The 264,408-nt window shown below is 41.0% G+C and overlaps 1 protein-coding gene across 1 annotated transcript; it reads left to right on the forward strand.

Moving 5' to 3' along the window:
- Nucleotides 1-120,766: 120,766 nt before the first annotated feature.
- LAMC1 (laminin subunit gamma 1) lies at nt 120,767-242,212 on the forward strand (the record flags this gene model as incomplete). Its single annotated transcript, XM_084250999.1, has 28 exons — nt 120,767-121,181; nt 199,340-199,644; nt 203,579-203,709; nt 205,758-205,924; nt 210,852-211,040; nt 212,165-212,282; nt 212,977-213,075; nt 213,165-213,301; nt 213,708-213,830; nt 213,923-214,112; nt 214,421-214,533; nt 216,940-217,161; nt 217,283-217,471; nt 222,467-222,712; nt 223,192-223,345; nt 223,884-224,026; nt 225,367-225,545; nt 226,594-226,750; nt 230,828-231,033; nt 231,420-231,499; nt 232,260-232,397; nt 232,922-233,066; nt 234,244-234,393; nt 234,652-234,766; nt 235,878-236,077; nt 237,205-237,363; nt 240,343-240,442; nt 241,956-242,212. 28 exons carry the CDS (start codon nt 120,767-120,769, stop codon nt 242,210-242,212), a joined length of 4,827 nt encoding a protein of 1,608 aa, XP_084107125.1.
- Between the last annotated feature and the right edge of the window lie 22,196 nt (nt 242,213-264,408).

Below are 264,408 nucleotides of genomic sequence, written 5' to 3' on the forward strand. Positions count from 1 at the left end.
TCAAGTTTATCCAAATTTAGAGTGATCTTGGCAATTTTAATAGTCACAGTGGGGGACCATCAGTGAGATTTCTGTAACCTGAGCAATTGTGACATTCAAAAAATCTCTCAATAGAAGACAGGTAAGCAAACAACAAATGGAACAAATCAAAATTACTTGAAGTCACATTGGTTGACAACATCATGTTCAGAAAATTGTAATTTCATTCATATTTACCACATCATATCCTCACCAAATGTCTACTTTGCATCCACCACCCTAAAATCGACCCCCTATTTTTCTTTCTTTCTTTTTTTTTTTTTTGTGGGCCCCTCGCCCGGTGGCCGGGGATCGAACCGGCGCTACAGAGGCTGTGGGCAGCCTCGCAACCCAGCGCTCAACCGCCGCGCCACCAGGGGAGGCCATAAAATCGACCCACTTTACCAAGTTCTCCCACTGCCTCTCCCCTTTCCCACAAGTAACCTCAGCTTGCTGTCATATCTATGAGATGTATTGTAATCAAATATATTGTCAAATGAACTGATAAGTTGGTTTCCTTTGAAGATTGAAAAATAAAATCATAATGAATTCTCCTTTTTTGCAAAAATAATATATTTAAGATAAAAACAAGTTTTGTCAATCTGTTACTTTTCAAGGTTTCAATATTTTTCACCTGCTTCAATATTGACACACACATCGAGCAGTAAAGTTTATAAAAGAGCGTACTCACTGGAAGTTGTTTTTTTTTTTAACCTTGTGCTGGGGTCTAATCTGACTCAGCAGTGGGCCCCGGATCACTCACAGAAGGTCCTGATATTTACAATGGGGCGTGTTCGTTTCTCAGCTTCTCTGAATGTATCGGGATTTCTCCCAAGACACAATCTGAAACCGGTAAAAAGGAAGTATTAATACCACGATGTCTATGACACAGGACTTCCCGACTGCTCAATGAATGGGTTTTTGTAAACTAAGCCTTGTTCAAATACCATCAGAAAAGCCAATCAGCGGGAGCCAAGCCCAAATGCAGGGTCTGTGGTGCTCACGGACCAGAGTCCCTGCGCCCCACAGAGCTCGCACCCGGCGCTCGCCTCCTCAGGGCGCTTCTTGCTCGCGCTGAGCCACCACAGCCGTCCCTCGGGGGCTAAACCCACCTGAGAGCAGCCGAGGCTCCCAGCGTGGAAGCCGCTCCGGGGCCCTGGGCTGTGCCGGCGCTCCCCGCCCCGCGGCCCCCGGGCCAGAAGGACCCGGCTGCGGGCTCTGGGGCGGTTACCGCCCGCGGGGAGCACCTGTCACCCCGGTGCGTGCCGGTCGCGCGCCCCCTGCTGTCCGTGCTGAGAATCACTGCCTCTCCCGGCCGCGCTCAGCAGGGGGCGCTGCGGGGGCTCCGCCCAGACAGGGTCTCTGGGGCGGGTCTCAAGGGCAGGAGCAGGCGAACGCGGAAATCTTACATTTTCTGTGTGTTGAGTCCAATTACGTATTTGCATAACTTAAAACATTTAAGTGGCCTCTAGATGACAGCTATACATATGCTAAGCAACAATTGTGAAATTGTCCTCCTTTACCATTTAAAATTTTTCCCCAAAGAATAACTATAAGAAAGAAAATATCAAAATCAACAAACAACTATGAACCAGAGACACTCTGTGGGGGGTGGAGGGCGGGGAAAGGAGGGCTTGGGGTCAAAATAAGGGGGTTGTAATTGTTTGGGGAATATAAAAATAAAATTTAAATAAAAAAATAAAATTTTTTCCCTTCCTTCTTATTTCGAAAGAAATAATTTCCAGTCAGTGTAGAATGTAGGATTCAGCGTGCACAGACAGGGTCTCCAGCACCCCCGCCTGGAACATGCAGCTTACTTTGAAAATGCCCACCGTGTGCCTGGTGACACTTAGGGGTCAGGGTCCTAAGGCAAACCTAGAGGGAGCTGCTCTTGTGGTTTACCCCGTGTCCCAGGCTAATATTTTCTCTAAATTTTGCTTTAGAGGGGGCGGGTGACTGAAATAATGGCCAGTAATCCTACGCTGACCAACTCTGTTTTGTCAGATAGCCATTGCCATCTCTTCACCACCACCAGGAGGCCTGGTGAAGAGAAGTTTCTGTTTGGACACCAGAGAAGACTGTGGTGTGTTCACCTGTGCCGCGACTGTCGGGGTTCCCAGCTCAGCAGGGGGTGTGGGACTGCACCCAGCATGCAGGTGTTGGGTGTTGTACAGGGGGCACATGGACCTGACCTTGTGGCTCTAGTTGGGCTCTCAGCCTGTCTGTCCTTTCTCCAGAACGTGTCAGAAGGCTTCCTTTGTTCTCCTGTCTTAAAGCATTTGCAAAGTGGAGTCTACTTCTCAAGCAGTATTTGCCAAAAGCATTTTACAGTTTCAGGTGCTGACCTCAGGAACCGGGGCTATTTAAGACCAAAGGTTTGAGAGAGATGTTGTTGAATAGGGTCTATTAACTCCTTTCTTGGTATGATTCCAAGGTATTTAAGGTATTCCAAAGTATTGCTTCTTTTTGAAGCCATTAAAAATGGAGTTATTTTCCTAATTTCATTTGCTACTTGTTTGTTGTTTGTATATAAAAAAGCTGTGGATTTTTTCTTTTATAGACTTGCACTTTATTGTATTCATTTATTGTTTCTGAAACTTTTTTTAAAAAAGATTTATTTGGGCCTCCCCGGTGGCGCAGCGGTTGAGCGCTGGGTTGCGAAGCTGCCCGCGGCCTCTGCGGCGCCGGTTCGATCCCCGGCTGCTCCCCGGCCACCGGAGGAGGGTCCCACATGGTGCGCAGACCTCTCCTGCCGCCCGCTGCTCCCCTCAGCAGTGTACTTCGGTCCTTCTGCCTGCTCTGCTCCCTGCTCTGGCTCTGGTGAATTCTCTCACCCTCCCGTGCTTCTGACTGTACCCAGTGCATGTATAAACAAAACAAACAAACAACTAAATAAATAAATAAATAAATAAATAAATAAATAAATAAATAAATAAATAAAACATGCCTCTATTTAAAAAAAAAAAAAGATTTATTTATTTATGCATACAAGAATAGGGGTACCGGCCAGAGGTGCAGGGGTTGTAGGTATTTGCCAGAGACAGAGTGGGGAACAGAGCAGGCAGATCAACTGAAATACATGGCTGAGGGGAGCAGTGGGCCAGACAGAGGAGGCCTGCTTCACAATGTGGGTATCTGTCTGGTTGGCCAGGGATCAAACTCCTGCTGCAGAGGCTGCAGATATATTCATAGTGCTGTGCTAAACCTCTCTCTTGCACCACAAGGGAGGCCCTGCTTCTGATAACTTTTTGATGGAGGACTTAGGATCTCCTACATATTATTTTGTCTGAATAATGATGGCTTCATCCCTTTTGCTATTTTGATTTCTTCATTTCCTATGATTGCTATACCTGATATAGTTACATCTGATAGCTCTGGTCAAAACCTCTAGTTTTAAGTTATACAGAAATGGTGACAGTGGGCATCTGTGTCTTATATCAGATTTTATGGGAAAATCTTTCACCTTTTCACCATTGAGTATTATATTGGCTTTGATTTGTGAGATATATATATATATATATATTATATTGAGGGAGGGCTCCTTCTGTTCCCATCTTATTTAGAGTTTTTATTATAAATGGGTGTTGGAGCTTATCAAATGCTTTCTCTGCATTTCTTGACATTAAAACAATTTTACCTTTACCTTTGTTGATATGGTGCATTTACATTCATTAATTTATGTATTTTAAACCACCCTTGTTATTAGCCCAGGTTAATACCACTTGATTATGGTACAAAATTCTTGTGTTATATATTGAATTTGATTTTCTAACATTTTGTTGAAAATTCTTGCATTAATGCTTATCAGGGATATTGGTCTATTATTTTGTTTTCTTGTACTGTCTTTGGTTTCATTGATAAAATAATGTTGGTATCATAAAATGTGTTTGGGAGCATTTCTTCTTGTGTTTTAAGAAACATTTAAGCAAGGTGGGCATTAGATTTCTTCTTTGAAAATGTGATAAAATTCACTTGTAACCCCATCTGATTTGGAGTTTTTGCTTTTCAGATATTTGATTTCCGTATTTGTGATAGGTTTGTTCAGTTCATCTGTTTCTTCCTGGGTTGTTGTGCTGACAACACTGCACTGACAAAGAAAAAGAGGAAGTCGCGGTGCAAACTGTACAATGCGGGATGCTGCTGAAAGAGCAAGATCCTGGTTTTTTATTGATAGAATGATCATTCAGCATCAATTCCATGTGGTAGGGGCCTCCCCGGTGGCGCAGCGGTTGAGCGCTGGGTTGAGAAGCTGCCCGTGACCTCTGCGGTGCCGGTTCAATCCCCGGCTGCTCCCCGGCCACCGGAGGAGGGTTCCACATGGCGCGCAGACCTCTCCTGCCGCCCGCTGCTCCCCTCAGCAGTGTACTTCGTCAGTCTGCCTGCTCTGCTCTCCCCTCTGGCTCTGGTGAATTCTCTCACCCTCCTGTACTTCTGACTGTACCCAGTGCATGTATAAACAAAACAAACAAATAAATAAATAAAAAAACATGCCTCTATTAAAAAAAATTATAAAAAAAAAATTCCATGTGGTAGGAGGACAAAGAGAAAGGGGGGGTGGAAAATGAAAGGATGCTTATCTAGGGCTTCAGGGGACTGTGAGTCTGCTGATCATATATTGACAGCCTAGTATTGTATTGGAAACTATACCCCAGGACCCCACCCATGGCTCCAGTCTTATGAACAAGGCATTCCATTGATCAGTCTTTAAGGTGTAAGGTCTTACATTACTCTGAGATGTAAAGTCAATGGCTCCCTGGACATTCACAGCCGTACCTCATGATGTATACCCATTGTCCCAGGGTGATCAAGCATCTTGCTCTTGTTTAAATTGAAAGGAGCCTTGTAAGGTCTGTTACATTTCATTCTTTTAGGTCATATAACTGATTGACCGGGCTGTTAAAATGACCTTGTACTGAAGGGCAGAATTGCATGTTACAAGGATGATGGCCGAGCGGGCCATTAACCTCTAGCAGACCCACTCTGGGTTAGTGTTGGTGGATTATGTTGATCTAGAAATTTATCCATTTCTTCAAGGTAATCAAATTCAATGGTATATGGAACTGTTTAATAGATCTACAGTTTTTTCTATTTCCATGCTATCTGTAGTGATTTCCCCTCTTTCCCTTGTGATTCTGTTTATCAATGTTTCTCTTTTTACTCCAGTAGCCTATCTAGAGGTTTATCTATTTTATCTTCTCAAAGAACCACCTCTTTATCATCATTGATTTTTTTTGTATAATTTTTTTTAAAGATTTATTTATTTATACAAGCACTCGGTACAGTCAGAAGCGCAGGAGGGTGAGAGAATTCACCAGAGCCAGAGTGGGGAGAAGAACAGGCAGACCGAGGATGTACACTGCTGAGGGGAGCAGCGGGCGGCGGGAGAGGTCTGCGCGCCATCAAACCAGCGCTGCAGAGGCTGCGAGCAGCTTTGCAACTCAGCGCTCAACCGCTGCGCCACCAGGGAGGCCCTTTTTTTGTATAATCTTTTTGATCTCTATTTCATTTATTTCTGCTCTTATTTTTTTATTATTTCCAGCTTATTTGGGTTTTATTTGTTCTTTTTCAAGTTACTTTAGGTGTGATGTTTTGTTTATTTGGAATTAAAAAAATTTTAATGTGGGCACTGTAATTATCTTCCTACTTAAGACCACTGTTGCTGCATCCCATAGATTCTGGTCACTAACTATTATCTCAGGTATTTTTCAATTTCTGTTCTGATTTTCATTTTATCTAAGTGTTGATAAGTAGCATGTTGTTTAATCTCCAAACAGTCACAATTTTCCTGTTTTTTACTTATATTTGATTTCTAGTTTTAAAGTGTTGTGGGCAGAGAAGGTATGAGGTATAATTTCAATCTTTTGGGTTTTGTTGTCAGTTGTCTTGTGTCCCAAAATATGATGTTTCTGAAAATGTCCCATGTGCATTGAAAAAAGTGTGTTTGCACCAGTTTTGGATGAATTATTCTATAGATGCCTGTTAGACTTACTTGGTTTAGCTCCCCAGTTAAAGATGTTTATTTATACACTGTCTTGTTGCTCTGTCCATTATTGTAAGTGGAGAATTAAGATACCCTAGTGTTATTGTGTTGTTATCAATAGTTCTCTTAATTTCTGTTATTGTCTTATGTATTTTGGTGCTCCATCAGCCAGTGCATATATATTTATGTTATTTCATTATTTATTCTTGTTGCATTGGACCATTAGGTAATATATAATGTCATCTTTATCTCTATTTCCTTTCTTAATTGAAAATACATTTTATCAGATGTAAGTATAGCTATCCCCAATTTTTTGGGGGGGATACCATTTGCTTATATAACTGTCTTTCAATGTTTAATTCTAAGTTTCTGCTTATCTGAGTCGGTAAAATGAGTTTCTTGTAAACAGCAGACTGGATTTTGTTTTGAGATTAATTCAGCTATTCTGCATCTTTTGACGTGTGAGTTCAGGCCATTTATGTTTAAGGTGATTATTGAGATCATCTGAGTGTTTATTTATATTTTACTATGCTTTTCTTTTAGTATGCCTTGTTTTATAACTTTTTAAAGGGAGTCCTATGTTTTGTTTTGGTTCCTGTACTTTGTCTCAGGTATTACTTCTATTCTACTGAGATTAGTATATGATGGGTTATTTGTATAACCTGTTGTATGTTCTGGTCTCTGGTCCTAGTGGGCCACATTGTTACTTTTCTCTTCCTTCTTTATGTTGAGTAATTTCCGTCTATTGAAGTGTATGCTGCAATGTTCATTGTTCTGTTGATTTATACTCCCTTTTTAGTTTATTTCATATGTGGTGTTGATTAATTCATATTTTGCTTTTTTTTTAAGATTTATTTATTTATACAAGCACTGGGTACAGTCAGAAGTGCAGGAGGGTGAGAGATTTCACCAGAGTCAGAGCGGGGAGCAGAGCAGGCAGACTGATGAAGCACACTGCTGAGGGGAGCAGCGGGCGGCAGGAGAGGTCTGCCCACCATGTGGGACCCTCACCAGGTGGCCAGGGATCAAACCGGCGCTGCAGAGGCTGCGGGAAGCTTCGCAACCCAGAGCTCAACTGCTGCGCCACCGGGGAGGACCCATATTTTGCTTTTCAGTGAAGAGCCTTACTGTCCCTTTAGCTTGACAATTAATATTGCTGGATAAAGGATTCTATGATGGAAGTCTTTTTCTTTTAATTACTTTAAGTATCTTTTCAATTTCTTCATGCTAGTGATATTTCTGTTGAAAAGTCTGGAGACATTCTGATTTGTGTTCCTTGATACTCTTTTTTTACTCTTGATATTTCGTATATTCTGTTCATCTCATTGAATAGTAGTGGTGAATGTGGACCATCTTGTATTCCACCAGAATTTAGAGAAAAATCTTTTAGTTTTTCACTACTTGGATATGATATTAGCAGTGAGTTTGCTGTATATGACTTACTGTGTTCAGGTGTGTCCCATCCATCCCCAGTTTTTTGAGGGTTTTAAATTTATTTAGTGAGATGTCTTCTCTGGATCTGTTACAGGGTGGTCTTCAGGAAAAGGGGAGGTTTCAGGTTCCCTGCACCACCCAAGGGAGGGTGGGGCAGTGCAGGAAGAAGGAGAAGCTACAGGGGAGACTGAGAAGGAAGGAAGCAGGATGGAGCCAGAAGGAAACCCGGAGAAGGCACATGGAGCAGAGAGACATGTGAAGAAACTGTGCTTGTCTTTTCATCGTGGACTGGGTGACACAGATGTGGGTGAGAGACCCGTGGGGAGGTGACAATGGTGGTTTTTGTCTTGATTTTGATTTTGCTCTTTTCCTCCCAGACTTGTCTAGTTATTTCTGATCCTTTTCTGTGGGTCCCCACTGGAAGATGCTTTAGACATGTAGCAAGCTTTGGGGCTTGTTCTGGGCCCCAAAGCCCAGAGCTTTGGGTGGACTTTTACCTACGAGGGGATGGGTAACTTTGGGTGCTTGACTTAGAAACTATATTCTTTGCCTTTCCTATATTGTTTACTAATTGTATTGACGTTCCTTTCTATTAAAATCTTATATGTTTTGTGTTGATACGGAGGATGACAGAACTTATTTAGAGGAGGCAGGTTTGCGGGGTCTGGGGTGCCCCTTTCTCTGCCCTGTAACAACTCCACTCTGAGTGTGGTTAATGGTGAAAAGGGGCTGACTGGGCTTTTGGCACTTAGATTTCTTGGGTGTTTGTCAATTAAGCTGCTAACGTTTGGGGGCAGTTATGCTGCTGATGCTTTGGAGAAGTCAAACTGCTGCAGTTTCAGCAGTTAAACCTCTAGTGAGGAGGGAATGTCTGTGGAGGAACCATCAGCTTCAACATTGACTTTGGTCTCTGCTCAAAGGACTTGATTTGGGGCAGAACAGATGATTACTGGCCGCATTCCTGCCTGTTAATTCTCTCTCAGCTCTGCCTTTTCTCCCAGTGTTTTCTCCCATGAATCCCGTCATGGTCGATTCTCTCCTTGTGTTTGCTTTTGGGTCATGTCCTGCAGTTTAAGCAGGTGGGTGAGCACCCACCAAACAGTCAGCCCCAGCAACTTAGAACTTCCCCCTGGGTTTGCTCTGCTTGGTAACCAGGACAGCTGGCCCTGGGGCTCTGTGAGCAGCAACAGCTCAGGATGTAATTGAGTAGCCTTCTCAGTTTCCCATTTTGACTTCCTTTTTTCTATTGAAGACATTGATTTAGCATCATTACAACAGTGAGAGAATACTTTGTTAATGATACATTTACATGACAATAAGAAGCGGTAGGGTTTGCAACAAGGATGTGAAGCTGCCTGGGCTGATTGAGCTGGGCACTGTGTGTGAGTCCTACAGATCAAGCACCTTAGGAAACTGAACTCAGGACTGCTTGCTGAGAACAGTGGGTTGGTGTATTCTCCTGGGTCCCTGGGTCCCCCCACCATGGGGATGGCCCTCCCCATGCAGCACTCTTGGTGCTGCCAAGCTCACTGGGAGTAGTCCCCAAGCCCCCAAAGGTCACTGAATGTGCTCCAGCTACTGAGATCCTGGGTGGAAATGAGAGTCAATTTGGAAAACCCCCCATTTGGGTTCCTGGTGTAAAACTCATGATAGCAGGTGGGGGGGGCAACAGAGATGAGTGATGTAACCAACCATTTCAGGTGGTAAGTGGCTAAGATGAGAGAGGGGAGGGAACGCTGCCATTCTGCTTGCATATTTGTTCTTTGGACAGTTCTGCCACATTTGCACGATGTTTTTCAGTCACTGCCGCTGGGAAAGGAAGAGGGAAGTGCCCAGGAGTAGGGGACCGGGTCCTGGATTGAAGAACCAGAACCCAGTATCTGCCAAGGCTCCCGAGGGAAACTGTCAGTTGGGAGCACCAGGTGGGGGAGGGGCATGCACCACATGAGGTCACTCTCGGGGTGTCCACTGTGATGCAACAGGGACAAAGGCAGGGATTGGTGGAGAGAGGGTATAAAGCACCCGCGTTGCCAAAGCCAGGACCAAACAGGAGAAGACTCAGAGGCAGACCCTGTCCCCTCTCTGCCTGCTCCTGACACTCCCACTGGTTTGCAGCTCAGACCTGCCACCTCTGACCTGCTCAACCACTGACCTTGAACCCTCCTCACTCCAATCTAGGACTCTCCTTCCCTGACACCATTCTTCTCCCAAGTGTCCAACACTCCCTCCCTGCCTCACCCCTCCCCACCCTACCCCCAATTCATACTCTCCCCTCTCCCTCCCCCACTGCTACCTCACTCCCTGTCCTCCACCCAGTTGCTTGGTGTCCACCTCAAAGCCCTTGGGAGGAAAGGACATGGGGGTGCTCAGGCTGCTCTTCTGGCTCCTCCTACTTAAGTGTCCTTTGCACTCCACCATTAAAGTAAGTAGAGCCCAGAAGTGCCTGCTTCCCCTCTGTATTGGGCTCTTTCACCCAGGGGTTAAATAACAGCATCCACTGAACCCTGCAGGCAGCTCAGGGCTTCCTGAGACCAAGATCTCAGGGGGGAGCTGGGGACTGGCCTGCGAGCTCTGGCCAAGCCAAGCACATCCAGTCCCGGGTCCTGCCAGCCTGTGTGGACAACACAGCAGGTGACGGCACAGAAACCAGAAAGGAGCAACTTAGAGCTTCAGGTTGTGAATATGATGAGAGTCACTGAGTTGTAAGTCTCCTCAGTAGAGACTGAGGGAATTGTGGGGTCTGTGAATTATCCTCAAGGTCCATGTTTTAAAAGAGATAGAATCTTACTGAGGACAGGCTCTGTGGTTTGGGGTCCAGCCCTCGTGGGGTGGGGTTTGTTTTCCTCTAAGGACATCACCCTGATGTAAGTTTGGCAGCCCTGGAGCCACTGGTGTCCAGCGTGGCTTTGTTCTACTCTGGTCAAAAGTGCAATGTCACTTGTGCTCTGTGCTCTGGCGTGTTGACTTCTAGCAACTTCTGAGTCATCACCCTCAAGGACTCTGCCTCCCCCAGGCTGATAGAGCCCAGCAGGTGTGGGAGGAGTGGGCTCCTGCCTGCTGGGTGTTTACAACAGGGATTTCTAGGTGTGACATGGCCAGGAGGTAAATGAGGGCTGTTCTTTGTTTAGTAAGATGTGTCAGTGAAATAAGCCAGAAGGAAAAAGAAAAATATTGGATGGTTTCACTTATAGCAAGAATATAGGGGAACAAAATAAGACATCAGTGTAAAACAATAATAACAGCACAAAACACAACAAAGCAAAAATGGACAATTGTAAATCAGAGACATCCTGCAGGGGAGGAGGGAGACGGATCACGGGGAGGGAGGGAGGAGCACAGGGGCTGAGGTGATGGTGCACGGGTGCATTGGTGAAGGAAACTATGGGGATTGCACCTGAGGGGGTGGGGGGAAGCAAATATTGTTTAAAATGAACAATGATGTAAAAAATTAAAAAAAATTAATATATAAAAAAAATTATGACCACCATCAAGGTCATTAAAAAAAAAAAAAAAAAAGATGTGCTGTGCTCAGTGTTGATTTACCCTAGTCAGGCCAAGAGTGTTCTGCGTCTTCTCAGTCTCGGGAAAGGGCTGACAGTCTTTACCAGGAGGTGCTGGCTGTGCCCAGCTGCACGTCCATACACCAGTGGTGTGCTCTTTCCAACCTCTTCTGTGAGCACTTGGAGAAATTAAATTGCTTTGTGCGTCCCACCTCCCCCCTTGCTCACGACCACGCACTGTCACAACCTCGGCTGTGGGTGGCCCCAGTGGATCTCACCCAGGTAGGAGCCCACCCGCTGACACTGGCACCCACACACCTGCCTGTGGGTGGAATGAGGGGCCATGGCAGGGGATGTGCCCAGTCACTGACAGATGGTCTGTCCTGTGCATGTGGCCCCCACTGGAACCTGTGCTGAGCGCTGCGGCTTCATGTCAGACATGGCAGCCCGTGACCCTTTGCCACAGGCACACATTCACTGGCATCAGCCCGGAGGGCAGAGATGGAAATAGTCCCCGTGGGGGCTGCTTTCTAGACAGGTTTTATTTGCACAGAGCAATTGCTTGTTGGGTGATTAACTGTGAGTTATGTTGTGAGCTTATCTTTTCCTAAAAAACACTTGTAGCTGTCTCATTTTTGTAAGATGACATACATGACTTTATTTTAGTGATCATACATTCCGGATATTCTGTATTCAATTTCATGGTTGATATGGTTTGATTTAGGTACAAGAATGAAATCCTAAGTGAATTATTTTCTTGGAATTGTTTTTAGCTAACTTCAATCTTCATAGCTTTAGTTACAAAGTACAAAGTCACTCTTAGGGAAATCTTTGTGTGCTTTAGAAATATGGCATGTTGTGCTGTGAGAATTAAAGAAGCACTGCATGAAAATCTCAATGATTTTAGAAACGGGTCAAACAATAATCTGGAATTACTTTTTTGTGGGACTACTAATCCCAGTATGTTTAACAGTAGCTGCCTATCTGTCTCAGCTTGTATCTATGAACATATCTATGTAGCTTTTCATTTGTATCTTTAATGCACATTTGTAATTCTTTTTTCCATTCTTCCATACAGCTTGAGCGTATTTTTGGATTGGACTCCATAGATTTTATCCAGGTACTTCATAAATATACAAGACAAAAATGTAGACTTCTTATTCAGTATAAGTCTGTACTTAATTATTTTTCAAATTTTAAATTGACTTCAAATTTCAAAAATTCTGTTAAGTATTTAAAAGTCTTTGCAATGTGTCTGTTAGCAAAATAAAATCTCTAACAATTTGTGTATCAGATTTTTTTCCGATAACTTAAGTGTGGTGTAATTTTTGTGGTATATCATTTTTGTGTCATAGTGCCTTTTTCATGAGTACAGTTTGCAGGTGGTTGACATATGTATGGACAATGAAATCATCAGCTCATTAAGATAGTAAAAACACCTGCCACAAACACCTCCCCACCCCAACCCCACCCCCCATTCCCTCATTCCCCCACCTCCCCACACCCCCCACGCCTCCTACCTCAACACCAATGATTTCCTGTTCCTTTGAATCTGCTCCTCATTGAGGTGGTGTTTGGCTAAAGTTAACTCCCGAGACTGGTTTAGGGTTTCCATACACGATATTTGGTAGTGGGTATGTTGTAAATGCCTTTGAGCTTCCTCATTCTCTCCGATGTTATTTCAGCTTGTCTATGACCATTGCCATCTTGGGTCCAAATTTTTGGGAATTCTGTGGAAATGGACCATTATTGCTGCCTCTGTGGGACACACTGTGATGCTCCTCAAAGCTATCCTTACTGTGAGTCCTCCTGTGAGCCTTACAAGTCCACTGATAAGAATATAACAAGACATAATAGAAGAATATAATAAGAAAATAGGAATTTTCATTGTCAGTGGAACTATTATTTCACTTAGATCAGTGTATTATAACTATTATTATTTCAATGTAGATCAGTGTATTATAAAATTTGTCCGGTGATGCCTGCTTTGACTTGTATATTCTTTAGAAGTATGTTATTTAATCTGCAAATTTCCCATAGTTTTCCAGTTCTCTTTCTGTTACTGGTTTATTTAAATCCACCGTGGTCTGAGTCCACACTTGCTTATTACTTTACATATGTGAGGATGTGTTTTATAGTCCTGAATATGGTCGATTGTAGCGAATGTTCCAGTGGCTGGAGAAGCTCGTGACTCTGCAGTTGTTGGGTAACCCTCTTTGCAGGCGGCCTTGGGTTCCCCTGAGATGACTATGCTGGGGACAGCTGTTTCCTCCCTGGGTTTCTCTGTGCTGGCTCTGCCCAGGCCCGAGGAAGGGCTTTGCAGTTCCCAGCTCTGCCTGTGGACTCAGCACTTCCTCAAGCAATTCTCTTGGTGTTTGCTTCATAAGTTTTGATACCTGTTGTTTGATGCATACAAATGGAGATTTGTTATGCCTTCTTAAAGAACTGATACATCAAAAAAGATAAACACAAGCCATTTGCAGCAACATGGATGGAGCTGGAAGGGATCATGCTCAGCGAAATAAGCCAGAAAGAAAAAGAAAATACCGGATGGTCTCACTCATAGCAGGAATCTAGAAAACTTAAATAAGGGACCAGGAAAATGTATAACTATAAGAAAGTGAAAATCAAAAATCAACAAAAACTATAAACCAGAGACACTTTATGAGGAGTGGGGGGCGGGGAGGGGAGGGATTGGGGTCAAAATAAGGGGGTTGCAATTGTATGGGGAATATAAAAATTTTATAAAAATTAAAAAAAAGATAAAAATAAATAAATAAAAACATTTGAAACATATGGAAGTATATGGGAAATCTCTATACTTCTCACTCAATTTTGTTATAAACTTAAACTGTTCTGAAAAATAGTCTGTTGCAAAAAAAAACCATAAAGCCCTCAATATTCATAATTTTCCTTACTTTGTAGTATATTTTGAAGGATAATTTCCTGGATACAGAATTCTAGATTGATGTATCCTTTCTCTTTCCATTTGAAATATTTCCTTTCATTTTTTACTGATTGCATACTTTTTGAAGAGAAGACTGATGTATTTCTGCACATCGTTCTGAGATAACGTGATAAGGCACTCCTTATTTCTATTATGATATTGGATTTCTTGAATTCCTTTTGAATCCTTTGAATTTTCATGTTTCTGCTTGTATTCTTGTCTCTTCTTGCATGTTGTCCACATTTTCATACTCATTGTAGTAATTTTAAATTCAAAACCTGATAATTCCATTATCTCTGTCACACTAATTGGGAAGATGAAGATTGCTGTCAGTTCACACTGGTGGTCTTTTTTCTTTCAGTGCCTTATAAGGATACTGTTTGTGTGGTACTCAGGAACTGAGTTAAATAGGCCTCTCGTGTGAGATTTCATGTTTATCTGGCTAGGTGATAGGCTGAGTTTTACTCAACTGTATGAAGGGATTATTTTCTAAGACTCACTGTGAGAACGTACAAGGATCTTAAAGATAAATCCCACACAAGCATGAGAGCCCCATAAGACTGGGCACCCTGGCATTTGAAAATCTTCTGACCTACACTAAACCTCTAGGAATGCATCAGTGACAGTAGAGGTTTCCCTCCCATGGTGCTCCGGGGCCTACAGAGATTTCCGACCTCAGGCTTCTGCTCCTGTGAGTGGTGATTGTCTGTATCCACTGTGTGTTTTTCTGATTCTGCAGGCATCAGTGTGTCCTGGACCATCAGTTCTCTAATAGATCTATATGAAGATTTTTTGATTCTCAATGTTGTCTGTTTTTTTTCTGGCTCCATATCAGGAGTGACACCCTTCAACCTCTTAAGAAGCCAGGCTGGACACCAGGAGTCCAACTCCTTAATTTTTTCCTTTCAGATTACTATCTTGAGCACTAATGTTTGAAATGGAAATCAGCTTTGAAAAATACTCTAATAACATTAGGAAATAATTCTGTGAGCAAGGCAACTATATATTCTCAATTAAAAAACAACCAATTAGAAACACTTTCTCTCAGAAAACTGCCTGCCTCTTGCCCAGGCCTGTGGGATTAGGTAACAAGGGACAGGGAAACACACTGTTGATAAGCAACTTGTGGATTGAAAGGAATATCCAGGATCCTCTGTCCTTTATGATGTAAGTTCGTACTGTACCATTATGCAGACTGACTTTTTGACACTGTAATGACAGTCCAATATCTCGGTAAGTTATTTGCAACTGGTCTCAGTAACTGAACATCACTGAAATTTTTTGAATGTGGAACTGTTTTAGGGGTGAAGAAAATGTGGCTTTTCTTGGTGTTCATTTCAGGTTCTGCCTGGATTTTAGTTTATTCCCAAGGGTGTGACTCAGGTTTGGGAAGCACTTTCCTGTTGTTCCTCTTATTGCTTGTGCTTTTCTCTGTCTTCCATTCTTTCTCTCTTGAATAGACCTTCTGTTTTTAGTGGTCTGGAAAAATCACAGGACTTGGTATGTTAAAGTTGTTTCTCAACAGCTAATGGTCAATACCATGCATGATTTCAGAAGTGCTTTCTGGTGAATGAAAGAGGCATACCTTGGAACAACAATTTTGCCATTTCTTCTTATGTCTTGTCTTTTTTTGGACTTTGAAAACAATCCCAGGTTGTAGACTTCAGTGTGAAGTGGGTTTGACCAATAAAAAAATCAGGTAATGATGCATTGGTCTATTATTAAAGTTGGCTACAGCCATTAACAAAATTAAATATGCTGGCTCTTTTAATAAAGTATAAGTAAATAATTTGATCAAAAATAAGTCACATACCTTTATGCTCTTGATTAGGAATGTTTTGTAAGATCATATTTTAAATTGGAAGTCTTTTCTTATTTTTAATCTTAGGGATTTATTATGCTGAACAAAATGATGGTCATAGTGCCCCCTTATGTGTCATTTTGCTTACATGGTTTTAGTTACCCATGGTCAATTGCTGTCTACAAATATTACTTACAATAAGATATTTTGAGAAAGACTGCATTCACTTACCTTTTATTACAGTATATTGTTGTAACTGTCTAATTTTATTATTAGTTATCGTTAGTGTTTTTCTGTGACTAACTTTTTACTCAGTCTTTATTGGAGGCCCATACAGGAAATAACAAAAGACACACAGGGCATCAGAACAATTCTACCCAAGCATAGGGGAGGCCTACTGTCTGTAATTTCTTTTTTTCTTTTTTTTTTTCAAAGATTTATTCATTTATTTATGCAGGCACCAGGTACAGTCAGAAGTGTGGGAGGGTGAGAGAATTCACCAGAGCCAGAGCGGGGAACAGCGCAGGCAGACTGACGAGGTACATTGCTGAGGGGAGCAGTGGGCCGCAGGAGAGGTCTGCACACCTTGTGGGACCCTCACCGGGAATCGAACCGGCACTGCAGAGGCTGCGGGCAGCTTTGCAACCCAGTGCTCAACCGCTGCGCCACCGGGGAGGCCCTTGTCTGTAATTGCTTTGGATGATACTTTTGACTACTGCATCAGGAATTATAGATACCAATAGTATGTTTTCACATCAAATATAATTTTGTTTGTTCCTGCCCTAGGTACATCCTCCAGCCTGTCACGGTAAGACCTTCGGCTTTCCTTTTTCTTTCTCACATTTTCCCAGTACTGGTGTTTGGGTGTTTTCATTCAACTATAAGTAAATACAGTGACTTCTGAGGTTTTACTGGCTTCTGAACACTTTGAAATTTTACACTTCTGAGTGAGCTAAGAAACCTGGAGGAGAAAGAGACCAAGGAGTAGAGAATAGGATGAGTTTACTTCTGTGTAGAAGTGTCTAGGGATGACGCGAAGGTGAGGCTGAAGTATGCAGTGCAGTCACCTGGCCATCCGATGGCTCTTGTCAAAATGGGGCAGTGCACCCAGCATTCTGAATAAATAAGGCTTAGAGCAGAAGCCAGATGTTGCCAGGTGGAGCGTGTTTCTCCACCAGAGGTTCCAGTGATATGTTGGGCGGCTGCAGTGGAAGGAGCCCTTCATGCCAGTGAAAGTGAGCAGAAGACACACAGGGCTCATCATCCCGCAGGGGCTGCATGGACTCTGCTTAGTAAATGGCCCTGTCTTTTGAAAACAGGTGGCTGCCTGGCACACAGCCGGCCCTCAGCTGCTGGTGTTGGGCAGACATGGCAGCTGTGGTGCTGGTGGGAAGACAGACCTCCTCAGGGCCCTCACACTGGACAGACAGAGATCAGTCTGCACGGTGTGGTCAGAGGACGGGTCCACGCCTGTACTGGGGTCTGGAACTGGGGGTCTGGGCGAGAACTCTCCCGGGTTGTCGATCCGCATTGGGGTGCCCTGTGCTGGTGCTCCGATCTAATGCTTGTGTACAGGGACTGTGAGGAGTCCATGTCCTCCAGCCACTAAGAGGTGAACAGCACGTTGTGTCCCATTGTGTTGGCTCCAAAGGCCTGTGCTCCTGAGCCCCCGCCTCCTCTAGGGAAGGGCATTCTCCCGCCAGCACCATTTGATTTTGGGAGCAGCCAATCCATGGGCATTTTCAAGCTTCTTTCCGTGGAGCTGTCGAGAGCAGCAGGAAGTGCACAGACGGGACATGTGCATAAGTGGGTTGGCGTATTTTAAGTTTTGTCCCTTGAGATGACATAACTTGGTAATCACTGAATTTTCTACAATGTACTTTGTGATGAGTGAGAATTTGGGTATTTTTTTTTTTTTTGATTCATCATTGAAAAAAAGTTAAACAGGGATCTCATCGAGTAAGTGTTTCTTAGGTATAAAGTGCCACTAACTAAAACTTGGATTAGCTCCAGGAAAGGGAAAAGGTCATGACAGTCACAGTGCCAGGTCACGCGTCTCTGCCTCTGATGCGCAGGCTGAGTTGACTTTGACTGGTCTTCTCCATTATCTCAGATGATGTTGTATCTTTTTTTAGGCAACTTGCAGAAGACTGCGGACACCATCAACCAGGTAAGAAACGACAACAGAGAACTGACCGGAGAACTGAGCAGTTGTGATCAGGAGGTGTCCTTGTCCTTTCGTTCTTTGTGGTGAATTCACCTTCAGTGACCTCCCCTGTGGTAGGGCTGGCATTTTCATGTCTCTTCTTCCCCACTGTGGCTCTAATTCATTTGTTCTATAGACAGTTCAAACTGAAAGCAAAGGAGGAAAGTGTAAACTCTTGCCTCCTGTACATGTGCAGGGAATCACACTCTAGAAGGCAGGTTTATTTGGAATTATCATTGTTTTTGAATTTGGATTCCTCTTTTTGCATATATATTTTTAAATTTTATTTACTTTTGTTGGAAGAACTGGGAAGTAGGCAAGAGGTGTGGGGGTGAGAAGACTCACCAGCGAGAGTGGGGAGCAGAACAGGCAGACTGACTGAAATACACTGCTGGGGGGAGCAGCATGTGAGACAGGAGGATCAGTCCCTGGCTGGGGATCGAACTCAGGCTATAGCGTGATAGCACTGACTTAACCCCTAGGCCACCAGGGAGGTCCTGGCTTCCATTTTTTGCATATTTATGTAGAACAGTGAGTCCAAAAATGTCTTCATAAAAACAAGATCAAAAACAGCTGCTCTCTGATGATGAATTAAAACTTGAGGTAAACTCCTTTGCTAGGTGCCTGGATTCCATTCTAAAACCAGAAGAGCAAGTACTGAGTGATGATTACTGATTCAATGAGCTCTTCTGAGGGACAATATTAGTAAAATTCAGAGACGTTATGAAGATGTGAGTAACATCCTGCAAAGCACTCATGCTACATATCAAAGTCAAAGAAATAAAACATCTGAAATCAGAACTTGGTAAAAGATTGGCTTCAGAGTTTTACTCTAATGTACTTTCAACAATCTTGAACTCTGGGAGAATCGGGGCGCAGCCTCTCCTGCGCGTCCCACAGTGGATTGTGGAGTCTGGGAGCTGAGCAGGTGCTGAGCGTTGTTGGTCTGCACTTTCCAGCACTAATGCCCTGAGGACACTCCCAGTTCAGAGACCAGGAAGGATGTTTCATTTTCCCAACATGATTAATGTTCCTGCAGTGCCGCCTTCTGCCATGAGAAACACCTAGTGCGCATAGGAGAAGTGAAGATGCAGCCGTGTTGGACACCACCCCCCGCTCCTGTGGCACAGAGGGTTAGCTGTGTGTACTGGGGTAGTTTTATAGGAAGTGAACACCGTTCATTCTCCAGCTGTTGAACTGCTGTTCACATCCTTGCGTTCCGTTTGTCATCCAGTCATCTGTCCATCACAAGCTTATCGGGAGCCTGTAGAGCTGCAGTGTAGGAAACACAGACCCTGGGTTGTATGCAGGGGGAGACCTGCCAGGAGCTCCCGTGTGTGTAAGGCAGACTGGTCCCACTCAGGTCTGCTTAGACAGACAAGGTTTGCAGTCAGTGCAGTTCAGGTGACCGGGAAGCTTCAGTCTGTGGTGGGCTCACTTTCCACCCTGTGCTGGGATGGTCTGCATGGGATCCTTTCCTCCTGGCAATGCACAGTCTGGGCATGCCCCCACACTCCTTGGTGCCTGACATACAGGCCCCTCACCCTCCACAGCCCCTGACTCCTGACACACTGGCATCTCATCCTCCACAGCCCCTGACTCCTGACATACTACACCTCACCCTCCACGGCCCCTGACTCCTATTCTCACCTGCACTTGGAATGCTCTACTTTTGTTTTTTTGTTTTATTTTATTGTTCAGTATTTACCATGTCAAATGCATTATCCTTTCCTGCTTCATGCAGTCACCTTGTACAATCATTACTTTAATATTGTTCCTCATCTCTGTCTTACATTCACAGGCTGCGAGGACTGAATGGCCCCAGGCCAAACTGAGGTCCCAGAGAAAGAGGCAGCTGATGAGAGGTGTGTGACTGTGGAAAGGAAATCACCAAGTCTTCAAGGGCATTTGCATCGGGGAGTGTTGGAGGCAGCCACCCTGCGTAGTGAGCAAAAGGGCCATGACCCGAGTCTCTAAGGCATGTGAAAGCACATGCGTCTCGGAGGAAAACCTCTGAGTGACAGGACTTGGTGTTGAGAGCCTGGAAAGTGACCTGCGTGGAGTCGGGCTTCTACATCTCCACAGTCTGAGAATAACAAAATGGAGAGATCCTGTGCAGTAAGCAGAAGGGCCTTGACCTGAGTCCCTAAGGCGTGTGAAAACACATGTGTCTCGGAGGAAAACCTCTGGGTGACAGGACTTGGTGTTGAGAGCCTGGAAGTGAACTGCGTACATCTCCACAGATTGACTACAACAAAATAATGAGCGAACTTCCCAGGCTCAGGCTAGGAGGCGATAAGATTATGTGTGTGAGAACTAACCGCCTGGTATCCTACCATCTGAAGTAAATAGATAATAGTAAGAAAATAGACTAATCATTCATACATGTTATCATTATGTGGTATGCTTTGATGTTATACTTACTACAATTAAAATAGTATATAATGAGCACTAAGACAATAAAGATTTGCTGCATGCTGGACATGACAGACCCCCATGTCTGATTTCCTTCACCGTCGCGGTTCAGGTTCGGACTCACTAGAAGTCCACAGGGGTGGGGAAGGATGGCTTCTTGTCATCAGTGTTCTCTGTTTTGTCCTCTCCCCAGTACCTGTGCTCACACACCAGGAATTTATCCTTTGCAGAAATGACAAAGAAATTGGCAGAGGACTGTGATTACTTTGACCAATTAAAGAAAGAGAAAATGGCAAAAATTTATATGACAAGAAAAAAAGGACAAACACTAAATATGAAGATCACAGCCTTTGAAGAGTAAGATGCTCTTGTGTGAAGGTTACCAAAATGCTGTCTGGATGTTTGTGTGCAACAGGCCGTCATTGCATTTCTTTGAAAATGGTTCCACTCTCTTTTTGCCAGGTTCATTCAGTACAGAATCTTGCCTGCCTTCCTGCTTTTATTTGCACAATCTGCATATTTCTTTCTATTCTGATTGGGTCTCATTCTTGTCTGCAGTGTGTTTGGAGTAGAGGAGGAGATGCCAGCTTTAGCCACCTCCTATCTGCATCCCTCTGGTTCACTAACCTTGTCTTTAGGTTTCCAACCACCACTTAGTCCCGGTGAACCCTGTGTCATCTCCTTGTTTATTCAGCGCCAGGTATTAAGCCAATTATATTTCGAAAAAATTATGCTACTGCTGAAAGATGGGAGTTTATTTCTGGCAGGTGGTTGGAGGAGTCAGCCATGCTACTCCCTTTAGTACAGCCTGCAGCTTTGATATTCACTCTGGGACCCACCCTGTGAAGGCCAGGGTACTGCTTGTCCACCTCTGCTCCGAGCCAGGGACTCTCCTGGGTCCAGCCAAGCCTGTGGGTTCTCAGGGCTCAGCTTTATTGGCAGGCCCTGGTCTCCCCTATTTGCTTTCTAAGCCCATGCAGGTAGAGACAGGCCCTCAGTGCATGCAGATCAGCGTCTGGGCCAGATCACAGTGACAAAGGCTGGGGCCCATGGCTCCCATGCCAGGCTGGCCTTGCTCCTGGCCTCCTCCTTTCTGTCAGCTCTCCTGGACTTACTGTCATGTTGAAGGTTTATTGGGTTCAGTTAGATGTTTCTTATTCTGTCCACTCTGCCTTTTTTATTCTTAGGGATAAATCAAGGAATTTACACCCCCTCATTCCATGTTCTAGAGTAAAATTGTTCTTTATTTTTCCTCAAGACTCAGCTATTGTGTGATTCCTCGCCAAGCCTGGGGTGGGGTAGTGATGTCCCCACCAGCTTTCCTTCCTCTGTGATCTCTTTTTTTTGTGGGCATGTAAAGTGGCCTGACCACAGTTTCGTGTTCAGGAACGCACAGCAAAGCCGTAAGTACCGTAGTCACTACAGGAAGCGGTTGCTGCAGGCACGCTAGGGAGGCTAGAAAGAAGTGTGTGTCCTCTTCTCTCTTCAGTGCTGACTCTGTCAGTGCTGACAGTGCTCTCTCTTCAGTGCTGACTCTGACCCTGTTCCTTAGAGTCTTTTATTTTGTGTGTGAATCTATACAGTTAATCGAGTGTCAGCTTGGAATCAGCAGCATGAGAAAAACAGTCTGAGGGCGGCAAAGCAAAGGAAGCATTCTCAGCCACTGCTCGTTGCTGCCCACACTAGCCATGATCTGGGTCTTGGTTAAGGAAATTGATGCCCTGAAATTGTAGTCCATTTGAAATTGCTTTCTAGAGATAATACCCTGACTATGGGACAGTTTCCAGCATTTTATATTTCAGTACATCTTAGCAGTGATAAGATGGACACTTGTTTGCAGTAGGAGGCAAAGCTCTGCTCCCAAGCCTTAGGACTGTGTGGGGCTGATGGCAGAGGGTTTGGGAAACCCTGGTATGTGAGACTGTCTTCATGGCTGCTTGTCCTGCATGGGCTTGACAATCAGGCGCTCCTTGGAGGTGCGGACTGATAGGATCCCCTTCTTTGCTCTAATGTGTATGGTTATGATGAGTTGGGCAGGAATCCCCTTTTATTTCAAGGTGGAAATTTCACGTGTACGTTTCCACTTCAAAAGAAAAAGCCTTCACCTTCTCAAACAGCAGCCCCCGCACGGGGAGGCACCCATGCCTTTGTCCTGATGACTGAAGAGCAATGAGCTGGTGGAGACTGTGAGGCCAAGCTGAGTTTGCAGAGGGCACGGCAGAGGCCAGTGTGGGAGGGGGCTTTGCAATCCAGGCCCTGAGCTGGGAAAGGCAGGATTTTGAGGGGGGTGCTGGGCATCATCTCTGTCTTTCCCAAATCAGGAAGCTGAAATGGAAACAGCGTGAAAGGGAAAAAAAGGAGAAGGATCTTGCAGCAATGGAGACAAAGCTGAAAGAAATTCTTCAAGAAATTGAAAAATACAATTGAGTTCACATAGTCGATACCAGCAGGTCAAGAAGTCCCGGCTTTTTGTTTTTAAACTTGTAATGTTTAGACTCAGGATGTTTAGTGATATCAGCAAAGTTTCAGAAGTCATGTAGAGACACAACACAAGGAACAAAAGTTGTTTTACAAAGAACAAAAAAAAATATGTTCATAAATATTTCTTGATTCCCCCAATGCTCTTAGCAATTTAGTTCATACAAATGTCTCTGAGGACAGTGTCAATTTTTATAATCGCGAACAAACCAGCTCACTGTAGGGAGAATCATATCCGTAAATATGCTTGTGTCATTTGATGGACCTAGAATTTCGAACCCTGGCAAATATGATAGGGATATAATTCAAAGGAGATTAGAGCTTTATGAGGCAAGCTATTGAGGACATGATCAATTAGCGAAATGTTGAGATGGGTAAGTAAGTTATACCCGCTGAGAATCTGGTGGGCATCAAACAGTAAATAAGGAAATGATGCATCAAAAAACTTTGACCCCACAGTGTTTTTATGACCTTGAAAAATTGTTTTCTGTGTATAGGTCAGTTGTATTAGGGAACAATAGATGTGAAGGTAATAGGCACCCGGGAAATGACTTTAAACGATTCTTAAAATTGTAATTTCGCTAATGAAATCAAACATAACAGGCAAGAAACTGAAGAAACTGCAGAAAAACTGAGGCAAGCTGACAATGTTTACCAACTCCAGGTAACCTGCCTCTCCCCAAAGACAATCCTCCTGCTCCTCAAACAAATGTTTGCAAAGCCCGGGAGACCCTAACCCCAGGGCTTGGCTGTGTTGCCCTTTACAGATTGCCCAGCAGGAGACAAAGCTCGGGAGAAGTGGGTGAGTTGGCTCCCCTCCCCCCCACCCCTCCCCGTTCTCTGCACTGTACTGGGCCTGACCAGTGGCTGTGTTTCCCCACAGGTCCTGGGGTGTCAGATGGAGCAGGAGCTGCAGGAGCAGCGCAGGGAAGCCGCCCACTTGCCAAGCAGGTGCAGGCTGTGGTGATTCTGCTTCAGGGTGGAGTTGAGGTCTTCAACTACACAGGTTAAGGTCTAGTAAAGCACTTGGTTTTGTCATTTGTGTGGATGACCAGTGTTGTTCTGTCATCAAGATTAGAGATCATGGAAAATATAAAGGAGGATTTGAAGGCCGTGGAGGAGGAAGGAGCGGCTGCAGGACCTGGGAGGCAGAACCCTCCAGGGAGCCGTAGGGAGCACGTTGTGACGCTCATTGTCATGCTCCATTCCCGCCTCAAAACCAAACCAAGTCCTTCTTGCTCCTGTGCAATCGATATCTTGCCTGGCAAATCCCAAGCTCCTGTTAAGCAAATGGTTGTTTCAAAGGGGTGCCAGGTCACTGACTTCTAGGTACCCCCCACCCCGTGGCTCATTTTAGTGTAAGTGCATTTCTTTCCATAAATACTTATATTACGCCAGCTCTCCTATGGAAGGCAGTTCATGTAGAGCCTGAAATGTGGAATAATCCACCTGTATCCTCAGGAAGAGGAACCCCCTCTTCTTGTTGATGTGTATTGGTATTTCCCCATCTATGGTCATACTTATTTCTCTAACCTACATTGAAATGGTGATTTGTCTTGCCAAGCATTGGGGAGCCTCTGTTTTTGTGTCAGACTCCAACTAGGCGAGCCCTGACCTGTTCCCACTCGGGTGATAAAGTTGAGAGAAAGCGTCTGACCCAGGGGCCTGTGGTGACTCTTGTCCCCCTTGGGATCTGGGGTCAGTGAGGCTTGTGGGGAGCCCCGTACCATGAGAAGGGACTGAATGTGGGAGAGAATGGAGGGTAATGGGGGAAGGCAAGGAGAGTTTCCTCGCCATCTCTGCAAGTCCCAATACACCTCTGTCACTTCTGTGGTCTTTGTCAGACTCAGGACCTGGTGCAGCTCCCATGAGTGATGGCAACTCTGTGCCAGCTGAGGACGCAGAGAAGGGCAAGGTAAACCTATGGCCATTTCTACAGGTATTCTCCACGAGCTCTTCTGGAAACTCTCTCTTTGTGTGCAGCACTGTCTCTGGCCTCACCACTGGCTCTGTGCTCCGTGACATCTTGACAGTGTCACTTGCTTCCCAAGCACAGCTCTTCCCCAGGGGCCCGCAGTCTGCTCCGTTCTCACTCACCACCTCGGCTGCGCCCCCAGAAGCCATCAGTGCTTAGAGCCGAGGAGTGAGGGCCATTCATGCTGAGTTTCTGGGCACAGCACAGGAGGATGACACCTCGTCCACGCTTTGTCCCCACAGCTGACCCTTCCTGCCTCCCACGTGGGCGGGGCTGCTGGCTCCAGACACAGGAAAGTGGCTGCTGCTCAGGGCCCTCCTGTTGGGGCTGCGGCACAGTCTGTGCAGCTCCTGTGCTGGGCCCGCACCGGTGTGGGAGGGAACAGCACAGGGTGCGTCCTGCGCACTTAGGATGTTCTCAGGGATGGAGGGAATTTCGTGTGGCAGATCACTGAGCCATCTCTGCGGGGAAGGGCTAAACAGACTTCCTTCCCTGTGCACTGGCCCCAAATCTTCTCAAGTGTCAGAGGTGACGTATCTGCGGTAGAAAATGGGCCCTGGAGCTGAGATAGTGAAGACTGAAATGGGTAGTGAGCCGCAGGGCCAGCTCCCAGCAACGTCACTGAAGTGCTCTGGAGAGCAGGACCCGCTGGTCCCGGGGCTGTCAGAGCCGTAACATTCCTCATCCTGGCCGAGGACACGCACACCACGCCTGGACCAAAGCACACGTGTTCCTAATGCCCGCCTTTGTCCCAACGGGAGTCTGCACCTCACGGTGCTCTCACATTCAGAATGATCTGGAAATTGAGCACACGGAGCTGAGTCTGAGTGTCTTCCACAGGCCATGCTGTTCCTGTCAGAAAGCCCGTCCTCCCATCAGGCTCCTCCTGTGAGGAGACTCCTTTGTCAGGGAGGGAAGCAGAGGGCGAGAGGGGGAGCAGGCAGAGCTTCCTCCAGGAGGAGCTGTGACCCCATGTGAGCCGGGTTTCATCCCCGGCTCCTCTGGGTCCTCAGACATCCGCCCAGCCTCTGCGTGGAGGACGAGGGGTGCAGGGTGATCCTGGCCACAGATGCCCCCGACCTGGGATGTGTTGCCTTGTCCAGGGACCTTACTTCTGTGGACACTTGGGCCAGACCCCGGGGCCTCCCACGTGCAGACACAGGCAGTGGTGTGTGGTGATGGGTATAGTCAGGTGACAGCCAGGGACCCCAAGCGCAGCGGGATCCAGAGGGAGGGAAGTTGTCTGCCCCATCCCCTCTCTGGACCTGGGGTAGGGGAGGTGCTGAGGTGAGTCCTGCTCTACTGGATTTCAGCCTTGGTTGCTGCTGCTTTGCTGGGTCATTTTTACACTCCTTTCCCTCCTACCTCACAGGTAACGTGCCTCCAAGAACAGGCCCTCCTTGCTCTGGGCCATCCTGGGTGCCTCACCCCCTGCCCAGCTCTGTGCCGATAATGATTGGTTATTTGTCAGCCCCACCTCCTCCACCCTGGAATTCCACGGGACCTTTAGCCACCCTGGATTTCCCCGGGACCTCCGCCTCCACTGCTTGGTAAGAGGGTCTGAAGCGTATGAGTTGATCTAAACAGCATAGTCATCTCCTTTATTACTGAGGTGGCAGGAAATGCAGGCAGGCAGGGTCAACCTGCCTCAGGAAGGTGTGGTGTTGCTCTGGGTCCTCAGAAATTACACAGGCTGGGCTGGCCACTTGCCCACACTGCGCTGGGCAGCAGGTGTCCCTTGGGGAGAAGGAAACAGGATGAGATACCAGGTGTGCTGATGAGCATATCCACACACCCTGTGCTGGGTGCTGGGAGGGATGAGGTGCACCCCTAACTTTTGGGAGCTCAGGGGACCTTATGGAGAGAGACCTCAGTGAATGACACAGACGGTGACCCCCTCAATGGAGGGCCAGGAATGCCCAGAGAACAAAACAGGGACTGACACTCACAGGGCAGGGGTGTTGGGAGAAGGAAGTAGGGAGGAGGTGACAGTGGGAGTTGATTGGCTCCATTTAGGAGCTGAGGTCACCCTGCTAGGTCAGCAGCTTGAGCAGAGAGTAGGGGCAGGTGAGGTCCAGCTTCTCCCCCACCTGTTCAGTGATAGCTGTGGACAATGCAAGTGTCCCCTCAAGAGGTTATTGTCACCCTGAGGGCCTGAGCTACACTACACTCCAGTCGCGACCCTGGATCTGAGGTCCCGCTCTGTGAGTGCAGCCCCAGAGATTTGGGTGTGTTGTCTGTGCTTCAGTACGCTCTGTCTGCTGAGTGTGCCCCATGAGACTCCTAGTGAGGTCAGGGCCAGACCAGCGGGGCAGCTGCCTGGGCTCCAGCTGAGTCACAGCCTGGGGGGTGAGGAGAGGGTCCCAGTTTGATCAGGCCCTGCTCCTGCTGGACGCTTTCACCACACCCCTGCCTCCTCTGGTCCCCACCCTGCCTGCCAGTTTGCATCTCCCCGAACTGACCTCAGGACATCCGGGCTCACTGTCTGAGCCCCTGGCGCCAAGTTTCAGAGGGGTGGACTCAGAGCCACACAGCGCTGTCTGTGAGAGGGGACATGTGGGGATGGGGTCTCTGAGGGAAGCATGAGGTTGGTCCATGCAATCAGTTCCTGCAGAGTTTCAGGCACACGTGGGTCACTCCTCATGCTCACAGGTTGACAGTAGGTCTCCTCCCAGGTCATCAGATGATGTTCTTCAAGCCCAAGCAGTAAATCTAAGCAGGAAACACTCAGGCCCTGACACTCAGATTCCTGAGACTAAATATAAAGGCAGGAACTTCCTCTCTTCTATTGAGCATCACCTCTACCAGAAAAACTAGCAATGATAATTGGGGAAATGTGTGAGTTCAGAGATCTGGGTCAGAGATCAGAAAGCAATTCTCTTCCCTGTACGTGACACTCAGATGCAGCCACACACTGAAGGGCTCATCAGAGGCCACGAGGTGAAGACAGACTCATATAAAACTGAAGGTCACCATGAATTAACACCAAATGTCTTTGCTTTTCAGGTCTACCAGGCGTTTGGAAAGGCTTGTGAACCAGGACACAAGTGGTTTCAGACTCATTCTGGAATCTGCCGTATGAGCTGAATATTCTCCCCGCCCATCCTGTCTCCTATGTTTTTGTCTCTCATAGTGTCACCCCAATAAACCTCCCAGTTTTACCTGAGTCTCAGAGTCTGCATCGGGGAACCGACACCTCCTGGAGTGCTCACTCTGAGCACTTGCACACGCAGTGCTGTGGCAGGGCTGGGGATGGGCGGGGCTGGTTATTGTTCAGGAAGTTATGGGGACCACTTCTGAATGTGGATAGGACTGTACCCCACAAATTTTGTGACTGGCTTTAGAAGAGGAGGAGGTGTCTTCAGCTGACTCATATGGACACTTGCTGCCTAATGAGAACTTTTACTGTTCCCTTTCCCTTTGGCTGATTTTCTTAGTCAGACACACTAGTCAGAACCCCCCTAAGTGAGGCGGTCATCACATGTCCTTTCGGGATCGTCCTTTGCTTTAAGCTGGAGCTGTCTGTGGGAGCAGGTAGTGTCTATCAGGTCAGGATGTTTTGTATCCATCTTTATTACATTTTTTTTTCCCAAGGTACAAAATATTTCACAGTAGCAGATATCTTAAAAAAATGCATCTGTGAATGGATCTCATCCTTGTATACTTCTCTATTTGATATTTGATGGAAATATTGCATATATAGGCATTAGCAGAGCCTAGACCACCTGCTCATTGAACTGAAGGGAATCTCTACAGCCTGTGCCTGAGATTGGAAGGTGTGCTGCTCGACTTCACCAAAGACTAACTTTTGCGTATTAGATGAAGTATAGGAGCTGAACAAGATGCACTTGGGCAGAATCATTTTGGGGACCAAAGAATGGTGCCTACCCTTTATATATCTGCCGGTCGTTTATCTGGACGTGAGCATTTTTAGGACCATTCAAATTCATTGGTCAAAATTAAACATTCATCTCCCATGATAATAAAATCTAAGTTAAAAATGAGTGGCTGGGGGGCCTCCCCTGTGGCACAGCGGTTGAACACTGGGCTGCCAAGCTGCCCGCTGCTCTGCAGCGCTGGTTTGATCCCCAGCCGCCGGTGAGGATCCCACAAGGTGCGGCAGACCTCTCCTGCTGCGCCCGCTGCTCCCCTCAGCAGTGTACTTCGTCAGTCTGCCTGCTCTCCTCTCCCCTCTGGCTCTGGTGAATCCTCTCGCCCTCCCACGCTTCTGACTGTACCCAGTGCTTGTATAAATAAATAAATCTTTAAAAAAAAAAAGTGAGTGGCTGGGGTAACTGTGGAAAGGTATTAGTTGTGTTTAGGGAGTTAGGGCTGTGAATGACAGTAAAACAAAGGAACCATCCAGGCACTTTCCAAATGAATCCAGCCCTGCACCTGTGTCTCCATTCTCTTGATCTGGGGGGTTCAATATTAAGACACAGAGATGTGAGGGAAGATTGGTGTCCTGCTCTCCTTATGGGCACTTCTGTATGCTTTGCCCGGGGCCTCCCACCAGTGCCCACAGCTCTGACTGAGACTCCCAAGTCTTTACCACTTCCTCAGCCAGGGCAGTGAGCTCCTCTGCCAGGTTATCATGCCCATGAAGCAGCATCCCCCAAGGAGCACTTGGCACCCCTGGGTGGGTGACCCCAGGTCTCTTCTGAAAAGTTCTTGGGGTTTTCTCTGGGTTGCAGATACCACTGCCCCAGCAGCGACTCCTCACGAACCCCCTGTTTCCACTCTGTGTTGTCTGCACCTTAAAACCATGACTGTCTCCAGAAGAACTTCCCGAAGAAACTACCCACACTCGCAGCTGGTCTGAGGTACCTGCAAAGGACACAGCCACTCCTGACCCCTGGTGCCAGTGGGTGATGGGCACTGTCCCGTGGCCCCAGGAGGAGCGAGAAGCCATCATTAAAAATGCACAAGTTCATTGTAGAGCTCTGAAAGCTCAATCAGTGTCAACATCTATTTGTCCCACTTGTGTGTGTGATTAAAGATCACACAACCAGTTTGTGGAATGACAGATAATCTTGAGAGCCTGACAACTTGCCACCCAAGTGGCTTGTCCCAGCAGCAGGAGATTGTTTATTGTAGCATAGTCATTGTCGTCATCACTTGAGTCCAGATATGATGTCCTCTCCTTGTGATTTCCTCTCTGACTCCTATTTGATCCAGGAGATTCTCCTCGTTACCCCCACCCCCCACATTCCCAGTCCTTCCTGGCCCTTGTCCCCTGTCCTGACCCCACCCCCTAGAAACCCCTTCTCCTAGCGCCCCCTTCAGGCCTGCTCGGTGCCTCCTCCCCCTAGGGACCTGGGGTGGAGGTGCAGGGGTGGCTCCTGGGGCTCATCCTGCTTTGTCCCCTGTCACCTCCTCACCAGCCTGATGCACAAAGACGCACTGTGGTTCCTTCACCTCTCCTGGGGTACGGTGCACTGTGGTCTCAGTAGCTGCTTTTTCAGAGGGACTCTCAGGGAAATTTGATTCTTGTCCTGATCGAGGATGTCATTCTGGGTTCTGGCCTGTGTGTCCCCTGCCGTGCACATCATCTTCTGTGTCACTGGCCTGCTTGGAGCAAACGGCAGGGTTGAAATAATAACAGTAACATCACAGCTTCCAAAATGAAGGACGGTGACAGCTTGTCCTAAATGTCACTGAGTTGCAGTCTTGGAGGGGGCGTGTGAGGATGTACATAGACCTCCAAATAGCTTTTGGTTAACATGTGAGACAAGATAAAGGGACCAACGTCAGCGTCATAAAGGTGTGGGTCATTTCTCTTTCTCCCCGCTTAATCATGAACACACTGGACATCTGGAAGGAGAATGAACCATCACACATACCCAGGAGCTTCACCCACCTGTGTATGTGAACGTGGGCAGTTGGGGTCTTGGAGGAGCAGAAGATCCAGGGCTGGGGGAGCCCACCCAAACCCATACCACACTCTGGAGAGAATTTCAGAGTTTCAGACTGGAGAGCTTCAGACTGCGAGCCACTGGAGATACGGAATTTGAGGAGGTCAGCCTTCCTGGTGGAGGAGCCCACATGCCTTCAGAGTGGGATGGAGAGGGAGGAGGGGCCAGAGGAGAGGGAGGAAGTGGCAGGGCAGCCCCTCCCCAGTGCAGCAGCACCAGGGTATGGGGGGGGGGCAGGTGAGCTTCCACGGAGGGGGAAGTGGTATGACACCCCCTGGGGCTGGATGTGAAAGTGCTAAGCGATGCCTGGTGCCCCCAGTGTGGGTTCTGCTACATCTTCTGTGCCTCAGGGGACCCTCAGTACTTTACATGTGACATCATTTGTAGCTGGGTGAATTTAGGCCCTTGGGTGGGCACAGTTCTGGGTGACAGAAGGAGGGGAAGCAGGAGGGTATGATCATCAACCTGGGTGACTGCATCCCATCTTGCCAGCTCCAGGCTGCAGGAGCCTGGGGCAGCATAGCGCTGAAGCCGGGTTTCCACAGAACCATGACCCCTCCTGTGTAGGTCCCACAGCAGGCCCTGGTGAGAAAGACCCTCGGTAGGGACATTTTGTTCTATATAATTTACTTTCTAGAACTAAAACAAGGCCTGGGACATGTTTGATCAATGAATGAATGAATGAGACAACAGAAGGGGTTCAGATCCACAGATTTTTCTTGCAATTTTACTATACCAATGTTTTACTATACCAATGCTTACTCAATGGTGGGTCCTGTTTTCCTTGAGCTTCTTAGAAATGCTGTCCCCAACATTCTAGATACCCCACATCCAGGTGCACACACACAACAGTGCTGCAGACACATGTCTGTTCACTCTATTCGACAGCATCTCTCTCAAACCTTTGGTCTTAAATAGCCCAGGTTCCTGAGGTCAGTACCTGAGCCTGTAAAATGCTTTTGGCAAATACTGCCCAAGAAGTGGAGTCCATTCTGCAAATGCTCTAAGACAGGAGAACAAAGGAAGCCTTCTGACATGTTCTGGAGAAAGGACAGACAGGCCGAGAGCCCAACCAGAGCCACAAGGTCAGGTCCATGTGCCCCCTGTACTGCACCAGCACCTGCATGCTGGGCTGCAGCCCCACACCCCCTGCTGAGTTGGGGACCCCGACAGTCAGGGCACAGGTGAACACACCACAGCCTTCTCTGGTGTCCAAACAGAAACTTCTCTTCACCAGGCCTCCTGGTGGTGGTGAAGAGATGGCAATGGCTATCTGACAAAACAGAGTTGGTCAGCGTAGGATTACTGGCCATTATTTCAGTCACCCGCCCTCTCTGAAGCAAAATTTAGAGAAAATATTAGCCTGGGACACGGGGTAAACCACAAGAGCAGCTCCCTCTAGGTTTGCCTTAGGACCCTGACCTCTAAGTGTCACCAGGCACACGGTGGGCATTTTCAAAGTAAGCTGCATGTTCCAGGCGGGGGTGCTGGAGACCCTGTCTGTGCACGCTGAATCCTACATTCTACACTGACTGGAAATTATTTCTTTCGAAATAAGAAGGAAGGGAAAAAATTTTATTTTTTTATTTAAATTTTATTTTTATATTCCCCAAACAATTACAACCCCCTTATTTTGACCCCAAGCCCTCCTTTCCCCGCCCTCCACCCCCCACAGAGTGTCTCTGGTTCATAGTTGTTTGTTGATTTTGATATTTTCTTTCTTATAGTTATTCTTTGGGGAAAAATTTTAAATGGTAAAGGAGGACAATTTCACAATTGTTGCTTAGCATATGTATAGCTGTCATCTAGAGGCCACTTAAATGTTTTAAGTTATGCAAATACGTAATTGGACTCAACACACAGAAAATGTAAGATTTCCGCGTTCGCCTGCTCCTGCCCTTGAGACCCGCCCCAGAGACCCTGTCTGGGCGGAGCCCCCGCAGCGCCCCCTGCTGAGCGCGGCCGGGAGAGGCAGTGATTCTCAGCACGGACAGCAGGGGGCGCGCGACCGGCACGCACCGGGGTGACAGGTGCTCCCCGCGGGCGGTAACCGCCCCAGAGCCCGCAGCCGGGTCCTTCTGGCCCGGGGGCCGCGGGGCGGGGAGCGCCGGCACAGCCCAGGGCCCCGGAGCGGCTTCCACGCTGGGAGCCTCGGCTGCTCTCAGGTGGGTTTAGCCCCCGAGGGACGGCTGTGGCGGCTCAGCGCGAGCAAGAAGCGCCCTGAGGAGGCGAGCGCCGGGTGCGAGCTCTGTGGGGCGCAGGGACTCTGGTCCGTGAGCACCACAGACCCTGCATTTGGGCTTGGCTCCCGCTGATTGGCTTTTCTGATGGTATTTAAACAAGGCTTAGTTTACAAAAACCCATTCATTGAGCAGTCGGGAAGTCCTGTGTCATAGACATCGTGGTATTAATACTTCTTTTTTACAGGTTTCAGATTGTGTCTTGGGAGAAATCCCGATACATTCAGAGAAGCTGAGACATTAGCTATCAGGACCTTCTATGAATGCCCTGGAACCCACTTGCTGAGCCAGATGAGATCTTGAGGTAAAATAACTTGCAATTTGTATTTTTAATTAAATTTTAGTTAAAATTTGTTGTTTCCATCAACATTGAAGCAGGTGAAAATACTGAAAACCTTATAAATAGGTGTAATAAAACTTGTTTTTGTGTTAAATATTTATATAAAATTTCAGTTTGTTATTTTACTTTGCAGTTTTCAAAGAAAGCAAACTCATTTATTTGAAAAATATACTTGGTAGCAATACAAGCTCTCAGATACAAAGAACAGACGGGAGGTTACCAGGAGAAAAGGGGTGGGACATGAGAGAATTTGGTAAAGGGAGGTCAGTTGTAAGGGGTGGATCAAACTAGAGTTTTGGTGGGGATCAGGATTTTGTGCAGGCAGATCTCCAGTGACAATGCTGAACATCTGTAATGCAATAAGCAAATGTGGCTTCGAGAAAAATGTGACAAACATTTGCAACAAACTGAAGAAATGCTAGAACAATTGCCGCAAACAGAGCTCACCCTCCAACAGAGGGCTATTAGGAGAAGGCTCCCGACAAGTGCACAGAGGCAGGTGAGATGGAAAGGGCCATGGTGGCACAGCTCAGGGAATTGGCCTACTTGAAACAGAAATGGGAAATATTGCCAAAGTATTGCATGAGGAATACAAGAGGCAGAAAGAATGCTGCAAGGAGCCAGGATGCAGAAACCCCCACTGAGAGTTGGGACCTGGCACAGCTTCCATTAGAAATGCAGCTCACTATTGTGAAGGTCATCTGGCAGGGCAAGATCAATATATGTGTAAGAACACCTCCTCTTTCCAAGGTCCCCCTCCATGCCCTTTCCCATGGGCTGCTCTTTGTTACCATTCATGGACTTTGGGCCATGTCCACCTCTTCCATCCTGGAGGCCCTTGGGAAGTCAGTCACCACCCCGACCTCCACCATTTACACAATCAGCTTGAAATTTGGGGAGCATGGGCTCTGAGCCCTGACACAGGCTGTGGCATATTATACATTCAGAGAATGTGGGATCTGATTTCAGTCCGCATGTTTTACCTGCCCAATTCTGCCTCCTTGCTTTTGTCCTCCCCTCAGAGTGTCACCCCTAATAAATCCTTGCCAGTTCTAAATAAGAAAATGTACTCCTCTGAGCGGATGTGTGTGTCCCTCCCTGCATGTCACAGCTGTAACATACATTCCTTAGTCTGAAGGACTCCCATGATGGCCAGCCAACAATTGGTGTGGTATCTTCTGTTCTGGTTGTTCTAGAAGCACTCTGAGCACCTGTGTTTACCACCTGGTAAGCAAAGGCCTGCCCAGTGTCAGCATCTCTTCCTGTCAGGACCCATTTGTAGCTCCAGGCCTCCAGTGCTGGTCTGACTCCAGCGCTGGTCAGCCTCCCTACCAGGAGGCCGATGCTTGGCCATCCCTGCTCTCCATCTCCTTTACTGACAGGAAGCCCTCACTGGTGCACTGTACCTCAGAGGGTGTGACCTCAGAGGGCTAGCGTCAGCCGTCTCTGTATGGCCACTCTGTATGGACGGGGTGCAAACCTTAAGCAAGCATGTGGGACTGGGACTATCTGCTTGTTGACCTGGCCAGCTTCCAAACCTGGAAGGGAGTTCTGCTGGGCATCCACATGTCCTGCTTGGATGCACCCTCCAAGCTCCCATAGGGCGTTTTCACATTTTGGAATTATAATTATTTTATGCATATTTATATATATGGATATAGATTAATGAGTTCTAGAAAGATTTTTTTTTAAAGAATTATTTATTTATTTATATGAGCACTGGGTGCAGTCAGAAGCACGGGAGGGTGAGAGAATTCACCAGAGCCAGAGTGGGGAACAGAACAGGCAGACCAACAAAATACACTGCTGAGGGGAGCATCGGGAGTGGCAGGAGAGGCCTGTCGCGCCATGTGGGACACTTGCCAGTGGCCAGGGATCGAACCGGCACTGCAGAGGCTGCAGGCAGCTTCGCAGCCCAGTGCTCAACTGCTGCGCCACCAGGGGAGGCCCTCAAGAAAGCTCTTCATCTAACATAGTGAGAACCAGCGGCTCCCTGATGAAGAACTGAAATTTCAAGTAAAGCTCTCTCTGCCTGCCTGGATTCCATTCTAAAACCAGAAGTGCTGCAATGAGCAATGACTAGTGATTCAATGTGCTCTTCTGAAGAACTTCAATAAAATTCAGAGAAGGAATGAAGACATGAGAAACATCCTATGATGTATGCATGCTACATTCCAAAGTCAGAGAAATAAAAATGTCCAAAATCAGGACTGGGTAAGAGTTTGGCTTCAGTTTCACTATAATGTGCTTTTGAGGACTTAGACTCTGGGAGAATCGGGGCGCAGCCTCTCCTGCGGGACCCACAGTGGAGTATGGAGTCTGGGAGCTGAGCAGGTGCTGAACGTTGGTCTGTACTTTCCAGCACTAATGCCCTGAGGACATTCCTAGTTCAGAGACCAGGAAGGATGTTTCATTTTCCCAACATGACTAATGTTCCTGCAGTGCCGCCTTCTGCCATGAGAAACACCCAGTGCACATAGGAGAGGTGAAGTTGCCGCCGTGATGGACAAACCCCCCCCCACCCCCCACAGCTGCTGCGGCAGAGAGGGTTAGCAGTGTGCACTGGGGTGGTTTTATAGGAAGTGAAAGCCATTCTGAAGAGTCATTCTCCAGCTATTGAGCTACTGTTCACAGCCTCGCTTTCTGTTTGTCATGTAGTCATCTGTCCATCACAAGCTTATCGGAAGGCTGCAGTGCTGCACTGCTGGGAACACGGACCCTGGGTTGTGTGCAGGGGGGCCCAGCGGGGAGCTCCTGTGTGTGTGTGTGTGTGTGTGTGTATGTAAGAAAAGACAGGCTGGTCCCACTCAGGTCTGCTTAGGCAGACGAGGTTTGCAGTCAGCACAGTTCAGGTGACCGGGAAGCTTCAGTCTGTGGTGGGCTCACTTTCCACCCTGTGCTGGGATGGTCTGCATGGGATCCTTTCCTCCTGGCAGTGTACAGTTGGGGCATGCCCCCACACTCCTTGGTGCCTGTACAACTGCACCTCACCCTCCGCAGCCCCTGACTCCTATTCTCACCCGCACTTGGGATGGCTCCATGTTTGTTTTTCTGTTTTATATTATTGACCAGCCTTAAACATTTATGTGTTTGATTTTTTTCATTCCAAGTTCATTCACCTTTTGTGCAATCATTACTTCTTCAGTTTCATTCCTCATCTCTGTCTTACAGGATGCAAGTGCTGAATGCACAGACTCAGAACTAAGACCCATGAGGCCCTGGAGGCGGTATATGGAAGGTGTGTCATTGTGAAATGGAAACCACCAAGTGTGTAAGAGCATTTTGCATTGGGGAGGGAAAGGATGGCTTCCTGCCATCAGGCTTCTCTGTTTTGTCCTCCCCAGTCCCTGTGCTCACACACCAGGAATTTACCCTTTGCATAATTGACAAAGAAGTTAAGATCATAACATGCTGAAGAAGAAAGTAAACATGCTTTATGAATGCTATGGACAATGAGGAATGGAAGCAGAAGAGTAATATGTTTTATGTGAAAGTTACAAATACTGCTGTTGGCATGTATGTTCAGAACCACAAAGTCTTGTCTCAGGGCTGTGCCCCATGCAGCCATCCCTTTAACAGGCTGGGATTCAATGGCCCTCCTAGCTGACCATGTGACCTGGCCATTGGCCACTACCCAAGAGTCATTAAAAACTCAAACATGGTGTCTTTTATCATTGTTCAATTCTATCACTGCTGGGAAAACAGTGGGCAACTCAGCTAAAGGTGTGGATTTGTTTTTATTTTCTTCCACTAGAGTGGGGGCCTTCCAAACAAGGTGGTGCCCATCCATCTCAAGTGCTGGTCATGTTCCAATCAGGCTGTTCATTTACAATCCTTAATAGAGTCAAAGCTTTAAATGGCACTGGTGAGAGCTTGAACCTGATTGGTCTAATTAAATTTTGGCACCTAATTCACATGTGAAACCCTGGTTTGTTCCCAGACCCAACCAATGCTAAGGTTGGATGATCTCATCAGCAGTGGTCTCAGGGGAGCTGCAGCTGGAGCTCACCCCAGTGACCCCAACCCAGAGGCTGCAAAACTTGGAGGTCACTGCCACTGTCAGAGTCTGCCACACTTGCCTGGGTCCTACCACAGTGCAACCCAGTCTGATGCCACAGGATACCTGGTTGCTGGCCCACAGGCTGCACATGACACATGCCACTGGCGCCCCTCTCTCTCTCTCTTCCCCTCTCTCTTTCTCTTTTCCTCGCGCCGCCCACCCCCCCCCCCCATCAATGAAGTTGAGTCATGGACTGCACTGTCAGAGCCCATAAGACTGGCCTGGGGGCTACCACTGTACAAGCTAGACTGATGCTGCCAGGCTTGGGGCTGGTCCACAAACCCAGCCACTGAGGTGCTAGGGTCAGACATCAATCATGGCCACCCAGGCTGGTTTCAGCAAAGTTGATCAGGTCTCCTGGCTGAGGCTGGGAGTCATGGGGATCCTGTTTCACTTACAAAGAATATTTGTCTCTACCAGCCCTCTAGCTTGGATTATACATAGTGGCTGTTCAGGCCATCTCATTGTGTCACATATAAAATATCCATTTAACACTGAAGGATGTATTTACTTGCCTTCTGTTTTACGATGCTGGCTAGGGGAAATAGTCCCCACTCAAACACAATTTCCATGCCCATAACACATTCAAGAAAAATGAACGCTTCACATCACAGTATTCCTGCTTCAGCATTCCAACTTTTACAATCTTATCAAACCTGACAGTTTTTCAGTCTCCAATTCCATTTGTAGCCCGTGTCAGGGTTTCATCAATGCAGTTTGACACACAGTTCACGGAACTCCTGTATCAGGGATCCTGATGCAGCTCTTTTCCATTCCTCCCGTGTTACTGCTCAAGTGCCAAAAGCCTTTGATCTGCGGCAGGGGTAGAACCTGGGGAGCCAGGACCCTTTGTTAATCTTTAACCTGACCTCAACCCCGGGCAGCTTCTGATCAGGTTTCTCAGAGCAATCTCCACTTTCCAATATTTTAAATTCCTCCAAAGAAAAGTAGCTTTGTTAGGAGGCCTTTCATGTTGTAGAACCCACAGGGCATCCCGTTAGCCCTCTCAACCACAAGCGGTGTTGTAATGAAAGCAGTGTTTTAACACAGTCAAAGGACTTTTCATTCATTCCATTTCTGGATAACCATCCCTGCTGGCATGGGTCATTTGACATCTCACTCCCCTTTGTTTTTTCTGAATTTAATAATTGCTTTCCCTTTTTCACCTTCTTGGGAAGAATCTTGTGACTCTAACTTTAGCCACACTCCCCATTCTCTTGCTAAGGAAACCAATGTCTTTATTAGTAGCTGTAAGACTCATGAGGGGAATTTGAAATTGCAACTGGATGTGACTTTCTGAACTGTTGGTCTGCTTTCCAACAATCAAATTACATTGGGATCCTCTTTTATCACAACACTTACCCTGAGTAATGGGTATTTTCAGCCAGTGAACAGCACATTGTCATAAAACCAGTCCTGCTGAGTATAATAAATTGATTTTTCCTTTTCTAACCAGTCTGATTCTGCTTTGATTACTCATCCTGCCCAGTAAAATCCTAAATGGATGGGATGGTGTCCTTGGAGCCAAGACAATAGCAAGCCTCAGGCAAGGCCCAGCAGCAGGGCCAGAGGTACTTGGCTCTGTTTCCTCTCATGGGCCTGGTGGAGAGGAGAGATCCATGTCAATGTACATCTTTTCCAGAAATGTTGGCATGATCTAAGCTTGATGGCAATGAAAAATAACACCAAAAAATTTTATTTTTTTATTTAAAAAAAAAAAGTTCGCTATATTCTCCCATTTCCCTTTTTTTAGCATATTTTATTTTATTTTTTTAATATATTTTTTGCATCATTGTTCATTTTTAAACAATGTTTGCTTCCCCCCTGCCCCAAGTGTAGTCCCCATGGATTTTTCTTCACCAATGCATCTGTGCACCATCACCACAGTCCCCTGTGCTCCTCCCTTCCTCCCTTTGCAGGATGTCTCTGATTTATAATTGTCTCTTTGTTTTTGTTTTGTTCTCTTTTGTTTTGTCATTTTTTTTTAAACTGATGTCTTATCTGGTTTCCCTATATTCCTCCTGTAAGTGAAACCATCTGATATTTTTCTTTTTCCTTCTGAGCATAATTCCTTCTAGCTCCATCCATGTTGCTGTGAGTGGCATGAGTTTATCTTTTTTGATTGCTGAATAGTATTCCATATATATATATATATATATATATATATATATATATATCTCACATCTTCTTGATCCAGTCATCTATTTTTGGGCATTTGGGTTGTTTCCAGGTTTTACCTATTATAAATAATGCTGCAATAAACATAGGGGCACAGGTATTTTTTTGAATCAATGTTTTTGTATCCTTTGGGTAGATCCCTAAGAGTGGAATTGCTGGGTCATATGGTAGCTCCATTTTTAGTAGTTGAGGAACCTCCAGACAGCTTTCCATAGTGGTTGGACCAATTTGCACTCCCACCAGCGATGTAGGAGAGTTCCTTTTTCACCACATCCTCGCCAACATTTGTTGTTCCTAGTTTTTTTGATATGTGCCATTACATAGAACAAATTTTTCCTGGATTCAAAGTTTCAAATTAGCCCTGAAGAGAATGGTGTGTTGAGGAAAGGGTTCCTGCCAAATTTTTCCTTAACTCTCTCTGATAAGATCCAGCTTATACGGCACTGGGACAGGTGAGGTGTCTCAGTTTAAAAAGAAAAAGGAAGAAGAAGAATTCACATTATGCAAGCCATTAGAAAGACAATGACTCATTTCCATAAATATAATTTTCTGACAGTGTGATAGATGTGATTTAATCTCAGGCAATGACTAGCTTTGTGACAGATGCAGTCAGTGTGAAAAGAAGGCAAGAACTTGAGGAGATAAAGCTCTATGACAAGAAAATACCTGATTGGGTGGGACAATGAGTGTCTGTGGGTTGCTCCAGGGAGGGAAGTTTCCAAGATTTCAGAGAGCAGATTCCACGATTCCTCATGATCCCTGGTGACAGGGCAGGGCTTACAGCAGTGAGGTTTCCCCCCAGCAGATCTCTTTGATGATGGGACAATTACAGCAGGTAACAAGAGTAGAACCCATCATTTCTTCCCTCAAAATGATGATGCCAACTTACATCTTGTTGGGTTCATACTGTTTTGTTTTTTAAATTTTTGAAAATAGTTCCTTGGTGGGGGCGGAGCAACATGGCGGCGAGGAGACGCTGCGAGTAAGATCTCCCATTAAAAAAAGTTAATAGGGAGGAAAAGTGGCAGGTCCCAGTGAGAACTGGGACACGGAAGATAAACGGACGACTCCAGCAAACTGCCCAAAGAAGAAAGTTGCCATAAAAGAGGACCAGAAGGGAGGGAAGCGCAGAACCCTGCTCCCCTCCCCCACCCACAAAGTCGGCACTCTCCGACCGGCAGAGAGGAGGGAAACAACAAACCAAAACGGCCAACAAGAAAAACGGACGCAGCAAGTGGGACTGTGAGTGGAAAGGAACTATTTCAGCCACCACACCCCGTGAACGGGAGCTGTGGAGAACCCTGCAGGATCCGCCGCTGAGGTGAGCTCCAGGCGCCATTAAAGAGAGCCCGGCCCCCAGGAGGAGACCAGCACCAGCACACAGCCCCGGCCGCCCGGTAAGCTTGCAAAGAAAGCGGCGCGCTGATCCGATCAGATCGCAGCTGCCCAGGTCCCCGCGCCTGCGACCTAGGCTTGCGGGGAGACCACGGAGGCCCTCCCTGAGTGAGCAGGGACAAGGCGCCCAGGCAGGGAAGCGGGATTCAAAAGGCGCCATTCCCACGCCACTGATCTGGGCTACAGCCCGCGTCCTGGAACTGAGGGCTTTGGAACTGAGACCCGGGGCACGAAATTAGGGGCGTGGGTTCCCCACGACGGTGGGGCACAAGGCAGACACAGCACCCCAAAGCCGTTGAGGTGTACCCTACCATCCCCGCTCTGCTACCTGTCCCACGGGGTGGAAAATCAGCTCCCCAAGGGCTCTAGGAGAGATCTCTGGCGCCACCTAGCGACTTGAAGCCAGCAGAGGCTCCTGAAGGAGCTAGTGGCCAGCTGGGGAGTTAGCCCACACCGGGCCCCTTCCGAACAAGTAGTCTGAGCCCACAGGGAGAGCGAGCACCCACAGCCGGGGCAGACCAGGCACGCAGAAGAGTGTGCCTGAGACCAGACGCGCAGGGAGTGTGTCCCACATCACCATTTTAGAACAGGGACATTTCTTCAGTAAAGACTACCTGCAGAAGGCTTCCTCAGGAGCCAGAGGTGAGCAGGAGAAGTTCGCCCACATCAGACCCCCTCTGGCCTGCAGTCCAAGCCCAGAGGGGGAGCAGGAACCCACCGCCGGGGCAGACCAGGCACACAGGGGAGTGTGTCCCCACATCGGCATTTTAGAACAGGGACCTTTCTCCAGTAAAGACTGCTTGAAACTGACAGATGACTCCTGGAGGAACCAGAGGGGAGCAGAGAAGCCCACCCAAGATGCCGGCCAGTCCCAACAACACAGTGTCCCAACGCATACGGCAAATTAGAAAACAGACAGTAGGGAGGAGAAGAACCACACGCAACCTAGCAACTCTCCAGAGAAAAAGCACACCACAAAAAGAAAACCAGCCCCCAGATTGCAACGACAGTAACTTGGAAGAACTTCTGAGCCTTCCAGAAAGAGAATTTAAAATTGCCGTGATTAAAAAACTGACAGAAGTCATAAAGGAAAACAATGATAAGGGAAAAATAATCAACGATCAGAAGAATGCAATTGAGTCCCTAGAGAGGGAAAACAATGGTCAGAAGAAAGAAATTGAGTCCCTAAAGAGGGAAGTAAAAGAAATGCAGGAGATCAAAGAATTAATGGAAGAACTAAAGAATTCTGGGAAAAACAATGAAAGCAGAATAGATGAAATGGAAGAACGAATAAGTAATCTTGAAGACACAGAAATAAAAAGAACCAAAACAGAAAAGGAAAGAGAAGTACGAAGGAAAAAGAACGAGGAAAGACTTCGGGAACTATCTGACTCCATGAGGAAAGGAAATATAAGAGTTATAGGAATACCAGAAGGAGAGGAGAGAGATGTAGGAACAGAGAAAATATTCAAAGAGATAATTGAAGAGAACTTCCCAAATGTGAAGAAGGAGCTGAAAATTGATATACAAGAAGCAAGAAGAACACCAAACTTCCACGACAAAAGGAAAAATACAGCAAGACACATAATAGTAAAGCTCCCAAGAATCCAGGACAAGGAAAAAATAATGAAGCTGGCAAGAGGGAAGAAACAGATAACATTCAAAGGAAAACCAATCAGGCTGACATCAGACTTCTCTGAAGAAACACTACAGGCAAGGAGAGAGTGGAGGGACATAGTCAACAGACTCCAAGAAAACAGATGCCAACCAAGAATACTCTATCCCACAAAGCTCTCCTTCCTCTTTGAAGAAAGAATATGGACCTTCCCAGACAAACAGAAACTCCGGAATTTCATTGCAACTAAACCCCCACTCCAAAAAAATACTACAAGGAGTCCTAAAGCCAGAACCTCAGAGGGACGAATAACAATGAAAGAAGGCCAAAAAAAAAAAAAAAGTTATTAAAAGAATAAATAAATAAAATCAAAGGAAAGACAAACACAATGGCAAATACAGATGTTAACATATCAATATTAACTCTAAATGTAAATGGACTAAACTCTTCAATAAAAAGACACAGAGTTGCAGCCTGGATTAAGAAACAAAACCCAACCTTTTGCTGTCTCCAGGAAACACATTTAGCTACAAAAGATAAAAATAGGCTCAAAGTTAAAGGATGGAAAACAATCCTACAAGCAAATGGACCAAAAAAGAAAGCAGAAACAGCTATACTTATATCAGATAAAACAGATTTCAAACTCAAAAAGGTAAAAAGAGACCCCAATGGTCACTACATTATGATCAAGGGGACAATACTTCAAGAAGAAATAACACTCATTAACATATACTCACCAAACGAAGGAGCACCAAAATATATCAGACAACTGTTGTCCTCTCTGAAAACAGACATCAGAGAAAACACATACGTAGTGGGAGACTTCAACACACCACTATCAACAATGGATAGATCAACAAGACAAAAAATAAGTAAAGAAACCAAAGCTCTAAATAAGGACCTAGAGCAATTGGGCTTAACAGACATCTATAGAACACTAAACCCCAAAAAAACGGAGTACACATTTTTCTCAAGCGCACACGGATCATTCTCCAGGATCGATCACATACTGGGGCACAAGACAAACATCAACAGATACACCAAGATTGAAATCATATCAACCATCTTTTCTGACCATGAAGGCATCAAACTAGAAATAAACCATAAAAAGAAGGCAAGGAACTTTCCTACCTCATGGAGATTAAAAACCACACTACTGGAAGACCACTGGACTAATGAGGAGATCAAAGAAGAAATTAAAAAATTTTTTGAATTGAACGACAAGGAGGACACCAATATCCTAAATGTATGGGATGCAGCAAAAGCAGTAATAAGAGGAAAATATATAGCAATAGAAGCTCACATCAAGAAACAAGAAAGAACGCAAAGAAACAACCTAATCTCGAAGCTCAAAGATCTAGAAAAAGAACAACAAAAAAACCCCAAAACTAGTAGAAGAAAAGAAATAATAAAAACCAAAGCAGAAATAAATGAAATTGAAACTAAAAAAACAATCCAAAAGATCAATGAAACCAAGAGCTGGTTCTTTGAAAAAATAAATAAAATAGACAAACCCCTAGCCAGGCTCACAAAGGAAAAAAGGGAGAAAGCACAAATAAACAGGATCATCAATGAAAGAGGAGAAATCACAACGGACACAGCAGAAATCAAAAGAATAATCAGTAACTACTATGAACAGTTATATGGAAACAAGTTTAACAATCTAGAGGAGATGGACAAATTCCTACAACTCTACAATCACCCAAAGCTAGATAAAGAAATAGAACACCTAAACAGACCAATTACAATTAGCGAAATTGAAATGGTAATCAAAAACCTCCCCTAAAACAAAAGCCCAGGACCTGATGGATTTACAAATGAATTCTACCAAACATTCAGAGACGAATTAGTGCCTATCCTTCACAAACTCTTCCAAAAAATTGAGAAGGAAGGGACAATACCAAACACGTTCTATGAAGCCAACATTACACTAATACCAAAACCGAACAAGGACAACACAAAAAAGGAAAACTACAGGCCAATCTCCTTAATGAACACTGATGCAAAAATCCTCAATAAAATTTTAGCTATCAGAATCCAACAATGTATCCATAAGATAATTCACCACGACCAAGTAGGATTCATTCCAGGGACACAATGATGGTTTAACATCCGAAAATCAATCAACGTTATCCAACACATCAACAAAAAGAAATATAAAAACCATATGATAATATCAATAGATGCTGAGAAAGCTTTCGACAAAGTGCAACACCCATTCATGATAAAAGCCCTTGAAATTCTTGGGATACAAGGAACATACCTCAACATCATAAAGGCCATCTATGACAAGCCAACAGCCAGTATCATTCTCAATGGTGAAAAGCTGAAAGCAATTCCATTAAGATCTGGAACAAGACAAGGATGTCCACTCTCACCACTGCTTTTCAATATAATACTGGAAGTCCTAGCCAGGGCAATAAGACAAGAGAAAGACATCCAAGGAATCCAAATAGGAAAAGAAGAAGTCAAACTATCACTATTTGCAGACGATATGATATTATACATAGAGAACCCCAAAAACTCCACTGAAAAGCTAATTCAACTCATCAATCAGTTCAGTAAAGTGGCAGGATACAAAATCAACACGCAAAAGTCAGTAGCCTTCCTATACACAAACAATAAATCTGAAGAAGAAGAAATCAAAAAAACCATCCCTTTTGTTATTGAAACAAAAAAAATCAAATATTTGGGAATAAATCTAACAAAAGAGGTAAAGGACCTATACAAAGAAAACTATAAAACACTGTTAAAAGAAATAGAAGAAGACACAAAGAAATGGAGAGACATCCCCTGCTCATGGATTGGAAGAATAAACATTATTAAAATGGCCATCCTACCAAAAGCAATATACAGATTCAATGCTATTCCAATCAAAATTTCAATGTCATTCTTCAAAGAAATAGAACAATTATTGATGAAATTCATATGGAATCACAAAAAACCCCGAATAGCCAAAGCTCTCCTGAAAAAAAAAGAAGGGAATGGAGGCATCACACTCCCAGACTTCAAACTATACTACAAAGCCATAATCATCAAAACTGCATGGTATTGGAACAAGAACAGACATACAGACCAATGGAATCGAATAGAAAATCCAGAAATAAACCCACAGATTTATGGTCAACTAATCTTTGACAAAGGAGCAAAGAATATGCATTGGAGCAAAGAAAGTTTGTTCAATAAATGGTGCTGGGAAAACTGGGTCGCTACATGCAAAAGAATGAAGCTTGACCACTACCTCACACCATACACAAAAATCAACTCAAAATGGATTAAAGAACTAGACATAAGACCTGAAACCATAAAATATATAGAAGGAAATATAGGCAAAACACTACGTGATTTGCACATCAAAGACATCTTTACAGACACATCACCCAAAGCTGTGATAGTGAAGGCAAAGATAAACAGCTGGGACTACATCAAATTAAAGAGCTTTTGCACAGCAAAAGAGACAATAACAAAAACAAAGAGAAACCCCACCGACTGGGAGAACATTTTTGCACCCAACACTAATGATAAAGGACTGATCACAAAAATCTGCAAAGAGCTGATGAGACTCAACAACAACAAAGAAAATAATCCAGTCAAAAAATGGGCAGAAGAGCTAAAAAGAAACTTCTCTGAAGAGGAAATGCAAATGGCCAACAGGCATATGGAAAAATGTTCAGCATCACTTATCATCAGGGAAATGCAAATCAAAACTACCATGAGATACCATCTTACACCAGTGAGAATGGCACATATTAAAAAAACTAGCAACAACAAATGTTGGCGAGGGTGTGGAGAAAAAGGAACTCTTTTGCACTGTTGGTGGGAGTGCAAACTGGTCCAACCACTGTGGAAAGCTGTGTGGAGATTTCTGGACCTACTAAACATAGAGCTTCCATATGATCCAGCAATTCCACTCCTAGGTATTTACCCAAAGGACACAGAAACATCAATTCCAAAGAACACCTGCACCCCTATGTTTATAGCAGCACTGTTTACAATAGCTAAGCTTTGGAATCAACCCAAATGCCTAAAAATAGATGACTGGATCAAGAAGATGTGGTACATATATACCATGGAATATTACTCAGCATTCAAAAAAGATAAACACATGCAATTTGCAGCAACATGGATGGCGCTGGAAGGGATCATGCTCAGCGAAATAAGCCAAAAAGAAAAAGAAAAATACCGGATGGTCTCACTCATAGCAGGAATCTAGAAAACTTAAGTAAGGGACCAGGAAAATGAATATAAGAAAGTGAAAATCAAAATCAACAAAAAACTATGAACCAGAGACACTTTTAGGGGGGCGGGGGCGGGAGGGGAGGGATTGGGGTCAGAATGGGGGGGCTGCAATTGTATGGGGAATATAACAATAAAATTTATAAAAAAAAAAAAAAAAGAAAATAGTTCCTTTATCAAAAAGACATTTTTTGAGTCGTAAGAAACTAATCATTCAATTCTTCTCCCTTTATTCCTGAATAATCTGAGCATCCATGGGCTGAACCCACAGCTATCAGCAGCCAGTCTCTGAGCTCACACCACAGAGAGAGGAGTTAGGGACAAAGAAACAACCTCACCTGAATGCTCCATCCTTTCTGAGGCCACCAGATATGGTCTCTGATGCACTGCAATATTCAAGACTAACATTTCTTTATGTATTGCTTTCATGCTATTTGAAGATTTCCTATTCACTCATACACACATACAATTCTCAGGGATGAGATTTTTTAAAGATTTTTAAGATTTTTTTTTAAGATTTATTTATTTATGCATCCAAGAGTGGGGGTACAGGCCAGAGTTGCAGGGGGATGAGAGGATTCACCAGAGACAGAGTGGGGAACAGAACAGGCAGACTGACTGAAATACACTGCTGAGGGGAGCAGCAGGCGAGATAGGAGAGATCTGCTCTGCTATGTGTGTTAGCTCCCTTACCGGCCAGGGATTGAACTCGTGCTGCAGAGGCTGTGGACAGCTTCATAGTGCTGTGCTTAACCCCTTGCACCATGAGGGAGGCCCGGATGTGTTTTCTTAAGCCATCTCATGCATACCCTCTAAAGAAGTTGAAGGAGACAGAAACTGCTCTGTCACATGCTCTAAAATAACTCATGGGAGTGAATGACTAACAGTCAGGGACCCTCCGTCCCTTCATCCACAACAGGCTTCATCCACAACCCTCCATCCCTTCATCCACAACAGTCTTCAATTGTTTCCATAAGCCTGAACTCTGATTGCAGTGTTACCTCCATTAGGTTTATCCCAGCTTCTCAAGACAGATTTTTGCTTGTTCCCCACACTTTTTCTCATCTTCTACCTCTATCCATTTCATTTCATCTGCACTGGCACTATATTTTACTTCAAATGAGATTTTTCTACCTAAACTCACGGATCTGTTTCAACACTTAAATACTGTCCAAGTTGTAAAACCCCAAGTCCTCCAGGTTTCAGCCATCTCTTTCCTCTCCACTCCACTGACACTGTCTGGTTAAGAACAAAACCTCAGTCCTATTGTTCTAAATCTCATGTCCTTGGCCTTTCCACCAGATCCCAGCCTACCTTTCTGATCCCCTGTTTTGTACTTAAAAGCTCCACTCCAGCCTACCTTTTCCCCTTAGAAGACCTTATATTTTCCTATGTCCATCCATTTGCTGATTTTCCTTTAGAATGAATCTCTCCTCCTTGCCCAGCAGAAACTTATCCATCCTGGATCCAGTTGAGTCCTCACATTGCTAGAACACCCTGCCGGCCCCTTTCTCCAGCATTTCCCCTGTGCTGCTGGGGAGGGTGGCTTTCTCCCAACCTGCTATCAAGGAACAATGAAGCTGCTGCTTATTCTTTTGTTTCCTCTGCAGGCACCTGTACACTGAAAGCCCTTGGGATGATTTATTTATTAACATTTATTAGTTTAAAAGCTGTGGCTCTTTCACTCTGAAAGATGAAGAGTCCCAGAAGTCTCATCAGGGCTGGATCAGCAGGGTTCACTGAAGCCGTGCGAGAAATGAAAAGTGCCCAAGGATTTTCCAACAGTGTTTCTAGTGAATCCTTGGAGGAAATGCCATTTAAATTAAGCTCTGGGCATCATAATCAACTATTTCAACTATTCCTTTAGAAACCTATCTCTACTTGGAGTTGATGGAAATTTAAACTACAAATGTTCCTGCTTTCTGGTAAGACTGTAGATAAAGGCTGTCATTTGATGTAGTGGATTTCCACTGCATAATCTGTTTTAAAAGGGATTTGACCCACCCAGGAGCTTTCACACCTATGCCCTTTCCTCAATTCACACTTCATATAAGGAGGGCATTGCCCATGGGTGAACATTCGGCCTGAAGGGTTTTTCCATGCAAGGTACTGGCTGAAGTAAACACAAGAACTAGCAGACTCCAGCAACTTTCAGATAGTAGGAGTTCCCATTAAAAAAAGTGATAACAGACAGTTGTCAAGGTATAAACATTCTGGGGAATGTGGGGTTTTTTTTGCATAGAAGAACTGGGGTATAGGCCAGAAGTGCAGGAGATGATAGGATTCACCAGAGACAGAGTGGAGAACAGAACAGTGAAATACACTGCTGAGGGGAGCAGCGGGCAAGACAAGAGAGGTCTGCTGCGCCACATGTGGGTTAGCTCCCTGGCCGGCCGGGAATTGAACTCAGGCCTGTGGAGGTGATAGCCTGAGACTTAACCCTTAGGCCATCATGAGGCCCCAGATTCAATAAATTTCAACCAGCATGTCTGTTTACCACTCAGCCAGCTTCTCCAGAGGTGGAATACATTATCTTTTATGGAAAGAATTTTCAATTATTTGCTTTGAGTCACTGACTTAGGGAAGAGTTGAGGTAATGCTCTGCTGTTTCAGAAAAAGTGAGGCTGTCTCTGCTGGGTCCCTTCTGGTCTTATCTGTAAGGGTGCAATTCTTGCCCCCAGCAAGACTGTACACTGCCATCAGGGATGTCCAGGGAGACAGAAAGAGAGCATCTTTGTCTGGCCTGACTCTTACTCTGTTGGAAATAATGGGGGTGTGAACAAACACCTTTAAGACACAAATGAGTTCAGATATAACCATTGTTATTGAGGGTGTGCCTGTTTTGAAATGGCATGATTCACCCAAAATAATAGGTCCCCCATTCCTCACCTCCAGCTGCCTTCCAGAAAGACAAGAACAGAAGTGTGTGCAGAGGCTAGAGGAGACTAGTCTCTGATGCATCCCCACTAGAGCTGCCAGCTCCAGCACTGTATGTTGGATTCATAAATGAAATGAGGCTGAATATCCAGAAAAAGGTTTCCTGGAGGCTGCAGGCTAATTAGAGGACTCTAGACCTGCACAGTAGAAGCAGGCAGAATGCAGACCCAAACCTTTCTGCCTCTGTAGTCACAAAGCGCCCAGGGTCTAGGTCTGAAAGGAGGCTGAGGGAGTTACGGCATTGTAGTAATTAAGTCCTAGAGGCCACCATCTGTAGCCTGCGGTTCAAGGCCCAGCTCTAGTCCCTGGTGGCAGAGGACTGGTAGCCATCTGAGGTCTCCAGGCAGCCACCAAGCCCTGGGGCTGAAAGAAGATAGGGAGCACCTGGCTCAGGGCCTGGGCTCAGGAATGGGCTTCTGGGAACCCTCCCAACACTCAGGAAAGTGTTGAAGTAAAGACCCTAGAAAGATAGGACACCCATACTTTCCTTGAGCATATGAAATACCTCTGTACCTACCCAGAGGCCCCTTGAGCAATGATCTGCTTGGCCAGGATGGGATAAGGGCCTCCTAAATTCAAACTGTCCCAGAGGGTGCTGAGCTAGAGGCAGGTCTGATGGGTGGGGGATTCAGGATGAAAATGCCTCAGGCTTCCTGGCAGAGGAGGCAACACCAAGCCCCACAGCCCCTGGTAGGGGCTGCAGGGAGGAGTACCGGCCCCCAGGCACAGTGGGCCTGAGCTTGTGCTCATAAAAGGAGAGGCCAATGACATGGTTAAAAAAGCACTTGAACCACAGCCCTTACTTCTGCACTTCGTAGCCACATGCACAAAGCTGACTCTTACTAAAGAAGTCATTAATGTTGTAAACTTACTAAAGTTTAGTCTCAAGATTCAGTTTATAACTAGATGATACTGATTAGGTTTGCTGGCAAGTGTTTTTTCCCTACTTGCAGAATTCTTTCATAAATATATAAACTGTTTCTTTAATTTTACCTAATATATTACCTTTGAAATTGGAGCCTGCCTTTCTTTCACCCTGGTAGATGAATATAATATTTACAAATAATATTTGTATATTATATATTATATACAATTACATAAATATATAATATTACACAATATATAATATATACGTAATATATAATTACATAATATAATTTATTGCATATTATGTAATAATCTATGTAATAATTTCTCAAATCTAGTTAGATTCTTTTGCTTAAAATGTATTTATCTATATAGATACTTTATCTTCACTTTACAATGAAGTAGTTAGGTTGAAAGTTTTTATTCATTCATTCAAAGACTTATCTAAAACCCTACACCAGTGGATAACAGGAGACTAGTTTGTGTAAGGGTACATCAACCAGGTATTTAACTGTTTTTGAAGGACATCATCATCTCTGAACATCCTAACTACCTTCCAGCACTGCTTCTCCCCAAGTAGACAGGCAGTAACAACAGCATGTACAAACGACAGCATCAGCGTTGTACAGAGTTCTTTCCTGTGACATGCCTTAAGCTCCTCTGAACAGCCATGTGAGGTAGGTAAGGGCACAAAGAAATCTTACATGAAACATAAGACAGCACTAAACATGGATACCATCCATGTACTTTTTCCATGATTGTTCTTTCATTTGAACACACCATTCAATGAGTAAAAAGAGTATTTCTAAATGTGGTAAAGTAAACCACATCTATAGAAGGAAAAAAATGTATTTTTGCATTATGTTGCAGATCTACCTGCCATGCCCAAAAGGTATATAAAAGTAATGCATCTTTGCACTACAGCCAGCCCGGGGAGTCCCCATACCTTGGATGACAGCCATCAGGCAGAACTCACGGGTGCTCAGGCACACGTCTCTGAGAGGCCCCGCAGCCAGGATGGTGCCCGAGCTAAACGAGCCGACCACACTAAGAAAGGCCAGTGGCTTTGGTGGGATTCTTCAAACTATCCTAGCCTGAGGACTCACTCCTAGTGTTAGTGGACAGAATGGGGAGCACCCCAGGGCCCCCAAACCTGCCTGCTCTGGACGGATTCTGTCATCTGCCACATGAAGACAAATATACTCCTAGTGTACAAGACCTTCAAGCGAAAATAACTTTAGTACAATTCGTGCACAATAAAGGGGAGAGAAGAGAAAGAATAGAGATAAAAATAGTTTCCAGAGCCTCCCTGGTGTCACAGGTAGTTGAGCACAGCACAGTGAAGCTGTGCACAGCCTCTACAGTGCGGGTTTGATCCCGGCCAGCTGGGGAGCTACCACATGGTGCAGCAGACCTCTCCTGTCTCGCCTACTGCTCCCCTCAGCAGTGTATTTCAGTCAGTCTGCCTGTTCTGTTCCCTGCTCTGTCTGGTGAATCCTCTCACCTTCCCGTGCATCTGGCCTGTATCCTGGTTCTTGTATGCACGAATAAATATATCTTTAAAAAAATAGTTTCCAGTTAAACACACAAAGTTAACCATCCCCTTGTGGATAAATTCCCAGCCAAACTGGGTTGGCCCAAAACAGAGCCACTGAAGCTCAAAAGCTTGCCATGAAGTCTAAGTCACCTGATGGGGACCCATAAAAAGGGGGCAGAAGGGACAGGCAAGTGTGTGTGTGTTAAAGGTCAGCCTCCCCATGGGTCTCACCCACTCTCTGTCTCTTTCAAGTGTTTCCTTCCATGTTCCCCAAGTCCCAGGTACAAGTCCAAGGCCAAGAAGCAAGCCCAGCTCTGTCTTCACATGTCTCTCTGCTCCATGTGCCTTCTTCTGGTCCTCATTCTTAGTTTCCATCTCTCATCACTTCTTGTACTTCTCCTTCCAGTGTTTTCTAGCTTCCCCTCCCTTCTCAGCTTTACCTTTCCTTAGGGTGGGGCAGGGAACCTGGACCCATCCCTTTCTCTGGGGTTGACCCTGTTACACCAGGACCATTTGGGAGCCCATGACTTTGATGTGTGCAAAGACAGAGGAAAGGACCATCACCCAAGTCCATCCACCGTCATTGATTGGGTGGGGTTAAATGTCTTCTTATCTTTGGGGTCTATGTCAAAATCATACCTAATATCATTATGACTTGTACACATTTTTCTGAGATTTCCACTGCAACTCATAGGGGTGTAGCCTCATTCAGTTCCCAGCCCCTAGCCCCAACCGCCCTGTTTTCCTTGGAGACCCTGAGCATCTGGGCACACAGATTTGTTGCAATGTCACCTATCATCCTGGAGATTCAGGTACCTGTGGCTCCCTGCTCTCCAGGCTCTGTGAGGTCAGTGTGTGACTCCCTGCCACTTCTGCTTCTCCTCTCCACTGGACCTTGTCCTTTCAGACCCCTAAATTAAATTGACTTTATACTTGAAATGTTTCCTTTAGCAAATGACATAAATAATATACTTTAGAATGATGTTCTAGGTTCTCTACTACTCAAAAATTTGTAATTTTTACTGCCCCAAATTGTCACAATTCATTTCAATGTCATAATTCTCTAGGGTGTGTTGGTATTCAGTAGAGGATGAAAATAGACCCCTTTATTTTTTTTAAATAAATTTTATTTTTATATTCCCCATACAATTGCAACCCCCTTATTTTGATCCCAATCCCTCCCCTCCCCCCACCCCCACCCCCAACCCCCCATAGAGTGTCTCTGGTTCATAGTTTTTTGTTGATTTTGATTTTCACTTTCTTATAGTTATTCAGAAAATAGACCCCTTTAAACTACCAAGCTCCGAAAAAATGAACCTTAGTCAGGATTTAGGCCGATGAAGAGTAAAATATTAGCACAGATTTAAGACTTAAGTTTACAGCAAAAACGGGCTCTGCCTCTATTTCCCAGCAGCCCCTGTTCAGGAAGTGGGGTTCCTGGCATGCTGGGAGCTGTACTAAGATGTCAGAGGCGTGGGAATGGGGACCTGGAGGCCACAGCATCCCACTGCACCGTCTGCCTGCTGGCTCTGGCCCCCGCCATGCCGGCCTGCTCTGACCAACACGAGGACCAACCCGTAAAAAGAGGCTGGTGGAGGGGAGTCCCATCAGGTGCATCGGCAGCTCCCCCCCAGGGAGGGCTTGATTGTTATAAGATGTGGTGATGAGTGGGGTTTTTTTCTCTTTTCTTTCTTTTTTCAATTTTATTACATTTTTTTTACATCGTTCTTCATTTTTTTTTTTTTACAGAGTATGCTTTCTCATCTCAGTTATAGTCCCCGTGAAATTCCCACCACCAATTCACCCGTGTACCATCACCATAGTCCCTTGTGCTCTTCCCACCCATTTTGATCCTACTCCCTTCTCCCCTGCACTGCAGAATGGCTCTGGTTTATAGTTGCCTCTTGATTTTGATTTTCACTTTATTATAATAACTTTTTTCCCCCGATCCCTTATTTGGTTCCTCTGCATTGCCGCTATAAGTGAGACCATCTGGTATTATTCTTTTTCTATCTCGCTTATTTCACTGAGCATGATCCTTTCCCGCTCTATCCATTTTGCTACTAATGGCATGAATTTATCTTTTTTGAATGCTGAGTAATATTCCACTGTGTATATGTACCACATCTTCTTGAGCCAGTCATCTATTTTGGGGTATTTAGGTTGTTTCCATAGCCTACCTATTGTAAATAGTGTTGCAATAAACATAGGGGTGCAGGTGCCCTTTTGAATTAATGGTTTTGTGTCCTTTGTGTAGATACATAGGAGTGGAGTGGCTGGATCATATGGAAGCTCCATTTTTAGCAGTTTGAGGAACCTCCACACAGTTTTCCATAGTGGTGGACCAGTTTATATTCGATGGGTGGGAGTTTTTAAGGAAAGGAGAGTCCGTTGTGGTAAGCACATGGCAGAAATCGGAACTCCTTTTTGTGGGCATCAATTTCACGGTCATATGTTAATTCACAGAGGAGGCAATATGCATACTTAACTCATGATTTCTGGTAGGTAATTTTGTGTGTAAGAAAGGCAAGAATTTAGGAAATGAAAGATTTTACTATAAGGAAAATGCCCTTTTGCTGGACAGTACAGGGTCTCTTCAGGGGAGGGGCTTCAGGATTCAGGCTGTTATTCATGCTGCCGACTAATGGCTGATGTCCCCTTGCAGGACACTTCACAGAAGGCCTTTGACTTTGTCTCTGTTTCTTCTTGCCCACATTTTGTTCATATTTATTTTGTCTCCTTTCGCAAAACTGTGTCCAGAAAAAAAAATGCTCTCTTTGTGGAAAAGCAGCGTTTTAGAAATTGCTATCTTTAGACAGTTTATTGGCTTCGAAGAAAAAATAACTCCAAAAATTACGTTATTAAAATTTTCAGTTACCCCAAAATAAAACTCTCTACAGGGTAAATTTCAACAACCCTCTTTGCTTTCCTCAATGCATAGAAAACATCAAATAAATAGATTAGTCAGACCTCTACCCAGATTTTCTTTGTAAATTCCTTGAACTGTTTCATGTTACAAATTGTACAAAATCCTCATTGAGAAGCTCAAAATTCCAGCAACTTTCCCAGAGTTGTCTGGAGGCTGTTCCCAGGCTCAAGTCCTCAGTCTTGCTTGCCTCGATTTATTTCAGTCAATAAAACAGGTATGAATGAAAATTATTGCTATAATTAAGTTTCTGAATCAAAACATGAATAATATAGGGAATTCTGAGAAAACAAACCTGATTTTCTGGCCAAAAGGAAAGTCAAGTACAGAAAATATTATTAAGAGCTTAATAAAAGCATATTAAGAGGTAATCATCCCTTCTATATGGATGAAAAACTTTTCTCTTTTTGTGGAATTTTCTATTACAAACAAGTTTCATCAAAGGCAGGCAGAGAATGTTTTCATTAAGGTTCACTCTTACAGTCTCACTCCATAACAAAGTATTAGGCAAATAATTGATTGATCAATACTAATTAAGGTGAATAAATAAATGAGCAATTAATAGGAAGATGCATGTATGAATGGATGTTTTTTCTTATATTTGACATGGTTTCCTTGGACTAAAAAGAACCCTAGTGGACACAACCCAGGTTCTATGACTAGAGTTTCCCTTCTTTAAATGTTGACTGAAGGGGCCTCCCCTGTGGCTCAGCGGTTGAGTGCTGGGTTGCGAAGCTGCCCGCAGTCTCTACAGTGCTGGTTCGATCCCGGCTGCTCCCTGGCCACCAGAGGAGGGTCCCACATGATGCGCAGACCTCTCCTACCGCCTGCTGCTCCCCTCAGCAGTGTACTTCGGCCCTTCTGCCTGCTCTGCTCTCCGCTCTGGCTCTGGTGAATTCTCTCACCCTTCCACGCTTCTGACTGTACCCAGTGCTTGTATAAATAAATAAATAAATAAATAAATAAATAAATAAATAAATAAATAAATGTTGACTGAAGAAAAAATTGAAAGTTGAACCAGTATCTCTTTTTCAGAGTGATTCTATTTTAAAGTAAGATTTTCTGCATTCATATTTTATTTTTATATAATGATAACACTTGTAATTAAGACTGATTTGAAATTTGGAAACCGTTTCACTAGTCAGTGAAGAAGTATCACTACCTTGGATGGATCTTATTCTATTTAAAAAGTCATTATATAAGTTAGCTTTGCTTTGTAGATAATATATAGTGGTGGTCAAGAGCATGGAATCAGGAATCAGATAGAACTAGGTTTGATTGTTTCATATTTTCTCAATTTCGCAGTATGTAACTTCAGCAACATGCTTATACCTCAATTTCCACATTACTTAAAACATAGTATTTCCCTGTGGAGTACTTACAAGGTTTACAATGAGATGAAAGAAAGAGAAAAAAAGAAAGCCAAGATTAAAGGTGAAAGGTAATTAGAATATGAAGAAAAATAAATAAGTACCTGACAGAAATAATGCTTCTACAATGAACCTTTTGAGAAACTGAAAGAAATTTGAAAAACTTGAAAGAAATTTAACATGAAAATAGATAAGGATATTTTCCTAACTGAATTACTATTCTATGTGAGAAAGTGACTGCCAGACTAATTTCATGATGGAATTACAAACAACAGGGTTTTTTCTTGTTAACAAATGTCATCACATTGCCTTAGCACCCAGAAAGGGTAATCATGTCATTAACGATTAATAAAATATATTAAATGATACAGTTCATAGAGAAATTTAAAGGAGGGGATAAGGTGGCTTAATGTTGGTCCTTTCAAACTGTGATCATGTAAAATTACTTAGATACAGAGGAACTAATATGAATTAAATGCAGCTTTCCTTGTGGCCAGCGCTGAGTGACCGGCACTGGACAAGCTCTCCTGACCTAACCTGCTCTACCCCTGGACATGGTCCTGTAGAAGAAGTAACATTGCAGCAATTTTGGCAAAAAGGCAGCACAGGACTGTGACCCCTGAAGGAAGGGAAACAAGGACCTGAGCTCACCTCCCATTCCTGTTCCCCAAAAGGTTTTTAGGCGAAAATATTCCAATAATGACTAAAATTGAGAGTCATGGGTTGTTAAACTAGAGGCTTCAAAGGGAATAGGTCTCTTAAGCCCCTTCTTTAAAGTCTGACTTGCTTTCCAAGTTCCAGGCCTCCAAGTATATCTGTGCTGTTATTCTTTTTAATTTCTTATTAATTGATCTACATTTTGTACTTTCTTTCTAAACTTTGCTTCTCACGTCAGTATATTTTAGGAATTTTATCATTGTCCATTATTTTTAATTTTTTAAAAATTTATTTATTTATGCATATAAGAGCTGGGGTACAGTCCAGCCAGAGGTGTGGGGGCTGAGAGGATTAGCCAGAGCCAGAGCGGGGAACAGAACAGGGGGAATAATGAAATACACTGCTGAGGAGAGCAGTGGGTGAGTCAGAAGAGGTTTGCCTCGCCATGTAGGTAGCTCCCTGGCCGGCTGGGGATAGAACTCATGCTGCAGAGGCTGTGGATTACTTCATAGTGCAGTGCTTAACCCCTTGCGACACCAGGGAGACCTTATTTTAATTTTCATTCCTACATTTATCCATGTTTAACTCAATTTTTCTTCACTCTGCCCCTTTTCCTCTTGTAGATGTATTTTCATTCAATTTATAATTAGGTAATTATTTTTGCCTGTCAGTAGTAAAATTATAATTAATCATTTAAAAAACAATTTTAATGCCAACTGACAACGAAGTGCAATCAATATACCAGGTCCTGCTAATTATAATTATATAACAGTGTAAATTAATGTGCTGCTAATTACACCTATAAATTAGTATAAAATTAATTTATAATTAGTACAAGTTAAAAATTAGTACAACTAATAGTGATTTACTAATTACTAATTAATAAATTAGTATAAATTAGTATAAATTAATTAGTAAAAATAAATTAGGTATTGTATATGCTGCTGTGGTAAATTTATTTTTTTATTTATTTTTTTTAGCCATAACATCTTTTTTTAAAATAAATTTTATTTTTATATTCCCCATACAATTACAACCCCCTTATTTTTACCCCAAGCCATCCTTTCCCCACCCCCCACCCCCATAGAGAGTCTCTTGTTCATAGTTATTTGTTGATTTTGATTTTCACTTTCTTATAGTTATTCTTTTTCCTGGTCCCTTATTTAAGTTTTCTAGATTCCTGCTATGAGTGAGACCATCCAGTATTTTTCTTTTTCTTTCTGGCGTATTTCGCAGAGCATGATCCCTTCCAGCACCATCCATGTTGCTGCAAATTGCATGTGTTTATCTTTTTTGAATATAAAAATAAAATTTAAATAAAAAAAAGAAAAAAAGTTGATTTTGGTGAAGAGATAAGAAATGAATGATATTTAGGCAGAGAGAAAGATATAGTATCTCAGAATTAGAAAGAATGCCATACCATGAGTAATTATGTTTTTCAAATGTTTAATTACTTAACCTGCAATTAAAATTGAATGAAATTAAATAATATTTTTCCAAGTTATTCATAATATATGCTCTTTCATATGCCATGCGGTTAAAAAAAAATCCAGTATCCTGCACACTGAAGAGTTAATACACACCTAATTATTTCTCAATGTAACTAAAGTATGAGTCAACTATATTTTCCATAATTTTGAAATAACACACAGTACCATAGTCTGCAAAATTCTATAACTGCCCTTCTATTGCAGAGCACAATGAGTTCTAATCTATGAAAACTGAGCCATAAAGTGTAACACAGAGGAAAAAACTCACGTTGTTAAACTATGATCTGTATATGGTACATAGTTTCCTATATGTCATGCAGTTTGCTAGAATAATTAGCCACTTGCTTTGTCAGAGAAAGCATGTGGCTTAATTGGCCAAGAGCTGTTGTGCAGATCTACTTACAATAAATGCCATTACAAGATTGTTTCTCTAAGTAATAGTATTAAAGAAATTATTTCCTAATCATAATGATGAATTGTGCTTTATGAATTATTGAAATATCTTATATGCAATATCCTTATTTTCTGGTTCCCCAATATTCTATAATTTTTAAAAGGTAGGTTTTCTAAGAAGATATTTATTCATAAGGGGTGGGTATGAATTTATGAAATGATTGTAATTTATATTAACCAACATGTTTGTCTATTGTGAGAAAGCATGTGCTTTATGTGAATTGATTGGATCCTCACAACTGTCATCTGTAGAAGGCATTACAGTATTCTCAATTTAAAGATAAGAAAAACAGTTAACTTGCTTAAGGCCATTCAATTACAAGTGGCAGTGCCAGGATTTGAACTTAGGCAACCAGGATCCCTTCACCATATAGCATGAAAGAACATTTATATAATATATTCCTTTTAATATTTGCCATGGTAGTTAAGAATATACAATATCCTACACATCCAAGAGTTAATAAATGCCTAATTATTTCTCAATTTAACTAAGGTATGAGTAGAATCCATAAGATTAGATTCTAAATCAGGAAAATCACAATAACCACTGTGGTTCTGGGGGATAGCACTTGACATGAATGAACCTGCTTCCTCAGCTATAAAATAGGGGGAATGAGCTACATAAGTGTTTTTATAGTCCTGGAATCCCCTTATTTGTTCTCTGCAAATTTGAGACAAGAGATAACCTGTACAATTTGGGGAAGGGGTGGGGGGGTACGTCTGCTTGAAATTAAATTTTACCTCTTTAAAAAAATATTAAGGGTCTCCCTGGTGGTGCAAGGGGTTAAGACGAACCTATGAAGCTGTCCGCAGCCACTGCAGCATGAGTTCGATCCCCTGGCCAGGGAACTACCCACAAGGTGCAGCAGACCATTCCTGCCTCTCCCACTGTTCCCCTCAACAGTGAATTTTGGTCAATCCACCTGTTCTGCTCCTCACTCTGTCTCTAGTGAATCCTCTCACCCTGCACTCCTCTAGCTCAGTTCTTGTTTTCTTGTATGCATAAATAAATAAATCTTTTAAAAATATTAATTATTCAATTATTTACAATAAGTAATATATGAAAACAATCCAAATGCTCAAAAATAGATGACTGGATTGAGAAGATGTAGTATATGTACACAATGGGCTATTATTACTCAGCAATCAAAAAAGATAAACTCAACCATTTGTAGCAATATGGATTGGTTCAATTATTTAATTGAATGAATAATTGGATCCCCCTCGTCAGATATTGCTAATGTAGTGCACCCACCACCAACTCACCCATAGTCCACAACCATAGTCCATTGTGCTTCTTCCCTCTTTGTTTTCACTCCTCTCCCCCAAATTAATTTCCTTTTGCTTCATGAAAACATGTTTTCGGTTATTTTTTACATCCTTCTTCCCTTTTGTGCAATGTGTGCTTTCTCCTCTCAGGTGTAGTCCTCATAAAATTCCCACCAACAATATACCCGTGCACCACCACCATAGTCCCTTGTGCTCTTCCCGCCCCTATTTTGATCCCTCTCCCTCTCCCTCCCCTGCAGAATGTCTCTGATTTATAGTTGCCTGCTAATTTTGTTTTTTGATTTATTATAATTTTTTTCCTGATCACTTATTTGGTTCCCCTTTATTCTTCTTTTCCTTTCTGGCTTATTTCACTGAGCATGATCCCTTCCAGCTCCATCCATATTGCTACAAATGGCATGAGTTTATCTTTATTGATTGCTGAGTAATAATAGCCCATTGTGTACATATACTACATCTTCTCGATCCAGTCATCTATTTTTGGGCATTTGGGTTGTTTTCATATATTACCTATTGTAAATAGTGCTGCAGTAAACATAGGGGTGCAGGTGTCCTTTTGAATTAATGTTTCTGGGTCCTTTGGGTAGATAACTAGAGGTGGAATTGCTGGGTCATATGAAAGCTCCATTTTTAGTAGTTTGAGAACTTCCACAGTTTTCCATAGCGGTTGGACTGGTTTGTACTCCTACCAGCAGTGTAGGAGAGTTCCTTTTTCTCCACATCCTCACCAACATTTGTTTCCTGTTTTTTTAATATGTGTCATTGTGGGTTTGATTTGCATTTTCCTGATTACAAGTGATGTTGAAGATTTTTTGGTATACCTGTTGGCCATTTGCACTTCTACTTTGGAGAAATGTCTTTTTAGCTCTTCCACCCATTTTTTGACTGGGTTGTTACTTTATTTTTGTTGAGTTGCATCAACTTTTTGTAGATCTTTGTGATCAGTCCCTTAGCAGTTGTATTATGTGCAAAAATTTTCTCCCAATTAGTAGGGTGTTTCTTTGTTTTGGTTAATATCTCATTTGCTGCACAGAAGCTTTTTAGTTTGATGTACTCCCAGCTGTTCATCTTTTCCTTAACTTTCTTTGCTTTGGGAGATGCATTTTTAAAGATGTTACTGATAGTGTTTTGCCTATATTTTCTTTATATATATTTTATGGTTTCAGGTCTTTTGTCCAATTCTTTTATCCATTTTGAGTTGGTTTTTGTGCATGGTAGAGGTAGTAGTCTAGCTTCATTCTTTTGTATGTAGCGGTCCAGTTTTCTCAGCACCATTTATTGAACAAACTGTTCTTGTTCCATTGCATATTCTTTTTTTTTAAAGATTTATTTATTTATGCAAGAACTGGGGTACAGGCCAGATGTGCCGGAGGGTGAGAAGATTCACCAGAGACAGAGTGGGGAGCAGAACAGGCAGAAAGCCGAAATACACTGCTGAGTGGAGCAGCGGGCCCCACAGGAGAGGTCTGCTGCACCATGAGGGATTCTCGCTGGCCGGGATCGAACCCACACTGCAGAGGCTGCAGACAGCCTCACAGTGTTGTGCTCAACACGCTGCGCCACCAGGGAGGCCCTCCATTGCATAATCTTTACTCCTTTGTCAAAAGGGGTTTATTTATGGCTTTTCTTTTTTTTTTTTAATTTAAAGATTTATTTATTTATGCATATAAGAACTGGGGTACAGGCCAGAGGTGCAGGGGGTGAAAGTATTCACTGGAGATAGTGGGGAGCAGAACAATATTTTATAATTTTTTTCTTTTCTTTTCTTTTTTTTATTTTTTACATCATTGTTCATTTTTAAACAATATTTGCTTCCTCCCACCCCCCCCCAGGTGTAGTCCCCACAGAGTTTCCTTCACCAATGCACCTGTGCACCATCAGCTCAGTCACCTGTGCTCCTTCCTCCCTCCCTCCCTCTGATCCCTCTCCCTCCTCCTCCCCTGCAGGATGTCTCTGATTTATAATTGTCTGGTTTTGCTTTGTTGTGTTTTGTACTGTTATTTTTTTATACTGATGTCTTATAATTTTCTTTATTTGTTTCTTTCACCTCTTTTGTTTGGTTGATTCCCAAGTATTTGATTTTTTTTTTTGTTTCAGTTATAAAAGGGATGGTTTCTTGATTTCCTCTTCATCAGATTGATTGTGTATAGGAAGGCTACTGATTTTTGTGTGTTGATTGTGTATCCTGCTACTTTACTGAACTGGTTGATTATTTTGATTAGTTTTTCTGTAGAGTTTTTAGGGTTCTCTATGTATGTAACCATATTATCTGCAAATAGTGATAGTTTTACTTCTTCTTTCTCTATTTGGATTCCTTGTGTGTCTTTCTCTTGCTCTGGCTAGGACTTCCAGTATTACATTGACAAGCAGTGGAGAGAGTGGACATCCTTGTCTTGTTCCACATCTTGAGGGAAAGGCCTTCAGCTTTTCACCATTGAGAATGATATTGGCTATGGGTTTGTCATGTATGGCTTTTACTATGTTAAGTTATATTACTTCTATCTCTAGAATTTTGAGGGCCTTCATCATAAATGGAAGGTGAACTTTGTAGAACGCTTTCTCAACATCTATTGACATGATCATATGGTTTTTATTTTTCTTTTTGTTGATGTGTTGGATTACATTAATTGATTTTCAGATGTTGAACCATCCTTGTGTCCCTGGAATAAATCCCACTTAGTCATGGTGAATTCTCTTTTCGATGCATTGTTGGATTCTGATAATTAGGATTTTGTTTTGGATTTTTGCATCAGTATTCATTAGAGATTAGCCTGTACTTTAATTTTTTGTGTTGTCCTTGTTTGGTTTTGGTATTAGTGTGATGTTAGCTTCATAAAATATATTTGGTAGTATTCCTTCCTTCTCAATTTTTTGATATAGTTTGTGTAGGATAGGCACTAGTTCATTTCTAAATATCTGGTAGAATTCATTTTTGAAGCCATCTGATACTGGGCTTTTGTTTTGGGGGAGGCTTTTGATTACTGTTTCAATTTTACTGATTGTAATTAGTCTGTTTAGGTGTTCTATTTCTTCTTTATCTAGCTTTGGATGATTGTATGGTTCTAAGAATTTGTCCATCTCTTTTAGATTGCTGAACTTGTTTGCATGTAACTGTTCATAGTAACCTCTGATTATTATTTTGATTTCTGCAGTGTCTGTTGTAAACATCTTATACTTAACATAAATCCCAGATGCAATCAAGGTCCATGGTTTCTTCTGAGAAATGTAGTTGACAGTTTCAATCTAATCAATGTATTTTTAAAATATTATCCTCCAGTAGGTGGGGATATAAAACTCTGCCTGTATCCTGAATTGTTGCCCATGGAGTCACTCCCACAATGAAGGCCACTCCATGATGCTGCACTAAAGGTGTTACCTAGTGCTGACATATAGATATCAACCAATATTATACTCAGACAAATCAAATCAATATTTTCTGTCTATCTTAAAATCATTAGCATTCAAACAGATCAGTATAAAGGAAGAGAACATCTTTTTCCCTCTGCCCATCTCTTAGAATTAGCCCAGGGCTGTGAGTATCCTTGCTATCGTTTAGTCTTTTCATTACCAGACTGGTAGTTTTTTTGCTCGATATCTGACATCCTTGGACCACATCAGATGCATCTTTTCAAAACTGGTAAAGACCTCATCAGTTCATTCATTACACCTCCAATTATACCAATGTCTTTAACTCTTCATCTTAGGCATTTTTTTGGCTCGTGTTAGCTTTGCTGGATCCCTGGACAGTGGGCCCAGACTGGTTTAATTTATTTTCATGACTAAGTGCAGTGTCCCCACTGTCGAATTTTCAGTTGGCATCCTGCAAATTGTCTTTATTATTATGTGCAAACAGATGTGAAGTATTTGTACATAGGTCTCAAGGGTGATTATTTTAATTCATACCTGATTAATATTTTGCTTTAGGGATATTAAGCCTATGTATTTTTCAGAAAATTACCAAAAAAATTGAAAAGTACTTAAGCAACCTGATAGCCTATTCTGAGAAACTTCTTTGGGAGATTAAAAAAACCTCTTTATTATGTTTAGTTCTATTCAGCTAATAGAGAATCCTAGAAATCTTCATTTGAATATGTTTTTTTAGTACCTAAATGTCATTAAATTTTTACTCAGTGGTTAAGTGGTTGGTAACATTATAGAGATGACATGAAAGCTATAATTTGCTTTGTAAATTAAACCTTTTTACAAATTTCTTGTATTATACATATTACCAAATAAAAATACTATTTTATAAATAAGAAAAAACCATTCCCACCCTATTAAATCAGTCAGCCCTTGACATCATATAGAGAAAATAAGCTTAGAATCATCTATTGATATGTGGTTAGGTTCTTTAAAATTGGCACTAATTTTTTTTTTTTTAAGATTTATTTATTTATTTATTCACACAAGCACTGGGTACAGTCGGAAGCGCAGGAGGGTGAGAGAATTCACCAGAGCCAGAGCGGGGAGCAGAGCAGGCAGAAGGACCGAAGTACACTGCTGAGGGGAGCAGCGGGCGGCAGGAGAGGTCTGGGCGCCATGTGGGACCCTCCTCCGGTGGCCGGGGAGCGGAAATGGAACCGGCGCTACAGAGGCTGCAGGCAGGTTAGCAACCCAGCGCTCAACCGCTGCGCCACCGGGGAGGCCCGGCACTAAAATATTTTTAAAAGAAAACTGTACCTTTCATTGTAACTTCTATTTCTGAGAAAGAAATTTCGTTAAAATTTTTCTAAATCTTCATCAGAGCAAGTCTTTTTACTTCTAGAAATTCTGATACAAAACACTTATGGTACTTCAAAATCGTCAATTGAATGCTGCAATACACATATAAGACACATTGGCAATACAATATCTAGAAAAGACAAAAGTTAGATTAAAAATCCCAATCGTAAAAGAAATCTGGCAAACAAATCAGTACCATATTTCTATTACCACATTAAAAGTCATAGCCTAAGAATTATCATAGCTAAGCTTAGATGCTATAAATTTAAGATTCATGCAATAATTATCTAATTTCTCCTACTAAGTGGAGGAAGAGAGGAGAAAAACTAAAATGAATAGATGAAATGAATTTTATTCTTATCTAAAAAGTATTTGTCTTACTTAGCCAAGTTTGTCCTATTCCAGGTAGTATAAACAATGAAAGTTAAACTGATTAATTTATTATACCCCAACAATTCAATTCCATTTATTTTCTATAGAATCAAGAATTTATAAAATGCTTACACAAGCATCCCAAGATATCTCTTTGCTTATCTTATCAACTGTCTCCTTGAAATTATTAGTCGGTTGATTTTGGGTGATAGTTGATGTACCTGAGTCTGCCTTAACCATCAGCCTTTAATTGAGACCTTTGTATTAGCCCACACAGTTATCCACAGACCGAATCAAAATGCTCTCTGTGAGGGTTTCTTTGGGAAAATTTCTTTTTACTCCCAGTAGCAATTTTCAGTACAAAGGAAAGTTTTAGAAAATGTAATTTTGCATTAATGCCAGTAGCCTCAGGTATATTATAAAGGCTGCACAGGGCAGTCCTGGGCAAGGGCACCCACCCCTCCTGGAGGCAGGCCACACTCAAGGACTGATCACAGTCCCTAGCAGGGATTAGAGCCCAGCAGGTCACTGGCCCAATGTGAATTAAGCCTGAACTTGACTAAGGTTTTATTGTTGAACCTGTATCATATTTTGACTTATTCTCCACCCAATCCTTCCCCAAGTGTTGATTCCTAGTTATTATTCTGCATACTATCAAATATACTGTCCACCTCAGCATTTGCTTCTAAAGGACCCAATGTGCAAAAACATAAAACAATGATATCCTCATTGGAACAGCTTTTTCTCTCAGGTACAAAATTTAGTTTTGGATCCCATATTACATTTATTTGCCATTTGTTCCTAGTGTCCTTTTTTTGTTTTTTTTAAGATTTATTTATCTTTAAGCAAGAGTCAGAGGTGTGGGAGGGTGAGAGGATTCACCCGAGACAGAGTGGGGAGCAGAACAGGCTGACGGACCGAAGACACTGCTGAGGGGAGCAGCAGGCGAGATAGGAGAGGTCTGCCACACCATGTGGGATTCTCGCCAGCTGGCCGGCATTGAACCTGCACTGCAGAGCTGCGCTCAACCCGCTGCACCACCGGGGAGGCCCTGTTCCTAGTGTCTTTTAATCTGGAAAAATCTCTCAGTCATCAGTTGTCTGTCAAGGATGGCATCTGGGTTTTTCAAAAGCAAAATAACATAAACGAGGGTGAATTATCAGAGTTTCCAAAGTGTAATTTTTTAAAGATTTATTCTATTTATTTACGCATACAAGAACTGTAGGCCAGCAGTGCAGAGCATGAGAGAATTTCACCAGAGACAGAGTGGGGAGCAGAACAGGTAGTACTACTGAAATACACTGCTGAGGGGAACAGCGGGCCAGATAGCAGCGGGCCTGATATCAAGCTGCCGCAGCTTGATAGCACTGAGACTTAATCCCTGCGCCACCAGGGAGGCCCCCCAAAGTGTAATTTTTTTATAAGATTTTATTTCTTATGAACAAAATGTCGAATGATGCAAACTAATGATGATTAGTTTGCTAGTATATAAGCTGTGAGCTAATCAAAGAAATAATTTCAAATTGTGGAGTCTATCTATCTCAGAATCATAATAAAATAATGTAAAATCAAAAAAGAGAGTCAAAAGATTCAGTTGTGAGCAAAGCACTGTTACAACATAAATTTTCAATTATGAAATTTTCAAACATATTTCAAAATAAAATGAAAATTATTAAGTTTGATTGCCTTTGTTCAAAGTACTTATATAGCTCATTAATTTATTTTAAATAAAAGTATATATGTAAGGGTGCCATTTATCAGGTTTTTTCCATGAGCATAAAAAATACAGGATTAAAGAATAGATTATATTTTACATTTGCCAGCAAATCAATAAAAAGAGTATTTATTTACATAGTCAGTGTAATTTAATGTTCTAATAGTAATTCTTCAACCTGCCTAATATTTAATCTATCGTTTGAATTTTTAAAAAATGCATCCTCTACTTTATGTACGCATGAAGCTATGCCTCTGTTTAACTATTATACAGCCTTCTTTATAATAAATCTCTTTTTTTTTTAAATTGAAGTGACATTGGTTTACATCGTTGTTTGTGCTTTAGAGGTATAGCCTCTCCCCCTGTGGGTGCTATTACTACACCACACCCACCACAGGGTAACCATGGTCTATCCCCATAGCCCTTTGTGACCCTCCCCATTTTGTTCTCACCCATCCATCTCTCCCACCCCCTGGGGAAGCCTCAGTGCTATAATCGGCTTTCTAGGGTTTGTTGTTATTTTAGCTTACAATGAATTTCTTGACATTTGTGTGCAAAATAGTATTGCAACCTGCTATTTAATGTTTGGTGCCTGATAGTTATTATAGGTTATAATAATGGCACCCTTAATAGTTATATATATATATATATATATATATATATATATATATATGCCATTATTGTAGGGCACCCTTTATCACTATGCACAATTCAGAATTATTTTACTAATTAGCATTTTGCATGCCTATTAAGTATAATACATAACAAGAACAAATAAAATTATTTCATCTACTAAAATAATTGGTCATTATGAAATAATAATAGTATAATAATTATAATAATCCCAATGTGGAATTATGCACTTAATTTAAGGTTCCTGTTAAATTGATCCATGACAATGTAATTCACTAATGAAAACATTTGAAAACAGACATCAAGTGTTTTAATTTATCTATTCTTGATTCATTTGGTAGTTGTGATTATAATTCTGGTCCCCAGTATCCATCATGTTATATTAAGTCTTTGTTATCTGGTAAAATTATGAGTTACTGAGCATATATAACCATGGATTTGTCTCTGGCCACTTACCTATCCAGACAAAATAGAACAGTACATGGTGTTCAAAGTTCTTGTCACAAGTAGGATTTCTCTCATTAAACACAAAAAGCACAGATTTTAAAAAAACAAGAGTACACAATTTCATTAGAAATTTTAACATAACTGGGCCTCCCTGGTGGTGCAGGGAGTTAAGCACAACATTATGAAGCTCTCTGCAGCCAATGGCAACCTCTGCAGCACGAGTTCCAGTCCCAGCTGGCCACGGAGCTACCCACATGGCGCAGCAGACCTCTCCTGTCTTGTCTGCTTCTCCCCTCAGCAGTGTATTTCTGTTCCCCACTCTGTCTCTGATGAATCCTCTCACCCCCCCCCACACATCTGGCCTGTACCCCAGTTCTTGTATGCATAAATAATCTTAAAGAAATTTTAACATAACTAAGTAAAAGAAGCCAACAAAAAATATTCAATTATGTATAGAGGATTTGAACAACACACTTAATCAACAGATTTAATTGATATTCAAAGAATATTATTTCCAAAAGCTGCAAAAATGTTTGCTTTACAAATACATATGGTATTTCACCAAGATAGATAATATCTTAGTCATTAAAAAAATTTCCAAAATTTCAACTAAGATAATAAAAGACATGCTATCAGTAACTAATAGAATTAAATTATAAGTCAATAACACAATATAACTAGAAAACTCCAATATTTGACATTTAAAAAATAAATGATATTTCATAAGCATGTTTAGAAGAAGCAGCTACAAATGAATTAAGAAAATATATTAAACTATATGATAATGAAAATACTGCATATCAAAAGTATAGGGGACGGGTAAATCTTGTTAAAGGGGGCATTTTCTTTCTTAAAGATTTATTTGTTTATTTATACAAGCACTGGGTACATACAGAAGTGTGGGAGGATAAGAGAATTCACCAGAGCCAGAGCGGGGAACAGAACAGGCAGACTGACAGAAGTACACTGCTGAGGGGAGCAGCGGGAGCGCGGCAGAAGAGGTCTGGGGGAGCGCGGCAGAAGAGGTCTGTGCGCCATGTGGGACCCTTGCTGGTGGCCGGGGATCGAACCAGCGCTGCAGAGGCTGCGGGCAGCTTCGCAACCAGTGCTCAACCGCTGTGCCACGAGGGGAGGCCCTAATGGGGGCAATTGTATGGTGAAGGGTAGACTGGTACTTTTAGTGTTAATGTACTATGTACATATGTTGATTTTTAATGAGGTGCACCTAAAACTCATATAGCTATGATGTTAAGATACACTGTAACTTAAATTTTAAAAATTAACTAAAAAAGTACACAGTGCAACTAATACAGTGCTTAGAAATTTGCAGCTTTGTATCACATAGCAGAAAAAATAAAAACAGTAATGTTATAGGACAGGGAGAGGGGCAGCCCAAGCCCCGCAAACCTGCCTATTCTAAATGGGTTCTGCCATCCACCGCATCAACACAAAACATAGGAGACTAATGGGAAGGAACTTTAATAAAACTAGGAAACAATACAGGTAAGGCAAAGAGTCTAGTTTCTAAATGAAGCACCCAAAGTTACCCGTCCCCTCGTGGGTAAAAGTCCATCCAAATGGGAATGGCGCAGAGCAAGGCCCCACAGCCTGCCACAAGTCTAAAGCATCTTCCAGTGGGGACACACAGAAAAGGGTCAAAAACAACCAGACAAGCCCGGAAGGAAAAGAGCAAAATCAACATCAAGATAAAAGCTGCCATTGTCACCTCCCCATGGGTCTCACCCACATCTGTGTCACCCAGTCCAAGACCAAAAGACAAGTGCAGTTTTTTTACATGTCTCTAGGCTCCATGTGCCTCCTCCAGGTCTCCTGGCTCCATCCTGCTCCCTTCCTCAGTCTCCTCTGCTGCTTCTCCTCTTCCTGCTCAGCTCCACCCTCCCTTGGGTGGGGCAGGGAACCTCCCCCTTTCCTGGGGACCACCCTGTTACATTAATAGAAACCACTACTAGGAGAAGCTAGAAAAAAGAACAGAAAATGAAACCCAAAATACAATAATCATAATCATAATAACAGATATCAATTATATAGAATTCAATTTACTTAATTGAATTGAATAAAGAATATTAGGTAAATACTAAGGAAATTTGAATAAACTTGGTTCATAATAATATAGCAGCAGTGGCAGGCAGCTATGGTCATCACTGTACCACCAACCCTGCAAATAATGTCTCAATTCTCAAATAATGTCTCAAATGTACCACACTAATAAGGGGTCAATAATCGGGGAACCTGGGTTAGTAGTTACATGGGAATTCTGTGTTGTATCTCCACAAATCCTATATACCTAAGTCTAATACTGTTCTAAAAGATAAGGTCTTAACTCTAGCGTGGAAAAGCAAATGTACAATAGAGAAAACTCAAAAGGGTCAAACCCGCAGTCTTCAAAAATTATGAATGGATAAAATCCCTATGACGACATTACAGGGAACACAAAAGAGAAAAAAAAATCAGTTATCAATATGTAGAAGAAAATTACCAAATGTGCACACAGAATAACCCGAGAGGTTTTGAGTCAGCCATAAGATACCTCTGTATCTTGGAATCAGACTGCAGAGATGAAGTTACCAGAAAGGGGGAGGAAAGGATTCAATGGAAAGGGTTTTTGTATTTGGTGGTCAGTGTGAGGTGGCAACATTTGAAGAGGCATGAATCTGCACTACTAAAATATAGTTCTGTAAACAAACATTGCCTCCATAAAAATACCTAAATAAACATAAATTTAAAAAGTAAAAGAAGTTTATTTTGCAGCATGCAAGAAATCTCTGCAAAATGGTATCAACTGTGAAGCTCCTTTGGGTTTTTAGTACCTAATCCCAGCCCCCATGATGCTACCATCACCTAAAGAAACCTGACCCATGCATTTGCAAACAAAAGAAAAGAGATATTCTTTATGATAGATTTTATCTCCTAGTTTTTGCATTTCTTACACATAGAATGCACCTGCCTGCAGGGAGAATGATCCGCTGAATGCAACTATACATTTCTGTTTGCACAGAGATCAATGACAGTCATAGTTTTCATCCCCAGTATTTAGTACAATCCTTAGCATATAACTAATAAGAATTTTAAGAATTTCACCACTATAGTGAAGAAACACTCTTATAGTGGTAGAAGAAACCACTTCTCAGTTGAAATGTGTATCTGTCCTCAGCTTCGCTAGGTGTCACTTTCTTGAAGGCCAGGATCTGTTCTGCTCATTTTTACATCCACCATACAGCTTATTAGGCAGGGGTCTCACCTTGTGGGCTCTCACTGCATGGGTGCTAAATTCTGTTGGTTCATTTCACTGTTGGTATGCTGTTAATATCTTTGGGTTGGGCTCTATAGAGGAGTGCTGGGTGAAACCCACAGACTATCTGCAATATATAGATGATCACAAAATCTCATTTAAGTATTAAGCCCATTATTTCCTATCAGAAAAATATTTCTGATCAAAACTTCATTTCTTCCCAGTTCACTGTGAAGCAGAATGTAGGCATATAAATTCTTTGAATGCTGAGTCTCTGAACATTAACCTTCTGAGATCTTTTTTGTTTTACGCCTTAGAAGGAAAGAACAAAGCACAGATGGATAATAACAGCTAGCCTTAGGCAAGACCAAAACTAGATAAGGTTTTACCTTATAAAACTAAAAGTGGAGGGCCTCCCTGGTGGCACAGGCGATTGAGCGCTGTGCTGTGAAGCTGTCCACGGCCTCTGCAGCACAGGTTTGATCCCGGCTGGCCAGCGAGAATCCCACATGGCGAAGCAGACCTCTCCTGTCTCACCTGCCGCTCCCCTCAGCAGTGTGTTTAGTCATTCTGCCTGTTCTGTTCCCTGCTCTGTCTCCGGAGAATCCTCTCACTCTCCCACGCATCTGGCCTGTACCCCGGTTCTTGTATAAAAATAAATAAATCATAAAAAAATAAAATAAAAAAATGAAACTAAAAGTGGAAATACTTTATGATCCAGAAATTCCACATTAGAGCACCTATCTAAAGAAATTGAATCCATCAACTCAAAAAAATTACATGCTCCACAGTGTTTATTATAGCATTATTTATAATAGCTAACACATAACATGACCTAAGTACCTGCGGATAGAGGACTGGATCAAGAAGATGTGGTGTAACACACAATGCAATACTATTGAGCCATGAAATATTGCCATTTACAGCAAAATGGAAAGAGTTCAAGGAAATTATGTGTAGTAAAGTAAAGTAAGTCAGAATTACAAAAACAAATATTGGACATTTACATAGCAGATAATTGACAAAGCAAAAACTTATAAAAACTAATAGGCACTCAGTGAGGTTTCTGAGGTTAAGAGGGAGGTGGAAGAGAGGAAGGATCAAAGGGATACAAAGAATGGTGGTAGGGGAAAATGAAGAAAATCCAGAACAAGAAAAATGTAGAAAAGACTCCCTGACAATCCACTTTCACCCAGATGAGGGAGGAGATAGTTCACTGTCATCTAGTCACTTGATATAGTACAGTAATGTCTCACTTAATGACAAGGACATGTTCTGAGAAATGTGTCATTAGGCAATTTTGTCATTGTGGGAACATCATACTGTGAACTTACACAAACCTCATTGGAATAGCCTACTACACACCCAGGTTATATGGTGTAGATCATTGGGCCACTGTCACATCTGCATGTACTGTTGACCTGAATTTTGTTAAGTGATACATGACTGTACAGAGATGTAATAGGGGCCAACTCTGGGAATTGGGGATGAACTGGAGAGACAGTAGTGACCTGTAGGATTCACCTTCCTTTCAGGTAAGGACTCACCTGACTACTTGGGACCACAATTAAGAAGAACTGAAGGATCCAATGTAGGGAAAATTTCAGGCTGCCAAAGGGCAATCCAAACAGGTTTCTGTTATCCAAATGATACAACAATTCAGTCATATTGTTAGGGGGAAAAGGATGTCCCAAAGCAAATTCCATATAGGCTTTGTGGACTCCACCCCCACCCCAGGTCAAAGCCAAAGACACTGGGAACTCCAAATCCCATCACCACCAAAGGGAAGGTGGCTGGGACCTGAGGGTGGGGTTAAGCAGCCAGGTGGATACAAAAGGCAGACACGTGGGCTTTGGGGGGGCTCTCCATTTTTGGCTCTCCGCCAGCTCGCAGCATCTGGCCAGCTCTGAGAGTGACTTTGGGTTTCCAGGTCGTCGGATCCGGTAGGACGCATTAAAGACTTTATTTCCCTATTTTCTCCCTGAGTTGTACATTTTCCTTATTTCTTTTTCTCTTGTAAATAAACCTTTTATTAACCCTTTTGCGTGTGTCTGTAGTAGAGTATTCATAAGTCCCTTTAAAGCGCGCGGGTGAGGACCCACAGCCAGGAACCCGTTTAATATCGGGGTTGCACTATAACAATTTTACAAATGTGTATTGAATACCTACTCTATGCATGCATGGTATTATGTGCTGAGAATATGGCAAAATACACAAAAATCTTTGTTTGCATTCTGGTTGGGGAAAGAGAGAATAAATGTTTTTTTTCTATAATTTCCTTCTGTTTAAAACAAAACCTTTTTGTTTTAACAGTTGGGAATATGTTACTGCATTATTTTGGCTCTTTTCCCTTTTCACATTATATCATGAACATTTTCCCATTCCATAAGACATGTTTTAAAATGTCATTTTTATTGGCCACATAATATTTATTTTTTGAATACATCAATTTTTTTAGATTAGGTAATAGGCTATTTTATTATTTATTGCCATGAAATAGACATAAATCTGTTATAAAAAGTTAAAATTTATCAAACTTAGACACACATAAATAAGCCCAGAGAAATGTGAACAAACATAAAGATGCAGTATTAAAATCATAGCTGTATTAAATCATTTTTAAGAAAAATGAAAATAAGTCCCCATGAAAATTTGTACATGAATGCTCAAGCAGCATTATTTATAATAGTCCAAAAGTGGAAAAGAACCCAAATGGTCATCGGCTGAGATATATAAAATGTTGACTGTCTCTGCAATGGAATATTACTCGGCCATTAAAAGGAGTGAAGTGCTGATAGCTGCAACAATATGAATGAACCCTAAAAACACACTAAATGAAAGAAGTCAGTCACAAATGCCAACATAACTATGATTCTATTTCTATGAAGTATCCAAAATAGGCACATTTATGGAAAGTTGATTATTGGTTGCCTGGGATTGAGAGCAGGGGAATCATTTGAGGGGACTGCTAATGGATCCAGGAGATCTTTTGGAGGTGATGGGAATGAACTACAACTGATTGTGATGATGGTTGTACAATTCTGAGAATATACTAAAGTAAAATATTTGTTGAATTGTATGTTTTATATGGTATTAAGGTATTAATTACATCTTAATTTTAAAAGTAAAAGTTATAGTACTTTAAATGGTAGTATGTGCTATGGAGTATGATAACTCTACCAGGTTTGGGGCAAAGCAGGGATTGGGGCATCTTGGAGGGTAGGGCTGGGAGTACAATTTTGATAAAGAGTAGGAAGGGTTGGTCTCACCTATAGGTGACATTGGAATAAAGATTTAAAAAGAGGGCAATAGGAAATCATTGGACCTGACATCTGCAAGTGTAGGAAATTTTTTCTGATAACCCAGTCATTCCCAGAGGACAATTCAGATGTAAAAAACAGTTAAAGAAGAAGTAACTGCAATTTTAGAAGGTTTTTATATGCTGTACACATCATCTTCCTATTTCTCTTCATGATAAGGATTTACATAAGACCAGGAAGCACTAAATGAATGCATCTGGAGATTTAAGGTTTTGGGAAGTTTCGTATGGTGGGATTTGGTTCTTATTGTTTTGGAACGCCACACAATAGGATGCTTGAAATGTACTTATTTTCTATTTCAGATTTCTCAATTGAGCAGATAAACAGATATTAATGAACATTGCGGTCTGCAAGTTTTCCTCAAATACTTTAGTTTTTCTCTCTTAGGACACTACTCCCTCTTCCTCACCTCTGACGTTAACTCAAACAAATGCTGTGACCCGTATTGTCATCTTACAAGCATGTAGCTCCTCACTGTGGCCAGTGGAGGGCACTGGAGAGCTGTGGGTGGTTGCAGGGCCCCAATCCCAAAGGGCTGGGTGGGGCCTGGAGCATTCCTTTAGCCCCGCCAGCTTCAGTCCTGACTCAGAACCTGACCGCACACCCCTTAGCTAAGGACAAGCTCAGACATATTTCTCCAACGTATAACACTTTTTGAACCTCAAACGTGATGTCTGCTATGTATTCTCTCTGCTATTTGTGTTTTGCTTTTGTTTTCAAGTTCTTTTTTCAGGTAAATGCGGGATTTTAATTTCATTTTACACAAACCAGCCAAAAGAGAAGAATCACCAGGCACAGTTGAGGGCACATGCACTCCACTACAGAGAAGCAGCGCGGCGTATGGACGCTGCTAGAAAGCTAAGGGCCCAAACTTGCCCTAGTAACAGATGTAAGTCTTACATTTCAATCTTGATAGTAAAGGACACTAAGAATAATAACAGCTGATTTGGCCACATTTCTGCAGAATTAGTGCAGAAATATCTAGTAGAGCAAACATTTAGAATTTGATAACAACCAGTGTATCCAGAGCACAAGAGAGTCATTCTCAACTGTAGATGGAAGGAGAAATTGTTTAAGTCTTAGAGGAAGGCGATTTGGTAAAAACTTTCAAAAAAATTTTTTTAAATTAAACCGCCATCTCTAGAAGTCAGTTTCCCAGAAATGCTTGCGTACTTACACGAAGGTATCACAGAATAGAAATCATAATCGTATTTAGTACTTACCATGTGTCAAATACACTTAGAGAACTTTACATGCATTGGCTAATTTAATTCTAAAAAGAGCCAATGGTCCCTACTTTATCGATGAGGAAACTGAGGCACAGAGAGGTCAAGTAACAGCTCTGAGGATTCAAACGCTGCAGTCTGATCCCAAAGTTCATGCTTATAAGCACTCTGCTCTGCAGTTGGGGGTGTTTACTGTGGCTTTATTTATGAAAGTGTAAACTGGAAACAACTTAATCTATTCCTAGGGGGCCAGTTAACTGATGACTTTTCCAAATTAAGTTCGTTTGCATGTGCTGATTTGGAGAAAGCTAGTATCATAGGGAAGTGGATTTTTTAAATTACACATCTGTATTTGGACACAAACATAGAAAAAGAGTGGACGAATATACAAACAGAAAAAGAGTGGAAGAGCATATAGATGATAAATTGTACTAGTGGTAACCTTTGGGGAAGAGAGTGGTTTTTGTCATGGGGATGGTTGTAAAAGAGGGATTTCATGCTTCACCCTTCCATCTATATACTCCTGTATTACTTAAATGCTTTAAAAGAAAATATATATGCATACTACTATAACATACCTTAAAAGGAAAAAAGCAATATAGTGCAAAAAACCCAAGCAATTTTTAATTTAGGAGATTTGTAATTATGTGGGCTTAAAAACTTTTGGAAAGATATGTAACATTATTCATTCAACAAATATTTACTGAATAAAATAATTAGATAGTACTAATTAGATGTTAATCATTATATGCCAGGTACTGTACCAGGAGCTGGAAATACAATGTTGACCAAGATAAACACAGTTTTTGCCCTCAAAAATTAAGGGAAAGTGTTTACCACACAACCATATTTTTTAAAAAGTGAAGAAAATACATAAAAATGTTAATAGCATTATCTTAGGAGTTTTGGGTTTTCTGTGGTTCTTTGCATATTTCCAAGATTTCTTTTTTTCAAGTAGCTTGTAATTCACAATCAGAAAAATATGTATTTTAAAGAATAGAAGCTCATTGTCTACTTTTCCTTTCCAAGAAAAGGAAAGAAGGTCATTACATTAGAGGAAACGAAATGTTTCCTGGGGAAGGAGAGCTTAGGGTAGGCTCTTCTGGCTCTGACTCTGAACCATGAGTTTATGGAATTTTAGAGAAAAGCCTGCTGAGAGGGCCCTGGGTGCAGGTGGGAGACTCCCTTGTCAGCGTCAGGAGGTGCACTTCAGGGACCCCGGCAGCCAGGACAGAAGAGCAAGTTAGTCCTTTCAGAGACAGACAGTCCAATTCAGACCCTTCCTAGCAGTGCAACCTTGAGAAATTTATTTGCCTCTCTGAACTTCCATTTCTTCATTTGTGAATGGAAGTAACGGAAATGAGATTTTCAGATGGTTATGAGAATTAAATAAGGTAATGTGTGTAAAAGAGCTTACGCCATGCTTGCCACACAACTATGCTTCATTTATGTTACCTGCTGTTGGATGCAGCAGCAGAATCCAATTCTCATATCCCTGACCCTCTCCCCAAACCATGTGCACAGTGGCCACTTATGGGTAGGCACTAACAGGCTACAAAACACTGCAAAAACACACTGCTAAACCATGCAGAACATGTCACTTTTGCTCTTCAGTAGCTTGCTCCTATAGCTAACCATTGCAGCCAGGAGGGAAGGTAGCCTGAATGCAAAGCCAGTACAGATAAGGACAGAGAGCAGGGAAGCCACAGTCCTCATCTGACTCTGCCTAAACCTTGGAACCACATCTGGACCCTCAATTTCATGGATCAATACATCCCTCTGCTGTTTAATTTTATTTTTTTAATTTATTTAAAATATATTTATTTAAGCATGCAAGAACTGGAGTACAGGCCAGAGGTGTGGGGGATGAGAAGATTCACCAGAGACAGAGTGGAGAACAAAACAGATGGACTGACTGAATGAAATACATTGCTGAGGGGAGCAGTGGGCGAGTCAGGAGAGGTCTGCTGTGCCATGTGGGTAGCTCCCTGGCCAGGGATCGAACTCATGCCTCATGCTGCAGTGGCTGCGGACAGCCCCATAGGTTGCATCTTAACTCCTTGTACCACTAGGGAGGCCCTCTCTGCTGTTTTAAAATAACCAATAATGGATAGTTTTTCATAGTAGTATACTCCTTTATCTGTGGTCTTGCTTTCCCCTATTTCAATTACCTTACAGTCAATAGTGGTCTGAATATATTATATACAATGAAATATTTTGAAAGAGGAGAAAAGAGAAAGCACATTCACATAACTTTTGTTACAGTATTTTATTGTAATAGTTCTATTTTATTAGTAGTTCTTACTAATTTCTTATTGGGCTTAATTTACATATTAAGCATTATTACTGGTATGTTATATATAGGGAAAAAACATTGTATGTGTAAGGTTTAGTACTATTTAAGTTTTCAGGGTCTTTTTTTTTTTTTTTTTTAACTTTCTTTCTTTTTTTTTTTTTTAGAGGCATGTTTATTTATTTATTTATTATATTTGTTTGTTTGTTTTGTTTATACATGCACTGGGTACAGTCAGAAGCGCGAGAGGGCGAGAGAATTCACCAGAGCCAGAGTGGGGAGCAGAGCAGGCAGAAGGACCGAAGTACACTGCTGAGGGGAGCAGCGGGCGGCAGGAGAGGTCTGCGCACCATGTGGGATCCTCCTCCAGTGGCCGGGGAGCAGCCAGGGATCGAACCGGCGCCGCAGAGGCCGCGGGCAGCTTCGCAACCCAGCGCTCAACCGCTGCGCCACCGGGGAGGCCCTCAGGGTCTTTTTTTTAAGATTTATTTTATTTATTTATGCATACAAGAACTGGGGATAGGCCAGAAATGTAGGGGGTGAGAATATTCACCAGAGACAGAGTGGGGAGCAGAACAGGCAGATCTACTGAAATACACTACTGAGGGGAGCAGCAGGCGAGACAGGAGAGGTCTGCTGTGCCATGTTGGTTAGCTCCCTGCCCAGGGATCAAACTCATGCTGCAGTGGCTAGAGATAGCTTGATAGCATTGAGACTTTAACTCCTGTGCCACCAGGGAGGCCCAGTTTTCAGGGTCTTGTAAGATATCCCCTGCGGGTGCGGGGACTACTGTGCACTAGTGAAGCAAACAAGTATTTGGGAGAACAAGTACTTTTCCTATTTTAGTTTTGACTCATGAAACCAAATTTACAGAGCATGGCCTTAGGCAGTTACACCAAAGTTCTAACAGTGGTATGTTTGTGGCCAGTCACTAGGTATTCCAAATCTTATTTCTCTTGAAATACTTTTTAACTCAAATTCATCAGTATGTTTTTCTGGCAGACACACGTCATAAATCACCTTATTGGTCGCAGGTTTGGACGGTTCACCAAGCGAAGGAGTCACTACCAGGTGCAGGAGCTCTGGGCCCGCAGGGACCCCTGCGGAGCTGGCCCAGGTCTTAGGGCCCATGGGAGCTAGATGAGCAGGGCTGCTCCGGAGGGCCACTCTCTTCTTGGAATTTGTTGCTGGAGGGAACAGAGAGAACACTAAGGAAAGGGGGATGGACTACATTTTTAGTTAAGGAACTGCTTGACTTAGACCTGATTTTTCAGTACCCTTCTATGAGCTTACAGAGAGTAAGAGGATGGAAATGTCGAGAGGTAAATGAGAAGAGCAATCGCGTCTCTGTCTCATAAATAATGAAGAACTTGAACCACTCAATATTTTAAGTGACTTTTGCCCATTTAGATAGTAAACACCACCTTCAGTCAGCTCAGGAAATGGGATAGTGGGGAAGTGAACCAGGCAAGGCAAGTTCAAACAAAACAGGTTCCAATTTGTACTGTAAGTAATTCATTTTATCTTATTGCCTTGAAAAATTAATATCTTTCCAGAACTTGGAATCAGAGGGCAGCTAATGGATTAGAGGGAAAAAATGGAATGGTTTGGGATAGAATGATGTGGGATGGGATGGGACACCCCCTTCCATACAAAACAATCAAAGATTTCATTGCTTTCATAATCAAGTGCATCTCTCTAGCCTTCAATGGAAAGCACTCCAGAAATTGCTGCAGGCTTCTTTCTAGCCCCGTCTCCTGCCAACCTTTCTTTATCCCACGCAAACATCTGTGGCTCCTTTCATACTATTTCTTACTTTTGGGTTTTGTTCAAGCTACTCCCTTCTCCCTCTCTTCTAGTCTCTGACCATTAAATTTTTACTCTGTTTAAGGCATAGCTCAGAGCTGATATACTCCAAAGAGTCTTACAGGTTCTTCTGGCGGGAAAGAATCTCATTGACTTTAATATTCCTGCAGTATTTTGTGTACACTGATTGTACACTCACTGCCATCTGTCTTGTATCACAGTTATTTATGTGTTTTTCTTCCACGCTTGGCTTCCAGCGTGGAATGCAATGTAAGGCTATGTCTCTTTCACCTCTGAGCTTCCATCCATGAACTTTGCGCATATTGTAATGCTCAGCAGCTCCCCACTTCCTTCCCGCACTTAGAACCCAGAAAAACAGTTTCCTGTCATTCATTCAAGCACTGTTGAAGAGCTCTACATATGAACACTTTAAAACACACCACACTATTAGGAAGTTGGTTATCTTTATTGTTCCCAGTTTACAGCTGAAGAAACTGAGAGATAATACAAATTGCCTGAGGTCACAGAGCTAGTAAGTAGAGAAGCTGAGATTTGAATCCAGAAAATCTGGTTTCTGAGAGCATGCTGTTACCTCAGGAGATGGCTATAGAATCACCATTGATCTTCACTGTTGTATTATTTTGCAGAAATCACAGGCATTGCTAAACCACACACTTTGTGTCTGAACTCACGTGTGCTAGATTAGAAAGTGGACTGGACATGGGCAAGTGCATTGAAAATTGGAAGTTGTTGAATTAGACATTTCTCATGTGTCAGGCTGCCTAGCTGACTTAGGTGGCTCTTGCTTTGTCTAGGAGGGCTCTGGTCTTAGGAGTCTTGCTTCCCCAAGATAGAAACCCTGAAAACTCAGTTCCCTGGGGATTCTCTGTAGCTAACACATAGCACGTGAGACTTTATTTCAGAAGGTATGTGGGGACTTGAAACTCTGAGGAAGACAGCCGTTTTGCAAAGAAAAGCAGCAGCAGAGGAGACAGCTGTGATCCTGGGTTAAGTTTTCATGGGGCATTAGCTTTGTGCTGGCCAGCTCTTTGGGCACTGGAAGCCCCTGCCTGCAGGATCATGATGTGCCCACTGCAGTGGGGGGAGGGGGGACGCCCCCAGCAGGGGCTGCTCATCAGATCAGCTCTGTCCACAGTTTTCAGTGTTCTCCCTGGAAGTGTAGCTTCAAGCCAGTTTTCTTTAGTCTTCCCACTGACTCTGCAAACCACCCAGTGATATTGTGGTTTATAATAAGACATAGATGTTCGTCTTCATCCCAGTGGAGGCAGAGATCAAAGGGTCTTTTTTTCATGTTAATTAGGTGACTTTAGGGAAAACCGTAGGTATCCTATGCAGGAGGGCTGGTTGCCAGGGGAACTAACTAATGAATTGAGCTTGGAGCTTTCAGTGTCCCTTACTCCCCCACACCCCATCTCTAGGGAGGGGAAAGTGGCTGGAGATTGAATTCACCAGTGGCCAGTGATTTAATCATTCTTGACTGTGTAATGAAGCTGCCATAAACCCCCAAAGGACTGAGTTCTGAGAACTTCCTGCTTGGTGAAATCTAGAAGCTGGGAGAGAATGATACCTGGAGAGGTCAGGGAATCATCCCATTCCCTTTCCCCATACCTGCCCCACACACTTCTTACACTTGGCTGTTGCTGAGTTATGTCCTTTTAGAATAAATTAGTAATCTAGTAAATTAAAATGTTTCCCTGCATCCCTGCATTCTGTAACCTTTTTTAAAAAATTATTTTATTTTATATAATTCTTACATCATTTTTCATTTTTGCACAATGTATGCATTTTCATTTTGGTTATATTCCCCATACAATTCCCACCCCCCTTATTCTGACCCTAATCCCTCAAACAAAACAATGTGTTTGTTATTTAAACAAATAAATCAAACCCAAGGTGGGAGTCATGGGAACCTCCTATCTGTAGCCAGTCAGTCAGAAGCCCAGGTGACAACCTGGATTTGTGATTGGCATCTGCGTGGGGGGAGCATTTGTTTTAAGGGGGGGTGTGTCTGCAGTCTTCACCTGTGGGATCTGACACTATAGCCAGGAAGGTAGTGTCAGAATTGAGTTTATTGCTTGGTGGTATTGAAAAAAACACCCATTCATACCTGCTATTCTTTATTTTTTCTTTTACAGCTTTATTGAAAAAATTATAAAATTTACCACTTTAACTGGACAATATCCTCTTAATAAACTTCTCTTAATAAACTGTAAATATTCAGAATCAGTTTCTGTTTCTTGTAGCTAAAACCAAGACTGAGTTATTTATCATTCTAAAGTGGTAGGGCATTTACTTGGTGTATTTTGTTACCACGTTTTGTTGTTCAGCAGTCTCTCTTACTTCATTTGTTCATTTGCATTTCTTTGGCACACTTTATCACCCCCATGATCTATTTCTAAAATAAGGACTAAAATGGCTTAGTCAACATTAAAGTTGATTCTCTTCTAAGACACCCCCCCCCAACTGAACTCGCAATGCCCAGAGCATTAGTTCGTGTGGCAGAGTGTCCATGATGCTTGACATTTTCGTCATCATTCCTTTTTATGCAACTTATACTTAATATTGTTTAACCCTAATGTAACAACTCAGCAGATCTTTAAGTGATTACATTTTAATGAATGTCTCCAAGGCAATCAACCTAGATTTCCCAGAAACCGTCTTCTTTCTTCTCTCTTATATTTAATTGGCTTATGTAATCTTTAATAGTTAAATTATGTAATTAGATAAATATACACAGAAATGTCACAGTAAAATGTCAGGAAACCCGTTCTTGGAGACCTCTCCCATCTACTGTCATTGTGAGGTCGTGTTGGGGACTCCATACTCAGGGGACACTAGGACTGTCTCTGCAGAAGTTCTGTGAGTGAGAGTTAAGTCTCACCAGAAGAGAAACTGGAGACCAGCAGAGGCTGGAGCTGTTCAGATCTTTGACAGACCTTCAACAGATACTGTAAAGGAGAGCCCCATCTAATCTAAGGGTTTGGACTCTAACAACAGCAAGATAAAATCAGGAAGGACAAGCTGTTAGCCTTTTCTGTTGTCACTTTTTTAAGTTCTTGAGAGATCTTTAAGGTCTTTAAGCATTAAATCAGTTTGCTGAGAATCTGGTGTAAAAATGGGCTGGGGATAAATTCAAGGCATAACTAGATATGGGTGTTATTTTCAAATGGTATTTTTTTAAAAAGATAAATCTAATCATGTCTTTTCAGCATTCAAAACTCAACCTAATAGTTACCACTATGAACAAAGGCCTGAGAGAGAGAGAGGAGAGAATGAAGGCTCTTGGAAAGTTCTTTCAAGCCAGAAAGTAAATACAGTCAAACAAGGGAGCATGGTTGTGGTATTTTCAGATATGGGCTAAATTCAGCATAGTGTGTTACCAGAGCAATTTGCTCAGCAAGAAATGTTCCAAATCACATGGAAATGTGGGGAGGAGCTTCCCTTTACTTTGCCTACAACTGTAAATTTTGGAGGACGATCAAGTTTCAATGTTATTTTTGTGATTCTAAAGTTTGCTTTTTGTTCTTAAGGACACGGTGACTTCTCTGGGGAGCTGGGTCATTGAGGCAAAGCATGCTTGCTCTTTTCAGCAGAAAGTTACTGTAACTAGCTGGTGATTTTGCAAAGACATTGAATAAGGCTGCCCTTCTGGCAAGCTCTCACATTGTTGATTAACCTCTCTTCCAGGTCTGATGGTCAACTTCTTGAAGCAAACGCTGGTAGGTATCAGCACTGGTTACTCACTTTACACATCCTCCTATGGAAGGTGAAGGCAGTGACATAGTTCCTTATGTTAAGAATTGAAAGAGAAATTAAGTGTACGAATAAAACCTGTTTCTTAGGTTCTAGACTATTAATTCATGATAACTTCAAGAAAAAACTTATAATTTCAGTATGAAACCATGATTTTTGAAATTAAAAAGTTTGCATTAGAAAACTATTAAAATTGTATTTTGGGGCCTCCCCGGTGGCGCAGCGGTTGAGCGCTGGGTTGCGAAGCTGCCCGCTGCCTCTGCAGCGCCGGTTCGATCCCCGGCTGCTCCCCGGCCACCAGAGGAGGGTCCCGCACGGCGCGCAGACCTCTCCTGCCGCCCGCTGCTCCCCTCTGCAGTGTACTTCGGTCCTTCTTCCTGCTCTGCTCCCCGCTCTGGCTCTGGTGAATTCTCTCACCCTCCCGCACTTCTAACTATACCCAGTGCTTGTATAAATCAATCAATCAATCAATCTTGTATAAATAAATAAATTTTTAAAAAATTTGTATTTTTAAGACATTTTAAGTTTGTTCATTTCTAAGATTTGATAGGGATCAAATCATTTTAGTAGTCATTAGATTTCTGGAATAACTACCTGCAAGGAAATGAACATCTTTCCGCTATTTAGTATTTCATTTCTATGTTATTGTTTGGTGGCAAAGAGACTATTCATTCACAAAGACGGACCCACCCAGCCAAACTAAGAGGCTCTTGGTGACTGTTCAAGTGGATCCCAAGCCAAAAAAAGAGATTGTCTCATTTCCTCAAGACTGAACTTTTGATCAGTGCTGTGTGGTGGAGCTAAAATGTTAGATGGAATTTGAATCAAGGTTTTAATGGTTTTCCGAAAGCTACTACCAAATAACCTCCACTAAGGAAGCAAAGTAACAACATAGACAGGAATTTAATAAGGAAATTCACTTTTATTAATACATTATGCACAGAAATCTTTTTTCATCTACCATGAAGGCTGATGGCTATCTTGTAAATAACAATAAGTAATTCACATTGGCAAATCTGAGGATGTGATATGGAACTTATTCATAATAGTCAAGTTGTTAGTAATTAGGAATGGAATTGAGTTTGCAAGATGCTGATTACGACAGAGAAAAGACTGACAAAGCCATGTTCTCATGGGTCTTATATTCTAGTTCAAGAGACAAATAATAAACATTTAAAAAAATTTTTACAAATTGTGATAATTTTTTTAAGATTTATTTTTATTTATTTATGCATAAAAGAAATGGGTGTAGGCCAGAGGTGCAGGGTTAAGAGGATTCACCAGAGATAGAGTGGGGAGCGGAACAAGCAGATCCACTGAATTACACTGTTGCGGGGAGCATGGGGGAGACAGGAAAGTTCTGCTGCACCATGTGGGTTAGCTCTCTGGCGGGGGATGTGGGGGATGGATCTCATGCTGCAGTGGCTGGTGATACTTAGATAGTGCTGAGACTTTAACCCCTGTGCCACCAGGGATGCCCAATATGTTTTTTTTTTCTTTCTAAGAGTAGTTTATTCACTTTTTTTTTCTTTTTTGGATAGAAGAACTGGGGTATAGACCAGAGGTGCAGGGGATGAGAGGATTTACCAGAGACAGAGTGGGGAAAAGAACAGGCAGATTGACTGATGTGGGGAGCAGCGCAGGAGAGGTCTGTACCATGTGGGTCAGCTCCCTGGCTGGGGATCTAATTCAGGCCATGGAGGTGATAGCACTGAGACTTAACCCCTAGGCCACCAGGGAGGTGCATAATGAATGTTTTAAAGGAAATACAGTACTGAGAGGAAACTAACATAAGAATTAATTAAATAGGGTGTCAGAGAAATCCTCTGAGTTGGGGACTTTTAACTTGAGACCCAAAAGATGAAAAGAAGCCATTCATAGGATATTCATAGGAATAAGGCAGGTATTGCAAGTGCAAGACCGCACCAGGCACAGGGCTTGCATGGAAGATAAGAACTGACAGACGGTCACTTGATGGAAGCATCAGAACCTGGGAAGGGGGAAGTTAGCTTAGAGAGGTAGGAAGGTACAGATACTCTTGAGAAGCTTATCTCAGATTTTTGACCATGACTCACACAAAAAGTATCTTATATCTTATATCTCTTTCAGTACTTAAACAAATTGCATAAAACAAAACCCATTCTTTTAATATGTAATGTCTATATATTTTCTATTCTGTTCTATAACTTCATTTTAAAAATGCTCTTTATTATGCACTAAATGGCTTTCCTGACCAACTCATGAGTTTTTGCAAAAATGTGGATCTAGGTCTTTGAAGGCAAGGGAAAGAGTTTGGAAAATTATTGGAAGTCTTTAAGGATTGGAGAACATGATTTGTAAATGAAATCATTTTAAGTAAGAATAAATTGAAAGGTAACAAAAATAAAAGTGGGGGGATTGAAATGGAGCAAACCCAAGGGACCAGAGGTGACCCAACTGGTGGGTCCCCAGCTGCCTACGTACATTACAGGACACATACCACAGAAACAACAAAAACAAAATTTATTTACATGGAGTTAGAAAAACGAAAGCTCAGTGTGTGTGTGGGGGGGGCTGGGGGGGGACTTAGAGGCCAGCATATGGCCAGATGTCCTACTCCAGAAAATGGAGTTGTTATAGAGTCCAAGTGAAAAGCCACAACAGAAAGAAGGCAGCTGCCTACTAAGCAGAGTCCTGGAAGGCAAGTGGGCACTGAGTCAGCACATGGAAGATGGCGGTCAGTCTGCGGCAGAAACTGACGCAGGCAGGAGCCAAGCTGAAAGATGGTTGCCAGCCTGCTGAGGTGAGACTGGAGCCCGCGGCACACATGAAGGAAAGGGCTGGCTGCTTATGGTGGAGTGGCCCAGTTTAACAAGGCCAGAGTACAGGGACTGGAGTCACAGGGACTGAAACCACACACATAACCATCTACCATGAAGAAGAGAGTCAGCCCCACCTTGGTTCCAGCTTTTAAACCCTCTCATGGCCTCTGCTTTCCCAGCAGCCCCTGCTCAGGATGTGAGGGGGTAGAATTTGGACCATGGCACTGGCTACTTGTCCCCAGTCCTGGCGGGAAAGAGGCATGGGGCACCCCGGGAGACTCGTTCAGTTACTGCACCAGCCAGTAACTGCACTAACGTGGGCAGTTCTCGAACCCCTTCCACCCAGAGGTGGGCACGGCAAGGTGCATATGAATCCCCCCAGGGCCCAGGGTTGAAAGGCCAGGTTGAGCAGGGTTGCTGCTCCAACAGGCCCCGTTGGCATGTTGCAGATGCCCAGGTAAGACGTGATGGAAGCTTAGCCTTAGGGAGTGGAGATCATGGGGGGACACATGTTTAGATACCTTCCAAAAGTTCATTTACACCAAATCCATTTGCAAATGATCTATATTATTATCCGCTTCCGATATTTCAATAATTGAAAGAACTCTAAGAGGATTTTCCTTTTTTACAGGAAAAAGCAAAAATAATATCAGGGCTGGTTTTGCAGCATCCATTCTAGAAGTGCTAGTACCCACAGCAGCAAGAGTGCCACCACCAACCCCTTCCAGGAAGTACTTCATCCAGTTGTGTTTTATATCATTCCTGATTGTACTGTATGTTAGCGTTATCTTAGGTTTTAACTGTTATTTCATGTGATTTGATAGGTTAGTTAGGGGGGTTGGTTAACACTCAAATTTTTTTTTCCGTATAAATTAATGTAACCACTGCTTAGTTTTATACCAACTTATCTTATAGACGGTTTCATAGGAATGCTCTGCTTTGGGATAGTGAGGGAAATGTGTTTATTTTAAGATAAAACCAACGGGATGTAGTGATGGATTGGATGGGTTGGTGGGGTGAGAAGGGCTGAAGAAAGGAGAAATATCAAGAATCCTAGGCTTCTGGTTTTAGTTAAATGAGAGGATAGTGCTATTTATTAGGATGAGTAAGACTGGAGTAGAAAATTTAAAATTCTACCTTAAATATATTTGAGATAACTCTGAGTTCTCTAAGCAGTTAATGATACAACTGGAGTTCAGAGAAGAAAGCAGAAGATCAATTAAATTAAATGGTATATACTGTCATGGAAATGAATGAGTTCACCTAGAGAAAATTAGCATAGATAGGAAAAAAAGAAAGGACTCAGAAAGACAAGGAAATCCAGTGTTTAGAGGTGGGGTAGCAGGGATTAGAAGGAACTGGTAAAATGGTTGGAGAAGGAGGTACCAATGGAATGTGAGCAATGTCCAAAGTGTGTGGTCTTGAGCACCACAGGGGATTGTGTCAAGGAGGAGGAAACTGTGTTGTAATACTCTTGAGGAATCATGCATAATGGGAACAGAAAATTATCCATCTGACACAATGGAGGCCTTTGGTAACCTTGAAAAGGGTGTTTGAGAGTAGCTGAAGGGACAAAAGCTAGATTAGACTCTGTACGCCAGAAATTCGACCTCTGGGTTATTGGAAATAAGAAACTCTTAAGAAAAAAAAGAAAGAAAGAAACTCTTGCAAGAATGTACCAAGAGACTCATACACAGGATTGTCAGGACTGCTTTGTTCGCTGAAGCAAATAACCGGAAATTTGCATCCTTGGGAGAATAAATCAATTGTGGTATAGCATAGAATGGAAATGGTATACAGTAATGATAATGGATTCTTCAATTATGGGCAAGTCTTACAATCTGAATGTTAATAAAAAAAAAAAAACCTAAAAAAATCAACCAAACAAAAAATAAACACCTAAGGTCACAGAACACCTGTGGTATTATTCCATTTATATGAAGTTTAAAAAATTAAACTAGGGCCTCCCCTGGTGGCGCAGCAGTTGAGTGCTGGGCTGCGAAGCTGCCCATGGCCTGGGCAGTGCCAGTTTGATCCCTGGCCCCCGGAGAGGGTCCCACATGGCTCGCAGACCTCTCCTGCTGCCCGCTGCTCCCCTCAGCAGTGTATTTTGGTCCTTCTGCCTGTTCTGCTCCCCGCTCTGGCTCTGGTGAATTCTCTCACCCTCCCGCACTTCTGACTGTACTCAGTGCTTGTATAAATAAATTAATAAATCTTTTTAAAAAATTAAACTAAACATCATTGTTTAAGCACAGTTAGACAAGAAATTAATAGATACAAAATTCAAGAGGATTGTTGCCTGGGACATATGAGAACACTCAAAGATTAAACTGCCTATGTTTATACACATTTGATGTGTATAAAATTTTATTAAAAATAGCCACCTAGCTCTGTCCAGTGAATAACTCTAAATTCATTAAGACCAGTAGTTTTGATTTGCATTTCCCTGATTACAAGTGATGTTGAACATTTTTTCATATGCCTGTTGGCCATTTGCATTTCCTCTTCAGAGAAGTTTCTTTTTAGCTCTTCTGCCCATTTTTTGACTGGATTATTTTCTTTGTTGTTGTTGAGTCTCATCAGCTCTTTGCAGATTTTTGTGATCAGTCCTTTATCATTAGTGTTGTGTGCAAAAATGTTCTCCCAGTCGGTGGGGTTTCTCTTTGTTTTTGTTATTGTCTCTTTTGCTGTGAAGAAGCTCTTTAATTTGATGAAGTCCCAGCTGTTTATCTTTGCCTTTATTATCACAGCTTTGGTCATGTGTCTGTAAAGATGTCTTTGAGGTACATGTCATGTAGTGTTTCCCCTATATTTCCTTCTATGTATTTTATGGTTTCAGGTCTTATGTCTAGTTCTTTAATCCATTTTGAGTTGGTTTTCATGCACGGTGTGAGGTAATAGTCAAGTTTCATTCTTTTGCATGTAGCAACCCAGTTTTCCCAGCACCATTTGTTGAACAAACTTTCTTTGCTCCTGTGCATATTCTTTACTCCTTTGTCAAAGATTAGTTGACCATAAATCTGTGGGTTTATTTCTGGGTTTTCTATTCAGTTCCATTGGTCCGTTTGTCTGTTCTGGTTCCAATACCATGCAATTTTGATTATCATGGCTTTGTAGTATAGTTTGAAATCTGGGAGAGTGATGCCTCCACTCCCTTTTTTTTTTTCAGGAGGGTTTTGACTATTCGGGGTTTTTGGTGGCTCCATATGAATTTCCTCAATATCCATCTCACACCAGTGAGAATGGCACATATTAAAAAAACTAACAACAACAAATGTTGGCGAGGATGTGGAGAAAAAGGAACTCTCCTGCACTGCTGGTGGGAGTGCACACTTGTCCAACCACTATGGAAAGCTGTGTGGAGATTCCTCAACCTACTAGAGATAGAGCTTCCATATGATCCAGCAATTCCACTGGATTTAGGTATTTACCCAAAGGACACAGAAACATTAATTCCAAATAGCACCTGCAGCCCTATGTTTATAACAACACTATGTATAATAGCTAAGCTTTGGAAGCAACCCAAATGCCCAAAAATAGATGACTGGATCAAGAAGATGTGGTGCATATACACAATGGAATATTACTCAGCCTTCAAAAAAGATAAACACATGCAATTTGCAGCAACAAGGATGGAGTTGGAAGGGATCATGCTCAGTTAAATAAGCCAGAAAGAAAAAGAAAAATACTGGATGGTCTCAATCATGGCAGGACTCCAGAAAACCTAAATCAGGGACCAGTAAAACTAATAACTATAAGAAAGAAAAAATCAAAATCAACAAACAACTATGAACCAGAGACACACTATGGGGGGGTGGGGAAAGGAGTGGTTGGGGTCAAAATAAGGGGGTTGCAATTGAATGGGGAATATAAAAATAAAATTAAAAAAAAAGAAAGAAATATAAGCATTAAAAGGGGTGGGAAAAAAAGACCAGTAGTAATGAGTACTGTTAGCACCCAGACTGTGTAACAGGATTCCTTTTCTCTACACTCTTGCCAACACTTGTTCCTGGTTTTTGATCTGGGCCATTTTGATAGATGTGAGATGGTATCTTATCTTGTGTTTTGATTTGCAGTCCCCTAACAATAAGTGATGGTGAGCATTTTTTCATATGTCTGTTGTATATCTTCTTTAGAGAACTGTTTATTTAGCTCTTTTGCCCATTTGTTGATTGGTTTTGTTGTTGTTGTTGTTGTTGTTGTTGTTGAGGTGTATGAATTCTTTGTAAATCTTAGATATTAGCCCCTTGCCAGATGTATGATGTACAAACATTTTCTCCCATTCAGTGGGGTATATCTTTTCATTTTAATGATAGTTTTTTTTTCTCTGCATAAGCTTTTTAGTTTAGTGTAGTTCCATTTGTTTATTTTTGCTTTTGTTTTTCTTGCTTTGCAGTCAAGTTGTAGTTGAGTCCCCAAAGACATCACCAAAGGCAATGTTATGGAGTGTTTTGCCGTATTTTCTTCTATGTATTTTATGATTTCACGCATTACATCAAAATCTTTTACCCATTTTGCATTAATTTTTGTTTATAATGTGAGATAATGGTCTAGTCTTGTTTGTTTGGATGTGACTGTTAAATTTACCCAACACTATTTGTTGAAGAGGCTTTCTTTCTGTAATGTATGCTGCTGGCTCCTTTCAGGGATTACTGTCCAAGAACATGCGGGTTTAGTTCTCGGCCCTCTGTTCTCTTCCCTTAGTCTGGATATCAGTTTTAGTCCAATACCATAGTATAGTTTGAAGTCTACCTCTATACTTCCTTTTAAAAATCAAGATTATTTTGGCTTTTTGGGGTCTTTTATAGTTCCATATAAGTTTTGGTAACATTTGTTCTATTTCTTTCAGGAGTACCATTGAAATTTTGATAGGGAATTATATTGAATCTGTATACTGCTTTGGGTAAGGTGGACATTTTAGTAATGCTATTTCTTCCAATCCATGAGCAGGGACTGTTTTTCCATTTATGTGTGTCTTCTATTTCTAGTAACAATGCTTTCATTACAAGATCCTTCACCTCCATTGAAGGATGGAGCAGGCGGATTGACTGAAATACACTGCTGAGGGGAGCAGTGGGTGAGAGGAGAGGTCTGCTGCGCCATGTGGGTAGCTCCCTGTCTGGGGATTGAACTCGTGCTGCAGTGACTGCAGACAGCTTCATAGTAGTGTGTCTTAACCCCTTGTGTCACCAGGGAGGCCCCTAAATTTTTTAAATTTAAATTAGATAATAAAAAGTATATGAGCACCTGCTATGTGCTAGTTAAGTATTATGAAGCATACGAAGATGAGGAAAAAAATAATTCCTTCACTTAAGTTAATGTTAATGAACATTTATATAATACCTACTATTTTATCATAGAATTAGAACCAAGTTTTAATATTAGTGATCCAATGTTGATTTTATCATCTACCACTTTCCCTCTTGCTCCCATCACTCCTGCTATCCTGGCTTATTGCTATTCCTTGAATTATTTAGGTACACAGCAGTGGCAATGGGTGAGATCTAAAGGGGTTATAAATATAGCAACAAAATAATATGTATGGAGTAAAAGACATAAATTATACAACAAATATAATTGTGTTGGGCCATTTTCAATTCTTTTAGTTTTGTCTTTGATTACTAATCTCTGTCATTTAAACATTATATTTCTGTTGCAGTTTCTTGACATCAATCTTAGACTCTTCATTACCTATTATGCTAGTTGAGGATTTATCTCTCTAGGTCTTTTCTTTCATTTCAAAAAAAATGATAAATCAGTAATCAATGTGTATATTGTTCTGATGATATAAATATTGCTTACTATTAAGCCAAATATGATTATGCTCTGATTATGCTTTCTTTCTATAAACCTTTCTACTTGTCTGCAAGTAATGATTGCCTGCCTTTTTTTTTTTTTGTAAAATTTTTATCTGTGCCTAGCTCTTAAGTTTCTCCAAATGCTCAGCAATAATTTTTCTCGATGCTCAATCACATCAGAGAATCCAATGAGTTCCATTTTTGTTTTCCTGGATAACTTTGCCTCAAAGTCCTCCATCTTCCTACTCTATCATAAACTTATTGCCCACTAGGTCTGCTGTATAGTTGCTAAGAAGGGATTTTCTTTATCATTCTCCTATGGCAGATCTCTTTTGTAGCTTCCCTGTGTAGCATAGATACCTAACTGTCTAGAGAATAGGAGAACTAGTATAAGCCCAAAGAAAAATATTAATTAATACCATCCTCAAAAGAGCTTAAGAATCTCTAGGCTGAGCTTATAGTACTTGTCCCGAAGTCCTCTCAAAGAAATAGGTTATAGCAGCTGCTGTTGGACCAGAAAGCTGTGTCTATAGTGACTGACACCAGAACTAGGCACCCCCTGTTACATCAAAAAATGCCAAATTGAACTGCCTCCTGTTGAAGCAATGTGATGCCTAGAAATGAGTGTGTGCCTCAGTCATAGCTGTGCAATAATGAGAGTTACCACTTTTCTCATTTGGCTTTTGGAGACAAGTATTCTGGTTATGGGAGAAACTGTATTATATGCTGATCACTTTTTAAGAGAGCATACCATAGTTTAAAAGTTGTCTCTCAGCTGGGAGGTAGTAGAACCTTAAATAGTCCATTCCACTATTCAATCAGGTCAGCTGCCTTCAGGAAATAAATAACTGGAAAGATAAGCTATCTCAATAGTGTCAGTTCATTATCTTACTTCTTTTGCTATGAAATGAATTATTTGGACATCTTTTAAGTAGTAAAGGGAAATCCACATTCATAACAAATGCTTACTTTCACTACAGCAGCAAGTGATGAATGCTGGACCTCTGAGTGTGAACCATTTCAAGGTCTCACTGCTGAGTTCTGCAGTCCTGAGCAATGACAGGCAGAGTCGCCCCCAGCTCTTTCTCTTTTTATACAACAGTGGAGTGACTTAGCTGGCCACATAGTTCCCCCAGAATGTAGACTATGTTTTCCTCACAGTTTGACCATGAAATTGAGTTCTCGCAAATGGGATGTGTGCCTAAGTGGTGTGCAAACTCTATTTCATGTCCTAAGAGGGAAGGCATGGACATCCCTTTCCTTTCTTCTTGATTTCTGTTGGCTAAAATATGGAACTGATGGTGGGAGCTAGAGTAGCCACCTTGAGCCATAGTAAAAAGCTGTACTTCGAAAATGGCACAAAAGTAAGCAGGAAAGAATCTGGACCTCCCAAATTGTAAAGCTGCCATACTGGCCTGGATTGCCCACTGGAATTTTTATGGGAGAAAGATGCATTTTATTCCTATTTTACCTGATTTAAGGCACTGTATATTTTCATCCTAACCCACAATTTAACAAATGTTGAGTAACTTACTCAACAGTAGAATCACGAAATCAGCCTTTATAAGGGGAAGTATATTTTGATGATCCCATACGTACTTTCAATTATTGCTTTCAGGGATAATTTGTACTTGAACCCATTAAACATCTTTTAGAGTGGCTGGGGAAAGAAATCGATTGACATCGATAGAATAGTTCAACGTGTCCATTGTTCAACCTGATTATTAAGATCTTTCTCTGTAGGCTGGATTTGGATTCACATGAGATAAAAATATCTTCATACTCTGAATCTAGTCTGAGAGATTTTGTGTGTGTGTGCGTGTGTGTGCGTGTGTGTGCGTGTGTGTGTATCTTATCCAAATCATATCAATTCTCCCTATGGGCATTCTTTCCAGCTCCTGACCATTCACCTAAGCTACTAAGTAGTGTCCACAAATCACTATTGATTTTAGCTTTTGGTCACTCATCCTTTGAGGCAAAACAGGGGACCCAACTGCTGTATAAAGTTCTTTCCACCTGGAGTATTGTCTTTCAGTGGCACTTCTGGGTAAAGTTTTATTTTGTGTGTGTATATGTGTGTGTGTGTGTGTGTGATTATATAACCTTTTAATTATCTTTTTGTTCTGTTTTACAGTTTTTTTAATTGCTTTCTTTCCATCTAACTGAGTTTTAATTAACATGCTATCCCATATAAATTTAGTGTGACTTGGTTAATATATGCTGTATATACTTGCACAATAATATTAACGTTTGTCATCTCATATAGATACAAAAATATGCTTTTATTCTTGTGATGAGAAATTTTAGGATCTACTTTTTTTTTTAATAGATTATTTATTTATGCATATAAGAACTGGGGTACAGGACAGAGGTGTGGGGGGGATGTGAGAGGATTCACCAGAGACAGAGTGGGGAACAGAACAGGCAGATTTACTGAATGAAATACACTGATGAGGGGAACAGTGGGCAGTCAGGAGAAGTCTGCTGCACCATGTGGGTAGCTGCCTGGCCAGGGATCGAACTTGTGCTGTAGTGGCTGCGGATTGCTTCATAGGTTGCGTCTTAATAACCCTTGCGCCACCAGGGAGGCCCTTTAGGACCTACTTTTTATCAGCTTTCAAATATACCATATAGCAGCATTAACTATAGTGATCAGACTGCAAATTGCTTCCCCAGTATTTATTTTATAACTGCAAGTTTGTATCTCTGGACAACCATTATCTCAATCCCTCCATCCTCCACCCCCAATTTGGAGATCTAATTCTATAGCAATCTACCTCCTGGTAGTGCCAGCTTGTATTCCAAACTACCTATAAATCAGACTTGGATTTTTCTTCTTCAGCTAACTGACAATGGTGGACTCATGTGGATTGAGGGTTAGAGCCGGCATATAGCCTTAGGAAGCACAGTGGAAGGATAAGCCAATTGCCGACACAGCTTGCCTGTGCTTTAAACCTTCACACCAAACTCCTTTGCTGATTTTCCATTAAGGATGGAGTGTAGCTGGTCACACCCAACTTTCCACAATGGTGGATTTAGGTAAGAAACACCCAGTTTGTGATAAGTAAGTAAACTAATGAATCATTTAGCATCCAGTGGTCAGCTTTATCAGAACCTGATAACAAATTGAAAGATATTCATCAAAAGGAGAGCAGTTAATTGCTGAAGGGAGAATGTCTTTGTGATAAAATCCAAAGGACACTTTGATATGATTCTCTTGTTGGGCCTGCCACAGGTTTCTACACAGCATTCCTTAGCCAGGGGCACATCAATGATATTGTAGCCTGTAGATCTCAAGGACCAGGTACTTTTTTGTTTGTTTGTTTGTTTTTAAAGATTTATTTATTTATACAAGCACTGGGTACAGGCCAGAGGCACAGGAGGGTGAGAGAAACCACCAGAGACAGAGCAGGGAGCAGAACAGGCAGAAGGACCGAAATACACTGAGACAGGAGTATACAGGTGAGACATTTTGGTATACAGGTGAGACAGGAGAGGTCTGCTGCACCATGTGGGAATCTCCCCGGGCAGGAAGGGAATCGAACCGGTGCTGCGAAGGTCGCGGACAGCTTCACAGCGCTGCGCTCAACCTGATGCGCCACCAGGGAGGCCCAAGGACCAGGTACTTGTATCGAAGCCTGGAGCTGCTGACAGCCTTCTTACTCTAAGCCTACTTAATATTAGTGGCTTTATAGGTTACTTAGTAAAAGGGTATAGAGCACTATACCCCAAATGCAAATACCCCCAAATGCAAATAATCCCACTGAAGTAGAATTGCAAAGTGCATCATTGCATTTTCCTTTTGGAAAGAATATCCTGATGTGACACAAATAATTGGGATTTCAAAAACTTTGCTGAGGGCCATGCACTTCATGGGAGTTGTCTACCCTTTTCTAGGACATACAACTTCTGCTTACCAAAGTAATGAAGGTGTACTGCTGTCCATGTTAGTGAAAGCTACATGTTTCTAATGTTTTCAACTTACTTAAACAGAAAAAAAAGTGTTCAAATCAAATCAATAGCTATTAATTTGACCCAGTAAAGAGAATGTAGCTGCAGCTGTCTACTCTCCTGACTAAGTTTATAATGCCAAAACCTATTTGTCCTCAGCACAGGCCAATGTCAAGTTCAATGGAGATAGGGTAGGGAGGACTACTCTTGTTTGTGTCAAGTCTTTAAGTCTCTTTCAAGCACTAATTTCTATGATTCTCCAGGGAATGCAGAATCACTTTCAGAGTACTGTTTTGATGAGGAGGGATATTCTACTAGACACTTTTTGCCAGCAGAACCCTTACTACTTGGATTAGGGAGCCAATGCTAGAATTTTACTAATAGCTAGTGTATTTTTCCAGTTATACACTCTGAAATAATGAGCTTGTAAATGTGTAGACTCACTGTGAGATGGACTTGAACCCAACTCTATTTATGACTTGACCCTTATAAGTCAAATTAAATTAAGTTATAATAATGTTCTGTGTTCTTAGGGATTCATGGCAGCTCAGAGCTACTAATACCCTAAGTTAATGAATGATGTTTCTCTTCTCCCATTGCAAACTAACCTCAGTAAATGAGACAGGGTCTCTTGGAAAAAGTTTGGGGAAGGATCTCTGGGTTTCAAAGTGCTATGGTGAGAGGTTGTGACTATTGAAGTATCTCAAGTTGGGCTCTAGATGCATTAATCTACAGGTTTTTGTTTGTTTGTTTGTTTGTTTGTTTGCCTGGTTGATTTGGTTAGGTTATATAAGTCAAATATACTCCCAGCCATTTAATCTGAAGGACTCCATGCTCAATTAAAGACTGCAGAAGATGCTTGAGGATAAAATCATCCTGACTGTCCCCCTAGCACTACTGCCTATTATGGTAACCATACCCACCTAGACTTAGTGGTTAAGTACTACCAATTAGTCTTTGCATTCCATGTTCCCATCACCCCTGCTGAAATTAGGGAGCCCATTTAAATAACCTGTAGAGTACAGCCACTTCAGCACCTCTCAAGAATTGTTTCATTTGCTTTACAATTAAACTTTTGTGGCCACATAGAGGAAATATCCCTTAGGACTATCTAAAAGGACAAAGGGGGTATTCAGAGCTGGTCCCACATGATTAAACTACTCTGACTTGTCTGTATCCCTGAGTCTTTACATTTATAAAACGGAACCATTTCTTGAGGGAATTTTGGAAATCTGTGGGACCATTTGATGTTATAATGACTAGGGAACATTGTTGGTATTGATTGGCAGAACCTAACAAATGAGTATCTGAAACAAATAATAGTTTTTTTTTTTTCATTTTGGAATAATCATATTACTGGCTGCAATACCAAATAAAAACTATTATCTTCAAAACAGTGCATCCATATTAGTCCACATAGAAAAGCAGATACAGGACTAATTTGCTGTGTCTTATAGTAGAGTTGGACTTGAAACATTCACACATTAAGAAAATAATATTTTCCATGGCTCAGCAGACCTCTCCTGTCTCACCCACTGCTCCCCTCAGCAGTGTATTTCAGTTAGTCTGCCTGTTCTGCTCCCCACTCTGTCTCTGGTGAATCCTCTCACCCCCCACATCTCTGGCCTGTACCCCAGTTCTTGTATGCATAAATAAATAAATCTTAAAATGCAAAAAATAAAGAAAATATTTTCTTTTTATTTCTTTTTAACAGTTCACTTAAAATATTATGCTCAATAAAAATATGTATAAGTAGGTAGGTTATATTATTTATAAATTTCATTTGAGATTAAAGGGGTTATTACTAAAAACTTGCTTTCAAGAAAGGGTCTAAAGTCTAATAGGGTTGAGAATTACTATTTCATGTAATATATAAATACATGAGTTTCTGTTATCTTTGTTAAACTCAGCAGAGAACACTGTTAAGTCCAGGTCAATAATTAGAACTATTCTCAGCTGCTTGAATTAGCTCAATGAATCCAGAATCTTGCATGGCTACAGGACAATTGATAAATTCAGTTGAATCTAAAGTTATGTTCCTGATCTAACATCATTCAAGTTCATTACCACATATATTCACCATCCAGGGTTTGGACAACATAAATTACCATTCAAAATAAGTCAGCCTGCCTGACAGTTTTTGATTCCTTGTGCATCCCCTGCCAGCCTTAAGACCTACTGGGTTGAATTGACTTCTGGGAAGAAATTACCTTTATTAGCACTCTCTTCAGCATAGGTGGCAATTTAAGTGTTTTATTACTGGATCTTGGAGTACCCCTGTCCCATCCTTTTTTCATTATGGTTTTTCTGGTATTTCTTCACAGAGGATATGTCATCACTAATTTATGGAGGACGCCAAAAAAATATTTTTTTGAATAATTTTCTAGGTGAATTTTAGATGATGTTTTGCCTCATCTTACATTGGATTTTTCAGTCAGCAAATATTTAGAGAACCTACTGGGGAGGACCTACCATGTGCCAGACACGTCAGTGCCAGGACTGTAAGTGGCACTGCCCCTGCTACCATGGCATGTTAAAGATATTTTTCCTTTCCCCTTGTTCTGAAGAGTATTTTCGTGGTTCATGCTTAATTTTTCGTCTATTTCTTCATTTCTCTATAAGATTAAATCTTTCCAGACATTGTGTTTGTCTTTGTCGATAACAATGACAGTTGAATGGATTTTTTTAATGATTCTGTATTCTGCCCAAATGTCTGCTAACTTATTCAAAGCCTGTGCATATACTATATGCAAAGCAATGTGTTAAGAGATGTATAATAACAGATGACGATGGTGATGATGATGAAGGGGATGATAGTTAGCACTTACTGTGTACTTAATAAGCGTCAATCACTTTTAAGTTCTTTGCAAACAAAACTTGTTTAGTCCTCAACATTCTGAAATGTTGCTATTATTATTCCCATTTTACAGATAAAGAAACTGAGGTAGGGCCTCCTGGTGGAGCAGGGGTTAAAGTCTCAGCACTATCATGCTATCTCCAGCCACTATGGCATGAGACCAATCCCCAGCCAGGGAGCTAACCCACATGGTACAGCAGACTGCTCCTGACCTGCCCACTGCTCCCCTCAGCAGTGTATTTCAGTAGATCTGCCAGTTCTGCTCCCCACTCTGTCTCTGGTGAATCCTTTCACCCCCAACATCTCTGGCCTATACCCCAGTTCTGGTATGCATAAATATATATATATATATATTTATATATATATATATATATAAAGGAAATGAGGTATTAAGTGACTTAGAAGCTTGTTCAAATTTGCACATCAGTAATTAAATATAGATGGTCCATATTCAGGGCCTACTCTTAACCACTTCTTGTGATAAATAAGAAGCTAAGTTGAAAAACATGATTTGCTTCAACATGCCATCCAAGGGAGATTTGAAAGCTACTAAGTATTAACTGAAAAAAGAGTCACCAAGATTCTCTTTTTTAAAATGAAATATAATTGATATTAGGTTAGTTTTAGGTGTACAACATAATGATTCGATCATTGTACATATTGGGAAATGATCTTCACAGTAAATCTAGTTAATGTCCATCACCACACACAGTTACCACCAAGACTCTTGAAGATTTTTAAAACAGCTAGCTTAGGTGACTTTTCTGTTGATTTTTTTCTCTTTCACTGTTTTGTTTTCCCCCTCTAATGATTCACTTGACTTTTCAAAAAATTGTTCTTCTTTATGTTGATCTTTTGGCCTTTTTTTTAAAAAAAGATTTATTTATTTATGCATACAAGAACTGGGGTACAGGCCAGAGGTGTGGGGGGGATGTGAGAGGATTCGCCAGATACAGAGTGGGGAACAGAACAGGCAGAGTGACTGAAATACACTGCTGAGGGGAGCAGTGGGCAAGTCAGGAGAGGTCTGCTGCGCCATGTGGGTAGCTCCGTGGCCAGCGGGCTTGAACTCATGCTGCAGAGGCTGCGGATAGCTTCATAGGTTGCGTCCCAACCCCTTGTACCACCAGGGAGGCCCTGGCTTTATTTTTTGTGCATAGGGAAGATCAACTTGTGTACCTATTTATTGAGAGCTTGTTCTAATGTGGGAAGGAGAGTTATATTGTTTTATTCAGAAATTCATTGAACAAAAGATACAATTCTCTGAAGATAGGAACCATATTTTTTTTATCTTTTTAACTTTAGCACCTAACTTATGTAGAGGATCAGCAAATATAAGGGCTAAATTAATGATTATATTTAAAAAATAAAGAGCAGTAATTTTTCATACTTAGTATTTATGAATGCATTTTACCTAAAGGCACTACAGTTTTTATAGCTTCTGATAGAACAGCTCTCAATAATATTCTTGAGAAGAGTAAAACATTATTACTCTGTTCCACAATAAAGGGTTTTATTGTCAAAAGGTCAAGTGGCTTTGTACAAATTATACGTTCAGTCAGGAGAGGAAAAAATAGACTCTAGCAACTTATTACCAAAAAAAGATGTCCTTAAAGTTAGATATAAGAATATAAAAAATATAAACTATGAAGAATTTAAAAACTATAACAAGGACTTTATCAAAACCATACAATATATAATCATGAAACATTAACTTATGTTAACATTCTATAAGTAAGTTATTTTGAAAAGTAGATGAAGAACATGTTCTGAAACTTCTTTCCATGCTATTTTTGTTTTTTACACATTATTTTAGTAATAAGCACTATATCCTCCCATGAGATCTACAGGGCGGATATGAGATAAGCCACAGATGAGTTAACTTGTTTTGGCTTGAATAAGGAAATGTGGCTGCTCCAGATGCTTCCATGCTTCAAGCACATCAGATCTAGAAGGCAATAGAAACTGGGCTAAGACTCAAAGGAGGAGGGTGGTTTTCTTTAATAACAAAGTCTCCTCTTTTCATTGTTTCTGTAGACAAGGATTTTTTTACAAGAAAAATATTATTACAACATAGTTATAGATTTGTTCTTGGTAAACAACCTTCAACAAAGGATTGTCCTAGAGCCTTGAAAAATCTAAGTGTAGAAACTGCTATTTTTACTCTTAAATCTGTGCCAATGACTGTTTTTCCTACCTTGCTAATGGCTTCACCATCCACTGAATCAATGAAGCCAGAAAGCTAAACTTTATTCTCCACAGCTTTGTATTTCACCTCATGTATCTATGGTTCCCAGTGTCCTACCCATTTTATCTGCTGAGTAGATCTGAATCCGTTGCCTCTTCTAAAGGTTCCTAAAGGTTCTAAAGGTTCCTAAAGCCTCTTCACCTTCCTCCTGCTCTCCTAGATGGTTTTCCTACCTCCAGTCTCTCCTCCTTGTAGTCATTTTTCCTCACCAACCTGATAAAATTATTTACCTAAAAATCACCAAGAGCTCACACTTAGCTCCAAACTAGAATACAACCTCAATTTGATTTATATTAAATATATTTATAATCACCTTCTATTCCTTTACTTGCCTGAAACCCTCCACTGGAACTGCAAGTTTCTCCTTGCCATTCCCCAGATTCTTCCAACATATCAAGTTCTTCCATGTGTCAGGTTTATTGCATATGATGTTCTCTTAGCTGATAGTCCTTCCTCCATCTTCATCACGCCCCTAATGACTAGACTTCCTTCAAATCCCAGAATAAATGTGACCTCCCCAGGAAGGATTTCTTAACTCTCTCATATAGTTAGTTATTCTCACTACATATCTATGCCAAATGTTGCGATAGGAACTCTGTTGCTGCTTTGCTGTGGGAACGCGATGAGAGACACAGCAGTTGTGAAGCAGGATTGCAAGGCAAGATTCACCTACCTGAGCACAAATTCTTGTGCCATTTATTGAAATCATACAGACTAGTAAAAACTGATTATACGACAATGGTATGAGGAATAAGGTCCGGAGGGTGGGATAATACTGGGCGACAAAATTTTACGAGGAACAGTGAAGGGGACATTGTGACCATACATCAAGAGACATTTGTGTCAGCAAAGTATGGTGTTATCACAGGCAGAGTTATCCTGAGATCACCATGGAGACAGTCACGTAATCAGGTCAAAAGCGGCCTAGGAATGCCTGGCCCTGCCTTGTGATACAAGCTATACTCCGTAGGCAGTCAAGGAATGTTTTGCTGTGATTTGTAGATAGCAAATAGGTCACAGTTACCTATGAGTGGCCAGCTAGTAGCCAGCTCATAGGACCCCTCAGCCAGACCCTCTTGTTCCTCACTGAAGAATCTTTTGAGGTCCATACTTCCTGGCTCCTTTCTAGTGAGGTAGGCCTATGTGACTTCTACTTAAAGAGCTGTGAATGGAAGTGATATGAGTAATGTCTGATTCCAAACTCTAGAGTTGGTACATCTCTTTTCTCTTACTGGCACCTCTAAAGGTCTTATGATGAGATAGTAGAAGCACAAGATGGAAATGGCTTAAACATACCACATGTGGGGCTATTCTGGAAAGTCCTTTGAATCTGCATTAGAGTTCAGGTAAGCAAGAAATAAATCTTTATTGGTTAAGCTGCTGAAATTTGGTGTATTTTTCACTACCATAGTGCAACCTCACTTGCCAATATTCTGTATATCTCTATTTAACCTTTCATTATGCTGACTTATAATAATGTGTTCAGTTTTTCTCCTTCAAAGAGACACTAACCTTTAACCCTCAAGGATAGACACTGCCCTTATTTTGTATCTAACACAGTGATATGACCAAACCTGAACTTGTTGAAAACTTAACTCAGTGTCTTCACACTTTATCCCCAAACCTGACCTCCTTCCAGTGTTTCCTATCTCAGTAAATGGTATCACTGTTAACCAAGTTACTCAATCCAGATCTGAAAGTATCTTTCTTATTGTCTTCTTAATCTTCTAAGGTCAAGAAATACCTAAGAGCTGCTTATGCTACCTCCTAAGTATGTCCTGGGCTGTCATGATTCTCCATCCCCAGCCATCTTATCTGGGGTGGGAGGGTAGCCACCAGCTTTCTGTAATAAATAACTCTCTCCCATTGTTCTTTTGTGACACATTTTTCATCTGCAATAAGAGAAATATATTTTCAAATGTGCAAATATATTACTCCCATGTTTAAATAACTTTTAGTTAAAATATTTAATATTCCCTTTAATAATTTCCAGTTACTTCTGTATTTCTTATATCATATCCCATCTTTCTTTATTATAAATATTTCTTTAAATCTTTATCCTCCCCTTGGATTTCAAGTGTGGTGAGAGAATAGCTCGGTCCTGTGATTCACTCTATACTTCTAGCTTCTGAAACACAACAGGCAGCAAAAAATACTTCTTGAGTAAATGAACGAATGAACACTTGGAAAATAGTAAGTGCTCAATAGGTGTTTTTTGAATAAACAACCAACTACTCATATATACATTCAAGCAAATATGAATTGAATTTCAATGCATTCTGACATGTTTTAACATTCTAATCTGTGGGTCATTCTCATCTATTCACCTTTTTTTTTTTTAAGATTTATTTATTTATGCATACAAGAGCTGGGGCACAGGCCAGAGATGCAGGGGGCTAGCGGATTCACCAGAGACAGAGTAGGGAACAGAGCAGGCAGACTGACTGAAATACACTGCTGAGGGGAGCAGCGGGCGAGACAGGAGAGGTCTGCTGCGCCCTGTGGGTTGCTCCCCAGCTGGGAATTGAACTCATGCTGCAGAGGCTGTAGATTGCTTCATAGTGTGGCGCTTTACCTCTTGCGCCACTGGGGAGGCCCTATTCACTTTTTTGTTGGGGAAAGAGACGCTTGGCATATTAATTCTTATGTGCTTTTTTATTGTTACAGAATTTTTGTGTTATTTTTTAAGTGTCTTGAGCAAATTTTACATTCATTTTTCTATCTTCTCAACAGAATTACAGACTCACTTAGGACTGAAACCATGCACTTGTTATGAAACTCTTGCCTTCCCTCACACCCTTGCCTTCCTGGTGCTTAGCATTGTGCTTTGCATAAGGGAATCACTTAGTGAGTGATAGTGGTTGCAAGATTGGCAAGAGTTAGCTTATAAAAGTGAAAGATGGATGGGAGAAATGCTCAGCAGACATATCATGGGCTTTGCCTCCAGGTAATGAACTTGGGGGCTGGTATCAGGGTTAGAGTCAGAGGTATAAGGTGCCTAAGTCTCATGTCTTAGTTGTGTTGGGCTTTATCCCCAGGTACTTTTTTTTTCTAACAACTCAGCCAATCATATTTATGGACATGTGTTATATATAAGACTCCTTAGGAATAAAAAATGGAAAAGAATTTAAGTTTCTCTCAAATTTATTAAAAACTTACAATAGCTAATGTAAACTATTAGAAATGTGTTAATGTTAAGACCTGACTTCACTTTTTTTCTTACATCCTCCTTCCCATTTCAATTTAGTATGAATATTTGAAACAAAATAAAAGTATAAAAGCTTGGTCTTTAACTTAAGATGTTATGGAATATAAAGGACACGTCTTATATGAATGAAATCTGGGAACACTCAGTAAACTTACTCTGTGTGTCACTGACAATTGCCCAGACTCTGCCTGCACTAAGAGGGACACTTAGTTGTTTTACCTCAGCACTGGAAATACATTCTGTTTCCTGCAGCTCCAGTGCTGCTGTGTAATTGTGGATCTCAGACAAGGGGGTGAGATGGATCAAGAGGACAGTCTGGTGACAGTGACCCTTTCATGCACTTAACGGATGTTGCTATGATGTTTTTCTAGCGCTCTGTTTTAAGACAGCAGCTCCATAAGAAGAACTACTTCAGCATTTCAGAATAATGTAAAACTGTCTGGTTGCTTAAAACCATCTTACACACAAAACGAGGGAAAAGTATTAAAATTCTTAGGTCTTACACATTCAATGAAAATGTTCATATGTTGTATATGTACATACATACATACATATATATATACGCTGGTTAAAGACATTCATTTTTTTTAATTTTATTTTTATATTCCCCAAACAATTGCAACCCCTTTATTTTGACGCCAATCCCTCCCCCCCCGCCCCCCACCCCTCATAAAGTGTCTCTGGTTCATAGTTGTTTGTTGATTATGATTTTCACTTTCTTATAGATATTCATTTTCCTGGTCCCTTATTTAAGTTTTCTAGATTCCTGCTATGAGTGAGACCATCTGATATTTTTCTTTTTCTTTCTGGCTTATTTCGCTGAGCATGATCCCTTCCAGCGCCATCCATGTTGCTGCAAATTGCATGTGTTTATCTTTTTTGAATGCTGAGTAATATTCCATGGTGTATATGTACCACATCTTCTTGATCCAGTCATCTCTTTTTGGGCATTTGGGTTGATTCCAAAGCTTAGCTATTGTAAACAGTGCTGCTATAAACATAGGGGTGCAGGTGCTCTTTGGAGTTGATGTTTCTGTGTCATTTGGGTAAATACCTAGGAGTGGAATTGCTGAATCATGTAGAAGCTCTATGTTTAGTAGGTCAAGAAATCTCCACACAGCTCTCCATAGTGGTTGGACCAGTTTGCACTCCCACCAACAGTGCAGAAGAGTTCCTTTTTCTCCACACCCTCGCCAACATTTGTTGTTGCTAGGCTTTTTAATATGTGCCATTCTCACTGGTGTTAGTTGGTATGTCATGGTAGTTCTGATTTGCATTTCCCTGATTGCAAGTGATGTTCAACATTTTTTCATATGCCTTTTGGCCATTTGTATTTCCTCTTTGGAGAAGTTTCTTTTTAGCTCTTCTGACCATTTTTTGACTGGATTATTTTCTTTGTTTTGTTGAGTCTCATCAGCTCTTTGTAGATTTTTGTGATCAGTCCTTTATCATTAGTGTTGTGTGCAAAAATGTTCTCCCAGTTGGTTGGGTTTCTCTTAGTTTTTTATTATTGTCTCTTTTGCTGTGCAGAAGCTCTTTAATTTGATGTAGTCCCAGCTGTTGATCTTTGCCTTCACTATCACTGCTTTGGGTGATGTGTCTATAAAGATGTAAAGACATTCATTCTTAAAATTCTAGAAATTACACTTTAAATACCTAAAATAACAGCATTTCAGAACTGGGACATACCTCAGAGTTCCAGGCACACAGGGTTTTGGCATCTTGTTGTGACTGCTGTAACTTGAACTGAGTTACAGGAAATTATTTTTCCTGGTCAATTGCTATTAGATTGTGACAAACTTGGGCATATCAAGACATGATTTAGTCTTATTTTTAGATCCACAACCAATTAAGGAAAAAAAAGTAGATTCATCTTTGGTACACACAGAATCACAGTCTTAGAGTTTTAGAAGATTCATTTTGTGACTATTGAAACTACATGAAGGTAGTTTCTAACAATTATATTAATTAGCTCAGGCTGCCTTAATGAATAACATAGACTGGGTGGCTTGAACAGCACAAATTTATTTTCTCACAGTTTTTGAGGCTCTTAATTCCAAAATCAGGGGGAGGGGTGGCTGATTTGGTTTCTGGTGAGGACTCTCTTTTTGGCTTGTATGGCCTTCTTGCTGAGGCACCCTCACCAGGGAGTCAGAGGAAGGGAAGAAGAGGGGCAGGCTCAAGAGAGGGGGTTGGGGTATGTGGTATCTGCAGCATCTCTTCTCCTCAGGGCCTGACCTCATGACCTCACCAATCTTAATTATCCCCCAAAGCCCCATCTCGGAGTACCTTCTCCATGGTACCTATTTAGGACTTCAACATATGAATATTGGGGGAAAGGGAGAGCACAAACATTCAGTCCAAAACAATAATTTAAATATTTTTGAAGCATTTCCAGTTGTTGCCGTGGTACCAATTTCCAGGGTGTTACCTTTTTATTTTGTTGTTTTTTACATTTGCTGGGTCACCCTCCCTTCCCCCAAATCTTAGCAATTTGCTTTGACCTTCATTTTGTGACATTGAGAAGTAGGGTTTTTTTTTTTTTCTGCTAAGGAAGCCATATGGAATATTTTTACTTACTTGCCTTATGTGATTCCTGCTTGATAGCCTGGAACATTTTCTTTGCTAAAACTGCAGTTATGTCACAGAAGTCCTTTCTATTCAGTCTGTCTTTTTCCATAACTCATTCCAGATAAATGATCAATGTTCCCATTAGCACAAATGTTTCAGATGCTATAAAAGAAAAAAAAAAAAAAGACAAGGGTTCCTTATGCCTAAAAAGTTCTATTGACGTGCATGTAAACTGGATCTTCCAAGAGACCTCCCAGCCCTTTGAAAGAAAATGTCATTCTTGTATTCAGTGAATTCTCTGATGTTAAATTACTTCCTGGAATGGCTTTCCATAAAGTCCATTTGAGTCAGTATTAATTCTTGTTTTGGAAAAGCATATTCTGTGTGCTTAACAGATGGGTATAGTGAAGGCACACTACAGATCAAAGATGAAAGATGGGTGGAAAACTACCATTACTTCAGACAAGTATGATTGGACAGAGGATTTAAAGCCCTACACCTAAAATTATGACATAACAGATAAGAGTGAGTTAAGGATTTCAATTACTCTATAATTTACTGGACAGTTTTTTTTTTTTTTTTTAAATGTGATATATGGGGAAAGGGTTGTTGGCTTGCTGTCATTAAGCTTTTTTAGTAATTAGGTGACCCTGTGTCTAGGCCTGGGTGAAAATGGATCTTTTTCCCCTTCATTTGGAACTAACACCAAATAAGCCTTGTCACAACAGCGTATTTATGAAGTCCCTTGGATGGTTTAACTTTAAAGTTAAATTTTTTTTATTATTTATTTTATTTATTTATACAAGCACTGGGTACAGTCAGAAGCGTGGGAGAGTGAGAGAGTTGACCAGAGCGGAGAGCAGAACAGGCAGAATGACAAAATACACTGCTGAGGGGAGCAGCGGGTGGCAGGAGAGGTCTGCACACCATGTGGGACCCTCACCCGGCTGCCAGGGATGGAACTGGGGCTGCAGAGGCTGCGGGAAGCTTCGCAACCCAGCACTCAACTGCTGCGCCACTGGGAAGGCCCAAAGTTTAATTTTTAAACTTTAATAATTTAGGCTGCAGTCATGGAAAAAATAGCCAGTGTGCATAACTTAAGGCAAATTGAAATTTTCTTTCCCTCAGCTGATCTTATCTATAAGTCATTTCTTTTCATCATTTAATTCAAACTAAGAATATAATGTACACTTTTGTGTAAAGACATTTGTCCTAAACATTGTTGTCTGCAGTATATTTCTATATGTCCATAAATTGTATTTTTAAATTTCAAAATTGGGAAGAACTTTATGAAGGCATTATATATGAGCAAAGCATCAATTCCAAAATGTCTCTCGATTTTTGAAATAATTATCAAATGGAGGTAAATGTTAATTTGAAACTATAATACATGTGACTGATGCAGTTGACACTGGCTATGTCTTTGACAAGTCAATATATTTTGAGAGGTAGAATTGAGTGATGAAGGCAAAGATTTTGCAGCCAGACTGCCCATATTTGAATCCCAGTTCTGCCACTTCCTAGCTATGTGAACTTAAATAGGTTACTGAGCCTCTTTGTGCTCATCCATAATATAAAATGACAGCAAAAATAAGTAGTGCATAGGATTATTGAAAAGATTAAGTGGTTAATATATACTGAGCACCTAAAATGTCATTGCTCTTTAGAAAACTTCAAATAAGCATTTGTTATTATAGTATGCCTAGCAGTTCGGGGTATCAGCTCCACTGTCAGACTTCCTGAATTTAAATCCAGGCTCCATCAGCTCCAAGAAGACCTTGGACAGGTTACTTAATATCCCAGTACCTTAGTTTCTTTTTTTCTTTCTTTCTTTTTTTTTTTTTTACTTTCATCACAAGGAGATTTTATTGCATATTTTTATAGGTATCCAAATTTTAAGATTACAAAAGAATCCCTTCAATATAATACATTAAAATAGGTTAAAGAAGGGCCTTCCTGGTGGTGCAAGGGCCTAAGCACAGCACTATGAAGCTATCTGCAGCTTCTACAGCATGAGTTTGATCCCCTGGCCAGCCAGGGTGCTACCCACATGGCACAGCAGACTTCTCCTGTCCTGCCCTCTTCTCCCCTCAGCAGTGTATTTCAGTCTGCCTGTTCTGCTCCCCACCCTATCTCTGGTGAATCCTCTCACCGCCCCCCTCCCCACACCTCTGGCCTGTGCCCCAGTTCTTGTATGCATAAATAAACAAATCTTTAAAAAAATGAAAAAAACCCAGGTTAAAGAACTTAGCTTAGTTTCTTCATTGAAATGGGGACCAAAAAAGTGGGGATTCAAAGCAAATGCTTAAAAGAGCACCTGGCACTTAGTAAGTGCTGAGTAAATATTAGCTCTGGATATTATTATCACATTAGGGGGACTCAGTTATATTCATGTCTCCTGAGTAGTGAGTGAAATATGATATGATAATATGCTATCCAATGAAAAGATGTGATATCCTATTTCTCTAGCTTTGGTAATAACTTAAGGTCATATATATTTTTAGTAGTAATATGACTCTAAACAACCATCCTGCTTAATATGAGAATGTCTTTCCTTTTCTGGGTGCCACTGTCTGGGTAAGTTCAGGGAACCAGGGGTTGTTTAATTTGGTCTCATGGGCTCCAATGACTTTCTTTGCTATTGGATGGGCCATTGTTGCTCCTTTAGTACACCCTCAAGTACTGGTCAGAGAGATTCTGGTACCGGTTTTTGCTTTTCAGTTGCCTCAAACCAGAATCTTCATTCTCACCTCCCTAAAGCACAGCTGAGGTCAGCTGAGGTCCAAGTTAATTCAGTTTTAAATAATCATATTGTTTAAGAGCAAAGATAACTAGAAAAATCCCCAAATGTTTGGAAGTGAAGCTACATACTTGCAAATAACCTATGGACTAAAGTAGAAAATGCAACACAAATTAGAAAATATTTTTAACTGAATAATAACAATGATGTGGGCATCTGGTTGCTTCCTCACATACCCCTCCCCCACTACAAAATAAAACATAATGCATCATTGTAATTCAGCACACTAACAAATAATATCTCTGATATGTACATAGAAAAGTCATACAAGTATTTCAAAAGATACAGAAAAATAATGATAAATTCTAACATTGATTAATGTATTTTTTTAAAAAAACCTCTTATCAAATAATGAGTATAACAGAATTCCTTAATCTAAAAAAGGCAAATATAGACTGTGTACAACAAATATTATAGTTAATAGTGAAACATTTATTACTTTTTGTCTGAAATCAAGAACAAGATAAAGATGTCTACTATCACCATTTCTATTCAGTATTATACAACACACCCTAACCAATGCAAGCTGAGGAAAAAAATAAAGAAGATTGGAAATGTATTGAAAAGGAAAATAAGAAAGAAAACTGTCACTATACACGAATGACTGATTGCATTGATGGGAGATCTGAAAGAGTTTACTATGGGAAATAATAAATGAATTTAACAATCCACTTTTTTGGGACTGCTGGATATAAGGCCACTATAAAATAACTCTACTTTCATATAAAATATTATATAATATTTTATATTTAGTAACAAACAATATGATGAAAACAAGCAAATTCTTAGCAAAACGTCAATTAAAAGTGAGCATGAGTCTACACAAAAATCTATAAAGAAGACCCAAATAAATGGGGAGATATGTCTTATTAAGGGACAGAACATTCATTGGTGTCTTCGAAAATATCTTCTTCCCAAATTATAACATATATTGAACGGAACCACAAGCAAAATTTTGGGTAGATTTTTTTGGGTAGAAATTGACAAGCCACTTACAAAATTATATGAAAACGCGAAAGGCCAAAAATAATCGCCATGGTCTTGAAAGTAAAGTTGTTGGAAAACCTACGCTACTGGATGACAAGACTTATTATGAAACTATAATAAAACAATCCAGATACCTGAAACAGACTATTTGGGATTTAGTGACAAAGGTCATACTGCAGGTAAGAATTGTCTTTTCAATAATGGTTACTTAATAATAGGGTGCCTAGGCCTCCCTGGTGGCGCAGGCGGTTGAGCGCTGCACTGTGAAACTGTCCGCAGCCTCTGCAGCGCGGGTTGGATCCCGGCTGGCCTGCGAGGGACCCACATGGCTGTGGCGGACCTCTCCTGTCACGACCACTGCTCCCCTCAGCAGTGTATTTCATCAGTCTGCATGTTCTGTTCCCTGCTCTGTCTCTGGTGAATCCTCTCACCCTCCCGCACATCTGGCCTGTACCGCGGTTCTTGTATACAAATAAAATAAATCTTAAAAAAAAATAGGGTACCTATGTGGAAAAATATATCTTGGTCTCTGCCTCACACAAAAATCAATTCTAGATGGATAAAAGATTTAAATGTGACAGATAAAACAAAATTTACTGACCATAGCATAGGAGAATATGCTAATAACCATGACGATTTTTCAAAATGAGAGTATAAAATGTATTAATCTTAAAGTTCAAAATTAGATTATATTAAAATGAGGAATTTCTGTCATCGAAGGGCATCATTAAATAAAATAGTAAGATATCTGTGATTTTGTTTCAAAATAATAAAGTGATAATAATTTCAATAATTTCATAAAAATTTGTTTCAAAGTAATTAGGGTAATGATAGTGAAATAGGGGAAGTGAGGGAGTATAGATAAAACAGATTGGTCATGGATCTTTTTTGAAGCTGGGGTTTCATTTCATAATTCTCTTTTATTTATGTTTGAATTTGTTTATAATAAAAGTTTAAAAAGAAGAGACACTATTCAAGAGAGAAAAACAAATCAGAGTGAGAGAAAATATTTGCCACATAAGTGTCAGAAGTGGGACTGATATCCAGATGTATAAAGAATACCTATATATCCATGTCAACAAGATAGAAAAATGAGCAAAAAATTGAAAAGTCATAAAAAGCTAATTTATTTATTTATTTTTATTTAAATTTTATTTTTATATTCCCCATACAATTACAACTCTCTTATTTTGACCCCAAGCCCTCCTTTCCCCGCCCCCCACACCCTATAGAGTGTCTCTGATTCATAGTTGTTTGTTGATTTTATATTTTCTTTCTTATAGTTATTCTTTTTCCTGGTCCTTTATTTAACTTTTCTAGATTCCTGCTATGAGTGAGACCATCCGGTATTTTCCTTTTTCTTTCTGGCTTATTTCACTGAGCATGATCCCTTCCAGCGCCATCCATGTTGCTGCAAATTGCATGTGTTTATCTTTTTTGAATGCTGAGTAATATTCCATTGTGTATATGTACTACATCTTCTTAATCCAGTCATCTCTTTTTGGGCATTTGGGTTGTTTCCAAAGCTTAGCTATTGTAAATAGTGCTGCTATAAACATAGGGGTGCGGGTGCTCTTTGGAATTGATGTTTCTGTGTCCTTTGGGTAAATACCTAGGAGTGGAATTGCTGGATCATATGGAAGCTCTATGTTTAGTAGGTCAAGAAATCTCCACACAGCTCTCCATAGTGGTTGGACCAGTTTGCACTCCCACCAACAGTGCAGGAGAGTTCCTTTTTCTCCACACCCTCGCCAACATTTGTTGTTGCTAGTTTTTTTAATATTTGCCATTCTCACTGGTGTCAGATGGTATATCATTGTAGTTTTGATTTGCATTTCCCTGATTACAAGTGATGTTGAACATTTTTTCATATGCCTGTTGGCCATTTGTATTTCCTCTTCAGAGAAGTTTCTTTTTAGCTCTTCTGCCCATTTTTTGACTGGATTATTTTCTTTGTTGTTGTTGAGTCTCATCAGCTCTTTGTAGATTTTTGTGATCAGTCCTTTATCATTAGTGTTGGGTGCAAAAATGTTCTCCCAGTCGGTGGGGTTTCTCTTTGTTTTTGTTATTGTCTCTTTTGCTGTGCAGAAGCTCTTTAATTTGATGTATTCCCAGCTGTTTATCTTTGCCTTCACTATCACTGCTTTGGGTGATATGTCTGTAAAGATGTCTTTGATGTGCATATAATGTAGTGTTTCGCTTATATTTCCTTCTATGTATTTTATGGTTTCAGGTCTTGTGTCTAGTTCTTTAATCCATTTTGAGTTGGTTTTTGTGCATGGTGTGAGGTAGCAGTCAAGCTTCATTCTTTTGCATGTAGCAACCCAGTTTTCCCAGCACCATTTATTGAACAAACTTTCTTTGCTCCAATGCATATTCTTTGCTCCTTTGTCAAAGATTAGTTGACCATAAATCTGTGGGTTTATTTCTGGATTTTCTATTTGATTCCATTGGTCTGTGTGTCTGTTCTTGTTCCAATACCATGCAGTTTTGATGATTATGGCTTTGTAGTATAGTTTGAAGTCTGGGAGTGTGATGCCTCCATTCCCTTCTTTTTTTTTTTTTCAGGAGAGCTTTGGCTATTTGGTTTTTGGTGATTCCATATGAATTTCATCAATAATTGTTCTATTTCTTTGAAGAATGACATTGAAATTTTTACTGGAATAGCATTGAATCTGTATATTGCTTTTGGTAGGATGGCTATTTTAATAATGTTTATTCTTCCATTCCATGATCAGGGGATGTCTTTCCATTTCTTTGTGTCTTCTTCTATTTCTTTTAACAGTGTTTTATAGTTTTCTTTGTATAGGTCCTTTACCTCTTTTGTTAGATTTATTCCCAAATATTTGATTTTTTTGTTTCGATAATAAAAGGGACAGTTTTTTGATTTCTTCTTCTTCAGATTTATTATAGGAAGGGTACTGACTTTTGCGTGTTGATTTTGTATCCTGCCACTTTACTGAACTGATTGATTGGTTGAATTAGTTTTTCTGTGGAGTTTTTGGGGTTCTCTATGTATATTATCATATCATCTGCAAATAGTGATAGTTTGACTTCTTCTTTTCCTATTGGATTCCTTGTATGTCTATCTCTTGTCTTATTGCTCTGGCTAGGACTCCCAGTATTATATTGAAAAGCAGTGGTGAGAGTGGACATCCTTGTCTTGTTCCAGATCTTAATGGAAATGCTTTCAGCTTTTTACCATTGAGAATGATACTGGCTGTTGTCTTGTCATATATGGCCTTTATGATGTTGAGGTATGTTCCTTATATCCCAAGAATGTCAAGGGCTTAAAAAGCTAATTTAAATGACTAATGAATATGTGAAAAGGATATCAGTTTACTTAGCAAACAAGGATTTAGAAATTTAAGCCAAAATATCACACACCCAACAACACAAGTAAGTCATCGCTTGCTTAAATAACACGTCAACTGGCATGAGAGAACTTTGAGTTTTGCACCAATACCATAATAATGTTAGCCTAGAATGGTTAAGGTCAAAAGGGCTGACAATACTAAGTATTCATGAGGCTGCGGTGCAACTGCAACTCACACACAGTTAGCAATGGAACACTGGTGCAACTATTGTAATAGTTTGGCAATATCTACCGAATTTGAAAATATGCCTATCTCTTTGACACAGCAATGCCATTCCTGAATATATGCCAACAAAAATGTGCATATACATATGTGTGTGTATCTATATTCACACAAGTTACAAATTTTGATGTAACATAATAACACTATTCATGATAGACCCATACTATAAATAACTGAAATGTCCATCAACAGTAGCGTAAATGAAGTGTTTATGTATATAATACAATATCATGCAATGAAGAAAAATGATGAGCTCTGGCTACGCACATCATTATGGATGCATACTGCAGAGATAATGTGATCAAAAGAAGCTGGGTCCCAAAATATGTTGTGTGATTTAATTGAAATAGCATTCCTAAAGAAGCTTAACTAAGGGTGACAGAACTAAGGACAGAAGTTACATTTGGGGAGGTGGGGTGTATTGATTCTCAGGGAACAGGATGAGGTTTTTCAGGTTGGGATAATCTATTTCTGAACCTGGGTAGTGATTATATAAGTGTGTACACTTTGTGGTATGAACTAACTGCTCATTTGGAATGTGAATTTTTTGTAGGTAAACTGAACTTTAGTAAAAGATGCTTATGAAAACAAAACGAAGATAGAGGTTAGGAGAGGGAGTTCTGATGATTAAAAAAAAGGTCATTACAATGTTTTGTAATAGTATTGTGGGTGAAATTTTTAAAATCTTGCTTTAATTTAGTTGTTATAGCAAATAAAATTTGGGTGACAGGGAAAAGTAACATTTGTTCAAATACAATATAAAGTAGAAGCCATTGAGTTCTTAACAGGACAATAACATATTCAGTCAGGAAAATTTTTAAAACTGGTAGTATGAGCTATAGTCTCACTCAAAGAGCTGTAAATCTCTAAATTTGAACAACATCATTTTCCAGGCACACCCTCCATAAAAACCTGTTGTTCTAAATATCCAATAATTGAATGAGGTAATGAGCTATAAGGCAATTAAATGTTGGGACAAAACTGCCAATAATAACAACTTTGCTTCTGAAAGAATTACCCTTTCTTCCTAAGAGTATTAAACTGCTCAGCATCAACAATTTATGAAGGATATTCTGAATTCCCATAATAAAATCATGTCATCTGCATATAAAAATTATTTATCTCTCTATTCCCCACAGTGGGATGCTGTCCATATTTGGTTAGTAGAATAATAAAATTTTGAGATGTTAAGTCCTCTGTTTCTTTGATGGGAAATTTTGGGTGGGTCAGGGGCTGGCTTTCCTTGTTCCACATTTTGGAGATGTTTCCTTTTTATTATCTTTGTAATACATAAAGTTCTAGTCTAAGTTTTATCTATTATGATGTGGCCTTATTTTTTCTTCTTTTTTAAACTAGGATCATGATATGAAGATGACTTACATAGATAGGGTGCATGGGGCTGGGTAGGAAGCAAGAGCTTTACCTCATACAAGAGGAATCCTGTCTTTACCTGAGCATGACCACAAAAGATACCTTATCTTGTTATGCCTGGATTTGTACCAAGACCCAGGAAAGATCTATAAACCCAACACAAAGAATCATGTGTGGTTAGTGTAACTTTGAAGAGGGATATTGTAATTCTCTTCTAGTATCACATTAATTTTCACCTAATTTAAAATTCCCATTTGATAACCTTGAAACCTTGGAAGTATGAGATAGCTCTTCCTTTACCTTATTCTCCACAGTGACCTTCAGACAACAGAAAAGGAACAGCACTTGACAAACAGCCAGAAAGTGCAGGTTCTTGTCTTAATTTTGCTGTCTACTAATCTACAGAGGTCACCTAATCTCTATGAGTTTTAGTTTCCTTGACTCCACATAGTTAATATCCCCAGCTTCAGTTATTTGTTTATTTGTTTATTTATTTATTTGTTTGTTTGTTTATTTGTTTATTTATTTATTTTTAAAAGATTTATTTATTTATACAAGAACTGGGGTACAGGTCAGAGGTGCGGGAGGGTGAGTGACTTCACCAGACAGAGCAGAGAGCAGAACAGGCAGACGTATGGAAGACACTGCTGAGGGGAGCAGCAGGCAAGGCAGGAGAGGTCTGCCATACCATGTGGGTTTCTCCCTGGCCGGCTGGGAATCAAACCCGCGCTTCAGAGGCTGTGGACTGTTTCACAGTGTGGCGCTCAACCCGATGTGCCCCTGGAAGGGCCCACCCAGCTTCAGTTATTATATATATTTGTATCTGTCTATTAAGTGAGATTTAAGCTCACATTTTTTTGAGGGGGGGAGATAAAATTGACATATAACATCATATTTATTTCAGTTTTCCAACATACTAATTCAATATATGTATATATTGCAAAGTAATCCCATAATTAGTCTAGTTAACATCTGTCACCACACATAATTACAACTTTCTTGTGATGAAAACTTTTAGGATATACCCTCTTAGCAACTTTCAAATATGCAATTAATATTATTAACTATAGTTACCATGTTGTACATTACATTCCCAGGAGTTAGTTATTTTCTATCTGTAAATAGATACCTTTTGACTCCCCTTCATCCATTGTTGTCTGTGCCTATCCTCAGAGTTATTACATTTTTTAAAATTGTAAAACAGAATGTAAATATAGACTAACAGCATCTTATCAGTAGTAGTAATTTTTATTTTTAGGCTACATATCTAAATATAAAGGACAAAGTAGGTAAATCCCTCATGCTCAGGCTTGGGAGGAATACAGGGAAATGAGGTCAGAAAAACTAAGGAATAGAAAAACATTGGTAATTATAAAAGAATAAAAAGCGCAATGTTGCAATCTTAAAATGTCAACACAATTTTTAAATTATTTTAATTATACCACAGTCTCAATCTTGATGTAGTAGATGTGTGTTACAGGTTTTGTGTGTATGTGTGTTTGTGTTTTGTCTTGCAACCTGCTCCCTTCTAGCATTAGTAAACTTTCCTTGGTGAGCAGCTTTCCCCGGACTCCCTGGTTATCTGTGGTCTACTTAACTCAGTTACTCTCTTCACTTGGCCTGAGCTGGCTATGCCCAGGGATTTGTAGGTGACCCAAGCCAGGGGAATCAGTATCCTCTTTTATAATTGCTTATATAGTTCCTGAAAAGAGGAAAGCCCTCCTTTCTAGTTGTCAGTGGGATTTTTAAAAACTGGGGACTATTTTGTCAATAAACAGCTATATACTCTCATCCTGTTGGTGTTTGAGCACAAAGATCATTTTTTGAGGGATCTGGATCCATTTTTCCCCACACTTGTCACATTTTGTTTCTAAGCACCGTATCTGTTTATTAGATAATGGAGTTGTCATGGACTGAGAATGTGTATTAAGAGGCTCCATAATTTTTGAAAAAAAAAAAAAAAGGATAAATTGAAGTAAAAGAAAAATCTCATACACTTTTATCTGTATTAAAAAAAAAAAGCCAACTTGGGCCTGCTTGGTAGCACAAAGGTTTAAGCACAGCACTACGAAGCTATCCGCAGCCTCTGCAGTACCAGTTCAATCCTGGCCCACCAGGGAGCTACCCACATGGTGCAGCAAACCTCTTCTGACTCACCCACTTCTCCCCTAAGCAGTGTATTTCAGTCAGCCTACCTGTTCTGCTCCCTGCTCTGCCTCTGGTGAATCCTCTCACCCCCACACCTCTGGCCTGTACCCCAGTTCTTGTACACATAAATAAATAAATCATAAAAAAAAATGCCAACTTGATCGAGTCAACTGTGGTATCTCCAGGTACCTAAAGCACATAATTTATTAGCAATTATCTATTTAGTATTCAAACTGTTAAAAATTTGCTTTAATCTTGGTTTGAATCAGGATTCAAACAATAGAGCAACTCTTTTTTGTTTTGTTTTGTTTTTAATGATCAAGCTGCTAGCTGGTTTCATATTATTCTGTATTTCTTCAAAATAGACACTTCCATGTCACTTAACACATTTCCATGAGCAATAGAATTTAGAAATTAATTCAAAGTCACAATGTGCTCTACAGATGGTGTTTTGGTAATGAAATTATGGGGTAGATTTGCATAAGTAATAGCTTGAAATTGACTATGGACATTAGACACCAAAACCCAGTAGTGATAAGGCATCCTCTGCCATCTCCTTACCTTTCATTGTTTTTCCATGGTGAAAAACAAAGTAAGATCCAGCATCTGGTTTGCTAACAAAAGGTTGTGAGGCAGAAGTCCTTAGTACACTTATTTAAATGTTTATTGAAAATACCTGAACATCTTTTATCTTTGTCAGATGTGTCCTCAAGTATAATCAAAGACTGAGAGAGAATATCACCCCCTCTAGGTATAAACGAATATGTTTATTTTACTTCGCCAGATATGAAATGGTTAAAACAAGATTACAGACAGTCTTCAACATCTTCCAAAAAGGAGGTGCCAAGGGATGAAGAACTAGAGACCTGCATAATCCCCACCCATCTCGTTAAACAAACCAATGATACAGGTAATCCAAATCCTTGTTAAGCAAGCCCAGCATTTTCACCAGTCTCCTGGGGCCCTCCCACCCTGTCCCCAGCGGAACATTACCCTTAGGTCATCCTAGAGCTAACACGTACTTAATTCATTACTTCAGCTCCTCGCCACCGCTCTCATAACGGGACTCCCCAAGCCAGGTATGGTCGCATATTTATGGTTCTCCTTCACTAAGACCTTGGAGAGTTAAAATAATTTTTTTTTTTTGGTCTCATGAGCATCCACTTTCCATTGTGGATTCCAAAAATTTCAAAGCCACCACCGTGGGGCGGTCCACTCTGACATGGCCCTGGCTTGTCATAGCAGCACTGGGTAAGTGCTCAGGTTCTGATTTGGGACTAAACCTCTACGCTCTTCTGGCTCAGGTTCTGTGAACTGAGTCATTCTGGCACTGAGAATATTCCGTGACTCAGCAGGCCCGAAAAGGAGGATGTCAGATCCAGATAATTTCGAGTCTTTTAAAGGCAAGCCGGGGAACATAAACAACACAATGGAAGAATTTCGCAGTGGGTCTCCATACCCAGGGGAAAAATGCCATTCCATTCCCAGCCTTTTCACTTCCTTCCTTGCCCGTTAAACCACTGGTTACACTTTAATTTAGAGTCAGGAAATCACTTCAGAAAAGTCATTATGCAGGGTGAGCAGGCCTAGTATTCCCAAGGGCCGGTGTCAGCAACCTTCCCCGTCCCCGACACCCAGGGACCTCTCCCGGGAAGGGACTGGCGCGCGGCCCTCGCGGTGGGGGACATTCCCGGGGCGACCCGCTGGGGCCCGGGGCCGGCAGGAACCCCGCCGGCGGGTCCCTGGGGTTCCAGCCCCCGGCGCCGCCCGGCCGGACGCGCGGTCTGACACCTGGCGGGGCGGACCCCGCGCTGCCGCGGCCCAGGTCGGCGCGGGGCCTAAAGCCCACCTGGGAGCCACCTCGCCGGCCCCGCGCCGCCCCTCGAGTCCCCTCCGCCACCCCGCCCTGCAATCCGGCGTCCCCGAGGACGCGGAGCTGAGGCACCCCTGGGCCCACCCCTCCCAGGGCGCCGGCTCCCGCAGCTTCCCTTCCCCTCCCGGCATGCACCGCCCCGCCGCGCCTCCCCCTGCCCCCTCCCCCCTCCCCCCTCCCCGGCTCGCCTGCCTCCCCCCCTCCCGCTCCCCGCCCACCCCTGGCGCCCCTCAAGGCCCCTCCCTCGCCGACCGCGCGCCGCGGGCCCAAGCGCGAGCCGCCCCGCCGCCGCCCGTTCTCAGGCGCATCCGCGGCGCGCGGAGGGCGGGGGAGCAGCGCCGGGGGCCGCGGGCGCGGCGGCGAGGAGGCCGGGGCTGGGCTTTCTCCACGGCCAGACCCCACCCCACCCCGCCGACCCCACCCCCTGCGCCTTCCTCCCGGGGGCGCGCGCTCGGGTACGCGCTCGGAAGTCGGGGGTCGACGCCGAGCGCCGCTGCAGTCCCGGCGGGTGGAGGGAGGCGCGGAGGCGGCGCAGCGGCCAGTGCCCCGAGAGCCCGCCGTGTCCGCCGCCCGCCCGGCGGCCAGTCTCTCCCGCGCGAGCCGCCGCCGCCCTCCCCGAGAGTCCGGGCCGTGGCCCCGAGGCGCGGCGGGCGGAGCGGCCTCCCGGGGACGCCGCGGGGCGAGAGGAAGGTGCCCGCGCCTTTGCCTTCGTCGTGGCCCAGCGCACGGGCGGAGCGATGAGGGGCGGCGAGCGGGCGGCGGGCGCGCTGCGGCCCCGCGGGCGGCTCTGGCCGGTGCTGGCCGTGCTGGCGGCCGCCGCGGCGGGCTGCGCCCGGGCAGCCATGGACGAGTGCACGGACGAGGGCGGGCGGCCGCAGCGCTGCATGCCCGAGTTCGTCAACGCCGCCTTCAACGTGACCGTGGTGGCCACCAACACGTGCGGGACTCCGCCCGAGGAGTACTGCGTGCAGACCGGGGTGACCGGGGTCACCAAGTCCTGTCACCTGTGCGACGCCGGGCAGCCCCACCTGCAGCACGGGGCAGCCTTCTTGACCGACTACAACAACCAGGCCGACACCACCTGGTGGCAAAGCCAGACCATGCTGGCCGGGGTGCAGTACCCCAACTCCATCAACCTCACGCTGCACCTGGGTAAGCGGTGACAGCCCTGTCCCCCTCTTCTGCTCGCCAACAGCCCAGCTCCCGGGCCATCTTCCTCCTGGCCCAGCTTTCGGGGCCCAAACCGCCCGTGTTGGCTCCCGGCCCCCAGCACCGGCCGCACAGGCATTCCCTTCTCCAGTTTCTAGACTAGATCTCGCTCTGAACCAGGAGGCCAGGTTACTTGGTGCCAGCATCACTCTGCTTTCCCTTTCTTTCTAACCTCGCCGGATTCCCTCTGCCTTGATCATTCACCATTTCGGCGTTTGTATCCCTCTTTCTGGAGTTCTCATCAGAAACCCCCGCCCTCGGTTTTCTCTTTCCTTGCAGGGCGGTCACAACGCTTTCTTGGTCAGAGGCAAGAAGGTTCACCTTGCGCACTCCTACCTCGTTTAAATAGCCCTCTTTCCAGGCTTGAGGGTGTTTGCTGTTTGCACTGTTGAACAATCTAGAGGGGAAGGGGTCTAAGTCAAGAAATTTGCGGGAAGCAAATGCCTTTACTACCGGTATTGCCTAGGTGTAATTAAAAGAGACATCCACTTTTAAAGTGATTGTTCTTCAGAGCTGTTTAACCTTAATTAAGGGCCACAGAGCTATTTCACTGCTAATCCTACTACAGAGAAAACAAGAGGAAGTGTCTGCACTTACTGTTAATTGCTGGGCACAGTTTTGTCCCTGGGTAAAAAGGTCTCCTTACTGTCTTCCCTTTTGTTTTGATTTAGGGCAAGTGTAGAAACTTGTTTAGAGATGACCTTTTGGAAATCAGGAAAGGGATGTATAGAAAATTTCATTGCTGGGTGGTGGATGAGGATGCACATGTTTATCCTCAAGTATTCAAGTCGTGTTTGATCTAGATAAGTGTTTTCTTCATCACTGAAGTACATGAACAAGTAGAGTGATTCATTATTGTGTTTAACAGAGTAACATGTATGGAAACTGACAATTTGATTTTGTAGCTCTTCAGTCCCCACTGTATTGAAAGGCTTGATTCATCCATAACCTGGTAGTCATGAACTTCTGGAGAGAACAGCTTGTCTTGAGCCATTATTCTATCAAAGCAGGATAATTTTATAAGGCTTAATAACATTATTTGGGGATGTTTGAAAAGTACATTTTGTAGTAAGATGGTTCTTTTGGTCATGGTTTTATGATTTCTTTCCACTGCTGTCTGGTACACTGAACTTCACACATAGTGTCCAGATTCCAGACAAAGAATGACTTACCAAAAGTGCTCTGAAAGATGGAGTTAGTGGCAATATGTGGAATAAGTTTTAGAAGAGCAGTATTTAGCACTGTTGTAGTAAATATTTGTAGACAGGTCATGAGGAAAAGGAATCTTTTTGAAAATAAATTTCTAAAGTGAAACTCTGAGGCACCTGTTTCTTAGAGATGGAGGTGGTCAGCTGTACTGAAGTGCAGTTTTTCAGAGACTTTGGAAGCGTATAGAGTTAATGGTATCTTGGAACAGGTGCTTTTCCAAAGACACTGTAAGAGACATAGGGTCTCCTGGGACCTTGGTGTGGATGCCGTTTAGCTATTTTCTCCTAAATGTTCTATTTTTAAACTTAGCCAAAATACTTCTGAATTATGCCCAACTATTTTTGTTTACATTTTGACTTGTTAAAATTTCTGTGTTGAATTATGAATACCCATGAAGTTGTGTTTATGTGTTTTCAGGTAGTAAAGTTTTTAAAGCAAAGGCTTTGCCCTGTCTCAAAGTGCCTGAAAGTATTAAAATTTTCTGAACAAAAATCTCATTTAGATATGATGGGGCTGTCAGTTTTAGCCTTCTGAGTTTTCTCCTGTAGGCACTATGGAGCAAAAGGTTAATTCACGTGATAGCAGAGGTAGGGAGATGGTAGTGATGACTTCTCCATTACAAAGTTACTGTGGTGAGGGCTATATCAGTCAGGCTGCTGCTACTAGGGGACAGATATATTAACTTTGGGTTGTGGTGATTAAAATGTCAAGAGAGATTTTAATTGGGACTCGAACATGACAGTTTACTTTAAAAATTTCATGTTTGTACTTGTTTTTGCTGAAAATTCAGCTTTTGGTAATATGAAATTTGCAAAGCTGTGGATTTAAAACTTAGAAACGTTATTTAAAATAGTTTGCCTCTGAGTACTGTGATGAGCCAGAAATGCTTTTATTTTAAACTTTTAGATAGACAGTTTCCTAAAACTTGACAAAAACCTAATTATACTTGTTCTTGCATAAGAAATGATGTTCTGGAGGAAATTGTGTGTGGTGGGGAAGGTGGGGGAAGGGAGAGATTTGTTTGTTGTTGGGTTGATGTTTCAATCTCCCCCTCTCCCCTTTTTCTTTCCCTTGTCTCCTCTACACCACCTTTCTGGTGACAAGAATATGTCTACATGCATGTCACAGGTGTATTTGTAGCAAACAGAGCTTTATGTATGATTCTGTGTTTTGATGTTCAGTGTATTCCCTGCCTAACTCCAGTTACTCCATGGGCTCTGGCTAACTAGTTGTTTCCCATGAACTGAAGGACCATGACTGTTTGTGCATCTATTAAATCTCCCACCCAGTTCAGATTTCACATACCCTTAAACAAGTGATGCATATATTGTGCTGTGCCCTTCCCGAGCATGTGAGACACGGAGTGGGCAGAGTGAAAAAACTATGTGTAGCCGTCACTTTCTTACCTTCCTTTTTATGTTGAGTATTAAACACGGTACACATTAAAATAAGTAAGTCAGATCACACTTCAGTAGTCATAAGAAACATCTATGTTTTGGTACTGATCAGAATTCTTATTTATTGTACACCTAAAACAAGACATGATGAATTGGAACAGTAAGTATCTGCAGTTGCTGAGGTACCCTAGAGACCACCTTTCACAATTTCTAATATAACCTTCCAGCAAGGTTTCGTGTGTATTTGTATAAAATTACGTAATTTTTACTGCTTTTTTGGTGGGTGAGACATACTTTAGCAGTTGACAAGTACAACATAGGTCATTGTACCATTGTCATCACTTGTACAAAGCCAGGAAAATCATTTACTCCGAAAGCATCAGTAGTTGAGAGTGCAGCATGTCCTCAGATATAACGAGTTAAAGTTGCTGTGGGAATCAGAATAGCATTTTCTGCATGTACTGAAGAGAAAGCTCAGCCAAGCATCCTTTTCCCAAAAGAAGTCTTTCTTACGTTGCCTTCAACATTTGGATCTTCTAACATTTCAATTGCTGTTTAAAAGTTTGACTTTTATGTTTTATAATAGTAAGCCATAAATTTTATCTCTATCAGTCGATAGTTGATAAGATTGTGGCTGAGAATCTGCCTTTTATTAAGTAGTCCTTTAGCAAGATAATCATTGTGGATGGAAACTTGGCAGACTTGGTCTTGAAGTTGGAGGAAGGTGGCTTTCCTTTCTAAAAACAGTTAAGGAAGAGATTGCTTATAAAACCAACTTAATCGAAGTTTATGGAACTCCTAAAATTTACACCAAAACCAGATTAGTTTCCAAGCTTCTCATTAGCTTTAAGAACAAACAGTGATGAAACAATGATTTTAAAGCTATATTGAAATATCCTGTTGTGACTCAGAATAATTGGTATCTAGGACTATTGCATTTTGTTCTGTTTGGTCATCTTAAGAGTGTATAACATGAAACAAACAGCATTTCCCTCCCAAGAAAATCTTTGAAATGAAGGTTCTATGTGAGGGAATAGCCACTTTGGTGACTTCACTGTGGTATTTGTGCACCCTGAGGGGACACTATTTTAGTTTGTCTCACAAAGGCCTGATTTACATTTTGCAGGTTTCAACTTGAGAATTTAAGGAGCTTTTCTTTTATGGCCAATAGTTGTTGGACACAGTTTTAGAAAGTTGCTGTTGGCTTTTCTCCTGTTCTCCAATTCACTGCTTTTTCTGTAAATGCGTTCTCCTTCTTTCCAAAGCATCCAGAAAAGAAATTTACACTTAAGGAGGGAAGTGGAAACTAGTGGCCTCCACCCTCCACCCCCATTATTTTGTCATTGATGACATTTGTGGGAGGGATGAAGTTTGACTATTTCAGTTCTAAATCCTTTTCGGAAGTTGCATATGCCTTTTGCTATGCTTCCTGTGCATGCAGAGTCAGGTTACTGCCACATAGTCTGCTAACATTTTTTAAATACCTATTAAGTACACAGTACTGTACCTGATAGAAAAGTATAGATGAGTGAGGTTTCTGTCTTCAGATTTTTACAGGTGGAATCTTCATACTCACTTAAAATGCCATTAAAATAATAAATGTCTTTATATATTTTATATTTTACATTTTATAAAACCTCTACTTTATCACTGACTGTATTTTCTCAACTCAGTGAAGGCAAAGATGAGGATTCTGAGGTTGTGATTTGTTCAAAGTTCACAGTAGAAGTAGGTTTTTGCCTCCTTGGGCTACTACAACTAGTCCTAGTAGCTCTTGGCATCTCTAACAAATCTCTCAAAAGAGTGACTAGTTCATTCCAGGGCAACTTTAAAATACAATTTCTTGTCCACACTGATTCTAAGATACCAGACTCCTTTGGCTTTTTGGTTTTCCTCTATTACCCTTTGCTGCTTTTCACTTAGGTTTCTGGATTCCATTCACGGTCCCAGGAGCAATCAATACCTCTTCAGCTACTATTTGCCAATCAGTAAATGTGTAAACTTGTATCGCTAGGCAAGCTCTTTCTCCAAACCTAAAGGCTTGTTGGATGTGTTCAGTTGGGCATATCCGGAGGCCATGTCCAAACAATTCATTATTTATTCATCCTCTCACCTAACTCAAGGCCTCAAAGCCACATCTCAGACAGCATTCCTGTTTAACCTTATAGTTCTTTACTGCTTTTTTGCCTGGTCTCCCTTGAAAGGTAACCATACTGTCTAAAGGTTATTCCCTGAGCAGACAGGACTCATAACTGGGAGGTGGGTCAGTCTGGGCAGCTGTAATTCCGCTTGTTTCTCCCTGACCCATCCTTAACTATAATCTGCCCTAGTCCAGTTTTACCTCCTCTATCCAGCAAGGATTGTCACTTGAATCCTTATTTCTGATGCCATCTTCTTTGCTTCCCCCTGCCTATAGCTCCCCAATGAATTTCACCTGGATTACTAACAGTTTTCTAACTGTTGGTCTTTCTGCCTCCAGTTTTGCCCCATATATTTGGACAGCTACACTTTAGACTCAGTCATGGTTCTAAAGTGCAAAACTGATCATGTTTCCTGTAAAAATTCTGCAGTGGTCTCTCTAGACATTGGGGTAATCTCCAGACTCCTAGGTGTGGTGTACAAGGTGCTAGAGGGTCTGGACCTTTTTATAACCTCTAGGCCTTACTTCTTCTAAAGCTGCTTCTGTGGTTTGAAACACTTCTCCTAGCTGTTAACTACCTTCAGGAATCCTTTCACTCCCCCATCTCTTCCTGCCCTATTTTCTAACTGGGTTTAGCTGTCCTACTCACTCCACCCTATAGATATTTACCAAAGTACTTATATTTCAGACTGTACTTTCTCTCACATGGTATTGGCAGTCTGTTTACTCCTCTCTCCTTTTCTATACTATGAGTTCTTTGCAGGCATGGTCAGGGACTTAGTCACCTTTTTAGCTCAGTTCAATATAAAGAATATGTGTTTGTTTATTGCTTGCTAAGGTATCCTCAGCACCAAACACATTCCTGGATATATAGTAATCCATAGGCTATGGCCCCAACCTCATGGAGCTTGTGTCTAGGATGTGTAAAACTAGGACTCAGGGAGAAGGCAAGTTATTGTCCACTGGCCCAGTCCAGTCCAGAGCTGCCACCTATTTCTGTATGGGCCACAGGGCTAAGAATAGTTTTTATATTTTTAATTGCTTTAAAAAATGAAAAGAAGGCCTCCCTGGTGGTGTAGGTGTTAAAGACAGCGCCATCAGGCTATCGCCAGCCACTGCAACATGAGTTCCATCCCAAGCCCGCCAGGGAGAAACCCACATGGCACAGCAGATCTCTCCTGTCTCACCCGCTGCTCCCCTCAGCAGTGTGTTTCAGTAGATCTGCCTGTTCTGTTCCCCACTCTCTCTGGTGAATTCTCTCACTGCCCTGCACCTCTGGCTTACACCTCAATTTTTGTACGCATAAATAAATAAATCTTTAAAAAAATCAAAACATTATTTTGTGACAGGTGAAAATTATATGAAATTCAAATTTTAGTACCCATAAAATTTTATTTGAAAGCAGTCAAGTTCATTTATTAACATATTGTCTGTGGCTGCTTTTGTGCTACAAAGGCAGGGTTGAGTAATTATGATACTTTATGTGTCAGCCTGCAAAGCCTAAAGTATTTACTATCTGGCCCTCTACAGCTTAGGTTTGATTTGGTGACCACTGCTCTAGACTGAATGGCCAGTGCCATGTAGTAAGTTCTAAGTGAAAGGTGCAAGCCCAGAGAGCATTCACTTACCATTTGGGTAGAGACTGCAGGCCTTGGATCTCCAGGGCTAAGCAACATGTTTGATGAGTGAATAAGTGAATGTCTGAGTTATAAAAAATCCCCGAACACTGCACATTAAATTCTTCTTAGCATTGCTTTTAAGTTTATGTCTGTTTTTATTAATGTTATCTCTTCATTTTCCTGAGGTGCCTTGGTAGCTAATAAAAAGATGATAACAGAGTGGCTTTATTTCTGTAGCTTTGAAAAAGTACTTAGTTGGCTAAGGAATTGAAAGACCTATGACTTTGGTGTAAAAAATTAGACTTACATGATTTGAAGTCAGCTAGATAAATTTTACGAGAAAATGCTGAGATTTGAATTGCGCATGTGAAATGTATTTCTAAAATTTCAGTGTTAATATTCTACATTTTTTCTTTTGAAATGGATTTAGACAAATTTTATTTAAAGTATATATTCACATGTCTATTGGAGAAAAAGCCATTAAAAGAGATCAGTTGTGGAGAAAGGTTGCAGTGAAATACTTTATTTGCTTATGATGTATGGTATTGTTTTTAGTGTAATTCATTGTGAGTACAGTTAAAGGGACTGGGGTATGTCTTCTCTTCAGGCTAGTGAAGAATTATAAATGTACAGTGTAGCCCACTGTATCTCATGGTGAAGTGTTAAGTAGATGAACCACCATCATTTAACAGGCTGTAGAACCTAAATACACACCTCTTTACTACATCCTTGTTTTGACAGCTCTACCATTGCTCTGTTTGGGTTTTAGGGAAAAGTATCAAAGTTTAGAGCAGAGCTGTTTGTTTATTTATACTACCTAAAATTCCTGAGAAAATTTTTTAAAAATAAGGAATTAATCTGTCCCTTATTTTAAATTCTCTGTTTCAAAGGATACAATTTCAAGATGACTGTGTGCTGGCTTTATTACTTTGTCTACATTGCTTGCATGAGATTTATAAGAGGGCCCTGCTGGAATTTGCAGGCATCTCCTTTCTTGTAAAATGATAAAGTTAGATGTTTGCTCATTTGGACCTAAATTTGACAGCTTGCTAAAAGGGATTCCAGAAAGCTCATTTATAGAAATGTCCCTGAGGTTTTAGAGTGTTGTGCCAGACAGTGGTGACACTAATTAAGTACATCTGCTTTTCTTTCCATGGGCTCTTCCAAGGGGCCAGCCTAAAATAACTGGGACCAGTCAGCCTGGTGCCCATGCTGCCACATATTCATGAAATAAAATAAAGCAGACTTATCTCTTTCTTAGACAATGGACCTCTCAGATCTCTTGTGGGAGGAGAACCTTGTGGCTAGACTGGGAGATGAATTACGGGACTTATATTATTTCAATTAAAACTTTAGGAGTTATATTCCCTCTACTCCCTTCTTTTACTCTTTTCTTTCCATTTGTGTGGCTGCTTTCTGTTGTGCTGAAAACAACAGTGGATTTTTGTTATTGTATTTTCTTTTTTGTTTTGAGACTTGCTGGAAATAATAATCCAGAATCAGCCTCCTGGAATCAACAAATCCAAATGGTTTTGTATAGAATTTGGTACTCAGTGAATTTTGTTTTATGGTGATAGATCACAGTGTGTGAAGGTTCCTGCCCACTTGAATGATTGCCATGGCAGTGACTACAGAGGCACCTACTTGTGTTTTTAGAGAGACAGTTGATGACCAGTTATTATTTTCCTCTTTATAGTTCTGACTTTATGTTCTGCATCTTGACTTGGTGGAATTGGTAAGAGTATATGTTTCTACAAATTCAGAGGTCTACATTTAATATTTGTGTACTTTAGTGCATGAACATTTCTCAAGTTAAAAAAAGAATTAGGGTAATTTTCAACCAATTACAGCACAATATATGTGATTTTGTTTGCTTTTGTATAATTTTTGGCTTGAAAGAGGAGAGCACAGAATTTGAGGCTCACACATCTCAGATATGTTTCTCTTACCTCTTCTTAACTCTATTAGAAGTTGCCAGCATTAATAGGCATTGACAAATACTTGTTGAGTGAATGTACAAATAAACCAGCTAATTTTTTTTTTTAAAGATTTATTTATACAAGCACTGGGTATAGTCAGAAGCGCGGGAGGGTAAGAGAATTCACCAGAGCCAGAGCGGGGAGCGGAACAAGCAGGAGGACTGAAGTACACTGCTGAGGGGAGCAGCGGGCGGCAGGAGAGGTCTGCGTGCCATGTGGGACCCTCCTCGGGTGGCCGGGGAGCAGCCAGGGATCGAACCAGTGCTGCAGAGGCTGCGGGCAGCTTCGCAACCCGGTGCTCAACCGCTGCACCACCGGGGAGGTCCTAACCAACTGATTTTTAACTGAAGTACCTGCAGAGTGCTTTTGGTATTCAGGTGAGCTGCCTGGAAAGTCTCAGAAGTTGAATGTGGGGAAGAGCAGTTCTCTGCTCTTTTTACCTACCTTAAAGCAAATAGTGGTCTTGGTTATGCTTCGTGGTTTGAAGTGGTAAAATGGTAAGTTTGTGGGGTTTGCTGCAGATTTAGAGAAATCTCTAAGAATGTCTCTGCCTGGCATGCGTTTTGGTTACAGTGTCTGGCTTTTGTGTAATTTGTTGTTTAATCTCTGGTGAGAACCTAATGTCCCATGAAATACTTATAAAATATGAAAACCCTGTCTTTCCTTTGACTTATTATAAGGTAGTGGCTTTGTCTCTGAACTTTTTAGAAAAAGGTAAGTCTGAAGCTTGAATTGTGTGCTTTTCTTAGAGACGTTTGAAATTTTGTGAAGTGTTTCCAACTAAGTGAAAAGACCTACCCACCCAAAAGGAGATGAATTTATGTGATTGTGGTTCTAACTAGTTAGTGGACAAAGGCCTTATGCAAATAAGCAACTCTTCATTTATGGGCATTTTAACATGGGCTGTGTGGGAAACAATAGATGTTGAGATACTTCTTTATCCTCAGGTAATTTGTAATGTGTTTGAGGAGCTGAGACAAAAACATTCATGTACAGGAAATCAATGGGTGACTATAAACACAGTGAAAATAATTTAGTTGAAACTTTGAAAAGTGCTTGAAAGGTACTCTAGAGTGTGGACTGAAGTCAGCCAGGGAATGCTACTTGGATCTTCAAGAAAATTCGTGACCATGGATGGAGGACTTTCTAAGAAGGGTGAGTGTTTTTGAGTAAAGACCTAAAAGTAACCAGATATGGTGAAGGAATTGCTCGCTTTTCATGGATTAGGGGAGATATGTAGGATGAGCTGGAAGATGGGGATTTTAAAAACTAGGTGACAAAAGAAAGTCATCTTTCATTTGAATGCCTCCTGGTTAGTACTTTGAGTTTTTAAGCAATCTTGCCAACTACTGATATCCTCTATGGAATTAATAATTACATTAGAAGACTAATGACTTCCCTGACGTCCAGCAGACTGGGTGTAGGCTGGAATCCAGACCTGTTGTGCTCCTGTTACTCTACCATGTTAGAACAGACCTGATAAGTAATAGAGAGCTATAGAAAGATCTTTAAATGAGGAGTGGAATGAAAGAGTACCAGACCTGGTGTCTCTGACTTGAAGAGATCTGGATTTGGACTACTTCTTTAAAAAAGGTCTTCCACTTATTTATGAAGAACAGAGGATTGTTGGCAATGAAGGAATTTTAGGTTTTGGGTACTTGTATATTATTTAGCTGTTAATGCTTCTAGGAATTCCTAAGGAATTTATTGAATTTCAGAATGAGATCCTGGGTTTTGTCAGTGTCTGCCGATGGGAAAAGTATATCATACCCCATTTCCTGAGGGGTGGTCAAGAGAATGTTCCCTTATCTCCTTTCTACCTTATCCGTGACTTTTTTCTGGTTGTTGAGAATTGCTGAGTTTAGTTCAGTTGCTTATTTTATCTGACATCCCAAAAGATAAGGCTGTGTGATACAACTCCACGTTCCATTTGTTTCCCTCCTGCTCCAAGTAAATTCTGACTCTTAGATGGCAGGTATTTTGGTTCAAATTTGCTAACTTAAGAGATACACTTTTTAGTGATTGATGGGCAGATAAATATTGTGGTCCCAGGAGACTTCTTTGTTACTGTTTTCATCTTTCTGGCTCAGAAGTGATACTCTTCACTGTAATTCTGTATATGTGAATTGTAAATCTATAACTGTCTGCCTCTCTGTAGCAATCTATCTCCTTCATTTTCCAGAGTGTGCTGAGCTAAGGTAAAATCTGGAGACCTTTAGACCTTGAAGTTTTTGTTTTTTCTCTGAAGAAGTCTTAGTTCCTATACTTAGATTTTATATTTTGTGCTGCTCCCCCACCACATACTAGCTCTACTTCTTTAAAAAAATATATTTATTTTTGCGTAGAACGGGGGTGTAGGCCAGAGGTGTGGGATGGGAGGATGGTGGTGGCGAGAGGACTCACCAGAGATAGAGTGGGGTGCAGAACAGGCAGATCTACTGAAATATACTGCCAAGGAGAGCAGTGGGTAAGACCGGAGAGGTTTGCTGTGCCATGTGGGTTCACTCCCTGGCTGGAGATCGAACTCAGGCTGTAGTGGTGATAGCACTGAGACTTAACCCCTAGGCCACTAGGGAGGCCTTAACTCCACTCCTAAAGCTCAAGATTCTAGGATTGGTTTTCCTTTGCAGGTATGTATTGACTGATTAAATTCTAAGTATTATTGAAGCATAGTCCTACTTTCTCCACATAGCAGCTTAATACATATTGTGTGAGATTCTGTGATCCATGTGGCTGCATCATTATATGCTAGTGACGGATGGTTTTTATATGCTAACTCTTAATTTTCTTTCTTTTGAGAATGGTGGGTGGAGTGGCACCCATTGCTTCATTGGAGGCTTGATGAGTGTCGGGCTAAAATGCCCCCGTTTTACTTTTTCCATTTGGTAAGATGCCGTTTTCCATTTGGTTAATTTACTCAGTTTTTGTTTTTGTTTTTAATGAACTTTGTTTAAAGAGAATGAAAAGATCCTATTGCTAAGAGAAGAAATTCAAGTTTTTGAAAGGGGGCTCATGACAGCATGCTGAAAATGAGTTGAACAGCTTGTATTGAGTTTTCCATCCCCTCAGAGGGAATGGAAAGTGATGTTTTTCTGCTCTGGCAGCACAAATCCTGATTAAAAGCAGGAATGATTTGCCTAAATGTTCTCTCCAAACCCAAGATGATCTTTATATCAGAAACTATTAAAGAATAAGTTGTCATGTAAAATGATTAGATCTAGATTTGACTCTTGCCTGCACAACATTTAAACTTTTAGTTTTCTGGCATGTTGTCTGATGGGCTTATAAATATGTGGCAACTGGAGAATACAATCATGAGATTTTGGAGTTGGAAAGCAAAAGTTAAAGGCGTAAAAAGTGTTTTAGGGTGGGTGTTGGTTTAATTAATCTCTTACCAAGAAAAGTGAGGGTGTAGTTGTACACCCTGGTTTAGCAGGTTATCTGTATACCTATACCTCAGTGCCGTGTACCTTATTCTGATGATTTCTGTTGTTTTGGTCTCAACAGTTTAGTAGTAGTAGATTATTAGTAGATTATCCTGTTATAATGCCAGATCATTATCTGATAGAAATAAGCATCCAGGAATTTTCATTGAAATTGTGTATTCTTTTTGGAGTTTGGAAGAAGCACCTTACCTTAGAATGAAGATTACGGGGAAGGAGGAGTTAGAAACAAAATGAGCAATTGTATACTTTCTTTGTTTTGGTCATATGATTGACCCTTTGCGGGAAAAGGGTCATGTTCTGTGGGGTTGAGTATCTAGAGTTAACGTTTAGAGTGACTCCATGCAGAACATTGAATTTCTAGTGAATATTTTAGACATAACTTTCTGGGATAGAAAATCTGTTGTAGACAAAAGTCTTAGAACTCTACTCCAGTTTATGAGAGTTTGTAGGAACATCTGTAATGCAGCTGTAATGAAATTTGTTTACTTTATCAGGATTGCGTTAGGCTCAAGTTAGTTTGTTTACTGCTATTCTCAGAATTTTTGCCACATGCCAGAAAGCAAGTTAGCAATGACTCCTGATGGGTAAAATTGGGGCTCATTTCGTTTGGGGTCCACTCTGATAAGGATTTGATTTTCAACTTATGCCCCCTTTAAAGCTCTTGTATCCTGGCATGAGACTTGGATGGTGAATCTGCAGTGTTAAAAGATACACTGATTCTGCAGATTAACATATTTCCCAGATGTTTGGGGAATGAAGGCTTTTTTCTGTGCTGCTTTTGGTGTATTCTGATACATGTATTTCTATCTGTGCTTCCCTGTGTTTTATAGCAAAGACCCTTGAGGAAGGAGGAGTCTTCTTTTTGAAATAAAATAGATATTAAAGGTTTGTGAGAAACCCTTTGAATTGCATTGGCAGTTCTGTGCAAGAAAGGAGAGGGAGACTGTTGGGAAGGACAGTGTTGGCATGAGACTATGTGGAAGTAACTTAAAAGCAGACTTATTCACATCTCTGGTGATTTTCAATTATGCAGTGGGCCCCTCATGTTCTGAATCAGCAGCGTTTTAACCATGCCTGACTAAATAGACCTTGTTTTTGAAATTCACAGCAGTGCCTAGGTCCCTGCTGTCTTTTTGTCCCTCCTGCTAACACACAGCTGTTTTTGTTCATATGTCATTTTGTGTTCAACTGCCTGGTTACTTCCTCAGGTCCCTTTTATGGTGAATAATGGACACATGGGAGTTTGAACACCCAAGTGTGTGGTTATTCAAACAGGAAGTCTCAAGGAAGCACAGTAACCTTATCAGAAGAACAAAAGCTGGAACGGGAAAGGCCATTGATGATTCTAGGTTTAAGACATCTGCAAGGAAACATGCGACCGTTTCTGAGATACAGACATTCTGCAGCTTACAAAGGGGATGATTTTTTTGGAACTTGTTCCTTTTCTGTTTTAGACACTTGCAGTATTCAGTCCTAACCCATAAAATAGACAGAAATGGAGGTTAGGAGGGAAAAAAAGCAGCATTGTGGCATCATCATTGGTATTTAACCAGGAAGGAAACCACCTGTGGGAATGACCGTGTGACTTAGGATGGACGGTGCAACAACTCCTCTTGACTGAAGGAAACAGTGAGGTTCCCTGGAATGTGCAAATTGTGGGACTTGACAGGGACCACCAGAATTGGTGGGGTTGGACTAAAGGATGATTTTATGAAGAGCCTTTCATTACTGAGATAAAGAAGAATGTGGGATGTCCATAAAGAACATGCAGTCTAGTGGGAGACCAAGAATGTTTATGTCAACAAATCCACTCTGGGACAAAGAATAAAGTGCCATGAGAAGAGAAAAAGACCACATGACTACAAAGGAGATCTGATTCTAACTGATCAAGATAAATGACTTCCTAGATCATTTATCTGGTGATCCTGCAGATTCCTAGCGACCTTGAGATTCTTTGACTAAGGAATAGGAGACTTATGAGAACTGGTCAAATAAATCCCGATTTTTACACTTGATTTTAGAGAAAAGGCCGAGAAGCGATAAATCCTGATTTTTAGATTGAGAAATGAAAATGAAATCTGGAGTTTAAAGAAGGGCAACTCTGGGTTGACAGCAGTTCATATTAAGCAAATAGAATGTACATATGCTAAAGAAAAGATATCGTTTTTAGGCTTAATGGAAGTAATAGTGTACACATCAGAGGAGTATTGGTTATGTTCATTGTATGACTGGATCTTAGTTCTAGTCTGAGCAAACATGCCACACAGCCTGGGTGCTAACGTCTTTTCTTGGTTCCTTTTTAAATTTGTTTATTTGGCTACCTCCTAATTGTCCTGCAGAACCCATGGCAGACTTCAGCGCCTCCAGGAAGGTTTTGTTTGATTTCTGTTTCCGCCTGCCCGTCTGTAGCAGTGCTGGTGAGAAAGCTATACCACATAACATTCCCATCCTCCAGTCCAATTCCAACAACCCGATCTAGAAAGCAAACTCCATCTTGGGAAGATCTAGACAGTATCACTGTTTCTTATTTTGTTCTTCAGGGTCCAGACATTCATCTCAAAAACTAGTAAACATATGATTTCATTATGGACGCGATGAATTTATTGATAGTTTATTTACCTAACAATTACTTTTTCAGCACCAATCATGTGTAAGTCACTGCTCGATACTGGGCAGGGAAGGTCTAGAGCTTAGCTTCTGAGTGAAGAGTGTGTGATACCGGGAGGGTTTCATTGGCTTTCTTTTTTTCCATTAACTGGTAAATCCCTGGTGGACAGCACATAACCTTTTACAGAGTAGTAGATGCTCAAAAATTTACTGACTGACTGAATTCCTTTTTCTGTGAGACTCTGGCCACAAAATGCACACGAGGGTAAGAAACAGTGATACTGTCTAGATCTTCCCAAGATGGAGTTTGCTTTCTAGATCGGGTTGTTGGAATTGGACTGGAGGATGGGAATGTTATGTGGTATAGCTTTCTCACCAGCACTGTTAGTTAAAAGCTATGCTACTATAGCAGAGAGCCTCTGCAATAAAGCACAGCAGTCCCCCTTTCATTCAACATTGTTTCTGTATAATGTTAATGAGAAAATAAAAGTAATCCTGGTGGACATTGATCTAAGCGTTCATTCATTATTCTAGGACCTGCTTTTGTTATGTCATTTCACTTAAAGTTACAGTTTCCAAGAACCTATTGCTGATATTGAGGATGTACTGTAGTCTTAAAAAACGTTAAGTTTGTTTATCTCTCACCTGAGGAGAGTGTCATTGAGGTATCTCTCATCCATACAGACGTTTTGGGACCCAGGGTTCTTACATCTTCATGATCCTTCCCTTAGGGTGTTGTCCAATTCCGCGTGGCTGTCACTGGGTGATAGGTCCCTCTGTGATCTAAGTGGGAAGATACACTGGGACCGTGTGCCCGGTTCTTAAGACTGAGACGTGAAAGCAGCACACATGGTATTGTCTGTCACTGAGAGCCCATAGTCACCTGGCTACCTCATATGTGCTGTGGAGCCTGGGCAGGGGAGAACTGATGTTGGCAGATGGCTCTGGCATGCCATCACTTGTTGTACTTGCCAAATCCTGAACTACAGGATCCCAGCTCTCTCAAGTTTTGGTTTTCCTGGAGTGCCTTCGGCAGAGGATGCCATTCTGTGGGTAGTGGTTTTAGGAAGCAGATCTGGAAAAGTTAGCAAACACACTCTCTGGATTCTCACACCCTTAGGTCTTCAGGAGAAGAAGAGCCCATGACCTGTGTGCTTTGCTCAGTGTGCAGCCCTCACTCCCTGCCTTTGCAACTTTGTTTTACTGAGACTTAACCAGTGTTCACACTTTGGATCCTCTTGACACTGAGAGCTCAGTGTCGGTGTTAAGTACACTTGGCCCTTGAACAGCATGGATTGAGGTATGTGGATCCACTGGTGGCTTTTTCTTTCTCTGTAGCTCTACATTCATATTGGTTGAGTCCAAGGATATGGAAACAGATACCCATATCCAACTGCCAGAGCTGTGCTGGAGGTGCCTCTAGCCACCTCCCCCCCCCCCCAACCCCCGAGTTGTTCAGGGGTCAACTGTATTTCTACTGATGGATGCTGTATCAGATCCATACAGTGTCAGTCCAGGCAGGACTACTACATCTTGATTTACTTGACAGTACTCATTGCTGTGTCAGATGAATCAAAGCATTTTTAAGATCTGGATGTGTTTTAGAAATGAGAATTCCAGAAATGATAAAACAGTGTCTATTTTGTTGCCATGCATTGGTCACTTGAACATACTGCCTTGTTCTGGAATATTTTTAAATGTGTATTTATCTTCTGTGTGAGTTCAGTGAGAACAGAACTGTTTTAAACATCAGTAGGCCATCAACTTAGAGCTAGGTACTTGTAGAATCAGGAAATGTAGCAAAATGGGGTATATTACATAACACCCACAGCAGTGTCCTCCAGTCAAACACTGTAATATTTCTGCAGTGAAATGTAGTCACACTTTAGACTGATGAAAGGTTATAATGGCCTTACACTAATTTAAGTCATGTTGTCAAATACTAGAACTTTTTGAGTTTAGAGTCAAAGATCAGAACTCAGGGACTTGAAATCAGATTTGATTATGTTTACAGAGAATGGTAATAGAACTGCTTAAAACTGTAAAAATTTGGTGTATACCATACATTTGATAGATTGGTTATTATATAAATGTATAAATTATTTAATAGGATCTTATTTTTCATTGAGAGAATGTTTTAACAGATATATTCGTAGACAGTTTGATTGGATAGGTAATTAAGGTATAGTAAGAATGATTAAAATACAAATAAGGTGTTATGTAAATTTTTTTAAAAAAGTAATAGCAGTTGAATTCTAGCAAAAAAAATTTACTTATTCCATCTAAGAAAAGATTTTTTTTTCCGCTATGGACATACATTCAGTTTTGTTTTTGTTTTGCTTTGGTTTTTGCAAAAATGAATTTCATCTCCATTGTCTGCATAGTTTTGTTAGGGGCCTGATTGTGTTAAAGCCATTTCATTTGAGATAGATTTTGAATTAAAATTTAATTCTGATATTCTTTTCTTATTCCCAGAAGCAGATGATTTTGGTGATATCTATGTCTTTCTTCTCTCTGTACTTTTTGCATCTCTTGTCTAACTATCTACTTAGCCATTTTTTTTTCTTTCTGTTCTATTGTCTCTAGGAATCTTTAAAGAATCATTCAAGTTAAGGATGATTATATAAATGCTTATAAATGATTGCTTTGGTTCACAGGGTTCTCTCAGCTTGGTTTCTGCTTGCTAAAAGATGGTATCTCCTTGAATTGACCTTTTTCCCCCTTAGTGAAACTCATTGTCTTTTTTTTGTGCAGAGTCCTTGGCCATCACCCGTTGCTTAAAATATATCATGTCCTCTGGGCTTTATCATCTCAGTTTCTTTTGGAAGGAAATATAAATTCCTTTCTACATTCTAGGAGTATGCTACAACTGTGCTTATTATACCACTCACTGGCCATTTGAGCATACCGTCTGGTCTGGAATCTTTTAAATGTGTATTTATTTTGTTTCCTATGACCTCACTGAGGACAGAAACTATATTTTAAACCATTAGGTCAGCAACTTAAAACTAGGTAGTTGACTTGTAAAATCATAAGATTTGAATATTCTTTGGTTATCTTGATGAATCAGAGGACTCAATTCTAAACTGAGAGTGAAGAATTGGGTTAAATCCAATAAAATACATTCTGACTGCGGCTTTATTTGGGAAGAGTGTTTGAAAGAGTTATGTTTACGCATCTGAACAATCCACAGAACTGTTCTCTCAAAATTTAGGACATATCCCTCGTATGGACACTTATCTTGGAAGACCTGCTTGTCTATTCTGACAAACTTTCTTTTAAGAAGAGGAACATAGGTAAAACCTACCATAAAATTGTTTCTTTTTCAGAAGCCTCATCTTCCTTTCCATTGTCCATTATGCCAATGACTTTTCTTCTTTTAGGATAACAGCTTCTCAGACTGAGACTTTGAATTTCTGTTTACTTAAGTGTAAAGCCCTATAAAGTAGATGTTTAAATTTCTACTTCATGTCATTTGAAGATTATTACAGTGTAATAATATTTCTCTTGTAAATGCTTTTTTTAAAAAAGATTTATTTATGCATACAAGAACTGGGGTACAGCCCCGAGATCCGGGGGGTGAGAGGATTCACCAGAGACAGAATGGGGAACAGACCAGGCAGATCAACCCAAGTACACTGCTGAGGGGAGCAGCGAGAGAGCCAGGAGAGGTCTGCTGTGCCATGTGGGATGCTCCCTGGCCGGTCGGGGATAGAACTCATGCTGCAGAGGCTGTGGATTGCTTCATAGTGCAGTGCTTAACCCCTTGTGCCACCAGGAAGGACTTTTCTTGTAGATTCTTAATACTGCTTGTCAGTATATCCAGGGACTATTCTTCAAGGAGGAAATCCTGCTGTCACCTGAGGTAGTGGTTTTTAAGAACTCACCAGTAACAATTGGAATTTTTATAATGTATGGAATTTTTTGTTTTGTTTTGAAATCCCAAGGGTCACCTGTGGATTAGTATGTTGTTTTGTACTTGTGCGTAAGTACATGATGAAATAGATAATGGTATTATTTTGCAGCAGATACTCTACTGTAGTGCATAGAAATTCAGAATAGAAGGGAAAACTTCTCTATTAGTAGTTGAGTCAGTCTGAAAGCATTTCTCCCCAACCACCCCAATCCAGGTGTCTACTACCCTAGATTCTATGTTTTATTTCCTTGCTTTTCAAAGAAAATCATTCCTAGGCTATATATTGTTCATTTTTTGAGTTAAAAAAGTCATATACTATATGTAGTTATCTCCAGCATGCTAAGGGGTAGTTGTAATTCACTCATTTTCATTCCTGTGTGGTATTCTACTAAGTGATTTTGTTAGAGCAAATTTATTATCTTGTGGATGAACTTTGTATCATTGTGTGATGGATAATATTCTATGTGTGTCTGCATGCTTGTGTCTTGAGGCTTATGTGGGTGAATCTCCTCAAAGGTTTCTGTGTCATATGTCTTCACTTTTAGGAGATAATGCAAATTATTTTCCAGAGTGATTGTGCCATTGAGATGCTCGCCAGCAAAGTGAATAGACTATTGATCCACACTTGGCATTGTGAGAATTCTTAAATTTTTTCTGTCAGTGGTGTGAAATTATATATCTTATAGAACTTTTATTTGTAGCGACAAGTATATTGTTTTATTTTCCCTCTCCTATAAAATGCCTGTGTGCTTTGCCCATTTTCTTATTGATCTGTAGAATTCATTATATAGTCTCGATACTAATCGATTATCAGTTATGCTTGCTTGTATCTTTTACCAGTGTGTGATTTGTCATTATTTTCTCTGTGATATATTGGAAAGAATTTCTTAATGTGATCATATATCAGTATTTTCTCTGGCACTTAATCTTTTGTGCCTTATGTAAGGAATCCTTCCCAAGAATCTTGTGATGTTTTTAAAATTTGCCTTTCACATTGAAGTTCTTAATTTGTGTGTTTATCTTCTAGAGCAAATCCCTTTTTATTCTGCTGGCTATCTTTGGGACTTTGCTCTTCCGTGTAAATTTTAGCATCAGGTTGTCATCAAGTTCCTCAGTCTGCTTTAATCTTCATTACACTTGCATTGACTTTATATATCCATTAGGGTTGAATTGATATCTTGACAATATTGAATCTTTCTGTTTATAAAAATCATATAATTTAGGTCTTTCATGAATTTCAGTTCAGAAATGTTTTATAATTCTCTGCACATGAACCTTGCCCCTTTTCTCTTAGTTTTATTTCCGAGTGGATTTTATTTTTTTTAATATTTTTTTTCTAAATTACCCCAGTTTCTAAATTACACTGGGTAATTTAGGGAAAAAAATGTAACTGGGGTTTATATATTGACCATATAACTACTTGTTTAATTCTGTTATTCTAATAATTTGTCTTTAGATTCTTTTGGGTTTAATATGTAGGTAATCATCATCTGTAAATAATGACAGTTTTGTTTCTCCTTATTAGTCCTAAACTTTTATTTACTTTTTTCTTTGTTGATTAGAACAATATACAAAGTTTCTGTTTAAGCATTCCCCTTAAATACTATAATTTTATAAAGCTTTGTTAATTTGATAGATGAGGAATATTTTTATTTTTGGTTGTGTTTCTTTTGTAATTGCTGAGGCTATTCTTTATTCTGTTATATGATATTTATTTCTTTAAGCCACCTCACTTCCTATTTTTGTAAAGAGATGTTGTATTAATACAAATTTATTTTTAGCTTAGTTTCCAATTTTTATTACTCATTTTAAGGAGTGTTGTGGGCACAGGTTTCAATAAATTAAAAAGAGCTGTAAAAATATTAAATTTAGTAAGATACAGGTTAACTTACTCTGATTAAATTAGTTACCAAATTAGTTTCTGTTCATACCATGCAAAGTAGTAATTTGGAAAATTAAAACATTGCCAGTGGGACCTCCAGGAAGCACTGATAGAAGGACATGGGTTTTGTTTTAGTCTTCATAACTAACTCATTCTTAATTTCAAAGTTTGATGAATTTCTCAAGCTCCCAAAATGTTTTAGGCCAGTGTTCAGTTTTATATGGTTAAGGCAGGTGATATACTTCAAGTTATTTTCCCCTCTTCTTTTTAAAGCTGTCTCAACACACTCTGAAACCTTATTTATAATCTGAGTGGTGGATAGGGAGTTAAAAGGTTTTGGAACAAAGAAGGGTGACTACACAACTTTGTAAAAATATTGTCTTGGAATATGTAAAATATTATACATGTTAGTCTTTTAAGTTCTTGGCATAGATGAATCCCATGTGTCATTCATCTGTAAATCTTACAGATAGGGTCCTCAAAGGAGTGTGGCATTGGTCTCCCTTAGGATATTTAGTGGACAGGAGGCAGGGAGGATAAAAGATGTCAGGGAGGCAGTGTTACACAATAAAGAATTTCCCAAATCCTGCTCAACTTTGGGATTTCTTTTTTTTTCTTTTTTTTTTTTTAATAGAGGCATGTTTTATTTATTTGTTTGTTTGTTTGTTTGTTTTGTTTATACATGCACTGGGTACAGTCAGAAGCGCGAGAGGGTGAGAGAATTCACCAGAGCCAGAGCAGGGAGCAGAGCAGGCAGAAGGACCGAAGTACACTGCAGAGGGGAGCAGTGGGTGGCAGGAGAGGTCTGTGCGCCATGTGGGACCGGGGATCCAACCAGCGCTGCAGAGGCCTCGGGCAGCTTCGCAACCCAGCGCTCAACCGCTGCGCCACCGGGGAGGCCCAACTTTGGGATTTCTTACAGGACATTTGTGCTATTCAAAATCCTGACTATAAATATCTGAACCTAGAATATAACCTTGCCTTTATACATAAACAGTTTTTCAAAATACAACTTTTTATACAAAAATATTATAAAAAATTTCTCATGAATATAACCGCCATGTAAATACTTTTGAGCTGAGCAAGAGTTAATGCACCGATTAGTAAAGTTATTTCTCTGCTAACAGTGCCTCTCAGAGTGTTCAGCTAGCCCATAAAATATACATGTGGATCAACACATTTTTAGCACTTGAGAGAGAATTCTGAATGCTCTGTATATTCTTATTTAGCCTCCTGTTTTCTAAAACATTAAAGGTAAAGAAAACACTTCACTTTCACTTGAAATTTCGAAATCTGCTTTTTACAGCATTTCACAGCAGCATGTCTGTCCTGCCAACATTTTTTTTTCTTATGGAGCAATGAAATCATTAAGATTAAGTGAATATTTTACAAGGTAACATGCTGATAAAGTTGGCAGAGATTTATCATTCTTCCTTACTTCCCACTTTGACAGTTAGTAATTTGTCCTAACTTGTTATAACTATTGAGTTAAAATGATATTTTCTTTATCTTAAAGTATATGGGCAAATCTGCTCAGTTATTACTTCTTCTAATACCAAAATTTATTACAGTCTCCACCTGGACCTCTGCCCCTTCATTTTCCTGTATGTCTTTTACAGGTTGGCATTCAGTCCTATTTTTAAAAATGCAGACTTATTTGTTATAAAGAATGAGGTACACGTGTCTGACAGCTTGGTTATGCCTTCTGGTATAGTGATCCCTGAGCTTTGATCTGTTGAAATGAATTTTTTTTTTAATTTCTGCTTTAGTTATTGTTAGGGCTACACCTACACACACACACACACACACACACACACACACACTCCACTTGGAAAAATTATATATAATTTTATAATTCATGGATTTCATTTTGAGATGAGAAAGGGGAGGTTTTACAGGGTACTTGTTCTAGAAGGGGCAGGAGTCTTGTGGGCTTTGATCCATCCTATAGCACCTCATGGCCGAGTGTGCAGTCTCCTCACTAGCCTCCATGTTCTCGCTGCTCCAGTCTACTGTACATGGGAAGCCTGAACCATCTTTTTCAAAGCCAGGTGCTTTGGTTTAGTAATATAAATGTATTACTCACCTCTTTGATAAAATTCATTATCAAATTAGTTGCTGTTCACACTATTTGAAATAAGTAGTAATTATCAGACTGTCTCATGGAAACATGGTAGGCAAGGATCATATCTTAAATTCCTTTTATCTCCAATGTTAACATAGTTCTACATGCCTCCTGTAAACTCCAGACGTGTTTGCTGATATTTCTAGTTTACGACCCACCTTGTGGTAGAAGCTAAATGTGAAGTGAATTCTCCCTGTGTCCTTACTTATGCTCCTGGGTAGTTATGTACACCTGCTCACTAAATGCACCTCAGCAGCGAATCCCATCTTGGTATTTCCTGTGGTGAGATGACACTCCTTGATGTAGAGAAGATGCATAGAAACAGAAAGACCTTCATGATGGTTTGATTGCAATTCTAGTGTCTGAGAAAGTTGTGACGGAAGTCTTCAAGTTTATCTAAAAAGGTTATGTCAATGCTATATTTGACTTTTGTTTTGGAAGCTATTTTATTCAATTTGGTATTTGATTTATTGTGTGCATTTTTGTTTTGTTTTCCTGGTAAAGGAACTTGGGTCTTTTCTCCTTAACTAAACATCATACTCTTCTGTTCTTACCAAAATGAAAAAATAATTCTTTCTGGACCTTTTCTCTTCCATGTTAGTTGCAATTCTCTGTGTGTGTGTGTGTATGTGTGTGTGTGTAGAAGAACTGGGGTGTAGGCCAGAGGTATGGGGGAGGGGATTCACCAGAGACAGAATAGGGAACAGAACAAGTGGATCCACTGAAATACACTGCTGAGGGGAGTTAGTGGGTGAAACAGGAGAGGTCTGCTGCGCCATATGTGGGATAGCTCTCTGGCCAGGGCTCGAACTCGGGCCTTAGCAGTGATAACGCTGAGACCTCACCCCTAGGCCACTAGGGAGTCCTATGCAGTGTTTGTTTTTATAAACCTGAGTAGAGCAAGGAGAGTTTGGATGTTAACAGTGTAAATCATATTGTAGTGCGTAACATTTTACATGTTCATCTCTCAAATTAGTATCCTTGCCTGAATACTTATCCTCTGTAGTAGAAATACAGCTCCCATTTGGATAGTATTATATACACATTCATCTTTTTCAATAAGATTTCAGAGTAGCTATTGCACCCACTATATAGGTTTTCTTACCTCTTTGCTCTCTGCACGAACAATATTACATTGTTCTGTCTTCTTTTAAAAGATAATTTTCTTTATATTTTTAACCCACCCCTTGTTAGAAATAATAGATTACTTGTCTTCTTTGAGACCATAGTAAATACTCTTTTGATATACTGAATTAATTTTATGACCTTTCTGGTTTTCTTAAAATTTTTAAGGTGGAATTATAGAATTAAAACATGAATATTTTTAAAACATTTCGGCTTTAAGATCAGAGTAGCAGGGGCTGCAACTTTTGCTTTGGGATTTCCTTTCTCTTTTAATATGAGGTAATCAAATGAGTATTTCTTCATCTTCAAGAGATTTTCAGTTTCTGGTATTCAGTAATTAGTAAGTCATGGCTACCTAGGATGCAGCTCTGATTTTGTTCGTTACAGTGGATTAAGGATGACTGTTTGGGTTGTTTCCAGGTTTTACCTATTGTAAATAGTGCTGCAATAAACAGGGGTGTACAGGTGTTCTTTTGGAAAATACCAGATAGTTTCACTATAGCAGGAATATAGGGGAAACCAGTAAGACATCAGTTTAAAAAAATAATAACAGTACAAAACACAGCAAAGCAAAAATGGACAATTATAAATCAGAGACATATTGCAGGGGAGGAGAAGGGAGAGGGATCAGAGGGAGGCAGGGAGGGAGGAGCACAAGGAACTGAGGTGATGGTGCACAGGTGCATTGGTGAAGGAAACGATATGGGGAGTACATCTGAGGGGGTGGGGGGAAGCAAATATTGTTTAAAAATGAACAATGATATTAAAAAAAAATTCAAAAAATTTAAAAAAAGGATGACTCTAAATGCTTTGACCCCCCCTCCTCCCTTTGCTAGTGGGCTGGCCTGTGACTGCTTTGACCAATATAGGATGATAGTGTCCTGCTGTGTCAGTTCCAGGCTTAGCCTTTGGGAGCATTGGCAGCTTCCACCTTGGTCTGTTGGAGCCAGAGCTGCCATGTAGAAGTCTGACTACATGATGACCATTAGCCTCAAGAGAACAGGGGTAGGGTAAGCACTCTGTTGGATATTCCCAGCCGTGTCCAGGTTTCTGTCCATCCTCATGAAGGCACCAGTCATGACCAGCCCAGCCTCCCACAGAATACTACCATGTGGCTTTATTCAACACTGTGCAGCTTAAGAACCACCCAGCATAGCCATTCCCCAATTTCTGACTCTCAAAATGGTGGTGATGGTGGAGCTTGTAAGCCTCTAAGCTTTGGAATAGCAGATGATTGGAACAGTTATTGAGTCTCTGGGGTATTGAGTTGGAGCGCCTAAGCTGTTTTTATTCCTTCCTGGAATGGTTGCTTAAAAGGAGCCCATGGACTCTCGGCAGAAATTGCACTTCTCTTTGGCCTCAATGAGAGAGCGGTGCGAGAGAAGCCAGAATTATCCCGAGGCTGTGCATTTTTGTGTGAGAACTGAAGCCTGGCAGAAGTTTCAAACCAAGCTACTATCATAGGAATCTTGTGTCTGAGAGCAGCCTCTTTTATGCTCAGTATCCTTTTGTGTCTACTGAATGGGAGGCAAGTGCAAGGACCCCTCTTTAAGATGATCTCAAGGAAAGCCAAAAACATGGGTAACTGTAGGAAAACAAGATGTGTTCAGGTTGTTAGTATCCATAAGTTCCTGCCAGTCCCTCTGATCAAAAAGCTTCCCTTTCTTTGCCTGCCAAGGAAAATATACAGCCCCTGGTTGCTGTTCAGAGCACTCTGTGGTCTGGGCCCAGTGCTGAAACCATGACCTGCACGCCTGGGTTTTCCTCCAGGTGTTCTACTATCGACCTGTCATTTTTTTTAAAGTTCTCATGCATTTCCTCTGCTGGTCTCTCCTCTTTCATCGGCACCCCAGATTCTACTCCTCACCTCATCTCTTCCAAACTGTGCCACCTGATGCTCCAGTTTTCTGGAATATCTAGAATCTCTTCTTTATTCGTCATGTTTCTGTCCTTCCCTCTCTTCTACCTTGAGCACAGTCAGTGTAGTTTTTGGGTCTTGGTCTTACATCCCTTAGTAATTACAAGTGTTTGAGGACAGAAAAGGGCTTATTCATAGTACAAAATGGTGTTCATTGAATTATTTAGATTATGTAGAAACCCTTGCTGTATTTGCATTTCCTGCTATCTTATTCAGAAAAGCTACATAAAAATTCTTTGGGGGTTTAGAGACTGGGAACTTAAGGAATTATTGTTTTGAGAGTGTGAGGATTTCCTTATACAAACATATGTATATGAAGCAAGAAACTTGCACAATGATTACTCTGTGCTTCCTGCTTTTGACTGGAGTTCTCTGTAATTCTCCCTGCCCAGGGAGGGTTAAGATCAGTCATTTTGGAATTTATTTGTTTGAATTTATGGCACAAGAATGCTATAAATCAAATCTCTTGCTAGGGTTTTACAGTGCATTAAATGCAAAACTTGAAATATTTACCTAAAGACTAGGAAAATTTGGCTTCCTTTTCCATTTTTAATAGTTAGATCATTTTTCCCAGATAATGTTATAAGAAATAAATTTCACATTGTTGCCTAGTGAGTACATACAACTGAAACAGGTTTCTTGAGACAAGTTTCATGTTTTGTAACCTGACCTTTTCTATGCTAATTCTTTTTTGTTTTTTCATTTCAAACTTGTGTAGTGTTTGAAAAATACCAAGTTAGATAAATAGATGCTTGAAGGGTAAGGGTCTAATTTTGAGGCTAGTGGGCTCCCCTAGGAACATGAGTGTTCTTAAAGATTGTGTTGGTGGGTGAATCAGAACAGTCACATTTTATAAAAATCTTGTTTAAGACTTACAAAACAGAAGGTCCTCTTGCTGGGAAGAAATGTAAGCTAGGTAGGGCCTGTAGTCTTTGCTAAAATGATGCATCTTATATTCTCTGCATTGTCACTAGTGTTTTGCAGAATGTTCTCTCAAAGTCACAGCATTACCCACTGGGGCAGTTTTGTTCTTTATTGTCTGTAAATTATTTTATCACCTGTAATTTTCATTTTGATGTTGTTGATTTTTAGGTGTATTTGTGGCAGCAACATCATTAGTACCAGCACTTAACAGCTAACTTTTATAGAGCAGTCACTGTGACACACATGGTTTTGAGTGCTTGCTTACATCAATTTAGTCTTCAGAGCACAGAGTACAGAGTCAGTACAGTGATCCTGTCCATTCCAGTGAGCAAAAAGGAAGAGCACAGCAGTGGGCGTAGTAAACGCTCCCAGTTACAGAGGAGGAAGCAGAGACATAAAGACTCCACACGCTTGTCTATGAAGGGGCAGGATGTGCACCCTCAGGTTGGCTTATAGGCCCCCTTGTCCTAATGAGCGTGTGATTCTACCTCCTGTAACATGGATCCCAAATTACATCCTTCCTATTTGGTATGATTTGGTATTTTTTTTTTTTTTGAGCCTATGAATGCTCAAATTTCCCATATAAATGAATGGTAATAGTGTCCTTAGATCCCAAAGATAACCAGTCATACCCAATGGGAACATTAGACTTTCAGGTCGTGGGGGAAACCTGTACTGTCCATGACTTCTAGAGTCTGTTACTACTTGTTATTCATCTCTAAAATTTGAGAGTCATTTTTAGCATTCTACTACTACTTCCTAGCATATTGATATTCTTAGATTATGTTGAGAACAAAACAGGACTAAGCATCTTTTTTGATATTTTAGTGGATCTGGTAGCTTAGGGGCTAAGATTAATTTACCATGTATATCTCATAGTAAATATTTCTATGCTGAAGTTTCTCTTAGCTTGAAGTTTACTTAGTTGATAAACATTGAACATTTTATTTATTTATTGTCTGCTGTTTGCTGGACACCATAACTGACTTCTGAAGTTATAAAAATGAATGTCTACATAATGTCGCTGTGTTTGAGGAGAAGACGTGGATTAATCAGGCACTCCTGGACCCATAAGCACCTAATTGTTCTCACTGACGCCCCACTTCTCCTGAGGGTGAAATAGGCCAGGAGGCTGTGTGGCTCCCTTGGGTACCAGGATCCCTGTTCTCTCTGCTCTGTTGTGTTGCCTTTTCTTATATCAGCTTATTTCTTTGATTGGTGAGAACTCTGCGCATATTCTTTTTGATTCCCATTTTTTTACCACTTTGTGAAATGTGGTGGTAGATTATTTTTAATTGCTGACTGGTGATTGAGTCAGCTGTGTCCTGGATACCTGGTGAGGGTAACTTAGCTCCTTGAAGTCTCAGTTTTCTTATTTGTAAAAACGGGGTAATAGTAATACCTATTGGTAGGATTGATGTGAGGATTAATGAAATTAATACATTCATAATGTTAACATGGTATTTGGTACCAAGCAAACATGCAAGCAGTGTTTTTTTTTTTTAAAGATTTATTTATGCATAGAAGAACTGGGGTGTAGGCCAGAGGTGCAGGGAGTGAGAGGATTCACCAGAGATAGTGTGGGGAGCTGAACAGGTGGATTCACCGAAACATACTGCTGAGAGGAGCAGGGAGCGAGACAGGAGAGGTCTGCTGTGCCATATGTGGGTTAGCTCCCTGGCAGGAGATCTAACTCATCTGCATTGGTGATAGTGTGATAGCACTGAGACTTAACCCCTACTTCACCAGGGAGGCCCAGCAATGCTTGTTTTAATGAGTTTAGTAGAACTGAAAATCTGGTTGGGGATATTACATAAAAGATGGGGTAGATAGCATAAAGCCACTGTTGCATGAACAAAATCTCCTATGTAGGGAATGAGAATTAAGTAGTGTTTTCATACATTTTCAGTTTTTGAGTAGAATTGGCATAAGATCTCTGGCCGTCCGGTTCTGTGAGTGATCATGGTGATGTGGTAGGTAGAGAGTGAGTCAGGGCAGCAGATGGACCCCCTTGCTCAGGCGTGTATTTCCAAGTTGGGTAGGAGAGGAGTCCTTCACTTTCTCGGTTATAAAATCCTTGGGTTTGAATCAGTACTTCCTTTACAGGATTGTAAGTAAATGAAATAGTGGATACAGAGTAGACAGTGCAATACTCACTGGGACTGCCCTGTACTGCCTTGTCCTTCTCTCTGACACATAAGGCTTCTCGTATTCTGGCTTTTCTTTGTAAATGTCCATTTCTTCTCTGTGTGAACACCTGACCTTGCCCAATCTGGTATACTTATTGCCCACAGGACAGCTACCTGACTGGAACCATCTTTGTCACTGAGGGCATCTTCAGTTCCTCCTACCCCCACTTAAGTGACCTTATGCTCACTCCTGAATTCTTCAGAGCCACTCGTTTGACCCTTCCCCAGCCCAATGAGACAACATAAAGGCACCCCAGAGACCTGGAAAGTGATTGAAACGACCACACTGATTTCTTAGAAGAAACCAAATTCCAGGGAAGATAGTGATTGCCTAGGATTGTGTTTCTTGCTTCTAGGCTAGGGGTCTCAATACCATAGTCACCATCTCAGTTTTGAATCTATATCATGAACCACCCAGGGTACAGGTCAGATGTGTGGGAGGGTGAGAGGATTCACCAGAGCCAGAGCGGGGAACAGAACAGGCAGACTGACGAAATACACTGCTGAGGGGAGCAGCAGAGGAACAGGAGAGGTCTGCGCTCCATGTGGGGCCATCGCCGGCTGGTCGGGATTGAACTGGTGCTGCAGAGGCTGCGGACAGCTTCAAATCGCTACCGCCTGCACCACCAGGGGAGGCCCTGGAACACCTTTTTTTAAAAAACCTATTTCTGAGTAATTCTGTCTTACTTAAAAGACAACACAAGCACCTATGCACTCTACTATGTGCAATGTTGAGGACTGTGAGCTTTGTAAGGATATCTGTGCTTTTGGAGAGCTTGCAACCTCCTATGCTGTTAAAACGTTGTGGGGATAAGGAAAACTTTGGAGCAGTTCTTTAGTTCATTAACATGTTTTCCCATGAGGCAGATTCAGGAAAACACAGATTGGCACTCATCACGTTGTTTCCCCTCAGCTTCTCTGGGAGAAGGTATTTGGTGGTATTTGGTGGTGCAGGTGTGTTTGTTTATATTTGAAAGCCACAGTAGTACCCACCTCATAGCTTTCTGGATGCCGCCAGGGACTTTATTTGGTCAGCTATCATTCCATACCACTCCTGTAGTCATTTTGAGAGGTAAACAGATTTCATTACACAGGCCAATCTCCAATTTGACTAGGTTGGCTTTCTGGAAACTTCCTGAACATCCTGAACCATGTGAAATTTACTTAAAAATGTTAACAGCTGTCCATCTGTAGCCTAAATTAGGGGTTGAGATATTTAAAAAATATATTTCACTCTCATTTATTCTATTGAAGTTTTTTTCCTCCTATATAAATATTATGCACCCTATCTACATATATTTTTAATGTATCTAATCCAATGTTAATAAGTAATGAAATCATATATCAAAAGTCATCTTTAGTCATCTTTAGAAGGATTTACTCTTGTTTAACGAATAGTAGCAACCTCATCTCTTTCTAAAAATAAACCATCAGTTTATGTCATTAAGAATATTTGACCCTTCTAAAAAGAGCTTCTATGTCATTTTTTAACGTGGGAAAACATTTATTTGTCTGATACAGTTTTTCAAAAGTTCTGCTTCATTTCTGCTCTAAATTTAGTAAGTTCTTGGAAGAATACTTAAGGCCTGGTGATGGTGTGGTTGAGTGGGTGCAGGTTTTGGTGGGTGGTTTTATTTTAAACCGATAGTGTTAGGGATGTGTTGGGCTGGCAGAATTTTATAATGTGTTGCAATTTTCTGCATCTTTTTGTCTGTCTACTTGGAAGGCATCCATTACTTTTTTTGGTGAGGTCTCCTCTGTGGTTGTTAATTTGCTTGGCAGGTGTTAATTTGTTGGCTCTTGTTTTTTCTCTGCAGTTTTTTGATAATAGAGAATCATATCGTTTCTTGTCCCCAGAAGATATTCAATGAAGTGAAGAGTGTGGTGATTCAGGACTCTGGTGTGTAAATGATCATTAGAAAACGCATCTTAATGGATGCAGGATTACATTTTGTAGTTCCTGTATATCTTTCCCAGTTCCCTGTAACATCACCTTATATCTCAATAAGTAAATATTTTATCTTTATACATACTAATGTTTATTGTTAATGAAATTATCTCCTAAGATTGTTTATGTAGACTTGAAATATTTTTTATGTCTCTGGGTGTGGGTGTTCTGAGTACCTCCCAGAAAACCTCCAGGAATTTTGCCCACCTACTTGGTTTCGCTGGAGGGTGAGAGAAGGTGATTAATGAAGGAGAAAACACAAAAAGTCACCAATAAAGAGCTATCTACTTGTTTACATGTGGGAGTGTGTGTGTTGAAAATAAAACCCTTCAGTTGTAATCTCAGCAGCCATGGGCTTTCAAGTAAGGGGGGTGGTGGGGTGTGTGTGTGTGTGTGTGTGTGCGCGCGCGTGTCTGCCTGCCTGTGTGCATGCATGGTGTGTGTAGGTGGGGAGGGAGAGAGAGAGAGAGAGCACTTCCTTGAAAGATAACTATACAATGACTGGATCTGTTTTTGCTGTGTGTCTCAGTTTATTTGACGTTTAATGTAGATAATTGCTTCCATTGTGTTCCTTGCAGCTAATGCTTATCTTGTGATTTACTTAGAATCACCTGGTGGTAGTGAAGTGCTCCCTGACTCAAATCTTCACAGAGAATCCATACTTAGAGACTGTGTTAGCCAAGTAAGAAACCTGCTCAGAGGTTAAAAGGGGGGCTGAGGGGTGGATGATACTGTTGATTGAGATTTAGTTTCCTGATTTCCTGAGATATTCTGCATAAATGTTGATAGTTTTTTTTTCCAAAGATTTATTTATTTATACAAGAACCAGGGTACAGGCCAGATGCGCGGGAGGGCTAGAGGATTCACCAGAGACAGAGCAGGTAGACTGACGAAATACACTGCTGAGGGGAGCAGCGGGTGCGACAGGAGAGGTCTGCCGCGCCAAGTGGGACCCTCGCCGGCCGGCTGGGATCGAACCAGCGCTGCAGAGGCTGCAGACAGCTTCACAGTGCGGCGCTGAACCACCTGCGACACCAGGGGAGCCCTGATAGGTTGTTAATAAGTTATACCTTAGTGGACACGGTATCCCAGACCACATTAACCCACCAGCCCTGTTATTTGCCAGCATTTGTGGTTTGTATTAAACCCATATGTGTCACAGAAGATAGTGGAAGTGGTCTGAGAGACCACCTGGTCTAATTCTTAATTTCAGGCAAGGAAACCAGTCAAGGAAAGTGACTTGCTCAGTGTAAGTTAACTAATTTGTGGCATCCCTGATCTTGCAAAGTAGGTAAACAAGAGGACACTTGAGTGTGGACAGGAAGAGGACAAGGAGAGGGACATTCAGGATATGTGTGACATGGATGGAGACCTCCGAAGTTTGGAAGAATAGATCTCCTCTTATAGGCTGTGTGATATTTGGACTTAATTGGCTTATTTTTTTCTGACTTTATCTTAGAGATATTAGGATAAAGTGAGATGCTGCTGCAAATTGTCTGACACTGCGAGGGAGACATAGCAAGTGTTCATATGGCAGCTGTTATTCGGTAACTCTAGTGGGGAGGAAAGCAAGGAGAGAGATGCGAATAGAAGGGAGATGTATTCATCAGGGTTCACCAGAGAAACAGAACTAATAGGATATTTATATCTATATTATATATATAGGAAGAGATTTATTTTGAGGGATTGACTCATGTGTTTATGGAGACTACAGTCCCATGATCTGCCATCTGCAAGCTGGAGACCGAGGCAAGCTGAGAACCAGAGGAAGCAGGTGTAAATCCCAGTCCAAGGGCAGGAACAGATAGGAAACTGAAAGGCTGAATTCTTCCTTCCACTGTTTGCTCTATGCAGGCTCTCAATGGTTTGGGTGATGACCACCCATAGAGGGGGAGGGCAGTCTACTGAGTTCACCATCCAAATGCTAATCTCCTCTGGAAACACCCTCAGAGACATACCTAGAAATGATGTTTAAATTATTTTAATTTGGCTCAATCAAACTTGACACATTAATCATCCCAAGGGGCTCTATTGATCTTGAAAGGAAAGTCCTTTCAGAGCAAGCCTTTAAAGTCTTGCACCTGATCATGTCTCTGTTTATTTTATTTTAAAAGATTTATTTATTTATGCATACAAGAACTGGGTACAGGCCAGAAGTGTGGGGGGTGAGAGATTCACCAGAGACAGAGTGGGAACAGAACAGGCAGATTGACTGAAATACACTGCAGCAGGCGAGACAGGAGAGCTCTGCTGCGCCATGTGGCTAGCTCCCTGGCTGGGGGGGATCGGACTCCGCCAGGGATCAAACTCGTGCTGCAGAGTCTGTGGATTGCTTCATAGTGTTGTGCTTAACCCCTTGTGCTATTGGGGAGGCTCCAGGGAGGCCCCTCATGTCTCTGTTTCAAAGACATCTTAGAAGTTCAAGCCTACATGTATTTTCCAGTTTGACTTCGTGTATTTTGGTTATGCTGTATCTCTTAAGTGCCTGGAACATGGTGTGCATTTTCCCATTTTTATCTTACATAGCAGGTGTGTTTCTATCCTGTCCACCCTCCCGCCTTAGTCATCCTTCAACAGTCAATTCAAATTCCATTTCTTCTGTGCAGTCTCTTAGACCATGTTCTTCCATCTCATACCTTCATCTCTTACCTCATGATGAATCACTACTTCTATTGTGTTTCTGTAGCACCTTGTACACAGTGTTACCGCAGTTACTGAACTGTGTCCTAGTGGTTTGTTTACATGTTTGACTCACTAAATAATCACTATGTTCCCTGAGGATAAGGACCAGGTCCTAGTCATCTTTGTATCCTAGTACTAGATTGATGCCAAACACATAGTAGGTGCTCATAGCTCATTAGATGTACAAATGAAAAACCAACATTACCCCAATTAGAAGTTATCCCAAATATATAAAACAGCATGAGCAAAGGTTGGTTACAAAATTAGCATTAGCTAGTTTGCCAGGAAACAAGCGTTTGTGCTGAGAAGTAGACTTGTACAAGGGAGAGGTGGGAAGATGCAGTCAGATAATTTGGAAGGTTTTGAACAGTGAGCAGAAGCATTGAGGTGTTAGGCAAGGGAACCACCTTAAGTGTTTGGTGAGGGGATTGACATGGTTATGTTACAGTTACAGGTAAATCAGTCTATTGACTTATGGTTTGAAATGAAGGCTAGTTTGGACCCAAACCAGATGTGAGTTGAGAGGGTTGAGGGTAGGGTGATGCTGATCAGTGAGGCAAGAGGAGAGACATTTAAAACAACAAACCACAAAACTCTGGCAAACTAGTTCATTTTTAGATTTCTCACAGATTGGTTTGCCAAGATTTTTTTTTCTTTTCTCCCTTCAGAAGTAAAGTCCTTTTCCATTTGAGTCTTTTGGTATTAGTATCTAAAAACTCCATCCAAGTCTGAAACTCGCTGTCCTAAGTTTTTACAGGAACAGAAGTTCTTTCTGTTATAACTCTTGTTTTTAGGTTTTTTTTTTTTTTTTTTTTTTTTTGGTATTTTGGCTTATTTGGGGTCTAGGCTCATCTCCACTGGGCCAGAAGGAAACTTGGGAACTCATTTGTCAGTTTTCTTTGGCATTTACAAGATGTTCCTATAGTCTCTTTATTGTGGCGTGGCTTCCTGACATTTTGTTTTGATTGTTGTTGACGTGCTTGTTAGAAAATAGTGCCTATATATCTTTTTTTTCATTTTTTTAAACGTGCTAGCTCTTTCAGGTTTTCTTTCTTTGAGATATTCCTGCAAGGCCTCTGTTACGGATCATGAAAAAATGTCAGAAGGAATCCTAACCAGATAGCAGTTTTGCTCAGTGATCTTGTGCATTGAAAAAGAAAGGGTCTAATTGATAAAATCACTATCTGTCATTCCCTTTAAGACTGAGATAAATTGCATAGGTCGTCTAAAAAGGGAACGGCAACTAGTTAAGACTTGGAGCTCAGTGCTTCACATTGTTTATGTTGAACGCTCACAGCACCTGGTAAAGTAAATATTGATAATGTATTAAGGAAATTAAGACTTTGGATAATTATCTCTTTATGCATAATTGGGGAGTGATGAAAAGGATGCCCACATCTTTCTGAATATATCCATTTGACCCTGCACGATTGAATGCAACCCTTGTCATGCTTTCGTGGTAATAGGACCCTTTATCCAATGAAATCAAACTCACAGCACATAAAATGGATAAGAACAGTGTTTAGTTAATATGCATTTCTTTCATTTGGTATACTAAATTTCATGTTGAACCTTATCTTTCAGTCACAGTTTCCTCTTATAACCTACTTCTATATATATTTTGTTAGGATAAGAGTTCAGATAACATGGATAAGAGAATTCTAATAGCTTTTTTTTTTTTTAGCTACATCAATATCTTTGCTTTTCATGTTAGAAAGTGCTATTAATTACATGGCTCTTCAATAGCCTTTTCAGTAGCTTTTCTTGCAATTTCAGGGCATTGTCTAATTACAGTGATCAAGAAAACTTAAGGAGAAGTAGTAGGAAATTTTGTTTTACCATTGACTTGCTAATTATATCTAGTGATGTCCACCTTACTTACCAGTGAAGCTTATTTGTAGTGAGCAGACAGGGAGTCAGCTGTAGCCAGTTTCATTAATTACTGTTTGGCAGACAGCTGGTTTTGAATGTACCTTGTAACATTTTAAGATGTTACTAAAAGTCAAAAGATTGTCAGCCTTTCACTAAAAGTTTCAGGATAGTAAAATTTATTTTGTCTTATGTGTTAAGTCCAAACTAATACCTGTCTACAGTCCCTAAGATAGTAGCTTGTTTCATAGGATAGGCAACTCCAGACATACATGTTTTGTTTCATAGATAGTTCATTAATGGAATTATTGAACCTAAAAATGATTTTTAAAAATATTCAAGTTAGCATATTGCCCCAGAGCAAATAGCAATCTTAGATATGTAAAAAGGTTGGAATTGCTCTGTGTGGTGTAGGTACGCTGGGAAAAGAGCGTTTCTCAGGTGTCTTAGTGACTGAGAGCTCTGAAGGCTTTGTGAATATTTGGAGGACATTGTCATCTGATGCATATTGTTGACCACTTGAACACATTTTAGCAGTCAGTTTTGTAGGGGCCTTCCTACTGATGAGGCCTTGCCTGTGACTGCTTTAAGCAGCACAGTGTGTAATGCTTTATAGTGTAATACTATATAAAAAGCAAGATAGAGGCACACCTGTCTCATCAGCTTGAATTGTTATGAAAAGTTTATCCAATTTTAGACATGGGATGCACTCATCATATGCAAAGGATGCTCTTGATTGGAATCTCCCCTGGGTGGTGATAGGAGATTTACTATTTTATTCCCACAGTAACTTGTTCACCCATCAGACTTAATGCTGTTTTTTTTTTTTTTGTTTTGTTTCTAGAAATGCCTGCCTCTGTGTAACTCATTCTGTGATATAATGATTTACTTTGAATGACAAAATACTTAAATTTGTATCCCCAGGAAGACAATAAGACATGAGACTCTAAATCTGTATTAGGGTGTTATGAAGCAAGTGGGAAACAGGACATCTGTGTTAACGTGGACTGAGTCTTACACTGTGGTAGGTGCAGACACCAGGAGAGCTGTGTGTTTAGGTCTTCCTTGGCATGTGAATATGGTACACAGTGCAGAAGTGTGTGTGTGCGTGTGTGTGTGTGTGTGCAGTTTACACAAGTAAACAGACCCAAAATGAATTCACAGGAAGGCAAAATAGAACTTTAAGTGACCTACTTAAAGGCACCTGTCTAAGTTCACACATACCATAAAGATGGGGAAGAGTTTTTCTAGTGTCTGCATAAAAAGAAATTAACTTGTCTGTATGAGTTAATGCATTTGGTGGTTAAAGATTTAAACATAATACATTTAAGGGTATGCACTAGCCAGGGTTCTTCAGAGAAACAGAAATTACGTATTTACTTGGTGTGTGTGTGTGTATAATCCGGGTATACACATACATGCATACACATACATGTCATGTGTCTCTGTGTGTGTGTATCTAGTCATGCGTCATTTAACAATGGCAAATCCCAGCTGTGCCATTACAATTTGTGTGACTTTGATCAAGTTTCTTAAACTTGAGTGTTTATTTTCCCATTTATAAAATAAGATGTTGCTTCTTAGGACACATCCTGAGAGGGTCCTTAGGCACTTTCATCCTTGTGTGAATGTCACAGAGAGCTATACAAGCACTTACACAAATCTAGATGAGGTAGCCTATTTCACACCCACACCATATGTCCATACAGGGACTGTTGTCATGTATGTGGCACATCAGTGACGGAAACATTGGTCTGTGATTAGTGTATGACTCCACAGAATTATTTTAAGGAATTGACTCATGTGATTATGGTAACGGCAAGCCTAAATTCTGTAGGGCAGGCCAGCAAACTGGAAATGCAGGTAACAGTTTATATTGCAGTTTTAAGTCTGAATTAACTCAGCTGGAATTTCTATGTTTGGAGTGAAAATGTCTTCTTCAGGAATTTCAGTCTTTGCTCTTAGCACTTTGAGAGCATTGGACAAGACCTCCCAACATTAGGAAGGGTGATCTTCACTCAGTCTGCTGATTAAGTGATTATCATGTCTAAAAATATACCTTCCAAGCAGCATGCAGGCTGGTGTTTGACTAAACATCTGGGCACTGGAGCCTCATCAGATGACACGCAGAGTCGGAGCGGGGCAACTTGGATTCATATCCCAGCTCTGCCATTACAGCTTGTGGGGCTTTGATCAAGTTTCTTAAACTTGGATTTTAATTTCCCCATTTATAAAATAAGATGTTGCTTCATCAGATGACTTTGATAGTTAAATGAGAGAATGCTCATAAAATTCCTTATGTAATGACAGGCACAGTAGCATTCAGTAGGTAATGTATCATTATCATTGTGATCATTATTATAGACTTACATTTATGTTGCATTTTAAACTTTTAAATTTCCTTGATATTTTTTACATGATAACTTTCTTTATACACAAGTGTGTATTATTGAGTAAACATTTGGCATTTTTCATGGGGGAAAATGGAATAAAAACTCAGCATCTTGGACTTGAAGTTGTATGAAGATTGAAATTTCCTGAAAAAATCTGCTCCAATTCTTGGGGCAGTCAGTTTGGCTTTCTGTGTTTTGATCATTAGTATATCATCTTTCTGTGGTCTGGGTGTGCAGGTGAGCACATTGTAAGAGTGTGTCTGAAATTTCATTTCTTTTTTTTTTTTTTTAAAGGATTTATTTATTTATTTATTTATTTATTTATTTATTTATTTATTTATACAAGCACTGGGTACAGTCAGAAGCGCGGGAGGGTGAGAGAATTCACCAGAGCCAGAGTGGGGAACAGAACAGGCAAACTGACGAAATACACTGCTGAGGGGAGCAGTGGGCGCGGCAGGAGAGGTCTGCGCGTCATGTGGGACCCTCGCTGGTGGCCGGGGATTGAACCAGCTGCGGGCAGCTTCAGAGCCCAGCGCTCAACCGCTGCGCCACCAGGGGAGGCCCTCATTTCTTTTTTTGATACTAGTGTTTATTGAAATGGAGCCATATTTTTAAAAAGATTTTTAAAAATTTGTTTATTTATGCATATAAGAATTGGAGTGTAGGCCAGAGGTACAGGGAGTGAGAGGATTCACCAGATAAAGTGGGGAGCAGATCAGGCAGATCTATTGAAATACACTGTTGAGGGGAGTAGCGGGTGAAATAGGAGAGGTCTACTGTGCCATATGGGTTAGCTCCCTGGCCAGGGATCAAGCTCTTGCTGCAGTGGCTAATAGTAGCTTGATAGTGCTGAGACTTTAACCCCTGCACCACTAGAGAGCCTTGAAATGAAGCCATATTTTTCAAGAAAATCTTTAAAGCAGGTCACGTTATTACAGATTTCTTATCTACAATCTTAACTATTGATGATTTTTTTGATCAATTCTGGGATTTTGCTCAGAAAAATAAAATCTCATCAATAAGGTTTCACAATTTTGTTTGGAATTTTCCTTTTGTGTGTGTGTGTGTGTGTGTGTGTGTGTGAGGGAGAATTTTTAACATTATAAAAGCCCTCTTTATTTGCCAAAACAAAAACCAAAAACCATTAATAACTGTAGCCTGCCTCCTGCTGAAGTTGACCTTACAACTGTAAAATGTATTTTGTGCATTTCTTTATTGGTGTAGTTCCATGCTGCCTGCTAGATAGCTTGTCAGTATTTGCCTGAGTGCTAAGAGTGGGCAGTATCGCAGTAGCAGAGAGGACTTGCGGGGCTTCACACAATGTGGCTGTGATCAAGTGAATGGCAAAAAAGGATTTCACTATTCATAGTTGCTGCTGCCCATACATTTCCTGGAAAATGAGTGGATTTGAGTCCTTTAACCTGAGCTTCCTAAGCATCATGCATTTAGGTTTTGTTTCTTGCCCGAAAATGGAATTTTTTAAAAAGTCTTTGCTGCAACCATATGGCCTAAGATGAATTTATAGTTTAATCGATGACCTATTTGGTATTGTGATTTCTTTTTATGTGAAGAATGATACTGGATACAGTTATCACAATCTCAGTTGCTTAGAAGCTTATGTTTCAATGAAGACCAAAGGTTTGTGGGGTCCTTGCTAGTTTACTTCTGTATTAGGTACCTGATGCATACAAGGTCTTACATAAATGTTTTTAATTGAAGGGTTGATTTTCACTATAAATATGATGGAGATGATGAAAGCTTTTGAAGACCAAATTGTCAATTTATAAAATATTTGAGTCTTGATTTTAAAATGCTTTTTACACAAATTCAGTATTTATAAAACTAAAATGGTTAAGCAGTACACATGGAATTTTCCTAATCTTCACACTTTCCTTTTTCCTTATCATGTTTATCTTCTTTTAAGTCAACACCAAGAAAAAATTAGAATTGGTTGCCACAGAATGCTACCTAATACTTAACATAGCCTTGTGCTTATTGTGGTTTTGTAGGCTTTTCTAATGGAGTGGTTTATTTTGCTGTTAGTGATTATGTCAGAAAGTTTTATTTTGAATCATTTTGCTAGGTTCATTTGTTGATTTATTAGTTAATAAAGAGGTTTTTTATTGTTAGTTATCTAGTATATAAACACAGGTATGTATAATGTTCTATTTTTCCTGTCTATATTTACTATTTGGTATGTGTTTGATTTCATATCACATTATTCTTCTGCTTTATGAAATGCTCTAGAGTTAACAAAGCCTTTGAAAGCAAATGTAAACCAACCTGAATGAATAATGAAAAGTTAATTTGTTCACCTCTCAGATAAACCACTTGTTTGCCACAGGGCTATTCTATTTGTGGCTCTTATAGGCCTGTGATATTTCTGTAAAATAAATAATTGTTGGGAAAGAACGTCTGTGGGAGGAAAGATCTAGCTGGGTCCCAGAGGTGAGCTCTTTTGATATATGTATATTCTCAGCTTTAGATAGGAGTTAAGTGATGATCTCATTAAATATTAGGTGATTGAGGAGAGTTCTTAATAGGACACTAATTAAAACAAGTGGTATTTCAGTCATGATGACTGGCGAGAGCAGGGGGCAGATGATAATGAATAGCTTAGCAATATTGATGCATTTGGATAGGTGTTCTGATGATGAAAAGAATAACAGATGAAACACAATTTTCCAAATTGTATTTTGTGTTTATATAATGAGAGTAGGAAATGGCAGTAGTGGAAAAGATGTATTTGAGTCCTCAGTTCTTAGATTTTGTCATTAAATAATTTGAGTACGTTCATTCATTGCTTGAGTAGACATAGTTGTTACTGAAAACCAGCTGTCAGGTATGGCAGGAAATCTGATACTATACCTTGGAGGAACACAGCCTCATGGGAAAGTGCAAATGAGAAATTTTTATCCATTTGGGTAAGTGCAATGAGCAAAGTACTCTGGGTACACAGAAAGGGTATGCATATTACCCAGGAGGTGTTCGGAAAGGCTTTCAGAAAGTTAAGTCCTTTGAATCTCCTGAGAGTCATATGAGTAGGGGCTAACTATTGCTTAGGGCGAATAGTTAGGGGTGAAAGAGTATTCCTTACATGACCCAATGATTTAAAAATGACATAGTTTTTCTCTTCATTAGTAGCATCTCTATGATAATTTAGATCCCATGCTCCAGCTCAATGCTGTCAAAAAGTGCCTGGATGCAGTCAGTGATATGGTTGTAGGTAGGGATAGTGTTCTCTTTGATGGGGGAAAGAATGGTTTTCTTTTTGAATAATACTGGATTTCCTCATGCAAAAGAATGAAGATGGACCCCCTACCACACACTGTGTACAAAAATTAATTCAAAATGCATCAAAGGCCTAAATGTAAAAGCTATTAACTCTTAGAGGAAAGCATAGGAGTAGATCTTGGTGACCTTGGGTTAGGCAATGGATTTTTAAGTGTAACACCTAAACCACAAACAACTGAAGGGCATATATAGATTAATTGGATTTCTTTTTCTTTCTTTTTTTGCATTTTAAATTTAAAAGGATTTATTAGGAAAAGGAGAAAGAAAAAGAGAGGCACTTGCGTAGTCACAGGCGGGCAGGAGAGCTCGATAGATTTTATTTCATCAAAATTAAACACTGTAGTACTTCAAAATGCACCATCAAGAAAGTAATAGGATAGGGCCTCCCTGGTGGCTCAGCGGTTGAGCGCTGGGTTGCGAAGCTGCCTGCGGCCTCTGCAGCGCCGGTTTGATCCCCGGCTGCTCCCCGGCCACCGGAGGAGGGTCCCACATGGCACGCAGACTTCTCCTGCCGCCCACTGCTCCCCTCAGCAGTGTACTTCGGTCCTTCTGCCTGCTCTGTTCCCTGCTCTGGCTCTGGTGAATTCTCTTACCCTCCCACACTTCTGACTGTACCCAGTGCTTGTATAACTAACTAACTAATTAACTAAATAAATAATTTAAAAAAAAAGTAATAGGATAGTTCACAGATTAGAATATTTGTGAATCATGTATCTGATAAGGATCTACAATTCAGAGTTTGTAGACTCTTACAAACTCAACAGCAAAAATATAACCTAATTAAAAAAATATGACCTAATTATAAAATGGGCAAATGATTTGAACGGGAGTTTCCTCAAAGAAAATGTATATAACCCGACAATAGGCACATGAAAATATACTCAGCATTACTAGTCACTAGTGTAATGCAAACCAAAGCCACAGTGAGATACTACTTTACACCTACACAGGGTCACTATAATGAGCAAGATAGATGATAACAAATATTGGTGAGAATATAGAGAAATTAGTGCCCTTGTACATTGCTGTTGGGAATGTAAAATGCAGCTGCTTTGGTAAACAATTTAACAGTCAAGTTAAACATAGCTGCCATTTGAATCAGCAGTCCTACTCCTAGGTGTGTTGGTTTTATGTGTCAATTTCACTGACCATGGTGCCCATGGTCAAACATTCTGGATCTTTCTAAGGGGATGATTTTTGGATGAGATTAATGTTTAAATTGGTGGGTTATGAGTAAACCAGTTTATCCTCCATGATGTGGAGAGGCCTCATCCAGTCAGTTGAAGATATAGATAATAGGAGGGAAACATCTCCCTTGAACAAGAAGGAATACTGCCAGCAGAGAGCCTTCAGATTTGAACTGCAAAACTGGCTCTTCCCTTGGTCTTCAGCCTGATGGCCTTTTTCCTTGAACCTGCAGTATTGACTCTCCCTCAGTTCTCCAGTTTTCCAACTCACCCTACAGATTTTAGATTTGACCTCCTCCATAATCATGTGAGCCAGTAACTTAAATCCTCTCTCTATATATACACATTTTATTGGTTGTGTTTTTCTGGACAACCTTAATACAGTAGCCAAGAGAATGAACAATTGTATGTTCACACAAAAGCTCATACACAGATTTTTGTAGCAGCATTACTCAAAATAACTCAAACATGAAAATAGCCTCAAAACCCATTAACTGATGGATAAGCCGACTGTGGTAGATTCATGCAGTGGAGTACTTCCAGACTTGAAAGGAGGGTAGTACTCATGTATTCTACAACATGGACGGACCTTCAGAACATCATGCCATGTATAGTAAAGGAAGGTAAACCCAATAGACCTTGTTTTGTATTTTTTTTTTAAATTTTTATATTTTACTGGTGGAGATATCTAAGGCAATATTTCATGTTATTTTTGATTTTAAAATGTTGATACAAACCTCATCCATTTAAGTAATGGAATGCTAATATTTTATTTAAACTATGTCCGTTAGAAAAAAATGTTGCTACTTTGAGAGTTTTGTAGGAGTGTTAATTCTTATGTAAATAATTTGACCACTTTTGTTACAGCTGTTTAATACAACTCTATCCCTAGTGACCAGAGCAATGCTGGCATACTGAGGTCCAGTGAGTATTTTTAAACCAAATTAATTTAGTAAATAAGACAATAGAAAAAATACTTCTTAAAATTTAAGGTACAAATAAAACCTAATTCCAAAACTAAAAAGTTGTTTTAAGATACTTTTTTAAGGAATTTGTCACCTGGAATATTAGACTCTGTAGTTTACTACTTAAAATATTAATTGGTTAATATTAACTAATTATTTAATATTATTAATGGGAGAAAATAAGTGCTATAGTGGGAGAAAACATTTATATAACAACATAAACACTGAGAATTGTAAAAGAATCTTTCAACAAAGCAATTTAAAAAGAAAAAAGTATCACTTGAAAAATGGGCAAAAGAAAGGTATAATTCATATAAGGGGAAACCTGACTGTCCAAAAATCATGAGGAGGCACAAGCTCACTAGTAATAAGAAATATCAGAGGCACCATTTTTGTGCCCAGCAAAGTGGCAAAGTTGATGTCCAGGGTGGGCAAGGGCATAGGAAACAAACACCCTCACATGCTTGGAAGCATAAATTGGTAAGCAGTTTGGGGGGCATCTTGGCAGCTTCTGTTCATTCTTTCATATAGGCATGCTCCTTGGACTGAGTAGTTTCACTGCCTGGTAGCTGTGCCAGAGAAGTGCTCCCACCTGGGCCTGAGGAAGGTGTACAGCAGTGTGCGTTACAATCAGGTTTTCAACAGAGAAAAACTAGGAACAACCATTAGTAAAAAAGTGACTCTAAGGCATAGCTACGCTATGGGATACGGTCAGGGAGTCCTGGAAGGCGTTGGTGAGCTTGTGGCCAGGTGCAGGGAGCCTGTCACATTTTGGGGGTAGGGGGTTAGGGGTGCGCATCATGAAGATGCCCCGGGGTGGTGCTGACATACTGGAACACCCATACTTGCTGCTCCCACCAGGGTACCAGGCAGCCTCCACATACTGAGGGCTGCAGGAATCAGACATGGTGCCACTGATATCACTCTTCTCCCCAGGTGGGGTTCATAGGTAATCACCCCCAGGATCCCATTTCTCCCTCTTTCTCTCTGATTTTATTTTTTTCTCTGGAGGTGGCTGCTGCTATTGTTGGATCTTCTGTTTCTGTTGAATTTCTCTAGTTTCTCCCATTTCTTTGCCTCTTTCTTCAGTTGAGCAGCTGTCTTTGGTGGTACAGGGACCTTAGCACTTGGCTATGGGGAGAACATCCTGGTTCCTGAATACAGAATTACCTCCCCCAAAACGGCCCAGAACTCTGGCTGCTGGACACGTGATAAACCAGTGAGTCACATTACCCCAGATCTGGTCCGCAGAGTGCTCTAGGACATATCAGAAACACAGCAGCAGGTCTGTGACAACTGCTACATCAGCCAGAGTGGGGGCCTTCCCAGCTAGATAGGTGTGCAGCTAGAACTACTCTACTCCTCCAAGTGGCTCAGAGCCCTTTCCAGAGCACCCACAGCAGCCTGGAGGACCTGGGCAGAGCTTTGGAGTTCCAAAGCTGGCAGATTTGCCCCACAAGCAGCTGGTATTAGCTCTGTGTCCACATATCTGATTCACTGTGATGAGAACGGCTGCCCAGCTACCTCCTGGATCCCTCAGGCCTGTTGGCCACAGCAGCTGAGCCACAGCTGTGGCTCCCCACACTCAGTTCCCTGCTCCAGGGCCAACAGGCAGAGTGGGGGTCCTGCTAGTTGGGAGCTGTTGGAGACAGATGCAGGAGTGGGCACCTGGGATCCTTTCCTGCCTCCCCATAGTGTAGCATGCAGCTGTGAGAACCGGGAGCTGGGAAAAGCATGTGGGTGAGGGGAGACATGGAGAATGGACTAGGTTATGGGAAGTGGAAAAAAAAACTGAAGGGAGGTGCTCAGACTGAGCCAGGCATGCACCTCACAGCTGGATACCTGGCTGCCTGGCCAAGGAGATGGGTAGGTGGGGAAGGTGGGCAGTTCTCCGGGCAACCCCTGGCCCCTGTGACTATTACAGGGCATGGAGAGGGGCACCCCAGACCCCACAAACCTGCCTGCTCTAAATAGGTTCTGCCATCCATTGCATCAATGCAAAATATATGAGACTTTAATGGGAAGGAACTTTAATACAATTAGTAAACAATACAGGAAAGACAAAGAATATAGTTTCTAAGTCCAGCACCCAAAGTTACCCCTCCCCTCATGGGTAAAAGTCCACCCAAATGGGATCGGCCCAGAGCAAGGCTGGAAAGCCTGCCACAAGTTTAAAGCACCTTTCAATGGGGACCCACAGAAAGGATCAGAAACAACCAGACAAGACTGGAAAGAAAAAAGCAAAATCAAAATCAAGACAAAAACCGCCATTGTCACCTCCCCACGGGTCTCTCACCCACATCTGTGTCAACCAGTCCATGACCAAAAGGCAAGCGCAGTTTCTTCATGTGTCTCTCGGCTCCATGTGCCTCCTCCAGGTCTCCTTCTGGCTCCATCCTGCTTCCTTCCTTTCCAGTCTCTTCTGCAGCTTCTTCTTTTTTCTGCTCAGCTCCACCCTCCCTTGGGTGGGTCAGGAAACCTGGAACCTCCCCCTTTCCTGGGGACTACCCTGTTACATGACCACTGCTCAGGCTGTCAGAGCCCACATGACTGTAGGATTCCATTTATATGAAAAATTTAGTATAAACAAATCCATAGAAATAGAAAGTGACTAGTGTTGCCAGGATCTTGGGAAGGAAAGGGATAGGGAGTGAGTACTTGTGGATGTGGAGTTTCATTTTGAGTTGAAAATGTCCTGGAATTAGTGGTGATGGCGGCATAGCCTTAGGAATATTTTGAATTCTACAATTTAAATGGGTGAATTATATTTATCAATTTTTAAAAAGGCTAGTGTTCTCAGAGCTTTCACGAGGTACATTATTGGCACACTCATCTAAATGTCTTGGGTTTTGTACATTGTTGGCTTATACAGGTAATACAGAGTTCATTCAGTTACCATGTCCTAAAACACAGGTGCCAGGTTATATATCCTAGTAATGATGTATCCCATATTCATAGAAGGATTTGTTATTTATTAAAAAAAAGTTTCACATGTCATTTCTCAATTGATTCTAATGACAGTCCTGTGATTTATGTAGGGCAGAATTAATTGGTTTCTTATCTATGTTTTCTAAAATCTTTTCATACCTTTTATTATATTACCTTTCTTCATAGCAATATATCTGTTTTCATGTTTGTCTTAATGCCATTATTTATCTTGTCAGCTAGTGGGAACTCAATAAATACATTGTCACTGGAATGATCTACCCCCACTTTCTAGTTGAGGAGATCAAGATTGGGGTTCAAGGAACGTGCTCCTGTACCCATACTGCATAGGGGCCTCACTGCGGGTGGGGCCTAAGCCAGACTGGGATCTTTGCATTTTTCCTCAGTTGACCAAGTACAAGAAAGAGGAGGATTTCGTGTTACTAGGGCAGCATTGCCTAAGGGTTTCTGAGGCTTGGAAGTAAAGCAGTGAGTTATGAATAGAGCCTGGAATGGAGGTGGTGAACCGAGGATTTGTCATCTTGTTCTTGATTTTAAATAGGAGAAAGCTTTTAATGTTCCAATCTTGAGTATGGTACTTGCTGAAGACTTTCAGTAGTTACCTCATTAGGGTAAGGCTGTTTCCTTCTCTTCCCACTTTGAGGTGCCAGAGGCACTGGAGAAGTGTTCTCATCAGATATTTGTTACTTTTATGTCTGTTTTGCTAACCTGGTGCTTTAGGAATGTAGTTTACCTACAGTGAGGGATTCACTGAAGGGCAGACATTAGGAAAATACTGTCTTAAAGCCATTTTGATGACTGAAAACATTTGAGGGAAATAATGATCTCTCAATATTACGTCCTTCCTGCTTGATGCTGGTTTGATTTATAAAGGTTTTTTAAATTACGTCTCAAGAATTTGTCAGTTTCTAACATAAGTCTGGACGTGGGTTTAGGTTATTGGAGAAACCTGAGTTGCCTTCAGTTTAGGGACATTAGAGAGGTAAGAGTATGGGGTGTTTGTTGGTAGGACTCAGATTTCCATCTTGTCACTTCAGGATGGTGTGACCTTGATCTTAAGCTGTTAATGTTTTTAAATATTAGTGTCCTTAAACTCAAAAAAAAAAAAAAAAAGACTTTTCAGGAGTGTATCTGGTATTCTGTGAGTCTGGTACTTTTTCTGTGGTTCTGGGATATTTGAAATAATATCCATGTGTAGGCTGTAGTCATAAATTTTGATAAATCAAAATACCAGGAATCTTATCACTGGTTGAGCTTTTAGGAAAAATGATTTTAATTTAAATTAATAATGGAAATCCCAACAGTGTTCTTGTCTTAGATTTGGTAGGCAATAGACTGATGGTAAGTTTTTGTTGTCTAAAATAATTTTAAATCATGGTTGAACTCTGGTTTATTTAAAAAATATATATCTTCATATTATAAACTGCACTGTAACTTCTGGAGAACTGAAGGAGTGATTTTTAGGGCCATTGTCAGCTCTTCAGGTCCCTTTATATGCTGGCAAATAGGCATTTCATTTTGTCTTTCTTGCAGATTTTTCAAAATAACTTGTGTGTATCCGGGAACAATAGAGCGTTTCATTATCACTTTTATGCTAAAACATTAAAGTAAGACAGATGGGAGCTGTTCATCAAGATAAATAAAAACTGTTAAGAAATGCAGTTTAATGCCTTACTGTTTGTATACTGAGAAGTAGGGGATAGAGATGACATTCCAAGTAGACAGAATGGCAAGGGCAAAGGCACTGAGTCCAAAATCAGAATGACCTGGGTGAGTAATTTTAAGTAGTTTGGGATGGCACAGTGCCCAGCACATGGCAGACTTTTCACAAATAATTACTCAAAGAGTGATTGAGTGAATGGACAGATGAATGAACATGCTGGATTGTAGGGGGTGTGTAGAACTCAGGTAAGAGACACTTAGACTTCACTGTGAACATTTTTTATGCTGTATGTTAGAGTTTTTAAGTTCAGAGTGCTTTGGGAAATTACTGAAAGGTCTGAACTGGGAATGAAATGACACAATTTATATTTTTTAAAACTTTGGTAATTTTGTTGCCTAATAAAGCTTACTTCCATTGCGCCTATATGAAGTTAATACACAAATAGTTTAATCTGTGATACAGTAATTCTGTTAACAAATCATTTCACCTCTGGACTGGTTCCTCACCTTTTATGACTTCACAGCTGGACCAATTTAGTTGGATTCTGTATCTGGTTCTCTGAGCATCACTGTGGCCATCAAAACTTGGGTGACTGAGAGGTTTTGTGGATACCTAGCGGTCCCTGGGATGCTTCCAGTTCTGTGGGTGATGCTGACATCTCTGTGTTCTCCCTTTGTTGTCTGGGTCATGGTCTCCAGGACTTAGCACCATTGTGTTTACTAGGCCACTTTGGTCTCTGGAAACTCTATTAGATTTTTATAAGTGTAGGTGGTATTAAGTTATATCTAGTTGGTTATTAAAATCTCACTCTTTGGAGATGGTTGGAGGGAAAGGCTTTAATAATTCCTTGAGATAATCATGTTATATTTCTTTATTTGAGACTTAAGGGGATAATAACCTTTTAGAGAATTAGGATTTTTTTTTTTTAGGGATTAGGAATTTGGGATTTTTTTTTTTCCTGCTTGAATTCAGGGGGAGTCTCTCTCAGTTGGTTATCACCTTGGCAGGTTTCTTCTATTAATATGTAAAGAATTGTTGGACAGGCAGAAAGGGTAGCTGAGCAGTGGGAAGAGGTGAATTAAAGGAGGGAAAGCCCTGCAAATGATGGCTGGTTGGACAATGAAGATGTGGGATTGAGCACTGATGTATTATTCCCTGTGGTGGTCTATGAAGTTGTGTGGGAGACATTTGTTCTAAATTTCCTGTTTCATCACACCCTGCCACCTGCTGTGTCGCTATACAAAGTAACAGTACTTTTTGAGATTGCTGTTTAGGAAATCATATTTTATATGTCAGGAAGCCAATTTTTTTGTTGTTCCACAAAAGGTTGATCCAGGAAATGTCTCTCAAGCCTCTAGATTTGAAAGTTGAGGTGTATTTGTGTTTGCGTGTGAGTACACACACACACACACACACACACACACATAGTCAAGGTAGGGAATTTTGGTGATTGATGCAGGAAGAGACATAACAAGTAACTTGGAGTGTGTGTGTATAGATGATTTGTTTACATGTAGGCAGATGAAAATACAGTATTATAAAACTATTAACTCCTGTGTGGTTTCTCACTTGAAAATTGAAACTATCCAGATATAGCTGTTAATTTAAAATGACACTAAGAATAGTACAGCTTGAATTTTTATTTTCTGGACACGGAGAAGACTTGAGACTCAACTGTGGTAGTTACTTTTTGAGGTACATGAGTAGACCCTGCACAGTCCATTCTCATTCACAGATTTAGTATTTGCAGATTCTTCTACTTGCTAAACTTTGTCATCCCTATGCCAATATTCATAGCACTTTAGGGACATGTCTAGAACAGTAAAAATTATAAGAATTGACTGCATTAAAATTAGCAGCTTATTGGTCCTGGTCAGGGGTCAGGTAGGTACTTGGGTTAACATGGGGGCATGTTAAGCTTTTGAAGATTAAAAAAAAAATCTCTTGAGCATTAAAAGAACTGTTTGATTGGGAGCTAAGGACAAATAATAGCACATAGGTAAAGTTTGACTTTCTGAACCTTTAGAGTTTCACTTTATGAAGTCTGTTATTTGGGGGCACCATTTGTGGTAATGTGACCATGGTGAGCTTCTGAGTATAGGTGAAATCTTGCTGTAATACATTCCAAAGACTGTGAGGTGTGGAGACATTTAATTCAAGTGGTCCTGGTAAAGACTGCAGACAGTCCTTTAAATATCTTGGACTCCAGAGGTCCTGTCTTTGTTTCTGCTTCATTAAAGGTCCCGAGTCCACAGTCAGGGAACTTTTCATTTCACTGGTTTTCAAGCTCTATTCGTTTTATAGATGCCTTTCTTAATGGGAGTAGCCACTTCTAGAGTCAATCTGGGAAATATGAGAAATTGGAGACAATTTTCCCACACTGCTATTAAGCCGAGAGCAGTGAGAGAAGGGACGTGGGTGTGGTGAATGGCTGTTTTATTTTGGTAGAGCCCCTTACAGGACAGAGTCAACTTGGGTATCATTGCTCAGTGTTTTCTTTTAATAGACTGAAAACAGAGGTTTTGCTTTTTTTAAATTCACCGGTGACCTTTATTATCCTTCCCCTTAAATTTATCTCATTTACTTTTGTCTGAAGAACATGTCTTAAACCATCCTAAAGAAACAAATATATATGAGAAGTTTGACAGTATGCCTGCTTTATCTTGTCTTGGTCCCAGGTTCTTGCCACAGAGCTTCAGGAACATTCAAAATTTCTTGAGTGATGAAGTGTGTTTGTTAAACTGATGGTGATTTGTGGTGGGCTTCTGGATAGCTTGAAGGTGGGAGTTGGTCAGCAGAAAGACCAACCATATGATTACAGTGTCACACTTTGTGCCAGCCTGAATCAGCAGAGGGAAGGACTCGAGACTGAACTCACCCAATGGGCAGGGATTCAGTTGACTTTGTCAGTGTAGTGAAACCCCAGTAAATACCCTGGGTACTGTCATTGGAGCTTCCTGGTTGGTGAGTACATTGATGTGATATTCCTACATTCCACTAGGAGTCTGCACAGAAGCTCTGCATTCCCCACACAGCCACCCTGTTTCTCTCCCCTTGTGGCTGTTCTTCATCTGTAATTGTAAGTATAGTCCATCCTTACTTAATGTTATTGACAAATTCTTGGAAACTGCTACTGTGATATCAGGTCCTCAAATAATGTTATTTCACTTAGTATTGGGTGGGATTTCTTTTATTCTCATCAACATTAAAACTACATCAAACAAAATGATGTTACTCAATAACCTGCTATAACCTAGTCTAGTAAATTATTAAGCCTGAGGCAATCATAGGAACCCTAAAGTTACAGCCAGTTGGTCAAAAGTGTACGTAGTCTGGGGACTCCTGAATTCAAGTATCTGAAGTAAGGACAGCAGTGTGGAGAATCAGCCTTAAATCTGTGGGAACTAATGCTAGCTGTAGGTGTTAAAGTCAAAATTGTATTGTAGTAATCTAGTCAGGGGGAAAATGGAGTGCTGCATTTATGTATAACGTGTTTACTTCTAGCTCATACATTTTATAACATCTTTTATTGACAGATTTTTAAATATTTATCAATCAAATGTATGTAAAATATCTCACTGTAGTTTTTGTATTCCTCTGATTTAAAAAAAAAAAGCCTGAGCTGCTTTTATTTATTGCCTATAAATGTTTCCTTTCTTCCTTGTGTTTTAACTTTTTTTGGTGTGTGTACCCTCTAGGGTTTCCAGTATGACGTTTTGCTAGATACTTTTGTTTTGCATTTTTATGGAATTCAGCTTGCCATTGAAAGTGACTTTGCTAAATGCTTATTGTTTTGGGTTAGTAACCTTTGTCAGGCTAAGAAAGTTGTCTATTTTTCTTAGTTTGTTGAATTTTTTTTCATTGAAGAGTATTGAATTTAATCAAGCATCTTCCCTTTGCCTATTGAAATGACTACATAATTTTTCTTTAGTTTGTAAGAATGATAGATTACACTAACATTTAAAACCCTGTTGAACCAACCTTGTATTCCTGCAATAATCCTGACTTGGATGTGCTGTCTTTTTTAGATGTTACTAGAGAGAACTTACTTCCCTATTTGATAATGTTGAGCTAGTCTTTTTAGAAAAGTCCTTCTCAGTGGCATAAAACATCTCAAAGTCCTAACCAAGTAGGTAGAAATTAACTTAGAAAAAGGCAGGAACCATAGAGCATATTTTCCAATCTAAAAGAGATAGTTGCAAAATAGCCTCACAGGTCGTGGAAGCCAGTGTCAAAGTCTGGGGCCCATTAAAGGAGGCCATACCATCCTGCCATGAGATACCATCTTACACCAGTGAGAATGGCACATATCAAAAAAACTAGCAACAACAAATGTTGGCGAGGGTGTGGAGAAAAAGGAACTCTTCTGCACTGTTGGTGGGAGTGCAAACTGGTCCAACCACTATGGAGAGCTGTGTGGAGATTTCTTGACCTACTAAACATAGAGCTTCCATATGATCCAGCAATTCCACTCCTAGGTATTTACCCAAAGGACACAGAAACATCAATTCCAAAGAGCACCTGCACCCCTATGTTTATAGCAGCACTATTTACAATAGCTAAGCTTTGGAATCAACCCAAATGCCCAAAAAGAGATGACTGGATCAAGAAGATGTGGCACATATACACAATGGAATATTACCCAGCATTCAAAAAAGATAAACACGTGCAATTTGCAGCAACATGGATGGCGCTGGAAGGGATCATGCTCAGCGAAATAAGCCAGAAAGAAAAAGAAATACCGGATGGTCTCACTCATAGCAGGAATCTAGAAAACTTAAATAAGGGACCAGGAAAATGAATAACTATAAGAAAGTGAAAATCAATATCAACAAAAAACTATGAACCAGAGACACTCTATGGGGGTAGGGGGCGGGAGGGGAGAGATTGGGGTCAAAATAAGGGGGTTGCAATTGTATGGGGAATATAAAAATAAAATTTATTATAAAAAAAAAGTTCTTCAGTATATAAAAAAATTAAAATGAAATATTTCTTCAAGTGAGCTACATAGTGACATTAGTTATGTGTCTTTTATAGACTTGCAAGTTAATTAGACTTACTTACAATTTAGCAAATTATGCATTGAGTGTGCATAATTTCTCTCCTTCATATAGTATTATCAAGAAAAAATTATGAATTTTCTTTCTTATTCTCTTATGCTCTATAAGGCTACAACTGAGAAAAGGCTGAGGGGTTTGCATATGGAAAAAAGTACTGTTGTCTGAAAAGTACATTCACAAAAGTTTACACATGTATGTGGTTTATTCTTTGATCATGTGCAGAAGAGAAGAACATCTAAAGTGTGACAGGCATAGTTTATTAAGCAGTTCCCTCACTCCCCACCACCATATTCACAGGGGGACTATCAGCTTGTAAAGGACTCCAGTCCATAGAAACCTTGAGTTAGAGGCTGTTCTCTGTAAAATAACTTTGAACCCAAGTTGCATGTTCCACTAATGAAGAGGAGTCTGAGGACTCGCCTGAGGAAGAGCTGGGCAGATTCCATTCTCCATTATAGAAGACTATGACATTTTATCAATTAGCAAAGTGATCCTTTTTATTCTGGCCTATTAGTTTTGTGTTTCTTAATTCACAATCCTTTTGTAGTATATAAGAAAAGAATCTCAGAAATTCTCTTTTCAGTGCTGCAACAGTGAAAGATGAAACCTTACCTGCATAAAGTAACTAAATGGAAATAATTGAAATCTCTCCCATTTACCTACCTACCTTTGGATGTAAAGATTGGCCTTTATCTCATTTAGTTTTCAAAAGAAAACTCCTAAATTCAAGCACAGCCTCAATCCCACGTAAATCTCCTAGGTTTAGACTGAAATGAAGATTTATTCACTGCTTTATTTTTCTTGTCTAACAATATTTTCCAAAATAGATGAATAAAATTATACATACATTTGAACAGGGAAAGAATGTTTAAGTTAGGAGAGTACCCTCAGGATATCTCAGTAGCCTACCCAGCATTCGTGTTCCTTTGCAAGTGTGGGTTCCAAGTAGCTCTTTGATGCTAAACTTTTCTAATCGAGCACACTTGCAATAAAATATTTCCTGGCATATACCCATACTGTAGGTATAGCGATTAACTTACATATGACACACATGTATACTGTATAGTATATTCTATAGTCAATAGAAATTTTAGAAGGTTTCTAATATTTTCTTCCCAAACATCCCGGTTGATCATCTTGTTTGCTCATTTAAAATTTAAAAATTTTATTTTTATTTTTATTTTCTTACATCATTGTGGTTCCCATAGTTCTTCCACCACTATATCACCTGTGAAACATCACCATAGTTCCTTGTTCTCTTTCCTCCTGTTTTGATACCCTTCTTTCCCCTCGCTTGCTGTATGCCTCAGATCTATATTCTGCTGGCCAGTTTTGTCTTTTTCTTGACCTTCTGTTTGGTTTCTCTGTATTCCTTGTTTGCTCATTTTGGGTACCAATAACCTGTAGTCCCTCTCCTATACTATTTGTCCCCCGAGATAGCGAATTTACAATTTCTAGAGTTAGCCCATTGTGGGTATGGTGTTAATTTACATAGTACAGTGATTGGAATGAATAGCTCAAATATTTGGCAGAGAAAAACTCATATCTTTGGAGAGTTTGTGAAACTTCATTTCCTTTAAAACAAATTCTTCAGTGTTTTGACTTGTACCTCTCAGTTTGTCCTGTATGGAGAGGAAGGGTAAGAGATAGTTCAATGACAGCTCCTAAATCTCTTGGCACCCTGGGACGTATGAATTCAGTGGATTCGACATCATATTGTCTGGCCAGTTTCTATAAACGTTTCTGCAGCTGTCATAAGCAACATATTACAAAATCTCATTCTGTCATTTTACCAGATTTTATAGCTATGAATAAAGAAAGAACTTGGCCATTCCTTTCCAACACCGAATCTATAAATATGCCTCTGTAATGGTAAAGAAAAATGGAAATGAAGAATCCATTTTCCCTTTGAAAGGTTATTCACTCACCAGACTTTCTTGGGACTGTTAGACACAGTTCACATTAATGCCTTCCATTTGCCTCTATTCCTGAATAGATGAGAAGGACATCTTGTCCAATTAAGCTTCATTATTTTTAGTTTGATTTTTCTAGTAAGAAACAAAAGAATGCTCTCATGGGGTTGGGGGCTGATGAAAAGTGAGAAACATGAGGGGAAACACCTCAGTAGTTTTATTTCATTATGTATCCAGTGTCTTGAGTAGTTTATCATCCCTTGCTATCTTTGTCCATCAGCCTAGGGAAACACTGGAACCAAGGCTAGGGATTGGGTTCTGGACAGGCAGGAGGGGTCGCTCTCCTCTTTCTGTTCCCTTGTTCTGTGATGGCTGAGCACCAGACCTCATGTATCAGCATGTCCTACTTCACCACCATGATAGACCTTTAGTATGAGGCGGTTTACGTGGACCATGCTTCTTCCAGTTCCACTTCAGTGCAAAGTGGGGGGTCTCCACTTGTTTCCTTACTTTTCTGCCATCTCAGTTATTAATTCCTCATGTTGAATGGCCTCTGTAATTGATGTTATTGGTTTGATCATGGTTCTTGAAGCTTTGATACAAATTTTGACAAAATCACTTGGACTTGAAAATATAGTACATGGTCAAAATATTTTTACAAATCTCAGCATGTCCCTCCTCACTATTTAAAGCCCTGTCCTAAATATTTGATCACAGTGCTTAACCTAGTTGTCATCTAATGACTGACCTTTTTAGTGCACTCTCTTGAAATAGCCTGAAAATCCAAGATTGTGCTTTGAGTTTGTTTGTGTAACTGGTGTTAATTAAAAGGTACTCAGTTTGGGTTGCCTTTGTCCATTTTATAGAGATCAGAAGTAAGAACCTAGAAAGTGAAAATGGGCTCAAACCTAAATTTTCCTTCCATTTCTCCCCACTTTTTGGAAAAGCTTGTATGTTTGTTGAAATGTGGGAACTTGGGGATTCCTTTTGTAACAGGGTCATTCTGCCCTGTAACTCTTCGAGGAAATGAATGTCTCCAGAATTTGACTGATTCTCAGCAGCATCTCTGCTGCCACCCCACTGGCCCATGCCAGCCTCAGCTCTTGCCTGGGTCATTGCAGTGGCTCCTGAGTGGCCTTCTTGCTTTGCCTGTTGCCCCTTGAAGGTCTGTTCTGAACAGAGCTACCTGAAGGGGCCTCAAAACCCTGCAGTAGCTCCCACTCACTCAGAGTGAAATCCCAAGTCTTTTTTATGTCTAGAAAGCATTTTATAGTGTGTGCCCCACTTGGACAAGTGGAGGTTCCTTTGAAGTACTTGGTGGAATAATTCTATAGCATTTTCTTTTTATACTGCAATTTCAGACATGATCCATTCAGTCGTTCTGAACAGGGGAGGCTGATGGTTGTGGACACCAGTGCTGGCTATTTGTAAAAGCCTTTTCGAGTGCCCTCTTTCCTGTTCTGTTCAGTTTGTTCTCAGAACTGTTACTTGTGTTGACTCACTTTTATCAGTTTTCTCTCTCATTTCTGGAGCTTATCTGTTTAGAGCAATAGAATTCTTAAATTTATTCAACTCTGTTAATTTTTTTTAACCTTTTAAAGGTGTATTTTGCTTTATGTTTATTTGTGTGTGTGCATCTTAATGTGCTTTTTTCTTTGGCAACTTAAATACAGATTAAAATTATGAAAGTTATTTATTCAGAAAGATTATCCTTAACAGGAACATTATCTTATTTGTTACTTTGTTATTACTAATTTTGGATCCCATGAATTTCTGTATCCACAGAGGAGGTGTTAGCCGCAAAGATCACTTTGGAAAGTCAGTTGCTTTTCAAAATGCATTTAAGTCTAAAAGCTCAAGTAATGAGATCAGATCCTCAAATCCCTATGTCTGGAGTCAAAGTGAGGAAACTAAACTTATAATAGGTGAATTAATTTTAATTCATTTTTAAATTGTGGTTAAAGGCAACACGGAGATTTTGGGGATCATGATGTATGCCTGTGATAGCAGAAGCTTTAATGTCATATGAGAAATATTGAAAACAGAAAAAGGAAGAGTAAAAATGGACATTTTAACCAATGTCCTACTCTTTGGGAGGGGAGTGCTCTAATTTTAGACAACTGGTCTGATTATTTTTAGAGAGAACTATCTCTAGAAGAGAGAAGGGCAGTTTGCCATCATCTCATAGTACTGTTGCCTGAGAAAGTTCAACTTCCATTTTCTCCAGTTCTCTGCTTACCGAGCAACCTTCTGATCTCTACTTGGGTTCTCTGTGAGGACTTGCCCCATACAGATAACTGGTCCCATTGTGTTTGACAAAAATAGTTCTCATCAAAACAAACATGTGCTCCTTGATGTGGTGTATAAGTCAGTTGGGTTGGTTTAGCACAAGTCTTTTTCCAAGAGCCTAATCAGTATTCGATGGACTGATAAAAGTTATTTCATATTTCAGATATCTGAATTTGAAAAGCCGAAGAGGAGATAGTTTTGCTTGAAATAACTAACCAGTATTACCAGTCTTTAGAATAGATTCCACAGACTCTTGTGGAATAGAAATGTGTTTTTATTACTGTAGTTATCTTTTAATGACAGGGTAGCTTATTGTATTGAATAATGACAGTAACATGAAAATATAAGAGAAACATTAATTATATTGACTGTTTTTTTCCACAGGTGCTATGTAAGATGCCATGATGGTTTGTTCAGTTTCTAAGTAGAATCCTTCTTTGTTTTAAATGGACCAGTATGTTACATCTGCATTAAAATAGCTTGATGCTAGTGCTAACATTTACGTTGTTAGATTGTGTGAGTCTGCTAATTTTATTTTATATTGTGAGATTGGTCAGATTTTACTTTATTAGTTCCCCTCCCCCGCCCTGCCCCCCCTTTGCTTAGCTTTGCTGATTTAGGCTTAAGAAGCTGGCCTTTGAACAACTTCTTGGCCATACAAATGTTCTTCCATTGTAATAATTTTGAATGAAAACTCCTTTTGAAAGACTATGACAGAGTTGATTTGACCTCTAAAACAAGTCTTTTAAATGAAGCTCAGTAATGCAGTAATGCTCTTTTAAAAATTAATAGACTTCATTTTTAAGCAGTTTTAGGTTAACAACAAAATGGAGCTGAAAAGTAAGAGATTTACCAGCCTCCACCCTCCCCCCACTCACACAGAGCCTCTCCGGTTTTCAGCGTCCCTTACCACAGTGGTACATTTGTTGCATAATAGATGAAACAATACTGACACATCAGTATCCCCCAGAGTCCATGGTTCACATTAGGGTTCACTCTTGATGTTGTACATTCTTTGGGTTTGAACAATACTTAATGACATCACGAACACTGTTGTTACAGCAAAGTTAAGGGAGTTCACTGACCTAAAATTTCTCTGAGCTCCACCTATTTAGCCATTTTTTCCCTTCCAAATTCCTGGCAACCATTGACCTTTTTATTATCACCATAGTTTTATTTATTTATTTTTAATGGAAAGTCATGGAGTTGGAATCATAACAGTATGTAGCCTGTTCAGGTTGACTTAGTTCATTTGTTAGTATGCACTTGTGTCCTCCATGTGTTTTCATGACTTGATAATTCTTTCCTTTTTATTGCTTAATAATAGTCCATTGTATGAATCTACCAGTACTTATTTCCCAGTTCATCTCTAGCAGGGCATTTGCTTCCAGGTTTTGGCAGTTTTGCATGTGCGGGCTTTTGTGAGGACTCAGTTTTCACCTTGTTGGGTTTAATACCAAGAAAGGTATTTGCTGAATTATATGGTAAGAGTGTGTTCAGTTTTTTAACTGCCGAACTCTTCTAAAGTGACTGTGCAGTTTTGCATTCCTACCAGAAATGAATGAGGACATTCCTAAAGAGATTGGCATACTCTACTTTTTTTTTTTTTTTTTTGATGACTTTCTTGTGAGGGTATCATTATGGCAAAGGACTTTGAAGTTGAGGGATCAGGGTAAAATGGCTGACTGTTTGATCCTGTGTCTCAACTTCAGCTATGACATACTGTTGTCATTTTTCCTATTGTAGATACAGTGGAGCAAGAAAATTATTTGAAGTTATTTGAGATGCTCAAAGTCTCACATCCCTGCTATCTCTGCCACTGAGTCTTCCAACATTTTTAGTTTTTTTTTTTTTTTAAGATTTATTTATTTATGCATAGAAGAGCTGGGGTACAGGCCAGAGATGCGGGGGGTGAGAGGATTCATCAGAGAGAGCGGGGAACAGAACAGGCAGACTGATTGAAATACACTGCTGAGGGGAGCAGCAGGTGAATCAGGAGAGGTCTGCTGCACCATGTGGGTTGCTTCCTGGCTGGCCGGGGATCGAACTCGTGCTGCAGTGGCTGCGGGTTACCTCACAGCGCGGTGCTTAACCCCTTGCGCCACCAGGGAGGCCCCAACATTTTTAGTTTTCACAGTGACCTGTGCAGCTAGGAAAACTTTGAAAGAAGCAAAGAAAAGTGATAACTTTGAATTGGTACAGAGTAAATAAAGAAGAGAGAAAATATTCTTTTCCTCTAAGCTGTATGGAGGACCCTCAAATTACTAAAAATGGAGCTACCATATTATCTAGCAATTCTATACCTAGGTCTCTACCCAAAAATATTAATTTGAAAGGAAACCTGTACTCCTGTGTTTATTGCAGCACGATTTACAGTAGCCAAGATATGGAAACAACCTAAATGCCCCAAGACAGATGAATGGATCAAGAAGGTGTGATATATATACACACAATGGAGTATTACTCAGTGATCAAAAAGATAAACACGTGCCATTTGTAGTAACATGGATGGAGCTGGGAGGAATTACGCTCAGTGGAATTAGTCAGAAGGAAAAAGAAAAGAATGAGATAGTTTCACTTATAGGGGAAATGTAGGGAAACCGAGCAAAGGGTCAGGAAAAAGACAAAACTAGCAAATTATAGATCTGAGAAATACAATAGGGGAGGAGGTGGGAAAGGGGTCAAAAGAGGAGGGAAAGTACAAAGAAATATGGTGATGGTTCATGGGTAGTGTGGTAGTAGGAGATTTATAGGGATTATACCTAAGGGGAGAAATTTGTGTATTTTAAATATAAGTACACTAATAATTTGCTTTCAAATGAATAATAAAAGTTTTATCATAAATAAAAAATAAATTGTGTAGGATAAGTTAAACTTAAATTGCATTCTGTTAACCAATATGATTGCATTTCTATAAGCATAGTTATATTGAAATAAAGCAATAAAGCATTAAAAATTGAAAAAAGGAAAATATTTTTTCCCTCACGCAATTCTGTTACCATCAAGGATGCATTCCATACAACCGCTGTGTATTAATCTCTAAACTGATGTTCTTTCATTGTACCAGTTGAGGATAACTCATTTGTGTAGGGACAAAAGTGGGTAGAGAATAGAAGAGTGTCAGCAGGTCATCCTGGGTGACTTGTAGCTGGTCTATAGGAGCAATGAAAATTCATATCTGGACACGTGGCCAGACTGTCACTGCCCACTGCTAACTTGTGTTAGTATTTCTGGCACTGATATTTTGGAATAGGTGCTACTCTATTAAATATTGGTTAGTTCTCATAAAGAACCCCCTTTGGGCTATCATTTTGTTTCCTTGAGTCATATCATGAAATTTACCATATACATAAAAGATAATCCCAAATAATAAGTTATTTCTCATTTTCCCTTTCAAAAGATTTTTAGAGAAGGCTTTTGCCAGCCTAAATCTATCAGAACTTGAGGGATGTAGATGAAATAATGAGAGATCTCTATTTAAAATATTTATTAATTTGCATGTTTTAAATCAGATTTATAAAACATTAGGATGGAACCATTTTACTCCAATTCTTTACATATGTTTTAGGGATTGGTGGTAATTAAAGTACTTTTTGAGCCATCAGCAGTTTTCCTGATCTTACGGTATTCATTTCCAGAAATAAATTGGGATATAGTACTTTTTAAATTTGTATATGATTGCTGCCATTGGAAATTTTACTGTTTCACATAATAATCATGAAATTTTGTTCTCATTTCTTCTATTGGCTTACAATATTGCCATTTACTCTCCTGCATAATAAAATATTCTTTAAAAGGCTTATTTTTGACAACATTTAGCATTTCTAATTTTAAAGCCATACCTCCCAGGGATAATTATAAAAATTTGGGTCAATTTTTTTTGCTTCTTAAAAAGCAAAACTGAACACAAAAACATTCATTATGTGTCCTATATAAACTTCTAAAATATATTGTCTGAGGTCATTTCAAGCTAATTTGATTTCTCCACAGTAACTGTGGTTTAAAATGAACTAATTGGGAAACTTTGTAAGAAGTAGAATACAAAACAGTTCTCCCTGACCTGAGAGGATAATTTAGGGGAGAAATTCTTTTGTTTTATTCAGACATAGGTGGTATTTAGAACTAGGCTCTGTCTTAATGTGTACATATATTCATATAAGTTGTTTGTGGGTTTCTTACAATGCTTATTTTATTCTGGCTTTAAAAGTGACAATGACAAGCGTTTTACTCAGTGTGACTGTTCTTAAAGTTCATATACTAAAGCATCACAAGAAACACTGAGTGGAAGTGCAGTTAGAGGTATCTATCACTTTGGTGTGTTGTGTCAGAACTACACATTGTATTTACTTCAGTTATTCAGAAGAAAAAAAATCTAAATTATTCGTAACTACTTTTTAAAAGTTTATGAAATCGTCGATTTGGTTATCTGATCAGTCTGCCCTGTTTATTAGGCCTTTGCTAAAACTTGGCATAGCCTTCTCTGTTGCACTTTGGAAACATTTTGAGCACAGAGAACACATTAATCAATATATTCTATTACTTTAGGTATTCAGTCTGTGCTTGGAGATTATATTAGGAAGTAGGTACCACTAAAATGGTTCATAAATGTGGTTTATAAAATTCTAAAGATAAACAGAAAATCAGCGAAAGCTGGTTCCCGCTTGTGCTGTCTCCTCTGATTCCTGTTGTCTACCACTTAGCCCCTCTCCCTGTCTAAGTTTTTTCTTCCAGGCCTTTCATTTCTCATAGTAATATCTTCTTTCCAGGTTCACACTGGACATTTAAGAACTTGGACTGCTAGACTTAGCATGTATTAATTTTAAAGAGGGTTTGAAACAGTACTAAGTCTAAGCAGGCAAATTACAAAATATAATGCATATTTAAGAATACATAGACAGGCCTGTTTTATGGTACATAACACTTCCTTGTTATGTGGTGGACTTGCAATTATATTGCTAAGGAAAGCAGGGAGAGAAATCTGGAGAAGGCTGCCTTGACTTATCAGGATGGATTCTCTGTGCAGTAATGTGCTACATGGCTACATTGCAATTCTAATCCGCCTACATGTCTAAATCAATGGGGGCTTTGTTCTGGACTTGTGGAAGAATGCGGGAGCCAAGTAGTGGTGGGAGTTCAGTTAGTTCCACTGTTTTGTAGACTGGGCTAATTTTCAGAAGAAACTAGACATTTACTTCTTCAAGTGAGATGAGCAAGAGCAGAAAATCCAGTCTTTCTAACAACTGAAGAACTTACTTTAAAACATGTCATTTTTCCCTCATGGTATTAGGTATGGACAGAGATGTTTATTTGTGTGGAGCCTAGAGATTATACTGCTATATCTTTTGTGGACGTAGAAACAAAGAGTTAACTTTTTCTCATTCAGAGTTGGAGGCAACTATTTGAAGACCCTTAAAAATGGAATCTTATAATTTCTGTAGTCCTTTGCATATGAATATAAACTTGACTAAGCACAGAATGTTGACTAAAGCATTGTATAGGCTCAGAAAAATCTTTCACTCTTTACAGAATTGAAATTGACTGGAAATGGGCTGATATTTCATGTCTCTAGTGTCATTTGTCTTAGTGAAATCAGTTCCTGGGGCATTTAGGCATTTCCTTGAATGTTGCTCTAGGAAAAGAAAGTGTTGGAAGGGTCTCGTGAGGGAGGTATCCTTAGAAATGTCACTTTAAGTGATAAGATTGTATAATTAAATTGATTTGGAGCTGGATGTTAAAGTTAGTCTTGTCAAAACTCTTCATGCTCTGGATGAGAAAACAGACATATGGTTGCTACCTGGTGTAGTCCTCTCACTTTGCATTTTTGATGATTTGTGTCTTCCCTTTTCATAGCATACGGAATTTTTTTAGGGCAAGAATTACCCCCCTGCCCTGCAAACAGTACATTTTAGCATATGTTTATAAAATAAATGAATCAGTAAATGAATGAAACAAACAACAAACCAGACTTACAGGGTCACTCTCTTTCCTGTTGGGTTATCACTCATTTTACCAGTCAAACACACTTCCTTTGAAAGGCAACAACAACAGTAGATCTTAAAATAAAGGGGAGAGGGTAGCAGGAGACAGGGCAAGAGTCCTGGTCCTCAAAAGCTTACAAGTACGCATAAACAAGAAATGGGAAAAAAAAAAAAACCAAAAAAGATAATTTCAGATACTGATAATCCCCTGAAAAAAGTATCATAATCATGAGACACAGAACCGAGTTTCCCAATAAATATCCAAAGGTTTCCTCTCTATTAAAATGTCCAACCTCGGGCCTCCCCTGGTGGTACAGCAGTTGAGCGCTGGGTTGCGAAACTGCCTACAGCCTCTGTAGCACCGGTTCGATCCCAGGCCACCAGCGAGGGTCCCACATGGCACGCAGACCTCTCCTGCTGCTCCCACTGCTCCCCTCAGCAGTGTACCTCGATCTTTCTGCCTGCTCTGCTCCCCGATCTGGCTCTGGTGAATTCTCTCACCCTCCCAGGCTTCTGACTGTACCCAGTGCTTGTATAAATAAATCTTTAAAATGTCCAACCCCTTCGCACTGGGCATCTGTCCATTTACCCTACAGAGAGGAAATTCTTGTTACTACCGTGAAGGTTTATCCAGTGTTGGATAAAGGGTGGTTGAAGGAGTTCTTCTGGACTCAGAGCTGTTAAAAAGGACTTCTGTGGAAGGGTTAGTGCAGGCAGGGTTGATGCTTCTGGCCCTCTTAAGGATGCCATGTTGATGAATGGAATTTTTGCCCTTGAGCTTTAGGAAAAGCTTTTTTTTTTTCTCCCTTTGATCTTGTTAAAGACCACCACATACAAAGATTCTTTTTTATACTGCCCTTTTTAAAATAATTGGAAGGTCTTAAATTTTATGTCTTTGTCCAGAAAACGTGTTTTCATTGTAGAATTCTGACCTGTTGTGTTTGGTAGATAAGTCAGCCTGCCAGTAAACAAATGTTTATGAGCATTGTCTTTGCCAGTGACAGTGCCTGAAAGATTGTAGTGCAGTGTTTTCCAAGTTGTGGGTAACTACTCTCTAATGCACCATGGTGAGAATGGCTTGAAAAATACTATATTATAGAGGATAACCAAGGAAGCATAGATTCTTTGCTTTTGAATAAACTAAACTCTTATAATGGAAAAGAAGTTTATAGAATTAATGATCAAGTACTGAATTATTTGATTTCCATAGTGAGTGCTGTGTGTTTAGAAAAATAAGATGAAAATACAAGGTAGAAGTGTCATGGAGAGAGTGGCACTAGGTCTCAACCTGAAAAGACAGGTAAGGTTTGGAAGGAGCGAAGGCTCAGGTGTGACTCAGAAGTGAGAGATGGTATATGGTTAAAAAGATGGCAAGACTGGAGTAGAGGTTTCAGCTTACTTGGAGAGTTTTAGGTGATACATGGTTTGGTGATATGAAATGAAGCACAATTGTTCAGACTTACGAATGCTTTGCAATAACATGCCTGAGGAGTTTGCACTGGATCAGGTATCCAGTGCGGATTCATAAACTGGGGAGTGGAATGATGGAAGGTGGGTTTATAGAATATTTTCCAACTCCTTCCTAACTCTTTAGTTGCAGGACTCCTAAGGGAATTTCTTCTTGGTGGGTGTTGGATACCAAGTCTCTGGCATGAGATCAAAGAGAACTTGAGAAGACTTTGGCTGTTCTCCAGAATGTAAATAGAAGGTAGAACAAGTCCCATTGTGGCAACGTGAAATACTCCCATGGGTGAGAGCTGCAGCACTGTCTCTTTGAAATATGGCTAAGGATGGATTTGGAGAACATTTCTTCTGCTATCACTGATAAATGTTTGCTCTCAATGTAGAAGGAAATGCAGATAAGAAAGTCTCATGGTTTTGAAGTACTGGGAATCTGACTGACCTACCTGAAATATGCTATGTAAATAATTTGTAAGATGGTCTTCTCTTAGCTCTCAACAGCCCCTCCCTAAAAGGGGTGTATGCATAATTTATAAAACAAATGCAGGAGTGATCATGGAGAATTTTCCCGCTCTCCGAAAGGGGACATTGAAACTCTTTACTGCTTTCCAACTAAAGAGAAATTTAAAACAAATATGGCTCGGAAGTTATAATGTACATTGAAAGGAACACAATTTAACAAGATTTAAACAGAACTATGTAATAATTTGGATTGACTTCTGGTTAGAAGTTTTGATTCTTTGTTGCTGTAGATTATCAAATGTTCTAAATTGAGGCGCACAAGTATTTAGTGTTTAATCCAAGTCATTATAAAAAATAAACAGATGCTTGCATGTAGGAGTAAGATTGTTTACAAATAATGTAGGGAGATTGCATATATCTTAGATATTTTGGTGGGGGGTGAGGTAGTCAGAAACAAATAGCAAGTCTAAGCACAGCCCCTGATAGATTGATAAAGGGAAGCAGAGAACACAGACTGACTGGTTTCTAAAAGATATTGTGTGTGGAGCCTACATTTCCATTTCTCTGCGGGGGGGGGGGTGAATGAAAAATGAAGGGGGTGTATTCGTTTTACTTATCTGAGGAAGGCATCTGCTCATAATCAGTCGCTTATGGAGAGAGTGCCAGCTGGCAGGGTATTCTCGTGATGTAAATTGTCCATCCGCTCTGAGAGGAGAAGTACAAGGAGGCCTGTGTGTAAGACTGAATTCCCACCCAGAGGACAAGGGAGGGAGGTTCTCACAAAGACCTAAATGAGATTTACCCGAATTTTCCACTTTCTTTACAGTTTTGAACATGTCATTTTCCTTGCTCTCCCAGCTAAGATTGCTGCTGGGTCTGATTAATCAGTTTCCCTCCATTCATTGCTGCCACTGCCCATGAAGTCTCCACTTGGGGAGGTCTGACAGGAGCATCATGGGAAAGATGGTGCTAATTTTTCCAGCAGTGCTGGTTTCCTTGTCTTTGTGTTTGACTTGTTTCATTTTCTTGGGCTATCTAGGAGTTACAGGTTAATATCACAGATTTGATTTTTGAAATGAGTTAAATCTCTAGCACCTTTTAACTGCTAATTCTTTTGCTCGTTCATTTACCAGGGGGAAAGAAGTGGCCCTCTTTTTATATGAAATAATAAGTAGTTCTAGGTATCAACTATGTTTGAATTTTTTTATCTTGTAAAATTTCTGAATAGACTTCCTCCTTCATTTTTTAAACATAATATTCAGGTTTCCTTGGACTAAATTTTAAAGCAGTATGCCTGCAGGAAAGAGGGTGAAGAGGTTTTAGTTAGAGATCTCTGTTTTCATATTTAAATTTCTTAGATCTCTGTTGGCAAATTTTCACCTGTAAAGGACCACATCATAAACATTTTATACATTCTCTCTCAACAACTACTCAGCTCTGCCCTCGAAGCCAGAGAGCAGCCATAGATAAAGTGCAAATGAATGGGCATGGCTTAGTTCTGGTGAAACTTTATTTGCAAAAAAAGGTTGTGGACTAGAAGACCTACAGTTTTCCAACCTTAGATTCTGAGCCACTGAAGGTGTGGCTGAAGTGCTAAAGTCTGGAAGCATTTTCAAAGTATGTCAAGAGAGAAAAGAAAAGCCCACCCTATAGATCAGGTGTAAAATTGTGAGAAAATTTTAAATCCAGAATATCAAGTCTGTTTGTATGATTCTTCAATTATTTGAACTCTTCCCCGTTCTCTCCTACCCTTTGTCCTTCTCTAATATCAATATGCTCCTACGCGTGTGCACACACACACACACACACACACACACACAAATACCTGAAATTTCTTCTTAGAAAAGTAAGTATTTCAATTCTGGTCTTTAACTGACATAACGTAACACCCTCCCTGAAAATGCCAGCATTACCCGACAGAGTCTGGGTTTAAACAAGTCTAGGCTTCTAGACAAAGAAAAGTGTTTTCTTATCTTTTTGAGTGTATTGAAGCAGAAGTTAACTCATTTGCTTCCAGATCTGTTCTTTGTCCTTGAGAACTGCTCTTGTGTCATTTTATTAAATATTAGTAATTGTTGGGAGGAGGGAGGAAGGATAGAAATCAGAGGAGATGAGGAATTAAGTTTACAGGGCTTCTTGACCACTTTCTGTATGAAAAGAACAGCACTCTGGAACCTTCAGAAGTAGGTTTTCTCAAAATCAAATACATACTTCTACTTGCTGGGCATTAGGGCCTGATATAAGATAGATGATGGAGGAAACATGAAAAATAAATTAGGGCGCTGGTCAAGTCACTCCATGCCTTCATGGGTAGGGAGTGAGACGCACCAGCGGAGTTTAACATCTATTTGTGTCATAACGAAGATCGCCTGCTATTCTGGCCCACTGCTCATGCCTGCACAGCTAACACTTGCGAATGTCACCATCACTGGTCAGGCACACCCGGGTTCACTCTGCTGTGCAGCTCCACAGAGGGAAGCCTTTTCTTACCTGATTCTTAGAAGGCTGAGAATCAGGAGAAAGAAGCATTTATAGGAGAGCAATATTTCTCAATCATAATTGTACCTTTTATCACCTAGGGCGCTTTTGCTAAAAATGCAGATTATTGCATCTCATCTCTAGAAGTTCCATTTTGGTGGGTTTAAGGTGAGCTACCAAAATATTTTTAAAAGCAGTCAGTCTGGTACCTTATTGTGGACCAGACTGGGGAAGCTACTGTGGCAGGAATGCATCGAGACCTGGGTTGGCTCTAATGGAAAGGAACCTTATGGAGTGCCTTCCTGTTTTGAATGATTTGATACCATATAATTCTTTTTGATCTAGATATTTCAATGATCCTGTTAATATCCATTATATCGTCTCTCTGGAGAGAAATCTTTGGGGATGCTCTCCTAAAGGACATTGTTGTGAACTACAATAGGTCTCTTACCTACTGTAATGTATCTATATCAGTAGAGAAAATCCTCACTGTTCAGTGTAAATTCAGCTTCTGTGCTGGCTCATTGCTATCACTATAGCACATGTCCTCTTCCCACCTTAGAAAGCAACTTCTTGAATTCCCTTTTCGCCCCTCCAGCTACCATGTCATTTCTCTATAGCAAAATTATTTGGAAAATTGCCCTTTTTAGTTTTTTCCAGTCTCATGCCTCTAACCCCAACATTCTTTGGCTTTCCCCTCTATCATTCTCCCAAACCAGTGGATATCAAGGTCAGCAGTGACCACCAGTTGTTAAACACAGTGGCCAGTGCTCAACCTTCACCTTTCTTAGTCTTTCAGGAGTATTTGACTCAGTTGGTCATTCTCTCCTTGAAAAGCTTGTAAAAACTTGGCTCCTGGAATTCTACTCTATTGAGTCTTCTGCTTCAGTGGCTGTTCCCCTTGAGTCTCCTCTGCTGGAGCCTCTCTGCTTCCCCGTCTCTAAGAGCTGGCAGGTCCCCAAGACCCAGTTCTGTACCACTCTCTGGTCTGTAGCTGTTCCCTAGTTGTGTCTGTCTGTTTCACTACTGCCTCCTGATGAGTTCTAGCCTTCTCCTTCCTGCCTGCACCTCTTCCTGAAATCCACACTTGTGTATCTTCATTGCCAACTTAGCATCTCCTCTCAGTTGTTTCATAAGCATCTCAAACATATCCAAAACTTCACCCCCAATTTCCTTGCTTTCTGTCCCCACTCCAGTTCCTCTCATATTCTTCACTCTTTCAGTACATGACAGCTTACGCCTCACATCCAGTTCATCAATAAAACTGATGTACTCTACCCTCCAGATATGACCAGAATCTAATCACTGCCAGCCACTTCCACCCTGGACTAAGCTACCATTATTTCATGCCTGGATGATTGCAAAATGCTGTGATTTATTCTCTTATCTTTCTGTAATCTTTTGTCAGTAAAGCAACCAGAATGATCCATTTATAATACTAGTCAGATCATGTTACTTCTTTATACAAGATCATCCAATGGGTATTCACCTCATTTCAAATAGAAGCCAAAGTCTTACAGTGCCTTATAAGGCCCTATGAGACCGACAGTCACTCCCTTCCTTCAGCTTCTCCTTCCTCATCCCCTGTCCTTGCCTTCCTGCTCCCTCTGACTTCACCCACATTATTCTCCTCAGCTTTCCCTGGAAATTGCTGGGTGCTCCTGCATGAAGGCATTGGCATTTGTTATTCCTGGAATACTCTTCTCCCAGATGTCTGGTTCACTTCTGAGCTCTCCTTTATCCGTGTCAGCGAGGCCATCTTTGATAACTGTATAAGATGCACACCTTCCCCAGGCTTTTGGCTTCCACTTTGTTCTTTACCACATCATTCGTCACCTTTCCCATAAGATTATTGTTTGCTTTCTATCTCTCTCTTGCCTACACAGGCTCCATACCTCACTGGACGCTCTGCAAAGTTGGGAGTAGTCTGCCCCAGTGCCTAAAACAGTGACACAATAGGTGCTCAGTTAATATTTGTTGAATGAATAGAATTGAACTTGCAATAATTATCCAGACCAGTTATGGCTATTATTCTTGATGTAGAGGTGACTGTGATAAAAATAAAGCAATTGTGAAAACTGCAGAAGACATCATAAGTTTTTAAGAGATTATATATTATGATATTCTTTCATTTCTTTGTTTGAGGCAGATGGAAATAGTATGTGATGTAGGGGAATAAGGGACCATGTTGTTTGGGAATTAAACGGCAGAATAAAAGGCATCATAGCAAAATAAACGACTGGGTATTCTAATAGCTTATTACAGTGGACTTTTACTCACTTAGCAAATAGTGGAATATGGAATAAATAATTAGCCAGCTTTCTATGGCGTTGTATGTATTTGTGAGAGGGTTCATTAGAGTTGATCTTAGCCTATTATTGCACCACTGTGCCCCCAAAATTAGATTTTTTTCCCCAGCAGATTTTCTCACCATTCTTCTACTGTTCTTTGCTTGTCTGTTATGATTGCAAACCAAAATGCAGCCATTCTCAATAGTGTAGGGATATCATATAACAAGAAATAGTTTCCCAAAAGTTATGGTGTCCTTTTCCTTTCTATATCTTAACAATTTTTAAATTTGGGTTCATTCATGCAGCTTCTGTTTCATTGCCTTTTTATTTCTTAATTTTATTTCCGTAGCATTTGTATTTGTTTTCTTTTTGTGGCTCCATTAAATTCCATGTCAGTCGATTTTGTCTGTAGTTGGAAGTGTTGTTCAGCAGAGTGAGTGGATTTTTTTGCTTCAGCTTGGCTGAGTGGGAGTGAATGCTGGCTTCATTCCTTCAGCTCAGCTCAAGGATTTCAGGCATGTCTGTGACCCACTAGCCTGAATTAGGCCTGGTATTGAGTCTTGCAGCATGAGGTTTCAGTTGTTAATGAAGGCATGTGCCCAGTACTTGACTTGAAACTTCGCTTGGGAATCTTTTCTCTTCTGGTGAAGTTATCGAATAAAATGACCATGATATACAAATTAGAATAAATTTATCTTATGTTTTGATCATGAAAAATGTCATAGTGGCGCAAGGGGTTCAGACACAACCTATGAGGCTATCCACAGCCACTGCAGCATGAGTTCGATCCCCGGCCAGGGAGAAACCCACATGGTGCAGCAGACCTCTCCTGACTCGTCTGCTGCTCCCCTCAGTAGTGTATTTCGGTCAGTCTTCCTGTTCTGTTTCCCACTCTGTCTCTGATGAGTCTTCTCACTCCCCCGGGGCACCTCTGGCTTGTATCCCAGTTCTTGTATGCATAAATAAATAAATCTTTAAAAAAAATGTCATAGCGTCCAACAATAATTTGTACCTGTGAGACATTTACCCTCCAAATGTGCATGATAGTCTAGCGTTAATGTGTTTTCTCTCTGTTCATATAACAGCTGCCCGATGATCTCATGTTTAATTACTGTGTTTGGTCGAGTCAGTTTTGTCCCTTCAATTTGCTGAAAAGCAAATGGTATTTTGGGATATGTCACTTGGGCATTTAAGCAGAAAGATTTTATTTGAATGCTCTTACACTAGATCAGTACCATGTCCTGTTCAGTTAGAAGGGTATTAGAAAGAGGCTAAGATGATCTCCCTTGGTGTAAACTTTAAATTTGGTACTTTAAAGAAACATCTAATTTCCCTCAAATAATGGGTATGACTTCCCCCAGTTCATACCAATTTTTTTCAAAACTCTTATTTTCCCCTTAGCTCCATTGTTATAGCCATGCCACAGTTTTTATAAGTAACCTTTGGTATGGAATTTATAGCTTTTTTAAAAAATCCAAAATGATTATCTTCTCCTTTATCTACCTGCTTTGTTATATTTCATCATGGCAGCTTGGAATTGCAATACCCCCTGATCAGCACTGCTTACCTCAGCTTGTCTCTGTCACATCAGAGACCATAGAAAATAGGAAGTGTTTGCTGCACATACCTGGGAAGTAGGAACCCTCGAAGCTTTTTATTTATTCATTTGAAAGGAACACTTTATAAAATTGTAAATTCCTTTACATGTTAATAAATTCCATTAAAATGAAGATTACTTACGAAGCTATAGTGTTACTTGTCCTTATTCAGAGTTGTGCTGACTTAGATCTACTTTCTCTGTGGGATTGTCCGTTGAACTGGTGGCATTTCGCTGATTGATAAGAGAGAGGCCATGAAAAAGGAGCACTGAAATTTACTGGAAAGGGAAAAAATTATGATTTAAAAACAATCTACTTTTTTTTGAAATTTTTTATTTTCTTACATCGTTATTCATTTTTGTACAGTATACGATTTCTCCCCTCAAGTGTAGTTCCGGTAAATCTCCCACCACCACATCACCCATGAACTGTCACCATAGTCCCCTTGTTATGCCTTTCCCTGTTTTGAGCCCTTTCTTTCCTCCTCCTCTGTTGTATACCTCGGCTCTATAGTTGCTTACAAGTTTTGTCCTTTTTGTTTTTGATCCTTTATTCAGTTTCCCTATATTCCTCCTGTAGGTGAAACATTCCAATATTTTTCTTTTTCCTTCTGACTTACTTCACTGAGCATAACCCCTTCCAGCTCCCTCCATGTAGCTTCAAATGGCATGAGTTTATCTTTTAAAACAATCTACTTTGAAGATGAGTTTCGGGCAATAGAAACTAGCCCTTCAATGGGCAGTTAGACCTGAGTTTCTCAGCATTTGGAACAACTCCACGTACAGAGGTCACCTCAACACATTCTGCATGTGCCTTAGAGTTTGTTCCTTCTCCTCCTGTGTTCTGACCACCCGCCTGTGTCTACTTGAGGATCCCACATTCAGCATTAACTTGGCCTTGGGTCATCTTGATTGGCAAGGCCATATTTGTGCAAACTGTCTGCTGAGGTGGAACAATAACAGCTGGTGTGCAGCTGGACACGTTGTGCTGGGAACCCTTACTTCAGCCAACAATTATGGTAACAAAATTGAAAACATTTCAAATAGTTGCTTTCTGCAACTACTGTTTGTGTTAACTGTTTGGAGAATCTCATTTAGTAGCCTAAACATCTACCATTGCTGATTGACTTTATGTGCTGTCACTCTATTAAAAGTGTTGTGTTCTTAATATCAAGTCTCCTTATCTTCTAGGATATTTGCACCCTGCAAAGAACACCGTCATCTTCTCATTTCTAATGAGTTAACTCTTAAGAACAATAGTGAATCAATGACTCCTAATTTGGTACTTTAGACTGAACTAGTTTTCTTTGTCTAATTCAGGCCATGGAAGGGCATTTTGAAGTTTCAGAAATTTCTGTATAGCCATTGTTGTTCATTAATTCACTGTAAAGGAGGCTGTTTCACAAGATCCTCATGGAATCCTTCTGAGCTGTGCATAACAGAGAAGCATTTATGTTCCCCAGCAGTCAGTGCTTGGATCCAATTCTAAGACAGGAAGGGTTTCTCCCCTGGTCAGAGATTACAAATACTTCACCATGTAGGAGGCTTAAGCAGAATTCCTTGGCTTGGTCCTACATGAACAAAGACTGGATTCTCATTGTCCAGGCAACCCTCTTCCCTTCCCATCTTGTCAGTCAGCAATGAACTGTAAGACTTGGAGCAGGAAGTATTAGTTAATTTCGTGTGCTTCATTCTAAACATCTGCACTTGAGTTTTTTTGTTTATGGAAGGAATGTGGCAGAGGGAGGGGGAAAGGCAGTAAAACATTCAGAAGCTAAATATTTTCTTGAGGGTGTGTATAACCGTAGTTAGCCTTCATGTGCATGAACGTGAGGTGAGGGGTGGAAGATGTTCTGGTTGTATAGCTGCTAGAAAACTTTGCCAGGCTTGTTCTTACTGATTTTCTTAATTGCTTGGCTTGACCTCTTTACCTTCAATTTATGCTGTCTGCTTTTACATAGTGCATGGCTAGTTGTAGTTATCCTTGGACAGGGATTCAGGAGACCTGACCGGTCCTATTTTTTTTTTTTTAGATTTATTTATTTATTTATACAAGCACTGGGTACAGTCAGAAGTGCGGGAGGGAGGGTGGGAGAATCCACCCGAGCCAGAGGGGAGAGCAGAGCAGGCAGACTGACGAAGTACACTGCTGAGGGGAGCAGGGGGCAACAGGAGAGGTCTGCGTGCCATGTGGGACCCTCGCCCTGTGGCCGGGATCGAACCGGCGCTGCAGAGGCTTCGGGCAGCTTCGCAACCCAGCGCTCAACCGCTGTGCCACCGGGGAGGCCCACCTATTTTCTATTTAAAACCATTAAATGAGATCTTCTTACTTTCTCAACTGAAATGAGTAGGATATGCAGATAAAGAGTAAAGAAGTAGAGCAAGAGAGAGAGACACAGAGACAGAGACAGAGACAGAGAGACAGAGATAGGTCTCAGTGGTAACTGCTTAGTGGAATAACAATGAGCTCCTTGGCTTTCCACTTCTTGATTTAGCCAAGGTTGCAGATAATTCTGCATAGTTCCTATAACTCAAGCCTTGACTCTTCCACTCCATTTTCTGTATTTTTTTCCTTATTTATTTTCAGATTGTAGTTCATATTCCTTGAGCTAACTTCAAACCCCACCCTGTTGTCCTTCCATTTGCATCTATAGAGGATTGCTAAGTGCTGCTGTAGAAAATCAGACCTCTTCAAAGAAATCCATTCAGAGGCCCCACCTCCCACCCTCTTCTGCCAATCCACCTTTCTCCTTCTCTAGTCAATTTCTCTTCTGGTCTCTACAGTGGTTCTTATAACATTTCTATGCACGTCAAATATTCCCCACCAGCTTTGCCCCCAACTTAGCAGGTACACCTTAGTTTTCACTGCACAGAAAAAAAAGTCATCCAGTTTGAACTCTTTCAACTTTCATCACTTAAAACCTACAAAGTCACTTGCATGTGCACACAGATAAAATGCAAGGACACATGTCTTTTCCTGTGTGGAGCCAGTCCACTTTGCATCACTAACTCCCCCTCTTGTCTCCCAGTGCATATTTACAGTCTTCCCTCTCTGCTTACTTGAGCATGCACTATACCCTCTTCTCTCATATCATAAAGACCAAGAAAGGGAAAAATCTTCCCTTGACCCTATTTCCCTTCCATTTGTCATCTTTTCCTCTCTCCTCCCCTTTATGATTGGATATGATATCCAATCATATCATACACTCCCTGTATCATCCACCTCCTATCTGCCATTCATCCTCAATGGGAAACCACACCATTCCCTTCTGGAATGCTCTCACTAAGTGTGGAAGTGACTTCTCAGTGACTAGAAGCCAATGTACACTTCTTAGTCTTTATCCTGCTAGTCTCTCTCAGCAGTTTTAACACCATCAATTGTTCCCTCTTTAAAACGCTGTGTTTTAAGCTTCTGTGATGTTTGTACTCTTTTATCTGCCCTCTTTCCTCTGACTTTCCAGTCTTTTTTTGTCTCATCTTCTCTGTCTATGCTTTTAATGCTGGTGTTTCCTAGCGTGACCCCAAAAGTCAGCTCTCTTTTCACTCAACACACTTGCCTCATTAATCTCAACCACACCCAAATCTTCACATTCCTTCTGCATGCTATTGAATCCCAGTTCTGTATCACTAATGCAGATGTCTCCCTGTGGCCTGCAGACTACTCTTCCCGCTCCCTCCTAGACATTTCCTCTTGTCCAGATGATCCACAGTTGCCTCAAAACAATGCATCCAAAGATGTACTCATCTCTCCAACCTGCCCTCTCCACCTCCTCTTGGCTCTAACTGCTTAACCTTCTTTTCTCTCTTTCCATACATGGTAACTATCCATTTGCTTGTGTTTAAACTAGGAAACTGAATTTTATTTTTTATTCTTCCATCTTATGGAATGGGTAAAGAAGCTTTGACAGTGAGACACTGTTAACAGGATAAAAAAGTAAAGGTTTTCAAAAGTGGCTCCCATTTTTTTTCTTGCCTCCCCACTCCTCCACAGAAGCTACCAATTTATTCTTAAGGTTGGCGTCCTGCACCTCAGTCAGATCCATTCACCTCTCTTATTATGGTGTCTTTCTTCTTAGTTCAGCCACTGTCATCTCCCCAGAATTCCGGCCACATCTGCTTAACTATTCTCTCCACCTTGAGTTATGTCCCTTCCAACCTGTCCATCTCCACACAGTGGCCAGAGTGATCTTTCTGAAAATCCAATTATATACTTCCTGACACGACTGAGGCTCTCAGTTGCACGTATGTCATGGTTGCTCTTTAACATGGCCTTGCTCCAGGCCTGCTCTGCTTCCTAGTTAGCTCATCTCCAGTCACTGTCTCTGTTCTAGCTGTCCCTACAACTCTGACCCAATAGCAGTCACTCCTCTGTGTCCTCTGGGCATTTCACATGCTGTTTCATCTGCCTGGATGGCCAAGCCTAGTGTGCTTAGCTAATTCCTTTGCATTTCTCAGATGCTGTATGTAAATGTCACTTCCTTTTGAAAATGTCACTTGGCTTCACAAATTTGGTTTAATTGACTTTCCTCCAAGTTCCCCAAACATTATGCTTTGTCACCCATCACCCAGGATTGCAGTGATCTGTAACCGTGAAGACTGCAACTCTCAGTGCAGTGCTGGTGGCTGTTTTGTGGGGAGTGTATGAGCCTCCTTTGTAGATTACAGCTGTAGATTAGAATGAGGAATGGAGTTCAGGGGACCAGCATCTGCTAGCTAGAATGCTTCAAATGTTGATGCTAATAAAGTAGGTTTCTGGATGTTCGCCCACCCCTGGTTCTGTATCCTCGCCTGCAGGAGTGTGACCACATGTGCCCATTTCAGAGTGCGCCTTCGTGGTGCAGATCATGGTTTGCAATACAGGATACTCTGGTCCATTTTACCTTCTCTCCTTTGATCTAATCTCTAGTAGATTGGGTTGCTAAAGAACAATGAGATGCCAGAAATGTAGACCGTAAAAAAACAAAGGTATTCAACCTGTAATCTACAAACCAGTGAGTAAGCCTTTGAACATCCCAAGCCACCTACTCCTGAATAAGACTATAAATTGTTTTACTGTTCTGGAATGTCTTTCAGATAGTCTCTGGAATGCCACAGATACCATATTATAACCTCACCCTCATTCAAAGATGATGCATTGACATTGTTGACACAGCAGAGATACAAGTTAAATTTGCATTCTTTTAACAGAAGGGTTATAAACTACATTTGCATGGCCTGTGTCTAGGGAAGATATTGTATTACATACTATGGAGGAGATCCAGAACTGTATAATAGCCTTTGGTGATTGTACCAGGTTGTCCCTGGTACATTCAGGCGCTTACATGTGAGTGTATCCAGGTTCCTAGTTCAGGAACTTCCTTCTAAACCCTATTTAGCAACCCTATTTACTCTTACATTTGTATAGAGTTTTACAATTAGTTAGGTATGTGCAAGATCTCCATTTGACCTTCTACACGCTCTTTAAAGTCGGTTCAGGAATTACCACTGTCATTATTAGGTGAAATGGCAGAGCAGAAATCATACAGCTAGTAATTAAAGAAGTATAGTTGTGCCCTGCGCCTTTGTGTTCAGGATAACGTATGTGAGTATGTTTTGTGTATGTGGAGCAACAGTTTATCGTACCTCTCTTTTTAAGGTCTGAACCAATTGAGCGTAGAGTCAGGTCTCATCGTGTTCAGTTTTACTGTAGATAAAACTAGATTGAAGAGCAGAGCCAGGACACATACCTGATCCAGGACATGGCCCTTCTGCTCCCCACTCCCCCTTCCATCCCAGTTGAGCTCACCCCCTTAGTCCTGGATGTGGTAGAGGATAGCTGCCAGCCTCAGGGTGCTGCCTGGTGCTGAGGAGTAATTGAGGAGCTGGGGCTCAGGCGGGCAGCAAGAGAGAGCATCACTGCGTGGGGATGAGTAGGGACAAGGAGGTGAGAGAGTAGCACCAGTCTCTCCCCAACTCTTCTGGGAGTGCAGGGATGCCTATTCTGTGAACTTTGTGGCAGAGGGTTCAAAGGTGCTTGTGGTGTCAACTCACTTGGGAAGAGAAGACTAAGCTCCTTGAGACCAAGGACCCCATATGTTTTGACACATCCTTTGTCCCCCAAAGTGTATTTCAGGGAGTCGAGCATGTAGTGATGCCCCACAAATTCCCACAAGGAATAGCATGGAGTTAGCAATGCGTAGATACTCTTGCATTACCTCTTCCCTACCGAGGGCACGCTGGCTGCCCACCAAGCTGTCTTAGCCATCAGACCATGCTGGCTCTCACCAGTGAGTCTGCTTCAGAGGGTGATAGCACCCTGGCTCCTCCCTTTTGCTGCCCTTCCCTGCTTAGATTTTACATCCCACATACAGCTGTTTAGAATATTCACGCACAACTTGTTTAAACCACTTTCTCCTTTTCTTCTTATGCTTCTTTGTTGAACTACTGGAGGATTTTTTCTTCTTTCCTGCTCTTCTTCCTGCCTCCTTTGTCAGCCCTCTTCTCCTCCCTCTCTCAGATTTCTCTTTCTTAACCTGGTAAAGAAGTCAAAGAATAGAGCTGGTGATATTCTTCCTGCATTAAGAAGTTACGTTATACTCAATGAAGAATGAGTTTTAAAAGTCGTGAAGATGCCCAGGAGACTGTTTGGAAAGTCAACAAATGTGTTGTTTTTCTTTTAATTAAGCTTTTCCTGAAGCACCAACATTAAGAACCAATAGGTTTATTATATTATTTAGCAGGATAAGTACAGTAGTAATGCATGCTATCATTTTTCATAGCAACATTTTTTGTGTGTGTGTGGGACCCTCGCCGGAGGCCAGGGAACAAACTGGCACTGCAGAGGCTGTGGGCAGCCTCGCAGCCCAGCCTCAACCGCCGCGCCACCAGGGGAGGTCCCAATAGCAACATTTTGTAATGCTCGGTGTGAACAGGCTTTTAGGAGCCAACCTATGAACCCACTAGCTTCTCATTTTTGTGGGCAACTGTAGTGTTCCAGGTTTAGAATAGTTTGTCGGACACAGCCAGTGTGCTGTGTGTTCTGGATTCTTGTTAATTTGGTAGACATGGGAGTGTACAGTCTTGGTTAAGTCCCAGAGCAAGCTGGGAATAACAGGGAATTCTTTGCTTCTTGCACGTGACATGTCATCTCGGATGTCTGTCTCACAGGAAAAGCATTTGACATCACCTACGTGCGCCTCAAGTTCCACACCAGCCGCCCCGAGAGCTTCGCCATTTACAAGCGCACCCGGGAGGATGGGCCCTGGACCCCATACCAGTACTACAGTGGCTCCTGCGAGAACACCTACTTTAAGGCCAACCGAGGCTTCATCCGGACAGGAGGGGACGAGCAGCAGGCCTTGTGCACAGACGAGTTCAGCGACATTTCCCCGCTCACTGGGGGCAACGTAGCCTTCTCCACCCTGGAAGGAAGGCCCAGTGCCTACAACTTTGACAACAGCCCCGTCCTGCAGGTAGGCATCCAGAGGTTGACTTTGGAGCCAGGTAGTTTTTCCGCAAACAGGATGCGGGAAGGTTGTGAGGGGAGCCTGTATGCTTACTTCTGAGGCCAGGGGCAGGAGGAGGCTCCCTCTGGCAAGGCAGACAAAGACTGGCTTATATTCTGCTCTTCTGTGACTGTTAGTGATTTTGTTCCTACTGCCCAGATGACGTTTGTTTTGTTCTTAATGTACTGCACACGTCCTGAACCTTGATGGGTAAACTTTGCTTATTTTTTAAGAAATTGAAAACTTTAACTTTAGTACCTATTACTTGAGGTGGCAGTGTCTTGAGGAGGATATTTGAACTAATTTACCCAGTTTTCTTGCATTCTTTCTTACCTCCTCTTTGATTTGACAAAATGAAAAATATTTTTTAACTGTAGCAAGGGGGAATAATCAAAACAAGCTATTTAAGATCACCACCTTTCTGCATTGTGGTACACGGAAATTTCGAGTGATTTGTCTGGCACCATTACCGGTCACTGTGAAAAATCCTCGACAGCTAAATCTGCTGGTGTTTGTGCAAATGTGGGTACCTCTGGCATGGTGCTAACACATTGTGATGGAAACATTCCCTATTTAAAAATGGAATTAAGAATTTTTTTTCCTTGTAAATTCTGTGTGCTTATTCCTTACAAGCCCCCCCTCCCCCCAAAAGGAATCTTTACATATTGCTTAGATTTCTGTGAACTTATGTCCTGGTTCTTGATTGTGGAGAGATTGATGAGCCTCATACCATGCTCAGCATGTAAACACAAAACTGGAGAAGTTTCTGGCACATGACTGAGCTTAGCATCTAAATGGGGGCAGCCTGTTTTGAGACAAGGAATACTGATTGTGGGTTTGCAAATGCTCTGTACATTTTATGTAGCGCTGTTGAGATTTCTAAACAGGGAATCCCCCTTTTTTTCTGGTCTTTATGTTTTTGTGTCTTTCTTTCTGGAATTTATTATGTTCTGGAAATGTAAATTGGTTGTATGCATTTGGACAGTAGCAAAGGATGAGAACATGGTGCTCTGTGGTCAAGTTCTCCTCTTCCATTGCATTTCTGTAGGTTGCTAGGAGACCTGTGATTTTGATAAACTCTGAGGTTATAGTGAGCACTGAACGCTTGCAGAGGCCTTTGAGAAAAGTGTTTCTCGCAACAGTGATATGTTCAAATTAAATGGCAGAAGGCATATCTGACTTTGATAGACAAAAAAGCAGAAAATTGAATGGTGGGGATAAGTTGATCAGCTAGCGAGCATTTGCTAGCTTTGTTTCTTCCTACACAGATTATTTTACTGGAGAGTCAATAGTATAGTCAGTAGGAAAAAGCAGTGAGGTAATGTTATGTCTGTGGTTTTCTGGCATCTTTGCTAACTATGTTCTTTGTGGGCTTGTCATGAGCAGTTTCCCCACTGGAGGAATTCTGAGATTTGCTGCCCTTTTTGCTAGAAGAACTCATGAGACTATATGTGGTAAAAATGCTATGGACATCTGTAATAGATTTGGCCAGTTGTTAGCATTATGCAAAAACACTAATTATGTGTCTCTGGATTTAAGAGCTCTGGCTTTTGCTTTCCAGTTGCATGGAGGATTAACTTTTAGCTGGTCTGACAGCTGACGGTGATAGGACATTTAGCTGGTCCGACAATAGGGAAAGAGGTGGTTGGCTCCTTAAGCTCCCTCCAGAAGCTGTGGTCTCCCAGATGGGGAGAGGAGAGCCTTCCTATTTCCACTTTGTAGGAATATTACTAAGGCTATATTGGCTTTGTTATAAATTAGCATTTATTTTCACTTTCTATAATGGGTCTTAATGTGACAAACATTCTGAACTCTTTAGATATATTTGATAGGTTAACTCATTTAACCCTCACAATAACTTATAAAAGTAAGTAGTTTTATTATCTCCCTTTTGTAGATGAGGAATCAGAGGCTAAGAAAAGATAACATGACTTGCCTTGAATCACACAGTTAATGGCAGCACTGGCATTCAAACCCTGCAAAGTCCAGAGTCTGTTCTTTTTCAGGTGCCCATTATGAAAGGAATGGCTTATAGTCCTCCTTTGAGAAGCTTTGCTTCAAGGAGAGCTGTGATAAAGAAGAAGCCTGGAGAAGATATAATAAGCATTAAACACAGAGATATGTTTAGTTATTTACATTACAGACTGAAAGATTCCTAACATTGTGGCCATGAGTGGGAGTTGTTATTGGCCTTCCAAGTTTGGATACAGTGAAATCATCCTCTCTTCTCCTTTCTAATTCCAGTTGGAGGCTTCATGGGAGATTAGCTCCGTGTTGTTCTATATGCCAGGTGTTTGGCAGGGTTCTCGCAATGCATCTTGATCGGGGTGAACCTCCCAGTTTCACATGGAGCTTCCTGAACACGAGGACTCCCAACAGCTCTGTGCTTGCCTGTTCTGTTGCCATGGGTGATTCTGTCCCAGGAGAGGACCCAAGTGGGCGTGGTGCCCTTGGGTGGTTCTAGATAATATGTTACCTTGGAGCTTGATGGTGTTAAATAGTCGTGCTTTGTTATCTCTAGTGATTTGTGTGGACCTGGGCTTACTCAGTGGCATGGTGCTGGATTTCTTTCTCACTTTGGTCTCACATCTGCAAGGAGGCTAGATCAGGCTTTTTCAGGGGATGCTCGAAGTATTCTAAGAGGGTAAATGCTGGGGTGCAAGTGCTTCTCATACCTTTGCTTGGGACATGTTTGCTGATGTTCTCTTGACCAAAGCAAGCCACATGCCCAACCTAAAGTCAGCATGGAAGGGACTGCATGGGGGTTGGGCACTGGCAGATGTGATGCATTAGGATCATTACTATGATAATCTACTACAACGGTAAACATCTGATCGATACTAGCTCATTGAAAGGGCATTTATTACGACTAAGGTCTCATAAAACCAGGGAAAAGCTATAAAGCCTTCTTTCTTGTCCTCTGCCATTATGGCTCACCTTCCATCATTTGTGGCTTCTTCAAATTCTTTCATTCATTCAGCATATTTTATTTGAGTATCTATGCTAAACACTAGGAAAACTGCAGTGAACAAAACCAGGTATTTCTACCCTCATGTGACTTACACTCTGTGGGCATGGGGTGTGGAAACATATAACAGCATATAGGGAGTTGGGTGGGGGCGGGGGCAATCAATTTTAGATAGAGTGACCGGGGAGGGTTTTAGAGAAGTGACACTGTATGTGGGAAGGGTCAAAACAAAGACCGCACTGGCTTGTTCAGTAAGAGTTTATGGTGATTTTGTACTTGGGGGTCTCTCCCAGGTCTGTCAGTAACGGATTGGGTATGGAGGGAGAGACAGATGGGACCAAATGGGCAGGAAGAGGCAGTGACCAGTGTACCTAAGCTCTAGGTATTGAGAGTATATTACCTTTGAGCCTCTCAACAATCTTGTGAAGAAAGTAGTATTCCTGCTTTGGGGGGACTCAGGTAATAAAAGAACAGCTTTGCTCAAAGCAGAAAAGAATTTAAAAGAATGAGAAATTAATGGAGTCACTGGTTATTAGAATAGGGTTGATGCACAAGAGCACAGAAGTTAACTGATGCATTATCTGTTTAGAAGATTTTGTCACACTTGGGCCTCTCGGGTGGCGCAAGGGGTTAAGACACAACCTATGAAGCTGTTTGCAGCCACGAGTTTGATCCCCAGCCAGGGAGCTACCCACATGGCACAGCAGCCCTCTCCTACCTCGCCCACTGCTCCCCTCAGCAGTGTATTTCAGTCTGCCTGTTCTGTTCCCCACTCTGTCTCTGGTGAATCCTCTCACCTCTGCACCTCTGGCCTGTACCCTAGTTCTTGTATGCATAAATAAATCTTTAAAAAAAAAAGTTTTTGTCACACTTATGCATTGCACATCCATGTTCTTTATCTGCCATTTCTGGGTCTGTTTTGTTTTCTAACAGGAATGGGTAACTGCCACTGACATCAGGGTCACTCTGAATCGCTTGAACACCTTTGGAGACGAAGTGTTTAATGACCCGAAGGTCCTCAAGTCCTATTATTATGCAATCTCTGATTTTGCTGTGGGTGGTAGGTAAGTAAATGATCAAATCTGTTTAGGAGTGAATGTAGCAACTTGTTTGCAAATATCTTCGTAATGTTTTAGACTATTCTTTACCAGCAGCCGGGCAGCAGTGCTTTGTGAGTGATGTTTGGCTGGGAAGATAGGAACCAACCTCAGATATCTTTCTTGTCAGAGACTTCACTGTCCTGGAAACAAAACAATTAGATTTTCTAAAGCCATGTGAAATCAGCACACCTAGTGATTTCTATTGAGCACTAAGGGCAAAGCACCATGATAGGCACTGTGAAGCCTCTAAAGAGGTGTAAGATTGACCTTTTCCTCCCAAGAATGACTCAACCTTCTAGGATCCTAGAAATGAACAGGGCCGGCTATATATGACAATGTGAAAAATTAAATGTTAGTGCCATCACTTTTTAAACTAGAAGGTGAAGCCACTAGCAAAGATGCCGTATGTCAGAAAAGGTGCCGTATGACAGAACTGTCAGGCTGGAGAAGCAAATGGGATCTAAATAGACTTTTAAAGAATGGGTAAGCTTTTGATAAGGAGGAAGGATATCTGGGTTGGATGCCAGATGGGCATGTCATGAGCAAAGACTTAAGAGTTGGGAGAGTATAAAGCCGTGTGACCTCAGGAAAATGTCATATATGGAATTGTAGGGTTGTTACGCGAGAGTGATAGTTTGGTGGTCAGAGATTTTAGGTAGGAGGTCAAGAGTCTTGGACTTATTGCTCCTGTTTTAGACTTGAGGTTTCAACAACAGTGTCCCTGGTATGGGAATGCTTGGTGAAAATCGATAGACACTGTAACCAATGAAATGATGCAGAATTTTTAGAGTAGGTCTATGAAATCAAAACAGTGGGTTGGGAAGATTAGTATAAAGGCAGGGTGAGCAGCGTACAAGCAGGAGAATTTATATTCCTGTGATGACACCATGTGCTCTAGGTGTTAGCAACAAATATCTGATGACAGGGTGAAAAGGAACATGTGGATGCTTTTTACTGTGAAGAAAGAATTATCAGGGTTTTAATCAAAGGTGATTTTAAGGTTTGGTGATCAGGAGAATGATAGTACCATTAACAAAGTAACTTAAGTCAAACTAATTCAAGGACATGGTAAGTTTATTTTTAGACAGGCAAAATTGTAGATAGTGGCAGATATCTCTGTATGTAGCAGTCAAGGACAGGAGTTTGGGACAAAGAGCAGGAGACAGCAATTTGGGATTCACTCTGGCACAATGTAGGTGCTTCAGAAGTGTTTGAGTGTGTTATTAAGGGAACTGATGGCTGTTTTTAAGAAAGCTGGTGAGGGAAACATCAGTGCCCCAGAGTGCATGTTCATTTTCATGAGATTTCCTTGAGCCATTAGTTTATGATTATACCTGCATCTAGGGGACCCTCGAGGGACTCTTTGCCAAAATAGTCTGACAGTCTGTCAGTACTAGAGATCCATATGGTGGTGAGGTGCCTAGAGTGACTTACAATTTTCAGATTGGAGAACCTTAAAATCACTCATTTTAGCAGAATATTGCTGATATAGTTATTGACTTATGTGCTCACATAGTTCTTGGCACATAACACAGCTCTCCTGATAACCTGATGATGTAGAAATCATTATCCCCCTGTCTTCCAGGTGAGGCACAAAGGTTACATTGATTGATAATAGGGCAGGCTCTCAACAGGCAGCCTGGCTTCTGAGTCCATGCTCGCTGTAGCCACTACACTTGTCCACCTCTTTACACACATTTGACTGCAGACAGTGATCCCACAGGTGTCTTCAGAAATTGTTAGGGATGTCTGGTTTATATCCCATCCCTTGTTAAATAAAGCTGCCTTTCTGGTTTTTTGCTTGTTTCATTTTTCCTCATACTGAAAACTCAAACAGCCATTACTTATATTGTTCAGCTCCTCAGTTTACAATTCTGAATGGTAAAACTGAAAGACATTGTGAAATCATTTGAAGTTGTCTGGGTGCATCATCTTTCTGTGACTATGGAAAGAAATTAATTTCTAGGACTTTGTAGCTATTCCACTCTTTTGAGTGTCTCTTCTCTCCCCAGATGTAAATGTAATGGGCATGCAAGTGAGTGTGTGAAGAATGAATTTGGCAAGCTGGCATGTAACTGCAAGCACAATACTTACGGGGTAGACTGTGAGAAGTGTCTTCCTTTCTTCAATGACCGGCCGTGGAGGAGGGCAACTGCGGAGAGCGCCAGCGAATGCCAACGTGAGTGCCCTCAGTGTTGGCTGCTCACTTGTCACCAAGACTAACAGAGATGGAAGAGGGAGTGTGTGGCTTCCTTGATTCCGCCTTGAAAAGAACACCCTGAAAGGCAGTCCTTCTTATGTCATTTGAGAAAGTAAACCCTGTGCATGTCAGAGGGCAATCAGAGATGAGGGCAGTTGACTGTAAATATAAACTTACTGTCCATATATTTTCTCCTTTTGTGTAGCCTTAATGAACACACTTCTCAGAGTGAGAGCAGCATCTTCAAGGTTTGACCTTCTACTTAGATCCAAATACTGCATTAGCATAGTCTACTTTAAAGTAGGATTTCTTAATCTTTTTGTTTCTCTATAAGATATTCTTTTTCCTTCTAATGCTCATTTACTCCAGCATACAAGGTCACTGATTAACATGTGTTAGGTTCTAGACCTTAAGTTCTGGACTGAGACTATCATTCAAAAGATGATTTCTCAAGAATATTTTTCCTTTATCTCACTGAAGATAATGGGGAGAATTTTCCTCTGCTCCCATAAAAAGAGGGTGTAGATCTTTGGGAGAAGGAGTACATCAATATTCCTAGGGAAGGGTAAAGTGAAAAAGTTTACACATTGTTTACCTCTTCTCTGAACAGAGAGCGGAAAGAATCTTAGAAAGGAACCATGAAATCATGTTGGACTTACCAAGGACTTAAATAAGAAACTTTTTTTTAAAGAGATTTATTTATGCGTACAAGAACTGGGGTACAGGCCAGAGGTGTGGGGGGATGAGAGGATTCATCATAGACAGAGTGGGGAACAGAACAGGCAGACTGACTGAAATACACTGCTGAGGGGAGCAGCAGGTGAGACAGGAGAGGTCTGCTGTGCTCCCTGGTCTGGGATCAAACTCGTGCTGCAGTGGCTGCTGACTGCTTCATAAGCTGTATCTTAACCCCTTGTGCCACCGGGGAGGCCCTTAAATAAGAAACTTTTAAAGCAGCAATAATTTTCTTATGTCCATATAATTATTCCTTCATACTCTCTTAATAATAAAGGGAAGGGCCTCCCTGGTGGCGCAAGGGGTTAAGCACTGCACTGTGAAGCAATCTTCAGCCTCTGTAGCACGAGTATGGTCCCCAAACAGCCAGAGAGAAACCCACATGGCAAAGCAGACCTCTCCTGTCTCGCCCGCTGCTTCCCTCAGCAGTGTATTTCAGTCAGTCTGCCTGTTCTGTTCCCTGCTTTGTCTCTGATGAATCCTCTCACCCCCCTGCATCTCTGGCCTGTACCCCAGCTCTTGCATGCATAAATAAAACTTAAAAAAAAAAATAAAGGGAATAAGAAAGAAAGTAGTCTGAACCTGTAGGAATCATTGGCAGAAATTTTGAGAAAGGACTGATACCTTAACTCATGACTGGAGCTTCTTAGAGCACACTTTCTTGTGCATCTTTTCTTTCCTTCAGCAAATCCAGGATTTGCAGATAAATTCCACATCCTGAGCACTTGCTTGAGCATCTTTAATTTTTTTGCTGTCCAGTGTTTGATGCTGCACGGTAAAGACTGGTAAAGGAAATAATGAATTGCCAAAAAAAAGTGACAACTAAATCATGTACACATGCTAGAAAAGTAGTCGGGGTTAATGATGTGGTTGTATTTTAAGTCTTTTCAGGAACATAAGGAAAACACACCAGTTTACCAAGTGAACCAAATGCTGTAGCTGGAGAACTTTATTGAGGAACTAAGTGTAGTGGCAGGAAGGGCACAGGGCAGGATCTCTATGATTCTATGCGGGTGGGATAAAGGAGGAGTCCTGGAGCCCTCGGTAGCTTTTTCAGGCTTTTATTGTGTTTACCAGGTGCACAAGCAAGTTTTCCCAGCCCCCAGCAAGTTTTCTCTCTCTCTGGGCTCTCCGACGTTCTCTTGTGGCCTTTGCTTCTTCACTCCTTTCGCGCTCTTTCGCTCTCCTGTTCCCCGTGCTGCCGCCCTTATAAGCCCAGTCTCAGCCCAGGTGGACCCACCTACGTATGCCCACAACCCCACTCCAGGCGCCTGCCATCAGGCATGCATTCAGGACCACAGGGATCCATCATCAATCCTAATGGGGAGAGGGCAGAAAAGCCCGATACTTTACTTACCCTATACCGAGTTAGTTTGCTTTTCTCTTTGGTCCATTCAGCTCTATGATTCCATCAAAGAGTGAGGTTTCTAAAAGTTGGACAACTACAGTTGTATTGTCAGGATACTAGGGTTAGGAAAGAGAAAATTACAGCTGCCTTCTCTCTTTCAGCTGATGATGGAGAAGCTGCAGCATCCACTTTGGCTGTGAGTTAGACAGCACAGACACGATTTGTTCTGCCTTTTAGTTTCAGAGGCCCAGATGTTTAAGTGGAATGGGCTGGGTAGGTGAAGGATAATCTAGGAAGAACTAATGAAGAAGGAAAATGAAGCAATCTGTAAAAGTTACTCAACACAATTCTTATTTTTGATGCCAGTGATTCAAGTTTCTAAAAAGTCATCAAATATAATGCCATATAAGAACTGATTGTAAAGGAAGGGAGAAATGAAAAGACTCTTTTTAAAAATATTTTTAAATTTTTATTTAATATTTTTTATTAAAAATTTTTTGAACATAAACTGCTTGCTCTATCTGAAATTAAATAAGATTTTTATTTAGTGCTCAGTCCTGCTTATAGTTTGGGCAGCATTAATAATTCTGAGAAAAATCATCTTAATAAATGAAGAATTTCTGTGACTACAGACCCTTGTTCTTACAATATGGCTGTGCTATGCGGGGAATATAGTTACTTGACATGACCAGTGGACTTGGTGGTTCCTAGTAGGTGAGTGTAGCTAGTAGATCTAGATTTCCTTTCAATTCCACTTTCATCTACAGAGACACTAATTTTTTTTAATTTTATTTTTATATTCCCCATACAATTGCAAGCCCCTTATTTTGACCCCAGTCCCTCCTCCCCACCCCCCCAGAGTGTGTCTCTGGTTCATGGTTGTTTGTTTGTTGATTTTGATTTTTTCTTTCTTATAGTTATTCTTTTTCCTGGTCCCTTAAGTTTTCTAGATTCCTGCTATGAGTGAGATTATCCGGTATTTTTCTTTTTGTTTCTGGCTTATTTCACTGAGCATGATCCCTTCCAGCTCCATCCATGTTGCGGCAAATTGCATGTATTTATCTTTTTTGATTGCTGAGTAATATTCCATTGTGTATATGTACCACATCTTCTTGATCCAGTCATCTCTTTTTGGGCATTTGGGTTGTTTCCAAAGCTTAGCTATTGTAAATTGTACTGCTATAAACATAGGGGTGCAGGTGCTCTTTGGAATTGATGTTTCTGTGTCCTTTGGGTAAATACCTAGGAGTGGAATTGCTGGATCATATGGAAGCTCTATCTTTAGCAGGTTGAGGAATCTCCACACAGCTTTCCATAGTGGTTGGACCAGTTTGCATTCCCACCAGCAGTGCAGGAGAGTTCCTTTTCTCCACATCCTCACCAACATTTGTTGTTGCTAGTTTTTTTAATATGTGCCATTCTCACTGGTGAGAGATGGTATCTCACTATAGTTCTGATTTGCATTTCCCTGATTGCAAGTGATGTTCAACATTTTTTCATATGCCTTTTGGCCATTTGTATTTCCTCTTTGGAGAAGTTTCTTTTTAGCTCTTCTGACCATTTTTTGACTGGATTATTTTCTTTGTTTTGTTGAGTCTCATCAGCTCTTTGTAGATTTTTGTGATCAGTCCTTTATCATTAGTGTTGTGTGCAAAAATGTTCTCCAAGTCGATGGAGTTTCTCTTTGTTTTGGTTATTGTCTCTTTTGCTGTGCAGAAGCTCTTTAATTTGATGTAGTCCCAGCTGTTGATCTTTGACTTCACTATCACTGCTTTGGGTGATGTGTCAAAGACACTGATTTTAACCCATGTCACTCAGCTTACTCCTGACTGGATATGTAAGTAATCTGGCAATTTGGAAGTTATGTGTCTAGTTTCTTTAAATCATCCCAAACTTAAGAAGGAAGTTAAGGTAAATTGAAGTCTATGTGTAAATTGGCACCTTGTTCTTAGATTTGTGTATAGAATGAAAGACAAAAATGCAGAAGAAATTTAATATGACTTGGCTTTTATATATGAGCAATCAACTGAAAATTCTAAGTACAGGAATTCTTTGTAGTTTATAATTATAATTTTGATAAGCATGAACATTTCTATGGTTATCTATACTGGTTATCTGTACTGATAGGTTATCTATACTGATAACGAGGCTCTATAAACCCTTTATTGACAAAAACTGGATTTATTTTAGATTTTATTTTTCTTTTGAATGAATAGTGCATGTGGTGGTTATTCTTATTTTCCCACCACCTAGCTATCACAGTTATCTGGGAGATGAGGTTTAGTTTTCTTTGAGTCTTTTAAAAATGTCTTCATGATGTGGTCTATATATACACAATGGAATATTATTCAGCAATCAAAAAAGATAAACTCATGCCATTTGCAGCAACGTGGATGAAGTTAGAAGGAATTATACTCAGTGAAATAAGCCAAAAGGAAAAAGAAAAATACTGGATGGTTTCACTTATAGCAGGAATATAGGGGAACCAAGTAAAACATCAGTGTGAAAAAATAATAATAGTACAAAACCCAACAAAGCAAAAACAGACATTTATAAATCAGAGACATCCTGCAGGCGAGAAGGAGGGAGAGGGATCGGAAAGTAGAGGGAGGAGCACAGGGGACTAAGGGTGATGGTGCACGGGTGCATTGGGGAAGGAAACTCTATGGGGACTCCACCTGAGGGGGTGGGGGGAATCAAATATTGTTTAAAAATGAACAATGATGTAAAAAAATTAAAAAATTTAATTAAAATAAATAAAATAAACATCTTCATGAAGGAACATGGACTGTTTTAATGCATATGCTGTTCTTGCACTGATAGCCTGCGACTGCAATGGGCGATCACAGGAATGCTACTTTGACCCTGAGCTGTATCGTTCCACTGGCCACGGGGGCCACTGCACCAACTGTCAGGGTAACACAGATGGTGCCAACTGTGAGAGGTGCCGGGAGAATTTCTTCCGCCTTGGAAACCATGAAGCCTGCTCTCCGTGCCACTGTAGTCCTGTGGGTAAGTGACAGGCAGGCTCTGCTGCAGCCTGATGAATTGAAAAACAAATGTTTCCTGTGCCCTCAGAATATAAAGTTTGGGGTGCAGTTTCTAGGCACTGGCATCGTTTAAGTACAGAAGTGTGTGCCTTATCATAACACATCCTGATTCTAGGTCTGCCTGACCGCCCCCCACCCTCCACTCTCTTTAATCAGGTTAAATTTTCAGATGATTTTCTGGTGTGTCTAAAAATGTGGCTTGGCCTGAGTAATGATTTGTAAATAATTAGCAACAAGATCACAGAGACCCTTTGAACTTTGACTGTAGAAGGTTAGCTGCTTAGTGAGCTCTTCCTTGTTAATGATTTTATTTAGTTTAAGCTCTTTAGGGAGCTGAACTTTGCTAGCATGTTGATGTGTATTCAGAGATGTGGAGCACCCTTAATCTTTTTTGAAGAGTTTGACCTTTGTTTTTATTGTTGATGCCGATATATACTTGACTTCTCAACATGGGGCTTAGGGAGGCTGTGCTTGACCCCAGCAAAGTGACTGGTCTAGGATGAAGTTTATCATCAGGTGCAGAGTGATTTGCTAGTGTTTTCAACTTTATGAATCCCGAATATTGTAACTAAAGGACTTTAGCTACTTTGAGTTCACCTTTGGGTATAGATGTGGAAAGTTCAGGTATCATGACTTGAAAGGAGGAGTTCTGATTTAAAACCTGATCCTTATTCTCTCTGTAACCATCTAGAGATTTCATGTTGGTTTTCAGGTGTTGTTTTTTTGGTTTTTTTTTTTAAAGATTTACTTACTTATTTATATAAGCACTGGGTATAGTCAGAAGCGCGGGAGGGTGAGAGAATTCACCAGAGCCAGAGCGGGGAGCAGAACAGGCAGATGGACGAATTACACTGCTGAGGGGAGCAGCGGGCGTGGCAGGAGAGGTCTGCGCGCCATGTGGGACCCTCGCCGGCAGCCAGGGATCGAACCGGTGCTGCAGAGGCTGCGGGCAGCTTTGAAGCCCAGCACTCAACCACTGCGCCACCGGGGGAGGCCCGTTTTTTGTTGTTTTTAATTGCCAGTCTTCTTTCTTTGACACATTAATTTTACATGTCTCTGGTGATTGACAAGCTCTCTAAATTTCAGGTTCTCTGAGCACACAGTGTGATAGCTACGGCAGATGCAGCTGTAAGCCAGGAGTGATGGGTGATAAGTGCGACCGCTGCCAGCCTGGGTACCATTCTCTCACTGAGGCAGGATGCAGGTAAGATTGTCCCAAAGCTGAACAAAAGGGGCAGAATCTAATGTACTTGATTCATAATAACAGTATCTTGTGACTTATCTGCAGCAATAGAAAGTTTTCATAATGATGACCCAGAATTGGTTTGTGCAAATATCTAAATGCAGTGAGTAACCTTGATTGAAACTGAATCCAAATATAAAATTGACTTTAGGATTCACATTTGCTCTTACTCTTTTAAAAAAAGAATCTATTAACATGTTGTAAGACAGGAAGGAATGGACACAGGGCAGGTTTTCTATGATCCAGCAGACCTGGTAAAGGAGTAGTCCTGGAACCCTCAGTAGCTTTTGCAGGCTTTTATTGGTATTTACCGGGTACATGGCAGGTAGGGTGCTGGGGGGCGGGAGGCTGGCAGGCCTCCCAGCCCCCAGCAAGTCTTCATTCTGTCTAGGCTCTGCAGCGTTCTCTCATGTTCTCTCTGCTCTTCTCATGGCTCTGATTCTCGGCTTCTCTGCTTCTTTCTCGGCTTCTGCTGGTGTCCCTGTGATGCCGCCTTATAACAGGGTTCCCTCCTCTATCCTAATGGTGGGAGGGCAGAAAAGCCAGATACTTTTACCTTACCCTACACATGTAAAACCAAATGATTGACTTTATGTCCAATTTCTTTTCCTTCCTACTCTTCGCTCATTGTTTTTATTCATTTTCTCTTGGACAGACCTTGCGCTTGTGATCCTTCTGGCAGCACTGATGAATGTAATGTTGAAACAGGAAGATGTGTTTGCAAAGACAATGTGGAAGGCTTCAATTGTGAGAGGTAGCTCATCTTTCTCTACCTATTTTGTGTTTTCCCTGTTATCACATTTCAAGTACTAAAATGGCTGATTGTGTCTTAATCTTTTTCAGATGCAAACCTGGATTTTTTAATCTGGAATCATCAAATCCAAGGGGTTGCACACCCTGCTTCTGCTTTGGGCATTCGTCTGTCTGTACAAATGCTGTGGGCTACAGCACTTATTCTATAACCTCTAACTTTCAGATTGGTAATTTTGACCTTCCTTCCATCTCCTAGAATTGTCAGACTAGACTTAACAGTAGTTTTTTGAGTTAGTAACTCTTTGAGGGTTTTTTTATAGTAATAATACTTCATGTTTTTTAATGTGTATGACTTTTAAAAGTGTATGACTTTCTATTTTTGCTTTTTAATTAATTTAATGAAAAGATACCTATGTTCTTAGAGTTTTCCATAGTGCGTACAAATGTTACATAAAATAAAACAAAATATAGTTTGACGGTTATAGCATATATAAATACTATTACAGCATTCATTTATTCAAAAACTTTTATTGATGACTTTCTATGTTTTCGTGGTGTATAGAGGACTCATTGAATTCAGGGCATGTACAGTGTAGTGGCACTTATGTTTTAATCTCTGCCTCCTACTTGCAGATGAGGATGGGTGGCATGCAGAACAGAGGGACGGTTCTGAAGCATTACTTGAGTGGTCTGCAGAGAGGCAAGATATCTCTGTCATCTCAGATAGCTACTTTCCTAGGTACTTCATTGCTCCTGGTAAGTGAAGCAAGAAAGTGATCTGGCTAGGTGTGTGCTCTTGGTGGTCTCATTCTCACATTCTTGCACACCATTGTTGTGTTTGCATCCAGCAAAGTTCTTGGGCAAACAGGTGCTGAGTTATGGGCAGAACTTCTCCTTCTCCTTTCGAGTGGACAGGCGAGACACTCGCCTCTCTGCAGAAGATGTGGTGCTTGAAGGAGCTGGCCTGAGAGTGTCTGTGCCCTTGATCGCTCAGAGCAACTCCTACCCTAGCGAGACTACAGTGAAATACATCTTCAGGTAGGGGCAGCCATTTTTTGTGAAATCTGAGTTGAACAAAAGGATGAAAAATGGTTTCTTTATCTCAACTTATCTAACCTCAAAATGGATGTTGAAGAGAAACATCTGGCTTATCAAGAAGACTTTGCAGAAATCCTTTTGATTACCTATAACCTTTCCAATTGACTGTCCGATAATACTCACTTTTCATTAAGTTAGATAGTTGGAGCATTGCATCCTTGGTGCCGTAAATGAAGAAGAAATGAATGCTTTCTCAGTTTCTAGAACTGTCCTTACAGAAGTTGATGTGGCCCTTTCTCTCTCTCCAGGCTCCATGAAGCAACAGATTACCCTTGGAGGCCTGCTCTTACCCCTTTTGAGTTTCAGAAGCTCCTAAACAATTTGACCTCTATCAAGATCCGTGGGACATATAGTGAAAGAAGTAAGTTATGATATAGTTTGGGAGAATTGCTTTAAAACATATAGCTGGAAGGAGGCCTCCCTGGTGGTACAGGGGATTAAGCATCAACACTGTGAAGCAGTCTGCAGCTACTGTAGCATGAGTTCGATCCCTGGCCAGGGAACTGACCCACATGGCACAGCAGACCTCTCCTGTCTCGCTTGCTGCTCCCGTCAGCAGTGTATTTCAGTCAATCTGCCCATTCTACTCCCCACTCTGTCTCTAGTGAATCCTATCACCCCCCGCACCCCAGCTCTTGTATGCATAAATAAATAAATCTTTTTTTAAAAAAAACATACAGATAGAAGGATCTATGATAATGCAGTTTATCACTGTAACACTGAGATGGTTTATCTGCTTTCAAGGACCTGAAGAAATTTTGCTAAAATTAGTAAATGGTATGATTTGATAATAGGTCTATCGCATGTAGATTCTTTTAACCATTCTACTGGTTCAAGCTGCTTCATTTTTTTGTACTTATTAATATGTAATTATAAAAGTCTTGATAATTTAACCATTGTCAAGAAAACTTTAAATTATGGAATGAACATTTGTTACAATTTTAGATAAGAAAAACTGTTTTAAGATATCCCTTTAAAGGTTTTTTTCTTTCTTTCTTTCTACTTTTTTTTTTTTTTTTTTTTTTTAAGGCAAACCTGCCTGGGGGATGTTGATGGTTTGGTGTCAGCATGTTGTATGCATTGATCTTTCATTTACCTCTGTTACCAGATGAAAAAGTCTTTTACGTAGTTAGAAACATGGATCTAAGATTAAGGAAAAGAAGTTAGAACTGAAGATGTGGAATTAAAAGTTTGTCAGTGTATGGGCAGTAATTTTTAAACTTGGAAATATGACCAAAAGTACAGAAAGAGAAAAGAAAAATCAGTCCTGGTAGCATAGATACTTAAAGATGATGCCCTGAGACTCAAGGGATAAAAAGAATTATATAACACTTGCTTTAAAAACACAGTTAAGAACAGAGAAAAAAGAATTTTAAGGAGCAGAAGCAAGTGACCGGTTCAGGAAGATGGCAATATGACTGGCTTTTGGATCACGTGATAAGAAGGAGTCCTCAGTGAGGGGCTTGTTGGTGTTTTTTTAAGAAATTGAAAGTAAAGTTGGATTGTGGTGATTTGAAAGTGATCAGAAGGTGAAGAAATATTTAAGTTTTACGGTGGGGAGACTTAATGCTTAGAGTTAGAAGCACATTAACCTATGGAGATGCTTCTCATCACCTGTCTGGGAAAAGAAACCATAAACATAGATGTTAACTCCATTTTAAGCAGTAAGAGAAGAGATGTCTTTCAGTTTTGGGTTGGCGATTGCTAAGTATGTAAACATCAAGTAATGTTTCATAACATGGGAATAACACTTGAAATATATGACCGCAAGAGACAAGAGGGGAATGGAAATTAAAGGGAAATGTGATAACCAAGGGCTGCCTCTTCCACATGGCCTTCATGCTGATGTTGTCATGTGCACCGTTCAGCGGGATGAACCATCAATCTAAGACTTGCATCATTTCAGTTTTCTTCCACAAATGAGAATGCATTGGCTATATGCATAATGGCTTTGGAATAATCACGTATTTGCCAGAGGTTAACTTTAGTACTAGAACTTGTTGACTTATTTATATTAAAAGATTTATTTATTTATGCATACAAGAACTGGGGTACAGGCCAGAGGTGTGGGGGTGAGAAGATTCACCAGAGGCAGAGTGGGGAGCAGAACAGTTGGATCTACTGAAATACACTGCTGAGGGGAGCAGCAGGCAAGTCAGGAGCAGTCTGCTGCACCATGTGGGTAGCTCCCTGGCCGGGGATCGAACTCGTGCTGCAGTGGCTGTGGATAGCTTCATAGTGCTGCATCTTAACCCCTTGCGCTACCAGGGAGGCCCCATGTTGATGTATTTTTGCTGTTTTATGCAGGGCAGAAATATAATTGAATGTCACTTGTTGACAGGTGCTTTCCTTTTTCTTTGTCCTTGAGCTCTACAATCAGTGTCTGCTTACAGCAGAAGAATAAAAACCACTTACTGGCTACAGACTGAAACACTTTTTGTCCCCCACATTCTTGTTCTTACCTTTTTTTGCCTCAGCTTATTGCCCAGTGCTTTTCAGTATTCACATTGATGATTGGGCAGACGAAACTCCAGCAAATCTGTGTGTTTGTTAAGAATGTAAATTTGCAACCCAGATACTCTGCTCCAGGTATCACATGATTGTTCTAAATGCTGTTTCCTAGTTATCATCTCCATACATGCCTCAAAGTGATGGTTGCTCACCTGTGGGATTTTGGGTCTGCTTACTCTTTAGCATTATTGCCTTTTCATTAGGATTTGGAAAACAGAAACCAGTTCAGTGATTTTCTGTCCCCCACCACATACAGGTGCTGGATATTTGGATGATGTCACCCTGGCGAGTGCTCGTCCTGGGCCTGGGGTCCCTGCCACGTGGGTGGAGTCCTGCACCTGTCCTGTGGGCTATGGAGGGCAGTTTTGTGAGATGTGCCTCTCCGGTTATAGAAGAGAAACCCCAAGTCTCGGGCCATACAGTCCGTGCGTGCTCTGTACCTGCAATGGGCACAGTGAGACCTGTGACCCCGAGACAGGTGAGAAGGTGCTGTTTGGTGGCTGCTAGGGACCGCAGTTCTCTTTCGCAGATGGGAAAGAAATGCTCACTGTCCTCTATTTGTACACCCACCTGCTTTCTGATACCCATTCTCCCACTAGGTGTTTGTAACTGCAGAGACAACACAGATGGCCCCCACTGTGAGAAGTGCAGCGATGGGTTCTATGGAGATTCAACCGTGGGCACTTCCTCTGATTGCCAGCCCTGCCCGTGTCCTGGGGGCTCGAGCTGTGCTGTTGTGCCTAAGACTAAGGAGGTGGTGTGCACCAATTGTCCTACTGGCACCACAGGTGAGCGCTCTTCCCATCCACTTGCAGTGCCCATCCATAGGAGCACCTTGGGAAGAGGGGCTTTGGGATCTTTTTGTTTGGTTCAATGACTACAGTTTCTGTGAAGGCAAGACTTTTGTAGGACACAGATTAGTATGAGATTCCCAGAATGCATGCTGGATACAGATAAAAGCTAGCATATTGATGGCCAAGTACTTTTCTAAGCTCTTTACATGTACTGTCTCATTAACCCTCACAACTCTCTGCGCTAGGTTTTGCTATTGCCCCCGTGTTACAGCAAATAAAACTGAGGCCCAGAGACACTGAGTGACATGGACAAGTCTACACAGCTTGTTATTGGAGAAGCTGGGATGTCTACCCCCAGGAGAGGGATGGACTCCAGAGATGATAGTCACTACAGTGTACTCTGTCTCATAGAATGAGAGCCAAACTTGATTTTTCAGGTTTAGGGCTTTCCTGGGATTCTCGTTGTAAAGTGATAAGTTTTAGATTCTCTAAATAGACCTTCTAGTGTACGAGAGTCCACTGCATTGAGTAGGGAGACTAGCTTTGCAGCTTTGGATAGGCCTCCATTCCTGTTCTCCGAGTTTCTATTTGATAAGAACATGAAATGAGGAACTGCCTGTGCTGACCCAGAGGAGCCAATGCTTGCTGGAGACCGGGTCCCTCCTTCTGCAGACAGAGAGGTTCTGGTCAGGCTTCTGATAAAATCCTTGGCTCCATCACAAGCTTTTTGTTCAAGCGATATTGCTACAGGGCATGAAAATAAGTGAAAATCAGAACAAAGCATTGAACTCATTAATCTGTATCTCTGTGTCTCATCAAGACACATTGTAGTCGTTGGGAAACATCAGGACTCTCCACCTTCCTTCCACTGCTCCTCTGACCCCACACCAAGCACAAGGGCATTGCGACACAGAGAGAGGGAATCATTTGCTTAAGGAGCTGATAAAAAAGGAACAGAACTTGGTGTAGAATTTTGTATTTGTGACACTTTTCTGCTCTTGTTTTAAACAATGGTCTACCAGTCTCACACAGACGTCTCCATCCCTGACTCCCCACAACCCAGCATGGCATGTTCTGGGCCCTTCCTGGGCTTCTCGTGGTCCCCCCAGTGTGCCTGACTCTTGCCCTGCCATATGCTGTTGTCTCTTTTCAGAGTGCTTTCCCTACTTTGCTTACCCAAATCTCACTTTTCTTTGGCCAGAGCCTCTCTATTCTGGGGTTGGGTTGAAATCCCCAGATTTTCCTCAATGAACCTTCCCTGCCCCACTCCCCTTGTTTCTGAGACCCTTTGCTCTGCTCTTACCATGTGGTTAGCATCCCACTGGCAGTTCCTGCTCTTAGAAGGACATTGCATGATGTTTTGCTGAGAGATCCCTTCACTCATTTCTTTCTTTCATACACACTCGAACTATAAAATTAAACAAGCATTGTGGAGACCTTCTCATATCTATGCTAAAGAATGTAAACGGTGAATTGACACTATCTGGGATACTTAATGGATACGTTATAATAGATCTTGGAAAATGTTATAATGGATTAATGCTATAATGACTCACTAGTCATTAACCAGATGTCTCTCCCACTTACTGTGAAACATTTGTTTCATTGGTTATCACCTACCCGTATGTAGCAATTCTTGAAGATGTTGGTTAGGCAGTAAATAGCATCAATCCTGTAAAAGGACAATGCCATCATCCTTTCCCCCTATATTCTATAATCCCTATATTATTTTTATTGATGGTACTTTTAGCCACTTGATATTTTTATAGCTATTCTTTTGTTTATTATCTGTCTCCTCCTTCTGTTTCGCCGCCTGTAATTTAAGCTCCATGAGAGCAGGGATTTTTGTGGGGTTTTTTTCACTTTTATATCCCTAACACCCAAACGTAGTAGTTGGCAAATGTGTTCATTGAAGAAATGCAAATATTTATTGAATAAATGAATAGAGATTGCAGATTGCAATTGTTGGAACTGTTCTTCCTTGTTGGAAGACTATTAAAGAATTTGAATGACTACTGATAGTCACTGAGATCTTCATGGCTGGTGTGATTTTATATTTAATTTATTCTTTAAAATAGTCTTTTGAGGTAAATTATTGCTACTACTACTATTCTTTTTCAATAAATTTGAGTTCATGGTTTTGGGAGTACAAAGATCAGTAAGGAAGATACCTCTTCAGGGGCTTAAATGGACAGGAAACACGGATGCTTTTCATTCATTGTGCTTGCTAGCTCAGATAAAGGTGTGCAGGCAAGAGAACTAACGGGAAGGGAGAAGCACACCTCTGGGGGTGTGTGAGGAGGAAAAGTAAGGCATAAAGAAGTTGTGTGACTCCACCCAAATCATAATAATAGTACGGCTGGATTTGAGCCTGTGTCTTAGATGAGAGTGAAGAGTAGGTGAGGAATAGCCACAGAGAGTGTGTTAGTGGGAGAGCTTGTCATGGGCTGCTGTGACCTCTGTTTTAGGTTTTCTACCAGATGTTTTCTAAGTTTTATTCAAAACAGTTTCAGGACTTTCAAATATGGATCACATCTAGAATAACTAAATTATCTGATGAAACAGCAAAACAAGTACCATTTTAATCCTAATCTGAATAAGGATCTTGGATGAGAATCTGGTAACAATTTACATCTGAGACAAGAAGGATCCTAACTTCCTGTCCTCTCTTAATGTTATAGTACCTCTCTTGCCCCCCTCAGCCACACTGTCTGGTCACGTCAGTGGTCTCTGCCAAATGCTGTGCTCAGTTTTCAGTCTCCACCTGACCTCTCACTTTGCTCCAAACATTTTCTCCTCTGGCTTTTTGTCACACTTCACTCTCTTTGGTTTTCTCCTACCTCCGTGGATCCTTTGATCACTGCTGTTTCCCAGCCTGGGGCTTTCATATCTACTTTATATGTTCCCTTTAGGTGAGCAGATCTCACCTTTGTCTTCAAAAGCTGCTCTGGACCTATAACCACCAAGTCTGTATCTTCCACTCTGACCTCTCCTCCTGAGTGCCCAGTACCTACTTGGCCATCGCCACTTGGCTGGAGGGCCTTCCATTCGCCCCTCTGCATCCACTCTCAGTCTCTCTCCACCTGGCCAGACCTGTGTGCACAGCACCAATGGTGGTGACTCTGAGTTCAGCAGCAGCCAAGCACACACGAGAGCAAAGAGGAGGAGGGGAAGGCAGGTATTTATTCCAAGGCCCCCTGGAAGGGTCCTGTGGGTTCCTCACCGCTTGATGACCTTGAAATTCTCAGCAACTGGCAGATGGCCTTCTGCAGACAGCTTTGACTTTAGGTTCCGGTAACTGCTCCTTCCCTTCACCCCCTGACTCAGGTAACAGGAACCTGCATTTCCTCTCCAGGTGCTACACTTCCTTGTGGTTTCCCTACATAGTCCATACCTGATGCTACTTTTATGAAACTTCTTTGCAAGTCTTAACTGATTTGAATGTACCAATTATTTTTGCTCAAATGTTGATTGCGCTGGCTAAAGGAATCTCAGATTGAAGCAAATTCAAGCTAAGTCTTCGATTCCCTCCCCCATTCTCTAATCTAATCCTGCTCCTTCCCCAATCATACTCATTTCAGTGAAAATCCATGTAGCTGCTGAAGCTGAAGTCATTGCCAGCAAGTGTTCCTGATTCTCCCTTGAATCTGACCTTTTTTCACTACCTCCACTGTTACCAGCCTGCTCTCCACACCACTGTCCTCTCACCTGGAATAGTTCTCTGATTGGCTTCCTATCTCATTCTGCTCCTCTGCCATCCATCTGCACATGGCAGCCAGAATGATCCTTTTTACTGCAAATCAGATCACAGTATTTTTTAAAACCCTCCAATAGCACCTCAGGGCACTTTAAACCCTTTAATTTCTTTTTGTCACCTACAGGTTGGCTTTTACTGCTTCCACAAGTTTGTCTTGCATTGCTAAAACATGGCTGGTTTCTTCTGATCTTCCACGGTCATCCCATATGTCTCCTATTTACAGATACTTTCTCTAACCACCCAATCTAAAGCATCTCACACTGACTCTAGCATGTTGTTCTGTTTTAACTTTCTTATACTTATTTTCCTCTGAAGTAATCTTTTTTATGTATGTCTCTGGATTGATTCCCCAACAGCAGGATAGGTTTTGTGAGAACAGAGACTTTATGTACTTTGTTCACCACACCATCCTGATCACCTACAACAGTGCTGGAATATAGTTGATGCTCAGTAAGTATTTATAGAATAAATACATGAACAGCTCTCTTCTTCTCCAGAAATTTTAGGCTCACATAGGCCCTGTCAACTACAGAGATACCAAGCTTGAGCTAATAATGGTGGCAAAATAGAAAAGGAAAGATGAGAAGCAGTAAGTTTAGTGTACTGGAAAGAAAGCTCTGGCGTCTAGATACTTGGTTATAGACAAGTTATTTAACCTCTCTGTGGCCTTGGCTATAATAGGAGCTGGCCTGTGATGAGTTCCAAGGTCTCTTCTAAAATGCTGAATTCTGTGCTTGTTGACATGCTCACACTAGGATTAACACATACCTTTTATTTTCAAAGAGAACCATCCTGCTCACTTTGTTGTTAGAGCATCAAGAATGGCACCTCATCTTTCTAATGTCATCATCAAAAACAAACATATAGGAAGTACAATCCCCTGGGCTGAAGAGTTTACTACACCAGAGCGTAGCTTATTTACAAAGCACTTTTAGTGCATGATTTCAGTGAATCCCCAGAACTGTTGAAGTGAAGCAGGAATACCAGGTATGGTCTTTCTAATATGGAAAGGAGGTGTCCCCAAGGCCATTCTGCTGGTTTTGCACAGTGCCAGGACTGCAATGCAGCCCTCTGCCCTGCTCAGCTGGTGCCATGTCCACTGTACTAAGTTGCCTGATGGTTAGACTCAACTCTTTGTACCAGTGGTAATTTATCAGCAGACTCTTTGTAACCAGTAGCACCAGAAATGTCCAAGGCCTTTCTCTGATAACATCAGATTGTCTCATGCCCAGGTAAGAGATGTGAGCTCTGTGATGATGGCTACTTTGGAGACCCTCTGGGCAGAAATGGCCCAGTGAGGCTGTGCCGCCTGTGCCAGTGCAATGGCAACATCGACCCCAATGCCGTGGGAAATTGCAACCGCTTGACAGGAGAATGCCTGAAGTGCATCTATAACACTGCTGGCTTCTATTGTGACCGATGCAAAGATGGATTTTTTGGAAATCCCCTGGCTCTCAATCCAGCCGACAAATGCAAAGGTAATCAGCCACAGGCCAGATTCTGTCATCACTGTACTCTTTTGTTTTGCAAATTCGTGGCATCGTGTTTTTAGGGCTTTACAGTTAATTTAGTCAAATGCAAGGCCATTTTATAGACAGCTAGCACAAACCACTTATTTAATGTTTTCTAGCAGACACATTAAAATAGAAAAGCAAGAGAAATTAAATTTACTAATGTATTTTATTTAACCTAATACAGCTTACTACTTTCATTTCAACAATTACCTATAAAAATTATTGCAATATATGTTTTTATTTCCTCACATCAGTTCTTCAAAGTTTTTATAGCACATCTCAGTCCAAACCAGCCACATTTCAGGTGCTCTGTATCCACAGGGACTGGTGCCCTCTGTCTGTGTTGGACAACACAAATCTCAAGAGCCAATTGGTAGTGTGGATAGTTAATTATTTCTCTCAGGTGATGTGCATCTTTTACTATCTCTGTCTTGCTGCCTTAGCCTGCAGCTGCAACCCTTACGGGACCGTAAGGCAGCAGAGTGGCTGTAACCCCGTGACCGGGCAGTGTGAATGTCAACCTCACGTGAGTGGCCGGGACTGTGGGGCCTGCGACCCTGGGTACTACAACCTGCAGAGCGGGCAAGGCTGCGAGAGGTAAGATACCTGATGTCTTTGGTGGAAGTATGTGTGGAGGGTGGTTAATGTAATAGATGAATTTTTTATGGGTTATATGTTTCAATAGTTGGCTTGCCTCTGTTCAGGAGTGATTTGAGTACTTAATACCAGTGAGGCACCCCAACAGGAGTAGTGGGATGTTGTACTCGAGCTAATGGCAGAAAATATCAAGTGCGTGGTTCTAGCTGAGTCAGAATCACCAGGGCAACTTCAAAAACAGAAAACAGGGTCCTCTCTGAGATGCTTAGAGTCTGACCCTAGGGTTGCATTCTGGGGATTCCATGTTGGAGAGCCACCTGCAGTGGTTGAGTCTTGGAATAATAGTGTGTGTGGTGTTACATTAGAAAAGGAAGTCCTGGATAAAACGTGAAAATTACTTGAGCCTCAGTGGCTTAACAACCAAACAACATTTGGTTTTCTAATACAAAATACATCACTCCTATGTGGGAAAGGAAAAAAATGGTTTGCCTCAGGACTGTTTTTCTAACCTGGGAAATGTCATGTGTTCTGTTTTCAGGTGTGACTGCCATGCTTTGGGTTCCACCAATGGGCAGTGTGACATCCGCACTGGCCAGTGTGAGTGCCAGCCTGGCATCACGGGACAGCAGTGTGAGCGCTGTGAGGTCAACCACTTTGGGTTCGGACCTGAAGGCTGCAAACGTAAGGGGCGATGGTGGCATAGAAACCTAAGTCTCCCCTAATTCTGGTAGGAACCATAATCCAGAAAGGACTTGGACAGACTCAGTCCAGTCACCTGGCTCACAGTCAGGGTGATCCCTAAGTCCTCATAGATGCTTTGTTTGATGCCAAAGTATTATGCTTTTCTAGAATTCTGGGGACTGAGAGCTGCTCTGGTTTCTTTACAACCTAGTTTATGTCATTTGTGGTGTTTCTGATTCTTCCTTTTTCTGGTCTTCCATTTTTCCAAAGAAAGAAAAGTCTCCTTTTGATTTTTGAATTCTGCCCCTGTGCTTGAGGAGACCCTTTTATTGATCGCATTCTTAGGGCTGATAAAGAAGCTGTGAGACTCTGATGGCAATGAGCTGGTTGACTCACTGGCTGCAGTTGCTTCCTTCCCTGGGGGCCCTTTTGGTGTGGCCATGTATAAACATCTGCTGCTTCTTGGCATAAACACTTGCCTGGAATTAGGCTTAGAACTGTTTGGGCTTTTGCTTTCTGAATTCCTTCATTTTTTCCTGTGGAATGTAGCATACTGCCTTTTACTCAATTCAGAGAGCAAAGTGAGTAAACACACTATCAGCTAATGCAAAATAAGCATGAGCACTGGGTCTTCTAGTTTTAGTGGGAAAAATATTAAAACAATGGTGAGATGAAGAGATGAATTTGTAAAGTGCACAAAAGGAAACTAATTTGTTTAATAGGCTGGTTTCTCTAATTATTAAGTAATCTGAAAGGATACACTTTTTTTTCTTTTAAATATTTATTTATACAAGAACTGGGGTACAGGCCAGATGTGTGGGAGGGTGAGAGGATTCACCAGAGACAGAGCGGGGAGCAGAACAGGCAGATGAAACGAAAGCACTGCTGAGGGGAGGAGCGGGTGAGACAGGAGAGGTCTGTCTCGCCATATGGGATTCTCCCTGGCTGGCCGGCGGAGTCTGCGGGTTAGCTTCACAGTCCTACGCTGAATCCACTGCGCCACCGGGGAGGCCCCAATATTCAGCAAATTTATTATTTTTTTAATGTTTTCTTTTATATAATTCTTACATCATTTTTCATCTTTGCACAATGTATGCATTTTCATTGTGGTTATATTCCCCATACAATTGCACGGATACACTTTTTACTCGAAACTGACTGGTGTTTTAAAATTTTCTGTCTTTGCTCCCAGGCACTGCTAATCATTTAAATTCCCATAAAAAATCCTGTTTCTCAAGAAATGTCTGCTGAATGACAGTACAGTCAGTTGTCAATGTCAGTCTGCTCTAAAAGACTTCCTTCTTTGCCTTGTTGTGTCCTTTTTCCCCTCTGTTCTGCAGCCTGTGACTGTCACCCTGAAGGGTCTCTTTCACTCCAGTGCAAGGATGATGGTCGTTGTGAATGCAAAGAAGGCTTTGTGGGAAATCGCTGTGACCAGTGTGAAGAGAACTATTTCTACAATCGGTCTTGGCCTGGATGCCAGGAATGTCCAGCCTGTTACCGACTGGTAAAGGACAAGGTAAGCTGTTCATAGTGCATTCATTCATTCATTAGCCATCAAATGGGAACTTCCTGCACATTAACTTCTGGACAAAAAATGGTAAAGAAGGTAGACACGGTCCCTGTTCTCAAAGGCTTATGTTCCGGTTGAAAGACAGTAAGAATTAAGTAAGGAAATCATTGCCAGAAAGAATACAGACAGAGAATAGAACTACTTTCTATTATGGCTCTAAGGAAATGAGATGAGATCATAAGGATAAGCAGGGGCAAGCCCCTGAGAAGGGGATGGAGGGAAGGCTCTTCCTGCACAGGGAATGTGGGGTACAAAGGCTTTGGAATTGGGGGGTGTTTGGAGCCTGCTAATTAAGTGGGGGAGTGGTTCATGATAAGACTGGAGAAGTTGATGGAGACAGCTGTGTCATACCTTGTTGAACATAGTAAGAAATACAGGTTTTATTCCAAGTCCACTGGAATTGCACCAAAGAGTTTTAAGCTAGGGGATCCTATTTGTGTTTATAAGAAGAACATTGTGACTACTATGGAAAGAATGATAGTTAGGATTGGGGTGGGGGAGCTATGGTGGAATTGCTGGATAAATGTGATGTGTGTGTGGGTACAGGGCATTAAAGGGGCAAGGAAAGGGAAAGAGAAGAATCAAGGATGGATATTGGGATTTTTACTCTAGGCAGCTGAAGGCATTATTTATTGAGATGGATGTGACTCAGAAAGAATAGAGTTAAGAGAAAAGAGTATAATTTTGGATGCTGTTGAGATGCCTATCAGAGAGCTCAGTGGAGGTGTCAACAAGTAATCTGAAACACAAGGGAGCAGTCAGAACTGAGAAGTTGTCAGCATGTGGTGTTTAAAGTTAAAGGAATGAGTCTGACATTTTTTCTTTGGAAGTCAAAGAAATAAAGAAAATTTACCCAGTACCTACTTACCAGCAAACATGCAGGGAGTGTGTAGACCTGGGTATTTACAGGTGTGGCTGATCTTCCAGCAGGAGGTACAGTGCTTCAGGAACACTCGTATTCCTACTTTCCCTTTTCTTCCTTTATTATGTTTAGGTTGCTGATCATCGAGCGAAACTCCAGGAATTAGAGAATCTCATAGCAAACCTTGGAACTGGGGATGAGGTGGTGACGGATCAAGCCTTTGAGGATAGACTCAAACAAGCAGAGAGAGAGGCTATGAACCTCCTTCTTGAGGCCCAGGATGTCAAAGGTAAGTTTTAAGATAAAATAAACATGAAATTATTCTCCAGCACATTGAAGCTATTACAGTATTTTTACAAATTTCAAGCATTTTATCAGTCTGTTCCATTACAACATATTTTATTTTATTTTACTTCTGCATGTTATCTATTTTTTATTTATATATATTTTACATCATTGTTCATTTTTAAACAATATTTGCTTCCTCCCACCCTGAGATATAGTCCCCACAGAATTTCCTTCACCAGTTCACCCGTGCACCATCACCTCAGTCTCCTGTGCTCCTCCGTCCCTCTCTCTGATCCCTCTCCCTCCTCCCCTGCAGTATGTCTCTGATTTATAATTGTCCGTTTTTGCTTTGTTGTGTTTTGTGCTGTTATTATTGTTTTACACTGATGTCTTACTTGGTTCCCCTATATTCCTCCTGTAAGTGAAACCATCCAATATTTTTTTTCCTTCTAGCTTATTTCACTGAGCATAATTCCTTTTAGCTCCATCCACGTTGCTGCAAATGGCATGAGTTTATCTTGTTTGATAGCTGAATAGTATTCCATTGTGTGTGTGTGTGTGTGTGTGTGTGTGTGTGTGTGTGATGCACATCACCACATCTTCTTGATCCAGTCATCTATTTTTGGGCATTTGGGTTGTTTCCAGGTTTTACCTATTTTAAATAGTGCTGCAGTAAAATGGGGGTACAGGTGGTCTTTTAAATCAGTGTTTTTGTGTCCTTTGGGTAGATCCCTAGGAGTGGGATTGCTGGGTCATATGGTAGCTCCATTTTTAGTAGACTGAGGAACCTCCACACAACTTTCCTTAGTGGTTGGACCAGTTTACACACCCATCAGCAATGTAGGAGAGTTCCTTTTTCACCACATCCTCGCCAACATTTGTTGTTGCTAGTTTTTTTGATATGTGCCATTCTTACTGGTATAAGGTGGTATCTCATTGTAGTTTTGATTTGCATTTCCCTGATTATAAGGATTGCATTACAATGTATTTTTAAATAGTTTTAAAAAAATCATTGCAGGTATACATTGCTAGTATGCATTACTTTAAGAAGAAAACTTGACCTTCGATTTTTTTTTATCATTCTAGTGAGTATTTATTTTATGCCCTGATTTATTTCTTTGAAAAGGATTTTATAGGGAAAAATTGTGATCTTCAATTATGAATTGAACAGCTAGCTACCAAATAATGTAACACTTAGTATTATGAAAGTAGAGATTATGAAATTACCTAGTTAATAAGCACGTAAGGTGGTAATGTTATATGAAGGCATACATTTTATATATTATATGCATAATGTCCTTTGCAATTCAATAGTTCAGTCATCTGTACATTATCTGATGAGATGGGATAATAAGCAGAGAAGAGGTTGACTTAAGATTTAGAAAACAGTTTGTTTATGTTAAAATGCCTTCTTGAAGTCAAGAAAATGAAGGACAGATAACAGCTGGTTTCACTTATTTGTGGAATATAAATAACCAGAAACCATATACTAGCAAAAATGTAGCAAAAATAATCTTAGACAGTGAAAAATATACTGGTTACCGGGGAAACAGTGCAGGGAAGAGGGGTTATAGGAAGGAAGGGGACAGAACATTGGCACAGGAGGTGAGTGCAGGGTGAGTGCAACACATGCCCATGTGGAGGAGGAAAAAGGTAACCCCAGAGTCATACAGATGTGTAACTGGCTGACACATTTAATTAAATAAGAAATAAAATAAGTACCTTATTGACTTTAAAGAAAGCTTGTTTTTAAAACTTTGAAAGTCAGTTATTTTAAATCATTTATTTGCTTTTTATGTGAGCACTTTAAAATTTTGTTTTCACTTCTTAGTCTCTGGATAAAGATTTTTTCTAAAACTTGCACAGGTTCTTTTGTACACTTACTGCTTACCTGTAGTAACACCAACAGTGGAAAGATGAGTAAGGTACTGCACCTTCATCGAGGTGTCACCATCTCGCTGGCGTCACTTCTGCTTGGGGCTGTCCCATGGTTGAAGCCCTGGTGTTTTTGGCTACTCACAGTAAACACACTGGGACTGTGGTGATCAACTTCACTGTTTTCTTTTTTGCGTTATTGAATTAGAATTGACATATAGCACAGATGTATAAGCTTTAGTGTACAGTGTGACTCAGCATACATATATTGTGAAATGATTATCGATTATTGATTTGTGAATCTGTATCCATTTAGATTGTTTCAAAATACAGATCAACAAAAACTAAATGAATTTGCTGATTTCTTGATGTAAATATCCCTAACGTACAGAATTTTGATCTTATAAAGCTACTGAACTGGAGAAGGGATTCATTGGTTGCATTTGGTTTGGGATAGTTTTTTTTTTTTTTTTTCATGTGAAAATCCAGAAATTGGTCAATGAGGCAAATATTTAGAAATAATAAAACCACAGGTCAATAGCTTGTGTGAACTTTAGGTGTTCTTTATTTTTTGTTTTGGTGGTGGCTGTTACATCTTAAGACCTTAAGACATCTTAAGTCTTTAGCATAGATGAAGAAGAATTTAAATGTTTCATAATCTACAAAACAGTAGTGGTTTTTTTGAGGATGTTCACTTTTCAGCAGTAGTGTCTGACACGTTATTTCATTAATGTATCATCTTAAAACAACAAATTCACACCTACTGTTAACATTGATGACTTGCATGTGGGGTTTATTCTTAAGTACCAGTTATTCTGCCTGAGAGGTGGGGTGTGGCACACAGTTCTGGGCCAGCACCGTCAGCATGTGGGAGGGAGACCTGCCTGCACTACCGTCAGCCTAAGCACCAGGCATCTCCATGCAGCCCCGACCGCATCTGTCTCCCCTTGGACCACAATGTCTACCTACTTTCCTCTGCCCAAGCAGGTGATTCTGTTGGACAGAAGCTGTGATAGGAGCCATGGCCATCATACCTCCCCTTGAGCCATCTGACAGTGAGGAGCATAGTGGGCTGCTGCTACTGATATCTTTGGAGTATTATATAATGAGGCCAGGGTTCCATCCACGTCCACTTAGACCTGCTTCCTGGAGTTCCTGGCTGACCTTTCCTCCTTAGGCTCAGACTAGCCATGAATAAAAATATCTTCATAATGATTGATCTTTTAAAACTATCCCTAAGTATTCATTTGTAGCTTAAACTTGTTCTGCAGATTCAAAAGGAGAATATAAGGTACAGTTAAGTCTTACAATTAGACACTTGGAATTGTAAGGCATCTGATTTTGTAAAATTATTCTCTTTTATTGGATAATAAGTTTTGTATTCTCCTTTCACATATTATTGTTCTTCTAAAGAACTGGCCAGAGAGAACTATATCTCCTATTTTTGAGGGTGTAAAGGGAAGGGACCTATGTAACCTTGTGACTGAAATGCATCCGCAATCTTTAGATTATTAAAGGGATCTGCTTAGGGCCACTGCATATAGTGAGGCAGCAGTTGTGTTGTACACCAGCTTTGCGCATGCATTTGGTAGCACTGCTTACCAGTTGCTATTTTCCAAACCTGTATTCAACTTTATTGGTCTTAACTGAGACCTCTCGTCTTTTTAACCTTGCTTGAAAAAAATGACATGGATATGCCAGGGGTAGGGAGTGATGGCAAGCATCTCTTTAGTTTAAAATATAAAATGGAATTTTAATTTGTCATATTTCATCTGCTGCTTTAGAAACTTTTTTCCTAGTTTAGAAAAAGTGTCATAGTGTAGAATATGTCAGGTCTGGCTGTGCCTTTAACAACATTGATTTTTATAAATAAATCTGTCATGTGCTAGGATGTCTAAATCAGTCTTCATCAAACATTTCTGGGCTGTCTTCTCTGTCGATCACTGTATAAGACTGAGGCTGTAGTGAGGGTAAGAAAGAGGGTCAGACAGCGCAAGAGTTGGAGACAGTGTGAGAAGTATAACCGTGGTAGTACTGCTGGGCACAGGAAAGATTGACCAGCACTCCCAGTGGGCGCAGGGACAGTAGTCGGAGAGTTGCAGGGTTTGGAAGAGTCCAGATGAGCAGTGCCTCGGATTCCTTGTGAGGTGATATGTCCTCCTGTCAGACAACTTGTGAACTTTCTTCTGCATTGCCATTGCAGATGTGGACCAGAATTTGATGGATCGCCTCCAGAAAGTAAATAACACCCTTTCCAGCCAAATTAGCCGTTTACAGAATATCCGGAATACCATTGAGGAGACTGGAAACTTGGCTGAACAAGCACGTTCCCGGGTAGAGAGCACAGAGCAGTTGATTGAAATCGCATCCAGAGAACTTGAAAAAGCAAAGATGGCCGTTGCCAACGTGGTGAGTGTGTGTGATGATCTGAGGTGGACACAAGGACCCCTGGTAATCTGCAGCAACTCTGGCAGTGGAGCGCTTCTTTAATTAACTTTAACTTGCATCTTTTTATTTGTCTCTCAGCATGGAGTGGGAGAGCGTTATTGCTCATAGCTGTCATGAAATAGTTTCATGAACTAGATAGAAACCCAAAGACATCTACTGATACATCAGGGTCCTTTTTCTGGCTTTGTTCCTTCCGTGGCACTAGGCAATTTCAACTTCCTTTATCCTTCTCTAACATTAACAGGCATTCTTTTTGCCAAATAATAAAAATTTAACTTTGACACTTGCTTTATTAAATGTAGATTATTCAGTCTTTTGAGATAAATCTTTGTTTATTTCCTCTGCAGTCAATTATTCAGCCAGAGTCTACAGGAGACCCAAACAACATGACTCTTTTGGCAGAAGAGGCGCGAAGGCTGGCTGAACGGTAAATGGTTAAGTAATGGCTTCAGGGTGCTACACCCACAAACCCTTCCCTCATAGCCACTTTTGCAGAGTTTGCTCTCTTTTCTGAAATGTTACCAGCTACATATGCACTTTTCTTCTCTTTGTTTTGAAATGTGAATATGTACACTGCATATGAAAATACATTATTAGATATGATCCTTTTGTTGTAATCCTCATTGTTTTTGGAAAAACAATAATATATATCAAATGAAATAAATAATCCCAAAAGTGAAAAAAATACAATGATTTGGAGGAAAATTATACTTGCAAATTTTAAAGAAAACCATAATATTTTTAGATTTTTAATTTTGAAATCTTAAAGTTAGTAGATAACTAAAGATGCTCAGTAACATTTAGCTGTTAATTTTTTTAACTATTAAATGGATTTTTACCCAAAGTGATTAATTTTCAAAGAAAAAATATGTTCATGACTTTTCTGACAACCCAATATATCAAACAATATAAACAAATATAAAGTGAACCCCAATAAGTTTTAAGTTTTATACCATTAGTTTTCTTGAAAAATAACGTTTTCTCAGATTGCAGAATGCTATTTATAATTATACTCAGCCCTGCTAAATGATTGCAAAATTCTAAATTTATTAGGTTTTACGTATTTCTAGAGCGCTGGCCACATTAGAATGTGTGTATGTGTACACAATAAACATTACTTAAATTTTATTTCTCTCTCTATGAGATGGTTCTGTTTCATGGTTTCTTTTCTCTCTTATGTTACACAGCCATAAGCAAGAAGCTGATGATATTGTACGAGTTGCAAAGACTGCCAATGATACATCAACTGAAGCATATAATCTGCTTTTGAAGACACTGGCAGGAGAAAATCAAACAGCATTGGAGATTGAAGAGCTTAATAGAAAGTGAGTGTAATTTAACAGGGCTCATAGCCCTTTAGCTGTTCTCGTGAGTAGCACCAGTTAAGTGAAAAATTAAATGCGGGTGGATACAGGGGAAGCATTTATGCAAGATTTCTTTTGTTTAATCCCACTTTTGAAATGGGGCAGGAAATAGAGCAGGGGGTGCAGAATTATAGAGGTTTTATTTTATTTAATTATTACAACTGCAGAGGGTGGTAATAAATGACTAGCCAGGATACTTAACGTTCTGCCTAACTGAAAACTACCATAAAGTAAATCGAGAAAACGTTGTTTAGTATTGTGAAAGTGTCCAAATTAGAAATTAGATGGTAAAACATACATTATAAGTAGAAGCAATAAGATGAAATATAAATTTAAGATATCTTGATAAAATAGCATTTTAGTATAGCAATTTCTTTGACGTTTTTGAACTAGTGTCAGTGATTTAAATGAAAATGAATCTGATTAACAGTAAGATGCTAATAGCAGCTGAGGTTTTTCATTAAGTCACGTCTTTGGTTTCATAGGTATGAACAAGCAAAGAACATCTCACAAGACCTGGAGAAGCAAGCTGCCCGAATCCATGAGGAAGCCAAGAAGGCTGGTGACAAAGCTGTGGAGATCTATGCCAGTGTGGCCCAGCTCACCCCTGTGGACTCAGAAGCTCTGGAGGTATGGGGATGACAGCCAGTATACTCCAAGCTCTACTTGTCATTACCTGTCCTCAGCCTTTACTCTCACCCCCTTCTACACACACACACACACACACACACACACACACACACACACACGCCATCCTGACAGCCCTGAGCTATCATAGGCATGCATCTCTCCTGTCCTCCAAGTGACTCACTTATAAAGTTCATAGAACTTAGTCAAGAATCTTGTGATTATAAATATTAAATAGCAAAGACTACTTTGTGATATGAGTAAAATCACTCCAAATCTTTAATATAAATCCAAATCAATACATTTGGATTAATTAAAGGCAGAGTATGCCTAGACTGTTACTCTCAGGCACTCTCTGGGAGAGTGAGAGAGAAATAAAAGAGGATGGGTTTATATAGATCTTAGGCATATAGCAGGGGTGGGGAAGAGAGGTGAAAACAGGACAGGGGAGAGCACAAGGGACAGTGGTGTTGGTTCATGGGTGATGTGGTGGTGGAAGAACTGTGGGGAGGGGAGTAATCAAATATTGTACAAAAATGAACAATGATGTAAGAAAATTTAAAAACTAAAAGGATGGTTTAGATGAGATGACTTCCAGAATGCTCTAAGGCAGGTTGAAATATTGATGTTGGTAGTGTTTTATTTTATCTGTACTCTTAATTTTGAATCCTCACATTGGACTTTGTAAAAATGTCATTTTTACATTAAACTTGAAATTTTCTAAGTTACCCTTCTTACATCTAAGGCATTGACTTGGTTTTTAATCATAAAGGTTTAGGTTTTTTCAGACCTAAATATGATTCTGTGTTTATTAAATAGACAAAACTAACATGTGCTCATTGAAATCAAACCAGGGGCAGGTGCATTGTCAGAAAAGTAGGTGTGGAAATTGACTGGAGAGTGATACAAGGAAACTTGCTTGGTGGAAATATTTTGTGGCTTGATTGGGATGTTAGTTGTTATGCAGATAAATGTGTTTGTCCAAACTCATCAAGCCCAGCACTGTGTATATACCACTTTGTATAAATTATATCTTGATTTTTTTAAATTTCCATAAGGTCTTGATCTGTGCTGATCTTTTATAAATATGTACTGAGTACTAAATGTTACAGAATTGCTAAGGCTACCTCTCATCAATTTGTTTTGTCTAAAGTGTAATGACCATGCTTAATTTTCACAGAATGAAGCCAATAAAATAAAGAAGGAAGCTGAGGATCTGGACCGACTCATTGAGCAGAAGTTGAAAGATTATGAGGACCTCAGAGAGGACATGAGAGGAAAGGAACTGGAAGTAAAGAACCTTCTGGAGAAAGGAAAGACGGAACAACAGGTTGGCTCGACTTGCAGGCAGCTCCATTTTTTGAGGCAGAATTTGAGGGAGTCCCAAATGTAAGCTGTATCTGTCACATTCCCACCCCCACAGAGGCCGCAGAACACTAAGGATTCCCGGGAGTGCCCTCTGCCGGGTGCCCAGGCTAGCCTGGGGGGTGCTGGCACATTTCCGGGTGGGAGTGGAGGCGCCTGATCTCTGAGGTGAGAGAAGGGCCTTACAGAGGGCTTGCACTCTAACCCCCCATTTATTTTGCAGACTGCAGACCAACTTCTAGCACGAGCTGATGCCGCCAAAGCTCTTGCTGAAGAAGCTGCTAAAAAGGGACGAAATACCTTACAGGAAGCTAATGACATTCTCAACAACCTGAAAGGTAGGAAAGGTTTAAATCAAGTCAAATACCAGGGTAAATAATTTGTACACTTCCTCCACTAGGGTGAGTCCTTTTTTTTTTTTTTTTTTTTTTTAAATTTTTACCATGAGACTCTTTGAACAGACACACTGTGAAAGAAAATAGTGTAATAAATCCTATATAGCTGCATGCTTTTTTTACATTGAAGTATTTCAAAGAAAAATCCCAGAGCTCATGTCATTTTACCCCTACATAATTTAGTATGAAAATAAAAACAAGGAAATTTTCTCATGTTAGGATGACTCATGTAGTCAAGATATGCCTGTTCGACTGATTTATGTGGATATGTAGAGATTGTTATCTTTCATTTTCTCTGCCTTTAGACTCACTGCTGACAAAATAGTCACAGGCTCTATAAAAGCAGGAGCTTTCCTGGGTATGGTTGCAAGTAAGGGCTCAGGTGTCGGGGGATTAGATTGCCGTCTCTCCTCCACCTCTTACTGTGAGTCCTTGGGCATATGATCTACCTCTTTAATCTTCAATTTTTTCACATATAAAAATGGTACGGTGTATGCATCACAGGCACATAAAGCTCCTCTCAGTACCATATTCAGTACTTTGCATAAGAATTATTTTTTCAAGGAAGAATTTGCTTTCTAGAAGCAAATATTCCTTCATAAGAATCTCCAATGGAGAGCCATGTACTTCTCTAAGATTTCACTTCATACCATATTCGGGTTTTTTTTCCCCCGACTTTTCATTGATCATAAAACAAAGGCCAACAGCAGCTCCCTGAAAGGTTCCCTTTTTGCTTATTGAGAGTTTATTTTTTTTTTAAATTTATTTTTAGTTATTTATGCATAGAAGAACTGTGGTACAGGCCAGAGGTGCAGTGGGTGAGAGGATTCACCAGAGACAGAGTGGGGAGCAGAACAGGTGGCTCTACTGAAATACACTGCTGAGGGGAGCAGCGGGCACAGGAGAGGTCTGCTGCACCACATAGTGTTAGCTCCCTGGCCGGGGATTGAATTAAGGCCATAGTGGTGATAGTGCTGAGACTTAACTGCTAGGCCTCCAGGGAGGCCCCCTTGTTGAGAGTTTAGCTCAAATATATTTTTTGGATTCGTTTTAGATTTTGATAGGAGAGTCAATGACAATAAGACGGCCGCAGAGGAGGCTCTAAAGAGAATCCCTGCCATCAACCAGACCATCATTGAAGCCAACGAAAAGACTAGGGAAGCTCAGCTGGCGCTGGGCAATGCTGCTGCTGATGCCACCGAGGCGAAAGACAAGGCCCACGAGGCTGAGAAGATTGCCAGCGCTGTCCAGAAGGTGAGTGCGTCATGGTCTCCAAAACAATCTTTGCTCATAGTGATCGTTTTCCAGTTTCTTTATACCCCCCATCAGCCTTTTTCCTCAGCTCCAGTAAAATTATCTCTACACCATCCTCATCCATTTTTCTTTTTAACTAGACATTAAATTAGGAACAACATTGATGGAGGAGGGAGAATGTGAAAGCATCTTTTATGCTAAAATTTCAACTGTGTCAAAGTATAGGGTGAATTATACAGAGTGGGGTGGCTTCAGGAGCTCCTGGAGCCCCAACCTACAGAACAAAAACAAAAAGCAGACTCTTCCTAAGTAAGCATAGTTCTTTGACATGAACAGTTTGGGTTTTTTTTTTTGTTTTTTTTTTGTTTTTTTTTTTTTTTCAAATTGGTACATAGTGCGAGTCAACGCAACTGCCAAGCCCCACCTTCAAGCATATTGCACAGCTAAGTGCGTCCTCCCACTTAGAATTTCTGTAACTGCTGGACTAGGATTCCTTCTACTCAAAGAATAATTTCTTCAGGCTGGCAGTTTCCTTCTTCAAAGTCAATGTGTTTGTTTTGTTTAAAGGAAAGATTGGGGCTGATTCTAAAGTTGTATGTTCGAGAATCACATTTTGCAGTTTCTTTCGAACAGTTGGGTTTTTGATTATATTGTATGAAAATACTCATGTCTCAGGATTAATGGTCTTTTGTATTATGATCACCTGCCAAATAGAACCTCCTAGCTTTGAATTTAAAATTTAATCCAAGTCAAAGAGTTTAACCAACATAATGTGATGATATGTACACACCATTTAAATGTTTGCCATTTGGTAGCTGAGTGACCTCAACTAAAAATGGCAATAGAAAAGGAAATTTTCAGTATTAAATAACAGGTTACAAATGGAAGTGCCTTATAAAATGCAGTTATGTTAGGTGGTAATACTACTTTTTATTATTGTTACTTGGAGCCCCAAAATAATAATATAAGTCAACATTGAGTATAAACTACTGCCCTGTTCTTTCATGATTGTATTTTTGAGCCATTTTATAGATTATGAAAGAAGTGGGAACATACTCAAGAGAAGGGATACTTTTTTTTTTTTATTAGCAGTGTTTTTTATTACCAATTGCTTGCTTTGTACCTAGAATGCTACCACCACCAAGGCAGAAGCTGAAAGGACTTTTGCAGAAGTTACAGACCTGGATAATGATGTGAACAATATGTTGAAACAACTACAGGAAGCAGAAAATGAGCTGAAGAGAAAGCAAGAGGATGCCGACCAGGACATGATGATGGCAGGGATGGTGAGCAGCTTGGCCTGTTTGCTTAGGGGCAGAGAGTAATGGGTGTTTAATAATAATCAGGATCTCCAACTTGTTGAGAAGAGTCTTTTTCATATTGACTTCTGTTTTTTATTTTGATTCCTGGTCAAGAATTGGATCTGTAACTTAACAGAGAAAACAAAGAATTTGGATTTTCTGCCAGGTTGTTGCACAACTGCCCTGTCCCAAAGCTACTCTCAGTTAAAAGCAAAAGTTAGTTTTAAATATCTGAGGTTTTAGGACACTCAAAAGCATGTATTTCTATTTTTGAATGGGTAATTCGTAAATGCTGTAAAAACAAGGAACAAAGAGGAATGCAATGAAAGTTAATTTCCTTCCCACTCTTGTTCTCCCTGCAACTTGCCTCCCTAGAGGTAAAGCCCAGTTTCTTGTGTAAAAGGCCATTTTTGAAGGTGCATTCACCACCCCAAAAATACACCAAGCTTACATCCAGTTTCATTTTCACCATTTCTGATGTGTAAACATAACCCCATTTGTAGCAAAATTGTGAATGCACGGCCCAGCAAAGAACTGGGGTCCATTTTTCTGTTGTTCTGTCCTTGAAGGACATCCGTGGAGCCACAGTGGAAGTAATTCCTTTCCAAGTCAGTGTTCTCAGTCACAGTAGATGTGAACTTTTTTAAATTGTGCACTTGGAATGCAAGGAAGGGCCCCTTCTTCCACTCCCACTAAAAAGCAGGCCTTCACGGAGGATAATTTTCACTATGGGATGGAAAGGAGACATGCTAAGCCTATTAACCTATGTAATGAAGATCTAGGAGTGTGAAAATAGGAAGCATCCCTGGGCAAGTGTTCTTCTTTTTTTTTTTTAATTTTCATTGAGGTAACAATGGTTTACATCATTGTGTGTGTGTTAGAGGTATAGGATCTCCCCCTTCAGGTGGTGTCACCACACCACACCACCACCAAACACCCGTAGTCCTACATAGTCGTCCATTGTGCTTCCTTTCCTCTTTGTTCTTGACCTTCCCCCTCTTCCCCTTGGTAGCCTCAGTTCTGAAGTCAGCTTTCTAGGGCTAGTTCTTAGTTTGACTTTCCCTGATCCTTTGTTTGGTTTCTCTGAATTCCACATATGAGTGATACCATCCATTGTTTTTCTTTCTCTTTCTGACTTATTTCACTGAGCATAATCCCCTCTAACTCCATCCATGTTGCTGTCCATGGCAAGTGTTTATCTTTTTTGGTTGCTGAATAGAATTCCACTGTGCATATATATGTACACCACACCTTCCTGATCCACTCATTTGTATTGGAGCAGTTAGGTTGTTTCTAGAGCTTGACTATTGTAAATAGTGGCAAACATATTAAGCATATTATTTTATTATGCCTCTTTGTGAGTTTGGGGTTTTTTTTTTTTTTTGGTATTTCCTAATATTTTGCAGCAAAGAGATGGCAGAAGTGGAAATGCCAATATAGTAGCAGTGTGTATGTGTCATATGTGCTGGTCTCTGGATTTAATTTTTAATATGGTTATAGAAACACTAAATTTAGAACCTGTTACAAGGAAGGAAAAATGTATTTTGTGCGTGTGTGTATACTTCAAAAGAGAGTTTGGGTTTAATTCAGAAGGTAAAAAGGATCTAGCTCTTATTCTTGGTAAATAACTTCCAAGGAGTGCACAGTACCCTCGCAAACACTATCCATGTGTATGTCTGTCAACCATGAGAGGCCAGCATTGGACCTGTGTTGTTTGAGTCTGGAGAACCTACATTTTTGTCACTAAAAGAGTGAAGGCTTGGACCTCCCTGGTGGTGCAGCGGTTGAGCGCTGGGTTCGAAGCTGCCCACAGCCTCTGCAGCACCGGTTTGATCCCTGGCCACCGGGTGAGGGTCCCACATGGCGCGCAGACCTCTCCTGCTACCCGCTGTTCCCCTCAGCAGTGTACTTCGTCACTCTGCGTGCTCTGCTCTCCCATCTGGCTCTGGTGCATTCTCTCACCCTTCTGTGCTTCTGACTGCACCCAGTGCTTGTATAAATAAATAAATAAATCTTTAAAAAAAAAAAAAAAGTGAAGGCTTAAGAAAAAGACAGAAACAGCAGCTTAGATGTCATGGTATTGTCTCGGCAGCCAGAGCAGAGTCCTGGGGCGTCTCCCCTCCCTACTGCACACACAGAAAAAAGAGCCCATGAAGGCACCGTGTGAATGCCTGGGATTTCAGCAGAGATGAATTGCTTACTTCTGAAGTGTGTTTTTCCCTTTTGAAATTTTCTTTTTGAAATATTCACATTGTTTTGACCCCAAAGTTAGGTAAGACAATTCTGTGAGAAGGAACTCAAAGTCTGTTGTCTCTCTCCTATTTGTGAGAGCATCTGTTTTCTAATATTTAGATTCTTCCCCTTCCATTGCCATTTCCTGTGACTCATGCACAAGTGTATTTGTTCAGGTTTCATGGAAATTTCCCAAATATATTTATCTTTGGTTGATTTTTAAAATGTAAATTGTGTCACCCAGATTGTGTGTGCAGTTGCATGGGGAGAGGGAGTTAAGAGAATAACATCTCTCGATTATGAAATTTTCTGAGAATAGAACATTTCTAATACGTCCCTAGAGTGACCTGAAGATTGTGTTTTGATTCTAAAATGTAGTTTTCATACCCAACCTTAAAAAAATAATGTGTCTCTATTTGATAGCGCTGTATTCATAATAAACGCCACATAATCTTGTGTGAGAAAGGGAGTAGGAGGTAGTGTTGAAGCTTGATGGGAGACTGCCTATTCATGACATTACATGAATTAAAAATAACACCGTCCTCAACATGAAAATATCACAGAATCACACAAGCCAAGACCCTAAAAGCCCTGCAGTGAAAGATTGTAGTTTCATGAGTTAGGAAAGGAAAAAGTATCTGAAAATTGGCTCTTTGGAGGGAAAATACCTTCTTTCAAGAAGATGAAAACATACTGTCAGGACTTTGTATCATTTATCCTCTCCCCATACAGGCTTCCCAGGCTGCTCAGGAAGCCGAGATCAATGCCAGGAAGGCCAAAAACTCCGTCAACAGCCTCCTCCAGCAAATCAATGACCTCTTGGAGAAGCTGGGTAAGTGGCCATGGAACCGTGCTAGGCAGCCTCTGACTCTTGGGATCTGATGTATTTAAAGCAGTTAAGATAGTGTGAATATGGAGTGAGCTGAATCATGATGGTAGGTTGTAATAATTTAGGAAATACTTACCGGGTCCTTCCATGGAATCCTACCTTAACATCTGACCATATTCAAGAACTTTCATAAAATTTTGAAGCTGTGCTGCCAGCAAGGCTGGCTCATTTATGTCAAGGTTTATGGTATAATTGAACAGAGGTTATTCTTAGCTCATGCTGCTCTGCTGCTGCGGAGTGTCTTGAAAGAATTTAAAGTGAAGGATTTCGTGATAGCAGAACACTTGAAACTCATCACAACTTCACTGTTTGAAACTCTTCTTTTGGTCTGATTAGGTGACAGCTTTTAGCCACAAGAGGGAAAGGCTCAATTTTAAAAAAATCAAGGAAATATAAGAATATTGAAATGCTCATTTAATTCAGTTTAGTAGGGAGCATTCTTCATTTGGGGACCGATTTACTTAATGATCAGCCTCCGTTATAAATTGATGATAATCTAGCCAACTTTGTAGCAAGGCATCAAATTTTAATTTCCTAGTCTTTAAAATTTTGGTGTTTTGTGTGTGTACATATGGGGGAAAGGGGTGGGTATATATATTTTTTTCATCTGTCTCAAATGTCATGAAAAATAAGTTATGCGCAGCAGATGGATTTTCAGCTGAAAGTAAGTTAAAAGAGTTAGCTTTTGTGTCAGAGTCTTTGCTTTGTTGCCTTGTAAACTGTACTAAATTTGGCCAGTTGTTTAACATCTGAGTAGCACTGGTATAAAAGTCATCTTATGAGAATTTAATCAAATACAGCATGCATAAAGTACTGGTTGTGGTACACTGTCTGCTTTTATTTATTTTAGAGTCAGGTCCTCTCAAAAGAACCTCTTTTTTTTTTCTAATTTTTAACTGAAGCTTTATTGAAATTATTTCAGCATTCCAGGCTTGGCAATCTCCCAATAGTATTTAACTCCTGGAAGCAGGAAGTGATCCCCAAATCACCCCAGCATCCCTGAAGTCTAAGAGTTGAGGGCTTTCAGTTTAGCTTAGAGATCTTTATGTTTATTAGATGGCACTAAAATGACACACAGATTACATTTATAAGTATGAAAAGGGTATGAAATTCTTCTAGATGACCTTCAAAACCTCAAGTGAGGCTTAGGGTCTAGTACCTGGTGATGGTATTTTTGGAAAACATTAAAAAAAAAAAAACATTTTCCCTAAAAAAACCATCCAGACCAATAGCCATTGTAACCTCTGACCCATGCCTGCTGGGTGAGGTCTGTGTGTCCTTGCTTTGTGCTGTTTATGCTCTTGTTGGACATCAACAGTCTGCAGGTCACATCTGGAGGCCCTGCCCTTGTGCAGTGGCAGCTGCTGGACTTGGAGGCTGGTGGATGTCCCGTTGGGAGATGTCGTAATCCCTACTGAATGAATCTGTTCTCCTTTGTGTACTTCTGACTCTACAGGGCAGCTGGACACAGTGGACCTGAACAAGCTAAATGAGATCGAGGGGACCCTGAACAGAGCCAAAGATGAAATGAAAGTCAGTGATCTAGACAGAAAAGTGTCTGACCTGGAGAATGAAGCCAAGAAGCAGGAGGCTGCCATCATGGACTATAACCGAGACATTGAGGAGATTAGGAAGGACATTAAGAACTTGGAAGACATCAAGAAGACCTTACCATCTGGCTGCTTCAACACCCCGTCCATCGAGAAGCCCTAGCATCTCCCCTTAGGGCTGGAAGACAGCATCCCCCGACAGGGAGCCGTTGTGAGGACATGCAGTGCCTTCACACAAAGATTACATTTTTCAGACCCCCACTTCTCTGCTGCTCTCCATCACTGTCTTTTTGAACCAGGAAAAGTCACAAAGTTTAAAGAGAAGCAATTAAACATCATGAATCAGGAACAAAGGGTTTTATCTAGTAAAGTCTCTTTCCACTCTCATTGCTCCCTTGCTGACACTCTACCCACTGAGGTGTGTGAGGACGCGGCCCCTCTGTTACTGTCTGGTGGCGTAAATGCTTCGTGGGAACCATGCTGTGCCAGGGCTGAGCTCATTGTCCTCCCTTCTCCTTGACACCGACAGAACCTCCTCAGTCTCAATACTCCTGTTTCTATGAAGGAAAAATCTGGCTACTAGTAGTAGCGCTGTGATGGCCAGTATGTCTAGTCCACAGAGAAAACACACCTGCTCCTCCTGCCCCTCCTTTTAAGCAAAAGGCAATCAACATCCTGTACCAAAGTATTGGTCAGTGGGTCAAGAGCCACCACAGTTGTAGCTCTCCCGAGCATAGGACCCCAGCTGTCCCCCGGGGAGGACGCCATTATTCCGATGGTCTCCGGGAGAGCATGGGAACACACAACGTGCTGACCTGTTCTCACGTGTTAACCATTGACTAGGAAGATATGCTTTTTTCAGATCTTGGGAAGCTGACCCTTTAAATCCACATGGGCAGCTTGCACACACAGATAGACATCTTTTGATTTCCTTATGAATACAGGGATATGATAACCACTAACTTTTTTTTTTTTTTTTGCAATATCATCTAATTTTTAGGGCTTTTTTAGTATGTTAGTCTTAGAACTAGAGCTATCTGGCAGAGAACAGTTGGTCCCTGAGATCTTGACAAACACAACAAAAGAAGTCTTTTCTAGCAAAGGGATGAAACTTAGATACAACTTATATTGTAGGTGCCCAGACCTGTTTTTCTTCCTTTGGGGAGAGATGAAACATTTCACCCTTAACCTAATTTTCTTCTGATGGTCCCAGCTTCTAGAAGCCCTCAAAACATTGTTTGCCAAATCCTGGTGGCAAATACTTGCACTCAGTATTTCACACAGCTGCCTAAACCATCTAGTTCCTGCACTTTGTGATTTAAACCCACTCCTACCCTTCCCTCTGAGAGCAGAGGGAAGACCCTGACATGGGATTTCCTAGTGGGCTTCTCCACTTCTGATCCTCAGCTCTGTGGTCTTTTAGGATCACAGTGTGACAATTCCCTGCTACACCACCCCTCCTCCTACCCACCTGCCTTGAGATTCACATATAGCCTTTAACACCATGCAACTTTGTACTTTGCATAGCCGGGGGGGAAAGAAACTATTATCTGACACACTGGTGCTATTAATTATTTCAAATTTATATTTTTGTGTGAATGTTTTTTTTTTGTTTGTTTATCATGATTATAGAGTAAGGAATTTATGTAAATATCCTTGTTCCTGTTTCTAGAATGGCACTGTTCACTCTGCACTCCATTTTTCCTCTTCACTGGCACGATGTGACTGTATACCTCCTTCCCTACCGTCTGCAGTTCCTTGGATTGTACGTTCCCCGTCAGCATGCTCTCTGCCTTATGTTTGCGCACATCCATCCTTTAATATCAGTACCAACCTGCTTTCCTTCACACAGAGCTGCTCAAAAGAGGCGCCTTGAGCCTCTTCCATCAGTCCTGGTGGCCCTGACCTGCAGCACCACAAGGTCCTTGATGCCAGCTCCAGAGCAGGGCCGCCCGGTTGGTAGGATGTGGTAGAAGAAGGAAACTTTGCTGAAGGGGCTCTGAACACAATGTGGGTCTAACCAGAGATGAGCTAGAAATGCCCTTTCTGGCAATAGTTTGAGCCAGGTGCATCAGTGTTATAAGGAGTGCGTCCTTACTGGGCACTTGCAGAGTGTCAGGGGCTGTGCAACAGGAAAGTGGGTGCAGAGAGGCCCTGTAACTGACTCCTCCCTTCCATCTCTTCTCTGTAGACCAGCGTTGACTGCAGACATGGACTTAGCATGCCCCTGAGCAGTACCTCCGCTGCTTCTCTCAGGCCTCTCCTGTCAGGGCAGGAGGAACGGCGCTTTCTTGCCAAGTCTTCACATCAGTGTTTCCTAACTAGTTTTTCTTGTTAAGAGGCCCCATTCTATCAGACATTTTGGTCAAGTTTGCAGGAAAGACTGCAGATAGACTTCCAGGGTGGTTTCCATCTAACCTATGGGTAAGGTTCACTCTTCTGAATCGTAGGCCATGGTGAAATTTGTTTCTGTGTTTTTGGCTTTTCTCCTCCATCTGTGTGGTATATTTTTAAACAGAATTTTATTTTTAAAGTGAAAGTTCTTTATAAGACGATACCTTAATTATACTCCTGCAATATAGCCATTATTTTATTGTATAGTTTCAGTTATCTGTATTTTATGTAATAAAATGGACAGGGTGGCTGCTGCAGAATGTTGGGTGTCGCCGGGAATGTAGACAGCTGTTTCTTGGAATTCTTCTTTATAATTCCACTGTGGCCCTTTTATATGTGCCTTCACTTTAGCTGTTTGCCTTAATCTTTACAGTCTTGCTCTCCTGGGTGGTGAAGAAAATGCAACATTTGGCATTTTTGATGTTAAAAAAAAACAGTATTTTATTTATAATAAAATCTGAATATTTGTAACCCTTTATATTTGGTGTGGCCTGAGTGTGGTACTGGGGATGTAAGATGCTTTAAAAGGTGTGATGAAGGCAAAATGCTCTGAATGTCTTCTTCAGGTCACTTATTAAAAACAGTTGTATGTACATGTCATGCACGGATGTGGATGGATGGACTGACAGATGGATTGATGGATGGCTCTTATTTTAATCTCTCAGGTTGAATACTTTGTATTTTAGGCTCATACATTCTTACACCTCTTCTGCCTATGGCAAAGGAAAGCAGCCATGGACAGGATGTACTTCAACACAGCTTCCTACAGAACCAGCTGTGTGCCTGCAGGCTGTATTTTGCCAGACCCTCAGGTATGGTGTCAGCACTTGATTAATGAATGACCTTTGAGGACTTTTAATTTATTTGGATTTTCTAAATTGCAGATGTATATAAAAAGCATGCACGCTTTTTAAATATGTATGCCTTCAGATAAAGGTGGTTTCTTCAGATGATGAGAAACATATATTATGGGATGAAAAGAAATAAACAGTGATGTGCTTGCTGGATCAGGAGCCGTTAGTGGCCAACAGTACAGTTGGGATGACCCCAACCCAAAAACCTGAGACCAGGTAAAAATTTTGGAAATTCAGAGGTGACAGGCAAACTTTGGGCCTGTGAAGGCCTTTCTGTTTGCTCCTCACTGCTCTGTCGCCTGAGGTACACCACCTTCCTGATTTTAAAATCATTTAACAATGATCCCTGTAGAGCAGAACCTAAACTTCTCGCTAGACTTCCTCAGAAAGAGCTTTAGAGGGCACTAGTTACTTGTTTTCTTACCCTGTTCTTAACACATTAGTAGGATCTGATTCAGATGCAACTATATCTCCTTTGTAGTTACTATGTCAGGGTGAAGGGTGGATTTTTAAAATTTGCTCATTCCTTATTTCAAGTCAGCAGAGCAGTTTCTCAAAAGTTGGGAGCAGCATAATCCCATTTACTATATCCCCAGAGGTTAATTCTTTAAATAAACATTCCTGTCCCATAATACATCTGAGCCCACCAGCCCCACATCCATTTAGCTCAAAGGAGAATTCCTGGAGAAGACCCTGCATCCAGGAAAGCTGTAAGGCTTGCCCAAGATCACATGGATTATGGAAACAGGAGAGAACCGTAAATGCCAGGTAATCTAGTTTGCTCACAATAAGCAGGTTTAAGCGAAGTGAGACTGAAGACACTTTCTAGTAAGTTCTCTATCTCTGAGTCTCCATTGTTGTCTTTAACTAGAGTGACAAATTGGTATTGAGTCTCCATTTGATTGCTCTGTGCAATCAAATGACATTCTAAGTAGAAATCATTTGCATTCTTCAGAAAGGGAAATATTTAGCTAAAGTCCAAAGAAAAGCTAAAAAGTCCACTTCAGCATCCAAATAAGAGAAGCTTCCACATTTCAAGTGTTGTTTGCAGCACCTCTATGTCTTTGTTTTAACCCCTTTCTACCTGGAATACCCTTTCTTTTGGCTCCCCAGTACAAGAAAGCCGAAAGTCATGTGTCACCTCTGCTGAAATTGACCAGTCCTTCCTTGTGTCCATCACCCTTTCCAGCCATGTTCTGACTTCTAGATGACTCTTACATATGTGTTTATTGATCAGGTATCTCTCACCCACCTACTCCCCTCTCCCCTCCAGAAGATCTGGGTCTGTGTCATTCTCGGTCACATTCTCTAGTCTGGGAAGCCTACAGTGTCATTCCGGTTGTCTAAATGGTATGAAGGTAATCAACCTTTCTCCATAGTCTGTTCTCCCATTCCTGTTACAGTTTCCTTGCTGTGAGCAGAGAGGTTTATGGGTAATGTGTTCTCTTGCCTTCTTCCAATAGCACCCTGCTCTCTGTATTTTTGCAGGGACTCAGGAAGGGCTAATGTACCATTGGCCTCTTGTTTGCAGGAAGATAAGCAAAACCACTGACTTTCCACCAAATGGTACAGCACAGACCACATAGCAACCACTTGTATTCCCAGATCCCAATTCACACTAGTCATTCTCAGTACTGTGCTGTATGCCTGCAAGTTTTACCCACAGCCCCTCTGAAGATATTCCTGGATACTGGTCCAAGTTAGAACATCAGTCCTCTCTCCCATCCTCCACCCCCAGCTCTTGGGAATGGTCCAGTAAGTTTCAATAGATTGGTTGGTGGTATGTCTTGTTTGCATCTTTTAATGTAAGCCAGAGAAGTGTTACTATTAATTCAGTTGTTTATATTTATTTCTACTAAAAAATTTATCAGACCCTTGATCAAGAACCTAACTGTCTGTCACAACATTTCTCACATAAATACGCCCCATCCAATTTAAGTGAGTCTCTGTAAAACATCCCTGGGAAGACCACCCTTCCATCCTGCCAATCCTTTCACACCATGGCCAGAAAGGAAAACTTCAGACTGATACTCCTGGGGTCTCTGCCACTGTGTCTGCCCCAGTGCTGAGACCATTGTCATTTTTAATGCAATGATTAGATGTTGTGCTATGACAAGTGTGAAGAATTTCCAGAAGCAATTCCTTTCTGAATATTCAGTGCCTGTCCTCTAAAATGTACAATCCTGATTTCCTTCCCTCTTCTTTGTACATTGAGCCTCATCTTTTCTTCCATGGATGTTTCTTTCCTCCTGATTATGACTCCTAAATTGGGGTTGGTACAGAGTAAGCACAAGTCCAGCCATGAGCAGAGATGTCTGGGGAAGCTGCGCTGTCCTGGTGTGGATTACAAGTTCTGGGTTGCTGACCCAGCGTCCAAGATAACCAGACAGAAACGGCTGTGATTTGGGTGATTACATGTTTAGGTGGTCATAGACATTTGTGTTACAGCTTGCTGATCTGTCGGGGCTCAGACAGTCTGCTCCCTTCTGTCTCGCTTAAGCTGCTCCGGAGGTTCAGTCCTGGCCAGAGAGATGAGCGTTACCATGGCGATTTCAGAGCAGCTGCCCTATGTATGTTTTGCAGAGACTCAGGAAGGATTAGCACAATCAAGATAGTGCACACTGTACACCAAGCTTTAATAGGCAACTTCATAATTATTTTTCTTTCATTCACCCCTCATTTGTTTAGGGTTTCCATTTGGCCAAGAGCAACCTGTGTTTTTCTACTTCATAACCTAACCACTATTTTAACATCACGCCTCATTCTCTGGATTGGATTTTGGCTCATTTTCCTTTTAAAAATCTTTATTATGCATGTATTTTATTATAAGCTTTAGAAAATGCCATATTTTGTAGGAGTCAAGGCAAGGTTTAAATATATTAGAAACCTACCTAATATTAAGGAAGCAGTGATTCCATCACTGGGAATTATTACTTGGAACCTGATTATCTGCAAGTGACCTCGGTGACCTGCACCACACAGCCCACGACCTTCTCTCACTGCTCTTGATTTCTCCCTCCCTTTTCCCCTAATTAGGACCAGGGGTACAATCATAAAGCTACTGCACCTGGCTTCACCTTCAACATTAACATCTGATACAATCATGATACATTTACCAAAACCAAGAAATTATATAATATGTGTAGAATGCTATTCATAGAACGATAATCTTTTGTCTACTTTTTAAGACCTTTTTCAAGATTCCGTTTTAAAAGGAATGTTGAATTGTAAAACAGAAAATGAGAATACCCATCATCAGGTCCCAAGCTATGAACAATAGGGATGTGGAGTCCAAAATAATTGATGTTACTTTCATAATAGACTCAAGATGGCCTAAGATAGAGCTTATTCATAGTTAATTACAAACAGAATCTCTAATCAACTTGGTAAAATATCTTTAAATTTTCTAGATGTTTTTAAAGATCTATCAGCATGAATATGTCATTCATTATACACCACAAATTTAAGTATTTGCTAACAAATAGAAAATTTACTCATAAAGATCACATTAGAACTTTTTATTACATAAGACTTACAGTAAAAAAAATGCAGGAATAACACAAAAATTCCTCAAGTCATTACCTAGATGTCCCAAATATTAATATTTTACTACATTTGCTTTTTTCACTGCTTTTTGCTTTCTTGCTCTTGTTGTCTGCAGGGAGGGATGATAGATGATACAGATAGATGGATGAAATGGATGGATAGAGAGAACTATTTTAAATTGTAAACATAATGCCCCTTTACCTATAAATACTACATAATTGTAGTACAATCATCAAAATCAGGAAATTACCTTTGATACGATACAATTATCTAATATACAGTCACCAGATTGTCTTATTCATAGTAAGCAGAATCATGCCTCCCCACAACACATCCATAGCTTAATCCCTAGAACCTGTGAATATTAGGTTACGTGGCAAAGGGGAATTAAGGTTACTGATGTAATTGAGGTGGTTAATCAGCTGATCATAAAATATATTATCTTGGATTATTTTATGAATATAATGGTAAGGAATCTTAAAATTGGAAGAGGCAGGCAGGAAAGGAGGTCAGAGTGAGGTAATGTGAGGAGAACTTAGCCCTCCCATTGTTAGCTTGAAGATGGAGTAGGGGGGCAGGAGTCAAGGAATATGGGCAACTTCAAGAAACTGGAAAAGGCATAATGGAATCTCCCCAAGAGTCTCCAGAAGAAAAGAGCAGCCTATTCTCATCTTGATTTTTAGCCCAGGGAGACCACTATCATACTTCCACTGGTGGAACTCTGAAGTAACAAAAGTATGTTATCTGAGGCTACTGAATTTGAAATATTTGGTTGTCGGAAAAGTTGTGACGCATTTTTGCTTGAAAAACAGAAAAAATACCTCATGACTTCCGATAACCCAATAATTTGTTATAGCAGTCAAAGAAAGCAAATACACTATCATGTCAATAATGTCTTAAAACACAAGAAAATCTGTTGTCATGCCTTTCATTTGCTTTAATCTAAAACAGTTCTTGCATCTTTATATTTCATAACAATAACATTATTTCATAGACTATTCTTCAACTTGGTTTTCCTGATGTTTCCTCTTGATTGGATTCGGGATCCCTTGTAGATCATACAAGGGATGCTTTATTTTTTTTAATACATTTTGTTGGGACACTTCTAAGTCAGTACTGACAATATTAACTTGGACATTTCATTGTGATGGTGCCTTCTGTGTTTCTCCATTGTCAAGTTACTCTGCTACTCATGGTAATTAACAGGTATCCTATGAGAAGGCGTTCATGCTTATTTAGCCCTTGCATATTTACATGGTTTTATGTATTTTCACTAACCACTGATGATGGTAGCCAAATGGAGATGTTCTAATTCCCTCATTCTATATTTATTAATTAGTATTAACCTGTGAGGTAGAACTTCTCCACTCATTTTTTTAAATCATTTTAGACTCATGGATTCCTATTTTATTCAATGGATGGCAAGATATTTTTCTGGTTATATATTTTGTTTTTTTTAGGATTTATTTATTCATGCATACAAGAAAGGGAGTACAGGCCAGATGTGTGGGAGGGTGAGAGGATTCACCAGAGACAGAGTGGGGAACAGAACAGGTGGACTGACTGAAATACACTGCTGAGGGGAGCAGTGAGCGAGACAGGAGAGGTCTGCCGTGCCATGTGGATATCTCCTTGGCTGGCAGGGATCAAACCCATGCTACAGAGGTTGCAGACAGCTTCACAGCAGGGCGCTCAACTGGCTGCACCACCAGGGAGGCCCATATATTTTGTTTCTTAATTGTCCTTTATTTGGCCAGTGGGTGTGCCAGAAAGCTGGCCCCTGTGACCTTTTGATCACCCCCCTCATTCTTTCAGCTTTGTGCCACTTTGGGCACACCAAGACATTTACGCTTCATCTTGTACTTTTCCTGTCCTAATCCAGGAACCAACCACTTCTCCAATGGGCAAAATTAGGTTCTGTTAACTATTTAAATGCCAATAGTCAACAACAATAACAACAGAATGGGCCGCTCAAAAGTATACAAAAACTCTCAAAACTGGTGCTGAATTTAAAGCAAATTTTTTATCTGGTCACTTGCCTTTAGGGGACATGGCCTCTTATCTCTCCATAGGTGACTCAATTTTCTGTGCTTTATTGATGCTGTTTTTGAAGCAGCCCTTGCTCTTGCAGCTGACCCAGTACTGATCCCCATGGGTTTTTACACTGTGATAATGGCGATTATTCCTGTCTTGTGATTTTTCTTTTAAAGATTTATCCATTTATCTATACAAGCTGTGGGTATAGTCAGAAGCGCAGGAGTGCAAGAGAACGCACCAGAGGCAGAGCAGGGAGCAGAACAGGCAGACCAATGAAGTACACTGCTGACAGGAGCAGCAGGCATGGCAGGAGAGGTCTGTGCGCCACTGTCTTGTAGTATTTATCTAAGTTGGGGAGTCAACAAAAAAACAAAACATAAACAGTACAAACAAAAATAGAAGCAGACCTATTTCTATAAAGAGGGAATATATGAGCATGTTGATAAACAGAGTGTGTATATATGTATGTGTGTAAAATACATATCACACAATAATACATAGAACACTCACACACCCCCATATGCATAAAATAAATGAATACTCAAGATTGTTCAATATGGAATCTTTGAGGGGCAAATTACATTTCTATGAGAAGATGTTTTAGTTGGCTTGGAGAGAATATGATCCGGACAATGGTGCTGGGAGCATCTACCCAGATATGCAAAGGCATAGCCAGAGACATCAATGATGTGCCACAGAGCAGCTGAGTCTTTCTCTCACCCATTGCTCTCTGTGAACGGAAAATATTCTGGAGCCCCAGCCCCATCGTCTCTATCACCAGAGAGAACTCTTCTGCTCTACGTGTTTGTTTGCCATATTCCAGTTTTTGATTGATGGTTGTTAGTACTCTTACATTGTGATGCTGCTGTCATCTCATACAGTGACCAACATGACAAACTATTTGCTTATTTCAAACCCTCAATACTTGAGGCTTGAAAGAAGTGCCTCATCAGGGCCCAAACTAGGAAAATCATGCCATGTTGAGGCCCCAAGGTAGTTACCAAACAATTGGTGTCTTTTGAAGTACTAGATTCTAAGAGGATTGAATATGTGATAAAATGAAGTTTGTATTCACATAGGATAGAGGATTAGAATATCTTGTTGGGACCACAAACATCTGCCTTGCCTGCTGTTGTCTTAGAGAAATAGATCTCAGATGCCACCCCAGACCAAATGAATCAGAATTCAGGGGTAGGGGTGTGGGGTACTCTGCACTTTAGTGGGTTCCTTCCAGAGGATTCTGATGCTGACAAGAGGATCAGGGTGTGCTATGTACTGGCTCTCGACACAGTCCCCCCTTGTCTTAACCTTCCTTGTTGCTGTAACTGGTGCCTGCGTGTTGAGTTCAGCTGGGCATCATCTTCCCTTTCAACTACCCTTGTGGGGAAACAGTGTGTCACCTCTCTGACTTGGGAAAATAAGTTCAGAATGAGTGTGTGCTAGTAACAGTGTTAGAGATGATCCATGTAAACTCCCCTCTGTGCTTCCTAAATCTGGTAAGAGACTCTGCATATTACATAAATACTGAGTAGGTTAATCAAGACATTCCTCCCACAGAATACAAAAGCCTCCTTAAAACTATTTTTTAAAGCCTTCCACATTAATATTTTAGTTCCCAAATGATTTCTCCACTTTTCATAAAATCTTCTAAATAGTCAGTGAACTAGAAGTGCACAGGTCAAAAGATCCTGAGACAGACAAGACATTTTTATGATTCAACGTTACTATCTTAAGCTACAAATCTGGAGATCTTGTTCAGAATGGTTCACAAGCATGAAACAAGAGAAAGCCAACTCATTTAAGGTGGAAGATACATTTGAAATTAGGGTGACTAATAAACATACCTAAAGACCTCAAAAGAAGTTTGATGTAAACCTCAGGCCCTAGCAAGTGGCCACAGCCTATGGACAGTTTAGCTGTGTGCACATGGTTAAGTCTCTCAATGTCACCTATAACAGAACAAGCACACTCTTACAAGAGCTGTTCACAGAAATGGGTAAATATGTACCCCAAATGGGTAAATAAACTATACAAAATTTAGCACAGCCAGGTAAGCCATTCTGTGGGGTCTGAAGTGTCTTGGCAAACTGAATCTAACAGTGCATCAAAAGGATTTTACTGCCCGCAGCCTCTGCAGTGCCAGTTCGATCCCCGGCCACCAGCGAGGGTCCCACAAAAAAAAAAAAAAAAAAGGATTTTACACCATGACCAAGTGGGATTTACTCTAGGAACACAAGGATGGTTCAAAATCTAAAAATTAATGTAATTTAACACATTAGCAACAACAAAATAAAAACCATATGATCATATAAATAGATGCCAAAAAAACATTTGAAATTCAATCTCCATTTATGATGGTCCTTGAAAAACTTGGGATAAAAGGAACATAGCTTAATATAATAAAAACCTTACATGACAAACCCACAGCAAACATCATTCTTCTTTTTTTTAGATTTATTTTTATTTATGCATACAAGAACTGTGGTGTGGGCCAGAGATGCAGGGGGTGAGAGGAATCACCAGATACAGAGTGGGAAGCAGAACAGGCAGATTTACTGAAATACACTGCTGAGGGGGAGCAGCAGGCAAGACAGGAGAGGTCTGCTGTGCCATGTGGGTCAGCTCCCTGGCCAGGGATCAAATCATGCCACAGTGGCTGACGATAGCTTGATAGTACTGGCACTAACCCCTGTACCACTAGAGAGGCCCCCACAAACATCATTCTTGATGGTGAAAAATGAAAGCCTTCTCATTAAGATCTGGAGCAAGACATGGATGTCCACTCTCACATAATACTGGAACATAACATAATTTCCAACATAATGCTGGAAGTCCTAGTTGGAGCAACTGGGCAAGAGAAATACATAAAAGGAATCCAAATAGGGAAAGAAGAGGTAAAGCTATCATTGTTGGCATGTGATATGATAATATATAGGAAGAACCCTAAAAAAATGCATGGAAGTACTAATTAAAATAATAAACCAGTTTAGTAAAGTAGTAACTACAACTTTGAAACCATGTTTGCTCAAAGCCTATAAGGTTACCAATGCAATGGGCTAGAACAGGTCTTGCAAACCTCGTCGTGTCCACATGGGAAATCCACCTCTGTGTTGTTGCTATATTTGTTTCTAGGGGGATGGCAGACCAGTTGCTTCTTTTATGTTACTGTGTCATGGGGCGTGTGTATGACTGTACTTCCTTCTGCTGCAGACACCTCAGCCCCGTCTAGCCAGGCAAACCTGTTTGGTGTGCTCATTGCATGACATGCCGTGGGTGCGGCTGGGAGGGGAGTGCTGGCTCCAGAATGTGCCCTGGGGCCACAGAATCAGACTGCCAGAGGAAGAAAGGGCTCCCCAAGGCGCACATTCACTGGGGTAACCAGTGAGACTTGACAGGGCAGAGCCTTTATAATCTCCTGCATGAAACCTTTTATCTCAGCAATGGAAGAGGCACATTCAATTCCTCAAGATCACTTCTTAAAATAGAACTAACTCCCTCCACTTCTATGCTCAGGAAATCGCATACCAGAAACAGTCCAACACTGGAGTAGTTTTGAATTGCTGTCAGGCCCAAGCCTGCTTGAAGCCAGCACTGTGCTGAACAGAATATATATATACCTGAGCAAGGCCACGCCTGCCATGCCAGCCAGCCTTGCTGCTGGGCTTGTTTTAATTAAAAACAAAACAGACCAGCAACAACAGAAATAAAGCTATTTCAGTGAGTTGAAAGATCTGAACTCTTAAGCCTACTTTTCTGCATCTATTTTTCTGGAGACTCTGAGATGAAACAGGATAATAATCGTGTCCTTTATTTAGGGAGCTTATTTCACTGGGGAACCTGGTAGACATTGTGGATATTTGCTCTTTTAAGTGGCACTGAGAAGAATATTCTGGTCAGAAAACACTGACAGGGGGTTCAGTTTAGGACTGTAGCACTTGCATTCAGTCCCTTTCTGTTGAAGGAACATTATTTTTGATCGTTTTTGATCTGGCACTAAAACCAATCAAGGCATGCCCACCCAGCATGCTGACAGTTAGTCTGTGATTTTCTAAAGTCTGACTTGCCATCTGTAAATGATGAACACAAATTAACCTAGGGCCAAGCCAGCATCTACAATGGGGGACTCAATTTTTGGTTCATATGCACATCACTACATTAAACACATTTTTAGCAAGTTTTCATACTGGCTCTCAGTAGCTAGGAAATGTCAATGATCTGTCATTCAAAAACTGGATATTGAGTTCCAGCTCTGTGTGAGGCCATGTCCCAGGTGGTGTGGATAAAGCAGTGTAGACCACATACGACACCCCTGCCCTATGGAACTTACCTTCTATTTTTTTTTAAAGATTTATTTATGCATACAAGAACTGGGGTGTAGGCCAGAGGTTTGGGGGGTGAGAGAATTCACCAGAGACAGAGTGGGGAACAGAACAGGTGCACTGACTGAAATACACTGCTGAGGGGAGCAACAGGTGAGACAGAAGAGGTCTGCTGCATCATGTGGGTCACTTCCTTGGCCAGGGATCGAACTCGTGCTGTGCTGCAGTGGCTACGGACAGCTTCACGATGACAATGATGACGCTTAACCCCTTGCACCACCAGGGAGGCCCCTGGAACTTACCTTCTAGTGGGGGTGGCATAAAAACAAAAGGTGGGTGAAGTATATGGCACTTCATATGTTCCAGAGGCTGTTCTGAGAACTTTATATAAATATCAAGTCTCCTACCTGATGGGGCAGGGGCTGTTATTATTCCCATGACATAGATGAGGAAAGTGAAGAGCAGAGGTTCTATCTTGACTGCCTGGTAAATGACACAACCAAGCCTTGGACTCAAGCACAAAGACTTCAGGACTGACCTGCATCTCAACCACCACATGATACTGCATCTCAGTAGCACACCCATGTCTAGTAGGGTCTAAAGTTCTATTGAGAAAATAAAGCAGTAAAGGGAAGAAAGGAAGTTTGGGGTGGGTGGGGTGGAGTGAAGCTTCCAATTTTCTGCAAGATGGTCAAGAAAGTCTCACTAAGAAGATGACGTTTGAGTAAAGACCTGAGCTGCGTGGAAACCTGGAGGAAGCACACTGCATGTAGAGGCTCTAGTAGGTGTGAAGAATCAAAGTGCAAGCAGCCACATGGCTGGGGGGAGTGAAAAGTTGGGTAATGATATAAGCGGAGATCCGAGGTGGGGGTGGGACACACAGTGAGGCCATTGCAAGGACTTGGACTGATATTCAGGGAGAGTTGATAAGCCATTGATGGTCTTGTAACAGGAGCCACCTGTGCAAAAGATGAGGGCACTTGGATTATAGAGGTGGTGGTGGGGGCAATAAGTGGTCCAGTTCTAGTATTGAACTGAAAGAACAGCAAAGCAGGAAGATTTGTTGTGGTAAAAGGGATAAGAGTGTCTTTAAGGTGTTCAAGCAGAGCAACAAAAAAGATAAGACTGATGCAGAAGAGGCATAGGGGGCAGAATATCAGGAGCTCAGCTTTGTACCATACAGGATGGAAATTACCCATCCAAACGAGAAATGCAATCAGGCAATTAGATAATTTTTTTTTTAAGATTTATTTATTTATTTATACAAGCACTGGATACAGTCAGAATTGCGGGAGGGTGAGAGAATTCACCAGAGCCAGAGTGGGGAGCAGAGCAGGCAGAAGGACCGAAGTACACTGCTGAGGGGAGCAGCGGGCGGCAGGAGAGGTCTGCGCGCCATGTGGGACCCTCCTCCGGTGGCCGGGGAGCAGCTGGGGATCAAACCGGTGCTGCAGAGGCTGCGGGCAGCTTCGCACCCCAGCGCTCAACCGCTGCGCCACCGGGGAGGTCCCTGGATAGATGATCTTAAGAGTTCAGGGCTGCTGTGCAAGTATGCTAATGACATAGATTTGAAAGTTATCAGATGTGCTGCCAAGTCCTGAGACTAACTGAGAAAACCAAGAAAGTGAATGTAGCTAGGAAAGAGATGAGAGCTCAGTCCTGAGCCTTAGGTGGTTTCTTCTGTTAAGAGGGCACTTCTGTTGCTTCTCTGCCTTTTGGCTGAGATCAAGTGAAGGGGGCACTTCTATGCTAGGAGGTCAGGGAGAAGAGGAGGAATCAACAAAATAGACTAAGAAGGGTAACTCGAGGGAAGATAAAAACCACCACATTAGCTTATAAGATCCTGGAAACCAAGAAAAATGTCCTAAGGCAAAAAAGAATGATCAATCACGTCCAATGATGCTGACCCATCCAAGGTGACAACTGGGAATTGGCCAGCGGTTTTCTTGACATGGACATCCTTGGAGGCCCGGTGGGGGCAGTTCGGTGGTGTGTGAACACAAAGTTCTAATTGCAGGGCCGGGGAGGTTTCTTGAATTTGAACTGCTAGAGTCTCAAGAGAGGCCAGGAGGCATAAACAGGAGCTTACGTGTAGACAGCTCTACATGGGGGTGAAAAAATAGGGCAAGGAGCAAGTTGGTAACATGGGTTCAAGAAAGTTGGTTTTGCTTTTGCAGAGAGGGAAAATCCAGAAGGGAAAGAAAGCTCAATGACAGGAAAAGAAGAATCCTTCTCCTGAGGGTGGAGTACTGTCCTGGGTCAGAGGAAGGCACGAGCCCTTGTATTGACCTTAGATGGGGCATGAAATTGCGGGGATAGGGAAGAGGAGACAGGTGGCCTGGAAGGACTGGAGTGTGCCAGGAAAAGGACATGAGCAGACAGTAACATGGGGCGGAGGTGGGAGAGAAGGAAGAGAAAGGGCAAGAGTGAAATGCTCATCGAGGAGAACAGAAGCCAGGGGTTAGCAAAATGGAGTCTGGCAGCTCAGAACCCCCTCTTAATGAGTGTGAGTTCAGTGGGTGACAGCAAGTTGTATGGGGGAATCTCCTTGGCATTGCAAATGGCAAGGAGGACTGTGGTGGCAGAGGGCGGTGGAGAAGCACAAGGGTGGTAGGTGCTATCGATGGTAGGTCCAGACCTTCAGTATGGAAACCAGCGAGACTGAATCTCAATAAGCAGAGGTGCTAATAGAGACTGGTGTTTGAACCAGATTCTGGAAGAGGAACTTGGATCTTGCTTGGAATGGCAAGATCTAGCTATAATTGTGGGAATATATAGCTCAGATAGGGTGTTGTACTAGGGAATTAATTTGGGTTAGCAATCGCCATTTTTTTTTTTTTTTCAATCTTGTCCCAGTGGAAGCCACCTTAGGAAATTATACAAAAACTTTATTTCTCAAATAAAGCCAAATGAGATCTTTGTTCAGTGGCAGCCCGTAGGCCATGAGTGACCCATTGTGACTCACAGATGCTGACTCTCTGCATCCTGCACCTGGACACATGACTAGAACATTTGATTAGATTCCTTGAATGAAAAGGATGGGTCTGAGTCTCAAATGAATATTAGCATCCACACTTTGGGTTGATGAAGTATACTTGAGTAATTTTTGTAAAACCAATGGCTTAATTAGGGATATTTGCTTTATTCTAACCAAGTACCAGATTGCTGTATTTCTCTTCATGCTTGCCATGTACATTCTAGATATTGACTTTCTTTTCAGTGTATCCTTCCAGGCAAAGAATTTGAAAACTAGTACCCAGAAAACCTTAATCAGAATCTTTAATTAGCCTGGATATTTTTTTTTTAGCAATTGAGTTAATCAAAAAGTATCACAAGAAAATAATATATCAGTTATCTGAACTTTCTATGTAATCACGAATTCTCCATTTGCTTCATTTATAGCAAGTAGGAAATTGAGGAGGCTCTAAACTGGCCAAGATAATTCCTTTAAAAACTCTTTACCACAATTACAATGGAGCAATTCAAGGGCTTCCTCTTCTGTTCATTTTAATGGCCTGAGATAATCAATGAAAAGGAAGGTCCATCTGGGAATGTTTGTGAAAGCACAGCAAAACAGGTTAAGACCGGAATCAGGGCCTCCATTGCTGGGAAGTGTACTAGGTGGGTCCCTTTATCTATACCACCCACTGGATGGGTTTCTAAAGAAATGTGTCAGAGCTGTGGAATGTGGCCATGAGGGTTATGCCCTACCAGAGGGGAGAGAAGGAACTGCTGAGCACAGTGGAGGTCTTTCTGTCTTGAAGTAAAACTTTGGAGAAATGAGCAAACACTAGACTATTTCTGTAAACCTATGCTTTGGAAGCAAATTTGAATTGCTTCAAGAGGAAAGTAAAATCCGGGTAGAACAAAGACACTAAAGTTTGATAATATTTTCCCATTTTCTTTCACATGACAGCCATGAACATAGCTTTCAGTTTTATAAGAAGTCTTTCTAAGGAATAGTTCAAGTGGCTTTGTAACTATGCAATGAATTATTCTAATTTTAAGACATGCAATTTATTCTCAGGTTGTTTGGTGGTGATGGTGATGTGTGTGTGTGTGGTTTTTTAGATCAATTTAAAGATGTGTGTTTTAGGAGAGGATTTCTTTCTGAGGAGGGGCAGGATTCATGCCTACAAAGAGAGTCTAATGGCCTGGAACACTGAAAGCACATTTTCAGGACATGCTGAGGTAACCAGTTTAAACATGCCAAAAGATGTTTTTCCACTTGGCTCACAGCTATTCATTCATATTGGTTTGACCATCCCACTCATTTTATTTTTAATTCCTTATTCATTTTCAGGGCTCTCTGCATAGGGTTAGCAAGAAATTGCTAATTCAGAGTTGCCATTCATGATGTTCTACTGGAGGATTAGGTCAGGTTTTAGAAGCCTTGTTTTTGTAATAATTCCCTCATGCCCAGCTTAAGAACACTCTAAATATTAATAATTACAAAAAGTGGTGAGTTTTAAGGATGCCAATTTGAGGAAATTTGCCTTTAGAAAGAAGAAATTTATGGTGGAGAAACCCACTGTTGGGACATTTTTAAGGTCTACATCAAGAGAGACCCCTCCTGTTGACAGTATGTTGCCTGGATATGATGAAATAAAAATGGCACTTACCTCTGTGTCTTTCTCCCCCAAACCCACAATCCCAGTCTAGCAATGAGAAAAACTTCAGATAAATCCCAGTTGCAGGACAGTCTGTAAAACACTTTGCCAGTCATCAAAACCCCGGACCATCTGAGATCCTGTCACAAACAAGAGGTTCCCAGATGCAATCCTGAAACAGAAAAATGACGTAAGTCCAAAATTAAGAAAATCTGGCTAAAGTATATGGACTTTAATTAATAATAATGTATCAATATTGGTTTATTAATTATAACAAATGTTCCATCTTAATGTAAAATATAAGATGGGGAATTGGTTGTGGGGTATATGAAAATCTATATTGTCTCAATTTTTCACTAAGTCTATAGTTGTTATAAATGTAAAATCTATTTTTAATTTTTTTAATTTTTTAAGATTTATTTTATTTATTTACATATACAAGAACTGAGGTGTAGGCCAGAGGTGTAGATGAGAATATTCACCAGAGACAGAGTGGGGAACAGAACAGGCAGATCTACTGAAATACACTGCTGAGGGAGCAGCAGGTGAGACAGGAGAGGTCTGCTGCGCCATGTGGCCATGTGGGTAGCTCCCTGGCTGGGTCTGCTGCAGTGGCTGCCGATAGCTTCATAGTGCTGAGATTTAACCTCTTGTGCCTAAAATCAGGGAAGCACCTAAAATCTATTTTTTCCCCAAAGATTTACCTATTACTTATGCATACAAGAGCTGTGGTACAGGCCACAGGTGCAGGGGCAGGGGTGAGAGGCTCCACCAGAGACAGAGCAGGGAACAGAACAGGCAGACTGACTGAAATACACTGTTGAGCGGAGTAGTGGGTGAGACAGGAGAGGTCTGTGCTGTGCCATGTGGGCTGCTCCCTGGCTGGCAGGGGATCAAACCCGCACTGCAGTGGCCGAGGACTGCCCCACAGTGCTGTGCTCAACCCCCTGCGTCACCAGGAAGGCCCTAAACTCTATTTTTAAAAAAATTTACTTGATTACCTCTCTCAATGAGTTAGACTGAAGTAGAAAGTGCCACCATAGCAGGAACCCTTTGAGTAGGAACTTACACAAGCAGGCAAAACTGTGGAGAGAAGTCATTCCAGTTTCCACTTGCCCTCGTCTAGATCCCTTCCCCTCATAGAGATGAGAGGTAACCCTTCCAAGTAACTTGCTGAGTTTTTAACCAGTTTATTGTCCCTCATCTCCACGGCAGCCCACACTACCAAGCAGGTAGGTGATATTATCATCACTGATTTATCCATAAAGAAAACAGGATCCAGAGAGCTAAGGCCTGTGAGGGTGGGCCACAGAAATATCTGACATTTCATTTTATCTTATCAAGATTACCTGCTGTCAACATGATCCATTATAGTTGATGCTGACTTTGATCATGCCACTGAAATAGCATTTGCCAGGAAACTCTACTGTGAAGTTATTGGATTCAAAATTACACAGCCCTCCCCTGGTGGTGCACGCAGTTGAGCACAGCGCTGTGAAGCTGTCCGCAGCCTCTGCAGCGCCGGTTGGATTCCAGCCGGCTGGCGAGGGTCTCACATGGCGCAGCAGACCTCTCCTGTCTTGCCTGCTGCTCCTCTCAGCTGTGTGTTTCGTCAGTTTTCCTGTTTTGTTCCCCGCTCTGTCTCTGGTGGGTCCGCTCACCCTCCCGTGCATCTGGCCTGTACCCCAGTTCTTGCATAAATAAATAAATAAACAAATAAATAAATAAATAAATCTTTTTTTTAAAAAAAGAACAGAGTTAAAACAAAACAAAACAAAACAAAAACGACACAGCCCAGGTCCAGAGCCAGTGTTCTTCCAATTACTGTCATGTGTGAACTTCCCTGTCCCTTCACTCTTCAGACAGGTAGGAACTCATACTGTCTTCAACAGGAACTACCCTTAGGACTTGAGCGGTCATCTTTATGATGACCCATGTTAACATGGCTGTGTAGTCTCCACAAAGAGATGCGCAGGTCAGGGTGGTGCTGTGAGCAGGGTCAGAAAACACACACCCCTCATCCCCCAAGCAGTGCCTGCTTCTAATGACAACATCGGCCAGATCCCAAACTCAGTGCCCTGTGGGATCTGGAGTGATACTGAAGCCCCTCCGACAGTCTATTTGAGCCCTAAATCTGACATTGTACCCATCTAAGGTCCTGGAAATAGTCCAACGTTGGGGCGTTTTCAAGTGGTTTCTATAATGAGCAGAAGAAAGCCCATAGGTGTGCCTAAATGAGGATTTGTAAAGCTGAGCTTATTCTCCCAACCCTATAATTCAGAAAAGTTGGCTCCCTTTTATTTACAAGATAAGGTGAAATTGTACATACCCGTCCAAGTAAATTATCTTTCATGTTTGCAAAAAATGCACATAGGACTTTGAGAAAGCAATCTGAAGCAGCAACATCCAAACACTGTCTTTTCCCATGAATTTCCTTAAATGGTCAGAGAGTTCACAACTTACTAAAGGACCCTAAGACAGGCTAGTCAAAGAATAGACCCATTCAGTAACTTCATAAATATAGGGGGCGAAAAAGTAAAACATTCCACCATGACTTCCTGCTGGAAAAGTAAAGCGAGTTTAGATCACCGGAGGGAAGCCCAAACCTCCGGAAAACACTGTTTGTTTTCAAAGTTCCCTGGGGTGTGGGATGGTGACAAGTTTTCTTTTCTTTTTTTCCCCCCATGGGTTATCTATATTCCTAATGTTTCTCAGTGGCTATGTACTGCTCCTGTCACAATAGAAATAAACAAGAAAGGATACATAAAAAAAGAAGAAAGCTCAGATTGCTGTTTGGGCAGGAAATTACTTACCTGGGAAATCATGATGTGAGGGGTCTTCCTGGGATGGGCAAGTCATATCCTGGGGGGCTGGTTCTTCTGTGATTATAGCAGGATTCTGGGGAATTCTGTGCCACTGCTGGTGGGTGGAGATTGGGCAGAGAGTTTGGGTATTCTGATTCTGTGGAATTAATAAGTAACAGAAACATATATAGAAATCTATCTATACATCCATCCATCCATCCATCCATCCGTTTATTACTTATGAACTGGGACCAGATTAATGTAAGCTACTCACACCAATTAAAGTGGAAGAGAGAAAGGAGGATAAGTGAATGGACTTCAAAACCTAAGATTTTCATGCTGAAGCTGGTATGTTCACTTTCTTTTCAGCTCTGCTCAATAAAGAACAAGAGGAAAAAAAAGTCCCCTTGGGTTGACATCTGACAGACTTGTATTGCTCATTGATTCTAAATTTCTCTCCTCAGAGTATCATGACTTAGGGGATTGGATTCTGTTCCAAAAGGGGCAAGCATTGACGCAAGCCAGGGGTTGGCAAATTATTTTTGTAAAAGGCCAAATAGTAAATATTTTAGGATTTCTGGGTCCCGTGGTCTCTGTTGCAACTGTGCTGTTGCAATGCAAAAGTAGTTGTGGATAATACATGGAGGAAGAACATGACTGAGCTCTGAGAAAACTTTCCAGAAACAGCTGATGGGCAGGATTTGCTGACCTCTGGCCTCCCCTTCCCAGGTGCACCAATTTAAGCCAATCAGCACAAAGCTTCTGCCTGATGATAGTTACTGGTTCAGAGACAGGTATATGATCTAAATTGGCCCAATCAGGAAGGGGAAAGATTTTGTTTGAAGTTTGATATGTTCTTCCCCATGCGAGTTAGGACTCACATAGCCCTGATTGCTACCAGCAACCAGTTCACAGCTATGAGGGGAACAGGCCTTCAGACTGAGTGGACTCTGAGTGACAGAAAAGAGAGAACTTGAATTCTGGATAGTATCATTCAACCACAGGATAATTTGTTTCTTTTTTATAATAGGCTTTATTTTCTGAAAATGTTGATTTCTTACTAAATTACAACGTCTTTTTCAATTCTTCATAAAATGAATGATGGGCCTTTTTTGTTACTGGATCATTTTTAACTATTATGAGTTGTGCATATGGGACAAGTGCTGATGTTTACCATGATTCAAGCTACTGTTGTCCTGCAGTCAGTGGAGATTTTTTGAATGTCCAGAAAGGATCGTTTCAAGCTTTCTGCAAGGCAGGAGCACCCTAGGATCTTGCAGTCGTTTTTTGGAGGCCGGAAATTGTCCTGCTTCAAATTTTTCATTGAATTTTAAGTAGTCTCTTATCAAAATATTTTGTTTACTGTTGAGGACAACTTGATTCTCATGAGCTTTTTCATTTCTTGCACTGAGGAGCATTCTCTGTGTTCCCATCTACACACTCCCAGTGCTCCTCCTGGGCACCCCAGCCAACCCGCCTTCCTTTCACAGAGGGAGCAGCTGTTCCTAGTAGGCTCAATCATTCCTAGTTGGTTCAATGAGATCTCCACCCCCACCCCCAGAACTGGGCTCCTTTAGGTGCAGACGGGGACCACAGTATAATTTAACCTTATTTACCATCCAACCTCTGGATGTTCAGTTACATGAGCCGATGCATTTGCTTATTGAAAAAAACCACTTTGAGCTGGAATTTCTATTACTTGCAGATAAATAAATCCTAGCTGATAGAAAATTTTAAAATAAGTTTATGATTCTCAAAGTCTGCAAACCCCAAAAGAGTTAACATCTGTTTTGAT

This window comes from Talpa europaea, assembly GCF_964194135.1.
Source record: "Talpa europaea genome assembly, chromosome: 12".
In the NCBI taxonomy this organism is placed as follows: Eukaryota; Metazoa; Chordata; class Mammalia; order Eulipotyphla; family Talpidae; genus Talpa; species Talpa europaea.